Here is a 202,935-nt window from a genome sequence, read left to right on the forward strand (position 1 = left end):
GGGCACGCAGGGGAACCACTCCCCGCCCCAGCTCACCTCCGCCACCCTCAGCCTGAATGTGAAGCTGCCGCCTGCTTCTCAGTCCTCCCTGGCTTCCCGCCGAACAGCTGATCTGCGGGAAGCCGGGGCAGGGGGTGGCACAGAGAAGTGGAGTGGGGCAGTGCGTTCAGCGGAGGAGGCGGAGCGGAGGTGAGGTGAGCTGGGGCAGGGCAGGGCAGGGAGCTGCCAGTGGGTGCTCTGCACCCACCAAATTTTCCCCGTGGGTGCTCCTGCCCTGGAGCACCCAGGGAGTCAGCGCCTAAGGCACCACTTTTGATGTGATCAGTGGGGGGAGTGGCCGCTCCCTCTGCTCCCCCACTAGCTATGCTCCCCCACTCCTAGGAGCCAGAGGGACCTGCTGGATGCTTCCTGGGAGCTGCCCCAGGTAAGCACCTCCGGGATTCCCCACCTCACCCCCCGGCAGGTGCCTCTGGCTCTTAGGAGTGGGGTGGGCACCCACTATGGTGGCCCACGAGATCCTCCTGCCCGGTTCTGGGGGCAGTCAGGGGACGGGGGTGGATGGGGCAGGGGTCCTGGGGGGGGAGTCATCAAGGAACGGGGGGAGGTTGGATGGGGCAGGAGTCCTGGGGGGTGGGGGTGGGCCACAACCCCCTCGTGGGGTGAGGAGGGAACCGGTTAAGATTTTGGCAGCTCATCACTGCCTAGAGATCTGTACCACTGCATGTGAAAGGGACCTACATCTCTTCAGGCTGGAGAAAGACAGCGAGAAGCACCTTAGTCCATTGCAGACAGAGCTCATTAATCATTAATGCCTTTCTAAAGGAAGGATTCCCTACCCCCCTCCAACCACTTTGAAATATGTGATAGTCTTACCTATCCAGAGGTGCTGAAGAGGTTATTAATTCAAACTGCCGGAATCCTGTGGCTATTAGGACTGAGGGGGAGCAACCTTAGATGAGTGAAATAAAAATCAGAGCTGCTGGGTATAAAGAACTTTTCAAAAACCAAGCAGTTGATTTGGGAGCCTAAATTGAAACACTGATGTTTGAAACTCTTGACCTCAGTTTACCAATTCATAAATGGGGATAACATTATATACCCTCTTTTGTAAAGCACTTAGTGACTGTCATCCAGCAATGTATAAATGTATAAATGCAAAAAATAGTATTATTTCCTATTCCTCCCCCACTCACAAAAAAAACAAAAAAACAATTAAAGTGCAATGCTTCCAAAAAACATGCCCTGCCTTCGTTATTCCATAGGTGAGTCCTGAGAGGATGTTGATGACTAAAAAAATAGGAGAGGGAGGGTGCATGATCAGGCATATTTTAGCGCTGTACCACTTGGTTAGTAAGTGAGAAATTAAAAGAAGTTATTTCAATGAAACATTGATTCTGGAAACAGATTACAGGAAATCCTATCATACCACTAATGTAAATGATGGGTATTTATATTGCAGAATTATACCAATATCTCAAACACAATGCCCCTCAACCTTAGGTCAAAAGAAAGGTTCATCTAAGCTTTAACAACAGGGCTGAAAATAATTGAAATGATATGGGCAGCATTATAGCTGCCCATTTTCATCTTCTTTAAAAGCAACTCTGTCACACGATGGTTAAGGATCACACTGGGATTATGTGGAGAATGTTAAACATATACCAAAATAATACATCTGGTTTGAATGAGAGACAATGCACAGAGCCCCAGTTCACTTTGGTTAAAGTTCTTTGCTGCATGTGTTATGGCTGCTAAATAAAACCATGCAGCAGATGAATTCGTCATGTGAGCAGCAGATTGCTAAAATCAGGTGCCATATTTTCTAGAATGTGCTGGTTAAAAATACCTAGGGGCAAAGGTAGTTCTGTGAAACAAAAAATATTTCAAAATGTCAAATTCCAGCGTTTCTCCAGGGCCTCAATCTTGCACCTGTTAAGTTTGAAGACCATGATAACATTTCTGTAATGTGTGCTGGATCAGGTCCCATATGCAGGAGGACTAACAATTTATACCACATTTTCTACCCTTTACAAAATTAGATCTAGCTGTGAGAGATGTGTCTGGATCTACTCCTCAGAGTTCATGCAGCTGTTGGGGATACATTTAAGCATTTTTTGTTAAGTCAAATTATCTTTCTCCTCCTCTTGCGTTTCCTAGTAACAGTCATTTCCTTTTTCTGAACTAGGACCAGCATTATATGAATCCAGTCTATGTCTGTGCTGTACAACCATGCTCCCACAGATGAACTGGAAATATTGTTCTACAATGGATTGTCCTGGACAGCATGCAGAAGTGTCACATCAAAAAATGTACAATAAATCACATGCAGCAGGAAGGCTAACTATGACCATGTAGTATTAGGGAGAGGACATGCTGTGGTACTGCAATTGTAATATGCTAGTATGTGCTTTTCTACAGTATTTGAACAGAACTCCTTCACACTGTTTTCCCACTTTAGCCAATTAGATTGCTTCCAAACACTGAATCTTATAGCCCAATATACCTAACTGGTATGCATTGAAAGATTGTGATTAAAGGTAGACCTAGTTTCCGTCCCAATATCTTTTCTAGTCTGTACCCCTCTTTCCCAGTTTGTGTGTGGCTGAGTTAAGCCTAGATTTCACTGGAAAATGGAATTTCCATTTTGTGGGAAATTCCAGCATTTGAACTGGTCTGAAAGACAGATTATAGAATTTCCCACAGAATGACAATTCTTTAAAAAAAAAATTCATTTGGGAATATCAAGTTGTTTCGTTTTGATAGCGTCAAAACAGAAAAATATTAAATATAAATTAGACAGCATTAAAATAAATATTTTAATCTAATATAGACGTGGAAACAAAGTGAATTGAAATGTAATGTTTCTACATTATCTAAACGATAGAAGAAAGTTCTCAATAGACATTATTCCTGGCAAAAATTTAGTCAAGAAGTCACCACATTCCACAAAATGTTTAGATTTTGAGGACATGGGATTTTTTGACAGAGAACAAGAGTCCTATTGGAAATTTAATTTGTTAAGCAGTAGAACCCTGATGTGAAAGCAGAAGGGCCATAGAACTGCCTGTGGAAGGGAAGCTGACTTTGCTGCTTGTTAGATGTGGAGAGTAGAGCTGCTCCAGAGTTTGCCTTCAAGTGTGGCTGGATCATTTCCCAGGCCGGAGGGGGAAGGGAGAAAACCCAACAAACCCTCATGCACACAAACCAAAGTTGCACTACTCAGGAGCCCCGCCCTGCTGGAGGTGCCCCTTCAGTAACCATTGGACCAAAGCAGTGGCTAAAATATTGCTGGGGGTGAGGAGAGGGGGAGCAAGAAACACTAGAATTAAAAGTAACAGATTCCAAAAATGCCCTCTGGCTTCCCAAATCCCAGTTTGTCTCAGATGTATAGATACGTGTCAGAAAGAGTCACACTCCCAGGCAAAGGACCAGAGCCAGGCATTTGTTGCTGATCCCTCTATCTTCTTCTTGAGCGAGAAATTCAGAGGGAGTCACCAACCCAAAGCTTATGCTGATAAATGCAAGGCTAATCATAAATAAAGCCACCATTATTACCTGATTTCAACAAAGCACCTAAGCTGGTAGGATGCTTGCAGTAGCCAGAGTTCAGTCTACGGGGTGCAGCACATCCCTGGACACTAGAATGATCAGTGCCTACCAAATGGAAAAAAAAAAAAAAAGTAACAGAGGTGGCACTGGCATATTACATCAGACACAGGGGACTTCCGCCTCTAAAGAGTCTGAGTCCTTAGATCAGCAAACCACTGTAAGCATGTACTTAAGTGTTTTTCTGAATAGGGGCCTTACTGTGTACACCTAATCTATAAATCTCAGGTCAGAGTTAAATGTAGTAACTTCAGAAGGTATTCAAGGTTCTTCAGATCCTTACTGACATCCTACTGGGCATTATACAGCCAGTTAGACTGGAATGCAGGTGGTCAGAGCAGGAGTTGGGAGTCAAGCCAAGGGTCAGGATCAGAGCCAGAGTCGGTAACCTAGGCTAGGGCATAAATGCAGGGATGTGGAACAGGACAGGAAGGCAGGAATGAGGAACAGGTAGGGCTCCTGAGTCAAGGATTCACCTACTTGCTCAGACAACTTCCTGTGCCTCCTTCTGTCTTAAATAGTGAGTGAGCCAATAGGACTGACTGGACATCTCTTCCAATTGGGAGTTTTGTAGGCAGTGCCTATAGGGCCTAGGGTCCACTAGCCCACACTCCCTGCTAGTAGCAGTGAACTGTCAGATGGTGGCTACAGTCAGAGAAAGCCTATGGACCCAGGTTTGCGATCCCTCTGTTATTGGCAGTCTCCAAGACTCACTTTACCAAAAGACTCAACATTTGTTTGGATGTTACATTTAACAAAGTGACCCATGGTGGAAATATCCATTGTGGCTACCATGGGACTCTTCTAGACTGTGTGTTAGGGGTCGGTGGCTTGTCCTAAGACAGAGGTGATTTTTGGTCTAGGCATGTATATTGGAGAGCATAATAATCTCATCTCCATATAATCACCACTCCAAGCACAGATCAGGGCTTTCTCATCACCGTCAGGGATGAGGAGCAGCCAAATTGGTCCACATCCTCTAGAGACTTATGGAACCCACAGGCTTTCCAATTCCCTGGTGAAGAATACTACCCACCCCCAGGCACCGTAAGTTGAGAGTTTAGCAGTACACAATTGCTCTCTATCATTCATAACCATTCATGCACTGGCCCTTTTAAACACCACCTCCTCCCTGCCATCTGTGTCGTAATCCTCTATAGTTTTTCTGACAACCTAAGAAAGGCTTCAAATTTACAAGGAGTGTATTACTAACTGGGGATCCAACAGCTATTCAGTGGGGCCAGAATTTCACCACACGTGTCACTGAGCTGCAAATTACCATTTGTTAACAAAACAATGGCTAATTTCCTCCCAGAGCCTTACCACATACAGTAAAGATAGTTACCAAATGCAACCTGTGCACATAAATTTCCTGCAGCACAAACATCCAAGACACACAGTGGTGATCAGAAGCAAGATCTTGTTAACGGTCAATAACCAAAGAAAGGGAAAATAACCAAAGTCAGCCATAGCGTTCATGGTCGTGCTCAAACTATAGGTGTTCTGAAGCAATAGCAGAACGTTTAAAGAGTTTAAAAGCAGATTTTTACCAGCTAGAATGCTGTAGCTCAAAATGTAATGGCAACAAAAAGAGGTCTGGCTCTCAACATCCCCATCCCAGATACATGGTGGCTGAACAGGTCCCTGCCCCCACTCTCTGTGAGGGAAGCCTCTCTGACAAGTGCCCCGACCCCTGATGCAATAGAACTAAATCCCAGATGATCCAGATTAGGAAGAATTAGAATCCAGATTAGATACCACTGCCATTTAACATATAAACAAATAAAATTAGATTAGCAAACCACACAGGCCAGGATTATTATTGCTGTTTTTTTTAAACACACAAACCTGCCTAACTGACCTAAGAAGTCTAAAATCATAGAGCAACAAAGATGAATGTTTGCATATTCCCCAACAACAATTATGTGGCCCTGCTGGTGAGATGTTTTCCCCAACATCTGTGGAAGCTTTATCTATTTTATTATTTTTTCCCTTTACAGAGTCTTCTATCTTGGGCCTTTTAAGAAGAATTGGAGCAGTATTCTTGCCTTTAAAGATCTGAAGAAGTGCTGTCAGCATCAGATACACCTCTTGAGACTGTTTTAGGCTGTTACAGTTTTCCCATCTCCTCTTGACACTAGATAATGATCTTTGTGTCAGTCATTCTGTACACGCATAAAATTTTGGCTCTGGAATATTAAGTCGTAATCCCTTTATCATATCTACTTTGAATGATTTCTAAACATGGCCCAGATCCACACCAGTCACTTGCACAATTTAAAAAACATTTTTTGCAAGATATGGTTTACTCAGAGTATATTAAAGCACGTCTCACAGTTGCTTGTATGCATCAGCACAGCCAATAAAAAAAGCAGCCATCACTAAAGCAATATGACAAGGTGAATAAATGGGGAAAAAAAAGTTTCAGCATTGATGAAGCGCATGTAGAGCATCTTATGTTTAGATTTCACATACACACCCTGGATAGTGGGCTTTATTCTTTAAAAAAAGTTACCATTTTATAAAAGGTACTTTTAATAAAGTTTCCTAGATAGAAAATATTTTCTGATTCCTCACTGATAAGTATATCTGTAGGGGATTTGGCTAACTCAGTATTTCAAAATAGATTTTAAAGATGGACAGAGGGAATGCTCTCATTTTGAAGATCAAAAGAAACTAGTTGAAGCTTTGATGCAGACTATAGGCTAAATTCTACTTTTTGTTACACTATGTAAAGTCTGGAATAACTTCATTAACTCCAGAGAAGTTACATTCCAATTATACCAATGTAGCCGAGTGCAGAAATTGGGTCTGTAGCTTTATAGATCTAATTCATCCAGGGGCCTAATCCAACTCTCCCTAAAGTCCGTAAGACTTTCTGTTGACCACAGTGGGAGCTGGATTCGTCCTGAGATGAACAATGTCATTGCGTCAGGAAATCTATCAAGAACTAGAGCAGGCTCACCATGGCATAAGATGGAAGAACTGCTTCATGGGGATAGTCCTGACTGACAACGTTTTTTAGGATCTAAAATATGCTGCCTTTCAACACTGGGAGAAAGAATTCTACCCTCGAACTTTATGCAAAAAGTTCCATGGATGTCAGTGGGAGATACATGCACAAAAAATTACTTTGTGCTTATTCTAAGTGTCAAGTAAAGAAAGTGTTTAAGATCATCAAGAAGTGGAGCGTTGGTGTTAGAAGATCACCACTTCATTGCAGGGGAGACTTGAAGGGAAATCTAATGAACAGAACTCAGTTTGGAATAAGCTCTTGAACAGTATCACTGCCATAAAATACTGCATGAGAAGTAACAGAAAAGCCTCAGATATAAGCCTCATGTTGGATTTTTTTCGTTTAGATGTTTGAGAGATGAAGAGAGATTTCAAAGCTGATGTTTAATGTCGATTGGACTACAAGTCTGTGCCTAGAAAAAAAGGCAAAATAGTTTAAGCATAGTTCATTCCGCAGTGAAAATATTACCTCCTTAAGAATGCTGTCAATGTAACTCATCTTATCATCAGATAAATGCTGGTCAATTCAAGTACAATCTGCTCAGGGAGAAATCTAAAGTGTGATACTCTTCAGAATATTTTTTTCTCCCCAAAGATTTTCTACTGATGAATCATCATTCTTTGATTACATGTGTCAGTTCCACCCCCTTTACTCCTCCCAGGGGTGCTGAAACATTTTCAATAGTTAGGATGCTGAAAGTCAGCCTCCTTACCCCTGTCCTTGCCCCCACCTAAGCTAGGGCTGGGAGCAGGGCTGTGTCTCCAGGAGGGAGGACCCGGATAGGGTAAGGGGCCTGAGGCTGGGGCTGGCAGCCAAGACCCCGGGTAAGGGGCCGGCAGCTAGGGCCCTGTGTGCAAGGCCAGGAGCAGAGCCCCTCGTAAAACCCGGAAGTGCTGCAGCACCCCCCACACCTAATTCCCACGCCTATGTCTCCTCCTGTCTTTTCAGTTGGAACCTTCCAAATATGTATTAATAACTACCTTTTTGCATTCCTAGAAGCCTGAGGAAATTCTGTTGAATACAATTTATGTATGTTATACAAGAAAGGTGCTTTGGGAAAATATTTCAATGTACAAGTTTTAGGAAATTTAGTCTTAATGTGAGGTATACATCATTCGTGAACTAGGCACTTAATTTTTATTACCTTGTTGGTTAACTTAATTGCTTTATAACTGCTAGCAATTTTTCCTCAAAACAGGGGATTAATTTACCCTTTTTTTCCCCTCCATTGGAAAGTATCGCAAATGTAGACAGGAGATCATTGTTGTACGGTGGAATTTGTGCTAGCAGTTTTACTGTGCCAAAAAATTGCTGTAAATCAGTAGAATGATATAAGAGCAACACGTAGGGAAGTGGATCGAATGGGACACTGGATTAGCGAAGATATGTCTGCGTCTGGAGATCTGGATTCAAATGTAATTTAGGTGATGGACAGTCAAGTTATTTATTTGCATCGTGGTAGTGTGAGTGAGTGTAATTTTGCCTGCTCTGTTCTGATCGAGAGGATAGGAGTTGTTTGAGCCCCCACATATGGGTCTTTAGCTCAAGCTGCAGCAGCTTATGCTTTTTAAGGCCTTGGTTTTAAAGCAGGTGGTCTCTTGTTCAATCCCCACTGTGTCAGCCACAATGGCAGTGGTCACGGTAACACTTAGGATCCCCAGTCATGGATTAGGGTCCCATTGTGCTAGGTGTTGATCCCACACACGTAACAAAAAGATGGGATCCACCCTGAAGAATTTACTGATTTTAGGGCAAGTCTACAGGCCCTGTCCTGCATTGCTTACCCAGGGGCACAATCAGAATTTTGCTCAGGAAGAGGTCCAGGTTACCTGCCTGGCTGCCACCAATTCGAGTAGCATTGTGTCCTTGTGCACCAGGTCACAATGCCACTCACTGGAATTTGGTCCAGCAACCCCCTCCATCACGCCAAGGGTAGAGGGACAAGCTTCAGTGAGTGTGTAACTCATTGCAATCTGCCTCAGGTTTTGCCCTCCTGTTCCTCCATTATAACAAGGAGGCAGACGGGTGGGCCAAATTTGAGTGACTGGCATTGCAACCCCATACACCAGGTTGCAACACCACTCAGATGTGGCCTGGCCCCCCTCCATCATCCAGTCAGGGACTAAGGTGGGGCCTGGGCCCCCTGCCCAGCTCCAGCTCCTGTTGGCTATGGTGAACATTGCAGCTGTTCAAGCAACTAAAGAGCAGGCCCTTAATATTCACTGTTTGGACAACTACTACAGTTTATCTTCCCAACAAGAATGTCAATCACTGAAATTTTGGTCCCATTCCACTTACTCCGATATCCCCTTTTTTATATATATATATATATATATATACACACACACACACATACACACACACCTATTTTTCTTTCAGGGAAAAAGTAAAGTCCAAAAGGAAAGAGCCAATGCAATGAGTTTTTCCTACAAATATTAGAAAAATGTACATAAGAAGGTAAGGTTATAAAACAAAAACTTGTCCTTTTTTTGTGCCCACAGTTATGCACAGGTCCAAGTGATGTTATTTAGAGGTCTATGTACAGTATCAGACATGCCAGTAGGTAGATATTGAAACAGCATTTATTGTACTTGTACCTAATTGTGGTTACAATAGTAGAGGCCTGGTTAAGATGCTCTCCAAACATCAGGCCCAGAGTAGGAATATATTTTATTGTCACTTTTACAACTGTATTAAAAAAATATACATTCAATAATATCTTCCCTATCCCTCCCTTCATCCTTATGAGTAAACCATAGCTAGTTTGTCAGTACTTTTCCCTCTGAAGAGGTAACAGGTTCAAGTTGCCTGGGAGGAAGATGCTTTTCTTCTGATGGTTGTAGCTAGGTAATGTGACCTCCTGCTCTCTTTGTACTTCTCCCCCTTTAAAATACTGCAGAGTCAGCGGGAGCAGCTACTATTTTCTGAGACAAAGTTGACGCAGCCTGGTTCTTACTGAAGACCCATGATGTACTCTCACTTTTGTTCTCTCTTGTTTTGTTGTCTCCCTGAGTTAAAGGATCATCCACACTGGAAGGATGGATGGAAACTTCTGATAAGTGAATAAACCCAATCCCTCCTGAGCCCAGTTTAGAAGTGAAAGCTATTATTTATATTGCTATAGTGCCTAGGGGTCCTAATCCTAGGCCAGGGCCCCATGGTATTAGGTGCTGTCAAATGCAGGACAACATTTTTTCCCTACCCTAAGCAGCTGATTATGTAAGATGGCAGATGGATACAAGAGTGATTGAGAGCAAAACAAGCAATGGCAGTTTTTGGCAAGAGAAAAGGTAATCTGTGTCTCTTGGCCAACATCCCTTCTCCATAGAAGGGCAGGTGCCAAGATCCAAACAACTACGGGTATATGATCCAGTTGTATTTCTCTACACATACTAGCTCAATGGAAAAATGTAGTTGTCCACGGAGATATCAGATCCTTTCATATTTTTCCCCACAGAGGGAGAGGGTTGAGGGTCCAAAAAGGGGAGAGAGGGGGAACCTGTATTGACTTCCCAACCCTAAGATTCCCTGCATCTTTGAGGTTCTTCAGGAGGGTGGGAAGTTCTATACTACGCTTCCAGTGCCCTTCTCCATGGCAGAGTCATTTCAAGCCACCATCTAGGGTGGGGAAGTGATATGGAGAGCAATTCTTTTACTTCTCTCTAATGCCTGACACAGAATTCTGCATGTCGAGAGAAAGGGAAGATGAAGAAGCAGAGGCTGTAACCCTCTCTCTCTCCCTTCCCTTAGCTTGTGAGTCTCTGTACTCCAATCCTCAATACTTTTGGGATATTTAGATTCTAGCTCCTCTATAACCTCTCCTCTGTTCTTCAATAAAACTAAGTTAAAAGGCCTGATGAGGCAATGCTGCTGGAATACACATGGTGTTTTGTGCAATGGAAGAGTTAAAATTATTTTCATAAACCCATAAAAACTGAACGTCCAGCCATCGTGTTGACTTCCAAGTTTTATAGATATATTGGTCTTTCATATTAGTAAACATTTGAACTAAGATAGCACATTGTAAGTGCCTAACAAGAAGCAGCCTTTCTGAGGACATCAGAGACATCTTTGCTCCACTACATGGACGTATTTAAAACTTAAGATATACATTACAACATAGCATTTAAAAGGACCCATTGCTGCTCCCACTGAACTCGGAGTGGTTTGCCATTGACTTCAATAGAAGTCAGAAGCTGCATCAGGGCCAAAATGTGCTTTGACTGGATTGCTTCCAACCATAATGGGGGAAAAAAATTCTCAACAGTAGTTTCGGTTTCCATAAATGGCCTATTAACTGCAGTCAAGCCCAGTGTGACTGATGTACATAATTAGATTGCTGTGTATTTAGCAATATGTATAGGGAGACAATGTATTTCTGAATATCTTGGTGGGAAGCTCGGGCAGCCTTTAGAGCTGTTTCCTACAGTATACCCAAGCACCTTACTTGGTATGGGGCCCAATGCCATTGACCTTACTGATGCAAGTTTAATTTCAAAAAGGTGCTACTCAATGTGGAGTAAGGGTGATAGAATTTAGCCTTTTAAAGAGTTTAGAATGAGTAGATAAGCAGGATTTGACCCCTGCTACTTACTTTGTTATTTACCTGTAATAAAAGTTACTAAAATCCACTGTTTAATAGAAGTTATATTGAGAAGACTAACTCCACTGCCCTGAGCTATGTTACTAAACGTTTCATTGTTCGGGGGGGTGGGGAGGAACCAACTACAAAACCCCAGATCCTCTTGCCACCCTTTATTTTTTAAATTATATTTTCTGGTTATATATTGTGCATCGCTGTGGGCTTTAACTTCTGTGTAAAGATTTTTAATGCAAACAAAACTCAATGGTGGACATACTCTCATGAAAGTTACATGCCATTCTGATTTGTTCAGTTATTCTTTCCCCACACTTTTTTGTGCAGGCGTGATTCTAGTTTTCTAATGCTTCTCTCCCTTCTTTTAGCAGCTGCTACCGTGCCCTACACATTAACTTTGAAGCTAGCAGGAGAAGATTTCCTTTAAGATTGTGCCAATGACCTCCCCAGACTGATAGATTCACTTGGCATCCTCTCAAAGATTAAATGCATCACCCTCACTAGTGAGTCACCCAAAGCCCAGCCAGATAGACCAAGTATACTTGGCTGCACTTCCACCTGCTCACTCTGATTTTATTTGCCTACAGATATTCATCACCAACTCCTGTTTACCAGAGGGATTTTATGTTGGTGTGTCTGGAGAGGAGAGTGGAGAAATGGATGTTCGGGGGGGAAAAAAATGTATTTGTGACCATTTCTGTGGTAGTCCTATCCCTGCTTCATTTTTCTATGAGAAATGAGGGATAGTTGTGTAGTTAAGGCACGGGGTGGGACAGAGGAATCTAGTGGGAGTATGCGGCTCTGCCACAGAGTTCCTGTTGAGCTTGGGCATGTCATTTAACTTCCGACTTGGTTTCCTGATCTGTTTAAAAAAAAGGGGGGGAGATAATAGGACTTCCTTTCTTCTACCTTTTGTCTTGATTGTCTATTTAGATCACAAGTTTTGGGGGTTTCTGAGTCAGACTGATTTACTATCTTCATTGGCACGGCTCAGAGCTATTGTAATATAAATATTACGAAAAATAAGTCAAATCTGTAGCGGCCCATGCTAAAGAATAAGTTAAAAAAAAGAGAGGCAATGTCTGTGTCATTATGTGCATCTCTCTTAAGTTTTTTTTCTTAGCATATGAATACAGTCCTTGACGAAATATCTTTATTGCTGTTGAGATGAAAGTGGGGGGGGGGGCGCTTTGGAGGGAGAAGAGCTATGGCAGACAGCAAGGGAGTGTGTGGTCTGCCTGAATCTCTGTAACTGAAGTCAATTCTTGGGGAAGAATTGCTCCATGAAATGCAGACCTTGGTTGTTGGACTAAGATCCTCAAAAGAGGGGATTTCCTGTGTGTTATGACCACTTAATTCAAGGGCTGACCTATACAATGTACATAAAACAAAACAAGTGCTAAGAAAATTTCTAGACTCTGCTCACCAATTTCTCTGTCAATGGAAAACAAGGCCCTGCAATGTGCTACTTCTCTGCAGATGTGCAGCCATATTTGCATAAATGCAGATTGGCAAATTGGATGAAGTAATTTCTTATTGGACCAGCTTGTCTCTCTAATACTCTGGGACCAACATGGCATGCATATATGCAGATACACCTGCACTGTGCTGTAGTTATGGTTTATAAGCCCCTGTGAGGCTTTTCAGAATTTTCTCAAAAAGTGGCTCTTTGGTTTGAGGTTTTGCCTTGGGTGTTAATTCCCTCTCTATGCCCATTTAAAAAAAAAATACATTCAATGCAAAATGCTATAACACAACAATATGGTTGAGATTATAAACACTCAACCATTATAAGGAAATTGAAAGTTATAGTACCAAAAATAAAAGTAACAGATACTTAAGACAGGGAAATCAACATCATACTGAAACAATACAAGCCACAAATATGATGCATTTACAGCATGCCCAAGTTACAGTTGCTATGGGAAACCTAACTTTGAATTTCCTGAATGTTGTCTTGTGCCCCAGGGTTTTGCATTACATAGGCACAAACACGAACAACCGCAGGTGCTCATATAAAATAGTTCCAAATATTTGACGCTGATTTTCCTTTGGTCTTTTTTATCATAATTCATTAACTACTCCTCTGTTTAGAGAGTCCTGAGTGACCCTTAAGTTTAAATACAGCCAGCCAAACTTCTATCCCAGACACTGAAGACGGAAAATGCGGTAATGTCACGCAAACGTGATCCAGTGACTTAATTAGAGCCAAGTTAGGAAAGACAGGCAGTAAATCGTTTGAGCTTCCTTCTCGTGCCTCTGGAAGGAACCTTGTTAATTTGCATCAGTCAGCAATCCATATGTGAAACAACTCGTAAGTCTTTCAAAGAAAGGACGCTGGGGATCGGCTTTAAGGGAAGAGGGTAAACATCAACCAATGCAGGAACCCAAAGAGAAAGAGTTAACCTTCAGCAACATACGAAAGCAATTCGGAGAGCCGAATCAGTAACCAGCCTTTGAAGGAGCTTTGCGCCCTCTAGTGGAAGAGATCCCACAGTGGAAATTTCCTTTGGAAACCAGCTTTATTTTAAAAAGGTACACCCCTATTAGACGGACTGTCTATGTCTCACGGAGATAAGAATTCATTTTGCACAACAAATCCGGGTTCACCGCCCTTTGCTTAAGCTGGTCGCGTGCGGTTCGCCCATACCTAATTCTGGTGGGTGATCAGTACACTCATGGAGCTGGTAAAGGTAGAGCTGTGGATGGGTGGGGAGCTTTTGTATTATTTCTGTGATTTTTAAAACGCCTGCCCTCGATTTCAGGTTATCTGGGGAAATACACAGTCTCGAAAACCCGACAATGAAATAAAAGCGACTGTAGACTGTCATACTGGGTGTGTGATCTTGCTAGCAAACGGCTTTTAAAGACCTATGTGTCCATTTCCTGCGTCTGGAGGAAGTACTAACTAAACCTTACTAAGATTGAGGCAGGAAATATTTCCTCTAAATTGTTTTAATATTAAAGTGAAACTGAATACTTTCTCAACCTCTCTCTTCGTTACAGTTTAAGACTACCGTATAACATATTCAGGTTAACAGTCCTTATTCATTGCCTTGGAATTGGAAACATCCTTCTGTTCAGAAAGGAAAAACACCCTCACGTTTTTCATAGATTTAAAATAGAAATGGCTCTGGTTTAAAAAAATTGAGAGTTATTTTTTAGCAAGCATTTTATAAATTGAACTACCTGCAACGTGAGGGGGGAGAGAAAATTGGATAGCAAAACGCAGGCCCATGCATTTAGTAATCTACCCAGGAAATCCTTAGGGTAGATGTAATAAAGCAGAATAAAATGGCAGGAATGCCGTTTCTCAGCTCATAAGCTATTTACAGCTCAGTTCTAGTGTTGAATAAGGTGGCCCAACTTCCAGTAAATACAGCCTGCGAACCCACGCTTATTTGTGAGACCTTTAACAAAATGCAATTATGCAAAATCGCTTTGCACTGTGTGGAAGTGGAAATCCCCATTGTGCACGCACGCCCCTCTGGGAGATTCGTGGTAAATACACAAGAAGATGCTTTTTCGCGGAGAACCCGTCTAGTGCATAGTTTTAGGACTGAAAGTTCATTAATACGTTTTTAGTAGGTAAGGGGCTAATAAGAGTTTTAACTCTGATTTGTGTGTATGACTGTTCCTCTCATTCTCCTATTCACGGACACCAGGAGATTAGCTTTCTTCTCCGTTTAAAGCCCTTCTAAGGCAATTTATCTTCAATATACGCTTTTACCTCTCCTCCCAATAATATATTAGAAAGTTTGGGGAAATAAACATTATCAAGTCCCTTATGGCCGTTCTACTTCTGGACAGTAACCAAAACGCTGTGAGATTTCCTCAAGCAATGCATTTCCAGCATAAATACGATATCCAAATTAAAAAGCAAATAGATCTCTCCGCTTTCCAACCGTGGAACATACTAAATATGTACCGTTATGTTTACATGCATATGCGACCCTTCATCAGAAATACGGATCTAACAATTTTAGCAAGGAATTTTGTGTTTCCATTAAAGGTCCCAATCCACAGCTAGTAAATATATCAACCCTCCCAAACTGTCACCGGCTATAGATAGGAAGGGTCACGGGCAAGCAGATTTGGCCTATTAATAGAAGGCAGGAAGAGAAACAAGACAAGACCATCGGAGAACCCTGAAGACAACGCGGGGCATTACCTTGGGGAGTGAATGAATGAGGAACTTTTGAAATGCGGTAGTTTGAAAGTTCTTTAGTGTGCGCGCAAGTACGTTGCATGCTATTTCTCACAATAGCAAAATTTTGAAATAGGCATCTGGTATAATTTTGCTGTGCGTTTTATTTAGTAAATGGCATCACTAGGAAAATAGACAAAATGTGAATCCAAAGGGTAGCTGTGCACGCGAGGCTAATCAGCGTTGTTTGTAAACTTTCAGCTGCCGCTGGATTCTTTGTTTCAAGTCACAGAATCTATTTAAGGAACAACTTTTATTTTAAACTTTTAAAAAACGGTTAGAAAGTATTAAGAGATAGTCCCGAAACTGCTGGTACCTTAAACCCCTCCCCCCCATATCTTTTAGTGAGCCCCCATGGCTTAGAAAGAAAGCGGCGCATTTAGAAAGTACCGATTTCCTACTTTAGAATTGCACGTGCCATATATTACTTATAACAAAGACAGTATGGTCATATTGTTATTTTACAGGAGTATGATTAAACGGGTGTGCAAAATTAAGACATTCAAGATTCGCTAGGAATACATTGCTATAGATGCAAACGCCGTTTAGCCATGTAAAATTCATAATACAGGAATATAACGTTTTAGATTATTATACTTAAACCAAGCTAATTCGTCACTGTCCTTAGAAAGAACTGGTTTGTTTTTTAAAATTTACTCCAATAGTTTATGCAGGTAGGTCAATATTTCTACACAAGATCTTTAACTCAACCTCTCTGTATTTTTGCTTTCTCAATATTTGAGAACTTAGGGTTCTCTTGGGTTTTTATTTATTGCCAATATTTGTATTTCTATTTTAAGGACCCAATCCTGATCCCTTACAAAGTCAATGGGGAAAAAAACCCTTTAAAAACAAAAACAAACACACACAGTTTTTGTCCGGTTCCTCTTCCTCAGTTCAGTCTAATACGCTAGTAACGATCCAAATACACACTAATTATCGTGGGTTATTTATATATATATATATATATATATATATATATATAAACTGACTGAGACCGATCATACATTCTTAGGCAAAAACTTCTCTTCCTGGATTGAATTTGACTACATGAGTTGTTACATAGGAAAGATAATATATTTTTCTGCACTCTCTGCAAACGTCTTTGGCTTGTATAGAGCTGAGGGTGTTAGGAAAACTCCAGTGATCAGAGAAAGACGACATACTTTGCACTGCATCCTTTAAAGGTTTGCCATCTCCATTTGCTTGAGGCTCAACCCCTTCAAAGCTAGTCCGATTGAGATCTGTATTAGCATATACAGGGTCACACTTTCTTTTCAAAAGAAGATGTTCACATGGATAACTTTGGGGGGAAAACAACATGTGGATTGATTTGGTTATTACTTTTACCAGCTCGGGGGGGAAAGACAAATTTGCAGCCTTATAGTCTAGGTAGACTACACCTGTAACTCACTCATGTTTTAAATGAATTACTACTGTCAGGACCTACATTATTAACTCCCCCCTAATCCTTGGGAGGGATTATTTACCTACACACTTTACCAGCTTCCATTCATTTCCAACTTTAAATGGGGCTTTGTCCCAAGAAGTAGTGCAGGATGGTGCTCAGAGTTAGAACAGGCAAACATTTTAAAGTGTAAATACTGAAATTAGGCTCCTATATCCATATTTGGGCACCAAAAATAAAGTTATTTTCATAACTGCTGAGCACCCACCTCACCTGCTTACTTCTGTGCAAGCTGCTAGATACCCAACAACTTGGGGGGGGGGCGGGGGGTGTTAAAATCAGGCCTAAATCAATATTTTCAAAGTAGGTGCTGAAAGTAAGATTTTTCAATACAGTTCTGAATTCAATATACCAAGTTCAAGAGATGAGAAACTGATGCTGGGCCTACAGAAGCTGTGTGCAAAAGCTACAGCATGTATGTAACATACCATAATGCAAGCTCCTATTGAAATCTTAGATACGATTTACATCTATGGTCCGATCCTGCAAAGTCACACATGCTTAACTTTATGCATTATGAACGTTCCTGCTATCGACAATGGAACTACTCACAGAGTATAAAGAAATTAAATGTATGTTGCAGGATCAGGGTTTACAACAGTACCTCGGTATCAGGGCCTAAGGAACAATAGAGCTAGATCAGAATTTTACAAATAGCTCTTATGTTTCTATAATGGGCTGAACTAAAAGCTCTGGAATCTCAATTCATACACCCTGAATTTGAGGTGTATGAAATCAAGTTCTGGGTTTAGACTGAAAAATTAAGATCCAGCGCCAGTAAAAATCAGTTCCATTAAACTCACATGGGATTTGATGAAGCCACAAACCAAATCAATTTCAAGGAAACGATAATTTGTAAACAATCAGACCCATTAGCTCATTCTGCTTTGAAAGCTAGCAGGAGTTTGGTTGTGCAAAGGAAGTAGGATCAAGCCCATAAGGTTTTCTTTTATTGCAAATCTAATACAACTAATAAATAAATTAATGAAAATATTAAAAAGGCAAAAAAAAAGCAATATTTTCTATATGTTCGTAGTAAAGAAAAGATTAAGCCCCCAGTTCAGTAAAACACTTGAGCATGTGGTTAAGTACTCTGCTGAATCTTTGCTTTTATTTTGTTGTTTGTTTCCATCTTAGAGGGGACCCTTTACTTGCCCGTTTTTCACAATTTTGCTTATTTTCTACTTCAGGAAGCACCTACATATCAGGGTGTTAAGCCTCTTAGAAATGCCTAAAATAGATAATTCCATGTTTAAATAAGAGTTTGATCTAGGATTTAGAGAGATGTACAGGGAATAGATATTTTTATGCAATCATTTCTTTAATCAAATATTAAATACACTGGGACAAATTCACCACAGACATTATTCAAAGTTAATGAAGTTACTGTAGGGCTTAGAGTGCAGGCTCTTCAGGGAAGGGACTGTGTTTGTTACATGTGTGTACAGTGACTAAAAATATGGGTTAGCACATGGTTCCTGGAGGCTCCAACCAAGACAAATTAACATCTTCTCATTCTGAAAATGCCCTCATTATAGTGCATTTCTGATAGTAGCCCTTTCCCTGACTAAAGACTGTGATGTCAAACTGTTATGTCACCGTGAGCTCCAACAAGGAAAAATTAGGTTGTGATGGAGAAAAAGTCCCACTTCAAAAATAGTTCGGGGGTTACATGAAACAATCTGTGTTCTCACCCGGTTACGCCTATGAAATATCTTTCAAGGGCCTCAAAATACTGTGTGTTTCATTACTCAGATGGTAGAGAATGGAGAGGGAGCCTCTGAGTTTTCACACATTGATTAGTGAAGTTAGAATGTAATAAATTATGCAGGTTATAAAGAAAAAACAGAAAGACCCCACATCAGCAACAAAAGGAGCGCTTTGAAATTTGGGAGTAGGATCCATGTAGGCCCTAATTCTGAGTTTCTTGCACACCCAAAGGATAAGGTAAAATAGGATAGTCTCACTACAAGACATTCGCAGGAAAATATGGGTTTTGTTTTTGTTTTTTTTTAAATTATGACCTCTTAGTAGTTTGGGCTTCTCAGGCTGAGAAGCCCAAAGACAAAATCCAGATCTAGATCTGGACTTTAAACACACTACAATTTGAGGCATTTGCATCTCAGGTTTAGATTCTGTGCTCCATAGAGGTGTGGGGAGGCGGGGAGGCATGTTCATTAAACTTGCATTGAGCTCTGTTTTCAGAAATTGACCTCACCTTTCTGGTGAAAGTTCATGGGGTTTCACATGTAGCATTTGTAACTTGCAGTACTGTGCTGATACCTGAAATTATAGTTTATGATTATAGGAATTTATTTTTTCATGTGTGCATAGCACATTTTAAATACACATATCCTCCCATGAGTCTCATGATAATTAATGTTTTCCTTAAACCCCCAGCTCCTGGAGCCAAGTTGCTATGTGATAATTTCAGCCGTCATTCTTAAAAGAAAAAAAAAAAAAAAAGGAAGTTTCTAGCCCTCCTGGCTGTAGAGAAAGCTTCAAAACGTGGTCCCAGTGCAGACAAAAGGCTTAAAAGGCAGAAGGCAAATAGACCACCAAATCTATTATTTTTAGGTAATCTCATGATTTTTGGTGAGCCGGACATGATTTTTGAACATTTGGGGTAGGCAATACTGCCTTGACCTGTGGACAGGGGTCTTCTGCACCCTCTCCCATCTTAGTCCTGTGGGGAAATGCCCTCCTGCAGCTCTTTCCCACCCCCCCCAGTAGGTGGGGAGTTACTGCCCCTGGCTACCCTGGGGCTGAGTCAAGAATACAGTGTTGGTGGAGGGCGGGGAGGGTTAGCCTGCACCACACCCACTCCTGCTGCTAGGTGAGGGGCACATGGGGACAGTAGAAGAGGGGAGGATGCAGCACCTTTGACTTCCATGGGGGAGCAGACGCAATCCGCCTTTGCAAGCAGAGCTGGGCTTCTGTGCCTTTCACAAGCCAAGACCCGCCCCGCCCCTCAGCGCAAGAGAACTGGGGCGGGGGGGGCATCATCTGCTTCCTCACTGGCCCCAACATGACAATGTCATTTTCTTAAAATAGCCTATTAAAATCTCCTGGATTGCTTTCAATAGTCACTGGGAGATGGATGCCAATTCTGGGAGACTCCAGGTCAAACCTGCAGCGTTGGCAACACTGCCTGGGTGTCCCACCCTCTGTTTCCTGGTAAAGTCTAGAATTGGAACCAGCTGTGAGGAAACATTTTGTAAGGCTGCACACAGGTCCCATGCCCAGACGTGTGCATTGGCCTGTCCCTAGGAGTACCCCGCTATTGTGCCGGGGTGCAATATGTTTCGAAGTAGTTAGCTGGTGATCAGTTACAATAAGTCTAAGAGGCTGATGCATTTGCTTCTAGGCAGAAAATGTACACAACACATTCGAGAATATTCTCTCTGAAGGGACTGTCAGACTTTTTGAAGTCAAACAGCTCGAGGCTCCCTCTGCTGGCTTCAGAACACTCTCATGCAGATCTAAAGCATAAGCTATTTCTTTCTCCCATTTTTAGCCATGGTAGCAGACTGCTTACACGTAAGGGATGGAGGTCTCTCTGAGCCAATATCTGCTGTGGAATCAGTCAAATGTCAAGGACTGACTGCCGGCAGCTCAGCAATAGTCTTGCTGTTTAGTCATCAGGGCTTTTTCAGAAAGTGGCAGGCCGAAAGGGAGCAGAGGGGGAAAAAAAAATGTTACTGACAGATTGCATAATAGTTTGGTGTTGTGGGGTGGGGGTTGGGGCGGAAGAAGAGGAACCTTTAAAAAAATGGATGCAATTATGACTACTGCTTGTGAATTTCCTTTTTGCGTCTGCACTATGCTTTCTGTAAAATTTCTCTCCTAAGAGATGTAAACTGGCTTGCATGCCCCTGCTTTCATTTAGAATCTGAACAGTTTACAGACATGAAAAGTGAATGGAGCAAAACTAGAGTGAGTTTATCACAGAATTCTATGCGAATGTCCCACAAATTAGGATGAAGGGAACAGTCAACATAGAAATGTTTTAATTAGTTTATTTGAAAAAAAAATATTCTGTGTGAAATTCCCATGGTACTTCATAGTTCAGTGAAGATATATTGGAAAAGTCTCATTGCAGCCTATCCAATCCATAATTTAAAGTGTTCTTGATGTCACCGAATAATGGGTTCTAGGATATTTTCAATGAATCAAGGAGTACTAGGAGGATTTCCAAGAGGAAAAAAAAGTGAGCAGAGTTCAGTTACAGTTTATTTCTGTGCTAAACTGCACCAATACCATAGTTATTGAGGCTGTTCAGTACAGAAATATGGGTTTTACTGATTTTTTTTGTTTTTAGGTCCTGATCTTTCAAGCACTTTATGCCTGTGAGTAACTTTTTTTGCAGGATCAGGGCCTTATTTAAGTTCACCTTTAAGAAACAAAGATTTGACAACATACTAAAATGGAATATAATTTTGACTCAAAGCTCACATACAGTGTGATGGGTTCATTATACTACAGAAAAAATTAATTTGTATTTATACAAAGATAAAATGCATTGCCTGTCTACAGCTATAGATGCCCCTGCCATAAATTTACAAGAACAAAAATAAAAGTTAAATTGCAGCTTAATCTCGAACAACCAGCGGAATGAAATCTCCAGCAAAACACAGAACTCTCCTTCACGATGTGGAAGTAATGGTCATTAAATCCCCTTCCTCATCTCCACAGGTTCCTACAGATGTACCTTGCAACAGGCCTTGAAGGTTAAAAGGCCAGGACTGTTTTGCCCTGGGAAGAGTTGGTTCATGATGCTGAGGAGAGTGATCTTAGCTCCAAGAGAGTTTTAAAACCAGGCTGGTACCTACCCAGGATGCCATTGACACCTGAATACAAATCTCCTTCAAAAAGGGAGTGTATTTGTTCAACAGGTGGCAAAACAGCAACAACTCCAGTACAGGGGGAGAGGGGGCACGTGTATGCACACACCCTCATAACACCTGCCCCCACCTACAGTGCATAAGTGAAGCATTGACAATGCTAGTCAGTAATAGCACCATGGTCATACCACTGACTTTAGAGGCTTATGTACACTAGAAAGTTCTTCAGCTTTAACTATTCTAGTATGGTTAAGTGGGAACCCCTTTCCCTAGTTCAGACACAGTTGTGCTAGTATAAAAGTGTTATAGCTTGTTCTAGTTCGGGAACTAAAAGTAAGTTGCATCAATAGAACTGCATCCACATTAAGGTTTATACAGGTAGAACTATATCATTTAAAAAACCCACAGAGACACCCCCCCCCAACATACTTATTCCGGCGTCAACAAGACCTTTAAGTAAGCAGAACCAATAAGGGTTGGAATGCGAGTAGCAGTGGGCCTCAGGGAAGCTAGAAAACCAGGCAGCTTCTATAACACGTCTAACTGGAACTTTCAAAAATCTTTGCTTCTGGTAAACTGTAATAGCATCTTGTGCTGAACATGGGGAAAAAGCTACTACATTTACCGTTCTTAAGCTGACTGAAGCGGTCAGTCACTAGCGTTTTGGGCTGAAGGTATATTATCAGATCAGATGGTCTGAATTAACATTGTGAATACTGCTTAATCGTCAGTTCCTTCAATGAGTTAAGGAAATTAAATCTCAAATTAGAGTCTAAGAACTACTGTCTGCAGTGGGGGCAGGGGAGAGAGAGAAGCTTGATTCCATTGGCAGCAGGACTGAACCTGAAGAACAAGGAGTGGTGTTACTTTAACAAGTGATCTAAGTGGAAAAAATGTAAGTGCTGAAGGCAGATTTAAAAATAATAAGACAAAGTGCTAGAGGTCTGTGAAATGGGGTAGCTTGGATTCTTAAGAGGTTTAGTGAATTCTTCATTTTGATTCATGCCTCTGAGTCCAACAGTCAAGACACCCTCAAGGCAATAGGGAGTGGTCCAAGCCATTAAAGAACTAGTTTATTTAATTTCAGACTAGCAAAAATGCACCGTAACATGTCTCTCAGTGCATATACAACAGCTAACCACAACTTTTAGCCCCCTTATTCACAGAACAGTTTGGTTTTGTTTGTTTTTTTCCCTTAAAAGTGAAAAATAATCCACATTCACCCCGGCAAATGCCTGCAAAAGGAGATGGGCCTCACACCCTAACAGCCAGCGCACACAGACTCTGACAGTGGAAGAAGCAACAGAAAGCATGAGTGAAGTTGGTGCAGCAAGGAAAATCTCAAAACATTTTATGCATGTAGGCAAATTCAGTTAATTCATCATCATAAGATAATTAAGCACATAGAAACTGGCCATAGCAAACTTTTCCTTGTTTGGCCCCGGGGCAGCCATTGTCAAAGATAGAAAAGAAATAATAATATTAGCTTCTGGTTACTACTTTTCAGAAGATTGAGAGTATTTTTCCCCAGGGAAAACTTCCCTATTACAAAGGCTAAACATCCTTGATTCTAAAGGTAACTTTTACAATCTAGGAACAACCTGCTCCATTGCCAGAGAAGCTGCACACTCACATCTCATGGGGACAGTCATTCAAAACAATAGGAGGGAAGAGGGAAACCACCACCTGCCCGCAACCCACCAAAATCCTGATCAGATAATTATTCTGCGATGACATGATTAAAAAACAAAGAAAAAACAAAAACAGAAATCAAATCCATCAAATCTCTAACAGCACCTCTCCCTATCCTGAGGACGTGATATATTAAATTCACTTGAATAAAAGTGAGATTCTATTGTGTTCATTTCTGTAAGATGTCTACATTTTGTAAACTAAGGCCTGAGTCTGCACAATGGGGTTATTTGCACTGGTGTAGCTACATTGACATAGATCCAGCAATGCAAATCCCTAGCATAGATGTATTGCACTCGTGGATAGCCATGTTCTGCATTGATGTGACTTATTCTAGTCACACTCCAATGAAGGAAGAAGCAGGTAAATGAGTCTTCTCGCATCCATCTCCTTTTGCCTTGCCTGCATAGTGATCAACTCCTCAAACCGTTGCTTCAGAGTCAAGTCTTGCGTAGGCTGAGGGAGGATGGATGAAAGGGCTGCTCTTGGACTGCATGGAAGGAGTAGCAACAACAGCAGGAAGGGTAATAGGGAATGAGTGAGGGTTCTTCTAGGTTCTCTTGACCTATGGATTTTGCTGCTCTCAGCTAGTAGGGGTGCAACCCACCAGCACCTCCTTGTGACCCCTATTTGGGCTTTGCCTGAGTGGCTGAAAACTGCTGGATTAAATCATGAAGTATGGGAAAATAAAAGGGGAGTGAAAAATACTCATGGAAATGATAATGGCATAAGCAGCTGAAGTTGTAAACTAAAGGGCTAAATTCTGGTCATTTTCACTTGTGCAACTCCCCTAAATATGACCTTAAAGGCACCGAAAGGATCGCATATGGTTTTGTGAGGACTGGGAACCGTATAGAAGGGAAAATGAGAGGCAGAAAAAAATTGCAAAAAAACCGAACAAACAAAAAACACTAATAGGATGTTTAGGCTTGTGTTTTGGTGGGAATCCAAGTAGAGGATTCAGAGTAACAGCCGTGTTAGTCTGTATTCGCAAAAAGAAAAGGAGTACTTGTGGCACCTTAGAGACTAACCAAGTAGAGGATGATACTTTTAGTTTGTGTGGTCAGTAGCATCTTGTAAGCTCAGAGGAAGAAAGCCAGAGAGCGGTAAAAGCAGTAACAGTTATTGAAAGAGAAATGGAAAGCAATAGGTTTAACAAAAGAGGTACAAATGAGACCCATTAAAGGAGTTCTTGAGATTTACATAGAGGCAGAAGTACTCACTTTATAGTCACACCATCAAAATTGTATGTGTGGAAGGCTGTTTGCCATTGCATGCATGATGCCTAATATGGCTCAAGAAGCAGAGAAATGAAGGGAGAGTATGAGCCAATAACTGCTTTGGCATAGGATGAAGGTGCTCACAGAATCTCCTTTCAATAGATGGCCCACTGGTAGAGCAGTGGCTTGGAGATAGAACAGGAGGAGTGTGTCTTACACACAGATTTGGATGGGTAATGGTTTTTGCTGGGACACAGTGGCTTTTGACTGAGGTGTTGGACATTTGTTTCTCTCTTAATCAAAGGTACCCTCATCACCCTGAACCATTTCCCTCCATATATTTCTACTTATCTGTCAGCATCGTTATCAGAACTGGGTTGAAGTTCACTTCTTAGAGAAGTGGGAAGGAAGAGACTAAGTCTTTGGGGAAGCAGAGAATCTTTTGTATTAGCAACTGACACATCGAAGAAGAAGGGTGACAAGATTATACCCAACTCCACCTGTGTGCCCTCAGGCAAGACTGAGTAAGTTATTACCACCCTTCGGTGTATCTCTGAGGAGAAGAAATGAACCCAGTGAAACCTTTCCTTTCCATACCCACACAAGGTTCCCTGAATAAGTCATCAATACCATACAGTCACTGTTATCAAAAGCTACTGATATCTAACAAGGTCAGCAAAGACACATTACCTGTGTCTAACTCTAGGAGGTTGTCAACAGCAGTTAAACTTTTCACCCATATTGTAGCCAGACCAGGGGCCAAAGACACCTATTAGCTCAATATGTGACAATAACACAATCATTTATCCTAAAAAGGATAGGATAGGGTCTGGCAATAGTTGGGGAGGGTATTAATTTCAAAAGATAGATTTTTGAGGAGTGGGCTCACCACCAATTATCCAATGAAGGCTGCTGACCTGCCTTTATCTATGGGATCATCAACAACCCTTGTCCGTAATGGGCTCAAAACATCCCCATTGCTCTTCACCAGCCATGAAGAGAAAATATTCAGCTCATGGGAAGTTGATCACAGCTTCAGCACATCACATTTAGCAAAGGAAGCAGCTAGGAAGATGGCGTATTTATACCTTCTTGCTCTGACATGGCTCCCCTGGTATCAGCTGAGCTTGTTGGACTCCTAACCTTTAGGAAGTCACCCTGGAAGTGGGAAAGCCCAGTTAAATTCCTCCCCTCTGCCTGATGAGGAGAAGGAATGTGAACATGGGTTTCCCCATCTCTCAGGTGAGTGCACTCGGGAAAATGGACATTCTCACACTCTCTGGGCCAATACATTTTTAATTATTTATACGAAGTGGAGCAGCTTCAACAGGAGCGATTGAGAGATGCACATCAGGATATGCCATAGACTAATGGGATCTTAGGTGCCTCCAGTGTTAGGCAGCAGCAGAGCAGGGGTTTTGAGAATCTCAGTGGCACCTAAATTTTGCCTTTAGATTCCTAAGCTGCGCGTTAATCACTAAAGTCTTTTTGTGGAGTTGGGCCTTGGACTTTACAGAAACTTGTATTGTGGTTAATCAGAATCTGATTAAAATCAAACAGTTAAATCATCTGAAATTGAAGCATGCAGTTTTTAAATATTCCATGAGTTGTTTGTAACAGCACAAAATACCACAGGGTGTGTATTAGCACCTCTATATTTAACTGAGTTGGAGCCAGATAAGATATCCTGCAACTTTTGCTGATGAAAGAGAGGCTTAGTAGAATATAAAGAGAATGTAGGAATGATTTCTAGATAAGTGATTCTTGTAGTTCAGTGATTCTAAATTGGATGCATATGAGGGGGCTAATCACGATTTGCTGAAAATGATTTAAGGGGGGTGGTAGTAAGTCTTTCTTGAGTATTTTCAAACTGTGGACAATCAACAAGTGTGATATGGTCCTATAATAGAACTCTGACTATTCCATTTTTGTTGTAGTTTCAGCAAATTAGAAGCCAATGTGATGAGACAAAGATTGAAGGGAACTAAAACACTAGAAAATAGGACAGTACTAATAAGAAAAAAGAAAAAATGAGCGGTATTAAACAATTAGTTTTGCACACAGTTTTATAAGGGAGAAATCAATGGGTGTTTGTTTCTACCCAAAAACCTGCTTATTGAGAACAACTACTTTTTAAGAGTACAAACTCAGGGTTTGTGTATTTGTTTTTAAACATTACTTTAACTTTCAACCAAATTTGCCACTTCCTAGCTGACAGAAAGAGAGAGTTCAAGGAGGGCTGGATAGAGCAGACAGGCTGCTGAGCAGACCACATCCTAGTGTTTATGTTAGGGCAGCATCAGCATTGCCAACCCAGGTATTCAAAAATAATGAGTTGGGCCTCCACAAAATCATGACATTGACTTATAAATTATAGCTTTGGGATTCTTATTTGCCTTATGGGGTCATTGCCTTTTGGGTGGGGAGAGGGAATTGCATACATTTTCAAGCATTTTTCTGCAACCATGAGGACTTCAAACTTGCTTTCTAGGGGAAAAAAAAGTTGAGATTCTCACCTAGTCAGGTGAATTCAGCACCTGGAGCTTTAAGAAAGAGAGCCAACCTCACAAGATTTGGCAATATGGTAGTATCAGCAAGTAAATAAATCCAAAGCATTGGAGTATTTTTTTAAAAAATCCACTTAAGCAAAGCTGAAATAGTACATATTTTGCAATCAAAGAGGACACACACAGATGTGCACGAAGACAAGCTATTTGAATTAACATGGATTAAATCATTACAGTGTAAATGGTGCATAAATAAGTCTTTAGAAGGCTTGTACTTTAATGGAATGGTGATTAAAGAGTCATTTAAAGCATTATTTCTAGCAGAAGTAAATGTTTAAAAGCCCAGTTACAAAATACATAACAAACCAAACCATGTCATCATTATCAAAATGTACCTTTATTGTGTTGCTGAGGTTGATTAAAATATGGCAGTGTGGGGAGCAGCTGTTATATTGCTTCTTGAGTTGAACAACCTCCTTATAGGAAGCACTTCCTTCTAATAGAGAAGTAGCTTGGATGGAGCTTTTATATTTGGGAAGGGGTTTGAACTTTGACCTTAGACCCTGTGCTTTTCTGGGAAATTTAGTGTAGGAGACAGGTAACTAATTTTGTGTCTGTTTGCAATTAGTTAAATTAAGGATTTTTGTGTAATGAGGTGAGGAGTTACCTGGTCAATTTGCATTCCTGGGGATTAATTTTTTTTCTATATGAGAAAAAAGCTTTGAACTCTTTCACATGAGGGATTATGGGTAAGATCTTCCTATATGATGAACTGAACTGTTCTGAGCATGTGGGGAATTAAGTTCTAGTATTGCTGAAGGGAAGGGGAGAGTAGCTGAGAACCTAGAGGTAAGCTTTGGGCTACAAGGCCCACACCCCCAAAGGTATTTAGGATTTGAGCCTAAATGTTTATTTGTGATGCATATGATGGAGAATGTCTTAAATGGGTTTAGGTTTTATTTTATTTTTTTCTAAATTTCTCCCTGCCCCCTTTTTAAAGTGATGTTCTTACATATTGCTTTGCTGATCCTCAGTGAGATATCTCAGACTCTCAAAGTGAAAATTCCCCATCCCCACCTCCTCCTGAATGGTGTTATCTTGAAAAGGGAGTAGAGAGGTCTTGCATCAGTGACAGCACCTAAAACTCATGACCTAGCAGCTGATAGTAAGAGTCAAGCTGCCCTGAGTGAGTTCTGGGGCAACTGAAGTGACAGGAAGGATATGGCAGAGGCTGCTACTGATTGCCATTTCCAAAACCCATGCAGGGGAGGGAAGACTATGCTTTGAGTGGCCTTGGTACTTCTGCCAAGAGCTGGCTTTTTCACTCTGCAGTGGTAGAAATCTGATGTGCTCCCCTTCAGTCCCCTATCCCAGTTCATGGCTCTGGGAAGTAGTGGTAAACTGGCCACCCAGACCTTATCTACACTGCACGCTTGCCTCAGTTACAATCATTAGTGCCCATCCTTTGGTGTGGCTGCACCAATGCAAACCCCTTGTGTAGACTGATAAGGCTGCTATTTGCACTGGTGGAGCTTTTAGTCTGCTTGCTCCAATCATGTAAAACAGCAACTTTCCTTACCAACACTAGGAGTTTACAATGGTGCAGCTACACTGGCGAGTGGGGGGGGACAACAGGGCAAATCCCAAGTAACTTGCCTCAGCCTTCACAGGCCTGAGCCTGCAGTACTTACATGTGTGAAACTCCCACCAAAATCAATAGGAGTTTGCATGAGGTTGAGTAAGGCTACACAACAGAGAGATCACTGTGGAAACCGATGTTTTTATTTAGATTGCTGAATGATTTATAGATCCCCTTCTACCTATTAAAAAAAATGTTCCAACAAAATATACTATGGAGCAATGGTATTGAACAAATCATTTTAGTGTTTATATAATTACACTTACTAGGGTTGCCAACTTTCTAATCACACAAAACCAAACACCCTCGCCCCGCCCCTTCTCCTGAGGCCTCACCCCCAGCCTCGCCTGTTCTGAAGGCCCCGCCCCTGCTCACTACATTCCTCCTTCCTTGGTGGTTCCCTCTCCCCCACCATCACTCACTGGGCTGGGGCAGGGGGCTGGGTTGAGGATGAAGGGTTTGGGATGCAGGAGAGGGCACCAGGCTGAGGGGTGGGGCTAAGGGATGTGGAAAGGGGCTGTCGGTTGAGACAGGTGGTTGGGTTGGGGGGGCTCTGGGCTGGGGGTGCAGGCTCTGAGATGGGGCTGGGGATGAGGAGTTTGAGGTGCAAGAGGGGGTTCCAGGCTGGGGGTGGGGCTGAGGGATTCAGAGTGTGGGAGGGGGCTGCAGATTGTGGCAGGAGGTTGGGATGTGGAAGGGGATATGGGTTCTGGGCTGTGGGGGTGCAGGCTCTGGCTTGGGGCTGGGGATGAGGGGTTCAGGGTATAGGAGGGGGCTCTGGGCTGGGGCAGGGGGTGCAGGCTCTGGGGTGGCAGCAGGGATGAGGGGTTTGGGGTGCAGGAGGGGGCTCCGGGTTTGGGGGGGGGCTCAGGGCTGGGGCAGGGTGTTGGGCCTCAGGGCTGAGGCACAGGCTTACCTCGGGTGGCAGGGCTAAGGCAGGCTCCCTGCCTGTCCTGGTTCTGTGCTGTTCTTGCCCACAGGCACCACCCTCCGCAGTTCCCATTGGCCGTCATTCCTGGCTAATGGGAGTACGGAGCCGGTGCTTGGGGTGGGGCATTACGTGGAGCCCTGTGCCCCCCCCCAGTAGTCGGACCTGGTGGCTGCTTCCGGGGTGCAGCATGGTGCCAGGACAGGTAGGACTAGCCGGCTTTACACCCGCAGCACTGGCGACCGGCTTTTAGTGGCCGGTTGGCAGTGCTGACTGGAGCTGCCAGGGTTCCTTTTCAGCTCGGCATTCTGGTCGAAAACCGGATGCCTGGTAACCCTAACACAGTGACCCAAGATTTGAAAGACTGATTTTAAGAGGACTGTATAATTTAATGTTAATACAGTCTGTTCGTACCCTGGATCTAAAGGTGTAAATAATGGAAAGAGCCCATCATCCACTGGAAAACAAAGACACCAGAAAGTCTCCAAGATACAAATTAAAAAAAAAAAATAAATAAAAGGAGCACTTCATTTTTATCAGAATAAACTTCTGAATTCGAATGTAAAAACGTTGCTTCAGTGTAACTGTTGATTTTGAAAACCATCAAATTTCCTAAAAAATAAAAAAGGTTATACTTTAAATGAAGGTAAAACCCATTGATACAAGATTTCGCTATCCCAGCAGAAAATATTGTACAAATTTTATTTTATCTTCATTCTGATGTAAACACCATTAAACTCCATGTAATGTAAACTCAGCAGTTACACTGGGGTAATTCCAGGGTATCAGACAGGAGCATTTGGCCCAGTGTATTTAGCTCATTGTAATATGTTTATTGAATTATGGAATGAAAGTTCTCTATGAAGTATCGCAAAATTAGGTGAACCTTCTGGCCTGTCTTTGGATCTCTGATTAACCAGAAGTTGTATAAACGCTCCTGTTACAAGACTATTACATATTTCTTCTACGTGAGGAGGGATAGAAGTGTTAGCCATTATAGTAATAACATCTAGTTCTTATAAAGTGCTTTTCATCAGTAGATCTCAAAGTGCTTCACAATTATTAATATATTTAATACCTTTGTGAGTTAAGGTAGTATCATTATCCCCATTTTACAGATGGGAAACTGAGGCACAGAGAGGCTCAGGCCCAGATCCACAAAGGTGGATCTGGGCCTCAGTGACCTGCTCAGGGTCACACAGGAAGTTTGTTTGAACAGGGATTTGAACAGAGGTCTCTCAAGTCTCAGGCTGGTGCCCTAATCACTGGACCATCCTTCTCAGTATGGAGCAATTCACTTCAAGAAATGAGCTCTAGAGACATCTGGTTTAAACAGTGCTATGTGAAACCCAGGTTATTATTGTGGAGAGGCTAAAATTCTCCTGTTAGTCAAGCTCCATCCCATTTCAGAACTCCTCCACCCGGAAGACATACTTTTATACCCTTCCATGCTTTTACTAAGGATAAAAGAATTCTACCGGGACAACAGCTGAGAGCAGAGTCATCTGTTAGCCCCTCAAATATATACATGATTCCAATTATATGCATAACTTTAAAGGCTCCAGGATCTATGTATCATGCAATGCACTTCTCCACATGTGCAGGACAATCAGCTACTGAATAATGTGTGGAGGTGGAGGAAGGTGCAGGGATGGCATACTCATGCAGAGGAAAACATGGCCTGTTCCCTGAGGTACCCACCATCTATATTAGACACACATCGCCAATGATGATAAGCAAAACTGGAGAAGAGAGAACATATGAACAAGGAAAGGCCCCAATCCACGTAAGCATGCATTTAACTTGAAGGATATGAAGAGTCTTCTTAACTTAAGTAGGACTCTTCACATGCTTTAGTGCAGAGGTGTCAAGCATTTGCAGCCCCACCACCCTGCCACCGTGTATTTATGTGGCCTGAATGACACATCTCTGCTTTTATTTTATTTTTTAAATACATTTTTAGCCCTCATGTTTGTGAACAAAACCTTCCAAATGGGAACCAAGGGTAAACCAATTCAATGCTGCCTTTCTGAGTCTACAGAGAACCTTATGTAAAGGCTAGGAGAGCTGTGAACTTCTCTGTCCTCTCTTAATCTCATTGGAGATTAAGTATTTCACTGTTGATTATTTTAGTGGATGGAACGGTGTTGAGGGGTAAGAGGGAAGTGGAAGATGGGAATTGCTGCAGGGAAGAGAATGCAGAGGGATGAAAACAGAAGAGGTGTAAAGATGCAATAAGGAGAGAAATAGGAAGATGGGGAAGGAAGAGAAACAGAGGGCAGATAGAAAGGTGGCCCAAGAGGGGACATATTTTCCTACTGAGTGTGATGATAAAATACTTAATGACTAAAAGTTTAGGTGCTATATAAAAGCCAGATTCCAAAAACCTTGATCTTTGTGCAAACCTTCCATTGACATCAGTGGGCATCTGTGTACTATGGAGAGTGTGTCATCCTAAATTTTTACCTCAGCCTGTGGCCCATAACTAAAAAGTGGAGTTCAGAACCTAGGCCTGAAAGAAGATGGCCCTGGAGTGGAGGTTGGCAGCCCATGCTAAATGAAAGAAGTGAGCTTTAAGGAGAGATGTGAAGGCAGAAAATGAAGTAGCTCGGTGCACAAGCACAGGGAGCAGTCTGACAAATAGCACAGAGGCATCAAGTAGAAGATGAAGACTGTGCAAACAGCTACTATACACACATGCAATTAAGCACAGATAGTACGTAATTATACATATCTAATAAACATGCATAGGCATTAAATACTTATACATTACACATATTTAACATTCACACATAGCATTAAGCACTCATTAACATATAAGTTAGCTGACAGAGGCCATTAATCTAGACAGACTTACTGACAATTATTTTCTTCTTAATGCATATATACATAACTTCAGGTGTTTCTTTTGCTGGTAGAACTGTCACTGAAATCAATGGGATTACTACATGCGGAAAGAGCATAGGAATTAATGTCCATTGGGGTTATCTGGTTGCACCAAAAGAATACAATATACCTCCAAAGATTTAACACTAGTTATAGAAAAAATCAGATATAAGATGCTAGCCTGTTTTGTCTCTTATTTCCACTTTCCTTCTTTTAACCCATAGGGAAAAAAATGACCGCTTCCTTTAATTTTCATCTCTATATTTTCAAGAAACATTTGTGTGTGTTTTTGTTTTGTTAGAGCTAGATAATAATTCTTCATCTACAATTGCATGGAACAGCAGTGCCAGCCAGTGGCTAGATCAGATAAATGCAGATGGGTATTCCTGTGGCTAACCCAGGCCTGTGACAAGAGGTAAAGGTGCTCCAGGATAAAAGCGGATACCATGTTCCTGCCTGTTATATGTTGAATCTGAGCAGAGTTATAAAAGGAAAGAGGAAGCTGATGCAAATCAGGTTTCCCATAGGGCCGGGGTGTATTCTCTCACCTCCTAGTCAGCTGAAACTTGGATTGTTATTATCCAGTAGCTTGAATTGATTTGTTCTGATTTTGGGTCTTCTTCTTGGAAATAAAAAAGCCCTGAGAAAAGGGATGTGATGTGACCCACAGCTGGCATTTTAAAGTTTCTTCCCCCAGCTGGTAAGTCAACACTCCTCTTGGCCAGCCCAGCTGAGGGCTCCTCTCTGCCCACTGGCTCCACTCACCAGCTTCTTTCTGCCTCCTGGACAGACCCCATTGCACCTCCGGCTCCATGCAGTCTCTGCTTCCTATCACCTGTTGGGCCCCACCTGTCTCCCTGGAGCTGAGCCACAGTGAGCGGGGGGTGGGGGCTTGGCTGGGCCCCTCCAGGCAAGTAGATCCTGAGGGAGCCTGGCTGGGGCAGGCCCTGGCCTAGCTGATCCCGCCACTCCCGAGGGGCTGGAGCAATTCCCTGTCCCGGGACCAGCCCTGGCTGTGCTGCCGGCTCAGCCCAGCAGACATAGTCACCTTCCAGAGGGCTGGTGAGTGTGGCTGGGAGGGAGGGCGTAGGTCTCTGGTGGGCCTGGGGTTGGGGGGTGCTCGGCTGTGAGGGGGCAGGGAAGATCTGTGTGTTGAGGCACTGGGGAGTGGAGGTTCTGTGTGGGGTGCTGGGCAGTTATGGTGGGGCTGTGGGCAGAGGGGTACTGGGCAGCAGTGGTGGTGTGCAGGGCGCTGCGCATTTGTGACAGGGTCGGGGGGGTGCTGGGCATAGTAGGTCTGGGGGGCTTTGGCCATAGGGAGTCTGGGGGGGGTGTTGGGTGGGGAGTGATGTGTGGCACGGCGTGGGCCCATCCCTGAGGGGAAGGGACACGGTGGCAGCACAGGGCCAGGCGGGCCATTGTGTGTCTGGCAACTGATGGCTTGTAAATAGTGCCCTTGCACTGGGCTGGGTGGAGCGAGGTCGCCCCTCCCATGCCATACCTCTGGCCGGCCCCTTGCTCTGGGGACCAACCCCCGCCACGCCATGCTCCACTGCCCTCATGGGGGCCCACAAATATGTTTGGCCCCAGGTCCACAAAAGGTTAATCTGGCCCTGCATGCTTCTCTCCAATTCTATAAGCTGAAACCCACAGGTATGTATTAAGGAAAGTGCCGCGATTGTAGCTCGCCCTCTAGGAATTCCCAGGGTATTATCAGGGGGCTTATCTCTGACCCACAGAGGACTCCCCAGAGCAGGCTAATCCTGCTAATCCTTGGAAGGATACTGATTCAGCCTTCTGCTCAAGGCTGGACACACAAGCAGTAATTCTTCATAAACGAAATAAAAATATGTATTTAAAAGAAATAAGTAGTTATAATGTATGTAATAAAGTAACAAAAGAAAAAAATACGTAGAGCACAGTAAAACACAATGGAATCCCATTTAAAAATCATATAACAGCGCCACAACAAAATAAGACACATAATACACAGGATCTATACAAACCATATAGCAGTTACAATGTAATAGGCATATAGAGACCCGCCATACGTAAAGGCCTTAGTTTCAATGTTATAATTCGGGACCGTACTTAATGTAGTGTGCCTGACCTTTACACCTGTCTGAGGGACCATTATGATGTAACAGATTTAACACTAACATCCTGTGAGCAGTGATCAGCTGGTCTCAGGATGGGGGGGGGGTGAATCTCACTGGAAAACAGGCATCCAGCTTTATTAACAAACACACCCAGGCTTCCTTAACAAGGGACACACAAAAAAAAAAAATCAGACTTACACTCACACCCAGAATCCCTCTGTCTTGTCTGAGGGTCCTTCTGCTCTGTCAGTGCCAAAGATGAGGGTGTCCGTGCCTGGAGAAGATAGTTGCTGCTGTCTCCTTTAAGGTTACAGCAGTTATCTGCAAGAGCTGCTGCAGTAGGGGAGGTAGCTGCTTCGTAGCTGCCCTAGAAGCTGCTGTCCTCTAGAAGGTTCTACCACTGTTATCTCTATTTCTTGGAATCTTCTGTTCTTCAGCTCTTGTGCGTCCACAACATCCATGCAGCTCCGCAACCCATAAAACTACCACCACCACAACCACACTTCAGCCTGCAAGCTGTCCGCCCTATATGCTGATTGCTCTCTTAAGGTCAGCTTATTACCATAGATAATTAACCTGGCTCAGTCAATCAGTTTCCAGGTATTAGCATAATTGCTATTACTCATAGACATTAAGGTCAGAAGGGACCATTATGATCATCTAGTCTGACTTCCTGCACAATGCAGGCCACAGAATCTCACCCACCCACTCCTGCAATAAACCTTTCACCTATGTCTGAGCTACTGAAGTCCTCAAATCATGGTTTAAAGACTTCAAGGTACAGAGAATCCTCCAGCAAGTGACATGTTTCCCATGCTACAGAGGAAGGCAAAAAAAACCCCAGGGCCTCTTCCAATCTTCCCTGGAGGAAAATTCCTTCCTGATCCCAAATATGGCGATCAGCTGAAAAACCCTGAGCATGTGGGCAAGATTCACCAGCCAGATACCCAGGAAAGAATTCTCTGTAGTAACTCAGATCCCACCCCATCTAACATCCCATCACAGGCCATTGGGCCTATTTACCATGAATAGTTAAAGATCAATTAATTGCCAAAATCATGTTATTCCCCTCATACCATCTCCTCCATAAAGTTATCGAGTTTAATCTTGAAGCCAGATAGGTCTTTTGCCCCCACTGCTTCCCTTGGAAGGCTATTCCAGAACTTCACTCCTCTGATGGTTAGAGACCTTTGTCTAATTTCAAGTCTAAACTTCCCGATGGCCAGTTTATATCCATTTGTTCTTGTGTCCACATTGATAGTGAGCTTAAATAATCCTTTCCCTCTCCGGTATTTATCCCTCTGATATATTTATAGGGAGCAATCATATCTCCCCTCAACCTTCTTTTGGTTAGGCTAAACAAGCCAAACTCCTTGAGTCTTCTTTCATAAGACAAGTTTTCCATTCCTCGGATCATCCTAGTAGCCCTTCTCTGTACCTGTTCAGGTTTGAATTCATCCCCCTTAAACATGGGAGACCAGAACTGCACACAGTATTCCAGATGAGGTCTCACCAGTGCCTTGTATAATGGTACTAACACCTCCTTATCTCTACTGGAAATACCTCGCCTGATGCATCCCAAGACCGCATTAGCTTTTTTCATGGCCATATCACATTGGCGGCTCATACTCATCCTGTGGTCAACCAATACTCCAAGATCCTTCTCCTCCTACATTACTTCTAATTGATGCATCCCCAGCTTATAACTAAAATTCTTGTTATTAATTCCTAAACGCATGACCTTACACTTCTCACTATTAAATTTCATCCTATTACTATTACTCCAGTTTACAAGGTCATCCAGATCCTCCTGTATGATACCCTGGTCCTTCTCTAAATTGGTAATACCCCCCAGCTTTGTATCATCCGCAAACTTTATTAGCACACTTCCACTTTTTGTGCCAAGGTCAGTAATAAAAAGATTAAATAAAATTGGTCCCAAAACCGATCCCTGAGGAACTCCACTGGTAACCTCCCTCCAGACTAGCTCCTTCCCATTATATCATCCTATTTTTATATAGTAAAGCTCCTCCACCTGATGCCATCTTGGGTAAAGCTCCTCCCTATGACATCATCTTTATCCTTAGCTCCTGCCCGTCAGGTCTTGGGAGAAATGCTGAGTCATTCCCCATTAGTTGATGGAATTTTCCATACCCTAAACCCTGTGTCTTTCATAGATGATTACTGTGTCTGCCATTTTGGATTTCTAACTCTAAACTATTACTAATTATTATTTACCTAAAGCCTTAATCTTAAAATTAACTGTTGTATTATGCAAGTCAAAGTGTCCTGTTACTGTCACCACCTTAATTATATCAATGGGGAGAAGTGACATTTTTATGATATTTAAACCCCTTTTCAATTTTTCCCTTCAAGGTGTTGCAAAGTCTTTCAGAGCATTTAACAGCAAAATCCTTCATTACAGTCCTTTGCAGTATGGTTCCCACAGTAGCCATGCTATCAAGAGGCTACAGGGGCAGGTAGCAGTGTGACATGGGTGGCTCGTTCTTCTGGAGGTTTAGGGGGCTGATTTCAGATCTCTTCCACAGAGGTACAACTCCTCTATCCCACCCCAGATGGGGGAAATGAATAGGAAACTGCTAACTGAGGTTCACCTAATTTCCATTCCCCTATATAGGAGTAACCTTCATTTTTGGAGGGAATCCGTCCATCATTCTGTGTAAATGTGGTAAACTAGATGGAGTCTGAGTATTATAACAAAACCTTTACCAACCAAGTTTAGTGTATCTCTATCAGCTCTACTGAATTTACCTGCTATATCACAGTGGTTCTCAAACAGCGGTCCGGGGCCCCCTAAGGCACTGTGAGCAGGTTTCAGGGGGGCCACCAAGCAGGAGCAGTGTTAGACTGGCTGGGGCCCAGGGCAGAAAGTTGAAGCCCCACTGCTTGGGTCTGAATCCCAGAGCCCTGCCACCCAGAGCTGAAGCAGAAGCCTGAGCAACTTAGTTTTGCGGTGCCCCCTGTGCTGTGCGGCCCCGGGGCAATTGCCCTAGTTGCTACCCCTTAACGCCAGCCCTAGCTTTTCTATGCAGAAAACCAGTTGTTGTGGCACAGGTGAGCCATGGAGTTTTTATAGCATGTTGGGGGGGGGGGAGGGGCCTCAGAAAGAAAAAGATTGAGAACCCCTGCTATGCCATACACTCAGAAATTTTCCCATTGTTAACAAGCTGACTTTTGTTTTAAATGGTTCCATGAGCTTTGGGTGTGTTTTTTTTTTTAACTTAAACAGTTGAAATCAATATATGAACTTGTGAGTACTGATCTGAGAAGACCCTTTGGGGTTTCCGCCTCAAGAATGTACCTAACCTAACTTAGATATAAACTGAAAACTTCTATTTTGGAAGTAAAAATAATTTTAGCCATTAGTCTCCTAACATCTCCAGTAGATTAATTTGAAGAACATTATGGATAAAGCTGATTACACTGGGTTAGGCAATAGATTTATTTTTAAATGGACACCACCCGCTCAGATATGGCTCTAAATTTAAGTTTTTTGAGAAGATTTTAATTTAATTTAAAACCCGTATAAATGTTTCCATGGTTATATTAAAAAAAATCCATGGAACAACCAAACAACAAAAAAATGTTTGTAATCAAGATGTTGCAGAATTATGCTAGTAAGAGAACCAAAATTAGGTGAGGGCTAAAAAGTGTAGCTGACCAGAAATAAACCTAGAATTAACTAGTCTCTCTTTATTGTCCAAGCTAAGAGATGAATATGTAAACAAACACCATGAACCCTAACTCCTGTATTATAAGAACTTTCTGTTCCCTTTTCATCTTAAAAATAAAAAGTATTTTATACCACTTGGCAACTAATAACTGCACAATAGAGATACAAGGTGGGTGAGGTAATATCTTTTCTTGGACCACCTTCTGTTGGTGAGGGAGACAAGTTTTCTAGCCACACAGGGCTCTTCTTCAGGTCTGGGAAAGACACTCCAAGCATACGCACACCACACTACTTAACCATGCTAGCAGAGCATCAGCACTTTCAGCCCAGACGAGCCATCACAAACACCAAACAGTCTGAGGACGAATAATGTCTGCAAACCCAGAAGCGCTAATAAATAATCATTTGCACTTTCATGACATTTTAATCCATAGCTAGCAAATCACTCTACAAAAATGGGCATCACAGTTTAGCAGCCTGAGGCAAATTGAGCTCACCTGGAGGGTCAGTGGCAGAGCACCGCTCCTAGTCCTATGACCGGGGACCATTCCCAGATCTACTTGGCCATATTTCAGAAGATATCAGCCAGGTTCCTGTCCGGGGCTATTTAAAACCCCACCTTTCACAGTATGTCCCAGATGGATAATTTGTCCACCCAGAATTGGGTGCAGGGAGTGGGCTGCAGAGTGATAAATAGGAATGGAGGAAGAGGAACTACTGTTCCCATTATTTAGAGCTGATTATTTAAACGGGCTAATTAGTCCTCTTGGTCCATCCACACCCTCAGCAAAAATCACAGACAAAAGGTGTCAAGGGTCTGGAGCTCAGCAAGAGGGGAAGTTCCAAGCTTAATCCTCCTGCCTCCCTCTTTTCTTTTCCTCTTCTTCCTTTCTCAGGCTAAAGGCCCTGTTTATAGACAACTTGTCAACACTCAGGCTGCTCCGCTGGATACTTCCTTCCTCTAGGTGGCAGTGTTATCCCATAGCTCGCGGATGCTGCCCTGTGAAAAGCAGAATCTTTGCCTTATTTCCATCAGGGGGCGACGTGCATCCAACCCAGCCTCTGCCCCCCAAGGATACTAAATGCATTTTGACGGGCTAGGAAACAAAATTCTTGCGAGATATCTACTTTCACCATCTCTGCTCCTGCCACAGTCCGTTGAACAGCTCAATTACCTTTCTCAGTCATCAGGGGTTATTCTAGAAAACGTGTTAACGTTTTCTGTCCAAGCAAGGAAAGGACTTTCGCATCTCCAGAGTGGACCACCCATCTACCACAGAGCTCCACCTACTTCAACCACGTTCAAAAACATGCCCAGCAGAAAGCCGAGGTCTAAAACCCTGGAGAGGGAGGGGGAAAGGAGTCCCGAACAACAGTTCTGTTCTGAAAAGGTCTGAGGGTTACAAAAACCTGGGGGAAAATGCAGATTGAAGGACGTTTTCCTAACAATTCTTGGTTGAAGATTTTAGGACATGAGATATAAGCTGTGTGGATCAGAATACGAAAACGGTTTTACCCCTATGTATTTTCAAAAAGGGACCGTGCTCTCTTTTGTGAAGACATAAACTTAAACCAGTTGCAGAGAGCATGTCAGAAAATGAATAAGGCAAAGGTTGTCCAAGATATTTAAAAAATAGCATTAAAGAAAGACGTACAAGGAAACATGTATAAGAAGTGGTCTGGGGGGAGGGCTGGGTGCCTATGATAGCCAGCTCGTTGATTATTAAAGAATAAAACGTGAGGCACGCATGGGGAAAAGACAGAATCGTTTTACTGGTCAGCAGCGAGAGATAATTGAGCTCAATCCTGAAAAAAGTTAGCAGGCTCACCCCCGGTCTGTCATTCCTCCCTCACTCCACGGGAGCGAGCGAGATACGGAAAATCAATACCACTGCACGGTTTTCCTTTTCTTGTTTCACTTTGCTCCCTTTCTGCGATCAGTGCATAGCATCTTGCTGTGTTCATGCCTCCTCCAGAATAGATGTTCTGTTCAGTAGCTCTTGAGGGGTTTTAATGAGATCTGCTAAGTGGGTGTGCGAATGGGGTTACCATTGATTGTGGCTCCGGGTACGAAAATCCAGACATTATTAACTAGTTAATCTTTTTGGGTCATCTTGAAAACGATATACAGTTTTGCAGTGTATGTATATATATATATATATATATATATATATATATATATATGCATGCAGGGCAGATTGATGCATTTACAAAAAGGTTTTCTCAGGCAAAGGAAGATGGCTTACAATCAGTTTTGTGTTCATTATCTGCTTTTGTTTGTCACTGCCTGCTTTTGTTTACATTTGTATCGGTGTGTATTTCGCTGCTTCTAGTTGTAAGGTGCAGATAGCTTTATAGGTTTCCGGTTACTAAAATTATATGTGCATGTGTGTATATGCATAGGTGTAGGTATGTATAACTTACACAAACACACAGATGAGAATGTATGTGAGTTATTTATATATGCATATGCCTACAGATATATGCATAGACACAAATACACATATAGTACAGTATATCAGAACAAACATTCCCACAGATTGTGGGAGTAACTGGAACAGATCTCAAAACCAGTGAGATTAAAAAAAATCGACGTCCGAACAGGCTCGAGTATCAATGACTGAATATAAATTGAGAAGTATTAATCTCTATGCACCCTGAGGCAAACCGAACTGGATAACTTAAATCTCGCTAAGAAGCTGGGTATTTCTTAAAGGAGGAAGAATGCTTTCTTGTTTTGCAAGACTGTATATAACTACCACCCCATTCAGTGACAGGCGTGTCTACAGCTATACACACATTCAGGTGTCTAGCAAAATACAGATATAGACATACACTATATTGTACAGCAAATAACGACATATACACAGATATGGAAAGCTGGCTTTCTTCGATTTTTTAAAAAATACGTTTTTACCATCTATTTTGCAAAATAAATAAGCTAGCCACACTGCTGCACGAGCGACAAATGCTTTAGTGACTGCTTTATTGCATTACACATGTGTGTGTAAAGGATGAGATGCGGTAGAGTCTGACACACACACGGCGGGGGGGGGGGGCGGAAGAGGAGGGGAGGAGAGAGTGAAAGTGTGAGAGTGAAAGAGATCCTCCTCCTACCTGGAGCCACAGCTTGCAAGATACGTGGTGTCACCTGGGGAAGTCAGAACAAGTAAAAACACATTGAACTTGAGGGCTCTATGAGGTAGTTGATCAAGATCAGGGCTTGCTCATTTTCTCTCTCAGACAGGCTGTCCTGGGTTTTTGTTTTGCCTTTTTGAGAAACTCTTTCTGTCCCGTCCCCGTCTCCCCCCCACCACGTCCCCTCCCAATATCAGAGTCCGTTTTGGTCACCATGGTTTTAGAAAAAAAATCTTGTCTGAACGTTGTTGAGTTTTTACAGTTCGACGGGCTCCTTTTTTGGGTAGCCTCAGAAATGCTCTTGACTGGGATTTAATCGGCAGCGATCAGTTCTACTTTTTGTGCATTTTTTATGGCTCAGTCCATTCTCTAGATCATGCACAGAAACTTTCGAAAGTGGATTTTCTACGTGTTTCTATGCTTTGGAGTCATCTATGTCAAATTAGGGTAAGTGACTGTCCTCACTAATACTCTGGTTTTTGGATCAAACTTGTGAACAAAATATCTTGCCAAAATGTGTGATGTTTGTCTCCCCCTGTGTTTGAAGACGTGTTGAAGTTTCACGTCCATCAGCAAAAGAACAGTGAAAATGTGTATTTCTTTTAAGTACCTTGTTGTGATTCTAGTCAGAATGCCACTGCTTTAAAAGAGAAAGGCGAATAGAAGCTACAGTGACTTTCAGTCTGCAGGGACCAGCTTGGCCGTGAGGAGAGATTCTTTTATTTTTGGACTATTTAATCGAATCTGAATATTAGCTGTGGCATACAGTCCCTCAGAAAGCTGATGGAGTTAGCTCAGCCACTATTGATGAGACAATAGGGCAGAGTTTAAGTAGTCAAAGGGGGGGGGGGACGGAAAATCCCTGGTCTGAACCTGCTCTCAGGGATTTTTTTTTTTTAATGCAGGCCTAGACACAATTTGCGTCTCTATCCATCACACAGACGTGTTGAAATTAACTTGACAACTGGTCCGTCTACCTCTCTGGTGAAACAACCCTGAACCACACCAGGAAACGAGGGCTGTCGCTGCAGTGTTCTGCTCATTAACTGCAGCTATACCAGGCCAAATTTTAGCAGTGCTATTGGGGAGTCAAATGTTTGCTTGTTGTTTGACCACAATGATCTAGATCACTATGTTATTTTAGTTGCCAAGTTTCTCTCTCTCTCTCACTCATTCACCTGTATGCCCTTATTAATATTGCTCTCGCAGTAGGCTGACTTGAGTTGTATTTCCACATTCCTGAGCCCCAGCCGAGTTCTTACCTGTCGAGCTGCAAACTCTTAAAAGATCCTGCCTTAGCATAGCTGGGGGATTTTTTTTTAAATGATCAAGAATGCATAAGGTGGGTTGTAATCTGAACATTCTTGCTACTCAGTTTGAAATCAATACAGGTGTGTGGGGCGCGGGGGGGGGGGAAGCAGGGAGAAGCTGCAATTATATTAAAGTGAGGATAATTGCACTAAGTGCACTTAGAAAGAGACAGTCATACAGACACTGCACCACAATCCAGCGTAATGTAGAGTGCCTCCTGGTAAAAGACGTCCATCCTCTTCCACCTCCCTGCAAGCGATAACGTGATACAGCTTTGGAGCACAAACTACATCAGCCATCCTTTGCCCTCCTCTTCCTTTGATATTGTTTTACACGCTTGACTTTTTAAATAGAGCCACACCACCTACCTAACATGATATTTTGTATTGCTCCCTGCAAGCGGAGCAGCTGCAGAAAGCAGTGCAGTACTCTGCAGGGGCAAAATATCATAGACTGGAAGGAATGGGGGGGGGGGATCCGTAATCAAGTGAACAGAATAGCAGAGCCTTACGATCACACAAGGGAAAAATCAGCTCAAAGGGTCAGTTTACTGATGGGAAAATAACTAGCTCGGGTACTGCTAACTTACACTCTCCCATCACCCAGCTAGCCACGTCCTTCTCGAAGGAATCAGGTGGCTGTAGATAATTGGCATGAGGAGAGGATGCCCTTATTTACAGTTGGATAGGAAAGCCAAGAGATGTGGCCCAATGGACTGGCTTTCCAGAGTGTTTCCCCAGTGGGCAGAAGCTCGTTTTTTCCCAGGTCCCCATTATAAATAGCCCTGCTATTCGCAGGTGTCTGTATAACCAGATACACACGATGTGTTGTCTTTACTAAAATGTATTCAGCGTACAGAACTCCAGTAACTGCATGTGGCAGGACACAGAAAATACATGTAAGATTGCCCGTTAGTAGTGCATTAGAAAGACAATATGGGTGGGAGAATAATATCTTTTATTGGATCAACTTCTGCTGGTAGAAGTCCAAGCGGTTGAGCTGCACAGAGCTCTTTTTCAGGTCAGGGGAAGGCGAGTGTACGTTAAGCGAGACTCCACTCAGCAATCAGAAAACTTTGAAAATAACAACACGAAGTTGAAAGAGTTTCAACTATCCCCTCAGACACTACCGTAACGGGACCAGATACCCAGTCATTCAGATTCTTTCACCTTGCTACGGGTCTTGCCTTGGCGGAACAGCCCCTTGTCTTTAACCAATCATTTCCTGCACTGGCCTATATGCCTACAGGGGGAAAGTTAGCTGGTACTATTTCCCAGGGGTATCTGCTGGATATATATTCGATTTCTCCTGAAAGCCTACTCTGTTTGTGAAGCTTTTTAGCTTTTTTTTAAAAAAGCTGGTTTTAGCTTTTTATTATAGCTAACCAATTTTTGTCATCATATAATATAGTGCTAACTTCTGTTATCCTTAAGGTTTAGATTTACACATTTGTAAATGAGGAACGAATTTGGCCCCATATGTAGTCAGATATTAGATACCACAACGATGAGAACGCTATACATGCCTAGATAGCTAAAGAAAGAGATCTCTCACAGCGAAAGAGACAAGACAAGACCAAATAGTTTGCAGTACCAGGGAATGACTTTGTTAGACTAGATTCATTTGCATAGTGGCTTTATAATTAAGTGAACAGAAGATCTGGAACATGGTAAAGTCTGGAGGGGCAGGTTTCTTTGTTGTTAGATATTAAACATGCAACTTTAAAAAAGAGAATTCAGAACAAAAACAAAAGGTCATTGATTAATTGTCCCCATAACTAAAAAAGACGGTGTAGCAAGAACTGTAAAAGTTCGTATAGAAACCACCACATCTTTCACCATTCCTTGAAGGGGATGATGATATTTCACTTTCCCTGAACAATAGCAGAGAAATTTGCTCTGAGATCCTGGGCTACTTCGAGGCTAGACATGTGGGATGCAATTATTTCCTCTTTCATCAAGCTCTGGAACTACCATTTTGTTGAAACTATATCCTTTGGCTGTAATGATACCTTTTTGGAGTCAGGTTTTTGCACAGAAAGGAAAGGATGGGATGATAAAGTAGCAGTCTGCCTTCTAGTGCTTTTGGGTTTAATTTGCAGTATGAATACGAGTGTTGTTTTGTCAACATAGCAAAGATTTTATATTTTGCAGTTCTTTTATTTGCTATGGAAAAAAATACTAAAACCTGAATAAAGTGTTGCAAAAGATCCACTTCAATAATGAGAGGACGTTGGCAAACCTTTAAGCCTCAGAAAGGAAGCATCAAATACACATGTGCCTACCCAGAGATAAATGTGGAAATTGGGTGTCAGCGCTTTTAATTTAACAAAGAAGTTGGCATTTGTAATTAGGACAAGAGGGTATAATTCCGATGCAGCAGTCTTCACTTAGGCAAAATTGCCATTGACTGCATTTCCATTCTGTGACTTGACTGAGTTTTGCCAGAGTGACAGGCACGAGGTAAAGCATTACTTCATATTAAGAACCAATAATGAGTCCTCTCCTTAACTATTTCGCCAATTATTTAATACAGGAAATCAGAAGAGTGAACATCGGGAGATTTCTGAGGTATTCACATTTTAAACAATATTGCATTGTTATGGCAAACCCTCCATCTGCAGCACCGGAGACAAACGTAGGAATAACCAACGTTTTATCCTCAATTGAGATTCGAATTCAAAAAACAAAATTAAAAAACCCCAACCCCTGAAGTCTGGCAGGTTAAAACATCTCATATTTAAGCAAGCATTTCCTTCAGTTTTCAACCAGGATTAAAATATTAATGTCCGATACTGCAAATAAGTATTGCCCTCAAAAATTGCACAACGACAGACACTGTTAGAAGAAATGCAAATTAAAAAGAATAGCTGTCCCACCGCTGCAAATAAAAAGGTAAAGTCTGAAAAGAATAGATACAAGCTTTGTAAAGGTGGAGTCCACTGATGGAACCCTGGGCTAAATTGAAACCAGTGCTGTCAATGTGATGCTTCCTTTCGTTTTATTCTCTCACAGAGAACAGGTAAGGAACATATTTAAGCATCAGCACTGGAACAAAAGAAAACAAAATTGACTGTGAATGGAAAGTCAGAGTAACATGGGGGAGGGGGAGAGAGGAGGTCGACAGCCCTTTAATTATTTGATCACAGTGGAACCATTTATTTAATCCAGTAGAGCCATTTAATCCACTTGGATAGGTTCTGGGAAGACAATTCCCCCTGTAGAGGTGGATGCCCTGTTAACCAGGTCACAGCATGAAACTATAATGAGCTGGCTTTTCATGTCACCTCGCAACTGCATACGGCACATATAGTCTGGCGTGTCTTGATGATCTTTAAATGTTGCACCCTTGTCTTTTCAGCATTAGTTAGTCTAGTAAACTCAAGCATGTGTTTGAAAAGGGTGGAGGAGATTATTTTTTTCTCCTTTTAAGCGCATGTGATCAACATGATGAAAAAGAAATGAACAGAAACCGAAGGATGGTTATGTCTGAACATTTGTTTTGCTATTGTGGCAGTATACAGAAAACGACAACGAAATCGCGCCTTCTTTGGGGGTGCTCTTCTAAATTACATCACTCGTGGACATAAATAGACTTCGTGGGTCAGATCCTGCAGTCAGTGGGAGCTTTCTCTGCATAAGGTGTCCCGGAACGGGAGAGATTAATTTTTTGACAATGCTTTCCCTGGTTTAATTAATCTATGGAACATAATGATGGTGTAGCAGATGCAAAAACCTTTAGCTTATTATCCTCTTCCTGCGCTCTGTCACTGCTTGGGGAACTGGCCACAGCTCACATTTTGTAACTACACCAAATAAAATGCTTCCTCTTATACAGAAACCACATGGGTATTTGGGCTTTTCATTTTATTTATTTTCTAGGGTTTTGCGTTTTATTTAGTAGATAAATACTCACGTGGTTTCAATGCACTTGGACTCCATGCACCTTAGCTGTAAATGAAAATAAACGGCATCGCTGCTCTGGAAATCCTATAAAGTTTGATCGATGATAACTAGGTCTGGCCAGCAAGAATGAAGCTATTGATGCTTCATGTTTTGTTAAAGAGAAAAGAACATTAAAATGCATACTTTAAGGGAAAATAACCAGATTTCAATAAATAGCTAAAATAGAGAGCACTTAATCTCCGGGATAGTCTAAACAGCAATTCCAAGAAGGGTCCAAATACCGGATATCTCCTAAACTTTTATAATATTTAACTACTAGAGTCAGAGGCTGAACATTTCAAAGCAATCGAGGGGATTTAGACACACTCTTCCATGTAAAATCAATGGGTCTAAATCCCATAGACTATTTCGAAATTTCCACTCAGAATCTTTACAAAGGCTAAATGAAATGTTGTCATCTTATTCTGATTTCAATACTAGCCATCACGGAAAAAAAATTATTGATACTAGTGGCAGTCTGTGCCTCTCACATGGCTTGCCAGCCAGGCAACTGCAAATCCTAAACAACTCATTTGTTGTGCACCATATTCTAACTTCTGCAGAACATACAAAATGAATATTTTTTTCGGTGAAGAAATCAGTTCTGTGCATTTCAGACATACTTTAAAAGGTTTTGCCAGGTTTTGATGTACACCTATTCTGGACATTTGGCCCATTTTGCACGCAGAGTTGTCAAAAGAAAGAAACTGACGCTCGGAGTAGACAGATAACAGAGAGGGGAAATAGTTTATTCAATACAGTCTCCGTGTCAGGCTCATTCTCTAGGATGGTGTTGGTAACCATTTCACTGCTGTTCTGGCTCTGGTATGCTTAGAGCATGCTTGTTTGTGGGAGAACAACTGGTACATGCTCAAAAATGTCGTATTTGGGGTTACTGATAATATATAATCATATATATATAATATAATATAATCGTATAAACTACAACACCAGTTTGTTACAGGGAGGGTATTCGGTTTTTAAACACAGTAGGAGCAAATGCATCTCTCGGTCACACCCCCCCCCCCCAAGTTTATGGAGTTTAATTCCACTTCTTTCTTCGTTTTACCATTCCGTAATAAAATGTCACTTCAAAAGAATAAATTGCATGACTTCGTTTTGCTTTCTAGAGCGTTAATCTAGTCATGTATTGTAACGCTATAGATAACACCGGTCCTAATTCTACAGTTACAGATGGGCAAATCACGTTAGTTCAACTATGCAGGTGAAATGTTCCAACCTCATTCAGGAGGTTTTGCAGTGCCAAGTTGGGAAGGTTTACTGTTTAAACATGGATATGACTCTTCTTTAAAAGGGTAAACATTTTAAAATGTATCTGAATGGTCAATCTGTAAAAGAATGCTAGAAATAAAATAAAAAAATTGTCATAAACTCTGATTTACATTTATCATAGTTACACGTAATAAAATCGTTACTCACATACATATAAATATGTATATGAGAGAGTGGGCTGGAGAGCGGGACGCATATATGTATGTACTACGAAGAAATATGACAACTTAGAGGATCCAACTTAAACCTTAAACCCTTTGAACAATGCAAAGCGTTTCCCCTTATTCCCTAAGATTATATTTTTTCCAGATAATGTTAATTATACTAACGGGTGATATTGAACTTGTAGATGAAAATGATTAAATAAAACAAAAATAGTAACGATTCTGATAATATAGGTAGAGAAAATGTAAACATTTTAGAGACAGTCTGTAACCTTAGCGGCATTTGGAGGATTCCTGTATTGCATAACAGACACCTAAAGAGATTAGGCTACACGTTCTTAAGAGATGCTTTCACGGTATTTGGAACACCCAAGTTAAAGAAAACTCGTGCAATTATTTGGGAACTAACATGAGAAAACACACAATTGACATGTGGACTAAAGAAAACTATAAAGATGAGAGACCTGGTGTATTTCCGCTGCATTTATGCTAAATTGCCTGCTGTACATATTTCTCTCTCGGGGCTCCTTTTCAAATTCCAATTCTTGGAAGCTAACGTGTCTTTCTTCCCCACAACTCTCCTCACTAACAAATACAGTGCCCCATGATTTTTCCAAATAAGGGAAACACCCAACAGCGCAAAAAGCGAGAGCAATTGTTCATCACAAACTTTTCACTGACCTCTTAGTTACTGACTGACTTTGCAATCTGCTGAGACACACGTTAGGTGTAAATACTCTTTATTACCTATGCCTATGAAAACATAATAATGTAGTCAACAGCGGGAACACTGAGAACTTAAGTAGACTGCCTCCAAGTAATACAGGGAAGAGGGAACTAAACAGCAGGGGCAACTGCGCCTCAAACTTTCATCTTCTGATAAAGAAAATCTTATTCTGTGTGGAATGTGAGTGGTGTGTGTGAAGATGCCTCCTGAACCGCTCAGAGATACCAGGCATGTTGGTAAAGGACTATAACCCCCCAAACAAGCTACTTCATTTTCTCCGACTCCCGCGCACACGAACTCCAAGCCGGTAAAACACTAGGATTCAAAGGATTATCTGTTTGATTATTTTTCACTTGGGCAACTCTATAAACATTCGCTTTCTGAAAGGACCCTTTGAACTAATGTGTAATTTGCAACTCGGGGCGGGGGGGGGTATAACAACAGATCCTGTCCTCCATCAGCTTCTCTCACAGTGTTTCAGATGGTGGGGGCGGGGGGGCAGCCTTTCATAATCAACCAATTTCACCAGACTAAGTCGTGCGTTTCTAGCTGCCCAGTCCCTTCAGCATCCTCGAAACACCCGCTTTGCCACCTACACGGCACCGGAGCGCACAGCCTGCAGTCCACAAGAGCGGACGATTTGTTTAAAATACACGATCCAGTGGCTGAGGCTTGCGTTCAAAGCAAGAGGCAGCCGGAGGTCTCAGGCCGCGCACCCAGCTAGAACGCAGGGCTTTGGCGAGATCAGTGTCTTGCCATTGTCATCCTCCCCTTTAAAAAAAAAAAAAAAACACACAACAACAACAACAACAACACGGGAGGCGGATTGCAGGGACTGGCTGCCCAATGGCAGCTTGGAGTCTCTGGAGAGTTAGAGAGAAAAAAAAAATAGCGAGAGAGAAAGAGAGAGAGAGAGAGCGAGCGCGGCACTTTCTGCCCTCCAAATCCCTGAAACCATCCTCATTCCACCACGCGAACCCACTCTCTCGCAGCGCCCAACCCCCGAGACATGCCAGGCAGCATTCCAGAGCCAGAGGCAGCGGCGGCGGCGGCAAGCGGCAGCGGCAGCCCATACGCTGCGCGGGGAGCAGCGTTAGCACCAAGGGGAAACTAGGCACAACACTGCAAACAAACCAACCCAAACAAGCCCCCCCACGCCCCAGGGACTGGAGGCCAACTCAGAGCCAAGCAGAAAAGGCCACAGCTGACACCAAAACGGGTGGGGAATAACCATCTGGGGGGGCCAGGAAGGAATACCCAAGGAAGCGAACTCCACGCGTGTAAACGGGATTCAGCCATGCTCCTTTTTTCATCTCGCAGTGTTTTACTCTCAGTGTATTACCCTCAGATTTTCCTCATCCTTACCAGTGGGAGTTACCTGTAAGTGATCCAGATTTTTTTTTCCATACGCTTTACAATGACCCCGCTAGCTGCCTGGGGGCAATCTGACCGAAGGGAGCCGGGATACCTAGCGTTGTGGCAGGTCTGTGAAATGTGTGATGATGCTGATGTTTTAACTCGGTCAGGGGGGCGGATGCAGCCAGGTAGCCGGAGAAGCTGCTCGTTTCTCCCCAACGCGGGATGCGGCTTTCCCTAAGACCCGGCAGAGCACAGACCACATCTCGCCCAGTGTTTTACGTTATCGCGGGCAGGTGACATTTTGTCGGCTCTTGAATGATGGGGAAGCGCACCTGACCTCCCAGGAAGAAAGGACCTAGGGGCCAGCTTTTCCCAGAGGAATTGCAAAACCCTCCGGGAGGGCAATATCTCTTTATGTCCTGAAAGGGAAGACACACAGACGTAAGGTTATCCAGCCCGGGGCATCTGTAGGGAACAAAGCAGGACTCATCAAAGCCCGTGAAAACAAAGCTAGGTTGGACAAATGCACCCACCGCTACGGTGCTCTAACTGGATGCTTTTCTCTTCTCTCTGGTCTGATCTAGGAGTTAGACCGGGCTCCAGAACCCTTTCCCGCGCTCGGAGGAGGAAGGGGCTTGGGGGGGGGGGACTGGGAATAGTTTCGGTCCTTAAATAAAATCCCTGTAATCACATAGGTGCTTTCTTGGCTCCCTGTTCACTCTGGAGTGAGTGCGGGCGCTGGTGGTCCTAAAGGTCTCCCAGCAGGTTGGCTGGCGGTCGGTCCCTGGTTTTAGACTCTCAGGTGTTTCTGACTGAAAAAAAAAATCAACCTCAGGGCCCCATTAGCTTTCCTGTCTGCCTGAAAGTCATCCCGCGGGTGGCTCACACGTGGAAAGGGCTAGAAACTAACTGCGCCCTGGGCGAGGGCAAAAATGTCAAGTGCCTCTGATCGCCCAACGCCACATGGGTTGTAATGTGGAGAACAGAAGGAGCCGAGGACAGTTCTCGGGTCTGGTCCTTCTACATTCCTTGAGCACCTTGAACTCCGCTGACTTCACGGGAGGTTTGACACGTCAAATAAAGAGAATGCAGGATCGGGCCCGGCAGTAGGCACGTTTCGGTAGGCAGCTGCCGGGGTTACCTGGCTCTGTGGTTCAGGGAGGCTGCGAGGTCTGCCAAAGACGGTACTAGTCCGTTCAAGAGCGATTCAACCTGCACCTTCAGCCTAAGAAGGAAAACCTGTTTCAGGATTCCTGTTTCACGCTCACTTTATATTTACAGTGTCCTGATCAGTGCCTACTTCTTTATGATGCCACGAATATGGATTTTAAATTTTGCCCCCTGAATTGTGTGTGCATGTATATTTTTTGTATGTTTGTCCTCTTTCCGTTTACACACACACACAGAGTGTATATCTCTAGTTTCTGGTAGCCCATGGAAAAACAGAATTCCCCACCCTGGAAGAGAAGAAAGCATAAACACACCCATCAAAAGAAACGAAACATGTCTGTTTCTGCATTCTTAATTCTTAATGAAATGCACATGCCCTGGCTACTGATTTCCGAGGACGCTTGATTTATGGAACCATATTCGGTTTAATTTAGTTGGATGCTATTGATCAAACCAAATAGCTAAGGCGCTCTGTTTTTCCCATGCGGGTCCTGTCTCCTGGTAGGTAACCATTTCCTTATAAAATACAGCATTGGCTTCTTTTCCAGAAGGTCAAAAGTTATAATAAATAAATAAAAAACCCTTTTAATATAAACGTAGCCATATTTTTCTCAAAACCGTAGGAAATTACTATCCTACAAAGTTTTCCTTCTATAAATAGTTCAAATCTTGAAACAAAAGTTTTAAACCACACACCAGATGCTGGGATGCTGGCGGTTTCCCTTGCTGTGTGACATAATTATAAGGTCCGAATGCAAAAGCTATAGAAGTATAATAATAATACTAAGGCAACTGCTGAGGGGGAATACAAGGGAAGCAAGGCATGCTTTATTTAGAGCTAACTACTTGGAGATCTTCTGAGCGCTCATCTGTGACCATGAGAATTTGCTGGGGATAAATAATGCCCTCTCCCTTCCCTGTGCCATCCCCAGTTCATCCTGTGAGTCAGGTCACTTGTTCCGCTGCCTGCAATGGACTTGGGGAGTTAGAGCGAGATCTGAGCTTTGGTCCCTATTGCAATCAAGTAGAGCAGAAAGGAAAGGGATCAGAAGGTGACACATAACAAAGCAAAGCCGAAATCAACAAGCACGTCACTTGATTAATAAATCCATATGAACGCAGCCTGTGTCCTGGAGAAGAAAGCTGATCAGACTAAACAAGAATGTAATTGCAATCCACACATCTGTGTGCAAGCAAGACTTCGCTCCTCTCCTCTCCACCCGTCCCCAGCAAGAATGTTGTTTAAACGCCTGAAATTCCTCTATTTCCATCAAATGCGTGCTAGCATTAGTTAGCCTGCCCCTTTGTGCAGGGCCCCGGACAATGGGTTTTGCACAGCTAAACTCTTCCCTTCCAATAAAGTGTGAGAAACCTTGACATATTGTGATATCTTGCGGGTTTTTTTTTTTTTTGACAGTTAAAAGAGAGAGAGGTTAGTTAGTTGAGTGCCTACTGGATTTGTGTTGTTTATCTTGTGGACAAACATATGTCTCTGGTTTACTAATGATAGCGTTTGAAGATTAAGGCACGGTAGAGGCTGCTGGAGTATTACCTACTGGGGTCTCTTTCCGTTTGCATTTGTGTAGGGAGGCTGCTTCTCCCGTTGCTAAGGGACTGCCAGTGATGAGGTTCATTTCCCTACGGATCTTTCTAGTCTGTTCTGATGCACACAAGAATATGACTGCTTCTGTTGACAAGAGAATTGTATACTTTGTACTGAAGGGTGCAAAACTCTGGCTTCAGGAAGACTTGGAGGGGGGGTCGCCTGTTTCTAGGCGGGCACCGCATAAAGGCACAAAACAAAAAACATGTAATCAGAACAAATAGTGTATTTCGAATGTGTTTTAGTGCACTGTAGGCTCAGTGATATGGTTTCATTGGTTAGGCGAGCAGAAAGTAGGTTGCAATTAGTTTTACCCACAACTGGTCAGAAAAGGGACACCTTAGCAAATAAATCTGGGTCTGGTGAATATGCGCTGTGGCAAAGTTGTTATCTTGGTGTGCATGTATCAGAATAATTGTATCATCCTAAACATTTGTGACCAGAAAGAATTTATGATTTAAAAAGAAACACAACTCAAATAAAACTAAGCTGCTGGTAGACAGATTTTGGAAAGACCATGATAAATGAAACATGTAACATAAAGCTGGTTCTTAATAATATCAATCTGATTAGTGTAAATGTCTAAGAGAGAAGATCAAGCATAATACAAGGTGGCACCTTTTCCTACAAGGGGGATATACGTCGTTCCTTGGTAGCATCTTCTAAAATAAAGTGGTTGTATTCTAACGTTTGGAGGTAATAGCTGTGTAATTTTTTTCACTGTTTACCTTCCCTATGGCAAGATGAATGCATTGGTTGGGGATTCATTTCTTACAGCTTGTAGAACATTGGGCTATGTACTGGCATACGAGGAGAGTTTGTTCTGTCAGAGATTTATTTGATGGGAATGGGAATTGCCCTTTTGAACACATAGAGTAACAGAACAAGCCTTCATGCTGATTGTACATTAAAAACAAAAAAAGAGAACGGTCTACACTAGTGAGCAGCACCCAGTGCTGGCTGGTTTCATAATGTAGAGAGAGAAAACTGCCTCTGTATGAGTTAGTTAATGTTTCTGATGGTGCCACTTCTGATACCCTAAAAGTTCGTAATTCCACATCCTCTGCTACTGGGGCTACTACATACTCTAAGGGGATGGGTTAAAGGGGGTTTCTTGGTTTTTCATGGAGCAATAGGAGAATAATACTTCCGAACCCTTAAAGATTAGCGCTGTTGGTCACTAAAGATTTTCATCTGCTCTATGTAGCTTTGTAGGGAGATGCACACAAAGCATGGTACATTAGATAGAGTACTGGATTTAGATTTATTCCTAGCTCAATCACTGAGATGCTGTGTAATCTTGGGAAAGTTACTTCATCTCTTTGTTTCCCCCTCTCATACTTTGTCTATCTTGTCTAGTTAGACTATGTGCTCTTTGGGGCAGGGATTGTCTTTTACTAGGTGTTTGCACAGTGCCTAGCGCAGTTGGGTCCTGATCTCTGTTGAGATCTCTAGACACTACTGTAATACAAATGATAAATAATAAGAGGCTTTTGAATGAGATTCCATACTGCATGGTTGTTGTGGGATATGTTGTCTTAGACATAAGAAGAGAGTGGCCTTTCCTAGCACACACATCAGAAGAGAGTGAGTTTCCTAGCACGCACTACAATAAATACTTTCTTGTGAGCGAGATGTGTTAAAGTCAATGTGAGGTTGGTTGGTTGTTTTAATGGACTGTTCCCACACATTAAAGCTGTCACATAGAGATATGAAGCCTAATTTCAGAAAAGCTGAATACCCAACAGCTCCAGCTGAAATCAGTGGAAGTGTGGGTTCTTAGCGCTTCTGAAAATGAGGACCCCATTTCTTTTGGGGTCTAAACATCTTGTTGCTCTGATGAAGTTTGGAGCCAGATTGTAAATCTACGACTAGGTCCCTCTCTTTGTCATAATCTAGGCCAAACCCCCAGATTCTGAACTTCAGGAAAATTCAGTTATGGATCCAGACTTTAGACTTTTAATAGACACCTAACAAAACAGAAACAGTAGGTAATCAAAAGAGTCAAGTGCTAAATAACAAAGAAAAGAGCGTGTCTACATTCATTGTTCATAATCTAGGATGGTACCTGAAATTATTACACAGACTGCTTTGGGGACATATTCAAATAAATACAAAATCATTTTAATTATTCAGGTGAGCAGGGAAAATGGTCTAATGCAAAGATGCTAGCATATAAAATAAAGAAGGAAAATCCTCCCGAAGAAAATACTTTGGAAGAAAAGTCAGGAAGCCAAACAAAGAAGGGTTAGGTTTATATCTAGACTGGACAAATAGAGGTTTATATGGTAAAACCAAAAACCATTAGATTTGTCCAGCAGTATGGTATTTCAAAGGTAGCATGTCACAGGTTAGTTCCTGTTCTTGGGTATACATGGCTTTATAACTGGGATTAACCTACTGTCAGAACGGATTCCTCACTCCCAAAATATAACAATTCTTTAGTTCTCCCAAGTCATTGTAAAGGAACATTGTGAACAGCTGTTAGATCAAAACAACTGCATCTGTTCTGGAACCTTTCTGTACAGAGCAGATTACCCTGGGCTAACTTTGCAGGCCCATTTCTTCACCATCCTACCCTTTTGCATGTAGCTATGCCCTCAGTGTATGGCCAACATGCAGAGGTAGCTTCTCCCCCAAGGCTGGCAGGTACACCTGCACCTGCTAACTCATTGCCAGATGGCTTGCAGTTGCTCACGGTCCATCTGTCTGCTCAGTTTTCCTTGCTGCTTGGCTGCCTCTCCTCCCCTCCCCGCCTGCCTCCATAGCTCCACCCAACACTTCCCTCAAATCCATATTTAAGCAGACCCATTTTATAATTTTGGCTAGAGCATCTAATAGGAGAGAGCTATGCACTATGTGGAAAATAAACAACAGAGATTCCCCATTATAACCTTAGAATAAAATTTAGAGTAAGCCTAGACCCCTATCATGGATTCCAAGATTTCCATGTTCTTGCAAAAATTTCCATGTTCTTTGAGATATTTGGATTGTGCCATATTAGCAAATAGCTGGCATGAATGAAACAGTCAAACTTGTAATTGAAAGCTGCAGAGTTAAGCCCTGGGCTGCATGGGAGGCTAATAGAGATCAGGAGCTCAGGCAAAACAATGCAATCAAACAAAAGACAAGGCCAGTGGATTCTCAGTGAGCATTTTAATTCCCCCAAGGGTCATGCAGTTCTTTCTCTCTCCCTCCCCACTCCTTTCTTCCCCAAAGGTAAAATAATAGATTCCACTCCAGCCCCAAATGTGGAGGGTCAGACTGGGTTTGCAATGGGCCTCTATATTCAGCAATATTCACTCATGACAAAAAACATGCATTGTCATTTTTATTTCCACTAATGGAAACATGGGGGGAGGGGGGAACCCACATTCTGGATACAAAACAATGCTGCAGATTTAATTCTAAAAATATCCATGTCTTCTATCCTGATCATTATGTCTACCTCTCTTCCTAAAAATTGGTAGGATAAAACCACAGCCCTCTATATAAAGCACTGAATAATCTTTTTCACATCTCCCTCTCAGGTTACGCTTCCAATTCCAAAAGGGTGTTTCCTTTACAGCCTTTCACAGGGGAAGTGCACCCCATCTCCCTTTGGGGCGGGATAAAGGTGTCAAGGCCCTGCGATTATGTCCGCCTGTCCATCCTTAGCCTCAGGGCAGTGCAGCCTATTACTGAGGATATTATTAAGTCAATATCCTCTCACTTGGGCTGTATGGCCTAATGCCCACAGTTAGTATGATTGACCCCCTCTACCCAATTGTGCAGCCTTGTGGCCAGGGTCAATACAAGCACCCTCCCACTCGAGTTGTATGGCCTAGAGGCTAGAGTCTATAAAGCTGCCCTCCTCAGCAGGGCTGTGCAGCCTGGTGGCTAGAGTTGGGGAAGTGGGCTGCCACCTGGGGTGGGGGTGTGTGGCGGCCACGGTAGGTGGACCCAGGCCTTCCCACTCCGCTGGTTCCCAGCCCAGGGCCCTGGCAGTGTTAGTGTGTGTGCCAGTGAGTCAGCGGGGAATGTGGCTGAAACATGCTGACTCAAGATCTGGTTCAATAACTGGTCCACTGTCAAGTTCCCCATGGCTACTTCCTACCATTTTCCATGATGCTACGGTCTGGACATCTTCAGGGTCTCCGGCTTCCTCAGCCTGCATTGCTTCTGGCAGCTCCAGCCTCCCTTGGGTGTCTGCAGGTATCCAGGTGCTTGCCTGGGCCTCGGTGTCTTTTGGCTCCCATGGTCTGGGGCTCCAGTTGCTCCCAGGCTGTAGCCTGTGAGTCGCATCCTTCCTCTTCAGCAGTCAGCCTACAATGACTGGGCTGCTCCCTTTTATACTGAGCCAGCACTTGGACCCTTCTCAGTAGAGGTGAGGGAGCATGGCTCTCTCTCCCTTCCTGTCCAGTGTGGGGCAAGTACACCCCGTCACACAGCCTGAAAGCTACCTTGCTGTAAAATCCTTGTGAAGACATGGTGCTGGTAGTTTTTAGCATGCTGCAGCTAGGTAAGGTCAACATTATAGCCTCATCCATGGTTGGCCTCATTTAGCTACTTCATGGTTATAAACTACAAAGCCTTGTCTCCACTAGGATTTACAGTGAACTAGCTAAAAGAAAAGGAGTACTTGTGGCACCTTAGAGACTAACCAATTTATTTGAGCAGAAGCTTTCATGAGCTACAGCTTACTTCATCGCATCCGATGCTCAAATAAATTGGTTAGTCTCTAAGGTGCCACAAGTCCTCCTTTTCTTTTTGCAAATACAGACTAACACGGCTGCTACTCTGAAACCTGTCAGTGAACTAGCTAAAATGCACGAGTTCTCTTACTGTAAAAACACACCTGGTTTTGGCAGTGAAGACACGGCCTCAACTGGAGAGCTAATGTGTCTTGTCCAGGAAACAGTTTGAACCAGCAGAAGAGACAATTTGTATCCAGCTATCAACTGCACTTTTGATATTCATTTTCTTTTCAACCAATGACCATAGAACAGATTTAAGTGGTAGCTGAAGCCTCACAAAGGGTAAAATTTACCCTGTGCACAAATCCAGCAGAAACCCTATGCAGCAGGATTGGCCCAAAGTTCCTAAGGACCAGATCTTCAAAGGTATTTGGGTGCTTAACTCCCCTTGAAAGCAATGAGACTTAGGTGCTTAAACACCTTTGAGGATCTGGGCCTAAGTAACCATAAAAAGGACATCAAATGGGATTTGAAGAGTGTAACTGAAGGCACACATTAGCCTCATAAATTCTAAATGTGGCATAAGAACTGACCCTGGTGAAGTGGCACCATGTCCAGTGGTGACTGTTACTGTGCCTCTAAAATTTTCAGCCTGTTACAAGAGATGTTTGGCCACAAAGCTGCCATTAAACTCAATGGGGGGAACACTTCATTTTCAGAGTGTTACATGGAATTCAGCCACAAAACTGCCAGCATCTTTAATGGGATTTCTGTGGTTTAATCCCAAGCAAAAGGTATGGGAAATGCTAGTGCCTAACTCCCTCCTGCTGACCTATTCCTGGACTAAATAACAAAACTATTCAGGAAAACACCTGCTTCTTGGGAGGCCATTTGTCACATCACAATGAACCTGTGCAGAATTATGGAATATCCTTACACTGTGTCATCTTAACATCAAGTGCCTAATTCTGATCCTACCTAGAGCCTGATCCAAATCCCAATGAAGTGAATCAGGGTAACGTTTGGTGAAGTCAACAAGGTTACAGTGGTGAAGTGAGAGAAGACTCAGAGCCAATGTCAGCATGATTCTTGCTCTTCTAGTGTTCCAGGATAGCCTTGACACAGGCTCCCATATTACGGAATAGGAATATACAGACAAGGCAACTTTAATAGAAGGCTATTCCTCCATGTCAGACAAAACCCCAAATCAGTTTTGGGGCTATTGAAATAATCATTATGGCCTATGGAGCCAGTATGAGCTGACATGAAAATAGTGCATTTTTTTTAGGGGGAAAACACTTCAAAAGCATTGCGGCATTTGTTCTTTATGTGCAAGGCATTGTGGGGCAGTCCACCCTTCAAGTCTGGAAGCAAGGACAAGCCATAAAGATATAACTACTGTCTGTCTGCATGGAAAACAATGGGGCATGGAAAACAATCTGAGGTGTCTTTCATTTATAATTACTTAACGCATGGCAGACCTGGAACTGGATATTAGATCTTCTTGCCTGGATGAATTGAGATATAATTATAAAATGCTACTAATATTTAACATTAGTGTCTTTCATTCAAGGATCTCAAATGAATTAATCCAACATTCATGTGGACTTGGCAAGGATCAGTTCAGCCACCACTGGGGTGGAGTGCAACAGCTGATTAATAGCACACAACGCCACTGCACATCCACTTAAGACCAGAACTGAAGACAATGACTATCCCCAGTTGAAACAGGAGGAAGAAATTAGGAAAACCCAGATACAATGACCTGGGTTGGAATTTGGCAAGGATGATGAGATTAATGTCCTTAAAGAGCCAACTTTGCCTAAGGGGTTAAGTCCTGGCCTATGAACCCACAAGTTCTGCGTTCTAATGCTGTCTCAGCCATTGAATAACTGTGGCCTAAGACAAGTCATTTAACCTACCTATGCCTTAGCTTGCCTCATCTTTTACATGGAAGTAATACTGACTAGGGTGTTTTTAGAATTAATCGAGTGCTTTTCCCCAGTGCTTTGAAAATGTAAAGTGCAATATAACTGCTAAGTCATTACTTTTACTAAGATATCCAAGGAATCATTAATGACCACAAGTGGTTGGGTCTGCACTTCCATGTCTCATCGGAAGCACAGCATCTCCATGCTGGTGCAGTGGTACAGCACTAAACCAGGGAGAAGAGTGGCCACATGCTATCAACAGCATATATCCTGTTGCACACAGCTGTTCTATGGAAATCTCCCATCCGAGTATTGACATAGTCAGGTCATACTTAGCTCACAATAGATGACAATCACAGTGCAAGATGGATAGCATAGGACTGAATAATGGACATGACATGGTTAAAAGAATTTTGAGAGGAATGGCAGAATCTCCCATGACTCCACTGGCAGGATGCCAATGAGCCATGTGACTATTTGGTTAAAAGAACCCTCTCAACCATGAGATCAGTTTTTTGTTGTCTCTCTTTCTTTTCTAAACTTAAAAAAAAAAAAAGAAAACACAGTTACCGCACAAGTTTCTGCAAAAAAGTTATATTGAAGTTGGATGACACAGGAAGATAAATTCAGGGGAAATCAGAGAAGGGAAATGGTGTTCTTAAACAAACCTGCTGTGAAGGGAGTCCCAGAGACTTGTATGACTTAAAATACTGTATGATGATCAATACTGCCATACCACAAAGCAAGCTAAGGATGGAGAATGGGACTTAAATCTGAGTTTCAGCTATTGTTGCCTTAAAACCAGACCTGTTGTGAGTGATAATTTTAATATAATAAACCTAACATTACTAGGTATTTGTATAAATAGAATGGGCTAGATCTGGCCCATGCTAAGTTCATCTTCATTCCTAAAGGGGATATCGTTAGTGTTCAAGTTTTGATTTATTTTCTTTTATTGGTGCCCATCACCTTATTATCTGAGCACGTCCCACGTTAATTAGATTGGCAAAGCAAAGTCCCTAGCAGACTTCAGGGAGTCTTTTTCTCTTTTCCCTTCTCTGATTATGGGAAGCTCTGCTTTGGGAGGATAGGGCTGGGGTCAGGTTATTGTTGTTAATGTCATTCTAGTTATGCTGGAAAAGATTTATCAAAGGGGAAGTTCTTGCACTGTGACCTAAAGGTCATCAGACTCTGGATTAACCTAATCTCCTCTGGAAGTTTGCTCCATAGCCAGATCCTCTCAACCAAGAATGCCTTACCCCTGGCTCTTACCAGAGTCTTGTCTTGTGCTTTACAATCCACATTGTTCTGAGGAGTTCAGCTGGCCTGGTGTGGACAGCGATATGGTCTCTAGTGTAGCTGTGACCTGCTCCATTCATTGCTTTAAGGATTAGGACTGCCACCATGAACTTGTAGTGGAAGGGGACTGGGAACCTATGGAGGGACAGGTGCATAGAGGCGATATACTTATAGCAACCTAGCTAGTGGAAGAGGGCAGGCAGCTGCATTCTGCACAAATTGGAGCCTTTTTCTCATGCACCTACAGCTACAGCGAGTTACAGCAATCCAGTCTGGAGGTGATAAATGCAAGCGTCACTGTAGCCAAGTCCTCATCTCTGAGGAAAGGGTAAAGGTTCTAAATGGGCAGCATAGGATTTCTGTAGGTGTTCAGGGTTTGTTGGGGGGTTGTGCCCAGGGTGGCAGAAGCCATGATTGGAGTGTGCTGAGCCCCGGCAAGCCTTGGCTGGACTAATGACCCTTTGGAAGCCATTGAAATCCTTCGTAGTATAGAGTAGTTCTGAGACTGCTCTAAACCATAAGGACAGGCCTGCTGTAGAACTAGCCCTATGATTGTGAAACCACACATGGCTACTTTGCAGCTCCCCCAAACAGCTTCACTTACTGACCACAACTGAGGGTTCAGCTCAGTGTCTTTAGTATTAAAGAACATGCTTCCCGTGACCTGCGTGTGTGAATGTAAATGCATACACACACTCACACAAGATCTCATGAAGGCCAGACTATTCAGCTGAATAATTAAGCAACAAGACTTGGCAGGTGACATCTGATGAGATAATCGCACCCCTGGGGCATTAGAGGCATGAGGTGCAGCCAGGTGCCACTAATCTTCCCATAGGTATGATTTTCTTATGGTAACCACAGCCTCAAGTATTGTCATCTTGCTGTTATGAAATTCATTCAGTGTAGGACCAAAGGGACGATACTGTTGACATCTTTAATTTGTTGGTATTGCAGTAGCGCCTTGAGGCCCGCCCATCAGTGATCCCTTGTGCTAGGCACTGTACATGGATATAGCGAACAAGACAGCTTTTTCTCATTATTTTTCTTTTTTACTCTGCTCAACCAACAGCAGAGTGAAGCAAGGGTCTGGAATAAACACTGGACCTTCCCTCCCTTCTTCCCACTTACACCCCGATTTGAACAGTGGCTCAGGTGTAAACAAACGAGTGAAATAAAAATCAGTGGGACCTGCCACTTCATTTAAGAAATGCCGCTGACTTGCAACATTTTAAGCATCTGACACCTTGAGAGTCCTGAGCCTTTCATTTTACCGTGGGTGCCATTAAAAACCATGCAAACATTGCACCACATTATTTGACCTCTAAGTCTCACTCACTATATGTCTGCACAGAAGCTGTGTATGCAACAGCAGATAGATGACAGCTATTACACAGTGGAAAACATTCATATAAATCCCACTTCTACAGTTCTTAGTAAGGGCCCTGTGCTGTAAGGTGCTGAGGACCTCCTGCATGATAATGAGCCCCCTTCAACTCCCACTGACATGAACAGGAATTGGGGCCCTTCATACCTTCCAGAATTGAACCCTGTGACCTTTCCAAGTAAAACAATCACTGACTTCAGTGAGAGTATTAAATGTATAAGGACAGAAGTGAGAAAGATACAGCATGGTACGGAGGATGGGCTAAGTTCTATTTCCAGTTCTGTCAAGGGCCTATTCTGTGACCACATCACTTCATCTCTCTCTGTGCCAGTTTGTTTTCCCTGTTTGGACTGCAAGCTGTTTGTGGCAGGGTAGGGCTCTCCCTGTGCATGTGTTCCATGCCCTAGCACAGTGAGGCCCTGACCTTGGTGCTACTATAATACAAATAGTGTAAGCTCTGACCCAGTGGAAATTTTGGCTAAGTAAAATTAGCAGGATTTGGTCCATGGTGTTTTGTTCTTCATTAAGACGTTAATTGTAAATATATACTAACATATAAAATCAATGAGGAAGATGTCATATGTAGGTAATGATGAATCATGCTCCTGGGTTAGATACTGTTCAATACATTTTACCTTAGTGGAAGTAAAAATTCGTTTAGTGGGAACTTAAATCCTTATTTTCCCTTTCTTAGTATCACATAAATACCCATTCCAAGGAGTATAATATCTTTGCCTACATGATAGCCCCTTAGTCACTACTGAGTAATTAAGAAGTCAGCTTTAGCTTTATGACAGTTGCTGGCACAGGTTATGTCCACTGTAAGACATCTTCGGAGATAATTAAAGTGATGACTGACAAAACTTAATGCAGTGAAAAGAATTTCTCTCCCCATGTACCACTCCTAAAGGCTGCTTGTAGACATTTTGTTAAATCCATCCCTCGTTTAACTTCTTTGACTTCAGTAAATTGCACATGGAATGATCTTGGCCCCCGAATTTTTAGACAACGATCCTGAACATTTCTTAGTTTTTGTTCACTTTTTTTTTTTAAAGAATATTTTTTTGGGTATGTGTGTAAGTGACTTTAATGATCGTGAAGGGTGCCTGATTCACAGCCCTCGAGCCTGAACTCCTCTCCTTACCACAAAAGCAGTACGGCACGAGCAGAGAGTGAGAGAGCTTCCCCGCTCCACCTCATCTTTGTGCCTCATCCATGACCTCGAGGGGTAACCTCTCGGCATGAGCGGGTAACTCATTCTCTGTGCTTATTTAATCCTTGGCCAACCTGCTAAGAGTGACAATATGGGTGCCAATTGTGGTGGTGGTTTCTGTGATGTGGCTAACTGTCCGCTGGGAACTGGATTAAGACCATCAACTCATTTCAAGTACTCTAGGCCACAAAACATTTGCCAAATGGTAACAATTCTTTTGGTCACTACTGACTTGGCCCACATTTGCATCAGTGATGAAAGGCTCCATATCCCAATACCAGTCCCCCGAGCCATTGAGTTTCCTGGAATCATTTAAAAAATAACAACATTATATTGTCTACATTTTCTTTGATGTGCTGTTTTTAAGTGCATGAATTAGTCATGTAGGTGTACAGTTCTCATTATTTCAATATTTAGGACCCAAGCCCAGGACCAGATTTTAGAAGATGGTAGGTGACACACAGAGACCACTGGTCCAAATTGAGCCCTGACATATGGGAGATATTCTCCCTTGGACATCAATAGGAGCTGTTTCTGCTTGCACCTGGGTGTAAATTTTATCTCATATAGCTGAGTTCACATCTGGGCCCTCAGCAGAGAAATTTTCATAACAGAAAGAAGATTCCATTTTTGTATTTGTCTGGTCTTGTTTTGCTCTCAGATAGCTAGATCTTTGCTTGCAGATGTACGAACAGCTGATTTTACAAAATATACACTCTATCTACAGCCTCCATTTCCATAGTATCTGAGCACAGGCTTTCGTGTATTTATCCTCATAACAGCCCTGTGAGTAAGGAAGTACTAATAGCCTCATGTTTCAGAGAGGGGATTGAATAACACAAGAGACTTGCCACAGTCTCACAGGATAGGCTAGGGTTCTGAACCCAGATCTCCGGCTAAAACCATAACCCCTGGGCCATCCTTCCCTGATGCACAGCTGAAGTTGGAATTGGAGTTATACATTTAATAGAAAGTGAGTTTCACACATTTTCTGACTATGTACTGATGTTAACAATAGACTTGGACTCATAAAATACCTTGGGACCCTGGGGTTAAGATTTGGAGGGAAGCACATAGACAGCATTGCGGCTGAAGTAGGTTCATGCTGACCTGTCCAGGCTAATGTGAAGTGGTACAGTAGTGCAGCCAGCTCCTTCTAGCTGAAAGAGGCTGTAAGAGGTGATTGTGGTTTTTTTCTAGGGGGTAATTTAAATTTGTTTGTGTTGGCACTAAAACACTACTTTGTCTGTATAAGTTACTCTGGGCAAAGAGTTTTCTGCTTGGGTCTTCTCTATCCGATGCAAAAGAGAAGCATGCTGTGATATCAAGGGGGCGTTTGTTAAGCTGGAGTCTCCTGGTTAGGATCCATTATTGGTATGTATTTTCAGTTTCCAAAGTTAAGGGGAAATGAGACACAAAAAGGTGTGCGTGAGCAGGTTATCATACATGCTTTGAGTAAAGCCGTGAAGCTTTAGACTTAGTGTTTTCTACCACCCAAGAAGTGCATCAGTTGCCTAAAAATGCATACCTCAGTGTGGCTTATTGTTATTAGATTATGGAGCGTTCATTTTAAATGTATTTTTATTTTCTTCTTTTTCAGAAAAAACTTAAACAATTATAGGGGGTTCATGCAATGTATCCTTCTACTATGAAAAATAGTTCCTGTTCGGAGAAAGGAAAAGAGCTAGCAGATTAAATAAGCCTTTCTTCTACAGTTCTGAATGTTTTAATCACTTAAAAAAATTAACCTCTCTTGTTCAGGCTCCCTGGTCTCTTTGGGGTTCTTTTCTCCTCACCTCCTATTCTCAGAAGCCCAACTGCCCTTTCAGCAGCAGTTTGCAGCTGCCAATTTTAACTCTCTTCCTTCCATAAGCACTAAGGCCCCAATTCAGGAGAGCATTTAATTGCATATTTGTTCAGGACAGCACTTACGCATATGCTTAAAGTTAAGCAGCCTCTGAAGTGGTGCCCTGCATAGAGCTGGACATAAGCACATGATTAATTGCTGTCCGAAATTCGGACTAAATTTAGTTTTACACTAGAAAGAGAATTACAAGTGGGCTGAAAGGGCTACACCCCACTGACAAGTTGGGAGCCTGGCCCCTTCAGGAAACAGGGACATTTACACTCTTCAGTTTTTCTCCTTCAGCCCCTTACTCTTTACTCCTCATAACTGTCTCTTTTTGCCAGCATCCCCTTGCCCTTTATTTATCAAATGCCAATTGTCTTTGTACATGAAACAAACTGCCTTGCCCAAAGAACTTACAATCCAATCCAATTTAAAGCACCTGCAGTAGTGAAGGTGGCATACTGGTGGTGGGGTGTGGTGCAGGTAGGAAGACAGTGGTAGGTGGGAGAGGAAACAGGGGCTGCACATTCAGCACAGGGAGGGAAGAATGGATGGAAGATAACAACGAGAACAGAGGCAGCATGGGGTTAGGCATTCACGATGGAGGGAAAGAGTGGGAAGCCCATATGTAGTGGGACAGAAAGGAATGGGATGCTGAAGGGGAAGGGAGCAGGAAAGGAACTGGACAGTGAAAGAGGCTTCAAAAAGGCAGCAAGGGACATGTGGACAGCTCTTGGCATGTTCAGCTTCCAGGCTGATCATTGTTTTGCTTGAAAAAGAAAGGGTGTCTTTTGGTCAGAAGTCTTACTGCCTGAGATGCTTCTTCGTGCGACTCAGGTGGCCAACTCAGTTGGGTACGGCTCATATCCACTGAAGTCAGCAAGAACTTCCCTTTGTAGCAGGCAGGGGAAATGAGAGAGGAATGCAGGGAGCACAAAAGTAACAGATGAATGAAAAAAAATTGGCAAAATTTGCACCAAACCCAGCATTGTGCATTTGGGCAGAGGATTTTTGCACTCTGTGCAAACTGTGTCTAACTCTGCAGCTGCAGGATTTAAGGGCTCTGATTAAAAAGACAAGGAAAGGGTAGACCCTGCACGAAGAGGTAGTAGCAATGTCAGGATTATCTAATATAATCCTTTTAGGGCGAGACATTCTTGTACCATCTGTCTGTACAGCATCTAACACAAGAGGGCCCCAACCTCTCTCGGTACTCTGGATAGGTGCCCCTTTTATTATTATAGACCTCCCAATACAATAAATGAAATAAATCTTCATCATCATAAGAAATGAGAGATTAGTTGTCGAGGGTTAGGTCACAAGGGAGAAGCCATGATTTTATGCCTGGGTAAAAGTGAATTCATACCATTAAAAGAATAATGCAAGGTTCTGCAGTGATGGCAAGATGTCTGTGGTAACACTGTTGTAAAATGTGGTGATGCTTCTGCTATAAAATAAGTCTTTCAGGAAGTGTAGAGATGCCACACTTCCTGTATGCTCTTCATGCAGTCTTTGGTTTCCTGGGACCAACTTCCTCCTGGGGACAGAAACAAAGAAGTCCAGGTCAGGACGGTCACAGGGTACAGCTATGTAGAGCAGTAGAAAGTTTGTTACCTCATTTCTGCACACAGTTCTGTTAATAACAAAGGGTTTATCTTGACACTGGTCCACTTGTCAGTAAGATGATACATGGTATCAGGTCTGGAAGGCACGATGTGCTGGAAGACCCACTGAAATGTCTGCTACAGAGCCTGTGCAACTGTATGTAACTCCCCTCACCAGCTCTGAGAATTAGGGAAAATGCCAAGTATGCCTGGAAACAGCAGAGACAACCATTTGAGTTGTATATGAAAGACACTAAGGCAAATAAACTGGAGGATGAGTAAAAGATTGCTCAGGCACAGAAGCTCTAGATGTCTAAAATTCATTCCATGTAGGTGGTGGATGGGGACGGATGAGTAAGAGAGGAAAGCTTTGGAGAAATAATGAAAATGTTTGAGGATTGTTGTATCTCTAGGAAAGAAATGTTACTTATGAGAGATATACATTTGGGATGAGAACACAGAATGAAGGGGAAACAATAGATGAGTTTGTCAGTCCTGTGAATATAGAATACCTAAAGACTCTCTCATTAAAGAGCAGATTGTCCTGGGGCGTAACAATAAAAAGGGACATGGATCTGTCACTAGAAAGGGCGATATGTATATGCCAAATAGCAGAAAAAACAGAAACACAAATAAAAAGCCTGGAGAAAGGCAGAGAGTGTATAACTGTAGGTACTATAATTAAGCCGACAAGGGAAAAGTTCACAGAAATTAAATTGGCTAAGGAAAGAAACACAGAAACAATGCCAGTGATGTGGCAACCAACATGAGTGTAAGAAATGCCCAGCATTTGGGTAAATCTGTAAAAACTGTAATAAACCCATCCATTAAGCTAAAATGTGTAAAGAAAGCCGGAAGGTGCCTGTATTAAGTGCAGAAAGGTATTCCTCAAGTGAAGAGCTGTTCTTAAGCACAATAATGGAGGTCACTGAAAACTCAAAAGGGCTAATTAAAATGTGCACAAATGGCACACGTGTAACATACAAGATAGACACTGAGGCATATGTAAATGTGATAATAGAAACTGAAATAAAGAGTGGGTAAAGAGCACATTAAAGAGTCAAAAGTGTCTGTCTGTGAAAGACTGCAAAGGAGGAACAATTCTGACATAGTCTAACATAGTGAATGCCAGTGAAAATGAGGGAAGATCAGAGGCTAAAATAGGGAAAGAACAAGTTAAAAATTACTTAGACAAGTTAGATGTCTTCAAGTCAGCAGGGCCTGATGAAATATATCCTAGAATACTCAAGGAGATGACACAGGAGATATCTCACCCATTAGTGATTATCTTCAGAAAGTCATGGAAGACAGGAGAGATTCCAGAGGACTGGAAAAGGGCAAATATAGTGCCAATATATACAAAAAGGGGAAAGAAAGACAACCAGGGGAATTACAGACCAGGCAGCTTAACTTCTGTGCCCGGAAAGATAATGGAGCAAATAATTAAGCAATAAATTTGCAGACACCCAGAAGATAAGTAACAGTCAGCATGGATTTGTCAAGAACAAATCCTGACAAACCAGTTTAATAGCTTTCTTTGACAGGGTAACAAGCCGTGTGGATGGGGGGGAAGCGGCAGATGACTTTAGTAAGGCTTTTGATACTGTCTCGTGTGGCCTTCTCATAAACAAACTAAGGAAATACAACCTAGATGGAACTATTATAAGGTGGGTGCATAACTGGTTGGAAAACCATTTCCAGAGAGTAGTTATTAGTGGTTCATAGTCAAGTTGGAAGGGCATATCGAGTGGGGTCCCTCAGGGATCAGTTCTGTTCAATATTTTAATCAATGATTTAGATAATGGCATAGACAGTATACTTTTAAAGTTTGTGAAAGATACCAAACTGGGAAGGGTTACAAGTGCTTTGAAGGTTAGGATTAAAATTCAAAATGATCTGAACAAACTGGAGAAATGGTCTGAAGTAAATAGGATGAAATTCAATAAAGACAAATGCAAAGTACTCCACTTAGGAAGGAACAATCAGTTGCACACATACAACATGGGAAATGACAGCCTAGGGTGGATTACTGCCGAAAGGGATCTGGGAGTTATAGTGGATCACAAGCTAAATATGAGTGAACAGTGTAACACTGTTGCAAAAAAAGCAAACATTATTCTGGGATGTATTAGCAGGAGTATTGTAAGCAAGACACGAGTCTTCTGCTCGACTGCACTGATTAGGCCTCAGCTGGAGTATTGTGTCCAGTTCTGGGCGCCACATTTCAGAAAAGATGTGAACAAATTGAAGAAAGTACAGAGAAGAACAACAAAAATGATTAAAGGTCTAGAAAACATGAGGGAAGATTGAAAAAAATAGGTTTGTTTAGTCTGGAGAAGAGAAGACTGAGAGGGAACACGGTAACAGTTTTCAAGTACATAAAAGGTTGTTACAAGGAGGAGGGAGAAAAACTGTTCTCTGTAACATCTGAGGATAGGACAATCAATGGCTTCAATTGCAGCAAGGCCAATTTAGTTTGGACATTAGGAAATACTTCCTGACAGTCAGGATGGTTAAGAACTGGAATGAATTGCTTAAGGAGTTTGTGGAATATTCATCATTGGAGATTTTTAAAAGCAGGTTAGACAAACATCTGTCAGGGATGGTCTAGATCAGTGGTTCTCAACCTTTCCAGACTACTGTATCTCTGTCAGGAGTCTGATTTGTCTTGCGTATCCCCAAGTTTCACCAAGACATAAAGATCAGACATAAAAATACAAAAGTATCACAGCACACTATTACTGAAAAACTGCATACTCTCTCATTTTTACCATATAATTATAAAATAAATCAATTGGAATATAAATACTGTGCTTACATTTCCGCGTAAAATATATAGAGCAGTATAAGCAAGTCATTGTCTGTGAAATTTTAGTTTGTACTGACTTCGTTAGTGCTTTTTATGTAGACTGTTGTAAAACTAAGCAAATATCTAGATGAGTTGATGTACCCTCTGGAAGACCTCCACATAGCCCCAGTGATACACTTACCTCTGGTTGAGAACCACTGGTCTAGATAATATTTAGTCCTGCCATGAGTGCAGGGGAATGGACTAGATGACTGACTTCTCAAGGTCTCTTCCAGTCCTACGATTCTATGATAGGAGAATGAAAACAATAAAACAAGTCAGTGGTGGTATGCAGAGACAAGCAATCTGTCTTGGGCCTATGCATGTGTGAGATGCTTGGTCTCATTAAGAAGAAGTATACCACAGAGAGACAAAAAGATTACACCAGAACCAGATATGAAAGAATTAATAGCATCATATGAAGATGTATTCACAGTCAATGGGTGCCTCCCATTGACATACAAGATAGGGGTAAGAGAAGATGCAGACCTGTGGGGTACATGCTACACAAAAAGTTCCACTAGCCTTAAGAGGTTAGAAGAGCTTCAAAACATGACAGCTAATGGTATCATTCAGAGAATAGAAAACACAATGGATTGGGTTCACACCTTAGTAACTGCAGAGAAAAAAAGGCATGGGACTATGGCTAGGTATTGGCCCTAAGGAACTGAGCAAAAACATAAAAAGAGAGCACTTCCATTGGCCCATAAGAAGCAAACTATTGTCTGAGATGGCAGGAGCCAAATTCTTCAGCAAATGAGATGTCTCACAGGATTTTGGCAGTTGGCATTTTGGCATTTTGACACTGAGAGCTCCAAAATCTATGCTTTCCACATATGTTTTGGCAGATACTGCTTCCTAATACTGCCTTTCCGAATATGTTCAGTTCCAGAAGTATTTCACTGTACAATAAGCCAGATGATAGAGGATCTAGCAGACATGAAACTACACACTGATGACATAATCATTTGGGACAGCATGGCCACTGAATATCAGGAAAAACTGAGGAGGGTACTGGAAATTATGAGCGCTAATAACCTTAAGCTGAATAAGGTCAAACAACAGAAATATCAGACCTGGGAAAGAGATTGACTTCTAAGGGAATCTTGCCTGCTGAATCAAAGATTCAAGCAATACTGAAAATGCCAAGATCTTGAGATAAAAAGGGAATTCAAAAGCTTCTAGGTATGTGGAATTATGTCAGCAAGTTCACACCTGACTGTACAGCTCCCACAGCTCAACTAAGACATCTCCTCCAGAAGGTCATTGAATAGGCTCAAGCAAACAATATGCATTTTAATATGGCTACATGTAAATGTATACAGCTAGGAACAAAGAACATAGGCCATCCTTACAGGATGGGGGACTATGTCCTGGGAAGAAGTGACTCTGAAAAAGATTTGGAGGTCATGGTGGATAATCAGCTGAACATGAGCTCCCAAATGTGATGCAGCGGCCAGAAAAGCTAATGCAACCCTTGGATGCATAAACAGAGGAACCTTGAGAAGGAATAAAGAGGTTATTTTACCTTTGAATTTGGCACTGGTTTGACCACTGGTGGAATACTGTGTCCAGTTCTGGTGCCCACAATTCAAGAAGGATGTTGATAAATTGGAGAGGATTCAGAGAAAAGCCATGAAAATGATTAAAGGATTAGAAAACATGTCTTATAGTGACAGACTAAACGAGCTCAATCTGTTTAGTTTAACAAAGGTTAAGGGATGACCTGATTACAATGCATAAGTATCTACAGGGGGAACAAATATATAATAATGGGCTCTCCAAACTAGCAGAGAAAAGTATAACATGATCCAACGGCTGGAAGTTTAAGCTAGACAAATTCAGACTGGAAATAAGGCATAATTTTTTGACAGTCACGGTAATTAACCATTGGAACAATTCCATCACTGACGATTTTTAAATCAAGATTGGCTATCTTTCTATAAGATCTGCTCTAGGAATTATTTGGGGACGTTCTACAGGCTATATAATACATGAGGTCAGACTAAACGCACTAGATGATCACAATGGTTTCTTTTGGACTTGGAATCTATGAATCTCCACAAGGTCACCGAATGGGCATGGTTGCCAGAGCATGAAAGAGAGTACAATGATTTAACATACATTCTGACATCAGCTCCAGTGCTACAATTTTTTGACCACTTGAAAGACATCAAACTCTCCACAGATGCTGTGACTGATCGTCCTGCTCCCAGCCCTCCTCAGTATCATGAAACTGATGCCGAGCCATCTCCAGTTACAAGTACGTAACCTTCATTTCTTCTCTGCATGGTAATGCACATTCCCACATATGGGATAGATTGATATGCAGTGCTGAGACTAACCTGGAGGTAGGAACTCAGTTCTAATTGAATAAAGACAGAAGCACCACCTTGCTAAACCTGGTATCCACCTTAGAAGTCAAATCCAGAGCATAGTGCTTGGTGAAGGTGTGTACCAACGTCCAGGTTGCGGCTCTGCAGTTCTCAGAAACTGGCACCTGCCTCAGAAAAGCAAAGGAAGTCACCACAGCTCTAGTGGAATGTGGCCAAACTGAAGGAGGCACAGGAACTTTTGCTAGTGTGTAACATTCAGCAATAAATTGCTTAATCCACCAGGAAATAGTCTGGGAAGAAACCATATGCCCCATCTTGTTCTTGGCAAACAAAACAAACAGTCTAGACAGTTCACAAAAGCTTTTAGTTCTGTGCAAATAATAGGCAAGAGCCCTTCTGGCATCCAATTTATGGAGGACAGGTTCTCCTTTATTAGAATGTGGCCTAGGGGGAAAATGTAAATTAATAGACTGATTAACGTGGAAGTCAGACACCACTTTTGGTAAGAACCAATGATCTTGTTTAAGGACTACCTTGTTGTTAGGGGAAAAAAAGCAAAAGGTGGATCAGCCATGGGAGCATTTAGTTCACTCCCAGCTGATGTAACGTCAATAATTGAAGGCCATTTTCATAGATAAATGATTAAACAAACACTCAGCCAATGGTTCAAATGGAGATTTCACCAACATGGTTAACACTAGATTGAGGTCCCCAGTAGGTACAGGGTCTCTAACAGGATGGTACATATTTGATAAACCTTTCATAAACTTTTTAACTGAAGCATGAACAAACAGCCATCTACCATCAACTAAAGTATGATATGCAGAGATGGGTGCCAAATGTACCTTTAACAATGAATTAGATAACCCTGGATTGTTTTAAATACATTGAGTATTCCAGAACAGAAGGAATAGAAGCTGATAATGGAGGATCAGATGTGCTCTGCAGCCGTGCTTGAAATTTGTATCGCAATAACAGTTTCTAGTGGACTGTTTTCTAGCGTTAACTAGAATCTTGCACAGGTGAAGAACATGTCTGCTTATGTGCAGACAGTCAAAGTCTGATCACCCATGCTATCAGGTGAAGGATCTGAGGGTCTGGGTCAAAGATCCTGCCCTCATCTTAGGACAGAAGATCTGAAGACAGAGGGAGGCACATAAAGACTCCCCCAGACAGCTGAAGGAGATCTGTGAACCACTACTGAGGTGGCCAAATCTGGGCAATGAGTATCATCCTTGCTCTGTCCTGAGGTATCTGCCTTATTACCTTTTGTATCAGGGAAAAAGGAGGGAAGACATACATCAGACCCTTTCTTCAGCACAATGACCCCTCAGGAAAGTTGGAACTTCCTTGACTGTTCCTATCAGAAGCAACTTCTTTACTTCTTCCAGAGGAATTGCCTCATGAGTGGGGTCCCTGAAGAGGGACAGGTAGGGGAATTGAGGGGAGGCAATCTTTTGAATTTTATGGCACAGCCCGTTTCCACAATCTCTAAGACCCATTGATGAGATGTAATCTGCCTCCACATGTTGAAGAAGTGGGCTAGCCTGTCTCCAAAGAAAGGGGTAGAAAGGTGCTGGTTGTCTGGATCCAGACTTGCTATTATCTTGTCAAAACTGAGGCTTGGTGTTTTGGAATGAGGAATGACGAGGAAGTGAACTATTAGGGTTTGGAACCCTCTTTGAAAGGCTTCCTCCTGTAATGACTCTGAGGTGGCAGGTTGTTGATGTCTTTGACTGAAAAAGAAGTGGGACATTGAAGGCTGGAGGTAGTGCTGCTTCTGATACCCTAAGGAAGAAGTGGAGGGCCTCCTTCAAGTAGAAGGGATCAGCCACAGAGATCGGGCTGTTGATCTCATGTTCTTGAGTTTTTTAAGAACTCATAAGTTTTTTTCACTAAAAAGATCTTCTGCTTTAAAGTGTCCATAGCTAACGAGGAGAAATGAAGCCATGTGTACCTCTGGATGGTCACCAGTGCTCTGTCAGCAGAGTCCAAAGCATCCAGAGGAGGTCCTTAAGAAATATTTAGCTACTTTCTGACCCTCCAGTAGATAATCTTTACCAACCTTCTCCTGTCAGCAGGTAAATCTTGGAGGAAGGACAACATTTTCTCCTATAGATGGAATTGATAACAGGCCATGACTATCCAATAATTTGCTACCCTCAGACTGAGGGATGAGGATGAGAACACCTTTCTCCCCAAGAAATCCATTTCCCCCCCTTCTTTATCACCTGCCGTGGGGTGGGGTTGTCTGATTATTGCCCTTTAGCTGGCAGCCGCCACCACCAGCGAGTCAGGCATGGAGGTAGGGTATGGAAGTGGGGGAACCTTTCAGAAGGTATCTGATGTAGTTTGTTTTCTTTCTCAGAGATCGGTTGACAAGAGGCAGGGCTGGACCATACCACTTTGGCCAGCTGTAATAACCCATCCAGGATGGAGAGTGATATCCTACTCTTGGCTGCAGCACCTAATATATAAAATATCAGGTGGGAAGTCTCTCCGACTGATATTGCAGGGAGATTCAAGGTGGATATCATCGATCCACCAGATCCTGGAACTCTATAGTGTGCTTGGAAAAGGAGGAGGCTGTTGTTTGTCTGTCAGCAGCTCAAGCTCGAGGTCAGCTTTTCAGAAAGAGGGGCTCTCTCTTCATCCTCCCTGGACAGTGCTATAATGTATATAATTAACCAGCCGATGCAGGAGAGGCAGACAGTTAAACAAGGAAATGTATGGCTGTTCCAGGGTTGCGTGGTGAGCCACTGGCAACTGTGGAAAGTGAGGATCTGTGGAGCTATTGCTAAGTTATATGCACATTCCCTGAATAAAAAGATTATTAATGCTCTTAGGAAGTTTGAGTATGTCTGGTTTACACTGTAACCTATGGCGATGAAGTGCAGCTGAACTCAAGAATGAAAAAAGAGGAAAAGAAGTAAGTCTGGGAAGTTATCTGAGAGTAAGGCCTAAAACCCTTACAGACAGGGGAAATGGCTGCAAAATTTGGGACTATTTCACCATTTAATCCACAACACCAAAATTGGGAAGATACTGAAAAATATTATCTTATTTTTCCAATGCTAATGATATTACAGGTGAAGGTCAGAAGAAAGCTATCATACTCAGCAGTGTAGAGGCCAAGACTTACAGTTTAATGAGAGACCTGTTAACCCCTGAAAAGTATGGAGATAAAACTTTTAATGACTTTTAAACTAGTCAATCTGTTAAAAAAACATTTCAACCCAATACCCAGTGGAATATTAGAACGATTTAAGTTTAATTCTCAGTCAAGGAAATCTAGGGAGACAGTAGGAGGATTTGTGGTGGAACTGAGGACGTTCTCTCAGGATCATAATTATGGTGTGACTCTGACACAAATGCTAAGAGACAGATTAATTTGTGGCATTAATGATGACAAAATGCAAAGGAAATTACTGTATGAACCACAGTTAACATTTGAAACAGCTCTGAAATTGGCCCAGGCTATGGAATCTGCAAATAAAAATGTACAGGATTACAAACACAAGCCATAGGAGTTGGGGTGATGAAAACAGCAGGCAGGAAACACAAGGTATTATATACAAAATTGCAAGGCAACCTGATCCAATCCAAGGGAAACAGATCCAATCCACTAGCAGAGAATGTTACTGCTGTAAATGCAATCACAACCCAACGTTCTGCAGATTTAAAAACTGAAAAATGTCACTTTTGCAGATTAACTGGGAACATCCAGAGTGTATTGAAATCAAACAAAGAAATCAGACACACAAAACCATGATACAATGCCATAGCCATGCTACCCTTCACCTACTTGAGGAGGACAACAGTTTAAAAAAAAAAAGAAGAATAAGGAGAGGAGGAAGTAGCTTATGCTATCTACAATACAACTGATCTCCTTCTTTGAGAAGATAATTGATTTTTTCAGACAAAGGAAATGCAGTAGATCTAATCATTCTGGATTTCAGTAAGACATTTGATACAGTTCCACATAAGAAATTATTGGAAGATGGGGATTGGAGAAGATGGGGATTAATATGAGAATTGAAAAATGGATAAGGAACTGATTAAAGAGGAGACTACAACTGGTCATGCTGAAAGGTGAACTGTGAGGCTGGAGGGAGGTTACTAGTGGAGTTCCTCAGCAACTGGTCTTGGGATGAATCTTATTTAACGTTTTTGCCAATATGGAGGAGGACTGGGATATTATACAAGAATATCTGGATGACCTTGAAAACTGAAGTAATAGAAATGGGATGAAATTTAATAGTGCAAAGTTATGCACTTAGGGACTAACAACAAGAATTTTTGCTTTGAGCTACTGATTGATCAGTTGGAAATGACAGAGGAGGAGAAAGACCTGGGTGTATTGGTTGATCATAGGATGACTGTAAGCCGCCAATGTGATGTGGCTATGCAAAAGGCTAATGCAGTCCTAGGATGCATCAGGTGAGGTATTTCCAGTAGAGATAGGGAAGTGTTAGTACCATTGTACAAGGCACTGGTGAGACCTCATCAGGAATACTGCAATTCTGGTCTCACATGTTTAAGAAACATGAATTCAAACAAACAGTTGCAGAGAAGGGCTACTAGGATGATCCGAGGAATGGAAAACCTACCTTATGAGAGGAGACTCAAAGAGCTTTGCTTGTTTAGCCTAATCAAAAGAAGGCTGAGGAAGAGGAGTTATTTAAGTTAAGTGCCAATGTGGACACAAGAACAAATGGATATAAACTGGCCATCAACAAGTTCAGGTTTGAAATTAGGTGAAGGTTTCTAGCCACCAGAGGAGTGAAGTTCTGGAACAGCCTTCCAAGGGGAGCAGTGGGGGCAAAAACCTAACTGACTTCAAGACTAAGCTTGAAAAGTTTATGGAGGGAATGCTTTGACAAGACTGGATATAATGATACGTAGCTGATCTGCGACTGCTAGCAGCAAATATCTCCAATGGCTGGTGATGTTGAAACTAGATGGGGACAGCTCTGACTTACTACAGTGAATTCTTTCCCAGATGGGTCTTGCCCACATGCTCAGGGTTTAACTGATCACCATAGCTGGGGTCAGGAAGAAATTCCCCTCCCCCCTGGGTGATATTGGCAGAGACCCTGGGGAGTCTCTCCTTCCTCTGTAGCATGGGGCCTGGGTCACTTGCAGGTTTAAATTAGTATAAGTGGTGGAGTGTCTGTAACTTGAAGTCTTTAAATCATCATTTGAGGACTTCAGTAACTCAGCCAAAGGTTATGGATCTATTACAGGAGTGGGTGGGTGAGGTTCTGTGGCCTGCACTGTGCAGGAGGTCAGACCAGATGATCATGATGGTCCCTTCTGGCCTTAAAGTCTATGAGTCTATCATCAAATGGCTTAGTTGAATGGGCAATTCAGTCATTTAAAGAGAGTATTAAAAGAATACCTGGAGGTACTACAGATATGAAAGTGTCTTGTTACCTGTTTAATTGTCAGATAACACCACAATCAAGCACAGTCCTGTCCCCGGCAAACATGTTAATAGGAGGAAAACTAAGGTCAAGGTTATACCTTATGCATCCATACTTACTGGCAAAAATACGGGGCGGGGAGGGGAAACAGGAGTAAGAGCATCAACATGACAAACATGCTAACAAGTGTAGTTTTATTGTCGAAGAAGCTTCTAATACTAAAAAAAAATTGGTCCCAGTTCCAGTTGGATGCCAGCAACCATTCAAGATATCACGGGACCAATCTCCTACATAGTCATTCTGGAGGATAGTAAGGTTGTGCTCTGACTTGTGAATAAGCTGAGGAAAAAGGATTGTGGTTAACTCTGGAGACATTAGTACAGCAGCAATGGAATTGCTGAGAATGCCTAATGAGGTTCATTATCAGTTTCTGGAAGTCTGGAGGGACAGTATTCAGACAGACCTCTTGGACAGACTGTTCAAGGTACCACAGCACAGAATAACAATTTTGAACCAAACGTTGATCCGAGAAATGCAACATTGGTGTCAATAGTACCTGTTGCAGAGGTTGAATTGAGGCATTCTGTATGGGAGAAATGTCCACCTACCTATTTTAAAAGATTATACAGTGTATCAGTGACTGAGTGCCTATTTTATTTATTTATTTATTATTTGCAATTTGAAATGCATTATTGTTGATTTTGGTAAGTTGTGTAGTAAATATTTAAAAGGGGAAAATGTTATAATGTGTATAACAAACCAGCCACTAAGAGGAAAGGCAGACTGTTAAACAAGGCAATGTGTGGCTGTTCTAAGGTTGTGTGGTGCGTTATTGGCAACTGTGGAAAGTGGCAGTACTATTGCCAAATTATATTTTTGTTGCCTGAATAAAAAGTGTGTTAATACTCTAAGAAGTTGGAGACTGTCTTGTTTACCCTACAAGAGACAGAGTATCTGGTGCCACTGTCAGTAGTGTCACTGAATCCAAAGGGATCGGATCCGAGCATCTGTGGGCTCTCATATTCTTTGCAGATGACATACCTCTCCATCCATATGCGGTTTAACTGAAGAGTCTTGAGATGCCATGGTTCCCAGGACTGCCAGTCTCCCTAACAAACTGGGTTTGGAAATGTACCAGAAGGGGGTGGGCTGAAGGGTGGATCGAACCTTGCTACATGTTTTTGCTTTCTTTCTCTATCCTCCTCTCTTGAAAAGGATCCAGATCTGAGGAAAGAGGATATAGGAGATAGCAACAAATCTGGAGGTGAGAATGGAGATCCCACTATTTGTGGAGACCCTGACAGAGTCCTAGAAGGCGGCAGCAGGAAGTGTTCTTGGAAAGATCCAGAAATAGGATCTGGTCTCTTCTTTGCAGCAGGAGACAACAAAGGAGACCCTGGAACTGAAGACTCCTACTTTCTTTTATGTGCCATACATTTCACACCTGGATCTGAGAGATGTCCCAGAGCCAAAAGTTGGGCTTGGGCTGCCATAATGACAAAACTCTCTGGAACCAAAATAAAGGTTGGCTCAGAAAACGATAGCACATCTAAAGGTTTGAACATAACTGGAACTGAAGATACATGTGAATGCATCTCCTTTATTACTGAAACTGTAAGTGGAACAGGTCTCGGCTTAACAGCAGTAGTGGTCCTAACCAAACTGTACAGATCCAAGAGTTCTGATGTGCGGTAACTGGCACTGCCAATACTGGCCATCTTGTTCCTATGTTTCTGTTTTCTTGGTGCAGCCGCATCCAAGTCTGAAGGTGCTGGTGGCCATTGTTCAGAGGCACCGCTTGCATCCATCTTCCAGGATCTGGAAGAAGCAATTAGAACTGACCTTGGTCCTGCATTGGCAGGAGAGACGTCAGGATTGGATCACTCTGAGGCACGAGGTGTGGCACCGACGATAGCTGAACTAGTCCTCAACTTTTCTTCTGGAAGTGGGGCAGTAGGATCTGATCACGGGACCCTTGGCTCTGACATATATCGCCTTGTGGATTTGACTGAGGGAAATGCAGGAGCCATGTCCAGCCCTGACAGAAGCTGTGGCTTCTTGGAACCCTGCAGTTGACTGGAACCAACTGAGGCTACTAGGGCCTAGGCTGATATTTTAGAACTTAAAACCAAAGTCTGAATGGGTGCAGAGGGTCTAGTCTCAAAGGCTTGCTTGAGCAAAAGGAGCTGCAAATGAGTTTCCCTACCCTCACGGGCTCTGGGGGGGAGGGTGGAGTTCTGACAGATTGAACACCAAAACAGTGAATGGCCTTATTCCACACACTTCAGGAAGTGCAATGGGTTGTCCGATCCTGAGAAGACAACTGGGCAGGAAGCACAGCTCTTAAACCCCAGATGTTCTGGTTTGTTCGGTTCCACCCATACCCTGGAACAAGGGAAATAACAAAACTACTCACTGACTAACTACATAAACTAACACTAATTCACTAGCTAGAAGCATACAAGACTCCAGCTTTGAGAAAACCAGAGGGATTCACACCTGTCCTGGCATGTGCTTGGACGGCACTGAGATGGAGAAAGAGCTCCATCCCTATATAGTCTCATTCTCAGTGCATCAATACGCTGAGGGGAGAGGCTGGGGTGCAAGAACGCTCTAGCTGACCCTGCTAAAATAGGGTTCTACCATAAGGCACTGCAAGTGGCACAGTACCCATAAGTGGAAACATACAGAGTCACTCGAAGAGCCACCATTGGTACCACACAAACAACTTACAATTCAGTGGGACGCAGTCAGAATAGACTTGTTCACCATGGGAAGACGTGACCACCTGGCTATAATGGACAACTTTACCAGTTTCCCAGAAGCAGTCACACCTGAAGATATCACAGCAGCAACAGTTGTTGAGCACATTAAATCTGTATTTGTACATTATGGAATTCCAAGAACAGTAATAGCTAACAACAGACCACAGTTCAAGACTAAGAAATTCCTGGACTTCATTAAAATGTACAACTTTCATTGTGAGACATCTAGTCCCAGATTTCTTCAAGATAATGGATTAGCTGTATGTGATGTACATATAGCAGAGAACTTGCTCAGAAAAGCAATGGATACAAGAGAAGATCTATATTTAGCACTACTCAACTATAGAGCTACACCACTGTGATGTGGAAAGTCACCTACTAAAATCTTCTACAACGGATATATAAATACTCAATTACTAGGTATGGGACAAAAACAAAGGATGACTGAGGAGTATGCGACAGTGAGGAAAAGACTGGGAATGTACAGTCAGATGAAATATCACAATAAAAGAGCAAGACCCTTCCACAGATAAAAAACAAAGACCCAGTGAGAATTTGGCAAGATGGGCACTGGCCAGTCAAGGCTACAGTGATCAAAGAAGAGTCACTTCACTCATAGGCAGCAATCACAGATGAAGGCAAAATCTTACAAAGGAACTCGTAAGCATCTACTTAGGATACCTGACAACTTGACCAAGATAAGTGAAGTGAGAGCAGACATACAAATTGAAAACAATTCACAGACTGACCCTGTTTTTGACTGTAAGACTAAATGGTCTGTTACAAACTAGGACTTGCCTAAGGAAGGTTTGAAGTACAGCTGATTGGAAAGATTGTTGAAACGCCCTAAGAGACTGATCGAGGTATGTTAGGGTTATTGTATTGCAACTTTAAGGGCCTTTTAGTCAGTTAATAGATTTATCGTTTGTTAGTGTTTTAGTTCAGTAAGGAAAATTTGAGAGGGATCTAAAAAAAGGGAAGATGTGCTATAGAGTAGGTCCTCCAGGAACTGTAGAGATGCCACACATCTTATACACGCTATTCAGTCTTTGATTTCCTATGGCACACCTCTTGCTGGGGGCAGAAACAGAGAACCCAAGGACAGAGCAGTTGCAGGCTACAGATACACAGAGGAACAAAGTTTGTTACTTCATTTCTGTACATAGTTTCTGTTACTAACAAAAGATTCATTTTGACAATGGTCTACTCACTGAGAGATCTCTCGGCTTTCCCCTCCACTAAGACTTGAGTTCATATACAAGACTAACATTGCAATATAGTGTAGTATTATCAGCTGCACTATTAGGGATTTTCTCCTCAAAGTTAAACTGAGCTTCCTTCTGCACATCTCTATAACTCTCTTGGTGGAAGTTAGACATCCTATTGTACTTTATTCCCTGTGCTTTTAAAAATCACCAATGTTTTAGCTAACATTCCCTTCTCAGTTAACTCAGTTCCAGTTGCTAAACATGTATCTGAGCTTTTGCTCAGCACATAGCACTGTGTTTTCTCACAGCATCAATGCACTATCTGTATCTAACTGATTGCTTTGTAAAGTACTTTGAGTATGACAGGCACAATACAAACCCAAGTCCAGTACCATACACTCTCTTTTCTCCATAAATACACTGATTTAGGGAATTCAGAGACTGAAGAAAGATTCAGGAAAATTGCACATGTAATTAAGTGAATTTTGTACCTCAACTTTTTTTGCCTGGTTTCAGATTTTGTTGCAAAAGTATCATACAGCTCTGCTAGAAATGCAGGATTTGTATCCAGTTATATTTGTTTACAATATACACATTATGGGACTGATTTACAAAAGTATCTCCCGTTGAGAACAAATATGATTTTATATTATATATATATATATATATGCACAAACAAATGTTTAGATCCTTTGGCTACTGTATCTTGTACTTCTAAGGCATTTGCATCAAACTGCTTAAAATATAGACAGCCAGATTCTCAGCTGATGTAAGTGGAGCTATGCCAGTTACATAAGATGAGGATCTGGTCCATAGAGTACAGTGCCCAATCTCTTTCTTTCTAATAAATGAAAACTGACAGAGAAATGACAGATGAAGTATTTCTTGCATGTAAATTATTTCCCAGCTTAGTCAAATGAGGGTCAGAAACCACCTTCCCATCCCCGTCAGAGGACTCTCTCCTCTTTGACTAAATCTGTTACTTTTCACTTTCACTGAGATGTGATGTATGCACAGACAAGCAGGCAAACAGATTTCAGATAACGTGGCAATAAACACCTAGATAGACACAGTCACATGCCCAGCAACACATACTTTTCACACACATGCTCTCAGCCAGGCAGAAGAGTAAATGCTAACTACAGTGCTTCCAAGTTGAGAACATATGTCTGGGCATACAGAGAGAGTAGAGGTTATTATAACTCTGGACAGCAAACCACAAAGGCATTCAAAGAATCATCACCACAACATTTTACAGAATATTATTACAACTGTCACCAGCAGCTCTGTCAGAAATCTGAAAATTGCAAAGGACAAAATTTAACTACTGAGAGGCAAGGGAATGTTCAAATTGCATGACAGCTAGCAGACAAATCTCCCATCGACCAGCTGAAAAACCAGCATTTTATGCCCAACACCCTGCAGAATACAAGGGGAAAAAGCTTAATATTGGAATGTTATTAGTATATAGCTCTCTCTTTATTAGTTCCACATACACAGTCATTATGGTTTTTTGTATCTATTCTCTCTCTCTCTGTCTCTCCCCGACATATATACCAACATATATCCTCCAAAGCTCTGGACCTACCTTTGCATCCAAGGGTCTGAACCAAAACCATGAATCCAAACAGTCCTATTACTTTGGGAACGTTTAAATCACCTCTGAGATTTGTGGCTCAGGCTCATCTCTGCTATTAGGAAGGGAGGAAATACATGAATGTGCGGTATGAAGATTTTATTGGAATAGGTTTGGAATGGGCATGTTACCAATGAACAAGATCCCAGGTGGAGTTAAATTATGCGGCAGGGTGCCTAGATATATGTGACAGGGACATCCGGTCCAATTAATAGATTATTCCACGTGTTTATTTTGATATTAAATTCACATTGTGCTGCTCCAAGTTTTCAATGGGCTCTAGTGAAAACATTGCAGAAGATTTCTGGGGACAGGTGGATAAGGTATAATTGTGGCTTTTGACATCTGGGAAGGTGCGGGTGGTGGTTTGAGTATCTAGGAGAGACAGGTGGAACTTTTGGTATTGGGAAGGGGCTATATCTCCTCTTTCCCTCATGCTCCTGCACAGGAAGCAGAGACAGCTTTATATCTGAGGGAGCACGGTTTGAATTCCTTGTTTTTCTACCTCAACAACTACAGCAGCTATTGGCCCCTCTCCATTCTACCCCATTATGTGCCCATTCATCCAGCAATGAGAAAAGAGCACATTGCCTGGAGATTTCTGCTAAAACTATTTGCAGCAAAATAGTTAACAACACTGACCGTTTCATCAGATTTCAGGATGAGCACCCAACTGATATAAACAGGACAGCCCACACTTTACCCAGAACTGTTATTTGGGGCTGTCTGGAAGCTCAGGTAAATATCACTGAAACAGTTACAGTGTACTGATATTTTGAAAGGCTCGAAACTTAATTTTTTTAAAAAATAAACATTTCGATTCTGGAGCACAATTAGGCAGCAATTTACAACTAATTTGCAATGATGTGTCCACACAACCATATGATACATGGGGTCCTGTTCATGAGTGGCAAAGCCACCAGAGACTTATGGAGACTGGTGCCAATATAATTACCATATCATGATGTACTCTGCACATGTTGCACAGTTTATTGAAAGAATATTCCAGAAATGCTTGAGTGAGTTTTTAAAGTTTGATTGTTACTATAGTTCACACCCCTTCTTCCAGTAAAACCAGGTGTTTTTAGTACCACGAGTTCAGAGGCTGGTCTTGTGTGTGAGCCCAATTGTGAGCAATTGAATTAGCTGCCGCCATGTTGATGACTTAGCAATCAGCGCAAACCAGGAAAATCTAGGGCAGCATCATGCCAGCTAAGCTTGGTCCCAGCTACATAATGCTGATTGTGATTTATTTTGGACTACATTACCTAACTCATTTGTTTACCATCATGTTCAAACACAATTATGTTTTTTAAAACGTAAACCAGCCCCAACTATACAAGCCACAAAGGAAGTGACAATATGTAATTAAAATAAGAACTTCTAAAATGATCTAAAGCAGCCTACCTGTAATTGATAATGCCACAATTTTAAAATGCAATATCGCACAGTGTACCAAGACTGGCAATAAAGGCAGTATATCTTTGAAAGGGGTAGGAGGGAATTCCCAGCAATCCAACATGATAAAGTACTCATTTCTGGCCATGATCCTTTGTGAGATATTAGCCCTTAAACCTGTTATTGGTCCAGGACTGAGTATTCGCTCTTGAGCTGGAAAATTCAATATTTTAGGGAAATATGTTTGTGTGTGTTTTGGTGGTTCTAGAAGAGCTGCTTGTAGGACTGGATTGTTAGAAGTTGCCCCAGCAGACATGGATTAATGGTAGGTACATGGTAACTACAGCTGCAGTCAACATGACTGCTCAGGTGCTTAAAGTTAAAAACTTGCTTAAGTGCTTTATTGGATTCGGGCCAGACTACTCAGCACCTTGTAGAATTGAGCCTACAGCTAGGGTGATTTGTGTGTCAAGAAGCAGAAAGCTGAGTGCCATCATCAACCACTTGTAACATATTGTAATTGCACTCATATTGCAAATCCCGGCGTGTGTTATTGCTGCTACAGATCGGTTTTTGTTACATTTTTCTGACCGCATCTGGACTAGTGCAGTTATGTTAGAACCCTGCACTCTCTCAGAACCGTAAACAATTAGGGTCAGATTTTCAAGAACTTAGCACTTTGGGTTCTGAACTCTTTAAAAGATCTGGTCAAAGCTATCACAAGGGGGTATGCTGGTCCTTATTTAGCTTCCTGAATAAGATTGGAGCTTTTTAGAAAATCTGCCCACAGCTGCAGATAGACTTAGAAATCTGTCCCTGTGCTCTTTGGAAAATCTGGCCCTTCGACTCCTCCTTTCACAGTCTGTCTCAACTGGCCATCCATGTGACAGAAGCCCTGCAGAAGTAATCAGTTTCAATGGAAGCCTTCAGGATATCTCACACACATACATGCACCTATATCCTGATGCACATTTAGGTAAATGGCATAACTCAGTAGCTATTAGCTAGGATGGGCAGGGATGGTGTCCCTAGCTTCTGTTTGTCAGAATCTGGGAATGGGCAACAGGGGATGAATCGCTTGAAAATTGCCCATTCTGTTCATTCCCTCTGGGGCACCTGTCATTGACCACTGGGTTAGATGGACCATTAGTCTGACCTAGTATGGCCATTCTTATAACACCCACTTTCACTGGCTCTGCTTACAGAGGGGACATGTCTTCTCTCTCCATCCAAGCTGGCTCTGCTCACAAGAAGTATATACCCCAACACCCACACTGGCTGTGCCTACATAATTAGCTCTGCTCATGGGAGGGAGGCTAGTGGGAGGAGGGGGAACACCCTTTGTCCAACAGTTCTGATTAGCAGGTGCTGTTCATTTTTTAAATTGTTTTCTACGAGTTGGGTCTGCACTTTCTACTTGCCAATACAAAGTAACCTCTTGCAGTGTCAACCTCCAGCACCAGAGGAGTTTGCTTAATCCCTGTCCCATGATCTAATTGAATAGGGAGCGGAAAGGGAAGGCTGTAAGGGAGTATATGCAGGCAGCTACCTGAGTGTGACAGGAGCACCATCCCTGACCATCATGTACCAGTAGTGAGAGCTGGTATCACCACTGATTTCTTAGGCACATGAATAAGTGACATGTTACTATCCTGGAGTACTACTATCACATGCTTCAGTGAGCACAGTTACTTCCTATGGATGTGACCCAAAGCCTCAAAGATTCTCATGGACTTCAATAGACTTTGGATCAGTCCCTATCTATTTTATGAGATTGTTTTAGTGAGGGAACTATATTCCTCCAGATCCTTCACTATTTGAGACCTGTCTGATTGACTGGAGGCGGGGGAAGGGTGTCTCCTCTGAAAGAAAATAAACGTTGCCACTTTTGCAAACTACATAAAAGTCAAAAGCTAAACCATAAAAGTCAGCAAATCTCTGAGATTAAACTACAGCTTGTTATTCAAATGCAGAATGTGGTGTGAAGAAGATATAGAGGAGTTTAGCTATAGAAAAAGGCCTTTCTCTTCTCTTCTTAGACCGCATGTTTTATGACAAGCCACCCTCTGCCTAACCAATGAAGATTAGTACACAAAAAGCAGCATTAAAAACTAGTGATATTCGAAACTTGAACAGTGGATCAAAGTGCCCTGGACATTAGGATAGTTGGGATTCATACCTGAATCCAGCTCTGAAATCCATGGCTCAGACCCATCTTTTAATGGAAACTGTGAAATCTGGTTGTCAGTCCAATAGTGACAATATGCAAAATACTCTACAGATACGGGTCCTGATCCTAAAACCATTGAATTCAATGGAAGGACTCTCACTGATGTCAATAGGCTTTGGATCAGGCACGTAAGTGGCTTACGATGCACACAGAACATCAGAATGCACTCCTGGAGGGGAAGGTAGTGCATCTCCTACTCATGCTGAGTAGTCCCTGACTCCACCAGAAGCCCGAGTCATTTCAATGAGGCTCCTCACAGAGTAAGGGACAATTCACAGTGTGAGTAAGGGTGGCAGAACCTGGGCAGTGTAATGTATTGATTCTGTGTTGTTTTAGAAATGAATTGCACACACATTTGTATAAGGGTTTTTTCCTTTGAAAAATTTACAATAAAAATAATTAATTATAAGGATTATTTCACTATAAGAGACAAAGCAGAGAAGAGCAACTGTATAGTGCAGTTCATTTGAATATTTGTTTATAGCAGCTCCCAGCGCCTACAGAGAAAGGGCCCAATGCAGAGGCACCTGCTGAGCGCCTTTGCAGAGAGCTGAGTTCCCTGTGCTCTTATTGAAACCGATGAGAGGTAAGCTGAGCATTTTCCAAGAGAGTGAGAAGGGAGCAAGATACAGTCCCAGATCCACAAAGGTATTTAAGCTTGCAAGATGGGATAACATGGATCCACTTACATCAGTCCATCCCTGGTCCTGTACCAGGGGAAGTTCTCCTTGGCCTCTTGTGTCTCATTAATAGCTCATGGAGTAGATGGAGTGGGGTGGAGAATAAGCCCCAATGTTATGTGAGATTTATATGGGGGATTGATTCAACGGCTTTGTGGGGAGTGGGAATAGAGTTCTTAATGGATGTCGCAGCACAAGTGTGCTGGTGAGACCCTTGCTGTGGAAGTGAGTCATAGGGAGGGGACAGATACAGAAAGCCAAAACTGGAGAGGTAGAGAGGTAGTATCATGGAGGAGCAGAAAGTTACTGTCTGAGCCATCTGGGTTGTACAGATTCTTATATTTACTACAAATCATAGAATCATAGAACTGGAAGGGACCTCAAGGAGTCAGCTAGTCCAGTCCCCTGCACTCATGGCAGGACTAAGTATTATATAGACCATCCCTGACAGGTGTTTGTCTAACCTGCTCTTAAAAATCCCCAATGATGGAGATTCCAAAACCTTCCTAGGCAATTTATTCCAGTGCTTAACCACTCTGACAGTTAGGAAATTTTTCCTAACATCCAACCTAAACCGCCCTTGCTGCACTTTAAGCCCATTGCTTCTTGTCCTATCCTCAGAGGTTAAGAAGAACAATTTTTCTCCCACCTCCTTGTAACGACCTTTCATGTACACCTCTACCCCGATATAACGTGGTCCTAGGGAGCCAAAAAATCTTACCGTGTTATAGGTGAAACCGCGTTATATCAAACTTGCTTTGGCCTCGAGTATTTCCATTATTAATAGTCACTTCCCACCCCCGACTGACCCCTCAGAATCCCTGATCCATCCAACCCCCCCACTCCCTGTCCCCTGACTGCCCCACCCCCTAGCCACACCCCCACCCACTGACAGGCCTCTTGGGACTCCCACGCCCTATCCAAAGCCCCCGTTCCCATACCACCCCGCTCCCAGAACCTCCGAACCATCCAACTCCCCCTGCTCCCTGTCCCCTGACTGTCCCCCGAGACCCTCTGCCCCTTATCCAACCATTTGGCCCAGGCCTGGCACCCTTAACATGCCACTCAGAGCAGCGTGTTGGAGCCAGACACGCTGATGCGCTGATCTGCCGGAGCACACAGCCCCGCCCCCCAGAGCGCTGCTTTACCGCATTATATCCGAATTCATGTTCTATCGGGTCGCATTATATCGGGGTAGAGGTGTACTTGCCAAAAAGATTTTAGAAACAACAAGCTGCTGGAGAACTGTAAATCAACGCGTTTCTCATGGGTTATAGAATAAGTGACAGAGAGAGAAAGAGGTTAACAGGAGTGTACATAAGGAAAGGTTACAGTGGGGGTGACATAGTGGAATATGGATTAGTAGCAATTCCTTGGAAGAGGCAAAAAAATTAAGTGCCAGTTCCTCCAGAATCATCATGTGATGGAATTGTTCTTGTAGCCCCTTCAAAAAAGAAAGTTCACCCATCGCTGGATCTTACAATAAAAGAAAACATAGCTCTATTTGCGCTGGTGGGTGGTCTTTCCATAAGTCACTCAGCTTTGCACACAATGTAGCTTCATAGGATACTTTTGGAGGGGAGGGGTAATGGTGCTGATATTTTTTATCATTTGTTGCTTTGTTTGGTTTCTACATGACACATTTTAGGAGGTTTACATTTTACAGTGAAAAGTTCTAACACTTTGTGTGTCATTCTTGAAACTCGAGTAATGTGGGAGTCAGTGTTTACTGTTTTCTACTTCACTGCAATATATTCCCCTTCACAAAGAACTGCTTCTTATACTCTGCTCTGGATGGTTATATTGTTGTAGGCATTTATTTCTGTTCTTTCCTGGACAAATACAGTATGACAATGTAGAAAATAGTGAACATAATACCAAACCTCTTATATACCCCTCTCCTATCAAGGTTATCTGAATGCCACACACACATGAAAACAGATATGAAAAAAATTAATAATAAAAATAAATCTCTGAAAGCAAGAAAGAGTAATACAATGCATAGCATAATACAAGGGGCTTCCCTTCACAGGGTTAAAGAGAGGCTTCAGTGGTACATAGACCTGGGGTAGGCTCTTTACACAGGGGGTGAATTTCACTCAGATCTGTTAATGACAGGTTGCTTTAACATCATTTTCTGTTTGCAATATTAAATATATGAACTGTTAAATTTAACAAGTTAATTTATTCCTAAGAAAGTCTGATAATTAAGAGTCTCTGATTTGGAGTCATTGGCCAAACTTCCCTGCTATTACTCTAATGACTTCACACGTTGGTTTATTTTATCTCATTTGCTTTTGAAGCTTAAGCCTGCTGGCCTTACTCACATGAATAGATATATAGATTTGGCCTGTTACATTGGACTCCTTTGCATCAACAATTCAATAAATGAAGTAACATATTTGGATGCCTTTGCAGGGTGAAAAAGAACTACTTTGTGTTTAATGGAGGAAATAGAAGCTTTCACAGGACAAATTAGAGTTTTTCCACATAGCTGATGGAAAACCACTAACTGATGATTTCACACTGCAGTTTAGGGAAGACCATATCCTGCTTATAAATTCTCAGTTAGATCCTAGCCTTTGACACCATAAGCCTCCTTATAATAAAATATATTTTAGATAAAGACATTTGAGCATGTTGTAATTTCTACAGTCAGTTATGCCACCAAGAAAGAGCAGGCCAAATCCTGTCCTTCATTGGAGGGAATGGAGACCTATGGGTGTAACTAAAGAGAGAATTTAAATGGTTCTTTGGTGGGGAGAAAAAAGTAATGCAGCAATTTCTGGCTTTTAAAATCAGCTTATAAAAGCTGCAGCCTGCAAGACAGCTTGACTGAATTAGGCTAGAGGGAAATGAAAAGATTTATAGCAGATACAGAATATTTCAGAATACACTGACAGTGAGAGTGGTGAGCCTAGGTGGGCCTGGGATGATAGGTTATAGACCCTTTCCCCTGAAGGTCATCCAGCTGAGTTTAGTTCCCACTGGACAGGTATCTACAGCACAAAGCCACCCCCACAACTGGCATAAATTCCCACCCTTGTTGGCCATTTCAGCACACAGAGACTGAGTAATCATCCTTAGAGATAATACCTCAAGGTTGTGGCTGAGGCCCTTAGGGTTGGCAATGTAGTGAAAACTTGCACAGTCATTACCGGTATAGTACTTGTCTTGTAGACAGAGGATGTCAGGCTTTAGGGCTGCCATTCCTTCACAAACACTCAAAGATGGTGGGTGTCACATGCTACAGGGTACCATCTAATCCCTGCTGAATAAAGGGCCCTAGCACAGCTACTCAGAGGAGAGATAGTAAGACTGGCTGCTGGAGGGAGTGGGGAGAATGCATTACGACCCCACATCCATGGCCATAGAGCTGGGTTGAACCTCAGCTGGGGAGGTTTCAGTTTGCTTTCTGATTCCATTAACTTCATGTACTTTCTTGTTACAAACACTTATGTCTGAAGACCAAGATATTTTTTCTCCTGCTGGGTCGTTCCACCAGTTTATACTGTTTGCTTATTCTGACCTGAGGCTATGATGGCAGGGGGGAAGAGTTATAGCTAATTGGAGTTAACTCGAATAATTCATTAAACCATGTTAAACTTCCATTATTTTTATAGGCGGCTTGTCAAATAAGAACCTCTAGGATCTTAGTTCCTGTAAGTCAGCCATCTTTAGAAGAATAGCCAGACTAATGTCCAGGTCAAGCAGATTCTTGTACTGGGATGTGGGCTAAAAGTTATCCCAACATTGATTTTAATCTGCATATAGTCCTCAAGATCTGGCCACTTGATGGAGCCCTTTAAACTTCTGGTACCCAGGCCGGTCCATCAGAATTACCTTAATGAAGTCTGTGACTGGAAACCATGACATGACGTCAGCGAGGCTGAAGAAAGTAGTTTGTTGTCAGACTTGCCAGGTTACTAAGGAGAGAGTTTAGGATGGGATCATTGCGCTCAGTCAGGAGAAAACAAAAGGACAGTTAGAAAACCAAAAGAGGCAGATAGACTCAAGATCTTTTTTCTAAAAAAAATGCCAGAATTTTAACAAGCATAATTAATGCAATTTAAAATAAAAGTAGAGATATTCACCTCATTCTTTAGTACTGCCTTACTTTTATGCTGCCAACCTGTTGATGATATACATCAGCTGACAGCTTAGTATTAGTCTCTTGTATAGAAGCTCCAGCTGAGACTGCGGCCTTGTTGTGACAGGCACCGTATGAATGCATTGTGAGAGATAGTTGTTATCCTGAAGAGAGTCTAGACAGATGAAACAGAGATTGGGAGGGAAACAAAGGCCCAGAGAACAAGGGAAGTGACTTGCCCAATGACACACACAAAGTCAATGGTACAGTCAGGAACAGATCCTAGCTGTCCAGATTCCCAGTTCAGCGCCCTATCCACCAGAGCACATTGCCTCCATGGTAACGATTACATAATGTTTAGTTTGTTGGATGATCTGGCCTGTTATCTTCCAGAATTGACAGTCTAGTAATGTGACAACTCATTCAGAAAGATAACACAAGTGTAAATGTGATGGAGCACATGCACCTCCCTGCCATGCGGTGTCTAAGACCAAATAAACCTTCCAGCCCTGTTTAGAAGTAGGAAGTATTTAAGGGAATGTGGCGATTGATTGAGCTGAGAGCACTGGATCCAGAGAACTTCATCTAAACGTGCAGTATCTGCTCATTTGTTTGGTTATGCCCAGAGCTGTGCATCAGTTGATGTCACACACTGTGGTTCACGCAGAGTTACCTAGTGGTCAAAGCGGGAGTCTGGCCTAATTTTCAGAGCAGAATCAACAGACAGAACTGGAGGTGTGGTCAGGAGACAAGCTGAGGCTTAGAGCCAGGGGTCAGGACCCAACCAAAGGTTAAAACTGGAGTCATGATCAGGAGACAAGCCAGGGGTCAGAGCCAGGAATCAGGAGTTCAGAAGCAGGCAGGACTGGAGCTGGAGCAGAGCAGGCAAGGAATGAAGCAAGGGCTGGACAGGGAGCAGGTCTGACACCGCTGCAGACACAGAACACATTGAGCAGCCACAATGCTGCTCTTGCTATAGGGCTTAAATGGTGATCTGGTGGCTCTTTTGACCAATATGGGAGCACAGTACTTAGTGTGGGTAGACACAATCGTCATTAAAAATCTAAATGTTTAAGTCAGGCCACAACAGTTTGCAAGAAGAAATGGTTTGAAAATACTAGCGTAATACTGCTGGTGGCCAACAGAAAAATAAGAGCTATGCAGTGCAGATAACCCCGGTGGAACCTGCACCCTTACTGAACAACACTAAGACCATAACGAAATATGACCAGGAATCACTGATCTAGAAACAGGCTGAGATGAATGGGGATGGCGGGGAAACAAGTTCTCTCTTGCTCTCACTCTCTCAGAAGTGACCCAGGAGAATTCATTCCATATCTTATTTAACTGGGAAGACTCATCAATAGCTCATAAGGTACTTGTGGAACGTGCACCTCTTTGGCATAGGGTTGGAAACCAGCACTTAAATTGAGTTCAGTTTTCAGAGCTTGGGAATATTTTTTCTTACACTGACTACAATAAGACTTGATTTTTGTGTCAGCTCATAAGTGATAATGATAGGCTTGCACAGTGTCATGCTTAGACCTTTTAGGCTCTGTAGGACATCACTTTAATATTTGTTACAATACACATCCTTTGTCAGATAGCTACATCTATATCCTCGCAGGGGTTTGGGCTTGATCTAGAAGGTCTCTTCCATCTCTGATTTCTGGGAGTCTTCTGTGGTCTTTTTCTCTTTCTCTCGTGGCTTCAGTGGATGGATATATGTTATGCTCCTGTAACATTAACATCTCCTTCTGGTTTTTTTTTCATTTTAAGAGTCACTGCCTCTGAGTGTATTTCATGGGAAGTATTTATTCTTGCTACTATTTTCCATTGTTACTATTTATGCTGTGGTAGTGTGAAGATGCCTCAACTGAGATTGGGGATTCATTGCGCTGAGCACTCTACAGAATAGAGGATGACCCCTGCCTTAAAAAGCTTGCAGTCTGTATTTAGTATTTCCACTTAAATGGAGGAAGGATGGGCACGTAGCTAAAGAATAAGATTGGCCGTCATGAGATTGGTGGTAGAATGGGATTATAACCACAGATTTGCTGTTGGAGCTGGGGGCAGTCACCAACTCTGTGTGCCTCAGTTTCCAGTCAGTAAAATAAGTATATTTATACCTATCTCCAAGGAGTATGGGTGCTGTGTGGATTCATTCACTGACATTTGTAAAGAGCTTTGGGATCCTCAGTAGCAAAATGCAGTCTAATTGCAAAGTATTGTTGTTGTTTTTTAACTCTGCCCATGTCGGAAGCTTTATGAAACTATTGATTAAGGACGTGTTAAATATTTCTTTTCCATTATAACAATTTGGAAAGACTAAAAGGAGGCCTTTCTTTGATAGACATAGGTTTGTGGGTTTGCCTTTTGCAGAATATTTTAGTTCCAACCACTCTCCAGATGAGGGTTGAGCCATTTGAGTGTGGTGGAGCACAGTTTGACTGAGGTTTTCTGGGATGGAGAGGGTGGGAATTCATTCCATATCTTTTGGGTTGATTCTCTCCTGCATTTGGCTCCAAGGAACATCAGAGCACTGGTTTTGGAGCCCTGATTCAGTGTTGGCCTTGGTGTGTGTTGCAGTAGCCACCAGTAGAGGATTGGCCTAGCACAGCTCTGCCGCCCCCCCTTCCCTACTCCCATCACTCCCCGATGCCGGGGTGTAGAGCAGCTGGCTCAGGTGCCAACTCCACAGCTTTATGCCACTGGCAAATTCCCTTCCATCAGGGGAACTGTCTGATGGTGAGTTATGAAGTCTTTCATTCTGAAGCACTTTACAAACATAGGTCATGATTCTGCAAAGACTTATACTTAATGGCAAAGACTGCACTTAACTTTACAGACTGTGGGTATTCCCATTTGGCCATAAAGTCATATACAAAACTGTAGCCAGGGCTCATACCAATTCCCAGGTAAAAGCATCCAATTTTGGAGTGACAAATGTCAGCTGTTTAGCAGGGAACAGCAGTAATACACAACAGCTTAGACAGGGAACGAAGAATACATTATACAGTTAAAAACTAAGGGAGATTTGGGTAGTCAAATGTAATTACCTGATTTTGCAACAGCACTAGTCTTATAAAAAGTGCCAGGACAACTTGGACACCATGAGAGACCAGGGCTTCTGTTTTATCTCTCAGACAAACAGCAACATCTTCAAAAATTACTACATGTAAAATCATCCACCATCATCTAAATTCTAGCATGAAGTATGCCATAAAGACATTCCACAGCTCCAGAAGACCTGACTTTTGGGTTACGGTGGGTTTGTATTGTTCTGTTCAACAACAAAGACGCTGATTCCTGTCTGGGGATTGGGAATTGATTTGTGATATTTGGACTCTATTGTCAGTGTAATGCACCGTATGGATTAGTTATCAGATCCTGCATGAGGCTGTAGTTTTCCAAACACCCAACAATAAAACAAAACAAGGTGGTTTTCTTACCTTAGCACTTATGTAATGCAGAAAGAATGCTGTGGATTTTTTTTTCCTAGGGTGGGGGAAGTTTTGAAGCATGAAAAACACAAGAGACCAGTTTAAGAGAGTCTAATGTATACTTTAAGACATGGCATTAAGGTATTATTTTATAATAGCTTTTAGTGAAAGGATTCAGAACATTCACTTTTATTTGCTAAAGTTAATTACTGAACAAATAAACATGATGTACACCCACTGCATTTATTTTTTCCTTTATAACACAGATCATTAAAACATTCTTTAAATATTTTTCTTTAGGATGCCTGAAAAGTAAGAATAAAAGGTTCTTAAGTGGTGTGAATCAACTTGGAAGACATTAGCTACTGGGGGAGGATATATTTTGAATGGTGATTTTGCAGTTTATGGGTGTTCATGGGGTGGGCCTCCGCACAGACAGCTTCAGTTTCCCCCAAAAGTGGGAGTTCTGTTGACCCTCTGAATGGGTGGCTAGCTCATCACAAAGATTTGTCTGCCAACTCAGTAGATTTGTGACAGGGGTGAATGGGCCAGGTTAGGGACTGAACCCATGACCTCCTAATCTTATCGCATGGGTAGTGCCTCCTAGGCTGTTCAATGGTTATTTGACCCGGGTGAACAATTTAGAGGAAAATTTGACCCATTCTAGGGATTAAGGGTTCAGGGAAATCAAAACCCAGTGTTCAAACTTACATTTAACTTCAGCTCTTCAGTATCGCCATATCTCAATGTGACACTTTCCAGCGTACCATTTGTGTCCTGCCATTAGAGTCACCTCAGGCCTAGATGCCATAGGCTAAACTTTTAAAAATACAGAATGCATCTTAAACCTTTCATGTTTGGGCTGGCAAAACTTGACTTTAATGGTGCACTTCACTCCTATGGAATAATGTGAGACGTTAGTATACAGACAGTTTAATCAGTTTAATCTTCAGTAACAATAAAATGCTTTGACATTGATTAGAAAAATGTAAACATTGGCTTAAATCTGGAAGTATTTATTTAAATGGTACTGGTAACAAGGTGCACAATGTGTTGAATAGAATATCCAGCAATGATAACATTCTGACTCCTATCTTTGCAGCATTAAAACTGGTGAAGGAGAGAATCCAGAAATGTTCCCAATAGTTTGGCTGTTTAATCCAAACTATCTGAATCTCTTGAGTCTACTAAACGGGGATAGACAAGTTGAAGCTCTCGGATGAGATTTTTCACACTGTTGGTCATGGTCAGAGTCCAAAACTGAAATAAAGTTTCTCATCCCAACATGTCAAGACCTTAATAAAGCTTCTTTTTTACTTTGTTTTGAGAGACAAAGGAAGGTTCAGTGACACTGGAAGTAAAAGGTTCTTAATTTCTCCGAACCAGTTCACATATCCCTTGTCAGAGGAGCCTCCCCAATCACTAGCTTGATTGATCTGAAATATTATGAGATCAAAACACCTACCAAATGATTCTGCTGTGGCTCAATGGCTAACATTTTTCTCTTAAGTAATTCTAGTGACTCAATACCTCACCAAAATGTGTTTTAGATTTGCCCAGACTCTATTTACTGTTAGAAACTTAGGGTGTTTAATACATAAGAGATTCTTCAGATAGGATTGTTAAACATAAGAGTTTTGTATTTCAAATATTAATTAATGATCTCTCCCTGCCAAGTTATACCCTCTAGCAGACATCGGAAGTTTCTATTTGCATTTCAAGCATAGGCTATGTGAGTCACATTTCCGTACACTTTGTTGTTCTCTCTCTTCTCCCTGCCCCTCCCAGCTCACCTTGCCTCCCTTCCCGCCAGCCCTACCAATCAGGTCAGATGCGGCAGCCCAGAGACGCAGCAAATAGCTACATAGTTATTGCACAACCGGCACAAATCACCTGCTACTTGTAGCAGAACATTAAATTTCAAGATACTTGGAGCGGGGCAAAAGGACCCCCCCCCACAGAGTGGAAATACTTCAGCAGAGGCCCATTTTATTCAGCTACCGGTAGCATTAATGCTGGCGTGAAAAAGGCTCATCACAATATAAAGGACAAATGGTACCTCCTCTTTTCCGCTCCCCTTCTTCAGCCCCCTATTCTTTCCTCTCAGCTATTTTCAGCTTCAAGCCTTTCTTTTTCTCTATTATGCCTGAAGAGAAGATAAAGCAGAGTTGAGGCCATTAATTACAGTAAATAGACTTATTTTTATTGTGAAAGTCATATTAATGAATTTTAAAAATCAGCTTAACCCACTTGGTCCATCTTTCATCCAATAATGCAGTAGTTAATTAAATAGAGGCCGTAATTGGCTACATCTCTCTTAATTGGGCTGGAATGTCTGCTTCTTAATGCTGCCAGAGATCGTCAGTACAGCAGAAACAACGAGGAGTCCTTGGGGCACCTTAGAGACTAAGGTGCCCCAAGGACTCCTCGCTGTTTTTGCTGATACAGACTAACACGGCTACCGCTCTGAAATCAGTACAGCAGATAATTCCCTCTGTTCAGGTGAACTCTCCACTGGCTCTGCTGCCTCCTGTGGCAGCTGTGCCTTCTACCCCATGGGCAAGGGGAAGGAAGGCCACGCTGAGTGTGCTCTGGAGGGTGGCCTGAATGGGACAGGAGGGTACGGGGTATGATAGATCAGAGTTACACTGCACCCAATCCTCCTCTGGCATAAGGTCCCTGCAAAAGAGGCAGCTCTAACTTATGCTGGCACCAAGCAGCCCTGAATCAGTGATCCACAACCAGCTCCCTGCTGCGGCTCCAATCCATTACGTCTGAGCGCAGGTTGGACAGAGTGGGAAATAAGAGCCAGTTATTCCATCCTTGTCAGTCACATCTCTATAACTGGTATTTGTTTTTTCAGCCAGAGCGATGAAATACATTTATTGGCTGCAGTCACAAGGATTCTAAACAGGCCTCTCTCTGTGTTCAGCTGCAGTAAATCAGGCCATTGCCCCAATATGAATATATCATGTATTTAGGGCTATATCTTTGAGATAACTCTTGGATTGAATTTCTTCCATTGCACCATGAAATTTGAGACAATCCCAGAAGATCTGGGGCCAGATCCCGAACTCTGTCTAAGGAACAGGGAGCTGCAAAGGTGTCGTACAGCCACCTTGCCCTGTCTCACCCTCTGGCTCATGATGAACCTAACTCCGCTGTACCACAGGATCCAACCCGTGAAGAAGATTCCCTAAATATGGCCTCCCCTCTGACATTTTGCTGTGAATTTTATGTTTATTTGGTTTGGAAAGACTGTGTGCAAATATCTAAGAACAACTTCCACTGCTATTCTCTCCATGTGTGGTGATTTGTATGGCTCACAATGGCTAGCATTATATCCTCCCCATCCTTTGCAGTCTCTTGTTGTCAATAATGCCCTGTAGTTCGGTGAAAAAAGGGAACACAATGTACCTTCCCCTTCAAAGATCTGACTATCTTGTCATAGTTTTACATAGCTCCTTCTCTTGAGGAGAAGTGTAGTTTAAATAGTCTCCAGCTTTTGTGATTTTATAATATTTTAACTGAGTCCATTGTTTTTCCCCAAGGCTGATTCAATTTAAAAAAATGTGTTTCTGTCTAAACGGTGGTTCTCAACCTACTTATCATTGTGGGCTGCATATACAGCTCTCTGTGTGCTACGTGGGCCGCATCCACACACTGTATACTACCTGTATAGCCCTGAGGATGTCACATGGGTGGCAGCTGTGTGCTGATTGGGCCACGGGTTGAGAATTACAGGTCGAAAGGGATGAATGCTGTTCTTTGTTTAACACCAACCATAAGAGAGACCCACTTTGAAGAGTTTACTGTGGGAAAGATAGACACATAGGTCTGAATCCTGAAAGGTGCTGAGCACTCTGGCACTGGTCCAGCCAAGCACTTAAGCATGTGTTTAATTTTAAGCCCCACTGATTTGCATGCTTAAAGTTAAGCACATGTTCTACTGTATTAGGTCTGGAATGCGCAACACTTTGGTGAGAGGCAAAGTGACTTGCCCAAGATCACAGAGCAGATCAGTGTCAGAGCTGAGAATAGAATTCAGGTCTCCTGACTCCCAATCCAATGACCTTTTTAGTAGACTCTGCAGCCTCCTGGGAACGCTTATCACATTCATTGAGAAATATATGAGATATTCTGTCATTGGAAAAATCCAGCAGAATTTAATAGGAATGAAACCAACAGGATTCTATAGAAATCCACTACAGTCCTACACAATTTAATAGGAAATTATATCCTTTCTATAGGGCTTTTATTTTATAGGATGGTTAAAAACAAACCAAACAGAAAGGTTATAACTTTCTATTAAATTCTATGAGACTTTTCTTTAAGGTGAACTTGTAAAAATAACGCGCTATGGATAAATGTCTTGGAGGTGGGAGTGGGAAAGGACACAGAATATATGTTGAATTAAAAGGAATTTAATAAAAACATGAGAGCATCTCTAGATGAATGCCTGGGCTAGTTCCAGTTCTAACCTTATGTTAACACATTCTAGTTCTCATCCAGGACTCTTTTCAGTATTAGTGAATCTGACCTGCCCCAGCTCCTTAGATATGTACATTTTTGACATTTATTATTATTTGTTTATGTAGGGCCAAATTCTGAGACCCTTACTTAGGATGAGTAGCAGTTTATTTCACAAGTCGTCATTACTAAAGTAAATTGGACTGTTCACGGAGTGAAGTACTACTCAGTTTCAGTAAGGGTGGCAAAATCTGTCTCATTAGGTATAACAATAGAACACCTATGTCGTTGTTATTAATTATTATTATTTACTATTTGTACTACCATAGCACGTAGGAGCCCCAGCCATGGAGCAAAGCCCCATTGTGTTAGGTGCTGTGCAAACACAGAACAGACAGACACTCTTTCTCACCCCCAAAGAGTTTACAATACAAGTCGACATGAAGAGTTTTGGTTCAATAACAGTTATCAATAGAGGCCTTGATTATAACAAAAAGGGGACAGATTACTCCCCGCTCTGTGCTGGCTCCGCTCTGTTGGCTGGTGCACTGGAATGGGGGGTAGGTGCAAATCCTTGGCTCCAGCATTCCTCACCACATCTCTCCTACTCCTGATCCACCTACGTGGCTGGAGTAGCAGCAGTCCTACACAGGCTGCACCGGGGAGTATGGACATGCCTTCTATTTCCTAAACTTCCCTGCCCAGCTATTTAGGGCAAGAGACAATCTTCTGGTCAATATTAACATAGAAACTGAGCACACTTGTACAGGTTTTTTCATCCATCTTGTAGAATTTGATTGCAAATTATATTCTATCGGATGGCCCAAAAAGGCCTGTTTTATTAGCCGTACGCATCAGGAGAGAATATTTGTGCTACAAGAGGTTTGCTGTGCTGGTCGGATGAGTGGGTGTTGCTTGGCCACTAAGACTGTGGCTTCTCCACATCTCTGAGAGGCAATGCAGAAGAGGGTCTGTGTGTGCAATCTGCACGGGGGAAAGACTGACACTGTTTACATCTGCATCACTAGCAGCAGGACCAGAGCTGCCTCTGCACCCAATCAACAGATGTGGTTCTGGTGATTAAATGACCTTGTGCCTGTGTCATCATTCAGGGACTCTGCCTGGCTGTGCTTACCCACCGATAATGTTGTGTAATGGTGCTAGCCGTGTAATATTGTTTTCTTAAGTGTTAGAAAAATCTTGGGAAAGCTAGAAGAACAAAGAATCCAGCATTGCATTTGAACCAAATGCTAGAATGGTTAAAAGCCAACCAATCTGAGGCCTAGACTGTGACCTGACAGTCTGCTTCAGGAAGGATAGCGCCTAGCTGTCTGACTCTGGAAGAGATCAGAGAGATACGTGTGACTCTGGGAGTCAAAATTCAGTTCTTGATTCCTCCTTACTCAAGGAAATAATCTGCTAGAGGTCTATGCCTGCAGATCAATCTAAACTGGTTTGGGCTATACTTGTGCAGTAGTGGCTGATGTATTTTGCAGAGTGGAATCAAGACTCCATCCACTCCCTCCCCCTGTTTACCCACTCCCTGCTCGCTTACATGGGAGGGGGACCAGTGGAGGCTGCTTTTCTCCCAGTACGATGTAAGCTGCTCAGGGAAACAAGGGGAGGACCTTACACCCCCTCTCTCCTGTGCATCAGCATATAAAGCAAGCAGCAATCTTGCCTGGAATGCGATCTTAGAGCAGAGGCTGGGGGGCACAACAAACAGTGCCACTGTTTAGAACAAGAGAGCCTCTACTGCATTAGGAATATGCCATTAAGTAAAGACTAACAGCATTACTGGTATCAGCACAGAAACAGCAACCTCCAGCAGTCATTTAGTCCAAACTGACCCAGTCGCTAGGCTTTGAAAAATTACCAGAACATACTCCACTCTTTCATTTAACAGAGAACTGAAGGACAACCCGACACCCGCCTAGCAGAGATTGGGTTTAAATAAATTAGAGACGGATAATGTCTGCGAGATAAACTAGTCCATTCTCTTCTCAGGGCAGGATTAGTCACAGAGTGTACTATCCAGTGCTTCATCCAGCCCAGTGTTATAAATAACTCAGGGCTAGATTCTGACACTCTTTCTTACTCTGGGTGAAGAATACCACTGATTGCAATGGCCTAGGTTATGACTTTCGGCACAGAGCCAAGCACTGCCCCAGGCGACAGTGACTCAGATGCCTCTGAATCAGAGCTCCTCCCCACTTCCGCCTTGCTCTGGGAGTTATCAATTTACTGCCAGTTTATACCAGGAACAAATTACAAAACCCCTTCTGCCGGATCATATGTGGTTAAGAAGGTGGAGCCCAGGCTCTTTCTACTCCCTGCCTACCTGCTTGGGGTGGGGAGGTAATTGGGTGTGGGATACCCCCTTACTCTTATGCACCCACATCTGAGTTCTGGGTAGCTTGCACAAGGTTGCAAGGGCAGTTATTAGTTCCCCTCGCTCCCTTGTATGAACAGATAGTCCAAGTCACAACTTCGCCCTATGGGACTATTTATGGAGTAAAATACACTACTTAACATGAGCAATGGTGGTAGAATCTGCCCTACAGTGATAGGACTATGACATCTCTCTGTGGTCTAATAAAACTTACTCTTTGGAATGTTTCTCTTGATATTCAAAATACGGAGTTTTTTGCAATGCATTTGCTAGGATCCTAATGATAGCGCATTCAAACATGGACTTTATATTCTGTAAAGTGCAATCATCCAGAAGTCTGTGAAGCAAGGGACCTGATTCCACCTCTTATTTGAACTATTGCTAATTGCTAGGGCATAGATTGTGACTTGAGGTGAAGCCCTCAGCAAGCGGGGGTGCATCAGCTGAACCGCCAGAGGCATTGTGACTCAGAGGCACACCTCTTGAGATACAATTTCTCCTCTATTTCCTCCTAGGGAGCAATAATTTACTGCCTGTCTAATTGCAACAGCCCTTGCCAGCTCGGCTTGGCTGGCTGGTGTGTAAGGGGAGTGAATCCAGTGCTCTGCCCTTCTCAACCAATCTGTTGCATGTAACCAAAGCAGGAACATCCAGAGGGTTTTTACTCCCACTTCCCCCTTGCACAGGCATGTCGTTCATCTCTGCCCCCGGCCTGACTCATCCCTCAAGTCTACCTACCCTACTAGTTCCATTTTGCAGTGGCAGGTGAATGATGTTACTTAAATGAGATGTTTTTTTGTCTGGCCATATCACTTGCACTCACTTAAAAATCTCTCCCTCTTGTGTAGTGCAGGCGATAACATTGCGATGGCACTGGTTTCGAGAATCAAACTGAAGCTCCAGCAGGGATCAGCGCACCGCAGGGCAGAACTGAGCAGGCTTATTTGATTTCCATTTCAATATCACATGCACAGAACAATGATTTCTTGAAGCCTGCTGTGGAAAACAAAATTGAAAGCATAAATATATGCAGATGGAATTCAGAGCTGGGAAAGCTTCTGCCAATTTCTGCAACTTATGCATGCTCAAAATATTTACTTAGGAATTCTTAATTAAATAAACCATTCAGTAGGGGTGTACTGTTTCAGATGTGTCACAATGTCACCACAAAATATGTCAGTGGTTCTTTTTAACAAAGATTCCATTATAGAGCTTTTTATCAGACACTCTGGGGTAAGTTTTCAGTACAGTGCACAGGGATTTTAGCCATGCAACTCCTCTTCTAAATGGGATTTGTGTGTCTAAATCTCTTCATTCCATGCTGAAAATGTATTCCTACCCAACAGCAACTTAAGGTTAATATTAAGCAGCACAGTTTGAGGTGATATCACAAAAAGGCATCTAATCAAAGACTATACAGTCAGGCTGGTCTAGTGAAAGTCTTGTGCGTTGTACTGCTAGGCAGCAAGGAATCCAAATTAGCCTGGTGCTTTAGATTCACTTGGAGTTGAATTCAGTTGCCCCAGGAGCATCACAAAAGAAGTTAGTGCACCCTGATATCACCCTTTGTTTGGGACTTGGGGTCAAATGCCATTTGTTCCAGTAGCATATATTTTCTGGGGGAAAAAAGTGGTAAAAAGTAAGATTTTTTTAAATAGAAGTGTATTGGGTAAACATGAGCTAGATGTAGTATATCTGTATCAAATGCCTGGACCGTTTACTATATCTGTTTGATTTTTACTTTGGTTAGATATTTGTCAGAGCCAATTCGCGGGTCTGTATTTCAAGGCTTGGGAACACCTTTAAGGTTTACATATTTTTACCTGTATTTTATCATATGGTAACAATTCAGGTTCTACTAATAACAGTAAAAGACATTCTCTCTGACAAGGTGGTAGTTATTTTGTTTTCATTCTCTTTGCTGTAAGGCTGGATGGATATGATTTCTATATTTACCAGAATAGTTCTGACAAAGGCCCTGATCCTGAAAACACTTATTCATGTGATTAACTTTATGTACGTGAGCTGTCCCATTGACCCCAATCAGACTGCTCACATGCACAAGACAAACACATACATGTGTTTGCTGGTTAGGGGACTGAGAAAGCAACGTACAAAACAGCAGTAAATCTGTCTTATGGTAGGTAGCAAATGCTTATGGTAGAGGTTGAAATTTGTTCAGAAACATTTGCACAATTTTGCATGAAATTTTACAGCTTTCCATTTCACATACTTTTTCAGCCCTCAAATTTCTGTGAAATTTCAAGGGGCCATAATATTTTTATGACTGGCTTGTAAAATTCACTGACTCAAGATGCTATGATTTTGCAGTTTTGCATAAAAGTTTGTGAGAAATTACTATGAAAGCAGTGTGGGGGAGAGGTAGGTAGGTAACAAAACTCATTTGGCACAAAAACTGGAATTATTAGAAACATTGCTTTATATGCTTGAAAAACAGGCAATTTAAAACAAATAACCCCTCCTTTTGTTAAGAATATTTTGCTTATATCTAGCGAAGGGGGAACAGTTATGACTGCAGATTGATTTTTTAAAAATCTGAACCCTGAACTTGAGGTTTCAAACATCAGGGTATTCCCATGCCCTGTTTAGATTTTGCCTGTTGTAGGTTTGAACTTTAAACTTGTATCCAAACCCAGATTCAGAGTCAGAGTTTTGGTTTTGACCTCTCTTTACTTACAACAATAAAAAATCACTGCAACCAATTCCCTGTGAATTAATTATGATTAATCTCTAAGAGATGCCACGTGGTTCCATTGATATTGCTTAAATGGGTATTTCACATTGACGAACAAATGTAGAATTCAGAATTGTGCACACATTGTCACTGTACTGTATGGTTACACCAGAAATCTGAACAAAGCACTGCACTCAGGATTTCCTTGTGGTAAGACTACTGCTCCTGGAGGAAAGATTAGATGGCAGACAATGGCTAAATGTGGCATGTGGATTGTGGTTTTTTGACAGTTGTTATAAAGCAAATCACTCCCAATCCAGTTACAGATGTAGCATTTAACCTATCAAAGCCCAAATGTGCAACACAGCCCTTTAGAATGTGTGACAAACTCACAAACTGAGGGATGCCACAAGAAACAGCAGACGAGGAAGCATGAAAGACTTTTGGGTGCATTTCTTTAATATAAATACAGTTTTCCAAAATCTCAGTTTCATGAGCCAGCATTTCTTTTGGCAATAAATTAGAGTAACGATTTAACAGCTAACAACAGGTCTGAGGGATATGCTGGTAAATTTAGGCTGAAAAGAGAGGGCAAGTCCCTTGGGAAGTACTACCAACAACACCCCCACATCCCCCAGTAATTATTGTTTGCATTTATATAGTGCCTTTCATCAACAGTATCTCAAGCCATTTTACGAACATTAGTTAATTAAGCCTCACAACACCTTTGTGAGGCAGATAGGATTCTACTATTGTACAGATGGGAAAGCTAAGCCATACCGAAGAAAGTCATTTGCCTAAGGTTTGCCATGGAGTCAGTAGCTGACCAAGGAATACAGTTCTGCATGTCAGTTCCACGCTCAAACTACCAGATAGTAGTGAGGTGAAACCAATGCATATCTTTAATGCATGCATACACGCTATGGCCAAAACTGTCCTTTGATTTTGGGTGCCTCAGGTTTTGCGTGCCCAAATTGAGATGAGGTCAACGAGAGCTGCTAAGGGCTCAGCTCGTCTCAAAAGGTGTCTCAAGTCGACCACTCAAAAATGGAGGCACCAAGATTATAGGAAAATCTGAAATGTTTGGCTAACGAGACACATAGTATTCTCTGAGTGAAAACTTGGCCCTGTAAAGTCAGTGGCAACATTTCCATTGACTTCAATGCAGCCAGAATTTCACCATTTGTGTAAATACATAGCTGACTTTGATCCAAATTATAATCTTGGGTGCCGTCATTTTTGAGGCCGCAAATTGACACACCCTTTGGACTTGATATTCAGAAGTGCTGCAGCTCTCATTGACACACATACTATATAGTGTGTGTTTGTGTGTAGGACTGCTTCTACTGGTATAACCGAGGAACCAGAGCCCACCACAGGGAAAATTCTACAGCAGGCCCACAATCTCTACTGTAGGGCTCAAAGTCAGCCAGAGCCAGTCTAGAAGGCACTGACTGGAGAAGGGGCCCAGTGCACCTCACAGATGCACCTTAGAGATGTGCTGAAAGTGCCCAACCAGCCCCATCTTCTCATGCAGGGAGCCCTGGATACAGTTTAAAGTCTAGTTCTGCCCTGAAAAAATGACTATGTGAGACCATCACCACCTTCTTCAGCTATTCTGCTCCCTGTGTTTATTTAATGTCACATCCTCTGATTCCAGTGAAAAAACAAATTTTTACTTCCAGCCCTGCAGAAACAACACAGCTGATCTAGATTCTTTTTAGACTCACCCACCATCAGCAGAACTGTTGACTAAATTCCTATTGTGGAACCACCTGTGTAACCCCAATGTCTTCATGTTATGCCTTCATTTACAACCGTGTAACTTGCCTAAATGCAATCAGGTTGCACCCATATAATTTAAAGGTAATGGAGTTGCAAAGATGTAACTGAAAGCAGAATGTGGCCTGTGGAATCTGTATTTCAGGTGATGATGCACAAGCTCGGCTTGACTTTAAGATCCCAGGACTTGTCAAGATGGCATTGCAGTGTGAATTAGAGGGGTGTGAATTGTAGAGCGCTCTAACTGCCCTGTGTAGACCCTGTTGGCACACTATAAAAGGTACCTAGTTCACACTGATGTCGTCCCGTTTCATACAGGACTGCATTAATGTGCATTAGGTACCTTTTAGAGTGCGCCAGCAGGTCTACATAAGGCAGTTAGCCCAAAACATGTTAGAACGCTCTACGATTCAGACCCTCCTAGTTCGTGTAGACAAGGGCCCAGACTGAGTTTGCAGAGCTGGCAGTTAAATACTTGTAAACTGAGCAAATTTGTTCTGGAGTCATTAGGATGAATAAACATGGAGCCTTGTCAATGCTATTTATAATAAGCCATTTTCAGAGTAGAACCACATTTGAAAGCTGTTCTCCCCCCATTGTCTTACGTTAAAGCAAATCCCTTGTCTGAATCCCCCTGCAGTCAACTGTGGTTTTAGTAGTGATCCATCATGTAGTTGCATTATTGATTTAGTTAGTTGGAAATTCATACAACAGCATTTTGTTAGTCACTGGAAGTGGCCTCCCACTAATGTCCTTCATGTTAAAATGTGTACACTTTGGAATTTCATGTGATTGACGGTACACAATGCATATAAAATGCCTTTTCATTATTGCCACTTGACGGGCATAAAAGGACAAGACCTGGCAATTAATACAATTCAGAAAGGGATCCCAGCATTTTAAAGTGATCATAACAAACAAAGTGCAAATGTTTCTAGCCCATAATTCACCAGTTATTAATGGAATACATTTTTTCTCCTTTTAAGCCTTTTTGTACTGCAACATGATCATACTATACACACTGTACTTACCAGTATCGCATGTCATGATAATCAGAGGAAGAAAAGCCCTATAAACAATGAAAGAAAATGGATTAGTTGTTATGTAGTATTGAGAATTGCCTGAATCCTAAACCAAATATTCAGGTTTCTTCACTATGACCCAAATTCTTCTCTAATTTTCACAGATTCATAGATTTTTAAGGCCAGAAGAGACCAAACGATCATCTAGTCAGACCTCTTGCATAACACAGGTTGGAGAACCTCACCCAGTAATTTCTGCATCAAGCCCATAACATGGTAGAACTACAGTATATCTTTTAGAAAGACATCCAAGTCCTGATTTAAGGACTCACACATTTAAAGATTTTATATTGTTAGTTAAATAGAGATAGGGCAGAACCAAAACCTGGTTCAGAATATGCCAGAATTTTGGGAACTTTTGGCCCCATTCTAAACTTTGTGTCTGGGCCCCAGCACCAGTGAATTAAAACTCCCAGTCTGAACCTTCATGTCCCAAACTTTGGGAGGGGTCAGATTTGGATCCAAATTGTGTACTTCTGACACATCTCTTTTAAAAAGGAAATACGGTACACTATGCTTACATTAACTCTTCTCTAATATCCTAAAATTCAAATGATTCAACCAGATATAAAAGCTGTGGATAAATTTATATGGAATGTCAATTTAGAAAGCTCTGCCAAATTGAAGATTAAGGGTAGAACTGACTGAAACTCTAAATCTCTGTTCTGTGGGAAATTCAGATAAGTTGTTTTGGTGAGTGCTTCATTTCAATTTTATCTTTTTGACTATATTATCTATTATATTATAAAAGCAAAAATGATAAAGTTGAAACAAAATGCTTCAACCTTATAGAAACAAAATGTTTCAATAATTTGTCATTGACAATTTTGACTAACTCAATAACGTTACTGGTAAATATTTTGATTTTTGTCAAATTGGTATTTTCCTGTGGAAAACTCTTCTGTCAGAAATTTTTTGACCAGCTCTAAGTAAGGGCTACACTGTTGCTGCCCTGAATGAGCGTGCAAGGTGGTGGGGGAACAAGTTCACCCTTTTATGGACCCACATAGGAGGCAGCTTCAGATCTTGTGATTCATGGGCCACATCCAAGTGCCTCAGCCCTGTCTGGGGGTGGAACACGTACTTTGCGGAGATGGTCAGCAATGGTGTTTGTTGTAGACACTTGTCTTCTAGGAAGTGAACTGAGACCACCAACATTTTTTCAGTGCACAGTAAGCTATTGGGTGAGCTAGCTTAGTAATTGGCACAGAGAGCTCCTTCCCTGCAGTATAAAGAAACTTCCAGAGAGGAAGCAGCCACGAATTGTCTCCCAGCACTCCAGTTTGCATTGGGATAGGGCAGTGGGCTTGGCTAGCTCTGCCAGCAGCTTTTACTAGGTTAGAGGAAGTTTGTCTAGGTGCGGTGGGGCATGGAACAGGCATAACGCCTCAAGGCACCACTTACCCTCTCCTTAGTGTGGCTCTGAATTTAAGAAGCATAATCTAGAATGTTTTCATGGCAACTAGTCTGGACATTCCTGGCCATCAATTCTAGCCCATGGGTATAAGAACCTAAGCCACTTGGGAGCGTAAGTCCCATTTGCAAGAGCGACTTAGGAGCCTAAATCTTAATAAGTTGTTTGGAAATGAGAGGCTCCTAAATCATAGTCCATATTGAAAATTTTATTCCATGTTTTATTTTAAAAAAAAAATGCTGTACATGCATCAGATAAAGGTGTTGAAAAATGAACTGGAAAATGATAAATGTATGGCCTAAACTGGAAATCTTGTCAAACTTAAACAGTTAGTTGGCTTACATTGGGCAGATGCAAGGTAAAGGCAGTCTTCAGAATGAGTTGTAACTCATGAGCTATCGCTCTGAAAATATATTGAAGAATAAGAAAGACACAAGTTTCAGTTATAGATGTTGCATGTTCGTGAGCATGTTGGTCCAAGACGTTTGCCAGGTCTGAAAATATGATTTTGTGTCATATCTTGATTAATATTCATAAATTTCCATTATTCACTCAGTACTTTAAATTAATAGTAATGGGCAACAATGTTGGTAGAATAAAGTCATTCTCCAAATTTTATTCCATGGTTTAAAATTAGAGGTGGGTGAACAGCTCTGGTAAATTAAATACTGAAGCTGAACCTAAGCATAACACTCAAGGTGAACCTGAACCTTTGAGACTCTACAAAGTTCAATGACATGTTGACTTATGTTTTTCAGCATTACTTTTCACCTCTCCTTACTTCCTGGTTTTATCTGGGACCAGATGCAGAATTGCCAGTATTCCATGAACGAAGCTGTTCATGTGGGCTTTCTGGCCCAAATGAAACCAGGAATTCCTGGAAATTTTGCAAGATTTCCAACCCCATTTGCCAGACCAAAGCGGTTGAGATAAGTCTGCATAATTATAGGAACCAAACTTCCAAACATTTTGCTGTTTGTCCATTGCCTTGTGAGCCACACTACAATGTGGAGCAAATGGAGTTAATGGTCTCAATTAAATTCTAATGCCTCTTTCTGCTTTTCTTCAGAGCTTTGTCATCTGTGGTGGCTTTAGGAGCAAACATAATCTGCAACAAAATCCCAGGCTTGGCCCCGCGGCAACGAGCGATCTGCCAGAGCCGCCCTGATGCCATCATAGTGATCGGAGAAGGGGCACAGATGGGAATCAATGAATGCCAATATCAGTTCCGCTATGGCAGGTGGAACTGCTCAGCGCTGGGAGAGAAAACAGTCTTTGGACAAGAGCTTCGAGTAGGTAAGGGATTCTTTAAAATAGTGTTAATAATAATAATAAATTGGGAGTGCTCGCCTTTTGGCTCTCCCCTTGCAGTGCTTTAGAGATGTAATGCTATAAGGCATTTACACACCACACAAAATAAACCAATGCACCCTCCAGAACAACAGTGGCACTTTTTCTGATCTTATCTAACCCTATTTTGTAGTAGCTGAAAAATGCGTAGAGATTTCTAGGTTGAGTCTTTCATTATTCATACCACTCCACATGTGATAATGACTAGAATATTCTGTATGGGCAGCAGTGACCTGAGTCAATTTCATCCCATAATTTCATAACAACTTTGTAGGCATTTAGGACTTCAGGATTGTTACTGTGCTGCATACTATGACCTGTCAGAATTCCACAGTAATGGTGGGAATGGAACTAAAATCAGCTCCATCCAGTACAGAGCAGTGATGCATAAATATTCTGCTCAGATTATTATCATGTGAAGATGACTCTACAAATTATCTGAAGTGAAAAATATTTAAAAAAAAATTACTTGGCATATAGGACCACGGCCTAACAAACTATTACAGGATAGTCAGTATCATGTGTTATCACTTTCCACCAATTCTATGTGTGATATTATTTCATGAGGAGAGATCTTACAAAATAATTCTCTATATCTCCAACATTGACATTGTCACGGTCATCTTCAGCTCAGCTCAGGATTCTGGTCAGATATCCTTCCCTTTATCTGTCTCTCAAAAGCTGCCCTAGCACCATCAATTGCACAGTTTGTTATTTAAATGCAAGAGTACTGGTTTGTTGTGTCTGGTTATCACAATGTTGCATTGAATCAATATTTGCTAGAAAGAAAGCATATAGTCCCACACGTCCCAGAAAATACTACAATCACCTTCCTTTGTGTAGCTGTAAATATCTTCCTTGGGTCAAATTCTTCTCTCGGTGATATCTGTGCTTGATTTTAATAAGGGTGGTCAGTCACATGGGGGAACCAAAAGTCAAATTTGGCCTGTGGTGTTCAATCAGTGATTTTTGTAACACTGTGAAAGAATGACATAACTTTATGCACTGCCCATGTGAGGAGTGAAGGGCTCGTATGTAGGGTGACCAGCTGGACAGTCCTGATATTCTGGGCTTTTTCTTATATAGGAGGCTATTACGCCCCACCCCCTGTCCTGATTTTACACATTTGCTATCTGGTCATCCTACTCATATGGTGCTTGGGTTGTCTTGCGGGAGTAAGGCGTTTTCTTTAACACTAGTGAGGAGTGAATCTCAAAAAGCTGATGTTTGGTTCAAACAAGCATTGATTTGAATATTCACCCAACAATTATGCAAAGCCTTTGAGTTGGATGCAGGGCTGAAAATCTCATGGGCACAATGGGCTATTTCCCAAACTGCTGTAAACCAGCATAACTGCACTGACTTTAGTGGAGCTGATTTATATCAGCAGAAGATCTGGCTCAGTGTGTGTCTTGGCACTTCCATGTCACACAAAAACACAGAAATGCAGAAGAGAAAAATGGGAGAAACTATTCTCTGAACTTTTCTGAAGCTCAGAAAAGGTTTGGCTGCATTTGAGTTTGGCTCAGGGAAGGGCAGAGATGAAGAGGTATTGTTATGTCTGAACTGGTTGACTCATCCTTTCCAAGTAGTTTCGCATTCATGCAACCTCACTGGTCATTGTTTCTTTCTACACTTGTAGTAAGATATTTCTAAGTTCATCTGGAGAAAGAAGTTTTTCTCTTTTACTCCTCTTTACACCTGTAGCAATTTTCTGGTCATGCAAAATGGGGAAAACACGGCTGTAATTTTGTTGGATACTGGCATAATCTTTCAGTTCTCTCACTGTTGCACAAAAAGAAGGGCTCCAGAAGGGGAAAGAGGTTGACAATCCTCAAACTAGCAAACCTCCAAGTAATGGGGGTAATTTGAGTTTTATCCTTAACATTAATTGCATCAGAATGACATCAAGCCACCTAATTACACAGGCACTTCCTTGCTGCTGCCTACTGAGGAGAGAGAAATGGCTGAACCTCTTCAGATGCTAGTGGTTTGGAGGTTTTAATGTTTAAGGGGAAGCTTTTCTGCTACCTCACTGACATCTGTTGTTCAATGGTGAAATCATGATACACTGTTGATAGTGAAGCTGCCAGTGACTCCACACCTGTAGAATTTCTTCAGTATCAATTCTATTTTATTTATTAGATTCGGTGCATCCCACTAGGGCTAGCAAGAAACCTGGTGAGGTTTAAATAGGTAAGAATACTTGAAACACTAAGCAAGCTTTATTGAGTATATTAGAGAGAACATCCTGATAGGGATGGACATTCCAAAAATTTAGCATAAATAGGACCAGATTGGGAGACTGAGTGCTGACTATATGAACACAGATTATTACAACCTGAAACAAAGACAGCACTGAATAAGAAGAACAAGAAAAGAACACAATTGGGCAAAGAGTTCACATAAAACTTCTCAGCCTTTTCTTTTTCCTGCTCACATAGTCATATTTTGCTTACCCTTTGCCAAGCCAGAGGCAGTAGGAGTCAGACTATGCCAATGCCAACATGTGTTTACTTAATTCCTTTGTTCTGGCTGAACCAGGAGTATCTGGTTGTTGAGCCCTATCAATCTATTTACTTGTGCTTTGGAACTTAAACTGGGGTGTGGACATGTGATGGTTTTGCAACTTGGGGTTTGAATTAAGAAATTTATGGTAATAGTGCACATAGGGGCAGCTGCAGCATTCAGAAGCCCAACTGATAAAGCCCTGAGGGTTCCCAATTTATCAACCCTCCCCACCCTCTGCCATGGCAAGTAGTCAGGTGCTGTTGCTCAATACAGATTTTCTAGAAACGTATATGTGCCAAGTACAATAAGTGCTGCACTGAGAAAGAGCTATGTGTTTATGCTCTCAGGCCTTGATTCACCAAAGCATTTTAAGCATGTGCTTGACTTTAAGCGTGTGAGTAGTCTTGATGATGTCAATGAGATAACTCATGTTCTTAAAGATAAACACATGCTCAAATGCTTTTGCTGGATTGGACCATCAGTGTTTAGTCTTTGGTGAAAGTGCTTCTAGCCCTGTGTAATTTTGCTCCTAGTAGTTGAAGACTGGGAAAAGGTATGAGACCTTAAATCTCCAGTTTTGAGCAGCTTTTGGTTTGTCATTTTGCTTTGTTCTTTGCTAATTGCCATAGTTTTTTCTGTTCAGCACAGCTGAAAACTGCACTTTTAAAAACCTACTTCTTTTCAAGGGTAATACTAATGATTTTAGGGTAATGTGATATGATTAAGATATGTCTGGATGGCTTCTGTAAGGAAAAAAACATGCCTCTCTAGTCTGCTAGAATTCTTTGTGTATGTCAACAAAACAGTGGCTAAAGAACCACTAGCTGTCAAAATTTATCTGAAGTCATAATTTAAAGTCCCTCATGAGACTTTGTGGCCATGGTTAGACAGTGGATCAGAAATGTGTAAGAGAGACAGTAAGAATGGATGGCAAAAAGTTAACAGTGGGATGCCACAAAGACCAGTGTTTTTGACATAGTAATTAAGGATCGCGGGAAAGAGGTGAGTAGTGAGGTGGAACTTTTGCAGATGACATGTAATTTAGCAAAGGTAGATCTAAATGGACAATATGACTGGCAAATGCTAACCAGGCCTCCCTACCCTAATGTAAACAGACAGTTTATCTAAGCCAGTGGTTCTCAACCAGGGGTACACATACCCCTGGGGATATGCAGAGATCTTCCAAGGGGTACATCAGCTCAGCTAGATATTTGCCCAGTTTTACAACAGGCTACGTAAAAAGCACTAGTAAAGTCAGTACAAGCTATAATTCCATACAGACAATGACTTGTTTACACTGCTCTCTATATACTATACACTGAAATGTAAGTACAATATTTATATTCCAATTGATTTTTATAATGATATAGTAAATATGAGAAAGTAAGCAATTTTTCAGTAATAGTGTGCTATGATTCTTCTGTATTTTTATGCTTGATTTTGTAAGTAAGTAGTTTTTAAGTGAGGTGAAACGTGGGGGTACGCAAGACAAATCAGACTCCTGAAAGGGGTACAGTAGTCTGGAAAGGTTAAAAGCCACTGATCTAAGCCCAATGCTCACTACTGAGCTGGACGTCTCTTTCTCCCACCAAGCTGGCCAACCAGCTCCATTCCATCCTGCTCACTCTGGGGCCATGCCTACCCTGCAATCAGAGGTGTGATTGTAGCATATGTAGACATATCTGAGCTAGCTTTCATCTGGCTAGCTCGGGAACCAATAGCAGCAAAGCTGTGACAGCATGTATGGCGGCACTGGGTTGTGCAAGACCGCCTTGGACCTGAGTACATACTTAGGCAATCAGCCTGTATGGAAGTCCGTTTTGCCACACCTTCACTGCTATTGTTACCAGAGCTAGCTTGGTACATCTACATGTTCTGTAATCACACCTCTGACTGCAGTGTGGACATACCCTGGGCGAGGTCCTTCAATATTCCTTTCCTGCCAGTTGGCTCATACTGCAGCTACTTCTAGTCCATATGTCCCCTCCCAGCTCAGTTTCAGCCCAACACAGATTGGGGTAGAGAAAAACATTGTTCCTCCCCCTTTGATGGGGGTGGGGTAGGGAGGTAGTTCAATAGGAAGGAGAAAAGTCACTCCCCTCTACTTGGGGTGAAGGAAGAAGATACCTGAGGGTGCACTACTTCTCAGTTGGGCAGATGACAGAATATTAGGTCATCTCCCTTGATTTGGGGTTGGAAATCATGGGCCCTTGTCCCCTGGCTTAGAGGGAGAATACTGTAGATGGCCCTTGTTTGCAGAGTTTGTGGCAGATTGTGTGTGTGTGTGTGTGTGAGAGAGAGAGAGAGAATGTATGGCAGAGTAGGCACATATAAGCACATATGCATGCCTGGTGGAGTGTGGAGGTATATATCTTGCAAAGTGTGTGTGTGTTGTGTGGCAAAGTGTGGGTATAAATGAGTGGTAACATGAATGGAAAGACATTAGAATAGATTTGAGGAGTGTTATTAGGAGACTGACTAAGGAAGTCAAGAAAGAAACAGGGGAGGAGTTTGGGAGTGGGGCACAGAGATAAAGGAATGAAGGGGGGTAGTGAGTGGGGAAAGGGAGAGACTTAAGAAGGAATGAGAGACAGAGGAAGATGAAGAGAATAGAGGGAGAAAAGGGGAAACTGATAAACATGGAGACAGAGGGAGAGAGCAGAGAAATCATAAATGGAGCATGAAAGGGAAGAGATGGAGCAACTCGTAGCTGAAGCAATAGAATGAAGACGGAACAATGAAAAGGAAAGGAAGGGGCACACAAGGATGTACAATAAAAGTAAAAGCAAGAAGAAAAAAATCTGAAAATGGCTTAAGAAGGCTCCAGATGTGATCCAGGGAATTATAAACTGGTAAGCCTTACATCTGAAGCTAGGAAATTAGTTGAAATAATAATTACAAACAAAACAACAACACACCTGGAAAATCATTATAAAACAGGGTTTAACCGGCATGGTTTCTGCAAAGGAAAGTTGTGACTCACAAATTGCTTAGAATTCTTTGAATGTATTGTAAAATGGTGAATAGAGGAGAAGAGGTTGACATAATTTATTTATGTGGGTGAGGTAATATCTTTTATTGTACCAACTTCTGTTGGTGAGAGAGACAAGCTTTCAAGCTCCACAGAGCTCTTCTTCATCCAGCTTGTCTCTCTCCTATCCTGGGACCAACACATCTAAATAAATTGTTTGTAGTGTTGTTGTAGACTTTGCAAAGGCCTTTGATAAGGTCCTACACAAGAGGCTACTAAAGAAACTAACAGGTTTCAGTGGTAGCTGTGTTGGTCTGTATCAGCAAAAAAGAATGAGGAGTACTTGTGGCACCTTAGAGACTAACACATTTATTTGGGCATAAGCTTTCGTGGGCTAAAACCCACTTCATCAGATGCATGGAGTGGAAAATACAGTAGGAAGATTATATATATATATATATATATATTACACACACACACACACACAGAGAACATGAAAAGATAGGGGTTGCCATATCAACTCTAACGAGGCATATCAATTAAAGTGGGCTATTATCAGCAGGAGAAAAAAAAACTTTAGTGATATCACTACAAAAGTTTATTTTCCTCCTGCTGATAATAGCCAACAAGTATTCCTTGTTTTTTGTTTTTTTTTTAAAGAAACTAAGTAGTTATGGGGTGAGAGGCAAAGTATTGCCATGGAGCAAAAACTAGCTTACAGACAAAAGCAAAGAGTAGGATTAAATGGTCAGTTTTTATCATGGCAAAATGTTAACAGTGGGGGTGCTTAAAGGTTCTGTACTAGGTCCCATGTTGTTTAATATATTTATTGATCGTCTGGAAATGGGGCGAGTAGTGAGGTGGCAAAATTTTGAAGATGACACAAAGTTATTTAGGTTAGTCAGGGCCAGACAAGAATACGAGGAACTTCATAGAGATCTAAACAAGCAAGATGAATGGGCAACATGATGGCAAATGAAATTCAATGTCAATAAATGCAAAGTAATGCACATTGGAAAGAAACATTCAAACTAGTCATACACCTTTGAGAAAGGAACCTGGGTATCACTTTAGACATCTTAACAAAGACCTTGGCTGAACGTGCAGCTGGAGGCAAAAAGGAAAACATGGTACTAGGATGCAGAAGGAATGGGATGGTGAATAATATGGAAAACATAATGCCTTTCTATACATCAATGGTGCAGTCTCATCAGGCCAACTGTGTGCAGTACAGGTCACCCCATCTCAAAAAAGGATATTGCAGAACTAGAGGGGATTTGGAGAAAAGTGATGAAAATGATCAAAGGTATGGTAAAACTTTTATATAAAGAGAAATCGAAAGGAAACTAGATGACTAAGACAGGACGTGATGAAAGTACATAAAATAATAAATGCTCTAGAGCTTCTGTTCTCTCTGTCTCATAACACAAGAACAAGGACAATGAATGAAATTAAGGAGCTGGGAAATTCTAAACTAATAAAAGGATATACTTTTCAAAGAGCATGTAGTTGAACTGTGATGCTCATTGCCCCAAGAAGCTGTTGAGAGCAAGAACTTCACAAGATTAACAAAGGGATTGGGTATTTATATGACTATCAAGAATAACCAGAGCTATCATAATAAACGATAACAAAAATTTAGAAGGGATATAAAACCTCATGTGTCAAAGCTTAAGACAATCTCTATTAGAGACCAGGATGAAGCATAATGTGGGGGAGAGATTATCCCACATCAAACTATTACAGGGCTCTTCCTCTGGCCACTGCTGAAGACTAGATGGACCTTGGATCTGATCCAGTATAGCAATTTCTATGTAGCTGAAAATTTAAACTTTTGTATGTGTGAATATTGATTAATACATTGTTCTTTAGGAAACTTTCTGAGACTGGAAAATGTGTTAATAGTGCCACTTAGTCCTGTGGGAATTCTGAGTCACTGTGCCTGTACAGAATTCATGTCCCCCGCAGATTTCTTTGCTTCCTCACAGAAAAATTACTTCTGGCAGAGAAGCAAAGGGAAGCTCAAGAGTGGTCATGTGCCCTACCCTGGCAGCACAGGCTGGCTGGTTTGGGCACCTGGAGCAGCCAGTAGAGATGTAAATCACCACGGGGAGGGGGGTGAATGTGTGAGAGAGAGACTCTGTCCCTCTCACTCGCTATTGCAGCATGCTCGGTGTGGAGGGGTAGGGCTTCGGGGTGTTTCTGAGGAGGTAGGTATGGGGTAGGCTCTGTCCCCTCAGGCAGAGCAGAATGTAGCAGCCTGCCTGCTTACTGAATTATTCCCACTGTCTTTGTGAATTCCCTCAGGAGTATAAAATACGTGTAAAAGTTTTAAGGATCCTTTACATTGCCAGAGTGGTGTAAAAGACAGTATGGCTCTATAAATGCTTATACTGCTTTAGTGATTAGAACTGGTCTACATTTTTGGACTGAAAATATTTCTTATCAAAATGTACTCAGTGAGCTGTTTGCTACTGACCTTTCTGGAGATGGTCAGTAGCCAATATAAATTGGGAGTTTGATTCCCCTGCCCTCACTTGCTCTTCAGTTACCTGTGTTGTAACCCTGAGCATTTGGCTGCATATATTTGTTGACTAATAACTCGAAATAAAGGGTCAAACCTAGCTACATTACTATTAGGCAAGAGGGTTTGCTCTCCACTCCCATTCTCTATCCACTGTATTGTAGTTTAAATAAATTACTGACATAATTGAAACCAGAGTGATTATATTGCATTATTTTGACAAATAAAATATGCAGAATTTTGTGGAATTTTAAAATATTGTGCATAGAATTTTTTATTTTTTGGTGCAGAATTTTTAATTTGTTGGCACAGAATTCCCCCAGGAGTAGCCACTGTATCTTCTTTGACTTTCACCTCAGGATTAAAATTTAGGGATGAGATTTTAAAAGAGGTGCTGGAGGCAAAATAGCTTTAAAATTAAAGATATTAAAATTAATGGATGATATGTGGTTAAATCTCTTGCATGGCTTTGGAAAGCTCAGCGTGGGCACTCAGTTTCTGTATATTTTATTTCTGTTCCTTGCAGTTTTATGAAATTCTTACTGAAACTCTCTCTTACTGTTTGTACAATGTCTGGGACAATCCTGATCTCAGTTAGGGACAGAAGACACTAGTGTAATACAAATAAGGTGGTGTGGTTATGACCGGTTCGGCCACAAAGACCCCCTTGGGACTGTCACCTGGTGTGCTGAGACTACCTCTGTCATAAACATACAGCTAAGGGTAGCATAAAATCCCTCCTTTACCTATAAGGGGTTAAAAAGCTCAAAAAACCTGGTTGGCACGACCAAAAGGACTAATAAGGGAAGAAGATCCTTTCAAATCTGTGGGGGGAGGTTGTTTTTGTTTTTTGTTTTGTTCTCTCTTTGTTGGGCTCTCTTTGGACAGAGAGAGGGACCAGGCAGGAAAAAAACCTTTCCTAAAACCCTACCTGAAATAAGCATCTAAGATTACAAAAACTGTAAGTAAAGCAAGGAAATGCGTTAGATTATCCAATGGGATCCAAACCCCTAATAAATCCATTTTACTCTGTATAAAGCTTATACAGGGTAAACTCATAAATTGTCCACCCTCTATAACACTGATAGAGAGATATGCACAGCTGTTTGCCCCCCCAGATATTAATTACTTACTCTGGGTTCAATAATACAAAAAAAAGTGATTTTATTAAGTATAAAAAGTAGGATTTAAGTGGTTCAAAGTAATAATAGACAGAACAAAGTAAGTTACCAAGCAAAATGAAACAAAACATGCAACTCTAAGTCTAATACATTAAGAAACCGCATACAGGTAAATCTCACCCTTAGAGATGTCCCAGTAAGCTTCTTTCACAGACTGAACTCCTTCCTAGTCTGGGTCTAGCAATCACTCACACCCCTGTAGTTACTGTCCTTTGTTCCAGTTTCTTTCAGGCATCTCTTATGGATGGAGAGGCCACCTGTTAAGCCAGCTGAAGACAAAATGGAGGGGTTTCCAAGGCCTTTTATAGTCTCTCTCTTGTGGGCGGAAACCCTTTTGTTCTCCTGTCCAAATCACAGCAACAAGATGGAGTTTGTAGCCACCTGGGCAAGTCACACGTCCATGAATGATTCAGCTTTTTGCAGGCCGACACCATTGTTTACATGTTAATTTGAACGTTCCCAGGAAAGTTCAGATGTGGATTGGCGTTCCCAAAGTCCATTGTCAGTTAAGTGTTTCTTGATTGGGCACTTACTGAGAATAGTCCTCTCCTCAAGAAGCTGACCAAATGCTTCACTGAGGCTACTTAGAATCAAACACATTGAGATACAAGTACATAGCCAATATTCATAACTTAAAACAAAAAAATGATACACACATACAGACAGCATAATCGTAACCAGCAAACTACAACCTTTCTATAGACACCCCACTTGACCTCCTCTGTACAAGACCTGGTGCAACCATAGGACCCTGGTTGCTACAATGATCTATAAAGTCAGAGTTCACGTCAATAGCGTCACGGTGGTGCATGCAGAAAAATTGATATTTTATTGTCTGCCTTTAAACAGAGTATCCGTGCTTTGTTTTGAAAGAGATGTTAAAATCTCTTCATTGGTGTTTTTAGTGCTATACCTCTCACCCTGAAGCTCACTTAACACTGTTTGCAGACTCTGGCAAAAGGGAGGTGCAGACAGAACCCAAAGCCATGAATTCAAGTCTGTAACTCAAATTCTGGGCAGTCACTAAACATTTGGCGGAGACAGATATTTCTTCCCAGACTTTACTGCCAACCACAGGTGGGAGGAAAAGAGCAAGCACCTTCCGGAATCTTGTCAGTGCCACCTTTTTGGTGACTGGCAAGAATCCTCTTCTTTATTTCCATGGATGGGTTTGACATCCCTTTTCATATTCACTGTTTGAGAACTTGCAGATGAGTATGACTGAATGCCAATGAAGTTTTTGTATGAATAAGGGAGCTGTACAAATCTTTTAATCGTGAATTATGTAGCCATTTTCATTGGAAAATTTCTATACAAATGAGAAAAATGTCTTAATATCCTAATTATTCTGCTTAAGGATGAACAGATGTTGCGGCAGTCTTTGGTTAAAGCTATGTAAAATCCAGAAAAAAATGGTCCGATTTTTGGACCAAACCTTGAGCCATATTTGCCAAAACGTACATTAGCTCTGTGAACTTTTCACTGAACCTGGGTGGTTTCAAGCACTTCTTAACTGACTGATGTGGAATATGGTGGGGTTTCTTATGGTTTAATATAAACTCAGACTAAACTTGGCAGTTTTGCTTTGGGATTTCAGGTTTATTTGAAACCAAAACATAAGGCTAAATGGGAGGAGTGTCAAACCACATGAATTATAACCGATGAAAAAGGTCCACATGACCCCTGCAAACTGGACCAGAAGAGTTTCACCAAGGCCTGTAAAGAATTCCATGTTGTTCATGTATTTATTTATTTGTATTATTACAGTAGCAATTAGAGGCCCTACTGTGCCAGGTGCTAAAAAAAAAATATGGCTAGGTACAGAAACTTGTATGCGTCCCAGGTAATATAACTTTAAATGAGCGACACAAAAATACCAGGCCAGATCCTTGGGTCTGATTGAGCTCCCTATGGGGTTGCAGAATCAGGGCTGTTCTAATTTATGCCTGGCTGCAAAGGCACCCAACAGGTTTCTCCAGCAGCTGGGGATCATTGGCGTGCCAGTGCACTCCTGACATGCCTCTCCTTTGGCCATGCTCCGGCATGACACATGTACCAGGGAAGGCCAGAAAGTTGTGGCACAGAGCCAACTTTGGAATCTTAAGACACCTGGGGATTCTACAATGCAGCTGGCTAGGCTGGCTCCACCACTCTTTTGCATGTATTTCAGTGATTTCATGCTATATCAGGGCCAGGATCTGGTCAATTGCATTAAGAACATTGCAAACAGTTTATACAAGGATAAAATTATGTGTAATTCAACATAATTGTTGTGTATTCAACTGAGGCATTCAGATTTGAATGGATCTGTTACTGCAGTTAGGGACAAATGACAAAGTGACCCAGTCTGGTAGCAGAAGCAATGAATTTAGCAAGGCTGATCCATGGGGATGAATTAGCAAAGTAATTGCATAGTTTTTGTATTTTTATAGCTGTGACCTTCTCCAAAGTCATGATCCTCCAGCCAATATCTCATGCCCTGACATACCCACTTTACTCGACCCACCTCCTACTCTGCTCAACATCCTCTCCCTGGACTCGTCCACATGCAAATCGAGCTTCGCTGAATCCCCTCCCTCCCATTCTCACAACAATGGCTGCATCTGACCCCCTTTTGGGCTGCCACCACCTTACCCACTGTTTGAAGGCTGATGTTCTGATCTTTCTTACTGCCTCCTGCTATACATCACCACCTTTTTGTGCCAATTGATTCAGGAATGATCCAATTAGCTATTTTTAGACAGTGAATTATTCATTGATTGGTATTATTCAGAGCTATGAATGCCTCCTTATTTGAGACCTATCCCCAAAAGAACCCCATCCCACCCAAACCTATTTCAAGGAAAAGCCTCTTGCCCCAAAGGTTAACAAACTCTGGCTCTATCAAATCATTGGTGGAAGGCAACTCCAGACTAGAAGACTCATTTGCCACAACGGTGCATGGCCATAGAGGCAATTTCTCACGAAGCTAGGATCTAAACCAGAGCAGATTTTATAGATCATTAACAACACCTGGAAGTAAAAGAGGAAGCCAGGGCAGCCTCTGAAGCATGGAGCCAGAGTAAATGGCAAAACTGAGATTTACTATAGTTCTTTGAAAGAAGATTATGCAAGCTAATGCTTTGTGTATTGACCATTCCCTCTGAAACTCTAAGTATTACATGGCTCATAAATTACTTCTCTTATCAGGGCTAAATCCAGGGCAAAAATGAGGACTGGAAGATGAAAGTGTCTGTGGAGGGTGTAGCTGACAAGATGTCAGAATTGATCTGCAGATGACCCCTGTGCCAGACCTGGAAAATGATTGGCTTTAGAATTGTTCATCTGACTGTATTTCACATCTCTGAATATATTTCAAGGAAACCCTTTGAGATTTGGGGTGGGGGAAACTAACTCAAACGATTGAGACAGCCACCTAATGGTTGTAAAGAATCAGCAAATTACAGGGCATTTTGAAGGCTTTTTACATCTATTAACTTTTGTGGATTTGTGAATCTCTGACATCTTGAAAGAATGCCTGTGAGATGACATTAAGCTTCTCTGCAGTGTGTGGTTTAAGAGAATAATAATGTCTGCAGTGTTTAGAATCCCCCACACCCCTATGCACGCACACATCACTCACCCATCTTCTGCCATTCCCTAAAAATAAATAAATAAAAGGAAACGCTCTAGGATTTTAAGGACCGCAGTAATCCGGGCCCGGATTTTATTGCACCAATGTTGCCAGGTGAACCAAATCTTGTAAGCCACTTGGGCAAAAATGGGTACAAAGCAATGCAGAACATTAGCATATATACAGTAGATATTTAAGAAGATGACCACAATTACAAATTGTGGGTGAGGGGAGAAAGGGGAAGAAGCTCTGCACTGAAGAGACCAGTAAGAAAAATGGGGACTGTGTGGACTCAGTGTGATTAAATCCACACTGGATCTCAGAAAAAGTTTAGGAAAAAAACTGTTTTGGGTACACTGGTCTCCAAAGAGAATACAGAAAGTGGGCTCAAGATGTGTCAACAAAGAGCTGGTAGTGTGGGGAAATGAATGGCATGTTATCACACATGTTGTAGGAGTGCCAGCCAGTGAGTTATTTTTGGATGCAAGCCATAGATAAGCTTGATTTAATTCTGGATTCAGCCCTGCAGATGGATTTTGTAATCTTTACTCTTGGCTATGATGGGAGTTTAACTGACATGCCAAATGTTCATAAAAACTCCTACCAAGAGCGTTGGAAGTAGTCAATGGTATTATTTTCCACAAAGAAATCCATTGCCTAGACACATGTAGCCAGTACAATGGTGCTCTCAAAGAGCTAGCCAATATGAAAACCATGCCTTTTCTTAAAAGTGGAAGACTTCCAATATATGAGGACAGTCAGCACTGATAGAAATGTATTACAATCACACTTGTATTACAGTGCTATCAGCAAATCAATAAATAAGGAACTGTAAATGAATCCAAATAGTTTGACCTAATGTGTTCAAACGTCTACCTTTCAGTTTTCCTTTCCTTTCCTGGTACCATTTCTTTCTCTCTGTTTCAGTCTCATTTTTATTTTCTTATTTACATGGTTATTTATGTGTTCATTATACTTTATACATGTTAATATGTCAGATTAATTGTATGTTTATTGTAAGAAAATCTATCTTTATGTATTTGTGTTTAAGCCAATAAAACAAGTAATGTAAATAGTGGATTCTCTGTAACTTGAAGTCTTTAAGTCATGATCTGAGGACTTCAGTAACTCAGCCAGAGGTTATGGATCTATTACAGGAATGGGTGGGTGAGGTTCTGTGGCTTGCAGTGTGCAGGAGATCAGACTAGAATATCATGATGGTCCTTTCTGGCTTTAAAGTCCATAAAGGACATGGAGAGAAAAAAAGAATCAGAGAGCTGGAAACAAATTGGAGGGGAAAATGAGCAGTAATTAGATAATTTTTAATGTAATACAGAGTAGGACAGACTTTATCAAAAGAAAGAGAAGAATCATCTTTAACATAGAGGTAGGCGCGATAATGATGTAGGCATTTGTCAGTCATTTGGGGATTGGATTGAACTTTGGTCTGCAATATTTATCTGGATCTTTTCTTATCTTCAGATGAGTGGGAGTCTAACCTATTAGCATTCAAGCAAACCATCAGTAAGGAACTTGGTCTCAACAATCTGAACTTGACATCTGAATTGGTAATATCAAGTAGCTCCCATAGTTCACCTCAAGAGGTGTCTTCTTAAGAAATCACATACATTTCAACTCTATGATATCTGCAAAACTATAATATTTGAAATGTCAGCATAAAAGCATGCAGTGCATATTCATTCCATTTAAATCTCCGCTAATTCATAGCATCCAGAAAACAACATGGTGCCGGCCTCAATCAAATCTTCAACCCGAGTTCATGGTTATCTTAATGGCAGCTAGATACTGGGGGCCATTGTACAAAAATTGATGTTTACCATGGTATTTGCAGTATTTTGTTTAGTTCAAATAGAAAATAGCATAAATAACATGACAAATTTAACAGCTGTGGGTGAAAAAATTCTAGTTCTTAATGGACTCCAGTCTATATACTACAAGATACGTAATTCTGGAACTCTGGCATAATCTTAGTGAGAATGTTTACAGAGAAGTCCTTCTTTTAATTAGACAATCAAAAAATAGTGAGACCCCACTTATAACAGAGACAACTTATAACAGACAGGCAGACTGGGTTGACTGTTTGATAGAAACAGAAATAAAAGTTGGGGTGACTCTCAGTGTCATCATTTTGCAGGAAAAACATAAAGGTGTCTTTAGTACTCACTGCAATGTCTTCTACTGATGGCTCAAAAAACCGCACTTCTTTCCCTAATCAACATTTCTGCTCTGGGCGCAGAAATAAAGGCAGATGAAGAATAAGGATCAATTATGTTTGCAATATATTACTGGGACATATGATTTCAACCATGTAAAGGCAGGCACCCTCCATAGGACTGTCCCTTTGGACTCCTAAAAAGCAGTAGAAAGTATGTCAGACCAAAGAGGGACTTTCCCACCCAAAAGAACAGTGAACCCACTGCTTTATTTTAATTGCTCAAGTAATAGTAAATCGGTGTAAAGCGGGCCAGCTGCAAACTTTAAGCTCTCTCGTAAGCATAAAGACTCTCCTTAGAGTCTAATTTAAGACCACCAAAGAAAACTAGATTGTGTGTAAAAGATAAGATAAAAGAGGAGGCTACTCCTGTTTATGATTTATATGGTCTTGGAGGGAGTTTAAGAGGAGACACAAACAATCCACCCTTTCTGGCAGAAAAAGATGGGTATTCTTTCACGGAAGAAGCTGAACAACAAGGTACCTAAACTTTAGTAATAAGATAGACCACTTGGAAGTAGTTGTCATTTGAAAGATTCTAGGACATGTAAGGAAAAGCATCCCTTATCTTTTACCACTGAGAAATAATTATTCTGCCATAATGAGAGTGATAGGCTCAGGCTTCTCAAATTTTGGAAGATTTTTTTCTTTTTTAATACTTTGAAACAGATTGTTATTTAAGCATTTAGTCACAAACATCACAATAAATTAAGGAAATTTTTCACAGAGACTATTTAGAGGAGAGAGTAAGTGTTCAATATAGGATTTTAAAACCGTAAAGGCACATGTCCAGGTGGATGATCCAATAGTTGGAGATATTGTCTAGCAAACAGAAGTGAAGATTATTGGATTGTGTTTCTAGCTCTGCCACCTAGTCACCCTGTGGCTTTGGGCAAATCACATTCCAAATTTTTGAAGGGTGTCCACTAATTGTGGGTGCTTCACATTTCAACTTGAGACTCCTATCCCCAGATTTTCCCACAGGCTGAGTACCCCCACCTCCAAATGAAGTTTAATGGGAGCTGCAGTGCTCAGCATTTCTGAAAATCAGACCCCATGAATCTGAAATTGGGTACCCCAAAACTGAGGATTCACAATTTACTGAATCTTTTTTGAAAATGTGAGTATTAATCTCTTTGTGCTTCAGTTTACCAATCTGTAAAATGACAACCTCAAGGTGTTAGTGAGGCTGGATTAATATTTATGAAATACTTTGATACTGAGAATTTCAATAATCCCTTTTTACTCATGGATCTCACTTTTAAGAAGTGATTCACTATCAGTAAAGTTTTCGCTGACTTTATTAGAAACTGTGCTCATCTGGCTTCATTCATATCATCGTCTTTTCCTCTCTCCCTCCCTCTCTCTCCTCCTCCTTCCCTCCTATAATGGAATTCTCTATAGACCAATCATTTTCTCCTGATCCTTAAAATAAACATTTATTTTACGTTCCTCGCCTTCCTCTGCAATGAATTTTGGTAAGATACTAATAGCTATTTAAATTGAAATTCAATAGCTTTTGTTTTCGAAGGTCACGAGTTGGAAAAAAAGTCTAGATTGTCTTCAAAGAAAATTGCATTGACTTTCATTAAAACAGCTGCACATTTAGCTCTTTGGCAGAATTCTTGCTTTAAAAAAAGAGATCCTGGTTCTAAACACAGTAGAAATTGTTCATATAATTACTTAATAAACATTGTATGAATTGCAGGCAACTAGAAAGTGGTAAAAGGTAGAGTTGAGCAACGTTTGGAATATCCATCCCATGGAAAATTCAAAACATTAAATATTTGTTTTCATTCCACATCAGAAGAAAAAGTTGAAATTTCATTCAATGGAAAATTCTGCAAAATTTTTATTAGGAAATACTGAAACATTTCACTGTGACATTTTCGATCAAAACAAAACACTTTGGCATTCCTGACATTGAAATGTTTTATTTTGGTCTATTGGACTGACCCACAACATTTTGTATCAAGTCAGTTCAACATTAAATTGCCTTTTCCCATTATTGAGTTTTTCCTTGTGGAAGTTGTAGTTTGGCATTCTGATGTCTCCATTCTCCCTATGGGCCAGGCTCCCTAGCCAGACTATATCTCAGATGATGCACCCAAAGTCATGTGACTTCCATGAGGCCTCACACAGCTCAGTCTGAGGGAAATCCGCTTTGCATTATGGGTGATGTAGTGCTCCAAGGAGCCTAGTGTGTAGGAGAGAATGGAGGCTCAAACTACAACTCCCATAAGGAAATGTGCCAATAGGGCAATGCAGTTTAATGTTTTGTTGAATTGATTTGAAAGGAAAATTTCAATTTTCCAGCTACTGCATTTTTAGACTAGCTTTAGTGGAAGGTCTCTGGAAGCAGATCAGTGTTCCGTATAGTGAGGCATTATAGGCAGAGTTGGAAGCTGGCCTATAGTTAAGGTTTCCTGTCACCTCCCAGTGGAAGATCCTACCTCCACTTGCATATAACTTTGCCAACTTTAACCATTCAGGATAAAAACTTTCTATTGCAGGGGTCTGCCTCAATCTGAATGAGGTAGGTGAAAAAATAATATGCAATCGTGTAATTAATGCATAAATACAAAGGGACTGAATTAATGTTGCATAGGCAACATTTCCTCTCTTTCCAGTACTTGACTTTGCCATTTTAATGTACATTTTAATCTAATTATACAATAATATATATATAAAAATCTATATAAAATCACAGACACATACGGCTGGAAGGGACCAAAAATTCAGCAAGTGCTGCCCCCTGCGCTGAGGCAGGACCAAGTAAACACAGACAGGCGTTTGTCCAACCTGTTCTGTAAAACCTCCAATGACGGAGATTCCCCAACCTCCCTTGGAAGCCCATTCCAGAGCTCAACTGCCCTTATAATTAGATTTTTCCCCCCAATATAACCTAAATCTCCCTTGCTGCAGATTAAGTCCATTGTGTCATGTCCTACCTTCAGTGGACATGGAGAACAATGGATCCCTATCCTCTTTATGACAGCCCTTAACACATTTGAAGATTGTTATAAGGTCCCCCCCGCCCAAGTCTTCTTTTCTCAAGACTAAACATGCCCAGCTTTTTTAACTTTTCTGCAGAGGTCATGTTTTCTAAATCTTTTATGATTTTTGTTGTTCTCCTCTGAACTCTCTCTCTGAACTCTGGCCCTAAAATGTGGCACCCATAATTGGGCACAGTACTCCAAGGCCAAAGAGAGTGGTACAATTACCTCCCATGTCTTACATACAGCACTTCTGTACACCCCAGAATGGGGTTGGCGGGTTTTTGCAACAGGATCACATTGTGACTCATGTTCAGTTTGGGATCCACTATAATTCCCAGATCCTTTTCAGCAGTACTACCACCTAACCAGTTATTCCCCATTTTGTAGTTGTGCATTTCTTTTTTCCTTCCTAAGACCACTATATTGCACTTGTCTCCATTGAATCTCATTTTGTTGAATTCAGACCAATTCTCCAATTTCTCAAGGTTGTTTTGAATTCTAACCCTGTCCTCCAAAGTGCTTGCAACCCCACCCAACTTGATGTCCTCTGCAAATTTTATAAGTATACTCTCCACTCTATTATCCAAGTCATTAATGAAAATATTGAAAAGTACCAGACCTAGGACTGACCTATGAGGGCCCTCACTAGATACCTTTTCCCAGTTTGACAGCAAACCATTGATAACTACTCTTTGAATACTATCTTTCAACCAGTTGAGCACCCTCCTTATAGTAATTTCATCATGACTACATTTCTCTAGTTTGCTTATGAGAATGTCTTGTAGCACTGTGTCAAAAGCCTTACTAAAATCAAGATATGTCACGTCTGCTGCTTCCCCTCTATCCACTAGGCCAGTAACCCTGTCAAAGAAGGAAATTAGATTAGTTTGGCATGATTTATTCTTGACAAATACATGCTGGCTATTCCTTAGAACCCTATTATCCTCTAGGTGCTTACAAACTGATTGTTTAATAATTCGATCCAGTATCTTTCCAGGTATCAAAGATAGGCTCACTGTTCTAGAATTCCCTGGGTCCTCTTTGTTCCCCTTTTTAAAGATAGGTACTATGTTTCCCTTCTCCAGTCCTCTGGGGCCTCACCCGTCTTCCAGGAGTTCTCAAGTTCCAAGATTGCTTGAGCTAGTTCCTTAAGTACCCTAGTTTGAACTTCACCAACTTAATCAATTTCTGCCAACTTCAGTACATCTAACTTATCTAAATATTCTTTAACCTGCTCTTTCCCTGGCTTGTGTTCCTTTCCCCCTTGTTGTTAATATTAATTGTGTTAAGTATCTGGTCACCTTTAATGAGGAATGGAGCAAAATACACATTCAACACCTCAGCCTTCTTGGTGTTGTCAATTATTAGCTGTCCTTTGCTGCTAAGTAGAGGACCTACACTTTCCTTTGTCTTTCTCTTGATCCTAATGTAATTAAAGAACCTGTTCTTATTACCTTTTATGTTCCTTGCTAGTGTAACTCATTTTGTGCCTTAGCCTTTCTGATTTTGTCCCTACATGCTTGTGCTATCATTTTGTTCTTTACCTCAGCAATTTGTCCATGTTTTCACTATTTGTAGGATTTCTTGTGGATTTTCAGGTCATTGAAGAGCTCCTAATGTAGCCATATTGGCCCCTTCCTATTCTTCCTATATTTTCCTTGCACTGGCATGGTTTGTAGTTGTACCTTTAATATTGTTTCCTTGAGGAACTGCCAGGTCTCCTGAACTCCTATTTTCCTTAGATTTTTTTTGGGGGGGGGACCTTAACTACCATTTCTCTGAGTTTGTCAAAGTCTTCTTTTTTGAAGTCCATTGTCCTTATTCAGCTTCTCTCACTCCTTTATTTTCTTATAATTATTAAATCTATCATTTCATGATCATTTTCACCCATATTGCCTTCCACCTTCAGATTTGCTACCAGTTCCTCCCTGTTGGTAAGAATCAACTCTAAAATGGCTGTCCCTCTGTTTTGTTCTGAAACAAAAATTTGTCCCCAATAGATTTCAAGAACTTATTGGAAATTCAGTGTTTTGCTGTATTACTTTGCCAACAGTTGTCTGGGTAAAGTCCACATTATTACCAGATTTGTGTTTTGGATATTCCTGTTATTTGTTCTACAAACGCCTCATCCACCTCCTCTTCCTGATTTGTTAGTCTATAGTAGACCTCTACCAAGACATCACCCCTCTTTTTTGCCCCCTTTATCTTTATGTAGAAATTCTGAACTGGTCTTCCTCCCACCTCCTTCTGCACCTCAGAACAAGTGTATAGACTCTTGATGTATAATGTAACACTTCTTCCCCTTTTACTCTGCCTGTCCTTCCGCAACAAGCTATACCTCTCTATATCAATATTCCAGTCCAGAGACGTATCCCACCAACTCTCTCTCTATGTAGGGATGGGGCTCAGCCAAAACCCATTGATGAAATACTGGCCCCAGTGAAGTCAATGGGAGTTGTGAACACCCCTGACTTTTGAGTGGGTCCAGAATATAAATGCAGATCTGAATTTCAGTCTGATTCCTAGCTCTAAACGTTGCAAAGTAGAAGGCTGAAATATGGATTTAGTTTCATATTTTCAGTCTGGGCAAAACTTAAAATAAAAAAAATCCCTCTAACAACATTAAATTTAATTTCTCTACAGAAATACATATTCACAGAGTCAGATGGTAACTGATGTTATTGTAAGAAAAACAATTTATGGTAAAATAAAAAGTAATGCAGGTAAATAATTAATATATGAATAAATTAAAATCTATGCATGTTTGGGGGATACTAATGATATTACAAATCAGTTAAGCTTTACTCTTGTGGTTTCTAGGTCGTCAAAATCTCTTCCCTAGATGATAGGTTTGATCATCCAGTCCAACTCTCTACATCAGGCAGGAAAGACTAAACATAGCATTATAACTCATAACTGCATGTGTTGCATCCTCCCTTTTCTTCTCTGTTGTTTCACATGTATCCTATTTGGTAAACCATACGTTCTTCAATCAAAGTGCACTAAGCAGTATCTAGAAATAGTATGAAAAACACAATGTAATGCAGCATAAATTTATACCCATGTTGCAGAATAGTAATACAATGCAAATAAGTGCTACATATACACAAGACTCATCTTTTCAGCCACTTCTTTGTCTGACATAAGGCATTTTCTTTCCTTTCTTAAATAAAATAAGAGAAACAAAGAAAATGACTGCATCAGAGGTGTTTGTGTATATGCCTTGTGCATTTTGGTTTACGAACAAATGTTTTACCATTTTACCACAGGATCAGCTCACTGATCCATCCAGCCTGCTAGCCTGCCTGTAGCAATAGACAGTTCTGTAGAATCCAAAAGAGTCCTCAAAATGAACAGACAAGTATGTTATTCTCTAATGAGGCAGAATTTCCTTCCTGAGCCCTGCACTTCCTTTTAGCTAACACTCTGTGTGGCTCTGCAGCATGAGATTCGATTACCCATACCTTTATTTTATTTCTGTTTTAATAATATACAGTATAGCCATCACCATGACATCCAAATTATTATTATTAGGGACATAAAGGAACAATCAAATCAGACTAAAAAAAAAGAAGAGAGAATGAGAAGGCAGTGCCATAGAACACCTGAAAAGATAAGCCTTGCATTGCATTCCATTCTGAGACATGCACTGTGCTTTTAGGGTTGCTCTATCCTCTAAGGCCCCAATTCAGCAAAGCACTTGAAGTCCATCCCTGTTCAGCATATTTTTAATTTTAAGCACATGCTGAAATTTTTTGATCCATAGGAATATCTTGATGAATTGGAGTTTACAAATTAACAAATTTGGGAGGAGATTCTCAGCTGGTGGTAATTGTCAGTTTCTGCCTCGTACACTCTAATCAGAACTGAGAGTCTGACTCTGGTCAGAACTGACCTTAGCATTTGTGGGTGGGCCTGGGAAACAACTTTTAGTCTCTCTCAAATGCAGAGGCATCTTGAGAATTTGGGGATGGGTAAATAAGAGAATGCTTAGGGACAGAACTCCAACCAAATTTTAAGTAAAAGCTGTGTTTGGATGGGCAGGTTCTCTTTGGAAAACTGTTTGCACCCCAGAAACCCCATGAGTACACAGAGGGTAGGGAGGAGGAATCTCCAACTATTCATACAAGAAATGCAGACTGGCTCTGAAATCAATTAATAATTTAAAAGAAATTGCCCTCAGGTTTAAAAGCTTTGGGCAATATAAACACAAAGTCAGGAACGCATTTTACCCATAGGCAATATTTTATAGCTATTCCTCTGCCTCCCTGCGACAGCAGGAAACCCTGCCCTCATCCAGCTGAACCTCCATCCCATTCAGGGGAGGTTTCCATGCAAGGTCGTGTTTGACAGGGTCAGCATTATCTTGTGGGTTCTGAGGGGAATGATGTCACAGAGAGTGGCGATCCTGCTTCTGCCGCAAAATTAAGGGGTTTCAAACCACTGAGGGAGAAAAAGTGGTGAGTTCTAAAAATCTCCCCCACCTTCTGTTTTTAATGTCCATTTTTGACTGCTACCCATGAGGCTTTGCCACCTCTCCGTATGCTGTTCAAGGGGATGATTTGGCCCTCAGATAAGGTTGTGCATAAACACTCCCTATGCCAAACATGGACATTTTCCCTCAGTTAATGGTCTTGTCACCTACAGTAAGCATACACCTTCAGAGACCCAAAAAAATCACAAGAAAAGAAATCTTAAATCTGAAGGCTTTGTGACAAAGCATTAAATGCCACAACCCCGGAGCTAAGTGCAGATTAAAAATAGCAAAACAACCCACCACTGATATCTAAGAATTTAAAAGCAATTGGGAGTTCAAAATTAGCACCAGACTGAGCTCCTCTTTGGCAAGGGACTGACATACACTTCAACTGAAAGGGCAGCCACAGAACCCACCAACCAATAAAGTTGCTTCCCCCTGCTACTCGGTCTGAGTTGCAATCTAAATTAAATGTATTTGAAACATGAACCTGTCCATCAGTTATACTATACTGTTACATTTAACGTTGAGATTGTTTTCCATATTTACAATGGAAGCCTTTAAGCTGTTACAACTCAGGGTGAATTGAGAGAGAGAGAGAGAGAGAACTTCAGTAATGGTGAATGGCTATGGGACAGTTCAACAAATGGTAGTGATCAGTACAGGGCAATTGGGGAGGGGTATTTGGTAAGGGGGTTAGTTCAGGGCACTAACAGATGGTTAACTGGTGGGGAGTATTTAGAATCAGGACATTCATAGGGGTAGCATTGATGGGGAAGTCAGCATTGTGGAAGGTTACCAACACCAATAACCCAAGCAGAAATGTGTGGAACCTTGTGATAGGTGACTAATAAAAGTCATGGTGTTTACCTCAAATGTGTACTGGTTTTCTCTTCTCTATATATATCAGCATTTGTGGTAAATTAACCCCACACACACACACACACACTCTGCTAAGGGTTATATTCCCCGATAAACACATTTTTAGATTTTCTGTAGCTATAACAAAGCAAGATCTTGCTTGTATTCCACATTGATTTGACCTAAATGTCATAGTATGATAACTAGGACAACAACATGAACAAGACTTGGGCATGTACTAATTCCCCATCTTCCTTTTTCCCTATTTTCTCAAGATAATTTAAAAAGATGTAGGCTATTAGCAATCTCCCCCCCATAAATTATAAAAGACTAGGGAAGAAGAAAACATTGTGGTGATTGGATTTTCTCAATTTCTTTGCAAAGACCTGCAATATTGCTTTGTTTTTCATTAGTATGCTTTATAGAATTCCATAGAAAAAGAACTTGAAATAGTATTAGGGAATTATTTTTTAAACCATGATGTGACCAGTAGAGAAGAGTTTGAAGTAAAAGTTGCTTTTGGGTAAAGATCAACAGCATCATCAGTTTGATTAAAGGTTGATTAAACTTGCTCTAAATAAATAAAATAATTCTCCTCCCTCTCTGTCTCAATCTCTCACCCAAACTGAACTGATGTTCAATAAATTTTCCTACCTTTTCATTTTCACCTGCTCCTGCACTTCCTGGTTCAATCTGGGGAAAGATCGTCTTATGGTTGAACCACAGACTGGGAAACCTGGGTTCAATTCCCAGCTCTGCCAGAGACTTCCTGTGCGACCGTGGGCAAGTCATCTCAGCTCTCTAAACCACAGTTTCCCCATCTTTGACATCAGATGATAATTCTAATCTAAGTGGGGAGCAGTGAGGCTTAATTTATGTTTGTAAAATGCTCTGACATCTGACATCGTCAAATGAAAGGTGTTCTATAAATGTAATGTCTTATTACCTGAACAGTTAGCAGCAGGGAAGAAATACCATGAAAGGTATCATGAACTTTGTGCCCTGCCTGAGAGCAGGACTACTGTAAAATCCCATGAGAAAGCCTGGTCTAATGAGATTTCCAGCCTAGTTTCTGTAGGCAAGAAGTTTGTATACTCTGGATCAGTATCCATAAAGACAGAACTCTACTTCACAAAGTTTGCCTATTACTGGTATTTGTAAGGCATGTACAAAAAATAGAGGGACAGAACAAAGGCCACAGGGAAAGAAACTAGTGATTACTGTATACTCACTGTTCTATCTCTGTGCTGTCATTCTCTGAGTAACTCTTACTGTCCAAGAAATTCTTTTTCTAGCTACTGGTGCACAGTGACATTCTGACATTAGCAGTGAGGCTTGAACATTTTCTCTTCTTTTCCTTTCTGTCTCTGATTTACTTTTACTTCAGCACTTCAGTAATGCTGAAACCATGTTCCATTCTCTTTTGTTTGCTTTTCTCTTGTCCACTGATCAACTGTGTTGCTTTATTACAGACACTGTAATATTAACTACAATATAAACAGAAGCTCTTAGCAGGAGAGTTTGCTGGGATTTCCCTGACCTATTACACAACAGGATTTTCCACAGCAACACTTTTGTATTTGTTTTCAGGGATTAGTGGCAATATTCCACATACTACTGACATAATGAGGCATAAGGGTCACACAATAAAGGCCAGAAACTGGTTTTTTACAGGATCCCAGACATACTGCATTACTGGGGATGTACGCTATAATATTGAAAGGCGACGGATTATGCCCAAAATTGAGAGCCAAGTAAAGCTGTCTGCAGGTCCATACACAGCATGGATTATTTCCATGTGTACAGTACATTGTACAAAGTTAAATTCAAAGTGATTGCCTTGAATGTTTTTTATAGCATGTTGTCACTTTATGGTACACAGAGTAACATTACATCATGTGAGAGAATAAAACACAACTTGGTACAATGTAGCCTAATCCAGACTTTTCACGTGAAACATTTGTTTTGTTTTGGTTTTAAGACATTTGCCTTTCAAATTGGTTTGTTTTAATTAGAGATCAACCTGAACCACAAAAGATGGATTTGAACTTTCCCAGAGTTCAGTGGTGTTCAGATCTGGCTTTTGGTTTGGCCCATCATCTAGAGAGGGGTCAGCTGCAAAGTTCAGATCTGGAGACAAATGTCGCCAAAGTGCGGGGCTGTTGAGATTGTTTGGAGTTTTGATTCAGTGCCATCTCTAATTGTAATGGTGGTTTTTGGAATAGAGACACTTGCTAAAACTTTTTAAAAAATGGTTATTTAATCAGTGGCTGGAAGTTTGGTGTTAATATAAAACCAATTATTTAATTGTTAGTATATCCCTGAAATGGACTGGGTGTACTATTTCTGGTGAGAGGTGGGGTCAAACCACAACGACTGGGTCCATGCCTCAAGTCTGAACACCCTGAAGTTCTAGGGTGTTTGCAGCTGAGGTTTGGTTAAAGCAAGCCTCGTCTCCACTTCTGAGATATTCCTCCTGAAAACATCTGGTAGTTCTATGCAGACTAGAGTATTATTTCCTCATCCTTCAAATGGTTTAATTTCTGGATTAAAGGAGTATGAAGACTGTTAACTCATAACTTCTGTATCTACTTGTCTCTTGTCTTTTACTGAAATTGTAGAAGACAAGAGGGGCAGAGACCATCCTTTTGTTCTGTGTTTGTACAGCATCTAGTACAATGGGGCCCTAGTCCATGACAGGAACTCCTAGATATTGCCACAATAAATTAAAAAATGTATACAACTGATCTGAAACAATGACTGCATATGGGCATATTGGTCCACATAGAGTAAGAGGCAACCCAATCTGTTTTCATTAAGTTTGAAAATATTCAAACAACTCTTTTCTGAGTCCCCTCACTTTCTAGTCCAGTCAGGACCAAAGCATAGGAGGTGAAATACAGTACACTCCCATTTATCCAAATATCCTAGTTATCCAAATCCACAGCGTATCCTCCATATAGATCTATGCTAGTTAACCACCCACAAATAACTTCTCAATTACCTCTTAGTGTGAATTAATGGCTCTGTACTTTTAATGCTTAATACTTGGTATTTATGAAAGTAAAAAACAACAACTTTGAGTTTATTAAAATACCAGAATTGTATTAAAGTCACCAGGAATATAATTTTAATACAATTCCGGTATTTTAATAACTCAAAGGTTTTTTTTACTCTTTAATAAGTACAAAGTATTAAGCATTAGAAGTACAAAACAGTTGATTAGCACTAATAGATGCTAAGAGACTAACTGAGAAGCTATTAAGTGATTTAGGGCATGTCTTCACTACCGGAGTAAGTCAATCTAAGTTACGCTACTCCAGCTACATGAATAACGTAGCTGGAGTTGAAGTAGCATAGGTCGACTTACCCCGGTATCTTCACTGAGCTGCGTCAATGGGAGACTGTCTCCCAACTGCTTACTTTACTCTTCTCAGGGAGCTGGAGTACTGGAGTTGACCGGAGAGCGCACTACCATAGATTTAGTGGGTCTTCACTAGACTTGCTAAGTCAACACCCGCTGCATCAATTGCAGCGGCGTCGATCTCCCCGGTAGTGAAGACAAGACCGAACGAACATAGGCCTACATGCAGTGAAACTGCTGCTCAAAATAGCACTTCCGTCTATCTGAACACCCAGTTATCTAAGTTTTGGATGTCCTCCAGGCCATTCAGATAAATGTGAGTGTACTGTACTGCAAAAAATAGTTGCTCTTGTGAGATTTCCAGACCCATTTTGCAAACCAAGAGGACTGCATAAGCACCCAAACGTTTGTGTATTTATCCAAAATTCAGAACTTTTCAAAGTAATGAATGATACATTTATTCTTTTAAACAGAGAAAATGGTATATTTATTTTTCTGAAGTGAGAAAACATTTCCACAAATATTTGTTCAAATTTGAAAGCAAATTTTGATTTGACCCTATTCAAAACCCTTTCTTGCTTGCTTTCCACAAAATTTGACTTAGTTACAATGAATTCTCAAGAGAAACAAATTTAAAGCTCAAATTTAAGGGCATTCACATTGTATGTTCATTTGTAAAATTTGCAAGTCATGCTGTGTTAGTTATATAAGCCATCCAACCAGGCAACAGAAACAATAGCATATAACTTATGTAACCAGTTGACTATTCATAGCACATTGTTAATGAAAAATCTGCAGAATTAGTCACTGAAGAAATCTGAGAATGATTTCAAAACACCAACGTCTGAGAATTTTGTGATACGTTCATTATTTATAAAAGAAAAGAAAAAGCTAAATTCAAATATATTATTTGTTGCATATTCATCCATCACTACATGTGACATTCCAGAAAATAAGATCTGGTAACACCCTAAACAAATATCTGTCTCAGATAGCCTGGGCTCAAAAAGATAAATATCCCTAAGTTATTCAGAATGAAATGCCATTTTATAATTCTTTAGAAGACTATATTAGAACCTCCTGATCACATCCTTTTACTGTAAGATTAGAGCTGAAATCCAGCGTGAGTTTTTACATTAAAAGTTTGGTACTTACCTCCCACCTAGTTCAGAAATTTCATGGCTGGGCAGACAGTGTTTTTCTTTTCAGACACATTTATTCTTTTTCAGACCTAGGTGGAATAGAATAGAATTATAATATGACAAGCTAGGAAAATTTACTAAAATAAGTGTCACTGTGTGGAGCATAACCTTTTCATCCTAATTATTAAGACTAATAGAGGACCTTTCTGTTTTTAATCTAATATTTTCCAAAACAAAATATAATACAGGATAATGTAGAAATATTAAGATAGAATGGATGCTATCAGCATTTTGGGGCTAAATTCTCATTTGCACTAAGGTCCCTTTACACCACTGTAGCAATTAAATGTACACTCACTTTAAAGCCCCTTCACACTGTCAGACTGGACAAAGAGGTCTTATTGCAAATAAGAATCACTCATGTTATGTTTATCGCATACTGATATTTACCCATTCCTTATATACAAATAGGTAATACTGCAAATACTGCAGTAAATTTAACTACTGCCAGGAGTTAACTCAAAATTTCAATGACACCCAATTAAACATTTAAATTCTATAAACACAAAGTACTAGATTCTGAGCAGGTGCAAAAATCAGTACAGCTCTGACCCAAAATGAATTTTTCTACAACACCTACTGCTAACTGCATGACACCAAAATGATATGTTCAATACACATACCTACAACAAATACAGTAATTATCTACCTCTGAGAAAATGGACCATATGCCTTGAACAATTCTTCTTTGTTATGCTGGTTAATCCTAAAAGTTACCATTTCAATATATTAGCCAGATCTATAAAACCATCTTATCACTCTACATTCTCATTATATTACACCTTTGCTGTGCAGACCTCTGTTATGTAGTTTACACAGAGCAGATTTTTTTCCTTTACAGCATACATAGAAAGGCATGACATTTCATCCAAAAATGTGTGCACTGTGGAGGAACCCTAAAGGAAATTGAAACAGTTCACATCTAGTGCTCAAAATCTCTAAACAGTTACGATGAATTTTAGTTCCAGCTTTCACCATTTCAACTGTTCTCAAATTTGTTCTACAGAATATTGGTTGGGTTGCATGACCCTTGCTAGTAGATTTCCAACAAGTTCCTAGCCTATAATTTTCTACCAATGCAATGTAACAATTTAGAGGACTGATTCTTCAGTCCTTACTCAGACAGAATTGTCCAAGGACTCCCACTGTCTTCTAAAATTAGTATTAATAACTTTTTTTTATTTGTTTTTGCGGACATAGAAATTTTTCAATAGGCAACACCATCTTGACACCAGTAGTATGCTGAACCCAATGCAAACAACTTGTAACAAAGATTACTAGCCTTTCTTTCTTTAATCAGCTATTCTAGAGTGTTCCTCTCCATTAATTAGTGGAAGAGGTAATAATGCACTATATGTCTAAAAAGAAACCATTTCCCTTATAAATGGGGTTAACTTTGCATACTGGAAATGCAGGCCTCTCATTTGAAATCAACAGTATCTCATATGCAAAAACTTTCTAGAGGACCGGATTTCCTTGTGATTGCAATTCCATTGTAACTGTTTATGAAAGGATTTATTTGCAAAATCAATACATTTCAAGGACTGTGCTAGTTTTCATAGGACTTAAAAAAAAAAGAGTGTGTGGACACAGGCCAGTGCATGCACAAAAAATACTTACACCATACAATAAGGTGTTAGATTCTAGAATCTTGCACCAGGGTGAAGAGCCATTCTGCTGCTTCACACTGGTTGCCAGAGTAAATGTGTCCCATTCGCTGCAATCCAGGATAAAAAAGGTATTAGGCTATGTCTACACTAGCACAGATGTCAGCAAAACTTTTGGCCCACAGGGGTGTGAAAAAATCACCCCCCTGAGCAACATAAATTTTGCCAGCATAAGTGCTTGTGTGCACAGCGCTACGTTGGCAGGAGAGGCCCTCCCGCCGATATAGGGTGAATAGATAGCAAGTGAGAAAAACTGGGACAAGGGATGGGGCGTAACAGATGCCTATATAAGACAAAGCTCCAAATATAGGGACTGTCCCTATAAAACTGGGACATCTGGTCACCCTACGCAGGTATAGCCACAGCCGCAATTTGAGCTGGTTTTATTATGTCAAGAGGAGAGCTCTCTCCTGTCTGCATAACGTGGCTACATGAGCGATCTTACAGCAGCACAACTGTATTGGTCAACCTGGGCCTCTGTAAGCTTGTAAGTGTAGACTTGGCCTTAGAGTGTCTTTTTGAGCCAGAGGGAACTAGGAGGGGGAAGAAGATGAAAACATTTACCACCATGACTGGTAAAACAGCTAGGACTGTTCCTGACTGGATTATTCCATTAAAATGTCCCAGTTCATAGAATCATAGAATATCAGGGTTGGAAGGGACCTCAGGAGGTCATCTAGTCCAACCCCCTGCTCAAAGCAGGACCAATCCCTAACTAAATCATCCCAGCCAGGGCTTTGTCAAGCCTGACCTTAAAAACTTCTAAGGGAGGAGATTCCACCACCTCCCTAGGTAACACATTCCAGTGCTTCACCACCCTCCTAGTGAAAAAGTTTTTCCTAATATCCAACCTAAACCTCCCCCACTGCAACTTGAGACCATTGCTCCTCGTCCTGTCATCTGACACCACTGAGAACAGTCTCGATCCATCCTCTTTGGAACCCCCTTTCAGGTAGTTGAAAGCAGCTATCAAATCCCCCTCATTCTTCTTTTCCGCAGACTAAATAATCCCAGTTCCCTCAGCCTCTCCTCATAAATTATATGCTCCAGCCCCCTAATCATTTTTGTTGCCCTTCGCTGGACTCTCTCCAATTTTTCCACATCCTTCTTGTAGAGTGGGGCCAAAAACTGGACACAGTACTCCAGATGAGGCCTCACCAATGCCAAATAGAGAGGAATAATCACGTCCCTCGGTCTGCTGGCTATACGCCTACTTATACAGCCCCAAATGCCATTAGCCTTCTCGGCAACAAGGGCACACGATTGACTCTCATCCAGTTTCTCGTCCATTGTAACCCCTTTTCTGAAGAATTTCTGTATAGCCACTTGGTCCCTAGTCTGTAGCAGTGCATGGGATTCTTCCATCCTAAGTGCAGGACTCTGCACTTGTCCTTGTTGAACCTCATCAGATTTCTTTTGGCCCAGTCCTCTAATTCGTCTAGGTCCCTCTGTATCCTATCCCTACCTTTCAGTGTATCTACCTCTCCTCCCAGTTTAGGGTCATCTGCAAACTTATTGAGGGTGCAATCTACGCCATCCTCCAGATCATTAATGAAGATATTGAACAAATAGTTGCTTAGGTCAAATGTATGGTACAGCTTTTATTGTGGATATCTGATTTTATCAACAAAGGATATGTTTCTGCTAAAAGTAAATTCTCAAGTGGGGAGAAATGGTTTGCAAATTGGTGATAGCATTTTGTTATATAACTGACAATTTTTTGAAGTCTAAGAGTGCACTTTGAAAGCATAAAAGAGGACAAAATAATCAGGAGGCATAACAACATAACAGTTTGACAATATTAATGACCATGTCGTATATCATTATTATGACATTGTCATTAAGACAGTATAGGCATTTCTCTTTTTCAGATTAACTACACCTTTACACTCCTGTGCTATTTACTGATGATCCGTACCAGACATTTGTTCACTTTTGTCTAAGACTTTATGGGCTCTAGAAAACTCTTGGCAACTACACACACAGCTAAGAACTCATATGGCTTCCATCGCCAAGAAACTAAGCACCATACAATTTCAACGTATTTATCCTAGCAACACCTCTGGGAGGTAGGGCAGTGCTATGATCCCTATTTTACAGATGGGTAACTGAGGCACAGAGAGGCTAAGTAACTTGTCCAAGATCACACAAAGACTGCGGCAGGCAGGGAATTGAACCGAGGTCTGCTAAGTTCTCGACTAGCACCCTAACCACTGGCCCATTCTTCTTCTCTTCAATTAGCCTTACTCCTGAAAGGAAGGATGTTTTTGTTCTTAAGACATTGGACTGGAACTCCATTGGACTGGAACTCAGGAAGTCTGACTACAGTTCCCAGCTCTACTACTGATATTCTGAGTGACGCTAGGCCCCAATCCTGCAAAGAGAATCATACAGTTGGACAGCTCGGTGTGCTCACACAGTTTTCTTTGCTGGATAGAAGCCTTAATGTCTGTGCTTCAGTGAAACAGAGATACTATTTTCTTTCTATCACCCCCTGTATGTCTTGTCTATGCAGATGGTCAGCTCTTTGTGGCAGAGCCTGTCTCTTCTATGCACAATGCTTAGTACACAGGAGCACCAATTCAGTTGGGGTCTCTGGGTGCTAGTGCAATACAAATGATAACACAATTGTACTGGACCACTAAAAGACACTGCTCAGACCTATTCAAGTAACACTAGTGATCTGACCAAAATCCACAACAACAAGGCATTTCAATGTTAGAGCTGCCATTCCATTCTGAGCGCACAGTAGTGTGCCTAGAAACTGCGGTTTAATACTTAGAACTATCCCTAATTCAGTGATCCTTTTAAAAGCTGTTATTATTTAACATGTTTCTACAGAAAGTGCCCAGGTGTGCATGGTGATTTACAAGACAATAAAGACATGACCACTGCCCGAAGGAATTTGTTATCCTGGTTACACATGACATAACATAATACAGAAAAAGATGACATCATGCAAACAGCAGTGAAGAATACATAAAATAAGATTCTGCCCAGTATACATCACTCTCATTTCATTGTTATTGCTTTAATTATTACAATATTTATTTCATTATTTAAATTAAATAAAATTAAAGTTGTCATAGCCAACAGTCCATACAACATGAGCCAATGATAGGGCTAGAGGTCCTAATTAAAATTAATGGGAGTTGACAGTGCTCGGCACCTTGCAAGAATTGGGTCCATAGTGACTCAACTATAATGAAATTCCATTAATGGTAAAGTAGAACAAACAACTTAGACTGTTTTTATTCATGAAGAGCCTGATCCTGCAAGACCTTCACACATGGAACTCCCACTGACTTCAGTGATTTTGTGAGTCTCATTAGCATGGCCCTGTTACAGAGCACCAGGGTTTTTAAGGAGACAAGCTGAAAACTAATCTATTGTAAAAAATGGTGTTAAAAGTACTACTGCTGCCTCGAGGCTCTCTGTCAACTTTTGTGATATTAGAACCAGATTTTCCGATTTTTAAATGCTGTTTTCTCCGCTTTTGCTGTGTGAAATGCCCATGGAAAAAAGGGAAGTTCCATGCACAGAGCACTCATGGGACTGTAAGCACTGTTGATCCTGAATGAGTTAGTACATTTATTACTTATTATTATTACAACATTTGGCTTTACATAGTCCCTTTACGAATATCAAAGTGTTTTAGTATGCAGTATTGTTGTAGCCACGTTGGTCATGGCAGTGGGTGAAAATTCCCCTGGGGGAGGCGAGCTCCTTGTCCTGCCTCTTCGGCCAACACTCCGTACCTGCTCTGCCCCAGGCCCTGCCCCCACCCACTGCTGACTCGCCACTCACCTCTTCACACCACACCCTGAGATCCTCCCTCCTCTCCCCTCCTCCCCCGCCCACCTGCAGCTCACTCACCTGCTGCTCGCTTCCTCACCCCCCGCTGGACCCCCACCACCACCTGCTGTGCAGCTGGCTCGCCCATCCTGCTGCTGCCCTCCCCCCCCCCACACACCCTCTCCCCTTTTCACCTTAAAGCACTAAACATTCCCCAAGGGAACTGAACAGGCAACAGGTATAGTTCAAGCCAGACAGATTCTCCTCTGCGTGGCAGGGAGTTCAGTGTATGCCAGTGGTTCTCAGACTTGTGTACTGATGACCCTTTTCATACAGCAAGCCGCTGAGTGCGACCCTCGCTTATACATTAAAAACACTTTCTTATATATTTAACACCATTATAAATGCTGGAGGCAAAGCGGGGCTTGGAATGGAGGCTGACAGCTCGTGCCCCCCCATGTAATAACTTCACGACCCCCTGAGGGGTCCCGAGCCCCAGTTTGAGAACCCCTGGTGTATGCTGTATAGAGAGAGACAAAAAGCCAGACTACCTGTGCCAAACTGAAGCCGAATCTCTCCTTTTGAAAAAGTGCTGGTCATTGACAGCCTGCATCAAGGCAGTAGTTTATTACCTTTCTTACACAGAATTCCCTGCCAGACTCGTTTACTTAAACTGGGTTTGAATAAAACGACTAGATGAAGAAATAAACTCACTGGCTATGTCAGCTTCTCCTTGAGCCAGGTTAGCAGCTGTTTCTTCTGGGTACTGAGAATAACTGAAGGGTCATCATTTGGAAACTGTTTGTAACCCCAATAACGCATTTTCCTACAATATAAAAGCCAGCTGAAAGTGGCCAAAAGCTTCCTGGGCTTTGGCAAATGCTTGTTAAATGGCTTCATTACCACTTTAATGGTTTAAACCCTTTAACAGTTTCAGTGATCTCTGCTACTAGGTCCCTGGAAGGTTTTTTCACTGTGTAAAAAGAAAAGGAGGACTTGTGGCACCTCACTGCATCCCATGAAGTGAGCTGTAGCTCACAAAAGCTTATGCTCAAATAAATTTGTTAGTCTCTAAGGTACCACAAGTCCTCCTTTTCTTTTTGCGGATACAGACTAACACGGCTGCTACTCTGAAACCTATCACTGTGTAAAGTTACTCAGGGATCCCCTCTGTGGCAGGGCCTCCTAACTCTCCCCAACTCCCTGTGGCAGGGCCTCCTTTCCCCACCCCCAACTCCCTGCTTGCATTCTCTCTCTCTCTCTCTCTCACACACACACACACCCCATGCCCCACAGTGAGTGTGGGGTGAGGAGAGATGTGACTGGCAGCTGCGGGGGCCTCGGAGGGGGGAAGGGGATGGGATGGAGGAGAGGAGAGGAGGGGAAAGGAGGAAGATTCACTCCAGCAGCAGCAAGCCCTGGGAGCCTCGGGGAAGGGTCAGAGCAGGGAGGGGACAAGGCGGTGGCAGGGGGGAACAGGGCCCAGGTGTCAGGCGGCAGAGATGGCTGTGTTAGGGGAGGCAATGCCTCCCCTTTCCTATTATACCCGCCACCCATGGTCCCAGGATATTAGAGAGAGACAAGGTGGGTGAGGTAATATCTTTTATTAAACCAACTTTCGGGAGAGAGAGACAAACTTTCAAGCTTACAATGCCCCAGTTGCCCCAATAAGAACTAGGTGGGTGAAACCAGCCAATCATTACACTCTCAAATGAACGTACACAGGAAAATGATAAAAAAACAAAAGCACCCTATCACCTGTGGGTGAAAACTTTTCGCAAAGTGATCGCTCTATGTGTGACCTATCAGTCCTCAACATCAAAGGAAACCTGCTCAACACTTTCAAAAGACAAGTCTTGGTGTTTAAATTAATAACTTTGCTAGACACTAAAAAATCATGGACTGAACAGAGACACAATATTTATGGCTTATTACAATAACACACTAACAACCCCCCACTCCTCCCCAGTGACTGGATGGGTGTTAAGGGGCCACTTCACCTTGAATGGTCCCTTGAAATATGTGTTAACTAATTATGCTAAAAAATCGGTTCCACCTTGTATTTTGCTGTGACTCTCTGAGTATGTTTCCCAGACCTGAAGAAGAGCTCTGTGTAAGAGAAAAATCTCGTCTCTCACATCAACAGAAGTTGGTCCAATAAAAGATATTACCTTGTCCCTCTCTAAAGTATTTTAAGGCTTACATTTTCTAACTCTCAACATCAGATGTTTCAAGTGGGGAACCAAAAAATTGAGGCATCTCAAATCATTAGTCATTTTCAAAAAGGTAGTTGTAGAAATATTACACCCCACAGCAAGTCATTAGTAGAGCCAGGAATAGAAGCCACACAGGAGTCTCTCCCTGTTCCAACTATTACTTCACAAATTATGCTTTAAAAGTATTAACAGCATTGTAAAAACACAGCAGAGTGTGACTGGGACACTCTGCACAGACTGTTCTCAATAGTACAATGCATTTGGAATCTTTCCTCTTACACTTTAGGCACTGTATATTATTTGAGTCATGGACCCTTTCATTCATTTAAACGAGTGCTTAGCACCATGTTTTGATAAACCTTTGACAAAGAAAAGCAGTAGTGCTCTTTGGATCAAAACTTTGCATTGCAAATTACCTCTATTGTAGGAATGAAACATAGGTTGTCTTTTAGCTCTGAGTTAACAAGAACAGTTTGCAAAAGCAAGTGAAAGATTGAATGTCGGTATTTTAAGGGTGAGATTTTTTTAAAGCACCCAACTCCCTTAGGTATTTTAAAAATCCTACCCTAAATTCATAGCTAATTCACCTAGCTCACATGAGCTGTTGAACAAAATCCACCCAATAACCAACTCCCAATGCATGGACTAAAACACAACAGAATTATGCACAGGTTTAAAAAAGAAATGTTGACAATAGCTTTTGGTTGTGAGCGGTTTATTGAATATGGTTAAGAGGCAAATTATTTGCGTTAGAAACAGACCATAAATTGTTGAAAGCCATATTACAGAAGCAATTGTGAAAAGCACCCCAAGATTAGAAAATGATCATGAACTTGGAAAAGTACTCAGTAAATGTGAAAAAACAGGCATAAAAAGCAAGTTCTTACAGTGGACATACTTCCAAGAGTACCTATAAATAGTGAAAGCAAGGGGCTGCAGGAAGAGAAGTGTGAAGTAAATATTACCTATATATTACCCATTTTTAAAAGAAAGCCTGACAAACCCAAATGAGCAACACAAAATTACCCAATTTTACAAGAACTTGAGAGAATAATTCTAGATGGCTGGCCAACAAAAAAACCCAGCACCTCCAAGCATAAAAAAGTGTTGGGACTCTAGAGATGAAAATGCTGCATAGGATGCAATTCTGTACATAGGACATCATGTCATAATAATACACAGCCTCAGGTTTGAACTACTAAGCATCATTCGCAGTGCCCACCCATGCATGAAATCTGCAATCAGTACAAGGAACAGAATGCAAAAGACCCACTGAAACCAAATGAAACTGACTGCATTTTGTCCAAAGTCAGGGCAGATTTATTTGAAACAAACAGGAAACAGTCTCCAAGGACTACTACTGATATATATATGTTTTTAACTTCAGCTGTTGCATATCAAGTATCAAAATTTGCATGACACAGGATTCAAGATAAGTTACTCACAGATGTTGGACTGCATTTTCAAGTGGCTCATTATAGCAAATCTTTTTGACATATCGGTTCAAGCACACCACACTTCAAGTCCTTACCATGCACAGTCAAGTAAGTGAACAGCAAAAGTAGTGCAATGTAACACACACCTTGACTAGAAAAGTGTCTGATATATTCAAGAGATCCATATTTAGCATGCCTAAAACGTCACTTGACACCTCAGAATGCCTTATTAAGATCACCAGCTCTGAAGTTCTTGGGCAAAAGATCAAATTCTTAATATCATCAGCTAAAAGATTTTCTGAAACAGAGTATGTCTACACTGGAGTTGGGGGTATAATTTTCAGTTTAGGTACACACACATGCTAGCTCAATGAGAGCTAGTGCGCTAAAAAAAAGCAGTGTAAATATGACTACATGGGAGGAGCAATGGGCTAGTCCTCTTGAGTACTATCCCATCTGAAATCCATGACACAGACTTGGGGTGGTTAGCCCTTTCTGCTTCTCTCACTGCCCTGACTACACTGCTAATTTTAGCCCGAGTTGGAAATTACACCTTCAAGTGTGTTGACATACCTGCAGACAATTAACACTGAAGTAGTTTTTAAAAGACTATATGCCAGGAAACTGGAAAAAAATAAATACTGAAACAAAAATGTCAAACAGTTACTCCATATTGCAACTGGGAGAGAATATTAGATTTCAAACAGAAAGTGTCTGTCCAGGTAACATCTATACAATCTATACAATCCCACATCAAGTTCATGTGTTGTGTTAAAGGTAAGCTCTATAGGACATGGTGCACTGACAGGAGTAACACATGCTCACCCAGTCACTGACAATGAAAAACACCAGGAGCGGCAAACAAGCTCCAGATGGCAGGTCTGTCTGAGAAGTTTCCATATGATCAGAACTCCATTGAGGTTCAGAGTTAGTGGTTATTGACAGATATATAATAAGAGGCAAAATAATCCTCTCTTCTGTCAGGAAGTTTGGGGTCACCTATCTTGACCTTCACTGTAGAGGTCTCCCTTTGTGTGTTTTGTTAGTTGGCAGTATTCATTTGTAATTGTAGGGCTTTTTTCAGTTCAAGTTCTAGTTCATTTGATGTGATTGCTTTTTAGAAAGGGAAGGTGTAACAGCACCTTCTAACAGCAACAAGGGAAGGGATTCAGTGGATACTGACTTGTGACAGGGGTATAACCTTTGTAAACTTGACCCTGGTCATATGACCCTTGTCATAAAGCGGCATGAGGACTGTTAAGTTGAGTGGCTTTGATCTTCCTCTTAGAGATCCAATGTGCACCCTTAATTCAACTGTTCTTCACTTGATCACAAGTCAGGCATCCTGAAATTAACACTTAAACAGGTTAGTCTTCTACAAGTCTATATAGAGCACTATCTGGCTTTTGAACAGAATAAAGAATATGTATATATTCTGCTGACCCAAACTGGTTATATAGTACTTACCATGTTGAGTTATTTGGCTGTTGTGTAGCTGTTTCCCTTAACCTTGGTTCTAAAGCAGAAGTGGGCAAACTACTGCCTGCGGGACCATCCTGCCTGGCCCCTGAGCTCCTGGCCCAGGACGCTCGCCCCTGGCCCCTCCCCCGATGTTCCCCTCTCCCCCCAGCCTCAGCTCACTGCGCTGCTGGAGCAGTGCTCTGGGCTGTGAGCTCCTGGGGTAGCACAGCTGCAGAGCCGTGGCCTGACCCGGTGCTCTGTGCTGCGCGACTGCCTGTCCTGGTGCAGCTGCACCGCCAGCCACCAGTGCTCCAGGCAGCGTGGTAAGGGGCCGGGGGCAGGGAGGTGGATAGAGGGCAGGGGAGCTCAGGGGCTGGTCGTGGACGGGATGTGGATAGGGGTCAGGGCGGTCAGAGGGTAGGGAACGGGGGGGGGGGTTGAGTGGAGGCAGGGGTCATGGGGGGCAGTCAGGGGTGGAGGTTCTGGGGGGGTCACGGGACAGGGACAGGGAGCAGGAAGGGTGGGTGGGGCAGAGGTCCCAGAGGGGCAGTCAGGAAGGAGGAGGGGGGTTGGATGGTGTGGCAGGGTGCAGTTAGGGACAAGGGGTCCGGAGGCGGTCAGTGGACAGAGAGCAGGGGTGTGGATGGGGCAGCGGTCCCCGGGGGGCCGTCAGGGAACAGGGTGGGTTGGATGGGGCAGGAGTCCCTGGGGGCCTATCGGGGGCGTCGGATAGAGGGCGGGGGCCGGGCCATGCCTGGCTGTTTGGGGAGACACAGCCTCTGCTAACCAGCCCTCCATACAATTTCAGAAACCTGATGCAGCCCTCAGGCCAAAAAGTTTGCCCGTCCGTTCTAAAGTCACATTCAGACCATATTGTGGTTGACTGTGGTGATATAGCACATGTTCATAGAGAAAAGGGGGAACATGGTCTAAGGGGATATATTATTATCCCTCTCTTTTTCCTAATTTTTTGAGGTTAGAAGGTGAAGTTTGCTAAAAGTTATTCAGAGGCAGCTAGAAATTCCTTAAAGCCTGAAAATGCTTTAATCATTTAATTACTGAAGTTAGAGTTGTAGGTACCAAATAGCAACCATAAAGAAACTCTATCCATCCTTGTGTCAATCTTTTAGATTAAAATACTGCTGAATTAGTCCTATTTATAAACTACTGAAAATAAAAGGAGACAAAAAGACCTGATACAGAACCAATTAAAGACAGTGGAAAGATGATTTAGTTGGGGATTGGTCCTGTTTTGAGCAGGGGGTTGGACTAGATGACCTCCTGAGGTCCCTTCCAACCCTGATATTCTATGATTCTATAACTACCATTGACTTCTATGATCTTTGGATCAAGCTCAAAGAAAGAAATTTTTAATATTCTCTCTCAAAATTTCCAAAGTGCTCTTCAAAATGGTAAATAAAACATCAACCATAACATTATGAAATGCACTCAAAGATCTCCATCCATCCCTTCCTCGGGTGCTGTTGTTTAATTTTAGTTTAATTTTTTAGATATATCCATTGCCCATAAGAAATTACACAGGATTCTTCTTTGGCCTTCATCTGGCAGGGAAGACGTTTGCAAAAGGATAGGTTTTGCAATAAAATCAACCTTCTACCCAGGTCTAGTACTGCATCCAATTGACTTTAACAGGAATGTACCACTGCATTGTAGATTACACAAGTATATTTTGAAATTAATTTTGTTTAGTAACATTGTCCTGTTAGTATAATATGTATACATAGGCTTGGAAGGATTTGATTTTTGTGAGTGAATGTCGGTAAAAATGGATTTCAGCATGCACATGTGATGCTAACAGACCCCGGCCATTGGGATCAAACCTGGGACCTCCAGAGCTTAGCGCATGAGCCTCTACTGCATGAGCTAAAAGCTATATGGCTGTTAGCTAAGGCTGTACAGCAGACTCATTAATCTCTCTCTAAGTGGTCTCAGTGCCACTCGATGGGATAGAACACTACACCCAGGAGGTGTGTGGGTTATACACACACACAAACCAGCAAAAATATATAATATATATTTCCATTGACAATATTTTAAATGTATGGATAGGCAAAGTAAGAAAAATGCGGCCTGAGAACTTTTTAGGGTTTGATTTAAGAATGTTTGTGTATTTTGACAAGTGATGTTGACAACTTGCAGTTTAATGGTTATGAAGCTTTAACTTTTTGAATCTCAACAGGTACGATCATAAAATAATTATTTTCTGGCATCCTCCCATAGCCTGGTCCCCATAATGTCCCACAAATGTGAAAAATTTAAAAGATAAAAATTTGAAAAATGCTTAAACCCCAGAATTTTGCGGCTCTAAAAAATTGCTTTAAAAAATAAACAGATATTCGCCATCAAAATTATAAATAAAAAAAAAGTAAAAATTGAATTCTACCGAGCTTACGTACACACCTCTTCTAACATGGTTAATCCAACTTTAACGAAATTACTAGCTAAAAAGTGTACATCACATAGTCTAATACTTCAAGTTAAAATAACCTATTTTCAGTGGCATTCAGATGAAACAAATCTCTGAATGCTGTAGGAAATAAAAATATTTAGGAAAAAAAGTACTGACACCGCTTAGAGAGATTAATGAGTCTGCTCTACAGCCTTAGTTAACAGTTACAGCAGCCTGTAACTCTGAAACAGCTAAACTCAAAACCCTGCAGCCACAGGTGAATGATCAAAATATCTATTTAGTATATATGAGCCTTTGCTGAGAGTGCTTTTACTGTGACAATATGCTGCGATGTATATGTACACTCAAATGCAGTAAACTATAGCAATTATTGAACTTGTAATAATTCCACAGTGGACCATACTAACCTTAATGCTACATTAGCAGTCTACAGAGTAGCAGCCATGTTAGTCTGTATCCGCAAAAAGAAAAGGAGGACTTATGACATCTTAGAGACAACGAATTTATTTGAGCATAAACTTTCATGAGCTACAGCTATCCGATGAAGTGAGCTGTAGCTCACGAAAGCTTATGCTCATATAAATTTGTTAGTCTCTAAGGTGCCACAAGTCCTCCTTTTCTATTAGCAATCTAAAAATTAGTCAGAAATTACATAAATTAGATGTGGACTATAGGCTGGTCCAAGATTCCAACATAGAATAGACAGACTGCTTTCACCCCACCTGCCAGAAATAGTTGGCTGTGGATTGATCCTACATCCCTACCCTGTCTGATCAGGATTTACTTATGTTAATGGGGAACTGAAGTCTTATCAGGCTTTGTTTCCTAAAATCATTTGAAAGTAAGAAGATAGTGTGTTATATTTGCAATTTTTTAATTGTACTTTTTTAAAAATCTGCAGTTAGAATGCAAATGTTGGTAGATGTGCACACACAAATGGTATTGACCCAATGTGGAAATCTGACATGCCCTGGTAAATTGCAAGAGGTACCCACCTCCTATTGCCTTTGCTTAAAAAGATTAAATTCATTTTAGGTTGTGCTGAGGGACATGTTCTAACTGAGCTATCAGATAACACCATTTCCATTTGCATTTTATGTTTTCAAAATTCAATTAGGAATTGGATTTTCTTCCTTGACACCAGACAAAGCATTTTTTTAAACCTTGTTTTAGTTGAAAGTGATGGTACTCAAGGGTAACAACCATTACTTAGCCCTGGTCTACACTAGGACTTTAGGTCGAATTTAGCAGCGTTAAATCGATTTAAACCTGCACCCGTCCACACAGTGAAGCCCTTTAATTCGACTTAAAGGGCTCTTAAAATCGATTTCCTTACTCCACCCCTGACAAGTGGATTAGCGCTTAAATCGACGTTCCCAGCTCGAATTTGGGGTACTGTGGACACAATTCGATGGTATTGGCCTCCGGGAGCTATCCCAGAGTGCTCCATTCTGACCGCTCTGGACAGCACTCTCAACTCAGATGCACTGGCCAGGTAGACAGGAAAAGAACCGCGAACTTTTGAATCTCATTTCCTGTTTGGCCAGCGTGGCAAGCTGCAGGTGACCATGCAGAGCTCATCAGCACAGGTGACCATGATGGAGTCCCAGAATCGCAAAAGAGCTCCAGCATGGACCGAACGGGAGGTACGGGATCTGATCGCTGTTTGGGGAGAGGAATCCGTGCTATCAGAACTCCGTTCCAGTTTTCGAAATGCCAAAACCTTTGTGAAAATCTCCCAGGGCATGAAAGACAGAGGCCATAACAGGGACCCGAAGCAGTGCCGCGTGAAACTGAAGGAGCTGAGGCAAGCCTACCAGAAAACCAGAGAGGCGAACAGCCGCTCTGGGTCAGAGCCCCAAACATGCCGCTTCTATGATGAGCTGCATGCCATTTTAGGGGGTTCAGCCACCACTACCCCAGCCGTGTTGTTTGACTCCTTCAATGGAGATGGAGGCAATACGGAAGCAGGTTTTGGGGACGAAGAAGATGATGATGAGGAGGAGGAGGTTGTAGATGGCTCACAGCAAGCAAGCGGAGAAACCGGTTTTCCCGACAGCCAGGAACTGTTTCTCACCCTAGACCTGGAGCCAGTACCCCCCGAACCCACCCAAGGCTGCCTCCTGGACCCAGCAGGCGGAGAAGGGACCTCTGGTGAGTGTACCTTTTAAAATGCTATACATGGTTTAAAAGCAAGCATGTGAAAGGATTACTTTGCCCTGGCATTTGCGGTTCTCCTAGATGTAGTCCTAAAGCCTTTGCAAAAGGTTTCTGGGGAGGGCAGCCTTATTTCGTCCTTCATGGTAGGACACTTTTATCACTCCAGGCCAGTAACACATACTCAGGAATCACTGTAGAACAAAGCATTGCAGTGTATGTTTGCTGGCATTCAACCAAAATCCGTTCTCTCTCTCTCTCTGTGTTATCCTCAGGAGAGTGAGATATAATTCATGGTCACCTGGTTGAAATAGGGTGCTTTTCTTCAGGGACACATTCCTGCTGGGCTGTTTGCCTGTGGCTGAACAGAAATGTTCCCCGCTGTTAGCCACGGGGAGGGGGGAGGGTTGAGGGGGTAGTCACGCGGTGGGAGGAGGCAAAATGCGACCTTGTAACGAAAGCACATGTGCTATGTATGTAATGTTAACAGCAAGGTTTACCCTGAAAGAGTGTAGCCACTGTTTTATAAAATGTGTGTTTTTAAATACCGCTGTCCCTTTTTTTTTCTCCACCAGCTGGATGTGTTTCAATGATCACAGGATCTTCTCCTTCCCAGAGGCTAGTGAAGCTTAGAAAGAAAAAAAAACACGCACTCGAGATGAAATGTTCTCCGAGCTAATGCTGTCCTCCCACACTGACAGAGCACAGACGAATGCGTGGAGGCAAATAATGTCAGAGTGCAGGAAAGCACAAAATGACCGGGAGGAGAGGTGGAGAGCTGAAGAGAGTAAGTGGCGGGCAGAAGACAGGGCTGAAGCTCAAATGTCGCGGCAGCGTGATGAGAGAAGGCAGGATTCAATGCTGAGGCTGCTGCAGGACCAAACCAGAATGCTCCAGTGTATGGTTGAGCTGCAGCAAAGGCAGCTGGAGCACAGACTGCCACTGCTGCCCCTCTGTAACCAACCGCCCTCCTCCCCAAGTTCCATAGCCTCCACACCCAGACGCCCAAGAACGCGGTGGGGGGGCCTCCGGCCAACCAGCGACTCCACAACAGAGGATTGCCCAAAAAAAAGAAGGCTGTCATTCAATAAATTTTAAAGTTGTAAACTTTTAAAGTGCTGTGCTTAATGTGCTGTGTGGCATTTTCCTTCCCTCCTCCACCACCCCTCCTGGGATACCTTGGTAGTCATCCCCCTATTTGTGTGATGAATGAATAACGAATGCATGACTGTGAAGCAGCAATGACTTTATTGCCTCTGCAAGCGGTGATTAAAGGGAGGAGGGGAGGGTGGTTAGCTTACAGGGAAGTAGAGTGAACCAAGGGGCGGGGGGTTTCATCAGGGAGAAACAAACAGAACTTTCACACTGTAGCCTGGCCAGTCATGAAACTGGTTTTCAAAGCTTCTCTGATGCGTGCCGCGCCCTCCTGAGCTCTTCTAACCGCCCTGGTGTCTGGCTGCGCGTAACCAGCAGCCAGGCGATTTGCCTCAATCTCCCACCCCGCCATAAACGTCTCCCCCTTACTCTCACAGATATTGTGGAGCACACAGCAAGCAGTAATAACAGTGGGAATATTGGTTTCGCTGAGGTCTAAGCGAGTCAGTAAACTGCGCCAGCGCGCCTTTAAACGTCCAAATGCACATTCTACCACCATTCTGCACTTGCTCAGCCTGTAGTTGAACAGCTCCTGACCACTGTCCAGGCTGCCTGTGTACGGCTTAATGAGCCATGGCATTAAGGGGTAGGCTAGGTCCCCAAGGATACATATAGGCATTTCAACATCCCCAACAGTTATTTTCTGGTCTGGGAAGAAAGTCCCTTCCTGCAGCTTTTGAAACAGACCAGAGTTCCTGAAGATGCGAGCGTCATGCACCTTTCCCGGCCATCCCACGTTGATGTTGGTGAAACGTCCCTTGTGATCCACCAGAGCTTGCAGCACTATCGAAAAGTACCCCTTGCGGTTTATGTACTCGCTGGCTTGGTGCTCTGGTGCCAAGATAGGGATATGGGTTCCGTCTATAGCCCCACCACAGTTAGGGAATCCCATTGCAGCAAAGCCATCCACTATGACCTGCACATTTCCCAGGGTCACTACCCTTGATATCAGCAGATCTTTGATTGCGTGAGCTACTTGCATCACAGCAGCCCCCACAGTAGATTTGCCCACTCCAAATTGATTCCCAACTGACCGGTAGCTGTCTGGCGTTGCAAGCTTCCACAGGGCTATCGCCACTCGCTTCTCAACTGTGAGGGCTGCTCTCATCCTGGTATTCATGCGCTTCAGGGCAGGGGAAAGCAAGTCACAAAGTTCCATGAAAGTGCCCTTACGCATGCGAAAGTTTCGCAGCCACTGGGAATCGTCCCAGACCTGCAACACTATGCGGTCCCACCAGTCTGTGCTTGTTTCCCGAGCCCAGAATCGGCGTTCCACAGCATGAACCTGCCCCATTAGCACCATGATGCATGCATTGGCAGGGCCCATGCTTTCAGAGAAATCTGTGTCCATGTCCTGATCACTCACGGGACCGCGCTGACGTCGCCTCCTCGCCCGGTATCGCGTTGCCATGTTCTGGTGCTGCATATATTGCTGGATAATGCGTGTGGTGTTTAATGTGCTCCTAATTGCCAAAATGAGCTCAGCGGCCTCCATGCTTGCCTTGGTATGGCGTCCGCACAGAAAGAAGGCGCGGAACGATTGTCTGCCGTTGCTCTGACGGAGGGAGGGGCGACTGACGACACGGCTTACAGGGTTGGCTTCAGGGAGCTAAAATCAACAAAGGGTGTGCCTGTACATCAAGGAGTATTTCAGGCAGGACTGCACGGAGGGTTCCAATAAGAAATGGTGCACCAAAGTTATCGTTCTTATTGGAACAAGGAGGTTAGCCTGGCCTCTGATTGATACATGGCTAGATTAACCTCGCTGCGCCTTCTCTGTGACTGACTGCAGTGTGATCTAGACAGGGGAGGAGGAAAATGAGTCCAAAACAAATCTGGTCTATGTCTTGTTCTGACCCACTCCATCGATCCTTTACATCTTTGGCTGGCAGCAGACAAAAAAGGCGCGAAATGATTGTCTGCCCTTGCTTTCACGGGGGGAGGGAGGGTGGGAACGGGGTCCTGACGACATGTACCCAGAACCACCCGCGACAATGTTTTAGCCCCATCAGGCATTGGGATATCAACCCAGAATTCCAATGGGCAGCGGAGACTGCGGGAACTGTGGGATAGCTACCCACAGTGCAACGCTCCAGAAGTCGACGCTTGCCTCGGTACTGTGGAAGCGCTCCGCCGAGTTAATGCACTTAATGCACTTTAGAGCATTTTCTGTGGGGACACACACACTCGAATATATAAAACCGATTTCAAAAAAACCGACTTCTATAAATTCGACCTAATTTCGTAGTGTAGACATACCCTTAAAGTCGAATTGGTGGGCATATAACTTGATTAAGAGTTATGGGGTGGGGGGGCGAGGGGTTGGGACAGTCTAACCAAAGTATTAATGAGATGACCTTATTGTTATTCTCTGATTTACATTTTATAATAAAAGATTATTGATGATCACAAGAGCTGAGAAGGTTGCTAACGTGCTGACTTAAACTAATGTTCAAGATGAGGTTCACAATATCTTCTGTTTCAAAAATCTTATGTGGTTGCCAATCTTCCCAGATTAGCCGTGAGTTTCCCGGAATGGGCCTCAATCTCCTGATTGGCTCCTGAAGCCAATCTGGGAGATTTAGGCCCCTAAAAGTCCAGTGGGTGGTATAGTGAGACTAAGGCAGGTTCCCTAGCTGCCCTGGATCCGCACGGCTCCCAGAAGCAGCCAGCAAGTCCCTCTAGCTCCTAGGTGCAGGGGCAACCAGGGGGGTCTCTGCGGACTGCCCTGCCCCGAGCACTGACTCTGCAGCTCGTATTGGCCAGGAACCGCAGGAGCTACGGGGGCGGTGCCTGCAGGCAGAGGCAGCGCGCAGAGCTGCCTGGCCACCCCTGAGCCTAGGAGCCAGACATGCTGGCTGCTTTCCGGGAGCCACCCCGCCACCCCCTGTCCATGCCCCAACCACCTGCCCCAGCCCTGATCCCCCCACACAGCTAAACTCCCTCTCAGAGCCTGCACCCCTCCCACACCCTAACCCCCTGCCCCAGGCTCAGCCGGGAACCCCCTCCCACACTGTGAATCCCTTGGCTCCACCTCCAGCCCAGAGCCCGAACCCTCTCCTGCACCCCAACCCCCTGCTCCAGCCCAATGAAAGTGAGCGAGGGCGGGGGAAAGCGAGTGACAGAGGGAGTGGGAATGGAGTGAGTGGAGGGCGGGGCCTCAGATAAGGGGCAGGGCAGGGGGCATGGCAAGGGTGTTTGGTTTTGTGCGATTATACAGTTGGCAACCCTAGGCTCTTACCATGGCTAGGCTGTGGCCCCCCAGCCGGAGCAAGATCCAAGTAAAACCTGCGCTCAGGCAGCTGTGGGGAGCCGCGGACCCCTCCTGCCCTGGAGTGGGTAGGGAAGGCCATGAGGCAGAGACACAGGCTGGGGGCTGCAGGTAGAAGGTCAGTGGTACCCCACAGCTGGCCGGGCTACAGCTGCCAGCCTGGCCGGGAGGGACAGGGCCTCTTCTGAAAAGTGGATGGGCCAGGCCTATTCACTTTCAAAAAGTGGGAGGGCCATGGCCCCTTACTCCCCTCCCCGTCCCCATTTCAGCACCCTGCCTCTGCTTTACGTGCTACCGCAATATAATTGATAAATAATAATAAAATTATTTTCTGAAACACTAAAATAAACACTAAAATATCACCCAAGCAGTACTCAAATCCAACACCCTTGGCTTTATAAACCTGGGACACTGCTAAACATCATCTCTAAATGACCCACAGCCTCATTCTCGCTTATTCTGATCTTGAAGATAGGGAAAATCTAACATCTAGTTAAAAAATAGCACATTTTCTTCCTTCTTCCTTTTCAAAAATAAAAATAGATCTGCTTGAAAGGTAAAAAATGGTTTTGGGTTGAGCAAAATTCTGAGATTTTTTTAAAATATATTTGAATTTGTTAAAATAAAACTAAAGGAAATTTTCAAACAAAAAGTAATTTCAAACAAACAAACAAAATCCAAACACTTTGTTTCAAAAATCTCTCAAACAAAATGTTTAGATTTCTTTGGATTTTTTTTCCCAGAAGGGAAAAAAAATTTGGCAAAATCAAAATGAACTAACAAAATGTTTTGGTACACATAACCCTGCATTTTTTGCTGAAAAAAAGTTTTGATTGAAAAAATTTGCCCAACTCTTCCTCTGTGGGGTATGTATTACCTTCTTCTGGTTACAGATCAGAAAACTGAGGTAGAGAGATGAATTGACTTGCCTTCAGCCACAAAGATGAGTTTACATTTTAGGATCTCCTTGCTAGGCTCCCATGCCTCTCTCTAATACTTATATATTCTGAGATTAGACGAAGGTGGTGGGAGGATTTTCTCTCTACTTTATGACAGGTATCAGAGTAGCAGTCGTGTTAGTCTGTATTCGCAAAAAGAAAAGGAGTACTTGTGGCACCTTAGAGACTAACCAATTTATTTGAGCATAAGCTTTCCTGAGCTACAGCTCACTTCATCGGATACCTATTTATAAATACTCCTTTTCTCTCTGCTTTGTTGTATCAGAAATCTGGCAATGACTAAAAAGAACCAAATAAACTAAAACAACCCAAAAAACTGAAACCTGCCACAAACATTGTTTTCTTCTTATGTTAATTACATTGAGCAAACAATTAAAAGGGGCAAAAACAAATGTAGGACCCCATCACGTACGCTGCTATGTGCCCTTAAACTTCATTGACGTTACCAGGGGTTGTAGGTGCTTTCAGGAAGCTGTGAATGAATAACTGAAATGAATGAATGAACAAAAAAAAAAAAATGCACTGTGCGTGTGCTATTTCAGAACCACTAGGAGTGGACTGTTGTAAATCCTAATATGAAAATTAAACAGTTTATGAGATTATTTCTCTGTTTCCCCCTGAAGATTTTTTTGCTTTGTATCTGTTAGGCCAGTCAAAAAGTAACAGGCAAAGCTTTGTGTACGGGCATTCAATCATTTCAGTAATGTGCTGTAAATTCCTCTGCAGTAGCACTATAGGGGTTAGTCACCAAAGAAGGAGGAAAATGATGATGGTAGAAGTTTTGCTGTTCAATGTGAACAGAGAGAAATCAGAGGAAGAAATGTTATAAACAATAATAGGGCAGTACAAAGTGTTCCAATCCAACTCCAAATGAAACCAAGAGAGCATCTTTTGGTGGACTTAATGGAAGTTGGATCAGGCCCTCTTAGAGAAGTAAACACCTGTGAAAAAACCCAGCCCAACTTCCCAAACAGGCTGTACACCATCCTGCAATCTTGTCTCAACCAGCCCGCATCCCCTAGCACCTCACCCTCCTTGCCATTCCAGCCTGCACAACCCTAGCATCCTTCCCCCATCACACAGGCCTGCATGGTTCCTCTCAGCATCATTCCCTCCCATTTTGGTGTTCCTGCTACACCCCATTCACTGTCTTCATTACATTCATTCCACACACCCACTGAATACTGGAATGGTGCCAGTCAGAATTCTTTGACACATTTTCTGACCAACATATATACACAATGTGTACCTTGGTCCAATTTGATGTGTGCATGGGTCAGTTTACTTGGTCTGGTTATAAGGCCTTCTACCTTGGTTTCTCCTACTTAGCTCCTCAAAAAATGTACACAGACTCAAATGGCTCAAGTGTATCCACTTCCTGGAATCTGGTTTATTTCACAAAACAGAACAGCTCAGCTCAACTCAAGTCTTCCAGCCCTCTTCCTTAGGCTCACCTGCTCCTCCAACTAGATTTCACAGCCCTTAAGTCCTCTCAAAACCAAAACCTCCTTCCTAGCCTTACCCAAAACCGTTCCCAGACAAGTCTTCTGCTCCTGCTCCCTGCAGGTATCTCCCACCAGATGTTCTACCTGGCTGGTCCAGAGTCCCTTTTCTGACCTCAAGTTTCCCTCATCTGTCTGGGCCAGCTCTCTCTTAAAGGACGCCTCATCACCAGGTTGCCATCACATGATGCTTGGTCACCTGACATAGCTGCCAGTCAAGGTCTTGAAATGTAGTGCAGGGATGCATGGATGCACTCCAGGCCTGTTACAAGATGCAACTGAGGACCATTTTGTCGAAGTATTGGGATTTTAATGAATTCTAAATCATGGATGTCCTTGCTTTCCTGGATAGGTCTTGCAATTTTCATGTTATTTTAATTTAACTCTCGTCATCTGTATATTTTTGTTTTTCAGTGTCCACTGAAGTGATGAGGCCTCTTTTCATATATTGAGTTTCAAGAGACATAATCACCTAATTAGGACAAATAATGATACCACGAACGCCATTTCTAAATTTTGTGAGGATTAAGACAGTATTTGCACTACAGCACGTCAGCGATGTCAAAGTATTTTTTTACACGGCCCCTATTGAAATCAATCTACTATGTATCTAGTGCTCCAAAATGCCAGTAGTTCCATAACACACTGCACCAAGGTCCAACAGAATTTGGATTCAGGGGATTGGTGGCAAAAGGCTGCAGCTTTACTAAGGCAAAATTCACAGTAAATAAAAGTCAGCAACAATAGACATAGAACAACAGACCATCCAGCTTCCAGAAAAACCACAGCTCTAAAATCTACATCTCAGGTTATAATCTATATTTAACATCACTGACCAACTCTACCTTCACCTAATAAGGATGTATGGACAGCCTTCTCCACTTGAGTCCTATCCTCTTGTCATGACACACTCTCCACCTTACTGGGCAAGGTATTTTTAAGCCTTCACAATGTACTACTTTCCCAGCATGCTGGGAATTAGCGGCAGCTCTTCTCTTTCTATAAACATCCCCAGCAATGACTGGCCTGCAACCCACTTGAAATCTGCACAACCTCCATGGCCTCCTCTCAGTGAACAAACCTGGGATAAACAACATTTATGATCCTGGTGAAATACTTTAACAAATTATCTTGCCTCGAGCAGTGCAGCCCCCACTGGCCAAACCCACTGCCAAAGGTACCTCAATCTAACATAGGCAAGCAGGACCGTTATATGGCTGGGACCTGTACGGTCCGGGGACAGTATGTGGGCAACTAGTCACTAGACCCCAGTTCAGCAAAACACTTAAACATATACATAATTTTTAAGAAGGAAGAGTATAGGCTACTGACAATGCTACCCTCCTGCTTCTGAATTAATGTATTGCTGTACATAATGTATGTACTTTGTAGTAAGACACTGCCTTCTTCCAAACCCATTAGCTGTTGATTTCTCTCCACAGGAAGCAGGGAAGCAGCATTCACCTATGCCATTACCGCTGCTGGGGTTGCACATGCTGTCACTGCTGCCTGCAGCCAGGGCAACCTCAGCAACTGTGGCTGTGACCGAGAGAAACAGGGCTACTACAACCAGGAGGAGGGCTGGAAATGGGGAGGCTGCTCTGCGGATATCAGATACGGCATTGAATTCTCCAGGAAGTTTGTTGATGCCCGAGAAATCAAAAAGAATGCACGGAGGCTGATGAACTTGCACAACAATGAGGCTGGAAGAAAGGTATTCTAGACGGGGAGGGGATGGGATAACATGCTCTCCGGAGGGTGGGGAGGTCCTTTTAATTTGCAACTGAACTTAAGTGGGGCTGGTTATAGCGAGCAATGCCCCCAGTCTTCACCCTCCTTTAAGATTGTCATTCTGCACCCATCTCGAAGTTATCTGATCGTGTTTAATGCCTATATTTGTTTTATAGATTCAGAAATGAGTTTATATCAAAGCTCCATTAACTACTCCACAGTTTATGTGCCTTTAACCATTTCTACTTCTTTAGGCCCCCTTCCAAGCTCTCTTGGAATTAGGCATGATCTTGCAGGAATTGTCATTGGTGGTGCTAAATCTTTGCATTTTCTCTCCTTGGAAAAAAGCTAGCAAAAAGGTAAAGGAGATTGTGGTGGGACATAGAAAGATTTCTATGTTGCTGAACTCCAACAGCTCCAGTTGTTACTCATTCCACCCAAAGGCAAAATGCTGCTTCAAGTATGCCTCTAATCAAATACATACTTTCTAGCAAATGCATAACTGTCAATTTCACATTGGTGGAGTGCATATAACCACATGATTGCTAGACAAGTGTTACCTAATCTTTGGAAGAAGACACACACTTAAATGTCTACAATCATGATTTAGCTGCTTGCCAATGAAACAATAAACTTAATGGAATTATGGCCAATTTACGCCAGTTGAAGATCTAACTCCATAGCTTTTAAAAATTAAAACATGCCCTTTTTCATAATACATCACCACACTCAGAGATTTTGTTAAAGTCTTTTAAAATGTTTTCAGCCTAAGAAATAAGGGTACTGATTTTCCAAGATGTAGCTTCTGTATGAATTAAATTGTATTATGTATTCTACTACAGGGGTTCTCGACCTTTTTCTTTCTGAGGCCCCGCCAACATGCTATAAAAACTCAATGGTCGACCTGTGCCAAAACAACTGTTTTTCTGCATATAAAAGCCAGAGTCAGTGTTAGGGATTAGCAAGCAGGGCAATTGCCTGGGGCCCCACGAAGCTAAGTTGCTCGGGTTTCAGCTTCAGTGCCAGGTGGCAGGGCTCAGGGCCCCAGCAGGTCTAATGCCGGCCCTGCTTGGAGGACCCCGATGCCTGCTCACGGACCCACAGAGGGCCACGGACCCCTGGTTGAGAACCACTGTTGTACTGTACAGAAAGAGAATTTCAGTCTATCACAGACCAGAAAAAAATATCAGACATTATTCCTTACAAATTTCCTTCCCTAAACAGCTGTGTGTTTTTGCTGTGTGCTGCGCACTAGTTGTTGTATTCCATCCCAGAGGTGGCTCATTTTTGATGGAGGCTGAAGCAATTCCTGTACATACTGTATTTTGAAAGACATAATAGCACTCAATCCATGCAAAAAACTCTCAGGGGTTGCAATGGGAGCTCTGTACAAAAGCTGAGGGCAGAATATGGCTGTAGTTTGTAAAATGCATTGAAATCAAAGGCGTTATATAAATGAAAGAAAAAGAAAGAGAAAATGGAGCGATGATCCAGAGTGCTGGAATGGAAGCCAGGAATTCCTGAACAGGGGAGCACTGGACATTTTTATGCCATAGGTGGAATGTGGGAGGCAAATCACCTGGGGTGCATGATGGAAGGTATCCTTAAAAAGGGTAGATCTCTATACGTGAAAGTTGTCCTGACTGGCAAGTGTGGGGAGGGAGGGCAGCCAGGACATGGCTCCTGGCACAACTGGTGCTGCTAGTCTGGAACTGGTTGTCTCTTTTCTTTGCTTCAGCACTTAATGTATCTCGGAAGACATTCATTGGGTTGTACACCCAGAATAATAAAGCTAGTCACTGAATTTCTGAAGTAAAGTACTTACTTGTATTGTAGTATTGTCGAGAGTCTCCAACTGATATCAGGGTCCCATTGTGCTAGATGCTTTACACACTCATAGTAGACGATCTCTGCCTTGCCAGCTTACAATTTAAATAAACAAGACAGATAAAAGGCGTGAGTGGCAAAGAGCTGAAATGATTTGCTCAAAATTACCTAGTAGGTCATTGCAAGAGCCAGGAACAGAATCCAGTCTACTGCTCTCCTCACTAAACCACACCGCCTGTTCTAATTAAGCAAATAATAATATAAGGTGAAACTTCATAAACAGGAGGAAAGTGACCAAAGAACTTCCTAGATTACCACGTGAATACTTCTGGAAAGAATTTTCAGGAAAATACATTTGCACTAGTATTTGTGAGGATTTCACTTTCTGCAAACATTCTCGCAAACCCAAAAGGTATCACTTGCATGACTGGTTGTGGACAATGTTTAAAAAGGGTTATGAATATTGTCAAAGTGGTTTAGTTCAAATGAATGTTCATAAATACTGTTTTAGGATTCACTCCCTTTTTCAGGAGATTCTTTAATAAAAATTTGTACCTATGTTTTTATTTTAATAGTTAATGTAGCATATAATTTTAAAACAACTAGAGATAAACTGAAGAGGTTTGGATCTTTTAAATTAAATTAATTAAAACAATTTTTTAATTTGAACCACTAAACTTCAGGTAAGGGGATCCGAGAAAAGGTTCTGGGCTTTGGCCTCTCTCTATAAATAAGATCAGAGTTATGACAACGAGATGAATGTTCAAGGTTGAACTGTGCAAAGCTTGGTGATTTTGGTTCACAGAGGGTTCAGAGATCATTTGGGGTTTATGCCCTGGACATTCTTTGTTCAGGGTTTGACTCAAGTCAAAGCAAAACTCAGTCCATATGGATGAGTTTTATTTGTCTTGTGAAACCACTGAATTTCCCCTGTTTTCAACCTGAAATAAAAGATCCCTTCTGGGAATCCAGCGGGAGAGGTAAGAGGGTAAATTTGAAGTCTGGCCTATAATCACCTGACACTTGGCCCTTGTTTGGGAATCTGGGTGAACCTGGCCTGAGTTTTGAACTTGTAACAAGTCTGAAACCAAGCAAATTTTGCCCACTTGCAGATTTCTTTCACATGGCCCCAATTCACAGTAATGTCAGAAATAAAATAGCGTACTTATCACTGGCCTCCTGCTTAGTGCAGAAATGTAACACTGAATCTTAACCCCCTTGGACTTTTGGGAAGCTAGATCCATCTCTACTTGATTGTTCTGGACGGCAACATGGAATAAATCAATCCCTCTCAAAGTTTGGAGGAAGCCTGGATATGATCTTCATGGCTCAAGTGCTTACCTATTAAGAACCAATATGAGTACAACCGTCCCTTGCCCTGAACATGAGTAGAAGACAAGTAATACAAGACGTAATCTGTTATGTCACCTATCTTCTCTGCCTTCAGAATTTGCCAACTATGAACTCCATTCTCTGTAGCTCTGTCAGATAAATGGAATGGCTGTCTGGGTAGTGGTACGGCTACCTACAACAGAATCATTGTGAAGGAAAGGGTGTAAGGAATCCCTTCCCCACCTACAGTCTGATCCAGCCCCTCACTGAATTCAATGAAAACACTCTCATTGAGTGCAATAGGCTTTGGATCAGGACCTAGGACTCCATCATTTGGATGGCTACATTCCTGCAGAGGCTGGTTAACATTTTAGGCCCCAGAGGCAGCATTGAGAAGAATGAAGTCCACACATGAGTGGTGCACCCGATGAAGTGAGCTGTAGCTCACAAAAGCTTATGCTCAAATAAATTTGTTAGTCTCTAAGGTGCCACAAGTACTCCTTTTCTTTTTACGTGAGTGGAGTCTTCCAAGAATGCTTCCAACTCCCCTGATGGAGTGACACACCTGCTTTCATATATAGCTAAATGGCTCTGGCTCCCATAACCATAGTAGAGCCTATAATATTTTGCTAATAGGATAGCCCTTGAAAGAGGCAGATATTTGGGCTTTTCAGGATTTTGGTTTTTTAGCTGGACTTTTCTAATTGCTCTGCGTTGCACTTCCAAGTATTGTTCAAACTAATAGGAAGTTTGTGAATTTTCTTATTCAAGACAAAGTTGACATCAGTGCAGTTTGGAAGAAATAGATACCTAGGACTGTTGATGAAATAATAATTTGCTACTGATGGAAGACCTGAGCTCTGCTATAACACAACACTGAGGTGGCTAAAATACTGAAGTACCTAACTTCAGTGTAATTTTTTAAATGACTGCTATAGATCAGAACAATCTGAACCCCTCCTGCCCCTACCTCCCAAACTGTACCTGGAAGTCTAATGCAAGTGTTACTGTGAAAGGCTGGAAATCATTAAAAGCCTTGGTGCAAATCTAAGCGGTTACAAAAGTCGTTTGTGGACAAAACTTTGATATAACAACTAAAAATTAAATGTTGATAAAATCCAGTAAACTTCTGATGCCATTTTATGAGAGATGCAGCTTTCTACTATGTATTTTAGGAAGTAGCTGTATTATGGAATTCAGGAAGAGTAACCTCTAGGAACATGTGTCATTAATCTTAACTTTTTGTTAAAAGGTCAAAACAATGACCAACTCTCACGGTACATCTCAATTAGAAAATAGGAAAGGAAGATCAATTGGTAACAGATCACTGCTTCTACTAGACAGATGAAAATAAATGTTTCCAACAGCTTATCAATCAATTACATTCTTACTAGATAGTCACTGTGGTTATGTGGAGAAAATATTGAGCTTTTTTTTTCTTCCAGAAACACACACTAACACTGAATGCCAGAAGCTCCATCCCAAAATTTAATCTTTTGTAATGTCAATAGGTTTTCTTCTGAATGCCTGGAAGATGATATCTTATTTTATACTTGAAAGAATGAGTGTGGAGGGACAAAAAATGTTCAGTGTCTCTTTAAAACAGATTATTCAATTATTTGGGACATTTTTGTATAAATGACAACTATTTCTCACAGCTCCTGGCACCACAGAACTGTGGTGCTGGGAGGGGTTTTGGCTGACATGATTTGGCTGTGGCACAGCTGACGAGTATTTGTTAGTTATTATTTAGAATATATAGTATCTAAAGAAACAATTTTAACATAAAGTGTTACCTCAGGACAGGAATACCTTATGTTAAGTGTAATGTTTATGTCCCAAAATAGAAGACCCAGTCCTGCAAGGTGCTATTCCTGAGATATGCAAAGTACTCTCAATTCCCAGTGTTTTCAGTGAGAGCTGAGAGCGCCAAGCAGTTCCCAGAAAAGCATTCAAGATAAAATTTTCAATAGTGCATAAGTGACTTAGGAACCTAAATCCATTTTCAAAAATGATTTAAGGCACTTAGGAGTTTAAGGGACTTAGGTTCCTAACACACTTCTGAAAGTGGGACTTTGGTTCCTAATTACTTAGGTTCTTTTGAAAATTTTACTCTCAATGACTTATAGAATTGGGTCCATCATTTGAGGATACATTTTTTCCCCTATAGGAGTCAAACTATGTCACTAGACATCCATTTTGAATAGATTTGTGAAGGAAAAAGGCTTCGGTAATTCTTCTTAGTAGCTTATTTCCCCCACTCAGATTCATCTGCAGAAAGATATAAATCCAACTTTCAAAAGGTTCAGAGTTACAACTTGGACTGGTCAGATGGACAGCTAAAGCTTATCCATATTTACATAACATAAGTGTAATTTCTTGAGTGTATTTCTTGAGTCTGAAAACCTTGGCTCAGAATCTCTTGAAGAGGAGTTCTTTTGCTTTAATTAGATGGAAATATAGCTTCCTGCCCAGTGTTTTGGCCATTTTCCTTGGAACCAGAAGAGGAAAAACATGGGGGGAAAAAAACAATTATTTCAGAACTTATAAAAACATTCAGTTCTAGAAACTGACAAAGGTTTGTGGGGGTTCAGTTTTAGTATTTATACCCATACCTACTATACAGTGTATGTAGTGTACACACATCATGCATATAATAATATGGTCATTATTTCCTGGGATTGTGGTTTATAGTCAAAATAATAGAACAGACTCCCAAACAATATTTTAAAAACCATTTATTTTTACTTAAATTTTTAGTCAAAAGATTAAAAAAAATCAACCAGCTGTATAGGTGATTGAAATATAACACACAAAATGTAATGGAAAACTTCAAACAGATTTTTGTGTGCATGTGTGTATGCGGCGGGGAGGGGGGGAGGAGTTCCCCCTCAAAATTTGAATTTTCTAGAAATAAGTCATTGAAAAATTGAATTTCAGAAAATTTTGGTTCGTTTCATTGCTCAAAGCTGAAATATATTTTCCCTCAGAAGGTATTTTCTGTTTACCTGCTGGGGAAACTCTCCAGGAGAGGCCAATCTGCAAGGACAGGAAACAGTTGTAGGATCTCGTGGATAAGGCTCTATGGCCCATCCTTCTATGGCCCTGGCAAGAACAGCCCTTGTTTGATGGGCAATAGTTTTTGGACCCCACTCTTATTTCCCCCACTAAACAGGAAACTTTGGGTGAGGGGAGGGAGGAATGGACCGTCTTCACCAGGAAGTCTTGTTGGGTATAGGGTAGAGATAGTGGACTGGATTTTATATTCTTTTATACCACAAAATATCAGTATTGTTTGGCTGGGAGATGAAGGTTCAGGACAGCTCTGCTTCTGACTGGAGAAACATTAGGAACAACCGTCAGGCTGAAATACTCATATTTTTCATGCTGATGCCAGAATATATGAGACATGACATAGACCATTACCCTGCTTACATATGCTATTTTCAGTCCTGTGACCTGCTATTAACAAACAAAATGTTACGGGCCTCAAGTTATCACCATACAGCAGTAACCCATTGCACCATACTACAACCTCTCTCTAATCATCTCATGGATGCTCCTTGAGACTGGCAATCTGATGGCATTACTATATCCAGACCTGTTCAGAGATAAAGTTATAAATAGTGCCCATTCCTACCTCATAAGTAATAGGCTTTAATGGCCCCACCCTCTTCAGTCTCAGGGAAAGCGATGATATACTAGTATATGGAATCAGAATCCATCTCTCTCCGGATGAGTACTACCAAAGGCAAGAGTCGATCTCTTTTTGATAGAAAAGCTGTTTGAGTTTTCTATTTCTTTTGATACTGCAGTTAAAATTAATATGGGTTTTGTTACATTCAACATCTGGTCCAAAAATGTGCATTGCCACCAAGGAAAACACAAACCAGGAAGGCCAAGCCAAAACACACACACACAAAATATGACTATTGTTTTTCATATTTTATCCAGATAGGATTTTTAATAGGTACAGAAACTGTATCTGATATAATGCACTTGGGCCTAGATTTGAAATTTACAAAATGGGTTTTGTAAATGCTGGGGCGGGGGGGAGGGTGTTGCATTTTATTTTGGTTTTTATTCATTCAGAAAATAATTCTCTCTCTAAGGCTTCTCTACTTGACTTGAGGAGGGCAACACTCAAAATTGCATTTTAGTATATTATTGAAATTGGTGCAAAATCTGTAGAATAAAAACCTTTCCCATTATATTTCACAATTCATGTCATAAAATAGCAGTACTATTTAGAAAATTTTACTTGGCAAGACCCTCCTGGGGCTGGGGTGGGACTGCCCATAGAAAGTGGATCTAAAGAATGTTCTAATATTAGACTGAGGCAGCAAGTCAAGTGATGGGAATTTGGTTTGGGAAGTAGATCTTGCTGTAAACTATTCAAGGTTAGATATGAGGCCCTGACATATGACAAATGGAATTTTTGAAGGAGAGAGTCACGCAAGCGAATGATTTTTAATCTTTAATCAGGTACCCAACCTGGCAGGGTGTGTTAAATCTTAGTAAATAAGTACCTTTAAGGTTCAGGGTCAGAGTTTTGCTGAGACAAACCAAATCAGAGGGAAAAATAGGAAGAGAAACATCAGTTTCTCTTCAGTCACAACAGTGAGTACACTGGGCCAAGGTCTGCCCCCTTTGCTCATGTTGGGTAGTACATTACGTTCCAAGTTGGAAGCCAGTGAGGATACTCAAGCAGCAAGGTACTACTCAGCATGTGCAAAGGTGAGAATTGGGCTCTTAATGAATATGAATACTGAACACAAGCCACCTGGGGAAAGGGAAGAAATATTATTTTGGTTGAGCCTTAGGCTCCCTGGCTTCCAATTTTGTGGGCAAAGTTTTGCACCCAAAAATAACTGTGTGCACACATTACAGCATTTAGCAATTTAACTACCTGATCATTGGGCCTGAACACAGTGTCGAAACCCCAACCATTCAAAAAGCATGAGCCAGCATCCCCTCCCCCAAAAGCATGAGATTAGCTTCAAAATAATGAATACATACATTTTGGGTTCTTCTGGGCTTTCAAGCCTTTAGAGTTACATTTTCAAGTTTTCTCCACAATCATAAGGACTAGAAACTATTTTTTAAAGGAAAGCTGAGATTCTTGTATAACTACATTACTCCAGAACCTGGGGCTCAAGTAAAACACCAAATATTGCAAGAACAATGATAAAATGGCAAGAGTTAGCACCACTGTGCACATCAGGCGGCTAGCTGTATAAATAATGTTGTCTGAGTCCAGCATGTCAAAAAGATCACCTAAAGCTCTGGACTGAGGACATGGGTCAACAGCTCCCCTCTTCAGGCACCATGGAACTTTCTACCATAATGGTAAAACTCATCTGTGTGAGAGAAAGAATTTTCCTGAGTGCAGGTCTGAGACCATGACACAAACTCTCACAGGAACTCAGAATACTGGCAAATCTCATCACCTTCTGCTCCAAGTGCAAGGTGCACTTTGTGTACCTTGCTTTCTCCAATATAGCAGCATGTACATTTAAAAGCAAAACAAACAGATAATTGTCCCCCTGGGGAGAGAACAAGAGAGAGAACGAATCATTGTGACAGATGTTAGATGTTTACTACAGTGACCTAAGGTGAGGGTGGTATAAAATCTATATAGAATAGGAGTACCATTTCTGTCCACAGTTTATGTATGATTTTTGCTGCTGGGTTATTGCTAATGACTGTGAATATGTTGATTAACGGTTGAAGCTGGGATTCAGGAGTGATCTGTTTTCTGGTTTCATATTTAGGAATTGTCACCAGTGCTTACAGCAGAGATAGGTGCTCCTTTTTAATGGATGTGTGTATATATCTAAACGATAATAGATTATTTGTAAGTACAAAATGTATACAATAAAATTGGAGTCAGGATTGAGGGCCTTTGAAAAAAAAATCAGGCCCTTTATATTTATATAGTGCTTTTCATTTGGAAAGATCCCAAAACACATCACAAAACATGTACATCCAGCATTGATGAAGTGCTGATGCCTCTAGGAGAGAGGGGGCAGGCACTCAGGTCTGTGCAGGGCACACTGTCCAACAGTCAAGGGGTAAAAAGAGAAGTTTTGGCCAAGATCACCAGCAAAACCCCTCCCCTTGCCCTAAGAATGCAATGTCCACACAAAGCAGACTGGAGCCCAGGGCTGGAAGAACCTCTAGCCTAACGCAGTGAACTGCTTGGAAATCGACTTTATCTACATCAGAAGAATGAAGGGCTAACTTGACAGTGACTCAATCTGAGCCTGGTTCCTAAGGCTGGCTTCAAGGAGCCTAAGGTATTTTTGAACCAGATACTTAGCCCGCTTGTGCTTGCTACGATATGTTGGCAGAAGAGAAGCAAAGCTAGATACTCTCTTTAATAATGAAACCCCAGAAATTTGGAAAAAGAAAACATACAATTTAAGTGAAACTCAAACAACTCAGGAGGGTGCCCTCTATTTGCAGGGCTAACCAAAGTTCTACTGCATTTATTTTAAGGCCTTTATTCTTAAGCAGTAAGCACTTTTTGCTTCCCCTCTGATTCATTATGCTATTGTACTCAGATTTCGGGCCTTTTATCCTCTGCCCATTTCAATCATGGTCTGGGATCTGCTGTGAAACCACTGAAGGAGATGGGCTGCACTAGTGCTTCAGTGGAACTTGGAAGCTCATATTTCTTGACTATCATCCTTGCTGCATACATACAAGGGAGAAAGATTGGTTTATTTTATTATTAGGTCTAGATTTTCATGAAAAGTTGATGACGACTGTGGGACAGATTGTGGCTGGGTTTGCACCAAGGATTTAAGGGGAATATGTGAGTAGAATTGTTGGGAGCATAATGGCCTCTGTGGGCCGCAACACCAGGTGTGGGGAGCAGCTCCGCATCTGCTCTTTATTTCCCCCCCCCCCCCAAAAAAAAGAGCTGTGTAGTGTATAGCTCTGCTGGTTCACTGAGGGAAGTATCTTGTGTCACATACATACCAGGCAAAGGGTACTCGGACTGCAGAGCAGGGTGAACTTAGGAGGCCAAATGTGTCCGACAGTCACAATCTGCCTTTGGGTTTGCTCCAGGGATGGCACAAGAACATGCGGCCTTTTGCTTGGGGCTTGTGGGAAAGCCAGAACTGAGCCCTGGATAGGTTTCCAAGCACATGGGGCCACAATCCTGGATTGGAACCTTCAGGCACTAATGCAACATAAAAGTATTAACTAATAATAAAAATAACATTCCTGTTTATCCTTGTGTTTGACTCTTAGCTTCACAGGACCCTTTGTGGATCTCACTTCGCATGGTGCAAGGACCATGTTTATCGGCAGCCATTGCCTGGGCTCAGGCTAGATCAATTGAGCGTGATAGGGGTTTGGTTGGTCAGTAGGTAGATATCTAATATAGCTTGATGTTTTAAGTACGTAATGAGCAGAGAGGCCATGGCAACTACACATAAATTATTCAATGACTATCAGAGCTGATCAAAATATATTAAAAATCCTAGTTTGTTTAACCTTTTTGAAAAAAATGTAATCAACATTTCAAAACTCAATTACATTTTTTTCCTTTTATTATTTTCCATTTTCAAAATAAGATTTTGAAATGAATTTTTTGGTCAGTATCGCCACATGATAGGTTCCCTCCTCCCCCATAAAAAAGCCCATCTTGATTTCAAAATTTAAAAAATTACTTTCAAAATTTTATTTGAAAGCAGAAAAAGAAACATTTTTCTGATAAAATTTCTTATAATAAATATCACAAAATCTTTTTAAAAACAAGTGTTTGTGGCAAACAAAAGAATATTTATTAAAAATGCATAGAAAAATGTTCAACCAGCTTTTATAAATATTAACTATAAACAGTGTGATTTAGTCAAATTTATATATAGTTTTTTCTCCAAAAATAATATGTATATATGCACATACAGGTTCTTGAAGAGCGAATGAAATTGGAATGCAAGTGTCACGGTGTTTCAGGTTCCTGTACAACTAAGACCTGCTGGACCACACTTCCTAAATTCAGAGAGATTGGATATATTTTGAAAGAAAAGTATAATGCTGCAGTACAAGTGGAGGTGGTACGGGCCAGTCGGCTACGACAGCCAACCTTCCTGAAAATCAAGCAGATCAGGAGTTATCAGAAACCAATGGAAACAGATCTGGTGTATATCGAAAAGTCGCCCAACTACTGTGAGGAAGATGCTTCCACGGGGAGCGTTGGTACCCAGGGACGACTCTGTAACCGTACATCTCCTAATGCAGACGGGTGTGACATGATGTGCTGCGGAAGGGGTTACAACACACACCAGTACACGAAAGTGTGGCAGTGTAATTGCAAATTCCACTGGTGCTGCTTTGTGAAGTGCAACACGTGCAGTGAGCGGACAGAGGTGTTCACCTGCAAATAGTGGCCTCTGATGAAATAAACAGAACAAATCACCACAAGTGAAGAAAGTGGAGAATGACAGACAACTACAGCATCATTTTGCACATCTACTTTTCTTTGGGAAAAGAAATCTCTCCCCACCACTTATACTTCTAAGGATGATGCATTTTGGGCTGGCTGGCCGTTGGGACTGCAATGGAAATAAGGGCAACAGGATTAAGGTGACGTTGACAAACACATGCAACTTTTTCTTTTGTTTGTTTTTTACTGAAATTTGGGTGTTGTAGAGTTTTCCGATTAGATTTTTAAGTTATACCTATCAGAGAAGCTGACTGAATTACAGATCCCAGGAGGGTTAAAGAAAAGACACTTTTTTCATATTTTACAAAAAAAAAAAAAACCCTGTGCAAATAAGACTTTTTTTTTTTTAAAAAAAGACCATGAAACTTTCACTAAAAAAAAAACACAGCAGTATTGCTGCAAAAATATTAATTCCAAAAAAAGCAGGTATATCAAAAACTAAGACTAATAGTGAGGCAAAAATATTAAAATGGAAAAACTCCACTATCACTTTGAAAAATAAAGTCTGCAAAATTACGTCAGCTGCCAGTGACACTGGAACTCTATGAATGAACATTACAAATTATTATTTATGTTTTTAATAGTATCAAAAAATTCTAAGCACTAACGGGTAGCTATGTCTTAATTCTGTACTAAATGTAAGCTTATTGGAACTCTGACTTTATGATTTTTGTATTTGGTTCTCCCTAAGTTCTTCAATGCTACTGATCTATTGTCACTCCACTACTAGAGAGTTCAATTACTGTAGGCCTTAAGCAATGATCAGAATTGAGCAATAAGATCATGCAAAACTGTGGTTACAAATGCTTGATACAGTGGTTTCCTGCCTATCCCCAAATAAGAACTAGCATTAAGATTCAGAGGTGAGGCAGAGAGCACCTATTTTCATCTTGGCATGGGTAGTTTTAAGGCACAAAGACATGCTTCAACAGGTATTAAAGGTTTTGCTTTGAAGAGAAATGCCATAGCAGGATCTTTCAAGCAATTACACTTTCTTTGTAAGAGTTACAACATCCTAATAATTCCCAGCACAAACTTGCCCATTACTAATATTGTGAAAGAGCTTATACTCACCCTAAGATAGGAAATTAATAAAATACAGTAGCTGAACTCCATGTTGCTACAATCTCTGGTTCATGATGGCTTCATTAGCATACCACACAAAGCTAATAAACGGCAGATGGGTTAGTCTGGGTTACTTTTTAAATGTCATCGTTTTTCTAAAGCTGGCAACAGTATGTTACCCCCTCTCCCCCATAAATATTTGGAATGTTAAGAAAGAAGTTGAACCTTTTTACCTCTGTTCAACTCCAACTCACATTCCCTTTTCCCCACAAGGAATAATTTTTTAAAATCTCTATTCAGATTAGTATTGTAAATCATAGAGAATTTAACTACAAGAGTCAGATATGCCCAGCTGCAATAAAACTGCTCCCATAAACACACAGCAAGTGTAATTTGTAGCAAATGCCACTATCTGGCTGGCAGGAAACATGGATTAAATATTATCTAGTTACTGTAATCTGGACATTCAGTTTTGTTTTTCAAAGAGTCATCTACGAATTATTCCTAAACTTTTGGGCCTACATTTTCAAAAGTGACCAGTGATTTTGAGTATGGACTTGAGACCCTGAAAGGGACGTGACTTTCAAGTGTTGAGCACTCATCCTCTGAAAATCAGGCCCCTTTAAATAGTCTCCAGTGGAGCACCCAAAAATTGAGGCACGCAAAATCACTCATGAAAATCCCAGCCCATGGTCTAAATCCAGCTCTTGAATAAATGAGCACAACTCCATTGAAGTGGCTGCCCCCAGTTATGCCAGAACCATGCCATACTATTTAACATCCCTTTTGATTCATGGGTATTGTTGTTGAACAATAATTATATACTGTACTTTCAGCTCATTCTTGACAAGAAGCAAATAAAGCTCCCATGCACAGTAATGCACAGTCATATGGTACTACATACTGTAAATATATTAGAATAGTATTTGTTAAGTACAATTGAGGAATCCAATTAAGTTATATTATTGTATATCGTTTAAATGTCTATAGAGTATTTTAAATTATTGTGAACTACACTGAGTAAAAAAAAATTATATATTATAAACACCAGCCACCCCAAAAAGTGGACCAAAATGACACTCTCTCACCCACCCCCTATTTTAAATAGCTACTTCGGCTATTCTTCACGTTGGATATTTCTACTGTGGATTTGACTTCCAGAACATAACGTGTCAGATCATCCTATAAAAGTTTTGCTCATTTGGGGTGGGGTGTCCAGAAACGTACTATATAGCACAAAGCAGGGGCTGACCACAACAACACATCGACTTTGCTCTATGTACAGAATAAAAAACAGTTTAAGTGTGTTTTGGTCAGAAAGCACCATTGCCCATACTGAACTGAAACACACACAAAATGACATCAAACCTATTAAGAAAGGCGTTCACATAAGCAAACAGCTTACGAATAACTTTTCTTGGGGAAAAAAAAGTACTTCAATGTCAAACAGCTGTAACAATAGGAGGTTTGAATGCTCCCAGCGACACAACATGGTTTACAGTAATTTGCAATGGCAGAGCTCAGAATACTGTATGTTATTAAAGAATTTTAAGAACAAAGTTTAATTTGTTTACTACATTAATGTTGTATAGCAAACAAAAAACAAAACATGAAACACATTTCTATTAAAACGTAACTCTCCCCCCTTCTAGCCCCTCTCTTCTTTTGTTTTTGTTAACTGATCAACTCTTTTTAAAAATATGACACTTAAAAACTTGCGCAATAACCATTTGGGTTAAAGCCTCCTTTTGAACAGTATGCTGTATACCTCCCAAGTGTACAGCAGCTGTATGTGTGTGGGTCAAGATATTAACGGAAGGTCCCTGCATTAATATAGTCCAGAGACCTCTATGTATACTGTAGATGAGTGAACATGGGAGGATAATGAAGAACATACAAGCAGTCTGTGGACTTTGTAGGTCTTGACAGAACAAAGGACTTCCAGTTAATAGGACTATTCACACGTTTAAAAAGTTACATACATGTTTAAGTACCTTGCTGAATCAGGACCTAAGAAAAACTTTTATAACATTAAACGCTTTGGTTAGAGGAGAAATAATCTTCTCAATATGTATGCCATTAGTATCTTTCTGTCTAAATCTAGACAATATGATTTGTTGTAATATTTAAGATCTCTAACGAGATATATAGCCAAAGTCTGTAAACTAAACCCAGAGTAATTTCAATGAAACAAATTAATTTACTTTGGGTTTACACTAGGGTAAATGTGAGCAGAATTTTGCCCACAGATACCAGAGAGAATACTGCACCATTTAACTACATCATGAGAAACTTATTAATAGAGTTGTATGAAAATTTCATAGTAAATTATAATAATTACATTTCTACAACAAATCTGGAGAGTACGTGAATCTCATCAAAGGTTTTGTAAATCTTTTAACAAACCTAAAACAAGTTGTGAGTGGAAGCTACTTGAAGCCATATGGTTCCAACCACATTTTACTGTGAATTTGGTCAAGCCTAAAACACAAAATAATATTGGGGATGGGATGACACTCAACGGAATAAAAAATGCTCCCCTTATATTTCGCTTCCCTTGGAAATAACTTGATTTTATGTATTCCTTTTGGTCATGGAGAAAAGATATCAGTGCTTCAATTCTTGAGAACTGAAATCTCTGAGATCCACAGAAATCTGCTTCTCCGAAGCTTGAAACAATTAGCAAACATGACACTTGTCACAGCTGGACAGGATGACTGCCCATTCCGCTTTTGATCATTAAGAGGTATTTATTGTAATGACAGTGCCCAGAATGAACTTGGAACTGTAAGTATAGGAGCAAACACCCAGCATTCTTTTGTCAGAATCACAGCAATAAAAGAGGATGCAGCGTATATATACAATCCAACTATTGCCAGGGGCAAACATGGAAGTACAAGAGGGAGAAAGTTGTACCATATTGGAAGTTCAAGGTATTGATTTTGCCAGACATTTACTGCATACAGAACACACACCAGGCACACAGAACTTCAAATGCAGATTTTCTTCCTCAACTGCAAGCCCCTGTTTGCATTTTTGCAAACTCAGAATGCTTCCATTTCAAAACACGGACATACACAAAATTGGCAAGTATTTTCCTTTTGGTGTTTGAACTGGTGTCAAGAAACTGGAAGGGTCTCTTACTGACATGGGACGATGACATTGGGACTTTTTTTTGGAAAGAATGAAATGAATAAAAGAATGTATGCGTTCATTTTGCAAAGTTGATTCTATATAGATATATACACATTTATATATAGATACACACTGGGGTGACCAGATATCCCGATTTTATAGAGACAGCCCCAATATTTGGGGCTTTTCCTCATATAGACGCCTGTTGCCCCCACCCCATCCCAATTTTTCACATTTGCTATCTGGTCACCCTCACACACACACACTATTTTTTGTTTGATGGAGAACAAAGCCTGCTGTTTTCACTTAATTCATGGTTGGTAGTGGTGAACAGCTCCACAGGGTGCCATGGCAGAAGAAATAACACTGCTGCAAATTTCAAAGTTAACTGCTAAAGGACAAAGCATTGGTTCATAATACACTCTGTTTTCAGTGATAGTGATGCACCACTTAACAACCTTTTGGAGACTTCAGGGCCTGATTCTTATTTACACGAAGGCCCCTTTACATTGCAGAGTCCATGTAAAGGGGCCTTAACATTGTTATAATTCACTCCCACTTGAAGACCCGTTTACACCAGCTGAGTGGTGTAAAGGGACCTTACAATAAATGAGAATCCAGATTAATAGAGTTTAAACTATAGACTGGAAGATATGCATATATTATTTTATAGATGGTCCAAACCAAATCCAAAACACAACTGACTTTGGGAATATTCGGATCTAGATCCAAACTTTCCACCTCCCGCTCCTGTTTTATATGTATTCATAAGCATTCATTTGTCTAGCAGTCTGAAAAATGCCAGTATTTTAAGTCCTGATCCTGCAACTGAATCCACATGAGTGCAAGGGTTTCCCGCCTCGCCTCCCACCCTCACCCCATGCAGACCGGATTACAGTGTAAGGGTCTTAATGATTAACTCAGGCAGCTGTGAATGAAAAGGAGCCCTCACCATCCCAAAGAAAGAGCAGGACATTTTATTATATGCATGAACCGCTCTTGAGTGTTAAGTTTATTTTCTTTAGATTTCTAGCATTACTTTGGATTTCTTGGTGTACCCCTTGTTATCCAACATGTTTGTTTATTATTATTATGGTTATTTATTACTTGTATTGTTGTAGCACCTAGAAGCCAGAGTCATGGACCAGGAGCCCATTGTGTTAGGTGCTGTACAAATATAGTACAAAAAGACAGGCATGACCCAAAGAGCTTACAATCTAAGTTATGGTCAGGGATGGATGCAGCTTGTGCCAGTACAGTTCTGGTTAAGTGATTTCCTTTTACAGCCCTACTCTTGTCTTGCCATTTGTGGATGGATTTGTGCAGGAAATGGCCCACCTTGATTATCATGCACATTGTGTAGAGAGTTGTCACTTTGGATGGGCTATCACCAGCAGGAGAGTGAATTTGTGTGTGTGTGGGGCGGGGCGTGGAGGGTGAGAAAACCTGGATTTGTGCTGGAAATGGCCCAACTTGATGATCACTTTAGATAAGCTATTACCAGCAGGAGAGTGGGGTGGGAGGAGGTATTGTTTCATGATCTCTGTGTGTATATAAAGTCTGCTGCAATTTCCACGGTATGCATCCGATGAAGTGAGCTGTAGCTCACGAAAGCTCATGCTCAAATAAATTGGTTAGTCTCTAAGGTGCCACAAGTACTCCTTTTCTTTTTGCGAATACAGACTAACATGTCTGTTACTCTGAAACCAGATTGTTAAAATCCCTACTGTTAAAGACCCAGACATCAGCTACATCCAGTAACCTGCATGGGCTGTAGCCTGCCATTGGATTTTAGGTTGGCCTATAACCCAAACATGTTAAAATGATGGAATGTTATTAAGACTTAGACTAGTTTCTTAATGAATTATTTTTACACCAGAATGTTGACATTAATGATATTCGATTGTCACAGAGAGGGTTTAAGGGCCTTGTTGTGGCTCTTACATTGTGAAAAAGGGAACCTTGGAAATGACAGTTATAACCCCACTACAGACTTCCATGGGATGATGCGACAATCACAGAATCATAGAATATCAGGGTTGGAAGGGACCTCAGGAGGTCATCTCATCCAACCCCTTGCTCAAAGCAGGACCAATCCCCAACTAAATCATCCCAGCCAGGGCTTTGTCAAACCTGACCTTAAAAATATCTAAGGAAGGAGATTCCACCACCTCCCTAGGTAACCCATTCCAGTGCTTCACCACCCTCCTAGTGAAAAAGATTTTCCTAATATCCAACTTAAACCTCCACCACTGCAACTTGAGACCATTACTCCTTGTCCGGTCCTCTTCTACCACTGAGAACAGTCTAGATCCATCCTCTTTAGAACCCCCTTTCAGGTAGTTGAAAGCAGCTATCAAATCCCCCCTCATTCTTCTCTTCCGCAGACTAAACAATCCCAGTTCCCTCAGCCTCTCCTCATAAGTCATGTGTTCCAGTCCCCTAATCATTTTTGTAGCCCTCCGCTGGACATTTTCCAATTTTTCCACATCCTTCTTGTAGTGTGGGGTCCAAAACTGGACACAGTACTCCAGATGAGGCCTCACCAATGTCGAATAGAGGGGATTATTCATAAAGGAGATTATTCTCCATTCTACAGATATTCAGAGGAATTTCCATAGCACTGTAATTTCTGAAGAACCCTATTGGTGTGTCCCTTTTAAATCCTATGGGACTTTCCTATTAGGTCATCCCTTACTGCTTTTCATTCCAACTGCTAGGAACCAAATTATGCCTGCCCCTGGGCAGGAGTGCTATAACAGTACCTAACGCTTACATAGTGCCTTTCATCTGTAGAGCCCACAGCATTTTACAAAGGAGGCCAATATCATTATTCCCATTTAACAGGTGAGGAAACTGAAGATAAAAAATGGCTCTCTGAACCCTCTCCCTCCATCCAGTTTACTTGCAGAGGAGGAGGATGCATAATTTAGTGCTAAAGTGACTTGCTTAGGACCCAAGCAGGAGTCAGTGTGAGAGCTAGGACTAGAATTCAAAGCTCAGACCCACTTACTGTGGTTATTGAAAAGCATGATGCCAAAAGACCTGCTGTAAATTTATTGTCCTGTGCAGTAAACCCCATCTTCCTTAGATTTCTAAAATCAAATATCAACTATATACCATGTCCCATTGGCCCATAACAATGCTGTGCGATAGCGTGAACTCTCTTTGTGCCCATTATAAACTTTTCAACAGACACTTTCACAGTCAGACAATAATCACTAGCTATATATAATGTACTTCATTGCTGTAAATGTACTAACAGAGTGCAATAAATGATTTTTTTTAATAGGCCAGAAGCAATGCAGCACGACAGGTTTGTCTACCCACATTTTGTTCCAACATTTCTGGCACAACGGTGCATCTGGTATCAGATACTCTTATGGACAGTCAAACAGTAGGTTAATGTAAATATCACAGAAATGATGTTTTGTGTTAATATTATGTGATCTAGAATCTCTCTTGTTCTTGACCAGGGATGGGGAGTTACTTTCTTGTGCAGTAACAGAGTAGTTTTTTAGTGGTTTTATTTTTCTCCTTGTGGGTGGGGGTGGGAGGAGTGATTAACTGGGTACATGGGTTAATAAAAGGATTTTTCTAGGCTCCTAAAAGAAAAAGAAGCGTGAACCCAAGTGAAAAATATTTGGAGATGGCTCCCTGTGAACTGGTAAGAAAATATGCATTTTGGCAGTTTCAGCTGAATACCTGATCCGAACCACTCCTGAAGGAAGGAGAAGGAATGAGGAAGTGTGTTTGCGGTCACCAGTTTCTCTGTCCCTGACATCCAGTACATAATTACAGGGCTACATTTCAGCTAAGTTAGGACAAATAAACTAACAAGAGTTTTATTCCCCACATGTTTCTTATTCAAGTGTGTTCAGTTATAAATAGTTGGTTCTAATGGTATTTGCTTAGTCAAACAGAGCCTCTCCTAAGTAGCAATAATACACTGTATTCCTACTACAAACCACTGAATAAGATTATCTTATTCTGACTGAAGGGCTCTTTACAGCAACTGCCACCTGCAGTACACTAGATTCGCTAATAATTGCTTCCATCCGCACATCTTTATGCTTCCCATAATGATTATGCTAGAGTCAGCACAGTACCTAGTCATATTCTAATTTTCATCTCCACAACATATTGCATCATTTACTTATTCTGTGCTCAACATGCCTGTGGGGTAGTTATTATTCCCAACGTTAGAAATGGAAAAGCTGAAGCACGAGGAGTTAGGATTCAGATTATAGCACAGGAGTTCTTGGTTCCCAAGCACTTTACTCATACCATAAGGCCTGGGTTAACTTCTGCCTGCAGATGCACACACTGGGCTCCCATTGGCTTATCGAGGAGCATGACCATTTTAGAGGTATCTCAGAGATTTGAGCCAACCTTCAATCAGAATGATCTGAAAGAAGCAGCAATGACTCATACACCGAATACCCTAGTGGAGCTGGATAATTATAGCTTAGTTACAGATTTTAAAAACATTTAACATTTAAACAGAACATTTTCTTTTTAAATCACTATTTTTAATCTTTAGGTATTCATTTATTAAATTTTGGGGTCTCCAGTCCTCCCACTCCACTCCCTGCATCTGTAACAAAGTTAACCCTTAATTTGCAGTATCCATCCTAACTCTTGGTACTTTTGCAGACATGGAATAGAATGATTAAAAAGCTGCTTCCGTTCTCCAAATGCCCTTTTGGTAAAAATTACCTGAACCATATACAAGACATAAAGAGCCAACTGTTCACAAGTGTCTCCACATGGCCTCTATTTGTGCATGGACAATTTCTATACGTTATTACTTGAGTCTGCAAGTGACGGAATTCTCATATGCAAAACACAAGTCAGACACAGAAGTGTTAGAATTCATCTCCTCTATGTGCAGGTCAGAGCGCTCACAAAATGTACACAAATGGAAGTCACATTTTTGAAAAACTAGCCCAAAGACAGCCTTTTTCCAAGGACCTCCACCTGCCCTTTAAAAACTGTGGCTGCAATTTTGTACATGTAAGCTTTTGCTTACTGGCAAGAGGCCAAGAGCAAAAGATTGAATCAGAGTATCACAATGATGGTAGGAGGCAATGGTTGCCAAACTGGGTCTTTCCTTTGCTTCAAAAAAGATTTGGTTCTGGTTAGTTCTCATTTTAACGAAACTTGTTTACATGGGCCAAGACTAGAAGACTCACTTTTCTCCAGCTGCTTTTTTTGCAGCTTCTTCTCTTTTTAGCCATTTCTTCTCCTTTGTACTTAGACCCCTATGTTATAACATCCATGCTCCCACCTGAGAAAAACAAAAAAGGAGCCTGCAGGCACTATTAGCAGGGGTCTCTACAAAATAGTGAGGTGCTTGCCATCAACCCCAGTTCAGCCAGAAAGGAAAGGATCTTAACATTCAAAGATGGATGTCTGCCGAGTAAACACAATGAGTTACCATGAGATTTACTAGGTTGGTTCAGACTTTCAGCTCAAGATTTTTAAAAGATGACCAAGGGATTTAACACAACTTCCATTCAAATCATTGATAGTTGAGAGTCTAAAGGTAAAAATTTCAAAAGTGCCTAAGTGACTTAGGAGCCTAAATACCATATTCAAAAGTGACTTAGGTCCCACTGACTTTCATTTTTGAAAATTTCACTCTAAATAGTCTATTCTGTTTTGAAAATCTCAAACTACAGTTTAAAAAAAAGGGCCAGGTATATTTATCATAATTTCTCCACTGCATCAGCCCTTCTGTAAAAGACCTATATAAAATAGCGATGAACATCAGATCTCCAACACTAATGTCAACAGAGAATCAGAGCACAAAAGATAAAGCTTACACACTCACACAGAAAGGAAAAGTTTTTTTAAACACACTTTTGTGAGCTTACATGAAGCTTAAATAAGAAATAAACTGGAAATAACTGAAAATATTGTGCCTAAGAGGAGAAGTAATATCTGTGCTGAATCTGCTCAGAATGCAATCTCAAAAACTCTGGGACCTGTATATGTGCTACTGCCAAGTAACATACCCAATACTAATGTATTCACATACATAACACTTCAAGTGAAAGAGTTTTTCAGTGGGGTCTAGTAGTGTTGAGACCCGCAGCAGGGGCATCCCTACGGGATTGGGGATCAGGCAGATAATAAACCTTATTTATTCCACATTCACACCACTTTCATACTGCACCAGAGTCTGGAGATTAGAATGAAATCTTGATGGCCAAGACCGCTGGAGACACACAAAGAGCTTCCTGTTCTTGCGCTGGTTAGTTGCAGCAGAAGTTGAGCAGCTGGGGCCTTCTCTATCATGGCACTGGTGCAGTGCAACGTAAGTGGAGTGGACAGGAAAATCCAGCCCTTAATGTTTCATCTTGATAATAGACCCTGTCCTTTCTGTTTTCCTGACTATGACTTCCTATATCCTCCTCCTATCTTCCTCTAGTCTTCTGTATCCCTACCATATGTCTCAGTCCCTCCCGATCCCTCTCCACACTCCTTCCTGAACTCATGTCCTTCTGTGCTTTTCACTGTCTCCTCCTACCTCTGCACCTGACTTAGCAGCTCAGCCTGCAGTCAGCAGCAGTTTAGATTTATCAACTTTTATCCAAAAATTAATCAACATGAAAACCACCCTGTACAAGTGAAGTCAAACGCACCACTAATGGGGGATGGAGGGAGGAAAACAAAAAGAAACAAAATAAGACATTTAAAGAACGTTTCTCCAACTTGGCCCCACAGCCCCTATGTAGAGTCAAGACCAAGCCAGTCCAAATAAAAGCCCCAAATGGCAAAAGAACAAGCAAGATGATCAGTTTCCCAGTTTTGCTTTGCTGCTTCGTTCCAGGCCACAAATCTTCCTAACCCTGTTTCCAGGCTGGGCTGGGTGGAATCAGAGGTCAACAGGGAGAGATGGAGAAGTGGAGCATTTCTGTGCCTCCTCTTTATATATCTGCCCTGCTGAATCTACATTTAATCTATTCCCTCCCTACTTCACTGTATGTTCTATCATATGCTCTTTAGATTGTGTACTTTTGTGTTTATTCTCCCCACATAAAAAGCAACAAAACAAAAACCAAAAGAATCCAACCAACCAGCCAGCCACGACTACGTTAAAAGATTATTCTCCTGAGCAGGGGCAACCAAACAACCAAAAAGTGGAGCTTGTAGTCTACTCCATTTTGGATATGTGATGAGCCAAAAACACTTTAAGAATATTTTCAAAAAGTCAACTGGGATTAAAAAATAAAGTATCTAAAATTTTCAGAATAGGAAACGAAACTAAAAAATGAACAGGAGCTAGTGAATGCTCAGGACTTTGGAAATTCAGGCAGGTGTTTTAATATAGAGTTACCAGCCAAACTTTGAGCTCCCTTTTTGAAAATCATCTTTGATAAGTTTAAAACTACTCCCCCCTGCCCAAACTTCCCTGAAAAATTCTATCCAGAGATGACATATAGTATTTGAAATTTCCGAGGGCTGGTTTCTTTTTGTGGAAGGTAGGGAGGGAGTGTATGAAAAATCAAGCTTCATAAAAAGTGTGTCAGTGTGGGCTTTTCAGAGTTTGCAAAGCCAGGCCCCATCACAGTCACTATAAAACTAATGTGCTGATACACATCTTTCCCTATATCAGTAGGCACAGTAAGACAGTAACTGAAAATAGCTTTGCTTTTCCCCCCACCCCCTTTTACCAGGCCTAAAACAATTTCTGCATCCCCAGAGAGAACTGGTGACAAGAAGTTTGGATTCTGATTCAGATTCTAAGATTTAGATGGAAAGTTCAGTAAAATCTGAGCAGGACATTGATGTGGCAACATCTGCATGTTGTGGCTCTGACCCATGAGAACACGTGCTGACCAGGGATGGAATACTGGTGGCAGAGATGAGCTCTACCATATTAGGCTCTGCTAACTTGGAGAGAGTTGGTTCATATTTCTTTTTAAAACGTTTGCCCAAACTTGGCAGAAACTTCTTTATTTGCAAGGTCCGGGACAAATAAATGCAGAGTTAAAATGCGAATGTGTTGTAGTGGGAGCATGTTGTTACACATCTTCAACAAAGATTTCAGAATCACTCTGGTACCAAACTCATAAAGTTAGCTAACAAAGCAAATACTTCATAGGTAATAGAAGGTTCCAGGAAATCAGTACAAGGGAAATCCATCTACTGCCTTAAACAGAATGGAATTTGTTCTCTTGGAAGGCTGCCTCTAGGTAAACAAAGTTGTCACTATTGAGAAGGAGGAATCGTAGAGGGGAAAGTCCTAACTACCAGCATGCTCCACTATACAGCTAAAAACTCAGACGGAAGGGATTGTGTTTGCACACTCAGGGCAAGAATAAAGGGTTAATTTTCCAAGCTATTTTAATGTACATAACGTAGAGTCCAGAACTAACCAACCATGCCAGTTTATCTAGGATGACTGCCAGAGAACAAATTTAATGCAATGCCTTTCAATTACTCTAAACATTGGATAGAAGGGACAATCATTCTATTTAAATGGCCTTACCTGGAGCGGTCTACATATCTGTTCACTGCCATTAACCATTATGAACATTGGTGTCTGTTAACATAAATTTGTTCACTTGAATTTGCCTGCCTGTTCTATTATGGGTGCTAACCTAGTCAGATTTACTTTAGTAGAGTTTTACAAAATAATTAAAATTGTACAATGAATATTCTCATTCAAATTAATACATGACATAAAATTAATCTCTCCCACCCCAATGAATTTCTACAAATCTTGAAGAATTGGGATTATGATTTAAGCTCTGATCCTGAAATTCCTTGCACATGGGCTGACTGCTATGCCAACACACGGCCCCAGTGACTTCAGGATCAGGTCCTTAGTTAGCACATTTTAATTCCTACCCAATGTTGTGCTTGTTGAAGTTGACTGACTTTTGAGAACCGTTTAATGCATGGATTTGTGCCTCTTTCTCTTTGCAAACCATCCACAAGCAGACTAACTTTTGTTTGTTGGTCAAACATTTTCAGGAACTAGTTTATGCAAATCTCTTCCAACCCGTGAGCCGCAACCCTATTGGCTGTGACAGTTTCTTATTTGTTATTCATATGCTGTGATTGGTCACCTAACTTACATAAGAGGTGACTCCCAAACCGACACAGAGCTAACAGGATGGCCATACTAACACTTCTCACACAAATACTCATGCAACGGTTGTAGCTGACTGAAACAGGGTTTCCACTACACCAGCTAAGAAATTGTGAAGGAGAAGAGCGCTTCTCCCACAAGCCAGGGAAAGCAGGAGGAGCTCTCCCAATGCTTTTAGCAGTGGAGGAAGAGCTTCATTTCTCTCTCTAGCTTCCCCTTCCATTAGCCACTGTCCAAATGTACATACATTCACCTGCCAATGCATATTGACACAAGTATTCCCAACATTTTCACTTTCCACAAAAATTCTTGGAACCAAATTAATAGAAGCCACATTTGTACTGGTAGTAGTTCTTGAAAAGCAAACACCAGGGTTCACAGGCATAGCCAATGTGAATTCATGGTCTCATTCAAACAAATCCTGGCAATTATTTGTTAGTTTTGCAGTATTTGCAAATATACTATATGTATATTTCTCCTATGGCATAATAATGAGGAGAGGAGCATCATTTAAAAAAAATCACCCTAAGGAGCTTTATAGAACTTCAGTAGAACTACTCAGGTGCTTAAAATTAAGAATATGCTTAAGTCCTTTGCTGCACTGGGGCCAAAGTGTTTAACACCTTACAGAGCCAAACCCTTAAACAAACAATACAACAGGAAACTTATATTGTCAAAGAGTTCTGCTATCCTTATGGCATTGTCCTCTAAACCTGATCACTATTCAAGTAATTTTTCTATAGATTGTCATATTCCGTACACAGAATACTTAATTCAACTCATGTAGCTTTCTCCACCTTCCTTCGAATTGCAGAATAGGAAAAAAGCCTCTGTGCCTACAGCAGTACTCTCAAGTCTTTCAGTTTGTCTCTTACCCTCCACTTTGCTGTCATGTAACTAGAAATGCATTCTGGGCATAGGCACACAAACAGTCCGAAACAGTCATTTCATAAAACTGAACAGTGTTTACACCAAGCTCTTGTGTGTCACAGTGAAACAGTTTTACCTATTAGGTTTCATCAGCATTATACAGAATGTAGTTTCTCTTCAGAATGGTGATGGCTGTTTATCTACAACTGGAGGGATCCACACTGACATTATAGCTATATAGCATACCTCCAAAGCAGCCTTTTGGTTTGAAGTTGGTTTTGACCATTAGAAATATCCTCTTCTGTCTCTTGTTCATCTTCTCCTTTGAAGTAGAACAGCTTCTGAAAAACTCAAAAGATGAAGAACATATTTATAGATGTTTCATTTTATAGCAGCAGAGTCATTACCTTTCAGTAATGTAGACTATTTGGTGGTAACAACATAAGATGGGGGACTGGATGGACCAGGCAGCTAGTAATGAGAGAGAAAGCCTTGGACCTCGAGATCACCATTTGGAATCTAGTCTTTGCTGGTGAGAACCAAAAGCTGTTACCACCTACAAAGCTGTTTTGTAGCCTAAGTGAAAAAAGTTGGCAGTCTTCAATAAATTTCCGTATGTCCAGATAAAAGTTAGTACTAACTGACACTCTTGTTGGTATGCAGTGTAGTTGTAGCCATGTCAGTCCCAGGATATTAGAGACACAAAGTCGGTGAGGGAATAACTTTTATTGGACCAACTTTCTGTTGGTGAGAGACACAAGCTTTAGAGCCTGAAGAAGAGCTCTGTGTGGCTCCTAAGCTTGTCTCTCTCACCCACAGAAGTTGGTCAAATAGAAGATATTATCTCACCCACCTCGTCACTCTTGTTAGTAGTCTCACTAGCAAGGCCAAGGATTGAACCAGCCAAGGAAACATTCCACTCCTAAGAGAGGTCCTTTTAGCTCAGGTCCGGGGCCAGGTCTATTCTGTACCTACCTGGAGGTTCGATAGAGATTTACCAGAAGGACTTCAGGCTGATTTTCAAAAATTTCAGGTACCTAAATATGTAGATAAGCACCTTGTGGGATTTTCAAAAGCACGTAAGCAGGTTAGGCACCTAACTCCCACTGAAATCAGTACTTTCAGCCTGCACCTTAAAAAATGCTTAAACAAAAGTACCCTACCCCAAATGTAATGGCACTAATTACAAGGTAATTACCCATTATCAGTAATTGTCTCCTGATAACTGTGCAATAAAGTTTGGTCATCCTTGTATAATGGGTGCTCTCTAATGTGTCAACTAGAGTACTTCATAGAAAACAAATGGCAAATCATCATGACATATGTTGCAACAAACTATGACAGGAATCGATCATGTTAATGTAATCAAACAAACTGCTAACATAATTCACCATCAGACTGCTGGTTCTCTCCATCCAGATACATGCTAGCAACCTCAAAAAATACAACTTTTAACCGTTCACTCTGGGCCTGATTGTGCAGTCCTAGTCTAGGCAGAACTCCCACTGATGTTTCTTTCCAGTCCAGATTTCACATCACCTAACTGCATTCTGCCTCCCTAAAGAAATTGATCATGGAATTAGGATACAGAAATTATTCTACACAATCACTCCTAAAAACACTTCAGTACCATTGCCGATGTAGATTGGTTACTACATTTCTATCCCAGAGGTCATATTTCAGTGGAAAGTGAAGTGATTCTTTTATGCGCGTTGCTGCAAAGCACTTTGGGAGTCTTTGGGATAAAAATTGCTATAATAAACGTAAGGTATAATTATCATAATCTGTTATCAGTCTCAGTGAATTTATACTTTATATATTCCACTTAATCAGGAAAACCCTTAATGGGATGTCTTCCAGGGAACTGATTTAGCCAAATGAGAATGAATATCAATGACTGCTGCTTAATCAAAATGGTATTAGCATAAGTTCCACTTAATGAGGACATATTTGGCCAGTGCCCAGGGGTTAAGTGGTGTTGAGCCAGAGCATTAAATACAAGGTAGGTGTGAAGTTTCAATCTTTTAATACGGATCTAAGCAAATAAAAATTGGTAGCATCACAAATAAAAATGAAATGTATTGAATGTCCATGTCAGTCTAGCACTTTTCACTCAATGCAGTATTTTACTTATTTTAGGGCTTTTCAGGCTTTTTAAGTTCTCTCAACCATTTTATTGTGATGAATATGACACTCTGTGAAACAGCCTGTATTGAGGGGTCTACTGTACTCTCTTAACCTCCTGTTCACCGAAAGCTGATATGCAAGTCACCACAGGAACTCGTTCTCTTTTTGTACTAATGCTACAATGCACAGGCTCTGCCACACAATGAAAATGCATTTCTCTTTTATGCATGTGTAAGCCTTTGTTTTGCCATAAATGCTCAGATATAACTCCCAACTTCAATATTAGCAATGCTACATTTCCCTCCCTCTGCCTGTTTGCAATCTCAGCAGAAAACTACTTTAACTGTCTGGCTTCCTGATGCTGCATTGCTGCAGCTATTGTTGCCAAGGAGTTAAATTCAAATGGGGGCCAAGTGCTGTTATATATATTTTTTCTCCCTCTTTATATATGATGTATATTAAATAATCTGCCAGAACAGTATGAAAGATTTTTTTTCCTACAGTGACAGAGGGGTTAGAGTTCAATGCTCTCACAAAATATTTAATCTTGTGAAATGACATTTGTACTGTCACTCTTGTATATACCTGCTTTGAAATTCCTAACCTTAGATTCTTCTATGGAAAGGAATATAGTGCACAAGTGTTCTTACCTTTGATATACTATAGGATCTAACAATATTTAACTGGTGAAGTCATTTTTGTTTCCAAACCTATGTCTCAAATATGCTTGGGAATGTGGAAATTCACAATGCCCTCATTCATGACATCAAAATCAGTTCCATGGTAACACATTGCGATGACAAAATACACAGATTGCAAGGTCACAAGTCACACTTAAGAACAGGCAGGGGAGAAATTGTTAGTTTAATGAATAACATTAGTCAATCCCAATAAAAAGAATAAAAATAAAGAGAAACAAAGTGTCTAAAGTAAATGCCCTTAAACGCACTTCAGAACCATTTCATCTTATAGTTAAGTAGCTCTTCAAATGTAGAAGGGTGCCACAGGTTTTTCTTCTGCAGCAAATGGGGATACACTTTAAAAATAAAGTTTCTGTACAATAAAGAATCCATTGAATATCAATGCCTTCCCTCCAAGGCTATAATGAAAACACAACAACTGGTGTGGAAAATTCAATACACAAAGGAAACTAACTCAACTAGGGATCAGAGTAGCAGCCGTGTTAGTCTGTATTCGCAAAAAGAAAAGGAGGACTTGTGGCACCTTAGAGACTAACCAATTTATTAGAGCATAAGCTTTCGTGAGCTACAGCTCACTTCCTCAGATGCATATCGTGGAAACTGCCTGCAGTTGATAGATTTCCACTCCATACGGCTAAATGCAGTGCCTTGCATAATGACAGGTTTCAGAGTAGCAGCCGTGTTAGTCTGTATTCGCAAAAAGAAAAGGAGGACTTGTGGCACCTTAGAGACTAACCAATTTATTAGAGCATAAGCTTTCGTGAGCTACAGCTCACTTCCTCAGATGCATATCGTGGAAACTGCCTGCAGTTGATAGATTTCCACTCCATACGGCTAAATGCAGTGCCTTGCATAATGACAGGTTTCAGAGTAGCAGCCGTGTTAGTCTGTATTCGCAAAAAGAAAAGGAGGACTTGTGGCACCTTAGAGACTAACCAATTTATTAGAGCATAAGCTTTCGTGAGCTACAGCTCACTTCCTCAGATGCATATCGTGGAAACTGCCAGCAGGGATGTTAATTTCAATTTTCAAAGTGATTAATGATTTTGGGTACTAACCTGAGACACCTTTAAAGGCACTAGATTTTTAGAAATGTCTAAGCATCTGAAAATCAGGCCTATTTAAAGTGTCGCAAATTGGGCATGCAAAATTGCTAGTTACTTTTGAAAACTGAGGACCGTGTAATTACTTGGTTTATGTTCAAATAATAGTAATGTTTATACTACATCCAGTCAGCTACTTACAAGATGCAAAAGAATGCCAATATTATTATAGATTCTGCAAAAGTTGGCATTTTAAGTGGATTTCTTGATTGTATTGGCTCTTGTAACACAAGCAAACAATTATGATTTATATTACATTATTGCTTAGAGGTCCCCATTGAGAATGAGGCCCAGTTATGCTAGGCACTGTACATACCCAGAGAAAGTTCCTGCCCCAAACACCCTACAATCGAAACAGAGTATGCAAACAATGAAGGCAAAGAGAGGTGAAGTGATTTGTCCAAGTATCAGAAGGATTGCTCAACAATATTACACATGCACTACCCTCATCAGATCAGCTTTCTATCTCTTTACAGCAACGATAGGCTAGATGCAGTGGGTACAAGATATCTAAAAAAATATTTATAGTCACGGGAACATTCTTATATCTGGAATGTTTTGAATGCCAGATGTTTGTTCCAGGCAGTTACTGTAGAAAAAGTAACAAAAATGCATTGTAATCAATACTTCGTTCTAACTCTTATGGTCAAAAGCTTCTATTTGAAATCCCAACTGTAATATAGTGCTCATAATCTATCCGACATGATTGTTGTATAATTGGCAATATCGGTCTAATGCTCATCACAGTCTGAAAGGTCAAGGGAGAGGGGAATAGATTTCCTTTAACTTCTTGTTTAAAGAACATCTTATTTTTATTAGAAAGGGGATTTTTTTTTTTTTTTTTACATTGTCATGGCAGGCAGCCCTATCCCAATACATATATAAACAGTGACTGTATAGACAAACAGTGACTGTATAGACAAAAGACAAACTGTTGCTTTAATTCTATAGTAAGAACCTTAATATAGTTTTTCCATATATCAAAGCAACATATTTTAAAGGCTACAGTCCCTGAAAAAACAAAACAAAAAACACATCGGTTGCAGTATCCTTTTTTAAAAAAATGTGGCATAAAATCATAGGACTATTTAAAAAAATTAATGAAAACATACTTTGATGCAACTCTACAATTTCTAACATACTCTTGTGTTCTACCAATCACCAGAGAGGGACATAAACATCCATCCATAGTATATGAAATTGCTTGATTGTGACATACATACATACCACAGGTGGGGGTTCTTCTTAAATTGGTGCCTATCATGTGATGCTTCATAAGCAAAGAATAGCAGGCCATGCTGCTTTATTCAGTTGGGTTATGCTTTTACTCTTTCTCCCTGCATGTGAAAAGCATAACAGAGAACTAGCAGAGCAGAAGTAAGATGTGTTTTGTTAGTTGTCTGAAGCCCTGGGGCCCGGAACCGGATAAGTCCTGATATTATACCCTGGATTGAGCAAAATAAATCCATTTTGTTTCCTACAAACATTTAGCCATTAAAAAAAATATGAGATAGAAAAACAGACTTTGCTGTCTGCATGCCTTCATGTAAAGCTTGTATTGTGGAAGTGTCAGAATCATTAGCTCATTGGCATATATTTTGCAAGCTAATGCTTCTACTTTAATTCTCACTGGGGACTGCATGTCTGCTTTTCAAATAAAACCCAGACTGAAGAAGGTGAAGAAAGCTTATACTGACACTGCTAATGTTCTGTAATGGCTGATAGCACTTCTGGATATGAATAATTATGAAATATCAGGCAAAACTGATATAACTGTAGATCCCTAAATACCTACCACAATACAATCTGCAAAAAGTGATCTGTGTACGTTAAAAATGTCCTATAAGTGTTTGTGGTTCATTTAAATACATACAGAGCAGTGGGCCGAATAATGGTTCAAAATAAATGGAGTGCAGGAAATAAGTTACAGTATGAAATTCCTTACATGGAAGGAATGAGGAATGTTATCCTTTCATAGAGCAACACTGCTGAATTTACTACTGATTCACAGAAGAAACTCAGAGCAAGTGGTTACAAAAACCAGGCCTATAACAGTGTCTTTCTATTCTTAAAACCTGGTCCAAAATAGTTCCCCCCTCTCAAAAATAAATTGCTGGTGAATTCTGATGCACATTAAAATCAGAGGTTATCAGTAAGAGACATAGTAATGCAGGCAGGCAGTCTCATCATGCAGCTCTGTGTATAAGCCTTGCTCTTGCAACACAATGAATACTGTGCTTAGACATGCAAGGCCAGGTCCATTTTTCAAATCTCGCTCACTCACACACACACTTCAGTGCTGACACGCATACACTCTCTCTCGGTCTTCAGTGCTACAGAAGAACAGGGTTTTATTTCATTTAAAATACAGACAGTTTAGATCTGTACAGAATCCAGCCATTCACATTTGCAGGATTCCTGTGAACTTTGTCTTTGGTTCCAGGTTGTGGGGCAGAATAGGGTGGCGTTTGCAGCCGTTGAGTTTCATTTTGAGTTTCAAGCGCTAATAAACTCAAAATATCACACCAACCCTCAGTCAAAGCCACTGAATTCTATCTGGTTTAGTACCATAGCCATGCGAAACCCCCAGTTGAATATGATTTTTTTTTTATACAGCACTATAAATGAGCCCAGATTTATTTGGGAACGAACCCAGCATCAGCTGACGGGTTTGTGAACTTGAGCAAATCTTTCGGTGAACACAGTCTTTGTTCTGAATGTTCAGCAAACCCTCAAAATAGGCAAGCTTCATGTGGTTTCTGGTTTCATTGTGAACATCTTGCACAGCTCGCCTCTAACTACTTCACAGTTATGCACTGGTTTTGAAATTTCCGATCCTTATTCCACAGTTGCATGTTCCATAAGTATTCTACAGGACATACTCCGATTGACTTGCACTGGAATTTTACGCACCATAACATGCTAGCTTAATGTTATATACTGCCAAATATGTGAAAGTCCATTGTGAACATCAAAATGGCTTTCTCCACACCTGCAAGAACCCCTCTCAGTTTAGTGTTCCTCAGGTCACTTATTCAATTTTTTTGAATACTTTATATTCTTCATGCTCACTGATTTTATTATAAATAACCCTGAGCCTAAAACTTTTTGTCTGTTAATTTCCTTATTTTTAAAACAAAATACAAGCTGAACACAGATCTTAGAGAATGTACAATACCCCAGGCTCCCCCAGCCTCTCCCAGTTTGGGAGACCAATAGGATTCTGGCTACTCACAGCTGACATAGCCCTTCAGAGTTCACAAGATCACTGGCTCTTCTTGTCTCACATCAGTTTGGAACTCAAGTTCTCTGGGCCCCCGGCTTTGACTTTTTTGTGTGGCCTGCAGGGTTTAGGAATGATGCACAGGGTTACAATTTCCTTCCACTTTATCCTTGCCCTCCATATACTGTATAAAGCACTCACCAGGCCATGTGGACTTCAGACTTGTCTATGTGAGAAAGCTACAGTGAAACATTTGAATTGACTTTTAAATTGGCAGTTACACCAGTGCACAAGGCTGTGTGGACACTCTCATTTCAGTACAAGAGGAGCTTATTTTGATTGGCTTAAGCTTATTTTGATTGGCTAACTATAATGTCGTGGATTCTCTGAAAACGAGATTCTGGCAGGAAAGCTCTGGCTTGTGTTGAACGTAACACTGCCCCTACAAACTCTATTCTGTGAGTGGGTGTGACATTCCCCTCTGGTGTTATCTGGACCAGTGATCTGCTAGGTCACTCCAGTCCTTGACTCTGGGAGCCAGCCTTACCCTGCTCTGCTGTGAGAACCCCCACTCCTGGGCTGTTCTCACACAGCCTCTGGCATGTAAGCTGCTCCTTGGATTGTACAACTGAATGACACTAGTCAATACCTCCAGTCCCAGACACAACCCTAGGAACCTCCATCTTGCAGTGTCCAGTTATGCCCGCTGGATGCTGCAAGCTTAAATGAGTTAATCAATTTAACAAAGAAATTGATATGTACCAGGCTTGTTATCCCAAGGGGAGTCTCTGACCTGCTTCAAACCAAATGCACTGCTTCATGTAGAATAAAAAAACAGATTTATTAATTACAAAGATAGATTGTAAGTGATTAAAAGTCAGATTTCATCAAATGAAAAAAAAGCAAATTGCATTCTAAGCTGATCTTAACACTTTCAGTGCTCTTACAAACTTAGATACTTCTCACCACAGGCTGGCTGGTTGCACTTCAGCCAGGCTCTCCCCTTTTTTCAGCGCTTCAGTCTCTCTGTGGTGATGTCTGTAGATGGAGGTGAAAGAGAAAGGAAGAGCATGGCAAACAACTCATCCTTTTATCATGTTCTTTCTTCCCTCTTGGGTTTGCCCCCCACCCTTCAGAGTCAGGTGAGCACTCTCTCATTGCAATCCCAAACTGACCAAAGGAAGGGGGGTGACTCACTCGAGAGTCCAACAGATCTTTTGTTGTTGCCTAGGGCAACGTCCTTTGTTCCTGTTAGGCTGGGCTGGGTTTGTCCCATACATGCCCTGATGAGGTGTGAACTGCCCCTCTGCTCTTGGGGAGTTTTTGCCTGGGCTTGCTTTAAGCCATGAGGACACATTTTCAGCCTCATAGCTATATATATGAAATTATAACCTATAACATTACATTACTGTAACAACAGTTACTAAAACATCACTATAACAACAATGCTCAGTGCATCATGAGCCTTCCAAAGATACACGACATGACAAACTTTGCATTGGATACCACACAATCATTTTATGAGGATGAACACTGGGGTGGGGCGGTAGTGTGTTCCCACCATGTACAGAATATCACAGTGTGGCATAGATTTGATGTTTATATGTTCAGCAGGAGACCCAGCCTGTCAAAGGTGGACCTAATCATGCAGACATGTTGTTCCACTTGTGCCTTGGAGCGGCCCCTGACTAACAAGTCGTCGAAGTATGGGAATACCTGCACCTGCCTTTTTCTCAGGAAGGTGGCTATGACTGCCATGTACTTGCTGAATACTCAAGGGGCTGCTGACAGGCCAAAGGGGAGGACTGTAAATTAGTAATGAGTGCAGCCCACTACAAATCTGAGGAACCTACTGTGGGAGGGGACTATCGAAAAATGGAAGTATGCATCCTTCAAGTCGAGAGTGGCATACCAATCCCCTGGATCCAGGGAAAGTATAATGGTGGCCAAAGAGACCATACAAAACTTTAGGTTTCCTCATGAACCTGTTGAGGTTGCGCAGGTCAAGGATGAGTCCGAGACCCCCCCTTGGCTTTCAGTATGAGGAAGTACCGGGAGTAAAACCCTCTGCCCCTTAGTTCCTGTAGAACCTCCTCTACTGCCCCTGCCAATAGGAGCGTCTGCACCTCCTGCATTAAGAGTTGCTCATGAGAGGGGTCCTTGAAGAGGGACAGGGAAAGGAGGTGGGAGGGAGAGGAGGAACTGAATTGGAGGGAATATCCCAATTCTACCATGCATAGTACCCAATGGTCTAACGTAATCTAGGACCATGCATAGTCCATGTACTCCCAAGGCTGGGAGGATCACAGCCACCACTCCCAGGAGGAAACATAGGGTAGTGGTGGTTGGAAACTCTCTTCTGAGGAGGACAGGGGTACCCAGGTGTGGCCCTGACATGGCATCCCGGGAGGTATGCTACCTGCAGGGGTTTCTATCCAAGATGTTATGGAGCGATTGTCGAGGATCATCTGGCCCTCTAACTACTACCCCATGCTACTCATCCATGTGTGCACTAATGATACTGTGAGGTATGACCCTCAGCAGATCAGAAGTGACTACAGGACTCTGGGAGTAAGGGTGAAGGAGTTGGGAGCGCAGGTGATGGTCTCTTCAGTTCTTCCAGTCAAGGGTAGGGATTCTCGGCAGAGACAAATGCATCCTGGAGGTGAATGCCTGGCTGTGAGGACAGTGACGCCAGGAGGGCTTTGGCTTCCTTGACCACAGGATGCTGTTCCAGGAAGGATGACTGCTAAACAGAGATGGGGTCCACCTATCGAGGAAGGGGAAGAGCATATTTGGCTACTGACTGGCTAATCTAGTGAGGAAGACTTTAAATGAGGTTTAACAGGGGCAGGTGATAGCCAAAGCCCACAGGTAAGTCAAATATACAGAGACCTGGAAGAAGGGTCAGAATCTGTGGGGAGCATGGGCTGTTATAGCAGAAATAAGGGAGAGAAGACAGAACTGGGGTAGGGGGAATTAAATCAGTATCTTAGATGTCTGTATACTAATGCGAGAAGTATGGGGAATAAGCAGGAAGAACTTGAAATGCTAGTAGATACACACAGCTTTGACATAGCTGGCATCACGGAGACTTGGTGGGATAATACACATGACTGGAATATTGGTATAGAAGGACACAGCTTGCTCAGGAAGGACAGGCAGGGAAAAAAGCCTCATCCACCTCCTCTTCCTGGTTAGGTGGTCTGTAGTAGACCCCTACCATAACATCACCCTTGGTTTTTACCCCTTTTATCCTTACCCAGAGACTTTCAAAAAGTCTGTCTCTTATTTCTCTCTCAACCTCAGTCCAAGTGTGTACATTTTTAATATACAAGGCAACACCTCCTCCCATTTTCAGACTGAACTTTTTCAGTTGAATTTTTCCTGTTTTCATTTTTTTGATGAAAAGTGAAACTTTTCCAGAGAAACTCCCAATCCTCCCTATTTTCTGACCAGCTCCACTTAGAAGACTTAGGCCAGGTCTATACTAAAAAGTTAGATCGGCCCAGCTTGGTCACTCAGAGGTGTGAAAAATCCACACCCCTGAGTGATGTAGTTAAGAAAACCCAGCCCCCAGTGTAGGAAATGCTAGGACAACTGAAGAATTCTTCTGTTAACCTAACTACTGCCTCTCAGGAAGATTAACTAAAGCAATGGCAGAGACCCTCCCATCACTGTAGAGAGTTGTTACGTCTAGACTAGAATAAAAGACCCATGGCATAGAATCAGAACTGGAAGGGACCTCTCAAGGTCATCTAGTCCAGTCCCCTGCACTCATGGCAGGACTTAGTATTATCTAGACCATCCCTGACAGGTGTTTGTCTAACCTGCTCTTGCGGAATCTCCCATGATGGAGATTCCAAAACCTCCCTGGGCAACTTATTCCCGTGTTTAACCGCCCTGGCCATTAGGAAATTTTTCTTAATGTTCAACCTAAACCACCCTTGCTGCAATTTAAGCCCATTGCTTCTTGTCCAATCCTCAGAGGTTAAGGAAAACAATTTTGCTCCCTCTTCCTTGAAATAACCTTTTATGTACTTGAAAACTGTTATCATGTCCCCTCTCAGGTCTTCTCTTCTCCATACTAAACAAACCCAATTTTTTCAATCTTCCCTCATTGGTCATATTTTCTAGACCTTTAATCATTTTTGTTGCTCTTCTCTGGACTTTCTCCAATTTGTCCACATCTCTCCTGAAAGGTGGCACCCAGAACTGGACACAATACTCCAGTTGAGGCCTAATCAGTGTGGAGTACCGTGAACGAATTACTTCTTGTGTCTTGTTTACAACACTGCTACTAATACATCCCAGAATTAGGTTTGCTTTTTTTGCAACAGTTTAACACTGTTGACTCATATTTAGTTTGTGATCCACTATGACCCCCCGATCCCTTTCCACAATTCTCCTTCCTAGGCAGTCATTTCCAATTTTGTCTGCATGCAACTGATTGTTCCTTCCAAAGTGGAGTACTTTGCATTTGTCCTTATTGAATGTCATCCTGTTTTTTTCAGACGATTTCTCCAGTTTGTCAAGATCATTTTGAATTTTAATCCTATCCTCCAAAGCCCTTGCAATCCCTCCCAGCTTGGTATGGTCCTCAAACTTTATAAGTGTACTCTCTATGCCATTATCTAAATCACTGATGCAGATATTGAACCGAACCAGACACAGAACTGATCCCTGCGGGACCCTACTCATTATGCCCTTCCAGCTTGACTGTGAACCACTGATAACTACTCTTTGGGAATGGTTTTCCAACTAATTATGCACCCACCATATAGTAGCTCTATCTAGATTGTATTTCCCTAGTTTGTTTATGAGAAGGTCATGGACACAGTACCAAAAGCCTTACTAAAGTCATGATATACCGTGGCTGGCCTGGGTCAGCTGACTCAGGCTCGTGGGCTCAGGCTGCAAGGTTAAAAATTGTTGTGTAGACTTTTGGCTCAGCGTGGAGCCTGGGCTTTGGGACCCTCCCCCAACATGGAGTTCCAGGCCTTGGGCTCCAGCCCAAATGTCTACAAAGCAATTTTACAGCCCAGCAGTCCCTGTGAGCTGGAGTCCGCTGACCCAGGACAGCCCTGGGTGTTTAATTGCTGTGTGGCCATACACAGTGTCTACACTGAAAATAGTACAGCAGCGCAGCTGCAGCGCTGTAGCTATGCCACTGTAGCAGTTTAAGTGTAGACATAGCCTAAGTCCCTTCTGAAAATGGGATTTAGATTCTTGGAGCCTAAGTCCCACTGAAAGTCAATGGAAATTCAGATCATACATGCCTCAATCATTTCTGAAAATGAGACGTAAGTGATTTTGAAAGTTTTGCCCCCTATGTATAACATGCAGCCCTTGTGGCTCTACCGGAGAGGTTTCTGAATTTCCAGTTTAGTGGTGAGAATGGGGAGAAGAAAATTCATTGCCCAGACCTGACATGGATTTGAAGATGTCTGGAGGCTACTTTTAAAAATGGGTATCCATTCGTCTTTACATCCTCAGGTTTATAATAATGAATGGGCTACAAAGATCCTGTGGAAGTACCTCATAAGGTTGCGTTCACATGGTGACTATGCCTGACCATGAAGGACCATGCTGAATATCTCTAAGGAACTTGCTCAATATAACTGGGCGATCCCAAGCCTTCTTTATATATTGGACCTGGTAAGGTGTCATCCCCCTACTCTATCCTTGTGTTTTTTCCCTTTACCCATTTTTCTTTAAATATGGTAGCAAGTTTTTTTAAAAGTTTATTGGTTATGAAAAGCCCAAGTAAATATTGAGATCTGCGTAGCATCTTCATTCTTGCCATATCTATCTCTATACAGCCAATAAACTAAATTTTAAATTTAATTCAGTCAATTAAGTCTCAGTAGTTTCTAACAGAGTGTGGCTCAATGATGCCAGGATGCCTAATGGGGCACAGTGATTGCAGTGAAAGTTATCTTGAAGCCCTCCACTTTCCTCCTGAGCTACAAGCTCAGCTCAGATGCAGTCCAAGGTCTGGGCAATGAGAGCATCCAGAAAACATGTTTAGTTTTTTCTAATCTCTGTTTCTTCAATCCTGCCTCTCAATTCTATTGAAAAAAAAACAAACAACTTTTTAAAAAATTAAAAGCAATGTGGATCTTTCAACAGATATTCAAACAGTTCAAATTTTTACTACCACAAATACCCAGGAGAAGGACATTTAAAACATGAATGTTTGAATATTGGTGGAAAGCAAATTTCAAACTATAAGTTCAATTGGAACATTCAAAAGGTGTGCTATTCAATGTAAATCATCCAATCCAGGTGCAAAAAACCATACCCTCTGAGTTATGTAACTAACAGAAAAGTTAGAAATTCATATACCACTAGTTCCAGTGTAATCTCTGTGAGCTATTCAGGCAGGAAGAAGATTTGTGAAGAAAACTGTGAATAATTTCAGACAAACAACATTGAGAATAACCTTGACAAACAAAAATAAGAATTTCCACAATCTGCTTCAAAAATGGTAGAGGTGGAATTAGACAAATTAATTCTTGCAAATTATTTAGCTCTAATCTAAATCCACATTTGTTTGATTTCACCCTTTACAAAAGGTCTGTGATGTATTAGCCAATTGCCACTAAATATTTGACTGTGGATTTTTCCTAGACTGATCAAAAATAGAGATATATGCATATATTATTATTTACGGGGTGACAACAATGCTTTATAGACAAGAAAGACGACAAAGTACTTACCCCAAAGATCTTACAGTTCAAGTATACAACCATAGAAATGAAAATAGGGAAAGGGCGGCAATAAAAGCCGAACGCTAGACAAGTGACACAGAACACATGGTCTTATTCGTTTCCCAGCTATTAGTTTTAGAACTTCATTTTTCCTTCTGAGCCAGTTTTCTCCTTCCAAATTAGTTAGTACATTGTTGAAAGGAGCAGGGAACCTTTTGGAAGAAGTGAATTTTGAGAAGGGACTTGAACAGAGAGAAGGAGAAGGAAAGACAGACAGACAGACCCATAGTGTCTTTTAACTTGTTCTATAATGTCTTTGCCCATGAAAGAACCAGTCAGCACATAAGGTATTTCAGTGATAGGGAAAGTAAAATGTTACTCCCCCATTTTCTACCACCTTATAAATTGTATCACTGACTTAACAAATATCGATGATGCTGGTAGAGTTGTCAAGGAGCCTAAACTTACTTTTGGAACGATTAAATCTCCTCCTTTAATTAGTGGACATGAAGAACATCCCATTATTCTGGTAAATGGATTCCCTAAAGGAGTTTCTAGATTTGTATTATGGGCACAATAGTTAGTTTTATTTCAGCCATTTGGCCCATCATGAATCTTTCCTCGGCATCCCTGTTCTGTTTTATGCACCTGGGCCAATTCAGGAAAGCATCCCTATTCAGGGCATCACTGAACCACTTGCTTAACTTTAAGCAGATTATTAAAGTCCCATGCAAGTCAATGGGCATTAAACACATGCTCCGTGCCATCCTAAATAAGGATGTAGATAGATACGTTTAAGTGCTTTCCTAAATTTAAATATTAAAGAGCAGGTTTGGACCTTATTTTACTTGTCTGTAAAGAGTCTAGTACAATGTTGGTGCTATGCACATAAATAAAAAGAGCAGCAACAGTTTTGTTTGTTTAAAGACACTATGGGTCTTTTATGTACCTGCCAAGTGTGAAGTTTTTCAGGCAAAATCTTCTTTCTTTCTGGTGTGTTAAAAATGCAGGTTTGGCGACACAATGTTTCATGAATTCTTGTTGATTTCACTGACTTGTTCATTTTAAAAACACAAAAAAGATCAGAGCATTTTATTTAATCTCTACATGCTAGACAATAAAAGTTTCAGTATGAAATTACTTTCATTTCAAAATTTCTTTTATTTTAAAAATTCACAGACATTTAAAAAGTGAAAATCAAAATGAAATGTTTTGTTTGACCCAAAATGAAAACTTTTT

The 202,935-nt window shown here is 41.5% G+C and overlaps 1 protein-coding gene across 2 annotated transcripts; it reads left to right on the plus strand.

Annotated features, from left to right (window-relative positions):
• Nucleotides 1-41,854: 41,854 nt before the first annotated feature.
• Nucleotides 41,855-173,909, plus strand: WNT7B (Wnt family member 7B). 2 transcript variants are annotated; one of them, XM_084618543.1, is made up of 4 exons: nucleotides 41,855-41,988; nucleotides 110,036-110,262; nucleotides 161,745-162,016; nucleotides 173,115-173,909. In XM_084618543.1, exons 1-4 carry the CDS (start codon nucleotides 41,918-41,920, stop codon nucleotides 173,592-173,594), a joined length of 1,050 nt encoding a protein of 349 aa, XP_084474669.1. In that variant the 5' UTR covers nucleotides 41,855-41,917; the 3' UTR covers nucleotides 173,595-173,909. The 2 variants fall into 2 exon arrangements, with proteins under 2 accessions (XP_084474669.1, XP_084474668.1); XM_084618542.1 differs by lacking the exon at nucleotides 41,855-41,988 and adding an exon at nucleotides 49,936-50,360.
• The last annotated feature ends 29,026 nt before the right edge of the window (nucleotides 173,910-202,935 follow it).

This window comes from Lepidochelys olivacea, assembly GCF_965140295.1.
Source record: "Lepidochelys olivacea isolate rLepOli2 genome assembly, chromosome: 1".
Classification (NCBI taxonomy): domain Eukaryota; kingdom Metazoa; phylum Chordata; order Testudines; family Cheloniidae; genus Lepidochelys; species Lepidochelys olivacea.

Coding starts and splice junctions, on each gene's coding strand:
- WNT7B (XM_084618542.1), top strand. CDS start 50,278: ATGCTCCTTTTTTCATCTCGCAGTGTTTTACTCTCAGTGTATTACCCT. Junction 50,361..110,035: donor CTTACCAGTGGGAGTTACCT/GTAAGTGATCCA, acceptor GCTTTTCTTCAG/AGCTTTGTCATCTGTGGTGG. Junction 162,017..173,114: donor ACAATGAGGCTGGAAGAAAG/GTATTCTAGACG, acceptor ATGCACATACAG/GTTCTTGAAGAGCGAATGAA.